At 36.3% G+C, this 288,358-nt stretch overlaps 9 protein-coding genes across 12 annotated transcripts; 4 read left to right on the top strand and 5 right to left on the bottom strand.

The window, feature by feature from the left end:
• Window positions 1-47,380: 47,380 nt before the first annotated feature.
• Window positions 47,381-81,958, top strand: LOC139692499 (fibrillin-1-like). Its single transcript, XM_071590717.1, has 16 exons — window positions 47,381-47,571; window positions 49,827-49,999; window positions 58,295-58,555; window positions 59,932-60,945; window positions 61,294-61,536; window positions 62,550-63,305; window positions 63,348-65,801; window positions 67,779-67,991; window positions 69,000-69,114; window positions 70,870-71,006; window positions 72,150-72,289; window positions 73,451-73,553; window positions 74,911-74,936; window positions 75,041-75,112; window positions 76,083-76,194; window positions 81,540-81,958. Exons 1-16 carry the CDS (start codon window positions 47,381-47,383, stop codon window positions 81,731-81,733), a joined length of 6,204 nt encoding a protein of 2,067 aa, XP_071446818.1. The 3' UTR covers window positions 81,734-81,958.
• A 66-nt stretch (window positions 81,959-82,024) lies between these two features.
• Window positions 82,025-104,862, bottom strand: fidipidine (coiled-coil domain-containing protein 93). 2 transcript variants are annotated; one of them, XM_071589727.1, is made up of 14 exons: window positions 104,706-104,862; window positions 104,517-104,630; window positions 104,316-104,410; window positions 102,121-102,232; window positions 101,816-101,956; window positions 100,417-100,653; window positions 98,589-98,639; window positions 98,068-98,163; window positions 94,549-94,805; window positions 94,290-94,403; window positions 90,934-91,163; window positions 87,589-87,709; window positions 85,682-85,766; window positions 82,025-83,412 (listed from the first exon to the last, which is right to left on the bottom strand). In XM_071589727.1, exons 1-14 carry the CDS (start codon window positions 104,790-104,792, stop codon window positions 83,242-83,244), a joined length of 1,911 nt encoding a protein of 636 aa, XP_071445828.1. In that variant the 5' UTR covers window positions 104,793-104,862; the 3' UTR covers window positions 82,025-83,241. The 2 variants fall into 2 exon arrangements, with proteins under 2 accessions (XP_071445828.1, XP_071445829.1); XM_071589728.1 differs by lacking the exon at window positions 98,589-98,639 and having other exon boundaries at window positions 82,026-83,412.
• Window positions 104,863-113,478: 8,616 nt separating this feature from the next.
• On the bottom strand, window positions 113,479-136,958 carry Atg13 (Autophagy-related 13). The gene is made up of 8 exons (XM_071590131.1): window positions 135,970-136,958; window positions 135,300-135,620; window positions 131,044-131,245; window positions 126,774-126,978; window positions 120,405-120,518; window positions 119,322-119,697; window positions 116,853-116,966; window positions 113,479-114,941 (listed from the first exon to the last, which is right to left on the bottom strand). Exons 1-8 carry the CDS (start codon window positions 136,120-136,122, stop codon window positions 114,840-114,842), a joined length of 1,587 nt encoding a protein of 528 aa, XP_071446232.1. The 5' UTR covers window positions 136,123-136,958; the 3' UTR covers window positions 113,479-114,839.
• An 844-nt stretch (window positions 136,959-137,802) lies between these two features.
• On the top strand, window positions 137,803-184,016 carry Taf1 (TATA-box binding protein associated factor 1). Its single transcript, XM_071589644.1, has 35 exons — window positions 137,803-137,890; window positions 137,999-138,093; window positions 138,181-138,714; window positions 140,381-140,491; window positions 142,079-142,410; window positions 144,880-145,117; window positions 146,955-147,079; window positions 147,963-148,145; window positions 152,030-152,158; window positions 153,030-153,244; window positions 153,998-154,295; window positions 156,040-156,292; window positions 158,270-158,499; window positions 160,228-160,362; window positions 160,705-160,928; window positions 162,969-163,089; window positions 163,261-163,402; window positions 164,509-164,639; window positions 165,047-165,268; window positions 166,189-166,314; window positions 167,557-167,690; window positions 169,335-169,506; window positions 170,393-170,573; window positions 171,428-171,627; window positions 172,073-172,480; window positions 173,614-173,799; window positions 175,072-175,314; window positions 175,633-175,777; window positions 176,988-177,118; window positions 178,138-178,300; window positions 178,390-178,532; window positions 180,181-180,327; window positions 180,771-180,981; window positions 182,278-182,544; window positions 183,235-184,016. The coding sequence occupies exons 3-35, from the start codon at window positions 138,342-138,344 to the stop codon at window positions 183,495-183,497; spliced, it is 6,582 nt and encodes a 2,193-aa protein (XP_071445745.1). The 5' UTR covers window positions 137,803-137,890; window positions 137,999-138,093; window positions 138,181-138,341; the 3' UTR covers window positions 183,498-184,016.
• Window positions 184,017-190,046: 6,030 nt separating this feature from the next.
• On the bottom strand, window positions 190,047-191,440 carry LOC139692124 (SREBP regulating gene protein). Its single transcript, XM_071590159.1, has 4 exons — window positions 191,180-191,440; window positions 190,936-191,095; window positions 190,577-190,728; window positions 190,047-190,470 (listed from the first exon to the last, which is right to left on the bottom strand). Exons 1-4 carry the CDS (start codon window positions 191,279-191,281, stop codon window positions 190,246-190,248), a joined length of 639 nt encoding a protein of 212 aa, XP_071446260.1. The 5' UTR covers window positions 191,282-191,440; the 3' UTR covers window positions 190,047-190,245.
• A 7,800-nt stretch (window positions 191,441-199,240) lies between these two features.
• LOC139692498 (unconventional myosin-XIX-like) lies at window positions 199,241-222,151 on the bottom strand. The gene is made up of 13 exons (XM_071590716.1): window positions 222,113-222,151; window positions 220,871-220,999; window positions 219,848-220,141; window positions 218,661-218,813; window positions 216,352-216,454; window positions 213,203-213,457; window positions 208,123-208,358; window positions 207,778-207,951; window positions 205,684-205,803; window positions 205,237-205,415; window positions 203,918-204,054; window positions 200,910-201,419; window positions 199,241-199,317 (listed from the first exon to the last, which is right to left on the bottom strand). Exons 1-13 carry the CDS (start codon window positions 222,149-222,151, stop codon window positions 199,241-199,243), a joined length of 2,406 nt encoding a protein of 801 aa, XP_071446817.1.
• A 2,974-nt stretch (window positions 222,152-225,125) lies between these two features.
• On the top strand, window positions 225,126-231,822 carry LOC139692563 (dnaJ homolog subfamily C member 28). The gene is made up of 5 exons (XM_071590804.1): window positions 225,126-225,459; window positions 225,542-225,673; window positions 225,772-225,915; window positions 225,992-226,197; window positions 231,151-231,822. The coding sequence occupies exons 1-5, from the start codon at window positions 225,343-225,345 to the stop codon at window positions 231,698-231,700; spliced, it is 1,149 nt and encodes a 382-aa protein (XP_071446905.1). The 5' UTR covers window positions 225,126-225,342; the 3' UTR covers window positions 231,701-231,822.
• A 20-nt stretch (window positions 231,823-231,842) lies between these two features.
• Window positions 231,843-268,799, bottom strand: Gart (trifunctional purine biosynthetic protein adenosine-3 Gart). 2 transcript variants are annotated; one of them, XM_071590802.1, is made up of 17 exons: window positions 268,546-268,799; window positions 264,766-264,846; window positions 264,335-264,424; window positions 261,018-261,265; window positions 257,763-257,943; window positions 256,431-256,644; window positions 255,441-255,571; window positions 254,988-255,111; window positions 252,590-252,824; window positions 251,440-251,662; window positions 246,448-246,646; window positions 244,119-244,367; window positions 241,873-242,076; window positions 238,391-238,540; window positions 238,161-238,303; window positions 235,139-235,519; window positions 231,843-234,314 (listed from the first exon to the last, which is right to left on the bottom strand). In XM_071590802.1, the coding sequence occupies exons 2-17, from the start codon at window positions 264,841-264,843 to the stop codon at window positions 234,132-234,134; spliced, it is 3,033 nt and encodes a 1,010-aa protein (XP_071446903.1). In that variant the 5' UTR covers window positions 264,844-264,846; window positions 268,546-268,799; the 3' UTR covers window positions 231,843-234,131. The 2 variants fall into 2 exon arrangements, with proteins under 2 accessions (XP_071446903.1, XP_071446904.1); XM_071590803.1 differs by lacking the exons at window positions 231,843-234,314; window positions 235,139-235,519; window positions 238,161-238,303; ... (1 more) ...; window positions 241,873-242,076; window positions 246,448-246,646 and having other exon boundaries at window positions 244,142-244,367.
• Window positions 268,800-268,872: 73 nt separating this feature from the next.
• fal (SAM and HD domain containing deoxynucleoside triphosphate triphosphohydrolase falten) lies at window positions 268,873-287,158 on the top strand. Of its 2 annotated transcripts, none has more exons than XM_071589881.1 (10): window positions 268,873-268,983; window positions 269,568-269,622; window positions 269,701-269,869; window positions 269,965-270,142; window positions 271,490-271,654; window positions 277,255-277,523; window positions 279,457-279,519; window positions 283,779-283,953; window positions 284,063-284,307; window positions 284,566-287,158. In XM_071589881.1, exons 2-10 carry the CDS (start codon window positions 269,592-269,594, stop codon window positions 284,702-284,704), a joined length of 1,434 nt encoding a protein of 477 aa, XP_071445982.1. In that variant the 5' UTR covers window positions 268,873-268,983; window positions 269,568-269,591; the 3' UTR covers window positions 284,705-287,158. The 2 variants fall into 2 exon arrangements, with proteins under 2 accessions (XP_071445982.1, XP_071445983.1); XM_071589882.1 differs by lacking the exon at window positions 268,873-268,983 and adding an exon at window positions 269,101-269,489.
• Window positions 287,159-288,358: the final 1,200 nt, after the last annotated feature.

Raw genomic sequence — 288,358 nt, 5'->3', positions numbered from 1 at the left:
TATTAATGATTTGGTGAAAAGACTTAAGTTTCATCATTTGATAATACCTTGGACTCCACTACTAATTCCCTCAACCTACAATGCACGAATGGTATCCGTCCCAAGCTATTTAATTCCCATAAATATGCCGTTTGGGTCACATGATATGATGGGGACTGCCATAAAGTTTGTGTTCTGCGCCTGAATACGCCTTGTAGTTCATTCTCTCCGAGTGTAGGTTCGAAAATTATGCACAGAAAAATTCAAGGTCGTACCCATCAGTATATCGGGGCCCCAGCAGAATTTATTAGGCAGTGTAGTGAAAATAAGCTTTGACTGTTGTGGTAGCAAACTTTTTTATGACGGCATCGATCTTTTTCTGCTCCCGTCCAGAGACCAAATTTTTCTAGGCTAACAAATTGCCTGTTCTGATAACGATCACTCATGGTTTCTCAAAAATTAATCAGCGTTAGAAAAAAAACGGCCCATAAAAACTATCCCATTGCGATAGAAAATAATTAGTTTCGATAGAAGTAATTACTAGCTCCCAGACTTCAATATCAAAGATGAAGTACTTATATGCCCATTCACGACAATCAAGATCTACCGCGAGGACAATACCGGAAAATCGCTTAGGTTAAAACGATCAGTCATGTCTCAAGGGGGAGAAAGTGTATCACGTCTTGAATTCATTAATTACAAATTTGAATCTTTATTTGTATTATACTCATGGTTAATTGATGCTAATTTTTTTTAAATATGTTTAATATCGTTCTACTGATCTCGTAGTTTTTTTTCCTCTTGGACTTTATAAAATTGCTTTGTTCATAATGGAAGAACTTTGGCAGGATAATGTATGCCTATAAATTTTGTTCTCATTATTAATCCACTAGAATATATTCATATTTTTCAGGAAAAAGATTCACACGAAGGATTTGTCATTTAAGGGTTTCTTTGCTCTTATGAAGATGTTCCTTTTAATAATGCACGAATGTACTCGTAAGTATGTCTCCGATCTTCTTTCGAAGGATAAATTTTTCAAACTAGGGGTCTACCATTACTGTTTATTGAATGAAATAAATAGGAAGAAACCAATTAGAAAGCTCTAGATATACGTAACAAAAGCAGATAACATGAAAACATTAGGAATTTAACGTGCGGGAGGTGATAAATGTCAAACGAAAAAATTTAGAACGCGACATAGGAAGTTCCGTAAAGATCATACAATCGAGAATCCTATGGAAAAAGTACATATTAATGCAATCTATCAAGGAAGATGGAGAGTTTCAGTTCATTTAGCACTATGAATAAATATGACAGAAGCTAATTAAATACTACATATAGATGTGGAGCAGTTCTTTTTTGATGCATCAAAGAGGGGATGGAGACAATATATGAGAATACAAAGGAACGCGGAAGTTAGCAAAAAACATTGAAAATGAGTGAACGACTAATACAAAGCAAATATTTCGAGCGAGAAATCCTCATCAAGATAACAGCTTCAAATTTCAACAATTGGATGACATTTGATGGGCATATTTGTGTCCTTATTTTTATGAAAATGTGCTGCTACGAGCCTCGGATTTTAACAGTACACTTGCATGATGACGAAGAGTTCTTACTTCGCGTCAAGATTAGATATCTAGTCAAAAAATAATGAAATATGTTTAATTAGAAGAAAGAGTTTTTGTGACAATGCTGGAATCTAATCGGGGTCAGATACAAACAAACTTAATTATGTATCCTGAAAAAATGTTATTATCAATGGCAAAAAAAAACAACAGCCACTGTCGGCATACACATATATACTCGTATATACCCACTGCTACGTGTGCCTTTCATTTTCCACCATACAATCCATGAAATATCTTTTAAATATACGAATTGTGAGCGACAAAAATGTTTGATAAAATTGGCATTCCCGTCGTAAATGAAACAATCGTCGCTACGCATTTTACCGTCAATTTACAAAAGATTGTAAGTCCACCATTGTAAGTCCAATATTGTAAGTATCTTAACGTGGTTTACATTTTTAAATTGAACTACACCATGCGCTGATTTCCTCACAAAAAAATTAAGCATTCGATTGTAATTTTAATATTTCCGTTTAGATCCCTGGTAATAAATTGCGTACCCAATCGTTATAGTTGGCATTCAGAACTTTTTTGTTTGTAAATTTACCATCCCTTCCCAATCTTCTCCCATTTTCACTTTCAGTAACCTTGGAGAAGGCGTATCATCATTAAAAGAGGCTTGACTTCAATCTGCTGAAAAATAATGCGTGTGAGATCAGCAGGGGGAATATCCCATTGTCATCTTGCCCACTTTGAAGAACAAGGATGAATCGGAAGTCATTCAAAGGTGGCAAATCATCCGGCGGTGCTTCAACTAATGACAAATTTACTCCCCCAAACGATTCCAACTACGTTAGCTACAAAGGAGAACCATTTCGCATTCAATTATTACTAATTATTTTCTGTGCAAAGGTGAATCTTGAGATTTTGAACATTTGCTCTCCATTAATTTTTTGTACACCAGTACAATTTATTGGTGAAAACTTTTAAAAACCACTATCGTGCGCAAACATTGTGGTTTGTGAAAGCTCGCAATGGTATATTCCTAGAGACTAGACCTAAAGCTTAACTAGACCTAAGACTAGACCTAAAATCCTAGACTAAAAGCCTACTTTATCCAGAACTGACGTTATCACACTCTTTCAATTTGAGTTCTTAATAGGGAGATCATAAAAATGGATTGAATGAAAGAGTTCACGTGTTTAGACAATGTTCTCAAGCAGGAAGGGCGTAGCTATGAGGACGTCAGGTGTTTGGCGAGAGAATAACTTTAAAATATTAAGGAGAGGTACCCATGATTCGTATTTTCCTAACTTATAAGTTAGGAAAATACGAATCATAGGCTATTATAGTGAGTTTAGAGTTGCGTGGTTTCGAGACGTGAGCGAAAGAGGATGAGCGTAAATTGGAGACCTCGTAGAAGTAGGTATGGAAAAAATAAGTTGTAAGAAGGATAAGATGAGGACGAATGGAGTGCGCAGCCACAAAAGTGATGGCGTAGAGAGGAACTGGGGAGACAAAATTCGCAGAAGTCAGGTTCTATATGGATGACGGATGTAGGCATCATTGTGATTTTGGCAGCGAGATGTTGCGGGTTGTGATAGAGAGGAGCAAGTTGAGCATGGCGAGGTAGAAGTAGGAAAACAATGGGTATCTTGGAGACATGAAGGGTCAGTGTGAAATCTAACTAGCGGTGGTAGAAAGCAACGGAGAGCAAGAATAGATTGTTCAAGGAGGAGGTACTTAAAAATCAATGCGGATCCGTGATAATCTTCAGAGAAGAATCAGAGCGGTTTCCGCAATTACGGACTCATTTTCAAAAGCAAACACGGCGCGACCTGCAATAGCGGCCGGCAATCAAAGCGATGTGGTTTTGAAATTTTACCACATCCGGCTCATTCTCCCAATTTCGCCTCAATCGACTTTTTCTTATTCCCAAAACTCAGAAAATCATTGATGGGTTGGAGATTTGACAAACAACGTCACTCAGGAAGTGGAACTATTGCTTTCACACAATCTGCTGAGTTCTACAATGACGGCCTTCGGAATATCAAGAAACGCTCGGGGAAATGTATAACTCTGGATTATGACAATCTTAATAATAAAAAATAAAAATTAAGTTTCTATTCAGATCATTTTTTATTAATAATTAAAAGTTTACGATGCCGCATTGTATATACTCTTTTATCCAACTCCAAAATATCTTCCCTTCTTATTTTGCCCTTCTAGTCCTGTCTTTTAATTTTCCTTGCGAGCTCATATAGAAAAAAAATCCTTCAAAATCACTTGTCATAAATCTGCTTCTAATTCCCAGTGCCGTTAATGGGGAAACGCACACGGACGTTGTAACCTACCGCAGTCAAGTTGATAAATACCACCTAGAGAACGAGCCATTCGCTTCTATCAGGAGTTGTATTGTATCTCCGTTCACACCGATTAAAGAGAAAAGATCCTCAGAGGCATAATTTGGCTGCATATAAGCACGTGACCGCTGGGTCACCCTGCGCGCAAGTGTTTCGATTCGTCTTGGACGAAAGTTTTAAAGGTTAAAATCGTTGCTCCTGCAATTACGGCCATTAAATAGCATTAAGTACATCCGCACTTACAGGTAAACACAACAACGCCTTAGTTGCGATAAAACCAATATCCCTTTGTTTCCGTTCTCCCATACAGCCACGGAGCCTCGATATTTTCGAGAGATGCGCTTGGAGTGAATACGTTAAATTAACTTATCGATTACGTGCAGACACCAAGAAATATAATGTGCAGTACGCAAAGGAAACAGATACATCTGTTTTTAAGGTCCAAATTTGCATGTGTGTAATACCGAAATCCAGAGGACTATGATACCAATTCAAATCTCAAACATTAAACTTTCAAATTCATGAGACTAAGTATATTATTTAAACCATTAGGAAAGTACAACAAATACTTAACGACGCATACAAATAATTAATAAATATTTTCTAAAATTCCGAGGCGGTTCCAAAATATTAACCCCGATATGATTAATTAAGACTGAACTGAGAATCTTGGCTGATCCACTGAAATTTGTTTCAAGAAAATGGTATTTCAAAATCATGATGGTACTTTTGCCATTATATATGTATGTATGTATGTGTATATATATATATATATATATATATATATTTATTTATGTGTGTAATTACATATAAATCATCAATAATAATTGACAATTGTGCGATATTTACAACGCCTAATTTCGCTGGAATTTGTCTTGTTTGAGTGCCTACCATCTGAACGAAGTAAGATAAATAAGTCCAGATAGGCATACTTAATGTTTTACTGCATGATAAAAAACCTCTCCCTTTTCAGTGTCAGAAAATGTAATTGATATTATGTACAGCATTTCAAACAATGATCAACGGAAGGTGTTGAATGAGTATCTGCAGCAAGCAAAAACGTTTTGGTGGCCTTATAAAAAAACGGCCTTGGCTTCACTAACCCCATTCTTCCTCCAAATACGTCAACGCACCTCCAAGCAGCGCCGTCAAGGTGTCCACATATATATATAGCTCCGATGGCGGCCGTGTTTGAAGTCAATGAAGATGCGGAGGGTAGTTTTAAGGGCGGATAGGCATTTCCTCGGTAAGCAATTCACTTGATTTAATTTAGTTCTCCGTCATTGAAGGGAATCGGTGGCTGAACTTAAAAGCACTTGGAGTTGAGAAAATCAAAATATTTAAGTTTTACATTAACATTCAAAATGATGTGAATGTCGCTAGAAAAAGTATAGTTCTATTCATTACACTCGAAAAAACCACATAAGTTGATTTTATGCGGCGTTATCTCCTGTTATATTTAATTTCCAAACTGAAGGTGAAATTTTACAAAGTGCAAATAGACAATATTTGGGAGGTGTCATTGAAGATTGATGGCGCCAGACAAGTATAGGATCTAACCGTCCAAATTTTATATATACCGTCGGAGGTACTTTGCCTAAGTACCGGAGTTAAAGATAATTGCCCTATTGTACTGGTATCTACAACCATTCAAATAATAAAGTTTATTCTTATATCGCATTTTATATACATTTAAATTATAATATCTACGCCCGAGTAATTTCAGGAGTGAACCCCGTATTTTATTCATAAATTATATCCATATTAAAACGTTGGGGGCGTGGTAACTGGTGACTACAGCGTGTACTTACTGATTGGGGACTCCGTTTCGATTCCCGGGTGATTACGTTTTTAAAAAACCCGTCTAAAAAATCCCGACGGAGCGAAATCTAGTTACTGGAAGTTCTTGGGGAAGCAAATAATGGGCACAGGAAAAGAACCCTCCCATCCTTTGCCCTGTACGTGATAAGTTCACTCACCCTTAAGGGCATAGTTCGTGGTGAACTCTATCCTCTCCTATGAAAACCAAACTTTGAGTTGAATACTGTGCATGGATGTATGAATGGACGTATTCAAGCGCAAGAGAAATTTTAGTCAGGATATATTTAACGAAATGACGATGAAAGGCAATGCCTGGTCATAAATCATAAATAAGTTGAATACATTGGAAAAATATGTTATCTGCGTATGATGTTAGATTTTTCGCTCTAATCACATATTTCACAGCAGTGACTAGACCAAAAATGTAGGAAATCGTTTCCATTAGAAGAGAATAAGTAATGGCTATGAACTTCCTCCGCTTTATGGTAATCCAATTTTTCATCTTTAAAAAGATTTGGAAGATAAAATATGACGCTTCAGACACCACTCTTGGAGTGAGTTACATCACCTCAAAACTCAACGAACGGCGGGAGAGATGACCGCTGACTGAATGACTCTTCAAAACTCCGTCGTTAACATGCAAAGTTGCACAACCGCGCGTATCTATCCCGCGCACGGTAAAAATGACGGTGCTTGATGGACGTTTAAGTGTTGAATGGGGGCAAATCGTAGCGAATTGCGATCTCATTTACTCCTGACAGGCGCCAAAGGTAAAATGACTGGAAATTAGAGTGAGGGACCTGGGGATTTGGAGTGGATCTCCGATCGACCGATCCTTTAGCGGGGCGGACGCATCCAATGTTCCCCTTGCATTCCCGCCACTTTGAATTGAGCTGTCAAGATGGACGGCCGTATCTTCAATGTTACTTTCATCCATCCGAGTGCCAAGGGGGTTATGTTGTGCCTGGGGAAACCATAGCCACCGCGACCTTTGACCACTTTACCCTCCCCCCCCCCCTCTCTCTCTCTCTCTCGCTCCACCTCGATCCTCTCCCATTCTTCTGCACCCCCCCCCCTCCATTCAGCTGTCTGCGCTCAGTTCTCGCCTGTTGTCGCCCCACAAAAAACCTTTTCCACCGTCCGACCTTCATTCACGTTGGCATTCTACCTCGAACCTTTTGTGCCTTTTCCTCCAGCGTGAGACTTGAGCGAAGCCTCGAGTGTTTTCGGAGAATCTTCAGCGGTGCGTGCCAGGTGAACGGGGAGGATTCCGTTCTCACTCCCTCGCGGCGCATGTTGTGGCTGCTGTCGAAGGGATCGGTAAATTAAGTGCGATTCCTCGGTTGTCGCCAAATGGGTGGAGCTCTGACGTCTACGGTATCATTTGCACTTGCCTTGCGTCAGCGAGATCTCAACCTGTGTGCGTCTTAACCTCATCCGCGGACTACTCTCGACGGCCAGCGAACGGTGTTCGAGTGAAGAGGGCGAAAGTCACCATGACACTACGCAACAATCATCCAACTGCAACACTTTTCCGGCTTTAATTTCCGTAGAGGCTTTCATCGATTCGGTTTCCCATGCGATAACACCATTAGAGTACGAATTGTAAACGTATTTCAAAGAAATATTTGCCTTACACTTTTATTCAAATCTGTACACAGGGCGGTAGAAATAATTCTACTATATCTACTTAGGAATTTCATAAATTTAAAATGATCAATTCGGTAGCTCCATACGAGTGTTTAATCACACTCACGAATTCGCGACGGTAACATTCATTCGAATTTGAAATTAATTCAAAGCAGAAATTAATCTTTCACTTTTTTGCAAATCTGCGAGGTGAACATTGGATATAATTCTAATCGAATCAAGTAGCAAGAGTTCCAAAAAGATAACACATTACTTTAATAGCTCAATACCCGCGTTTGGTCAAAGTTTAATCCACGCTCATATCGATTTACCAACCGCAGCACTACATTAATCGAACCGGGGACCTTCAGTTTTTCAATCCAATGCCTTACCCCTCTACCAACAGCCCCTATCCCGATCCCTACTTGTTTCTTTCCACCCTTCCTTTCCCATCCATCCCTAATAGAGCAAATGACCTCAGCTGTCGGTTGCCTCCCATACAAACTACTACTACTAAATTCATGGTGTATACATCCGCCTCTATTGCACGGTTTTATAAATGAGGCTCCTTTCCCGAGGGCCATAGTAAATATCTTGCTCCATCGTAGAAAAAACTCCAATAACTGCGGCCGGAAAGTTGCAACAAAGGTCGAAGCGAACATTCTAAGTGGAATGAATGAAATTAAGTATATCCTTTCCTTTATTTCTGATGCGACGGTCGATTAAAAAGAAGGGAATGTAAATTTTTTGCTCATATCATCCAAGGCCACCATAAGTACGGTTCCAAAGACTTGATCAAGCCAGTCCACGAATTTTAATACCAACTTTCCATGCTCGTTCACCTCGGAGCATCATATGATCGCTCTCGGTCCTTCTATATTTTCTCAATAATCTGGAACAACTCACTAAAATAACACGTAAATTGAATGTTGGGTCATTTAAATCAACTGATATGATGTATAATGCTAATTTTTATTTTTGCTGCACACATAATTTACACTACGAACTTATATGTGAACACTCTTGCATGATATACATTCTGTGGCCGCACAATTCTAATTTCGTGCAAAAGAATTTGCTTCGGAACTTTGCATTAATAAGTTAATTTATTCACCGAATACTTCCATGCATCCGGAGAAACTTAAATTTATTCAGAGAATAATAGACATTGAAAGAAAACATTCAGATTAATGTAAAAGTTACAGCAATTTGTGTCCACATAAACCTCAACAATTTCTGATGAACAAATGAACAAATAAATTGTCGGCTGAAGTTAGAGTCAGGATATAACTATTATAAAAATGATTAATGCAATGAAAAATACTTTAAAATCCAATGTAAATCAGCAGAAATAAAAAAGACATGTAACCTGCTGGATTTGAAAACGTTCTTCAATTCATATATATGTAGAATCTCTGGTCACCACTACCTTCGTTTATGATCGGAAAAAAGTCGTGGTTTAACCTGGCCAACACGCAATGACATAAAAGTAATGGGGCATTTCATCAAAGTTCTTCGGCGCTAATGCTATTCATATAATATAGATTTTCAACTAGTGGTGGTAGGAAAAATTTGAACGGGAAGTAGTGCGCGTGAAAACTCTTCGGAAAATGACCAGAAAATTACAAGGAGATTGATTGCTCAGGCCCGGAGACGATCTTGGGACCCCCTTTGGCGTTGCGGCCCGCCCTGTGATCAAAGTCGCCATGAATATCCGCTGTACCACCTCAGAGGCTCACAAAAAGTTTCGTGTCAAAGGGGAGCCTGTTCCCTAGCAACCGCGTCGGTTGGCTGCTCGTCCAAATAAAAACTGTCTAACTTGGTGACTAAAATATTGATGACGATGACTTTCGACGACATATTACCAACAAATGGTTTCGGTGCAAATGCAAAACTCTTTGTTCACATCAAATGGGAGAACCATGCAAGATAGTGAAAATATAATCAATAAAATTTTGAGTGAAGGACTAAGCGAAGGTAACAAATTATATTATAACAAACAATTATATAATTGCTGAAAATAAATTTTGGGCATTGCTTCAAGCAATCAGATGTAGCAGATAAGAGTGTTTTTTAGGAAAGATCCATCTCCAACGTCTTTTTAAAGAGAATTGGAAAAGCAGTAAAATAAATATTGTTTCAAATATCATTGAGTATCTCTTCTTGTTTAAGACATATCCGAAATAAGCAATGATTATCACTGTCATTAATATTATTACTTATTTTCCGCATACTCATCGCACAAATTAACATAACCTACTGAGTAAAAAATATATAAATGTATTTATGTATATACACACTGAATTATATCGGCGTAGAGAAAAAAAAGACATAGAAATAAGAATCCGAATCGTATAAACTGTACAATTCCCCTTTCAATAAGACAATAGGAGGTGCATGATGGAACTTCATTTTCCCATGAATTAATTCATGGGAAAATTAAGTCCCATACTCATACTTAGGACGCGGTAGTACAGCGGTTGGAGGGCTGTGATACTGACCATAGGGCCCGGATTTGATTCCGAGTGACGTCTGTGAGCACCCTCAGCTTCACCCAAGCTGAATGATTTTTCGGGTACCTGATTTTCCTGGGAAAGGATAGGCGGGGCACAGAGGGAGAGGAAATAACTACCCCTTTTGCTCTGATGTGTGAATTTAGCACTCCCTATACGGCTTAATATTGAGTGGCCTCTCTATCCCCACAAGTCAAACCAGCCTAAGGGTTCATCACGGCGGTGGTTTTTATTCATCGCAATATTTCTGATGAAACACGCGAAGGGGAGATCAAAGAATTACCAACCGACATTGACTTACATTCAGGTCGAATTTCAGTCCAACCACTATTTGCACACACGCACCTATTTGGAGTAAGCATACCGTCTAACCTGGCTACGATTAAAAACTGAGTAGACCAAGAAATATCACTCAAGCGAAACAGTATCTCCTCGTGCCGCTTAATGCATTTCCCACCGGACGGGCCGCCGGCGTCGGAAAGGAGAGGTAGATTAAGATACTGCTCGTGTGTATATGTGAGAGAGAAAGAGAGAGAGAGAAGGAGGAAGAAAGGAATGGAGATTCGGAATAAAGAAAAAGGAAAGAGTCGCCATAATGAAGGGGCTTGGAGGGGGGGGGGAGAAGTGGCGGTGGGCGGCTTCGGTGAGGGGTGGGTGGGCCGGCGCATGCTGCCTTCCCTCTTGCCTTGAGGGCCGCCGGGAAGAAAGAGGAGACCCAATACCCCGGCTCATTAAGCCCCTATGCGTTCAGGCGGACGGACGGACAGACATATATGACAGCGGCGGCGTCTGGTTTTTCGGAGGATAGGGCCATTCGCTTCCTTCGCCCGTTCGTCCCCAGAGTGCTCAATCAGTCTGGTTGGCTTCGGAAATGTTCCGAGTTGTCCCGAGGAGCTGCTTTTCGAGGGACGACCCCATACTAATGCCCGAGAGATAACCGATTGGACGCTAATAGCGCCACTGAGTATGTAGGATCTGTGAAAGGGATCTTCGTTTCGTGAGGGCAAACCCGCAGTAACAATATAGAATCTGTGAGGCACGAAGCACATGCACCACACCGAAGTCATATTTAATTAGCTTATGTCCAAATATGTATATTAGCTTAGGTCCAAATATTCATCAACACTTATTTATGCAGAAGCTCACGCAGGGTTCAAATATTAAGAGTGCTACGTAAAATAAATGCACTATGACATTTCATGACAGGCACGTTCATGAGTGAATTCATTCCATTAATGAGGCGATTAAGTATAAGTGGGCAGCTAATAGCAGTGTTTTATTCACTATTCATTTTGGGTGTTCAGGTTATCAGTACCGTAAGCACCCGAAAAGTCCAATTCGATTCAACTTTTTAAGCATCGAATCTTCAGCGTTTCTCACCGAGAAAGCTTAATATCGAAATTTTATGACTCAATGTTTAGCATTGTAATCAACTCGAAAGTTTCTTAAAAGTATATTATTATTATTTAAAAATTATGCACATAAAAAACTTAGGAAACGGTGTTAGTAATTCACTATCCATCTTCTAAATCTCAGTAAAACTTTTACTCTTCGGTTGAGTAACAGTCATAAAATATATTTAAAGCCATATCCATTGCCATAAAAATACCTGTTTCGGACGAAAACGAGTTTCATTAAAAATATTTCGAAAATTGTCTCGAATAAATATTGTAAATGGCCCTTGGCCAAAAATAAAGTACGTTATTTTCTCCCTCTATGAAAGCTACTAAATCGCTCTTATTTCACGGTGGAGGGGGAAGTAATTTTGAAAATATTTTCAAGACAGGGCTTAAACTTAATCATAAAGCGTCTTCTCGGAATACTTTTTTTTGATAAAACTGACAACTATGACTAATTTTTAAAAAATGAAAATATAACGATAAATTAGGTGATATAAAAGCCAATTATTCTTTGGCAATAACTCAAGTTTATACCAATTACTTTTTATTAATGAACGCGAAAATAAAATTTCCAAGAAATGAATAAGGTGGCCTCAGATTTTATGACGAAGTCACATTTTGCGAGGCAATTTTGTATGAGAGCATTAAACCATTTCTTTACTGTTAATTGAAGATGTAAATATAGGGTCGCTCACTGCTCATCATTACGCAGGATTTTGTCAACATTAGACGATAATACCTATGAGCATCTTTTTAATTGCGGGCTACGTTTTATGGAGTAAATAATTATTATTTTCCAAAAAAAATTGCTTGATCAAATAGGACAAACAACCTTTAAAATATTTTGACCAATCTGGTAATGGTGGAAAGATTCAATTAGCTAAACAGGAATACACGTATGAAATGCAGGCCAAACAGGTCAGCATTTGACCAATAAGCATAAATTGATTTGAAAACCCAATTTAAATGGAAAAATTCGATCTAGGATGGCAAATTTTGTACTTCGGAAAAAATTTAAATGATCCGTCAATGGCCAGATATTTTCATCCATTATGTCTACATCACTTTTTGCTGCTCAAATATTATACATCACGGAATTCAATTGACATACTTTTACGTAGATCTGTGAGTAAGTATTATAGCGATGAGATAAAACTAATCCAATACTTTGGTTCTAATATTAAAGACTAAAAAATGATGGTGTGCAACTTTCTCGAAGCCACCAGAGAATGTCGTGTCAACATGTTTTAGAACCTAAGTAATTATATATTTTATACTTCGTGTCTTTAAGAACAAGATTATTCATGAAAAGAGGAGTACCGATAACTCTTCGAGCCCTTTCTGAGAAGTTTGATTTTAAAATTTGTGTGGAAACTTCTCACTCCTTTTCACTAATTGTTCCTATACTACTCCCCTGTCTTTTCGTTATTTGTCCTCTGCTGCCTAATTAAACTGTTTCAGAGCTTGAGACTGCTAAAATTCTATTCACGAGAGTTTCTTTGACCACCATTGCACACATTAATTACTCGGTCACCCTTTCCGCCCAAGCCATTCACTCTTCTCTTCCGTTCGGTAAACCAGCGTAGCATCAGTTTCATGCACGTACATATCCATTATCGGTGCATCCAACTCACATTCTTTCATTAGCCACTCATTCCTCACCCTTTCTCTCTTATTATGCCCCATTGAACTGGTCTCAGCCATCACATTCAATTTCTGAGTTACTTTCTCAGAAAAATTAATTAATTAATTTTAATTTAATAAAGGAAATAAAAAAGGAATTAATTTTTAATTCCTTTTTCAATGTGTGAATAATAGTTCAGAACAATAGTTTCAGCCGAAGATTCGAATGAGCCATTCCTTTCAGAATAATTTATTCGGAAAAATTTTCGGACAGAATAAAATTACAAAAATATTTAGTTGATCAATAGCTCAAATAACTAAGCACATTTCAATACACCTGATTATATTTTAAATTAAAAATTGTTTTTATTATCGGATAACTAAAGACACGTAATACCTCTAACATATTCATTGAAACTCGCCTATTCGGAATGTGCATTACATTATTATATAATATACGGGGTGCTCAAATTACATCTTCAGCATGTAGAAGACTAATGTTTACTTCCGTAGGTTTTCAGTAACATACATTTTCAAACTGTCACCTACTTAAAACTCCTTATGTAAGCGAAGAACAATATATTTACCATTTTATAGTAATTTACTGCACTATTTTAGAAAATGTCGATACAAGAAAGAGGTCCGTATACTTAGGAACATTAAACGTTAAATGAGTGCGGGTGACTATGTCAAGGAAATAGAATAAATAAAATCGTTTCAGCCATCCCTTTATTCCCCTGACCACCACGCCACATGCATAATTCCATTTGGTTATGAGACTATAAAACTAGAATGTCTCCACTAAATTAGACTATCCCCCTGCTTTGCAGTCTGCTCAGACCACTTGGACGTTTACAATGACCAAATTTCGAGATTTCCCTTTAATAGGGTTCCAATAAACACCTTTTATCGCTATCCCAGAAATATGCACATTTATACCCCTACGTCTTCTTCACCCGCAACCTCAGCTCCTTAAGGAAGGACAAACTTACGAGCTGAGGTATTTCATTTTAGCGCCCTCGGACAGACGCACGATAGGAGTTCTTCCCACCCCACTCGACGGCCTTCCTTTAGACTCGCTGCCGTCCCAACAAAAAAATGGAGGGCCCCCGCACTCAATTAGGCGCAGTGGTGGATAGAAGAAAAGAGGACGAACGAACAAAAAAAGGATACGACAAAAAGGAAAAAAGAAACTTCGTCTGTTAAATTTATAAAAAAAAGCAAGAAGAAGAAAGAGGAGAGGGATCGGCCGTGATTCACACGACCTCAGGGAAGGAAAGCCTTGTGTGTGTGTGTGTGTGTGTGTCTGTGCTCGGAGAGAAACGCGGATTCAGCGCCGTCCCGAGGGGAAGGAGATGCGGGAAACCAAACAAGAGAAAAACGAAGGGCGACGAGGATGGCGCATGGATCCCATTAATCGCGCGGTGCCGGGCCACCGCGATAAAAACCGGTCGATTAATGGAAGAGAGGGCAAAAAAAAAGAAGATGAGGATGGAGAAGTGGGTGGATGAGGAGAATAAAATAAGAGTGAGAGGGGGAGCGAGAATAGAGGGGGGAAGATGAAGCAGTAAATATTTCAGCGTACGTCGAAGGAGTGCCTGCTCCAAGAATGAGGGATGTCGAAAATGTTACCGATACGTCAACGAGCTTTATCTAATTCGAATATATTTTTGAAAGGAATTACTTTTGAGTTCTTCGTATGAAACGGCTGGTCTGTCTCGTGGAAGAGTGAATCGATATTTTAATGCACCTCTCTCCGAAGAGCCAAAAGTAAACTCAAGAACTTATTCGGTAAAAGGTTTTCCTCCTATAAAGAATTCAGTTGAGAGGAGGAACGTTTGTCCACGTGGCCACCAGCGTCCTCTTGTGTAAGGCAAGTGTTACTGGAGGATAGAAAGGTGTCGGCTTCGAAGCTAATCGCTCATTGAGTCTCTTCCAAAAGACTAAAACGGATAAACCAAAGCGGAGAAACACTCGTAAGTAAAATCAAGTTATGCACCTCTTACTCTTTTCATCGGTGGAGAGAGAACAATTCGGTCACCAATTATTGGCAAATAAATTCTATTTTGTGCAAACCGATGGCCAATCGGAATAAATCTACAAATTCAATGAGGAATGTAGCAAGTAGCAGGAATATTTTTCTCTTACTCTTCCTTCGTTCTTCCGTCAATATTACAATTAGTTCAACAAAAGAGACAAGCGTTATTAGGGCTATCTAAGGTGCTACTAATTTTGGTGCGGCAAAAGTGTCAGCGATATGAAAACAAGGGCTATTCAGACTTTCGCCAACATTTATTAATATGGATGATATTGTTTGTTTAATGGCACTTAGTATGTGAGCTTAGTGGGAAGGGAAGTAGAAATCGGAAAGCGGAACGTCATCCTTTCACATCTCGAATACTCCGCCACCATCTCTGTACCCATTTATTACTTTACACACTCTTAAGCGACGTGATAAAAATCCAGTTATTTTTCTCGTTCCAAAACAACCGCGGGGGGTGCTGCTTCCTGCGATAGGATATCCAAAGAATTAAATCATCTGAGGTTTGCAGGACTACTCCCTTCGAATGGAATTGAAATTACGAGGGAGCCCTATTCAACGCTGAGTTAACGTTTTACCCGCAAAGCCACGACGTTGTCGTTCATCACTTGCCGACTCTTCGATAAACGCTTTCCCTGTCTTATTTCCATTTCTCTTATTTCCTTTTTCAATATACTTTTGTAATACTTGTATAGCCGTTACCACCCATGGTTATTTACGCTCAATGGGACAATTCCACTGTACATCCCATGAAAAATACATGCGAAATAAATATCGATAGCAGATTTATTTTCAAAATGCCATTAGAAAAATAAACTTTATTCTAGCTTCCATTTACTTTTCTTTTCAGCCAACCGATATTTTTGTAAGGGAGACCATTATATCTGCTGGATTTATTTTCCCTCGCGATCGGCAATTATTTTAAGACCATCAGAAATTTAATTGATGAAGCTTATGTCATCTGTTACATTTATACTCACATGTTACTCGGGATTCCTACGCATCTACATTCCAAAACTGAAACTGGAGGAATTCTGAGTGAAAACCTCTGATAAATAGCAATATTGTGCTCTCTTTTTTTGTTTCCAGCGCATTCAGGGTCGCCTTACTTCTAGTTTTATGTTTCCCAGACTTTTTCAGACGGTCTATCTAGGCTTCACCAACTTAGAAACTATGAGCAATAAAGAGAAGCATAGTTGATATCATCCCTGGCGGGTTAGGTATGAAAAACATATGTACTCGGGATGAAACATCAAAGTAGCTTGTATAGTAATAATTTTATGATAAAATATTGAAAAAATAAATATTTGTACTAAAAAATAGGTTTTTTAAGAAGTTGGGTTCCAAAACAAGTGATATATGCATGAAAAACGGAATTTTCAATTATTCCTAATTAATAAGGATGACTTAAAACATTTCCCTTGCAAAGATTTATTCATATTTAAGCCCGTTGTATATTAGGTTTATGATGGTTCTTCAAATAGTTTTTCCTGGGTAATTTGAAAGTCAGCCAATGATTTATTTCGAAATTGGAAAATTCAAAAACTGATATTATTATGAACTATAGTGGGTAACTAAAGAGCTTTAGTGCTGCGAGGAGTGCAGTTGTGCTTTACGTATTTATTTATTTTCTAGTGCCCAGCAATCCACCACTAGGGTGTTTGGCAGGGTGTGAATACCAGACTAATTTTGACGCGAACATATTTGCCCCTCCCGGAGTCGGACAATATTATTCTGATTATTTATCGTACGTGAAAAAATGGCATTGTAATTCAATCTGTTATACACTTAATCTCACTAATTTATCGAGGTAAGTAGTAATATGTAACCATTTTATGAGCTGTTCAACAACATAGTGCTATTGAATAAATCCACGAATTAGTTATACCTTCAATGACTATTACAATTGAAAGGAATTATTGTGGACATCCCCGAGGTTAGTTAGTATAAAATTATTTTAAACAAGTAGCATACTAATTTTTTCAGTTATTTCTAATTTTCCCATATTTGGCGTTTTATGCACCACTGATCTCTATTCAGGTCAGTGGTGACCAAACTGTGGATAAACGCGGCTCAATGGAGTTGCACGGAATTGTGTGAGAAAACTAAAAAAAAAAAAGAAAATTTAAAATCAAGGTCTCATAAAGTGATAATTTGTTCGCCTTAAAGTTTCATTACTTGAGCTCTGCAAGATTGATTGGAGCTGAGGAAATGATTTTCACTGACTAGCTTTTCAAATCGCCAATTAAAATTCTTACGCTTTGGTTTTCACTGTTACGCCAAATAATACGACCACTAGTACAGTATTGATTCCATCAGTCGATTTTCTGAAACAGAACTTTTCAGTAGGTGGGAAACACTCTTTTATTAGGCGTGGATCAAAATTTGCCCAACTGCCATGAACGTGCATAGAGGGTCACAAAACTACTGCGTAACGTTGGATCGGAGTCCCTGGGAATTTGGAGGCTCAAATCTAGATTAAACCTCTCTCAAAGACGCCTTCATTCGTGAAATAATTCAGGCTTAGGACTAAATTGGCATTTCAGACAAGAGCAATGGAATTGGAGGGTTACACTAACGATAATAAATGCGTAGAGTAATTTTTGTCTCGCGCAAATTCGCAAGCATAGCAGAAAGAGAGATTAAGACTACCAAATTAATCGTTCCATCCAAGTTTTAATAAAAAAAATTTATCGTCTTATGGATGATAGTTGTTTTGCCTTAAAATTTCAATTCTTTGAAAGTAGTTTATTAAGTTTCTCTACATAGATTTGAATGTCGCAGAACTTGATGAATGTAATTTTAAACCAAAAATGAACTCGCTAATTGCTGAGGTATTCCCAAATTTACCTGAAGGATTAAAATCGGTATTTATACATATGAATGGAATGATTTCCATTTTCAAGATCGTCATTTCTTTCAATATAATGAATTTTACAACTCTAATTTGAGCCGGCAGCAATCATCTTTCTTTGCTTTGAATTGAGTGCTTGAAAATAAAATTTTCATTTTTGGAAAGCATACGAGAACTAAAGAAAGTAATTTCAAAATTTGATAATTTTTTTACATATATAGTATATTAATGCCGAATAATATTTGAGGGTAGTGTACTGTCACAGATGACGCGGAAAAGGGCACACCCTTTCACTTGGGTACGTGCCGGACCGTCCGGGTGGGGTGTAACTAGTTTCTTTTTGAAATTTTTTTATGACTAAAAGGGGTTGGTGCAAGGCGGGATGGAGCGTATGTATATGTATGAACCGTCAGCAAGCAAACCTTCTATAGGAGGAGTAGAATTTCCGTAATAGGCTTCATCTTTAGAAAATCCAAAACAAATACTTCTGCTCTATGTAATTGATGATTTTATGCATGATTGCTACAGCAAAGATGTGAGCAAATTATTCACCAGAGGTTCACATCAACCAAACATTCAGGTAACACTCATTACACAGAATATTTTTTATTACAGTTCCCAATTTCGAAATATATATCATTAAATTCAAATATACATATATTGCTGTGCTTGGAAACTCGAGGGACAGGCCACAATAGATATCTAGCTGCGCAAGTGTAAGATATTTTAGTGTATTGTATCGATTGTACGTGTATACGCACCTGCGTATGTGAATGGTCATTGTGAAGAGAGTGAATAGAAATAAACATTTGCTTAGAGTATTGCAAAACGCGTAATATGTTATTTTAACACTCTTAACGATAATAATAAGGTTAGCGAGGTAGTGAAAAAGAAATTTAATTTAATTAGAAGAGGAAATTTAAAGGAACTGTGAGAAAATTGGGATGTGGCAAAACTTTAATACGCTTCTAATATTGATACCGAGGAAGTTATTTCACATTGACTAACTTTGTCAATCAACAATTTAATTTCTGAAAGTTTTGTTTTACCCGTTATGTCATATAACACGACTAGTGTAATTTAAAATAGGGCAATTGCTAGTTTTACCAAGGTCGGTTTGAATGGTCCCAAACAACTACCATGCTCTTGCATTATATTATTTCCTTATTCAGTCGTCCGTACCTTTTACTAGCCTTCATGCTGTCTAACTAGTTAGTCCATTCACTTTCTTCCTCTTCCATGCTTACCTAATACGCTTCTCCCTTCTATCACAGCCTTGCGCATCTCACTATCAATCACTTTTTCTGTCTTCTTCGAGTTTGACTTAGTAACTAACTCCCGTCTCACACTGTATTCAAAGTTTCACCACTATTCTTCCTCTCCGTCCAAAATACAACCTCAATTCATCTTCATACTCAAATCAAAAAAGCTTTCAATTGACGTGCCCTAATCAAGGACCAAATTCCAAACTCATACAGCTCTAAGCTCCATATTACCTCCTTTATTAATCTTTCCTTTGCTTTTACTCAGCGAGCATGCCATCCATTCCTTTTTTATTGCAATTTTTTTTGCTAATCCTATTTTTCTCTAATATGTATCCCTACTACTTTTCTCATGCTGGTCCAAAATATGTTTGTACAAATTCTTTCCTTCACATTTTCGCGGCTGGTCTCCGCACGATCCCCTTGTGGTGGCTGGCGGGGAATCGTGTAGGTGAACAATGTAAGTGGAAAGTATCTCAAGCACAGGCTCGAGCTTGAGGTCGAAAAAAGACTCCATTCAACGCTGGATGTGGGTCATGAGTTGGCAGGAACCATTTATTTTCCAGAATCCCTCATCAAAGTCCTAGTAGCCAGTCACGTTGGGAGCGGGAGACCGAAAAAGGCATCGACATAAGAGAGGGGTTTGACCAATACCGCTCACTTTTGTCCGGCGGATACGCGCATTCCCCCGATACTTGTTGAATGCGGAATTTCTCGAAGTCTTCCCTTCGCTGGGAAAATATTTTGTGGAAAAGGAAATGGTTGACACACGAAAACTGTTACATCCGCGCTGGGTGGGATTAATCGGAAGTTCTGTCGAGAGTGCAACTACGCGAGTGTGGGGTCATTGTTAACATTAGGCTTAGGCATGACATATCCAAGATTAAGTTTTGTTAGTTATTAATTACCAATGCTTGAGTAAAATATTTATAAGAATGGAAACAATTTTAACCACAGATACATGCACTACGGTATCTAAGAGTGAAATGCTTCTCTAAGGATAACAGACAAGCTGTTGGTAACATCTGCAACAATAAAGTAAAGGTAAGATTATACAAAATACTTTAAATTTGAATAAAATTCGTTTAAATAATTAATTTTATCTCACAGCGCGATTCTTTACAGTGATTCCAACCTCGTGGGAAAATTAAATCTTAAAGCTGCCGGTTCTAAACTCGATCTATTTAATATTGTTGACATGATCTCTCCTATCGTAGTACGACGGGGCTAATAATACGAGTACATTTCCAACATCATCGCTAAAGAGACCTCCTCGCAATTTATGAAAGATATTTAGTATGTAATTTAACCATCGCTCCGTGAGTGATTCCCGTCCTAGTTCCTCTGATAATTTTGATACGCTACTCAGTTTACCATAACAAAATTTTACTAATCTAGCTTCTCTACGCTTTAAAATTTGAAATGTTTGTTTTTCCGGATGGCAGGTCATTATTCTTTTGCCTTTATCGTTTTTAATTGAGTTATCTGTTTACTTATTTCCATAAATTTACCTGGAATAGGACCAAAAGGCTTTTGGATTCTTGTTTCAAATATCAGATAATTTGTTTTTCTTTTGAATTCTTCTGATAATTTCCGAAATACTTAATTCTTTTAAAATGAATATAACTGAATGAATCGCGAATAGGAAAGAAGTTAATTTAGTTTCAATACACGATTTTAGAAGTGACTGTAATTGCTTTTGTGTTACTTTCGTGTAATTTTTCAGTATATTTCAAACTTGTTATTTTTCGGATGGAACCTCCCAGGGTTACATCTTTCATCTCCAATCCAAGGATGACATTTAACATCCTTTACATGGTTTTTGTAAATCCTTGAAATATTGAGTCTACGTCGATGGATAGAAGGCAAATTCTGCAATAAAACTTAGTCCCAAGGATGGATACTCGACGCTGCGGAAACAACAGAGAGCTGACCCACTAGAAACATGCCACAGCGACAGCCTCCAAAGGAAATTACACGTAATATAGGCCTACACACGAAAATGTTTTAATCTGTTAAGGAAATCAGGTAGTGTGGAGGTCTATTGAGAAGTGTGTTCGTCAATCGCGGCGTGTAGGATCAGTGCTTCAATCCAAATGGGATCTTTAAGACATTCTTAGAAAAACCCTAAGTGACGCGGTTTCTTGGAAACCACAGGAGTCACACGCAGAGGAAGTATTCCACGTACCGTAAAAGAATAAGTTCCAAATTAACACCAAATGCATTAAAAAGAGTGAAAAAAGAGCTCTAAACTGGCTGGCACAAAGTGTTAACATATGGTCGGCAATCACCTCTTTATATTAGAGCATGAGTGGATCCAGGATCGACTTTCGGCTGTCAGTGGTACGGGGAGCATTAAGAAGAAATGCAAAGGTTTAATGGACATCGAATTCATTCAGTTTTTTGGCGCTTGTTACTTAAAAAAGCAAGCTTTTTATAAAGGTTTAAGAGTGAAAGCTGTCATTTTTGTACTTAAATCTGCACAACAATTCCATCTAGGTCCATGGGATAGATTTATGAACGTCCTTATTCGGATGACATTGAGACCATAAGGTAGTAGCAGCTGTTTTAGGGAAAGCGACCGACATTTGCGCCATTGGGGATGGATGGGAAAGGTAGGGTGGAGAGCAATCCGGCGTCGGCATTAACCTACTCTTATCAAAAGCCACCTAAGGGTCTGCAGTTGAAGGTCCCATCCGACGGAAGTCGTACTCACTCAAAGTGCTCTTCTTCACAAAGCACCTCAAGTAGGGATCTCTGAAAAATATCTGTCGTTTCCAAGAATCAAACCCTGGCCCTCTCGATGAGAAGCCAGTACGTTAGCAACCGCACCATCCCGATCCCCGACCATAAGGTCCCTTCCTCCATTTTTCCTTCGTCAGGTACATAAAACTAATAATAATAAAAGGGAATATAAAGCGGTATAAGAGAAAAAGAACGAATGGTATATATAATAAAAGAAATAAGCACAAGATGCAACTTTGTGGGATAGGGGGTTTCTCTCCCACTGAAGAGCGTCAATACATTAAACGGGCTAGTACATATGTGTGTGTGTGTATATATAAAAGATATAAGTATGATAACATTACAACCTGTATATATTTGGCATTTTAAATTGTTATACTGCATCAAGTTTGCTCCCTCTCAAATATAAATTTCAAACTCATATAAGGTCATGCCCAGATAGATTCCTCATATGCATCGACCGCTTGTCTCATAAACTTGAAGTGACAGAAACCTTGGCTCGTATCAAGACCCCAACGTCTTGCTCCTCATTTTAACAAGATTTCTATTTCCTTATGATGTGGCTTGTATTCTCATTCTTTATCAGGACATGAAAGATGGACGTTAAAATGTTTTCGGGACCCTGACCTTTTCCCACGTTTATCAGCTCCCATGTCCTATCTGACGAGAACACGTCTCCATGAAGAGCAAGGATTATGTCCCGGCCCGGGATTAGCGACATCGTCAAGTAGCGGCATACCTGAATTAATTAATTAGACAGAAAAAAGGTCCGCCGAGATTACGGCGAGGTTTGACGATAATGTTCGGCGAAAGGGACGCCGCCCTTGAAAATTTTATCGGTTAGCGCCACTCTCTCGGAAGCGACTGGACGTGCCTCTGGCATTTCGGACTCTGTACAAGGAGACCACCAGACCGGGAGCGGTTTGGACGGAATTCGGCAGCGACATATTACTTCGATACAACGCCAGATACGAGCAACGATCCGTGAACAGATTGTGGCGGTTTTCCCAAAGATCAAAGCATTTTCAAACCGGAGCTCTTCTTTTGACGGCGTGTGGTAGCGATTTATTAATTCTGAGGTTACATTTTGAAGTTGGGCATCCAAGACGTTACTCCAGATTCTTCCAAGTTCCTCAGCGAACAATATCCGTTCCTCCGAGGTAGACCGAAATGTAAGTTCGTCTCGGGAACTCTAGAAAGAACGAATTTAGCGCTATGAATTGCGTTGCTGTTGCCAGAGATTCCTCCGTTCGGTTCTCGACCAATTCCATAATACGACCTCTTATGCCTCAAGCGTAAATAATTTTAAGGAGCCTCATCGCGAACTAGTCGATTTATGCCACATTAAAAACCACGTTGACTCTATTTTATTGCGAATTATGTTTACACCGAGTCGGCTCCCTATTTCCGCTACGAAGATTTTGTTCAAGACTGTCACAATATTCAAGATACATGGGTCTACTTATTTTATATCTTGCTCGACCGCAAATATTTATTTCTGATTTATATAAACATATGGGCCAATTTTCTCCGAGGGAAAATTATTTCTGTTTTATATTTATACACAGGAACTAATCCCAACGGAAACGCCGGCGTCGCCAGCTGATCTCGAAGTTTTGGTACCAATTCAGAAAAATATCACCGCTGAGATTAAAGATGAGTTTTTCTAAGGTATCACCCGGTATGTGAGCCCAGAACCCTTCGTTCAGTATCACAACGCCTTATTCACTCGGATACTACGCCATTACGATACACATATGCAATATGTAAACATTTATTTAGTAAAGTAATAGTTCAAAAGCTATTTCAAAGCTGAAACTCACATTTACAACTAACATTATACGTATGATTCCATGCAAACAGTTGGACAACTTCTGCTTTCGTGTTCGTAACGAATGATTTTTGAAGAAATCATTGACTTCATTCGAATATCAACTACAATGGCTGCCACCACAGTCAAGTGATTAACTCGGTCAAAATGTACATGGAACTCATATTGGAGCGACAATGATAAACGCAAAAGTTAGCCTTCACATCTCCGTCGGTGTGGGTGTTGTGTGGAGTGTATCTAGAGATAGATCATTCCAAATAGGCTTTAGATGGTTTTGGAAGGTCGTCAATAAGACTGAGTCATTGAAGTATAAATAAATGACTACAAACCACATTCTAAAAACGAATTAACCTATTTTACTGCAATATTTTTTCTCCTCAGATTTAGCTTCTCTTTGATTAACATTTTGATATGAACATATTTCGAATACGACTTTTCTCGTGAAGCGCTGGGACGCAGTCATTGGTTAAAAAATGTGACATAATTGAAAACGACGCTTACCACTGAAGTGCTCGATATTCAAATTCTTCCTGGATTTTTTTTCCACTCTGCCCTTCCAAACAGCTAAATTAATCTACGGAGAACGGGCTGGAGAAAAAAAAGAGATGAAAGGTAGCAATTTTCGACGAATTTCTTATGGTTTGATTTTTACCTACACGTAGAAGGAGGCAAGTTAATTATAGTTTGAATGGAGGGCACTTGAAAAAATTATTCGCTCACCACGGCCAATGCATTAGAGGGACTAAACGCTAATGTCAACCTTAAAAATCACTGAAAGGTGAGAAGTCTTCAAGTTTAAAGGAAAGGGACAGGAAGCCCGTTCATGAGAAGGAGACATGAAGTACTTGGCATGAGATGGATAATTACCATGGGAAGGTATGTTCATCAGAAGCAGATCAGAAAATTTCAGGAGTTGAAACATAAATTGTCTCGCTTTCCCTAAAAAAATATAAAATTGCTGTTAATCTAAATTTAATTGAAATATTATTTATGATAGTTGACGTACAGAAATGAATCTATCATTCATACAGAGATGAGTTCCTGACCAAGGTTACAACCGATAGATACATGTTTGCGTAATTTTTCTTAAATGCACCTCTGTCCCGCTATCGCAACATTTGTTCAGCGTATCTGTGTTCAAGAAGCGGATCAAATACCGCAGCTCCAACTGGGCGGGGTTCGAAAACGCGGCGTCCGTTATGAACAAGCCCACCGCTTACCAATAGCGCTATGTGACTGTCTTTGCTGTCCTTGACGTTAAAACATAGATATTGAGGGATGCCTCAATGGCCCCTGAATTGATTTCCCTTCGAGTATGAGATATTCCTAATCTTGACTTCCTAAACCACCCTCTTCAATGAAACAAGGACTCCTTTGTTTGGTACTCCGGGCTAGACAAAATTTTCAGAGTGCACCACAGAACACCAAGATTACAGATCAAAAAGGTCGTTACCATTCCCGTAAAACGAATCTCGCCATAATTCCAAACCCATCATTCACCATTCCATTCCCTCTCGAAAAACAAAGAGAAGGGGTTTAGTTGAAACGGAAATGAAACAGAAGAAAGAGGAAGAGAACAAAAGGATGGACCAGGGGTGTGGAAGGAGAGGGAATTGATTGAACCCAAAATATCCCATCCACTGGTCTAAATAATGCCACTCTGTGAATGCATTCTACACGAGTCAGGGAAACAAAAGCACCTAATGAATAACGAAAATGTTTTTTGAGTTCTGTTCCAAGGGCAGTCGCCCATTCCGAGGCAGCTGTGCCTATAGAATGGAAGAAATGTTGTGAGATCCGTTACTACTCCGAAGGCAGTTAGATGGAAAAGATTTGATTTTAGGTCTCACCGTAGTGACAGGACTCAAGGATATACCGAACCTCCAGATTTAATAGATTTATCGAACAGCACAAAAACAATGCATCTGAAGTTTTTACTAGTTATTTCCTAAGTTTGATGATGTTTTCGCAAACGTATTAATTCGCAGGACTTTTCTGCAACAGAAACCAATGACCACAAAAATTCTAAAAACATCGTAATTTTAAAAAAAAATATGAACGACGAAATTCGTTCGATCTTTTCGGAAAATATTAAAGAGATTTCGAAGGCCTTGTGCATTTAACTCTTATCGCAGGGTATTTAAAAAAAAGGGCGATTTTGAAGCTACATCTGATTTCCTCATGCAATGTCATTCACTGGCTAAATTAATAAAAATACGCAGGCAACGTAAACTTGGCATTGCTCCGAATAGGCGGATATCAATCTTTATCTTTTTACGGGTAGGGAAGGCTTCGGACCGTTCTTCGTTTCTCGTTCTATGCTAGATGCCATGGCGATCGAAGCCCTTGCGCATAATGAATACGCTCGTCAGGTGAAACGAACCAATTGACGGGTTACTTAAATTCAGTCGTGGAACTCGTCCAATAGGCTCGAGGTGCATTTGTCCGAGAAGAGAGCTAGCTCGTTCTGGCGGAAGCATCGCCCTTCGTCCCGAACGTCGAAATAAATCGGAAACCACAGGGCAGCGAAGGCTGTGTCCCGCCGAAGTCGTCGCACGGGAAGGGAATAATTGTATAACAAGGGCGTGAGGGGTGAGAATTCCCCGAGGCAGCGCCCATTTCTTTTTATCTCGTGTCCTCCGGGTTTCTTTCGAGGAAGCCATAAATACCAAAACGAAAAAAAAACGTTTCCGTCCCTCACTTTTATTTATTCCTCCCCTCCTCCTCCCACTCCTTCCCTCACACCACCTCCCCAGGCCACCCTTCGCATTTCCACATTTTCGTCCGGCCGCAGGGGCGGAGGAGAGCAAACAAATGAAGATAAGGCCGCGCGGATGAGATGGAGGAATTACAAAGCGAGCAGTGCGAAAGGTTTGTGGGAAGGAAGGGTGTGGGAGCGGAGAGATCTCTCTGCCCCGAGTCTGGGCTTCTCCCCGTCCCAAGGCCGAGCCCTCCCCACTCCACCCCCACAAATAACACCGCCTCACTCCCCCCCACTCCCTCTTCCCAAAAGTCATCCGGTACCGCGGCAGTCTCCTTAGCCCGTCACACCACGAGGGGCAGGGGCGACGAGAGAGGAAGGGAATGTCAACTGTTTGAATGCCGCGGTTGAAGAAGCGCCAGTCCCAGCGAAAAGGGGGGAAGGAAAACAAGCGACACCTGCTCGGAGAGCCATCGAAAATGTCTGACGGATCTATGCATGACGCGGTGTCGCGTGCAATGAGAGTCCAACAGCTCCTTGACTCGTTTCAGTTTGATCCAGGACGCCTCGGAGCATAGCGCGATTACCTCTTGATTTCCGTTAAAAGACTGACCCACGCTGGTTTCATCACAGGGGCAAATGATATGTGTGAGATGCGTGCACCTGAATTTTGAATGTTTCTGCATGCACAACCTATACTTAGAATATCCTATTTACGCCATTGAACGAAAAGTTAACTCACGCCGTTAATTAATAACAGAGTTACGCAAAAAAGTATTGACCTCCATGGGGATCGAAAGAATTCAGTATCAATGATATATGCATGTAAGTTTTTTTTTAAATTTAGGTTCACCAAGTGGAACAAATGAGATTGCTGGGAGCTATTCGATAGGATCATTATGCGGCCGTGTGCTCAGCAATACGCTATCGGGCAGCACAGTGCCGAGATAAGTTTTCATTTGCAAGAAATGTAATCAATTCGCGTTTGTTTTTCACAAAATAAAGAGCTGGAAATCAGTAATTAGATGGAATGGAGGAGAAAATGTATCGGATGGATACATATTACTAACTCCATTGGCATCATTCATTCAACAGCCTGTTGGTAGTATTAGTTTTTATGGGAGGCAACCGACAGCTAAGGTCATTTGCGTCATTAGGGATGGATGGGAAAGGAAGGGTGGAGAGAAACCCGGCGTCGGTATCCTACTCTCTTGTAGAAAGGCGCCAAGGGGTCCGCTGTTTAACGTCCCATCCGACGGACTACGTACTCACTCAAAGTACCCTCCACAAAGCACCTCAAGTAGGGATCGGGATACCACTGAAAAATATTAGTTGTCTCTAGGATATGAACCCGGGCCCTCTCGATGGGAAGCCTGTACGTTAGCCTAAGCCTTTTGGTTAACAATTCGTGAGCCACCCACCACTCATCCAAATGCATAAGGCACAGAAGTATTTCGTGTTTACCATTTGTACGCTATATATATTAAGTTGGTATGATCGGGGAGTTCCTATTTTTGCGCCAAATTTTAAATGAATAAATCTATTTTTTGGATCACCCGACGGCGAGGGAAAGAGTTCTTGACAAGTTCTAAGTCTTGCCATTTTCCCGAAGTGCTCATAATATGAAAAACTTTTCATAACTCATACCTGAAAATTTCTCAGACGTGAACGATGAAATGGAATTAACTAAACCTTATGAGAAGAGCGGAGTGAGTAAAACAAATTTCAGGCAACTTCCGACTTGGACAATGCATTGGTCATTTAAACCACACAGTTTGCCTTAGTTGCGTCATGTTTCTTGGTCCTCTATTCCCGAAGCGCTGCGATGTGTAAACATGTCATTTTCTTGACCACGGACAGAGCCACTGTCCGTGCCGAGCTCTCCATACAATTTCTCTCACCGACGGTGGACAGCTCGTTGTTCGAAAGTCGATGATTGGGTATTATTTCTCCCGCAATGACACCCCACTATGTAGATTTCTAGTTATCTATTTCGAGTTCTAGCATTTAACAAAAAATAAAATTACAAAAAACTTTCTGTATTTTTTTGCGGATAACTTGTCGTCTAGGAAAAAAAGAGAAGTAATTCTGTACTAAAATTATTCAGTGTTTTTATTTAGCGAAATATAATACTAGAAAATCATATGCTAAGACAGACTACATCAGAAACTACTAGTTACTTGATAATACTTTCGGGAAATACTGCTAAGTTTGGCCTTAAAATCTCTTACACGACGAATTTTCAATCGGCAACTTTTTATTCGCTCGCGTTTTCCTTATCGCTGAAGATTTAGTCCATAAAAGTTGGAAGGACTGGAGCTGTACAGCTGACTAAGAATGTGATTACATTCTTTGATGATTACTTTTGAAAGCACACTTCTTATTCCCGTGATAATTCAGGATGGACATAATAGCCTTCAAAATACGTACACCTGCGTGATTTATTTCCCCAGCAGCTTGGTTCATTGTGGCGTGGTTGAATCATCGTCGCGGATTTAATGAGGGGAAGAAGTGCCTCAAGAGGCCCAGTCCAAGTGGTAACGGAACAACGGCATCAAGTTGGAATAAGAACTGCAAGCAAGATTGGAACGGCAGTATTGATAACTAACTCCGTGGGGATATTCAACATTGCGGCAGTTATATAATGCGTATTTGTAAATTCACAAGATCTCATAATGAGGATATTGGAGGTAGTTTTGAAGTGGTTAGTTTGTGTGATTATTGGGTTTCCCCACTTCGATACTCCGGATTTGGTTAATGGAATTCATGACTGATTCCCCACCGTCGGCACCATTTGGTGATCATTGCACCTTGAGTGGAGCATTCCGCAGCATATGTTTCCTTACGTTAATAGTAACCCTAACCCTGAAGACTCTTTCCTTTTGCTCTTTCTTTTCTCTCCAGGTCTTATAATAATTTCCTATCATTATTAAGCATAAATTAACTAACCTTTCGTGAGGCTGAAAGTTATCATTGCAGCGTCAGCTGCAAATGACTAGTTATTTTGCCTACGACCACCTATGCGAATACATTAGAACAGCAACTTTTTTTTATACTATTATCGATCCAATCGAATTTCAGTAAAAGTAATAACCCACTATTTACATTACCCGATTGTTATCCCGTGAATGAAATAACAGGCTTATATAACCAGTGCATATGTTTATAAGCACATAATAACGAGATAATAAATAGGTATTTCGATATTCGACGTGCACATAATTGTTTAAAAAAATGATGTCCCTAATTTGTGAGGAGGCGATTATTTTCACCTCGAAGTCGTTCAGCCTTCAACCGGGTGCGTACAAAAAAACTCGGATCCCAGTCGACTAGTTCATCATTCACAGCTTACTATGAGTGAAAAAATCTGTTCCTGAAGATCCTCGGGCTTAAGACCTTAGCTCGGAATCCAAAAGAACATGCTCCAAAGGGCATGCCTCACGGCTTGGAGGGGTGGAAAGGGGGCGAAGGCATAGGACGCCGGACACCAGGAATAAAGGGAGACGAGGCGGATGATTCAAACTTTGGGGAGCCGGGAAAGAAGGAGTTGGAACGGGCGAGGGGGCCTGGCGGGGGATGACGGGGCTGAGGAGGATAAGTTATGGCCCTTGACATAGGTAGAGTGAATCTGAGGAATGGATGGTTTATAGGCGCAGGACCCGGGGTTCCTACGGGGCACTATGGAAGGGATGTGAAGAATGGATGATGGGTATGGAGATGGAAATTATAGGCGAGTCGAGCAGGAAGAAAGCGAGATCTTGAGAGGTGCAGGATGATGGAGATAAAAATCTTGGGACTGCGGAAAATGAAAATGAAATGACCGTGGGGAGATGATAATATGAAACAGGGAAAGGGTATAGTGATAACGGAAGTTGGTAACTCTCTCCCACATCCTAAAAGCCAGATAGCGTCATGAGGAAAAATTATTAAGCAATGCCATGGAGCTACCTAAAAATTGAAATAACGCTTTAAGTTCAGGTGGAAATAATTTATCGCGTCTAATTTATAAAACGTTGATAATCTTGCAGTGGTGTCCTGTCGGCATTAATAATGATGCCGCTCTAAATAGCTCCACCTGGGTCATAAAGAAACACCGTGCTGCCGAGTTACAGGTACTTCACTGTTTGGGTTTTGGTGGCTCCGAATACCATTCCCTTATTTTACGTAAAATAACTCAAAAGCGCAAGTTCATCCCATAGCATATTACAGGTTTTTATTGAACCTGCGATCTATGTGTATGCCGATTAACATAAGATAAAGGAGTAAACCTTGTCCAGGTTCACTGACTAGTATAAATAGCTATAAAATAAATATAAATTATTATAAATAAAATATAAACTATTATGAAGTTTATTTTCTTGAGCCAGTGGTCCAATTACAATACAAAGTTAGCAGCAGACTGAAAAGTTATAAACCATTTGCTTGTGAAGGAAAGGTAATGGCAAGAGCATGAAAAAATATATTAGACATGGATCTTTGAAAACAACGGTCAAATACATGCACACTTAATGAATAAAATTTCTTTAAGCTGAATTCTATTATAAGATTAGTTCAAAGCAAACCCTTTCTGCAAAAGTATTGTCACATAATTGAAACTAAACGCTCACCTGATTATCTAAAAACGAGGAGAGGAATACATAGAGACGGTGATTTTTACCAGGAGAGATTGAATTCTTCAGGTATGATTACTGAAAATGTCCCTTTCAACGAAAGCAGAGGGTTCAGTTCCCTTGATGCATGTATGAAAGCAACATTTTCTATTGATGTTTTAATTAAAATTCCGCTTATAGTAAATTGTGGAGGAAACACTATTCGCTTATGTAGCAACGTTTCCGGGTGGGGTAATGCCTACACTGCTACCCATGCGATTCAACTGCTCCAAATGCTTTCATGTTGAGGAAAGTTCTGCGTCCCGCCTAATGGCAAAGTGAATACTAAGAGAAAGCGCTATGATGCGTCTGCGAAGAGTGCAAACGCTGATACCACTGGGTATATCCAACGCAAGGCTTTTCTTTACACTTGCCCTCGTTCATAATTATTAAAAACTTACCATTTAATAAATTCAAAGATACCGCGATGCCGCGGTAGCAACATTTAACGAAGTCAACCACTAATGCGCATTACAATGCAACAAATTTCAAAGTGTAGAAATCATTCGCCTTAACCAGAGTCCCTGCTATCTAAATATCCCACTATCTTTGAATGAAACGTATGATTACCTTTATTATTTACTTGATTCCTGGTCAGTTAATATCATTATTATTCAATAATGGATCAGCATCTAAAATTATTTTTAATTCGGCAAAAAATTATATTGCGTTTTTTTCCATTGTAAAATTACATTTTGTGATTCGGACAAGAATTTCCATTTCCTTAGATACCGGATCTTGCTTTTGCGACAAGAAGTTAGAATCTATCTCATATATACAAGTAAATCTCATATATACTTGTGATTCCCCCAAAATATGATGATGTTACCTCATTCAATGATATAATTACGTAAGCAAGTTTCCAACTGGCCACAGGCATTGAATTAAGCGCCCATGTAATGGCGACGACGGAGTGAGGACACTTCTGAGGATTTAACGGTCGCTTCGTGAAGACCAGTTATTTCCACTGCTCTTTATCGAATCAGATGCTGGTCTGCTGTGCATACCACGCTTCAGAGGCTTTGGGAACTAACCACGTCAAAACTTCTTAAAAATATCCCCGTGGAGTGTGACGCGGCGCCCATCAAACGGATGAGGGGAGTTCGATCTGATACGCGAGGGATTTTACGCGATCGGAATAACACTCTCTTCCCAAAACTCTTGGACACGCTTCGTTACGACCGAAGTTAACGACTTGTGTATCCCTAAGGGATTAGCCCTGAGAATAGGGAGAAAATAAAAGGAGAAAGTAATTTTAAATGGGTATTTAAGATTAGGAGGAGATATGGAGACAGTTATAAAAAAGAACCAATTAAATAAACGAAAAAACGAGTTGGAAACATGCATACCTGCAAATAAGATATTTTACTCTCTTAAAGTTTGGTTTTGATCACTGCACTTGTAAAACACTGAACCGATGTCAAATACATTCGTAGTAGGATATTTACACTCTTTCTGTTTGCCTAATAATTTTATTTTAACTACCTCAATATTGTGGATATGGAGATGGAAATTCGTGATAATTTCATCAGCCAAAATATTTTCTCATTTTTTCACTCATATTTTTCCCTATATGAAATAGAAAATAAACATTCGGGGAGTTAAAGAAAACCCATAGTAACTTATATTAATTAATTGGCAAATGATTCGTAATATACTAAAATGCTCGATTAAAACCAAAATTATCAATATTTAACCGTGTTTTGATCATACCACTTTGGGAGATTGAAATATTTCGATAATCATCATTTTGCATGATGAACTTCATTGAGTAGTTTAAAATTTAGTTTTTTCAAAATAATTATATTAAAGTTCCTATTTTACTCAGGTACGTTCCACATAAGGATTTATAATGTTTAAGAAAGAGCTATCTTTCCAGAAAAAGAGAATTAACTGGGAAAAGTTCTGGAAATATATTCCTGTGCAAAATTATATCTACCTTCTGCTAGCAATGATTATCAAGAGCGTATTTTTAGCCTTCAAAATTATTCGGTGCATTTCTTCAGCAATAGTCCGGACCAGAAGCAGGTTAACTTGTTTTTTATTACTCGTAAATTCACCGTCCATATCACTTCATCTCCTTCCGAACATTTCAAAGCTAATGATTGCCCATTGAGCCACTCTCAAGCCTACTCGTTTATATTCACAAGTTTATTTCGTGTCCAACACCTGAAAGAGCTTTCTGAAACGAGATTCTATTGAGAAACTATTTCACCATCAAACTCCACTGGAGCTAATTTTACGGCCGTTGGCATCCGAATAAATTACTTTCTTGATTATAATCAAGTGGTAAATACTAAATAAGAAGAAAATAACATCTCTGTACGCATTTTAAGTTGAGATAAATGTAAAATTTGAAAGAAATGGTTGCTGAGGATTCTAGATAATTGAATGTTCTTCCATATATTTTGTAGTGTCACGCACAAAACAATGGGGCGTTTTTAATTTGTGAATGCAAGTTTTTTTCTTGGGTTATCAATTAAGAGCTTTCGATAAAATCATAATTAAATCCCCACGATATAATTCAATCTCAATGAGTTTTGATAATTTCGCTCACGTCAATTCAATTTGGAGTTAAAATTGGGCAATAAGTTGTTTTCCAAAACTGGAACTCAGGATTTTTCATGTTTATCCTATACTCGTAAGATGAATCAGGTTCTTATTTCGATGGTATGTTAACAACTAAAATGAGCTCAATTCCACATTTTAATCGCATGAGTATTGGCACCAAGTAAATACTTTCGTTGTATCAATATTATTATTTTGTACTGCAAATGATAGGTACATGTATTATGTGAGTTGGATAAAAATTAAAACATATTACTTATCTATTTATTTTAAGTATCCTTTTCAAACTATACAGCTATTGTAACCTCCATTGAAACAGCCAATATACTCCTTTTAACCCTCTTCAGAAGCTGAGAGTTTCTATATACCCCTTACCCTAAAGAATACCAGCTAAATAACGAGAAAAGGAGGGAATAGCTCACCTCGTACAGAGTCCAAAGGCGTGTGTAAAATTCACACATCAGGACAGGGGGGCCAGTTCCTTTCCCTGCGCCGCCTGAAATTTCTTAGGAAGAGCTGATACCCAAAAAATTTCGCAGCTTGTGTGAAGCTGATGGTGCCCGATAGGCATGCCTGGGAATCAAACCGGAGCCCTTTGGTCAGTAGTCCAACGCTCTACCTCCTGCAATACCACTTCGACGTGTACATAAAAATTTGGATTCTGTCTGTTCCATAAATTTCTATAAAGTCATAAAAAATAACTACCAGAATATACTCTCGAAATGTAAAATATATTAGGTCATGTAGGAAGGAATATAAAAATCCTAGACATGCTGAATCTCTGGCATTATTGTCAGATATTTCAGCTGCATCTACTAGATGAAACATTGTTACTGGCATGTGAAATAAATGTTGTTTCATTTAAGTTCTCGTATGGAATGCATGTCGCAGTAGGTGGTTAATTGAACAATGGCAATATAACGACCCCAGATCAAGGTTTACAAAGATTGGGTTTTCACTGTCGGTATTTTACAAGCTTTACATACTACTTGGTTAATAAATTCAGGATTATAGAAGGTGGTTTTCTTAAAAAAATAAATTATGTAGGCGGTTTTTCATTGTTAATCACCAATGAAAATTTAAATACACAAAATAAATCAAATCAAAAACTAGCTAGATAACCCAAAGATTTTCTTTGCAAGTAATAATTTCAATACACTTGTAACATGTATTAACAGCAGGGTGGACGAAAAAATTGGAAATTTTGAAATTTCAAGGTTCAAACAATTTTCTCTTTGAAGAGTTAGATTATAGGCCGATTAGAAAGTAATAAAAAGTCATGCAGCTACGTTAAATTTTTAAACAAGGGCTAAAAGTTTGAACACCATCTCCAGGGACCCGTAAGGGCCACAATACTCTCTGTTGTCAGTTCTTAGTTCATCCCACAGAAAAGAGAATTAGCAACATTGGTTAGAGGTTGAGGGGGAGGTCAGCATACGAACAGATGTGAATAAGAAAAATGTAGTATTATCTCATAATTTCCATAAGTGTGCGCCATCCAACAGAAAGTATCTTATGAAAAAATCCATGCCGGTATCATGTAGCGGGGACGTAGTCTATACCACTTGGGAAATAGAAAATGTAACTACGACGACGATTAAGATAATTAAAATTAACTGTAAAAGAAGGCAGAGAGGAGGTTAAGAAGATAGTCGAAGAAAAGTATAATCTTAGTGCTCAGTGAGAATATAGTATGGCTGTTTTCTTGTGCTTATTTTTCAAGAGAATGTCTTCAAAATCTACAGATAGATGAAAATATAAACAAGAGGAAGGAGAAGGAGAGTAAACAAAAGGTTTCAGAGTGATAGATTATTACCAAGGTAAGGAGCAGTACAGGAAAAAAGATCACGGGATGGATATCTCAGAAGAAATATTTTTATTTGATCTTGTTCAAGAGTTACGATGATTTTGAGATCAGCGTTGTTTTAGGTACTGGTAGTAACATAAACATTCTCAAGTACTGCAGTCTCAATACCTGTCGTTTGGTAAAACCCGGTATCTACGATTATGAACTTACAAACTTGATGGCGTCATTTGTACACACGCTCTTCTCAGGTAAAATCCTACCAGTTTTCAGAAATTACAACTCCATTTCCTCGGTTTCCAAAGTGTTTCATACTGTCATTCACAATCCAGCAATGATTATCCTCGAACAATTAAATATTCACATTGTGATTCTGTGAATTGAAATCGGTCTCCCACGCTCTATGCACATTTAAAATACTAAGAGTAGCGGGAAGAGACTAATAATTTGGGGCTGGGAGGAGAAAGGATTGGCAAAGGGAAGGCATAGGAAGGTGGGTGGGGGGAGGGGGAGAGGGCGTTTGTGGGAAGTCTGGGCGTCTGGGGGAAGGATAAGCAGCGACGGAGGAAGGAGACCGCGAGTGACAGCGTGTACTCAAGGAGCGTGCTCCTCAAATAAAGCAAAGGGAGAAATGGAACCGGTTTATTTTTGGGGGCGGAAATGATGCTATCGTGAGATTACAAACGGAGACGACGACGCAGCGAAATTTATATTGCCTGACACGGCCTCTCTTTTCATCTCCGCGTGACGCGTGAGGGAAAACTCCGGGCTTGGAGCCGATCACCACCTTAAGACGCCTCCGAGGAGGGCTTTTCCTCTCCCCCACCCCCTCCCTTTTTTCGGACGGGGAGGGAATCTGCGGCCGAGTAATCCGACCCTCCAGTTAGCACCTCCGGGGGTGAATAACTACGGGGGCGGAGGGGCGAGAGAGGGAGGCACCTTCCTTATCGCGGGAGGGAAGGGCGGCCGACGAGGCGACGGACGGAATGGCTGCGAAGTCGGCCGGACGCCATCCCGCTGAGACCGGGCGCCCGGTTCCACCCCTCCCCATTTCCGCGAATGCGGATTTCTCCAAACGCGACGGAGAGACTTCGGCAACACGAAGGGCTCGAAATGCAGGTGTTAATGCGGTTCGCAAAGGTCTTGAAACGGGATATTTTTCTCCGGTCCCAGCTAGTTATCTCGTCCCATTAGTTGTCGAAGGTTTTTCCGAAACTCAAGCGTGCATGGACAGGCGCATTGGGCCCATCGAGATGCTGCAAAAAGACGCAGTTATACCTTCGAAAAGGCCACCATTTAATTTCGCGAGTTTAATTTTGAGTGGCGCAAAGAAACTATTATTTAATTCAATGAGTACACAATATTAAACGTAACATCTGCATCGCGATTGTGTAAGTTTCTAAATTGAAGTTAAGTAGAACTGATAGTTTAAAATGAAGTTCATAATGCATCTATTGATTAATTTATTGATGATATTTTGGTTTATTTCTTTATTCGCTGATTTTCAGTAAAACTATTTTCCCGCCGACACATCCGCATCTCTTGTTGGTGGTCATTATCTTGGTAATGCTTCATTATTCTCGAAATGCTCTTTGATAAAAATGAAAAAAGATAATATTACAAAAGTAATCAGATCCATTTTCTCCGCCATTAGCCATCTTCCGAAGTATTGTATAGTGTAGAGTATTGACCTCGCACTCTCAAGATTATAAAATTTGCTTCATCAAAAATAAGGTAAAAAGATGACGAAGAAGCTCGGACAAGCGATTAGATAGCTCGCTGAATCTAGTGACTATTCTTAAAGCTTTCGAAATCATGCTGAATTTTTTAACAGTTTGCGGGTTGTGTATTTTTTTCATTAGCACGGCACTTGATTCAAAATTTGAAGGCCACCCTCAGCTTGAAGTGAACAGTTGATGATGACATTGAAACACTGAAACACGTTTCGTGTCAATGAAAACTTGTGTAAAATTTTACTTAGTTGTAACATTTTTCCACAAGTAAGATGGAATTTCTCCAATCCAAGGCATCTAGAGTCAACTTTGTTTAAGACTACTAATTATCTGTTACAGTTGTGAGACAAAGGCACGTCCATCTGCGAAAATGAAATCAACTAACATTTCTGGCAATTCCAGGGTTGTATAGAGGCTTTGAAAGTATTTCGTTCCTCCAAAATTGGTCTCCAAACTATGCTTCAACATATTCCGTCGAAGTTATACAGTAAGGTACTCCCTCAGGTATAACCTATGTTTCACCATTGCCTTTGTGTTCACGGTGTACGGTGACGAAATGGCGCCGCGAAGAAACGACCTTTGGCCCAGGGAAGCGAATAAATTGCACCCTATCTCCCATTTAATCAAACAAGTAAGGCAAACGTGAAAGAGCTACGGAGATTGGTTTAAAGTGTCCATGGAGGAGTAGAGGGAGGAATTAAAGGAGGAAACAAAACCTTAAATAGTATGTACAACGCCGCAGAGCTGATGGAGTACGAGGAGCAATTACGAAGCGCAAATGTGAGAAGGAAATTAGCCATCGATGGGAAATGAGAAGAGAGATTAAGTGGAGGAGTAGAAAAAAGGTGCACAAATGGCGGTGACGGGTCTCTGTGAAGGTCAAAAGAATTGCAAACCCCGGTCGATGTATTTTGAAAATATTGGCTGCTTTTATTTTTAATTCATCTTTATTTTATAGATTTAGATAAACATATATTTCATGTATTTTGTAAAAATAAAAAAAAATTTATTTATAATTATCATATGATCAGGTGAAAAATTATGTGCTTTAAACCTCATGTTATTAAGCACATTCAAGCTATTTATTTAATTTTTAAGAGGGATAATTTTTTTTATCATTTGAATTTCATGGCAAACCGTCACGTGGATAAGCACTGTTAATTCAAAATCTTTTGAAAATTCAAAATTTCTGGGTGATTGTGTGTATCTTTTGCACCTAATGCAGGTGCAATATATGCCCCTGTCGGGGTTTCGCATTTAGGTTAGCTAGGCACGTTGCGTAATATTTACCTTTGTTATTGAAATATGAAAGCTCAAGATACTAAAACTATTCCAAACCAAGCTGGGAATTTCTGCCAGTATTGAAGTAAACAGTGATTTTATATTCACCAAAATCAAAAAGGTTATCTGACTGCATTGCATAAAAAAATGGTTGGTAATCAGTTTGTTGAGATTTTTTTGTTTTGCAGAGTAGTAAAATATTTTGTGGAATGAAGTTCACTTGGCTACCACTGTAAGAGGAGTAAACTATAGCGAAGCGAATTCTTAAAAATTATATCTTTAATTTAATTAATAAAATATGTATCAACTTTTTACGTAAACTACAGGTGGAATCGCAATGGTTGCCTACATGCAGAGGGCAGGCATTTAACTATCATCTACTGCTGCTCTCTATCGGAAGTGAGGGAGTCTTGGGGTTATACACGGTGGAATTTCAGAAACTGTGTAGGTGGGAGGACGAAGGGGAGGCGGAGAACCTCAGGAGTGCGGTGGGAGAGTGAGTCACTTGCGGCTGGATGGGAGGTTCTCTCTACCCTCAATCCGATTAGCTGTTACCTCGAAAATTATTTTCGCTCCTTTTTAAGACGACATAAGTGAAGATATTTCATTCTTTTTGACGTAGATCTACTAAATGCATCCTACAGTGAAGTTTCGTGAAATTAAGCGAAACAAATAGAGGTTTGGGATACATTTTATGAGCTCCTAATACTTAAGGCTTTGTCTGCATTTACTTGGAAATTTGTACCTTAATCTTGTATGCAGCAAGTAATTCAGTTCCATTCCTTTTCCGACAGTAATGAGTAGTACACAGGCAAGACACATGATCTATAAAAATACCACGACAATTGCTAGCCGATTTCCAAAATGTCTGGAGCATCAGGAGAAGGGCATGTATTCTTGACAATAACAAGTCCATGGGCCCCTGATTACGGTCACACGGTATCTTCACGATTTTCAAAAGAAAAGATTTCCAACAATAAATCATGTTAGTCTCAGCAGTTAATTCACACATTACAAGCTGTATGGGTAAAATACAGTATACAGGACGCTATTGATCTTTTTGCTCCGACTTATGCTCGAAATTTATTGTCCGCATGATTATAAATTCAACAAGCAATGGATTGGAAAGAGCAATTCAGCAAATTTTGATCATTTATTTTGACTTCCATAAAGTACCAACTAGTGTATTTTTCTTTAACTCTTCCATGTATCATAGAATAAGAAAAGAGCAGTCCCCTTCATGATTCAATTTATCTGAATTACCGCTTAAATTCTTCAACCTCGAATGGTTATTCTATAGAAATGCAACTCGCATGTGAATACGGTCTGCAATTTTTTTTTCTCGAAAGCAGTGAAAATATTATTATGCATGTTAAGCTTTAAAATAGCACGTCATGGTAATTGGTGGTACTTAGCAATTCATGAGATTATAATTACACGATTATAATCTTATTAAGTAAATTATCTTTAGCTAAGGAAGAGATATTTTTGACATAATAACACAATGATTATTAGATAACACTTCGTAGTTTATTATTGGTTAGAGTTAAAAATACTCTCAATGGAATAGAGCGAGTTATTTTATTTTTATTGATATTCCAGGAAACTGTCATGTACGAACCGACAAGTAAGTACTATAAGAAAGCTCACGACTAAAACCAGCCCCGATACAATCCTTCCTTTGCGAAAAAAAATAATATTCTACCCCAATCCTCATTTGCTAGTGGCGAGAAAAGATTTCGATAGCATTCGTCAACTTCGTCACGACCAGAAAAGGTGTCCGGGAGCCCCAATTAAGGTAACGTAGCAGGAAAGTAAAACCATATACAAATCCGGAGCCGAAGAATGACATTCGGTCTCTTGAAAACCAGAAGACGATATCCTTGCCTCGTAATTTCGGCCGACTTCAGGGTAGCATTTTACGGGACTCAAGAGCTTGTCCTCCCCCGATTGATGCCAGGAATTATGTACCCACAGCCCTCCTCTCTATTTATATCTCCACCCGATCAATCATATCCATCACCCAATCATCCGACTACCTTCTCGCCGAACACCGCCCGCTGATCTTGGCTTGTTTTTTCATTCCTTCTTTTTTTCTCCTTCACTCTCCCAGAGCATGTACGCACCGAAGACAGGGCCGCCGCGCCCACGGCGCCAGGAGGCATTGCATCATCCGGGAGAGGCGCCGACGGAGCGCGTCACTCGACCCTCGGGTCAAGCGCCGGCGCCGCGTCTGAGCTGCGGTGAGTTGCCCCGCGAAAGGATTTTGGACGTGCTAAAGGGTGGAAGGAGGAGAGAGAGAAGGGGTGAGGGGGTGCCAAAGGACTCCCCCTCCCTTTCCCGACTCTCCAGAGCTCTTTTGAGGGCCGGCGTCCTTAAAGAGAGAGAGGGAGACAAAAGGACCAACCGGGAGACTCATGCTGCTTCCCCACATGTGTTTCCATGTTTAACCTCTGACCCCTTCTATTGACAGGAGTCATCCGTCAGACCTTTTCGATTCTCCCCACCCCTACTCTATGCCTTCAACCGCAACACATCTCTCCCATCGCGGGTCTCGACCCAGTTCGTAAACGTTGCTGAATGGGTACGAGATGGAAGGGAATAGAAATTGAATCTTTAGACCCGAAATTTAATCGCGTCGGAATAGCCCTCGACAAAGCAAATGTGAGCGATCATTTTTCAAGTCAGCTCCACGAGAATAATCGTTCAATTGGAAACGCAAAATGAAAGCATACAGCTGTCAAAGGTAATTAGTCCCGCTGTGGTTGGTTTATTCTTCAGCGTGAGTGTATGAATTCTTTTCCGGAAACATTCTACAATTGATCACGAAACTAATACTTATCTTAAGAGGCCAAAATAAAAGATGGCTTGAACTTGGAATGTTAAACTTTGGCCTTCATTCAATTGAACTAATTTGATTCGGTCAACTAAAATGTATGCCAAACAATAGGCAATGCGTCCCTATTTTATTATTTTATTGACATCTATGTAGAGTCCTTTGTCATTCACAAAATTTAAACTTAAATTAATCTAAGAACTAATAGCTCCAAATATGATATATTTTCAGATCATTAGAATGCTCACATCAAAGCAACTACAGGGAGGCAAACCAAGGACAGGAGGCCTGAGGAACGAAATTATTCTTTCGTGAGTGATTGTAAGGAAGGAGGTGGGATTCGGTAAATAAAGAAACGGACGGAGCAATTAGCAATGCAATTAACTAGGGGTTAATGATGATGGGACAAGGGTTCCACCGTTTTTGGAGCCGTGCATTCCATTGCGGTGGAGCGTGGGCAATTAATGGGAGAAGGGACTCAAACGAAATGGCTTGGGGTCGAAGGCAGAGAGAGAAGCAAACGACTACGGCAAATTGATTTCCGATAGGACTGGTGGACCGTCCCAAGTAACGACGGGACACGTAATTTTTAAATTAGCTGATGAAAGCAAGCATGATGATGTAATATTTAATCCGCGAAATTAATTTACTTCCATTTCTCAAAGAAAATCTATGCAGAAAAAAAAGTTTCAGCGTACTGTGAGCGTTATTTGTCAAGCAATTTGTCTTCAACCCATGGCTACCTCTAGTAAATTCTTAAATGAACACCCTGATTTTTTAGGTATTAGGCCGGTTAAAAATATCAATCTCCATAACAACCAACGACAAAAACTACATTATAGTTCATGAATGCATAAAGAAAACATAAATTCCTTTGCTATTGAGAAACAATAAAGCTCTTGTCTACAGGTTTACAGAAAATTATCCTTACCAATCGGGCCAGCTGATTAAGCCTTTCCAAAAATTGACCGGGATGTTTTTTCGCCAAGGATGAAGCGCGCTAAGAGTTCAGCTGTACCGTTTGGAGGAAATTTCATCAATAAATATTTTTTCGACCGTCCAGAGATTTTTTCATGGATAAATCTCGCTGTTGATTACACATACAAGCCAAAAAAACGTGGGCTGATGGTGGATTTAGCCAAGGATAGGATGCCCCCAGATCGACTGTCTTTGGATCTTTCCAGCTAAAATTCAAGAAGGGTGACTTTTCTGGGTACCACATCTTGATCAGGGAAAGGAGCTTCCTTCTCTATTATGATGTGCAAATTTACGAACGATCGTACTAACTGAATAAACACGAGCATTTCCCAAAGCTAAGTGCTAAGTTAAATCCACACCCATCAAAACAAACCTGTAGTTAGATTATTGCAGTTTTACGAGCCAAAGAGTGCAAGGAATCTTATGAATTCATTTTATTTCACTGTGCAGCTTCCTGTTTCCCATGTAAATCTGACATTCAGATTATTAAAACATGACTTCGCTGTGAGACATCACCCACATTTGAACCCGGATCCATCCGGGACCTAGAAGAGTCACCATCCTATAGGACAGTAAACCCCTAAGTCATCAAGATGCTAGAAAGCTATTGCTTGGTATTTCAATGGAACTTAGCACCAGGAGTTGCTGATTCTTTTGTAACTTAATCGAGGAATGAAGAATTTTGACGCTTTACTTTCGCTTGCAGCATTTCTCATAACATTTTAGCCATACAAAGTCGGAATATGTTAGTATTCGATGAGCAATGCCTTCAGCTGTCCCGATGAATCATGATTGTAGTGGTTAGCACGAAATGCCCCATTATTTTATGACAGTGACTACCTGCTGCCGATGAATGTCATCCAAATGATATATCTCAGCCCAAAGACCGTGAGTCACCGATTCTCGGCGGGGCGCACCCCCTAATCTCGATCGCTCGGACTGAGGACGCACCAAATGTATCTCAATCTGTTCCCTCGACATGACTTGAGTTCGGCTCCTTGTCACAGTGCATGATCTCTCATTCAACGCAGGGGGGTGTCGGGGGAAGTGCCCTGGAGATCGCGGTCAGAGAGTCCGGACGGTGCCTCTCCGGTGCCCGGCCGAAGGAAGGTGATGAGACGGCGAGGGGAGTGGACGGGGAAGCGGCGGCGAGGAGGAGGCGCCGGGGGTGGGAGGGCAGCGGGGACCACCACAGCACGGGCAGATGGGCGGGAGGTTGAGTGGATCGACGACGGAGGGGCGGCGGTGAGGGCCCTGGGGGGAGAGGAGAACGGAGGGCGGCGCGACGGCGGCAGTGCAGGTATGGAGACTTCAACGACCGAAATCACGCTGCGCTCACGAAATCTTAATCCCTATATTTTTAGACTCCCCGACGATTCACGAGTCCATTAACATTCAAGCAGAAAGACTTGTTGTCCCTATAGCAGCGGAAGGTGTTCGCTCTTCTTTAGGTCAACAGACCTGGACGTCACTTAGTCATAAATGCAAATATTGTGCCCAATTAACTTTATCCATATTTGTAATCCTCAAGTGCCATTTTGATGCGGGGATGGAATTGTGTTGGAGCAGGGTTGTAAAATAAAAGATTTTCAATGTAAATGGATGCAAAGTCTCGCGACTTTGAATCCACACAAATGTTTTTAGAATTTAGTTCCTCCTGCATAAATAACAAAATTCACATATTATTTCACATCGTTCAACGGATCGCAGCTTCAAGAGAACCACAATTTTTACCAAAGTTTCGAATAAATAAGTGTGCCAAAAGACTAACCGCCAATCTGCACACCGCCACCTGTTTTTCTGGTTGAACTCAACGTGCCCAATTTCTCTCTAAGCCGAAATACACCTGGTTATTCTAATAAGCGAAGTGAATATTTATGAACTCAAAGGTTTCGGGTTTGAGTTCCGATTCGGTAATGGGTAGTGATTTCCAGCCCGATGAAGACATCTTATGACAAGCATGACTCATGGGTATACCAGGGTCACATGGGCCATCAAAGATGGCCAATAAAGAAACTGCAATCACCGGGGCTCCATGGTTTCGGTATTCTATCAGCCTGTCTTGTAACTTTATCCTATTCGTAATTTGATGAACCGGAAGCAGATGGAAGTAAAAGTTCAATAGGATTTTATAATTTGAAAATGGCGCTCGAAATCGAATATATCATTGAAAATATCGGTTTTTCGAGGATTCGTCAAGGACAACCAAAATTTTTATCAACTCAATCGCGCGAAACATTCCAAAAAATGTTTAAATTTAATTCATTACGGCAGTAACAAAACAATTCTCTATTGATCCCACCGAATTGGCTCACTCAGATTGGGAAAATATTAACAAGAAGCGGTTTGCAGCCCGGGGATTTGTTTAATGCAAATCATCATTTCATTTAATCCAACACCAACTGCATCATTTGTTTCCCCATAATCTTACGTCCACATTTAAATGTATGCACATTTATGATTTATGTATTTCCCTTTTATTACTGTACCTCAGATTAGCTCTACGAATTTTTTTTCCATATTTGTTCCAACAATTTCCATCAGAATTTTATTTTGTTCTTGAATATGACCATTGAATGTTATTATTTTTTAGTGACGTATCTAAAATTACTTTTCCTGTCTTTTGAGGACCTTATTATTCGTAACTCAGACCTTATTTTCCAGCTTTGGTAAAATTCTGTAAAACCATAGTTCTTTAATTTCATTTCTCTCTTTTTCTCTATTACTGATTCCGATGTATTCTGAATATTTCGATGGCAGTTTTTCTCTATCCGGTTTATTTACATATTACCGACAGATAAATATTTTTTCCCGTATACAAATTTTATTATAATTTATCATATTAATTTCCACCATTAGAAAGTTAACGTTTTGGTGAATTAGCGTAGATTCCAAAAGAAATCAATTGTTAAAAATTTCCGCTATTTCACTTACTAATTTTGTGTTAGCTATTTTTATGTTTTTATTCTCTGTCTAAATATTTTTAGCGTACGAGGCTACTAACAGCCTGAACCACTTTTTTTGGACGGAAGAGATTAATAAACTAAAAAGTTGTTCGAAAGCACACCTCTCAACACTGACTTGCTCTGTTTTTCACGTGGCCTTCTGAATGAAGAAGTAATTATCCCAAATATCGAAACATAGACGGTTGATCGTAAAAGATGAGCCTTCTCTTTCACGAGTAAGGAGATTGATTGATATCCTGAAGTGGTTAGAAGCATTGGGCAACACGAACCCAATTGGCTTTAGGATTTGTCAACGGCCTGGAAGATATATTAAGGCGGTAATTGGAAGAGACACCCATAAAAGCATTCTCCAATCCGACACTGATAAAAATCTATTTTGAATGCTAAGAGGATATTTAAGGATATGGTAGGGCGTGTACATCAATCTAAGTTGTGAATAAACTCATTCAAAATATGCTACGAATATAAAATAACCGGCTAAGAAAATTAATTTAACCACCACAACTTTAGAAAAAATGCTTAAAATCACGATAGAATTTTAAATGCAAGAAGATCGAAAATGTATCGTTTTAACTCAAATTATGTGTTTTAATTTCAATTGTTTTTACTCAAACACCTAGAATTTCCTTTATATATTGGTAATTTATGTTTAGAGGAAACATGAATAGACTGCATGTTGTTCATCAACGTCAATTGCTAAATAATGTGTAAAAATACAAAGATACATCAATCTTTAAAGATATTAATGAACTTCAAAATACAACTTATGACACTGAACGATTAAACATTCTTTGCTATTCCTTCATTTCATGACAGGGTATTACCATCAATTTAAAGATAATTTCAATATAAAACTTTAAAACGCATCAAAAACTTCTTCCGCAAGTACAGGTTTACTCATTTATATTCTACTCATATATTTCTTTAAATCCTTTAGTATTTTACACGTGCATTTGTTTCGCATGGTGTAATGAAACCTTCAAAGAATATATTTAAGTGAAGAAATTGTAAAAATAAATAGAGGGCAAATTAGATAAGATATTTTCGGAGAATCTTCTCAAATGGCACTTCCATAAAAAAAGCTAAACGTTTTCTCATTTTCCGAAATACGTTAGATAGTTTAAATGATAATATCTGAATGTGTAAAAAAAGTAAACTCTCCTCTAGATTTTGTTGTTTGCTGATGGGGAGATTCTTTTATTTCGATATTAGTAGGTTCTTCTGAAAAAACCACACTTGTGGTAAATATTTTAAACTAGAGCTTAAAATATGGCTTCTGCGATGATTAGGAAAAGGTATGCATTTTTCACGCACGGAAAAAAGAAATTGAAATTTTTAATAGCGACATACAATAAAGTACAAAATTTATAGAGATTTTATAATATTATATTTTGGAGTATATTATAAATCTGGGTGTACAACCAATATTTTCATCGTTATTCTTATTTTTCTGTTATATTTACCCAGTAGTAATACAAACTATTACTATTATGTGTGATACCAAAATAATCCAGGCATTAAAGTCACGTCATTCCAAATACATACATAATCTGATGGACATAAAACTCTAGCTCTACTACAACGTCATATCTCACTTTCGCTTTATTTATTATTATTTATCACAAATAAATTTTACCAATGAAAATTTTGCAACTGTATTTATAGCAAATAAATTAATGCCACCTTAAACAGCTCAAATAAAAATAATGATTTACCCAACGTTTGGAAATCTAAATGACTAACCTATTGTGATAAGTGCGCACGGATGAGCGTAATGAGCTTCACCGACAGGTTTTAATTCCCTCTCGATTTAAACGGATGATGACTTATTAAATTTTGATTATTTAATGGGCACCGCATAACATTTAATGCAAGACCTATAATATTAATTATATATATGTGTGTATATATATGATCAAATTGATATATATACCACTTATCTATTAATGCTATTCAAAGTGAACTGTTTTACTCTCAAACAAGTGCCTATAAAATTATTTTACCACTGGCAAAAATAAAATCTTGCTACTGTTGTAGTGTCAAAAAATTACCGGAGATGAACCAACTTTGACAAGAAGACCTAATAGTTTAATATATAAAAAGTAAAATCTTACTGCTTATCCTTATTAATAATAGCCAAATAATAGTGAACCTAAATTTTCATCTGACGTGTTCCTTCAATTTGCTTCAACGCTCGACGCTGGACAAAACTTCCCAGGAGCTTGGAATATGACTCATTTTGGTCACTACCCCCCGGTGAGGTTAGCGACAATTCAAGCGGAACCTCTGACGGAAAGCGAGCAGAAGCCAGTGGATTTCGCCACGTTGGACTTGACTTGTTTCCTCGGGCGTTCCAGTGGATCCGGAGGATTAGTCGCCGCGCCGACAGTAAACGGGGGAAGAGTCGCAAAATATCTAAGGTTAGCGAAACAATAACATGGCTAAGACTAATTCGCCTAAAAAAAGAACTTCATAAAGCGATGAACGTGGAAATTTTCGCTAGTTTTTAATTGCGCAATGCACAAAATTCACGCCAAAGAAGGAATTCGGAAATCAATGAGGGTTATTAGTCGGAGATTCGGAAATCAAGGGTTATTGACTGCTCTGTGCCCAGAAAATCCCAGTTTCTGAAAAATAATACCTTGATTCCCGAAATATCCTCATCATCAAATAAGCTTCTTGTATATTTTGGTGTAGCTATCTCTACGGTGAGTTAAAATATATTCCCTGGTATTCCCTGGTACTGATGTAACCCATCATTTGGTGATATACATGTATAATGCGATATACTAGGCATAAATATTTATCTACGAGCGATTTTCTCTTGATACTTGAAGCTACTTAGTTGTGATTTTATTTTATTTAAATCATGGTGGCTATATTCTGCTGAATATTCTTGAGCGGTTTTATTTAATCATACTTTTCTTTATGATTATTTAACAAGGCAAGTCATTCATCTAGTGACTGCATATCCATTTCTGTAAAATATAGCAAGGACTATAAATAACAGCCAATTTTGTTCTACTCGTGGAAGAGTTTATTTACCCTTAAAAACTAAAAGAATATAAGCCAGAGTTGGGGTATGATACTATTGTCAGTGGTCAAGTTGGCCTAATTAGGTAATGGGTTGCAAATCCGTAGTGAACGACCCTGAAATCCCAACTTATTGATAAAATAGGAACGAGTGACATTCACGATTCTGATGAGCATGCAGTACCATTATTTTTCAGAACTACCTGAAATAAATTGCTTCTCATGTTACCGTGGAGTTTCAGTCGAAGCTTATAAGCTTAAGGCTATAGGGTGCTCGGGTTCGTCCATCGCTGACTCACAGCTACTGGCGTATTCAGGTCCACATTGGTGATGCGCGTTTCAGCTCAAAGATGTTCATTTCTCATAATCATAAATGCAACAAAAAATGGGAAGAATTGGCCAACAAAAGAGACCACGAAACACTACGCTTTAGAAAACACTAATATTTAGTGTGTGGCTGTACCAGGATAATATCTAAAGTAAGCGTTTGCAGAACGGGAACACTACGCTGGAACTCTTTTGGTTGGGAATGGCAATCGGTCTGGTTTTCGCTTACAGACGGAGAAGAAACCCGCAAACGCCGGAATCGGTGTGTTATAAATAAATAGGTAAATATCAGTAGTAAAACCGTTACTGGATATAGAGAATCCGCAATGGGAATACGAATTCCGCCTAATGTCTTTCCTCTATAAAAGCGTTGATCGACTTGTCGATTGACTTGTTTCAGATGGAATATTCAGGGGACAATAAAGGAAACGCTCATTCACCAAGTTATCATTTCTCGAAAGATAAAATGTTATTTCTATTAAATATATATGCAACCAGGCAGCTTTCAAGCATTTATTTAAATTAAAAAGGCTTAAAAATACACGAACAATCCGTAATTAAAAGAGAAACTCACGCAACATCCTTTGAATGAAATAATTAGTCTTAAGGCGCCATTTTTGCACATAAAATTCGGAGCCAAAGTGTGCTTAAAACCAGTGCCCTGGGACATGTTTAAGAAGATGTAATTTTCCCGCCGATGATTTAATTTATTTAACATTTTTAGAAATAAAATCAGTTACGATAAATCTATTAGCCTTAACTTACAGCTATAGTCACGCATTTTGTATCGATACATGAATGAAGCCTGGTACTCTCCTAATGAGAATTTGTTGGTGGTGAACTCCTAGTAACAAGTGGATCATCGCCATATTTTCCTGGGGTTTTAATGTGCATAGTAAAAATAAATTGCCAACGTAAGGATTATAATAAAAGTAATACAATTAAAATGATACGATATTTTCCAATGCTAAAGATGATGAGATGTTTTTCCATTGCTAATGGTAATATATTTTGATTATTTGGAAAACATTCATAAAGAATGAATTTGAAGAACACCGAGTAGGTATAAACAGTTGAATCTGAATCTATTTTAACCAATCTGGCTGATAAAATGTCCTTAGAATGTACAAATGACGCTATTTAGTTTGTATTTCCTGCATCTATTTCTAAATTTTTACTTCATGCCTTACTATTTTATACCAAAAGGTTTATTGAAAACTCATGATTCTTTTCTTTTTGCCCCACCTTTGGCATTCGAGTATTACCGTCTGCAATATTCTAACGCTAACATTTAATCAATAATTTGACTGCGCAGGCGTAAAAATCCGAATCCACCCCACCAGCGCTTTTTAGTCGCGCTCTACAAGTGTGAAGATGGATATCAGTTAGCAGACCCGAATGCAGATCGATTGTTCTGCAGTGACAACAATTGGACGGGGAACCTGCCCCGGTGCCTCGGCGCGGGTGAAGTGCAACCCAAGACCCAAGGTAAGTTTGCCACTGAACTGATAACCAATAGTTCTTATCTAAAATTTCCCACGCAGTGTACTTGTGAAAGAAGAGAGACCGTATCATCTTTTTCTCCGTTTAGAATAGATGAGCAGTTTTGACAAACTAGGAATGGAGGTAAATCTCCTATTTTTGGGGTAAATTTTTCCACCGAAGAATCCTCAAAACATAAGTTTGTAGCACGGTTGAGGACCCTCAGCCAAGTAAACTCGGTTTATATTTCGACTGAATGACTCGGTAGACTAAGAAGTTTCCGTTGTAATACGATTTCTTGAAAATGTAATTCGGTTAGCCTTCATTACCTCTTTCCTAGTCAAACGACCATTAGGTACGTACTGCCGAGAGATGGAGATTAGTTAACGTATTTGATTTTTTTATAAATATTATGACGCATATCTTCATTTATCTGTTAATGCAGAACTACACAAATTATTTATTTATAACACTTAGTAGCCTAAAATATAATTTCTTTCAAATTAAAATTGGGTAGTAGGAAATAGTTACCATAATATACATTTATACATTAAAAATCTCGAAGCATGTTATTTAAAAGTAACGAAAGCAATTTGATATAAAAAACAACTTAAGCATGATCATTTACGCATTGAATATGCGCCATGAGAACGCTTTATGAATTGGGATTTAGGGATGATAAAGGATTTAAAGCAATTTAATCAAAAGTGGGTCAAGTTCATCCAATCAGCTGGTGTGGCCACGGACGAGAAAGTCCCATCTCCACTGCTTCGATTTAGTTACGTATATCCTGCCCGAGTAAATATGAATGCAACTTGCATGCTGATTTTCTCAGTTCAATTTATGTTATGAAATAAGACACTCTCGAATAACCGAAGTTATTTACTTTTAGGTAACTTTTCTTTGAAGCAATTTCGAAATCATAATGATTTCCTTAACCGAATTAGTGATTGCATAATAACAACCACGTACATATTTTCTTACCTTTTCACTTTGAAAATTAAGGGTCACTAATCAAAACGGACACTGTAAATTTTCGAACATTTTACACGATAAACTCCAATATTTTCTGCTTTGTAGAGAAGCAGTAGGAACCAAGTTCACGCCCAAAGGAATCGATAGGTTTCACAGAGGAGAGATTGCAATATGATGCTGATCCTTTGGAACATTAATTTCAATTACCTTTGTAATGCAAAAGCGAAAATATTGTTTCCGAGGAACAGTGCTCGAATAAAATTAAAGCTTAATGACTTCAATTAGTTCGTCTTGTTGATTACAGGCAGATGTTACTTGTTATATTTATTATTGCGTGGAATTGCGAGATTCAACGTAGGTAATGTGGTACGGAGGACTCGTAAGCATTCTATGTCTCGGAAAATTGTCGCAGCCTGTCCTTAAAATAAATATTTTTATATTCTGTTGATACGACGAAAGCACGACGATGTAGGCAAAATACGAGGGTCATCCGGAAAGTAGTACCCGTTCGTGCCGCATGAAGTGCTGACGACGCGAGTAGCCGCTGGACGAGGTCAGATAGCTTCAGTGGCTTGTCTGCCTTCTCTGAGCCAAGTTACGTGACGCTAGCATTGCCTGTGTTGTTTCTGTGATTGTTTACAATGTTTAAAAAAATTGAGAACGCCGCCAGTTGTGAAGTGAGGGCAGTGATTAAATTCCTCAATGCAAGAAACGTTCGCCCATGTGATATTCATCGCCAATTAAAGGAGGTGTATGGAGACAATGTAATGGACGAGTCGTCTGTTCGGCGGTGGTGTCGCAACTTCAACATGGGGAGGGGGAACACACACGACGATGAGCGTTCGGAGAGACCGTCTGTCATTACAGACCAACTGGTGAGCTCAGTTGACGAATTCGTGAGGAACGATCGGCGCGTCACAATTGATGACATCTGTGAGCATTTTCCCAATGTTTCTCGAACAATTGTTCATGAAATTGTTAAACACCATCTGCATTATGCAAAAATTTGTGCAAGATGGGTCCCTCGCGTATCTCAATGAGCTGGCGGCGAAGGACTATGCAGCAGGAATACAGAAACTTGTCACACGTTATGACAAATGCCTTAATTTGCTTGGAGATTATGTTGAGAAGTAGTTTAAAGTATCCTCTTTCAAATAAAATTTTTTATGTTTGTTAATATTTACTTTTGTGTCTTTATTTCACAAACGGGTACTACTTTCCGGATGACCCTCGTATCTTGAGTTTTTACGGCGCTATTTAGCGTGAAGAAAGGGTATACTAAATAAGTATAGTTCGATATATACATTTAATAAATGCGTTAAACAGTAATAACTAACTTCTTATGTCTGCATACAGGATTTCTTACGCGAAATAAATAAATAAAAAGCATTGTTTCAACTCGCGCAAATTTAACCGCAGCCAAAATTCCATTATTAAAAAGCAATCTTCAGAAATTAGGTTAAACATTTCGCCATAAACCAGGCAATCATAAAGTTTCATATTCATCTTCAATGCACGAAGTAGATTGTAGATATTGCACCATTACTGATATGAAAGGTTACCTAGTCACATTATTTGTTAAATGTATTCACGGATATACATATTTTTATGCACCGATCATCGCTCTGCACTGCGAAAGAGACATTTCTCCAATTATATTTCGGAAAAGTGAAAATTAATGCACACTTTGTCTATAATCCTTGAGTCGCTAGAAACAATAAGGTGTCATAAAACGCTTCTATATGTTTCTCTCCCATTCGGTAAGACAGATTAAAACATGTGCTTATGATAAATTCCAACTCCACGATTAACAATTTGCACTCCCGATCGGAACTCCAATGAATATGCTGAATAAATTCTCGACACTGAAAACTCTTTCGTTTTACGACACACAAAGCGGGGACATAGTAATCTAAAACTAATATCATAAAATCAAAATATCCTTCGTTCTAAATACTCCTTGAATGTGAAATTTTATCTAAACCGGTTAGTGGCACACGTAAAAAATAATAAATCTGAAAAGATCAGCAATCGCCGCTAGCAAGGGGAGGAGAAAACCATATGTTGGACTTGACAGCGGGTGGTGATCGAAATAATGACCCTGTGTACCATGGCAAGACGCTTAGTCTAGTTGCAAATGAGAGATGAGGGTTTAGGATTCTCCCTGGAAACTCAGCTTCCTTTCTCCTTATGGAGAAACGAGCTAGAAATGCGTTTGGAGACTCTGCTCAAAGCTTCACGAGTCAAGGGAGTTCTTCCGTATTTTCGGGTTAAGCATGACAAAGAGGTGGGCACGAGAGGTTGAGGAGAAACTACCGGCCTACCTAAATCCATAGTCCCATTCGAAGGTCATTGTGGAACGCATGAAGCACTCGGCACGCGAAACCATAGCCAGAATCAAAAAACAATCAAAACTTCACCGCCGGCGGAAAACGAGGTAATGGTTTTTTTTTATTTATTTTTTTTATTGTTTAGTACCTCCGCCACTAGGGTATGTGGCAGGGGGTGATTACACACCACACTACCCCTGATTCAAAACACCTAACAGCAATTAGAAGCACAGTGAAGAAAGTGGACTGAAATTCTTTCGCCCATGAAGTTCCGTTCCATTTATTTCATTCCTTAACTTAATTCTGGTAGAAACAGATTTGGAGGAGTAATTTCCATATTTCGTAATGTCAGCAAAAGGAATAAAAGGGGTCCAAAGGCGTAAGCATATGTTTTAAGTACGAGTTGATTTTTAACTATTATTTAATGGGACTAAGCAAGCCTCTACCGAATCTCAACTACTCTTCGCGAATTTCTTTCATCAGCTGCCAAATATTTGGATTCAAATTCGCCGAAGTGAATTTAATGGATTGCCCTCAAATGACGTCACGCTGCTTCTGGCAGTTGTAAACCTACCCCAAAATGGTCGACACACTCAGTCACACTAGGGTGAACCACCAAAAAATGATGTCATAGTGGATCCATATCCTCCTCCTCCACTTATTCCAGTTAAAGAGTCCGTGCCTTAGGGTGATGATTCCAATTCGCGACGGACGTGGGCGCCGGGACTACAAAGTAAATTTGAATCCTCACCGAACGGAGCGACGGGCGCCCTCTCAACGTAAACGAGAAAGCGAGAAAGACAATTACAGAAAATTCTGAGAGAGTAACATCAGCACGATAGAATGGAGAAGAAAACCCTTAACCTATTACATCATACCGAGCTGTTTCATATGCCTGTCGCGAAGTAACATCTTCATACTGAGTATGGTTATGGTAAGGCGATCTTCACGCCTATATTTTGGTCTGCTACCACCCGAAGAATTTCAACTACCGGCTACTTTCCATTTTTCCACTGTTTCAGCTACTATGTTATTCATGCACATGGTCATAAATTGATTAATATGACAATCAAACCTATGTGCCTGACCAAAATAATGTACCTATTACCTAATTGACATTCTTACAGTGACGGATAAGTATTATGAACAGATATTGATTGAATTCCTCCTTGAGGACCTCACTTCAACTTGTGTTGTCGAGATGATTCGCTTTCAGTAGGCTGAAGAGGGCTACTTTGTGGCCGCAATACACGTATTGGTATTCACCTTTCTCATCCCTTTCCTTTTTTACCCTATATCCCTTCCTTTGACTTGTGGCGTTGGCCAATTGATCTCATTTGTACTTAGTTTTGAAAGGTAAACTGTTTATGGCTATTGGAGTTTTTTCATTTATTCAATTATGAAGAGGTTTATTGTTTAATCTAAAAAAATTAAGAAGACGAGCATAATACTAAGTATTGTATATTCAGTTCGTACTTCCAATTTTTAAACTCTTTTTAGCAAATTTTTAGGCTAATTTCTTCTTACAGAATTCTTTCTCCTGAAAAAGAATTTGATTTAATTTTTCCCACCCAATAGACTAGACTGACGTGTTGTAAGGGCTCACACTTTCCGATGGCCTCTAGAACTCTATACGGGCAAGGACAATGATAATCGCTCTTGGGAGAATCGGCCGCCGTAGATGGGCCTGCAGTCTTGCACGTAGAACTGGCCCGACGAAGTTGATCCTAAACTTTGAACCACACCTCACCCAGAGTCTCCAGATCGGAATGCTTCTGTTGGCAACCCTAACACACAGGCTACAGTTCAGAAAAATGGGGAACATTGTTTGCTTCGGCCGTGCCCAATATTATCTCAAGGACAATGAAATCCCGTTTAGTTCCAAAGAAATGTTCATTGACTGCCCAAACGGGCAATAATAAACCAATTATAAAGTAAAGGTGAGTGAAATCTCACCTTTACCGGTCGTTACATAAGAAACTTATGGTATTGAAAAGAAATAAACATGGCTGAAGTGGATTTGTGTTTTTCTAAAAGGAGAAACTTCAAACTAGGAATACAGGAACTACTAGGAGCCTGTAAAATGTGAAATCTCAACCTAACAAGAAAGGAAAGCCGACAGGGAACGGCTTTTAACAAACAAGTACAATTAAGACTGTCATTATCAGAACTAAGTAGCAGAATATTAAATGAAGGACAGCTAAATTCGTCCCTATTTCTGCCAGGAGCTTAAACAAGGTTAACCTAAACTGTAGCTAAGCGAGAGGTTGAGAAAGAAGTAGAAAAAAATCCAATGAAAAACTGCCCGCCCAAAGCGCTCGTTTAATATGTATACGGCCGACGCCATATACTTACAGAGGAGCACTATGTTAACCTGAGTAATATTGGAAACCGTAAAGGGCACTCTTACCTTTTGCAGACACGTTCGATGGGAAGGCGGCAGTCGATCCGTGCAAGTCCGTGGAGGCGACTGACGAGGGTCGAAGCGTGAGGAAGCGCTGTGATCACTCATGCACCGTCGTCGGCGGCGAGGCCATCTGCAGCTGCTACAAAGGGTATCGCGTGGACTCAACGGACGGGAGGACATGCCGAGGTGAGTACCAAGCCCAGAACACCAGAGTCGATGCCACATGTGAAACCTTACGTCGTGGTTGTGTCCGCCGCGACGAGGACCATTTCGAGGCCCTGGTCGTGGCCTCCGCAAAACTAGGGACCGTGAAGGGAGTCGATAAGCGTTGGGTCACCGAATCTCTCAAATCACTGAAAATGCAAAAAAAAGATATATCTCTATAATATATATTTGAGGAGTATATTTTTACACATAAAGGCTTTTCCTTTTATACAGCTATCAGCATCCATGATACAAATTGTGTTAATAACTGTCTCCTTGATCTAATACCCAACTCTTTTATAAACAGATGGCACAAAACCACGATTTCTCATAAATCGTCCTTAACATTGGATCAGCCTCCTCACAATCGTTACACGATTTCCCATCTTTTGTAAAACTGAGTCAAAAACGACCACATCACAATATGTAACATATGACACTATTCATTAAGTAGCGTCTAGAGACAACTCGGTTATGTAATTATTACAAGTTTATATTGTGTTTGTTTATGTTTTCCGTATTAATTTTTAGTAATGAGATACTGCAGGAAGGCACCGCCCGTTAATCCTGGTAAGAGATGTCGGTTATGTAATGATTATTATGGCACGACTTTAAATCTCATAAAGTAGGTAGAATATATCAGATAAAACCCTTATAGATATTATAATTAAGGCCATACTTTCTAATAACGTATAATATAAAATCACTTACTTTCAGTGTTCAGTGAACGTGAAATACTCACATGAAAAGTTTAAACATTCTAAGTATGAAGTTGTATATATTTCTGCTGCAAAATGTATGGCTGTCATTATTTTCACTCTAGAATCATTCCAAGTCACTAACGTATCATGAGTTAGAAAACATTTTAGTGGTATCTGATTGATATGAAAGAAGTAAATGTTTGCCTCTTTCAACTGAAGATTGTAAAAATAAAATATTTTCTTCTCTTTCGCTTGACCTGTATATATTCTTGTATCTCCTCCCTGTCAAAGATATCGATGAGTGTGAAGAGGGTACGCACAACTGTGAAAGCTTATGCTCCAACCGACCTGGATCCTTCAAGTGCAGCTGTCCAATTGGATTAAGACTGTCCGGAGATGACAAGACTTGTGTGGGTAAGAAAATAAAATATTTGATTAAATAAAATAATATCGTAAAATTTTTTTTGGAATGTTTACTCCCGCTATGATCAATTTATGGCTCAATTTTACTCGTAAAACACCCCAGGGATCATCAATGAATTTACGTCGTTTACGGTAGAAAGGGTTGTCTAAGTCTCGGCAAATTTGACGAGACTAGAGAGAGAATCGATGAATATCTAGGTCAGAGTAACGTCATACGAAAAATATGGCATAAATTGATAAATTTTACCCTTCAATCTAAGCCTCAAGAAGGGTTTAGCGAAAGAGATGAAGGTAATAGTGTGAAAATCAGGTCAAAAATCGCAACACGAGCATCGCATCGAAATCACAAACAACTTCAAGAATGGAAATTAGCAATGTCTGTATTGATACATTATAATCATCAGTTTGCACTCCTAAAATACGTTTGCTGCACCTGTCCAATTCAAAATCTTCTTATTCGTATATCAGTCTAATGCCTTTCTCGACGTGCCTGAACGTGCCTTAGCATCATTGTTGTTGCTATTCATATATATATATATATATATATATATATATATATATATATATATATATATATATGTATTTAGTTCCACGATTCATACGAGTAACTTCATGCGTTTACTCTTAGAGTATCCTTTGGTTGTAACTATCAGCAAAGCATTTTTATTTTAGGTGTCTCAGCATCAGTTTGATCTCTAACGTAACGTCTAGCTGAGCCGAAAGGGAATTCGAACGCTGGATCTTTGGGCTGATAGCCGTCCCAACATCAGCCGTTGAATTAGCATTCTTATCAACTCTACAATTAGCGCTCACTAATTAATTTCACCCAACTTAGTTCACGAGATGAGCTGATTGAAACAGGGCCGAATGATCTCACTTTCGCTTTTATCTGTCCCTACATACTACACGTAACGCATTTGTATACCTGTCCATGCATCTATCCTTAGCGCTTACGCCACGAAGACTTCGACGATTAATTTGGAATTCCTGGATCTAAATTTTGTTTAATACTTATTATATACATATATGACAAATATTTCGTGCTCTTCTCGACGTGTTTTTTCACATTGAATCTTTTATTATTTTTTATAAGCAAAGGAATACTTAATCATACGTTGATTTTTTTTAATTCGGTCAAATAAACCTGAAATCAAGATCACCTAGGGCGGGATGAACGAGGTGTGTGCTTGATATATTTAGTTGAACGCCGGCAATCCTTTCGTTCGGCCTTAACGATCTCTTTTCGACTCTCCCCTCGCAGACGTGAACGAGTGCCTCCTAAGGAACGGCCACGGCCCGTGCCAGGACACCTGCGAGAACACTCACGGCAGCTACGCTTGCGGCTGCGGCGGCATCCCGGGCACGCGCCTCTCGCCCCGGGATTCCCACTCGTGCGAGGACATCGACGAGTGCGAGGGCGGTGCGGCCGGCTGCTCCCACGGCTGCGTGAACACATTCGGCTCGGTCTTCTGCACCTGTCCCGACGGATTCCTGCTCGGCGGCGACTGGAAGACGTGCCAAGGTACGTGCCGAGGGGGAGGGGGACAATGGTGACAGCGCCTACGGAGGTCCACTAACTCCCCGGGATGCGAGTGGGGCGTGAGGGGACCCGGTCCGACGGCTGCTATGAACTCCTCGGAGTGCGACTCGCGAGGATTGTGTCCGGAACGAGGTCCCCGCCATAATAATAATAACGCAAACCAGTTCTCGATCTCATTCGATTCGATTTTCTCACCTCGACGATTATTAGCGATTTCCGTGTTCCTTCCATCTCGTTGCTTTTAACGTGCATTAACGGCACAGAGCAAGTCCCCCATCTTATTACCCTCCCTTCTCTCGCCCAGAGGGGTGCAACGCTCTTGGTTCACCTAAGGCTGCCCTGCACTGAGGGAGGATTCAGCATTTCTTTCAAGTGGCGCAGGTACAGAGTGGAGTGTAGCTTACATTAACCTCTGAATAGCCCGGCGGGTTAGTCGAATGGGAATGCTCCCCCCTATATAACTCTTAGGTCGTGAGCTCGAGTCATGCCTCGTCGGACATGGTGCTATGTAAAACTGGTCTGCCCCTCAGAAGCCTGATGTCAAAACAAAGCGGCTCATCTTGATCCCAGGGGTACACGGACCACTCTAAACATCTAAAAGGCAAACAGTGTTAGAGTCTTGCCAGGAAATCACTAATCAAAGCTCTAAAGTTTTTTCAACCAACCAATCCTGAAAACCAACAAGGTTTACGGAATTTTAACTCTAAAACTATCTCCTTTCTGCCCCACTGATAGAGGGAAAATCCCTAAAGCAATTCTGTCACCAAAATAGTGGAAGCTTGGTTATTTCCAATTATTCATTCTCGGTAGGAGTCGGGGAAAACGAAGCACTAGTTTATGCAACCTGAAGCTTAATGTGTTTGTGATAATATACCATTATTTAATTATTCCTGTTCTAAAAAATTGTCGCCTTCTGCGTGATCAAGCATCCCCAAAGCGCCTGAAATGCACGCATTCGGCTTCCAAGTTTATTTTCCCATTTGGACCCGAAAAATATCAGAAGAGTCCATGCTGGTACACATGATGTAATAAATTCGATAGGCCATTGTTTCGAGCAGTTAAAAATTGTAGTGCATGATATTAGTTCATGTAATTTTTTCCACGTGATTATAATTTTTATTCGTGATGACTTTTCCATGCATATTTTTGGCCGCGATATTTTTTATTTCTCCAAAACAATACTGCTTCTCAAATAATCCTTTTTATGTTGCGAGAAACTTCCATAGCATTGAAAAAAATTCAAAATGCATCTCAAAAATCGTGAAATAAATTTGAATTGCCTAATCTCTTCACTCGGATCTGACTTATCATTTTCGCGCATTTTTATCCCAACCCTAACGCGTGAAATTCTTTCGCAGACATTAACGAATGCGCAGAAATGGAGGAAAGCGGATGGGAAAACGCGTGCGAGCACGGCTGTCTGAACACTTGGGGATCCTTCAAATGCCTGGAAATGACGACGACCACAGAAGGGTCGCGGCGGGTGGACGAGGAGCGGCTTTCGGAGCAGCGGGAGCAAGGCGCCGCGTCGAAGGAAGAGGAGCACGGGAGCGAAGAGGATGGCCCCCGGAATGAGAATCTTGAAGACGAGGGAGGAGTCCACGGGGCGGAAGCGGAAGGGGACGAGGGGGGAGGGAGGAGCGAGGAAGAGTTGGAGCAGGAAGGGGAGGACGGAGTAGAAGAAGAGGAAGGGGAAGAAGGCGAAGAAGAGGACGAGGAAGGCGGTGAAGAGGGGGAGGAAGAAGACGAGGAAGAGGGTGAGGAAGAGGGCGAGGAAGAGGGCGAGGAAGAGGGCGAGGAAGAGGGCGAGGAAGAGGGCGAGGAAGAGGGCGAGGAGAAACCCGAGGAAGGGGAAAAAGAGGACGAAGCAGAGAACCAGAGCATAACTCCAGAAGAAAGAAAGGAGGAAGGAGAAAATTCAGAGACCGAAGAGCCACTCGAGATAAAGGTGGAAAGAGGAGAAAGAACGGATGAGGATGACAGGGAAGAGACACACAGGGTAACGGACGAAGAAGAGAAGAAGGAAGAGGACCAAACGGAAGGCGAAAAGGTACAAGTGCACGCGGAAAAAGCAACCGAGAGAGACGAAGAAGAAACCCATGAGAGCAAAGTAACGGAAATCCCGAAGGTGACAACTAACGAACACACTCTCGACCAAGAAATCAATGAGACAGAAGGAATGAGCACTGAAACTGGCAGCGACCACGGCAGCCGTAAGAGTTTGGAAGCGATGACGGAAAATCCAGAAACCGCAGAAAGTGCGGAGGGAGCTCGAACGGAATCCAGTCCGGGAGACACGAGTAGCGGAGGGAGCGAGTCGGGGGTGGAAAGGGATAATGGAGGAAATGAAGTGGGCGGTGGACAGGAGGACGGCGAGAACACGGAACATGAGCCGGGAGAAGGGAACGGGCGGGAGGGGACGGGAAGGCGAAGCGGGGAAGAGGGAGACGAAGTCGACGGGGGAGGAGAAGGGGAGGATGACGAAGATGAAGAGGAGGACGAAAAGGAGGAGGAGAATGGAGACGAGGATGAGGAGGAAGGTGGAGAAGAAGAGGAAGAGGAGGACGGTGGAGAAGAAGAGGAAGAGGAGGACGGTGGAGAAGAAGAGGAAGCGGAGGAGGACGAGGGACGTGGGGGGGCGACCGCGTGGGGCGAGGAGGAGGACAGCCACGTTGGGGAGAATGATGGGGAAGGAGAGGAGACGAACGAAATCCCGACAGGAGCGGTCAGCACGGGAGATTCGCTAGATGCGGGAGGTGCGGCGCCGGTCGATGGGAGGGAAGCGGTCGACGAGTCGGTGGGTAGCGGAGAAGAAGATGGCGACACAGCGGAGGAATCGAACGAGGTAGAGGGCGACCGGGAGGAGCCAAAGCCCTTCCGGATCCCGCTGCTCTGCCACGCCGGATACCGGAAAGTTAATAGGACTGACGTTGAAGACGGATACACCATCGAAATGTGTGAGGGTAAGTCTTGAGGCTTCCCCCTTCTTTGCCGTAGCTCACCCGAACCAAGGTGCTCTTCATCCTGGCAGAGTGGGTGCTGATAATTAAAACGTCTTTTAAGACTAAATTAAAGTAACATCCAAACGCATCTGCTTTCGAAAATAATGATTTTGTTCTGTGTTGATAATCAGTTGCGTGGGCAGCTAACTACTCAAGTCGACTCAAAGAATTTTTTTTTTTTTAATTTTCCAGTTATTTCCTATTATGACGAACCGTACCCAGATAAATTCTTTACATTTCTAAACAATTTCTTCTAACTTAAATGTTTAAAAGTAAAGTAGGAGTATTCGCATTAATGGCCTCCATTCACATTCCTTGCCACGTTTTCAGAGAAACCACTTAATTTAATGAAGAGATTTTCCAGCGAAAATTTCTTGTTGTACTGTGGTGATCGGGTGGTCTAGTTCACAGGATGTGCGTGGAAATGACAAATCGGGTTTAAGAGATGCCCGTCAAATTGTACAACAAAAAAATCCGTGGAATAAAATAATAAATTAATTACTATTAATAAAAAAATATATAAATGACTATATATTAAATTAATAGCAATATTGTAATTTTTTTCGCTGTGATTACACAGTAATTTAGTGAGTTGCTTAACATTTTCCATTAAAGGAATACTTAACTACAATATTCAAGCTCAAACTCCTCTCAGTGAAATTTTCACATCTCTACCAAGTGAAATATTTCAACGTTGGCTGTCTGAATTCCATTATTTCCCATAATCTACAAACTCCCTATAGTTTCGCTATTTTCAAACCTGTCAAATACCCGGCTGATTAATTTTAGTTGCCTCATGAAAAGTCTTGAGAAACGAATTAGGCTAAAATTTTAATTATAATTCTCGTAACTCATAAGAAAGCCGGTTTAAGAGTGAGTAAAAAGATTCTGTTTGCCCCCTTTTTCTTTTCTGGCAATTAGATTTCACAAAGTAAGGTGACGTATCTTCAATCATTTTTTTTCTCTCCTTATAGATATAAATGAATGCCATGAGGATGAACACGGTTGCTCTGGAATCTGCGTCAATACCCCCGGAAGCTACCACTGCACTTGCGCCGCAGGATACGTCCTCGAAGAAGAAACAAACGCGTGCGAGGACATAGACGAGTGCTCTGATGGACATGGGACTCCCACGAATGTATGCTCTCACCAATGCATCAACGAGATGGGTAGCTACCGATGCGCTTGTCCTGAAGGCTACACTCTCGCCCCGGGAACAGGGAACTGCGAAGACATCAACGAGTGCAATGTAGGGTCCAACTGTTCCCACGTCTGCATCAACATCCCAGGAAGCTACGATTGCGACTGCCCAGAAGGTCTCGAGTTAGCGGAGGACGTGACAAACTGTGAAGACGTTGACGAGTGCCAACTTGGAACTGCAGTGAATTGTTCTCACTCATGTGTCAACACTTATGGTAGTTACAATTGCGAGTGTCGAGAAGGCTTCATATTACGTGATGACGGGGCAACGTGCGATGATATTGATGAGTGTAAAGTTGGTAAGCCATGCGATCAAGAATGTTCCAATACTCACGGTGGCTTCCACTGTGTATGTCGCGATGGATACGAGCTATCAAAAGACGGAAGAACCTGTGAGGACGTGGACGAATGCAAGGGTTTTCACCCCTGCTCGCATGTCTGTTTAAATTTTGATGGTGGATATTCTTGTGAGTGCCCCGAGGGATATACTTTAAAAATGGACAACAGGACTTGCCAAGATGTTAACGAATGTCAAGAGACAAATGTCATAGATCACATGGAAAATGTCGTAGCAGCCTCCGGGGATTGCAGCCACATTTGCGAAAACACTCCAGGAAGTTACGTCTGCAAATGTCCCGAGGGATATGACCTCAAGGAAGATGGAAGAACTTGTGAAGACATTAACGAATGCGACCCCAGTGACTACCTGGACAGGTTTAATTCGTCGTGGGAGTATGACGAAGAGGAACGCGGAGAGGCTTCGCTGAATGGTCCGTGTTCCCACATTTGCGTCAACCTTCTCGGTCACTTCCGATGCGAATGTCCGACCGGGTACGTTCTCTCGGCTAATCAGAGGACTTGCGACGACGTGGATGAGTGCATGAAGGATAACGGCGGGTGTTCACACCTGTGCGCCAACTACGAAGGCTCAAGAGAGTGCGCCTGTCCCCAGGGGTATTACCTGGCGGAGGACGGAAAGACCTGCCTCGAATCCGACCTGTGCAAGGACTCCGCGGATAACGGTGGGTGCTCTCACGAGTGCCACAACCTCTTCGACGGAAGAGGCGTACGGTGCGGCTGCCCCCAGGGCCTCCGACTGGCGAGCGACGACAAGTGGTGCGAGGACGTGGACGAGTGCGCCTCCCAGGGTGAAGGGAACTCCTGCTCCCACACGTGCGTCAATACGCTGGGCAGCTTCCGTTGTGAGTGCCCGGAGGGCTTCCGGCTGAACCAAGACGACGCGAAGACGTGCGAGGACATTGACGAGTGCACCATGGGCAGCGGAACGATTTGCGAGCACGGATGCAGGAACATGCAGGGTTCCTTCGCGTGCACATGTAAAGCGGGTTATCGTCTGATGGAGGATGGGAAATCTTGTGCCGACGTGAACGAGTGCCTCGAGAACAACGGTGGATGCTCTCATCAATGTACGAACACGGTTGGTGGACACTACTGCACTTGCCCAAAAGGATTCGTAAGGGAAGGGAAGGGAAGGTGCGCTGACGTCGATGAGTGCGCCGAAGATAATGGCGGATGTTCCACCGTATGCCACAACACACCTGGAAGTTATAGATGCGCGTGTCCGAAAGGCTACAGGTTGCATCGAGACGGAAGGACATGCGAGGATGTCGACGAATGCAGCGAAGAAAATGGAGGTTGCGCTCATATTTGCATTAACACTATTGGAAGTTTTCAGTGTGATTGTCGATCTGGATTCAGACTTTCAAGAAGACGGTCTTACAGCAGAGACAAATACACTAGGCCCCCAAATCACCGTGGTAGGCACATGCACTCACGGTACTGTGAGGACATTGATGAGTGCCAGAGGAATAATGGGGGTTGCTCTCACATGTGTATTAATACTCATGGTAGTTATAGGTGTTCTTGTCCCAATGGTTTCAAATTGAATATTACTAATGGAGGAAAATTGTGCAGGGATATAGATGAGTGTTCATTTGGTAAGACATTGTGTTCCCAACGTTGTGTCAACACACCAGGAAGTTATGAATGTGCATGCGAAAATGGTTACAGGCTTATTGATGGATGGAGATGTGAGGATGTTGATGAGTGTGACGAAAAAAATCCCTGCACTCATGGCTGTGTAAACACCCCAGGTAGTTACCGATGCATTTGCTCAACTGGTTACAAACTAGTATTCAATGAATGCCAGGACATAGATGAATGTAAGACACAAAACCTTTGTTCTCATGGATGTGTCAACACATTAGGAAGTTATTCTTGCAGCTGCCCCATTGGTTTTTCAATCAATGGAACAGAGTGCATTGATGTTGACGAATGCACCAGGGACTCCCCTTGCTCCCATGGTTGCACAAACACCCATGGAGGATATCGCTGCACTTGCCCAAATGGTTATGTTGTTCGAGGTAATACATGCTATGATATCGATGAATGTAAAGAGGACAATCCCTGTTCCCATGAATGCATCAATACTCCAGGTAGTTACAAATGTGAATGTTCTCCTGGATATCGTCAGATTGGAAAGATTTGTCAGGATATTGATGAATGTGATGAGTATAATCCATGTGGTTACCACTGTAAGAACACACCTGGGAGTTACCAATGCATGTGTTCAAGGGGTCAAAGATTGCATGGCAAAGAGTGTAGAGACATCAATGAATGTGTGGAAGAGAAACCATGCTCTCATGCTTGTGTCAACACCATTGGCAGCTATCGATGTAGTTGCCCATCTGGATACAGACTCCAGGGTAAGACATGTTTGGAGGCCAGGGAATGCCCGAAAGGAATGCGGTCTAAAGGTGGCCACTGTGTAGCTGAGGGATGCCCCATGATGGCTTCACCTCCATGGGGCGAATTGCATTGTTCTCCAGAGGTTCCACCAGGATCAGTTGGGAATCATTATGGCATCGGAACACAATGTGTTGTGAGGTGCCGCCTAGGATTCAAGTCTGTGACACCCCCTTCTGTGATGCTGTGTACCTCAGAAGGGACATGGACAAGTGAAACATCCACAGGTCTCTCTCTAAATGGGAATGACACATGCATTCGTAAGTATTTTATTTAGATGCTAAAGACTTCTTTCTTAGAGGAGTAATAACATTTTCCTTCTATTAGAAAAACATTTTATAATGGATTTCGAAAAGATGATTGGAGAAAATCAACATAACCTTCCCTTTTAAGCCATTGCTCACACCCACTAGTATTTAATGCCTTCATGTATGCATTTTTTTCTCTCGCTGGCATATTATCAAATAGTATTTCCTTCAAGAGCGAGAACAAAATCTTTCGCTGGTGAGGAACAGCTTGAAAAATAACTTTACATATTTCCCATAGATGGAGTGAATTAATTTCTCACCCAAAGTGAATATGCTCTTTATGCACAAGAGAAATGGGTAATGATGAATTAATTATAGAATAATTAATTTAGAGGGGATATGTTAATCTTCACTGACAAGATGAAAAAATCTATTCCAATTTTCATTTTTGTTAATTGTGCACTTTTAATAATTATTATTTAATTACTCATTTAAGATTTCATTGCAATAAACAATCTGTGGCTAGTGCTTCAAAGGTAAGATAAATACATGTTAAAAGTTTAAACTAGGAATCAAAATGACATTTCATATCTATGTATTTAAAATTGAATAACCTGGTGTTTCATTCATACAGAAAGGATACTTGTAATATACTAGTTAAGTAATATGCATACACTAAAGTGATGTTTCTAATTTGTAAACTTCAGGTTACTGTCAGTGGTTTTGAGAAGGCGATAACGTAAGTTCCATACTACTCCCATATTAGTTTAAATGCATCGTAGTACCACAGTACATATCACATTGAAATTATTTTTTTCTTTGACACTTGATTTTATTGTTATCTAAAAATAAATAAAGTCTATCAGTATAACCTATTCTACCAAATATAAAATTCAAAAGATTATACATTTAAAGTAGCATAATTGGAAAGATTATGAAACAGGATTTCATTTACTATTATGGCAGTATAGTAGGTCCTTGACTTAGATAATATTGCAATATATGCTCTATGAATTGAAGTATACACAATTCAGTATACTTTTTTGATGATTTTTTTAAAGAGCATATCTTTTTGATTCAAATGGGAATATACGACTGATAGAAAGCGCTACCTACATTATAATTATAAATGAGAATTTTCGTAACACACCATTGCTTGATTATGACAATTTATGAATTACCTGCACTACAATGAATAAGCTCCAATAATCACGAGAACCGGAACTACATAACTTGCACTGTATAATGTGTGGAACTTTACTAGACAGCAAACCTCAGACTTCCTTCTTTATACCATTTCAATTGCTGCCCTTTGTGTTAGAGTATTGATATAGTGTAAATCACATCGTATAAATTATATAATTTGAAACAGTGTTGGATTGCTGTAAGTGACTGTTGATAAGCATGTTCATAAACAGCAGAATTTTTACATTAGTATTCCCTCTCAGTCCATTATAACCTACAATCTCAAATCAACTAATCCAACTAATCTTGCAATGAACATTGAGCATAATGGTTGGATAAAGAACATTTGACCTATGGTGATAGCAATTGGGGTTTTGAATGATCAAGTATTTCTGGCCCATCATATTATAACTTGTACATAAAAATTTTATACCAATATGGTTATCAATTTCTTTTTTCTAACTGTATTTTTACTTCATTTTTAAATACTAAACTGTTTAACTGGGATTTAAATTAAATTGTCATCAAAGCTTAATGATGTAAAACAATGGTACCTTATCTAAATTAAGTAGATATCTGGTGACATCAGATTATGGATCGTCTGAGATATGGTACATATTTCAATTAATAGGAACGGATATAACTTTCAGAAATTTATGTAAGTATAAATTCAAATAACTGACTTTGAGGAATAATGTGCCAATGGCTATCAATTTTTTCCTTAAATTACTGGAAAAATGTGGATAGCAAATGTAAACTTACCTCAACTCCTCTTATTCTTCTCAAATATTTCCTTTTCTCTAGCAATAGCTTGCCCTCGTTTGAAGCCACCTTTGCATGGGCGCCTTGTTCCTGAGACTTGCTCATCAGGAAAAAGTTTCCAAGGCCAAAGGTGCATGGTCATTTGTCGACAGGGATATCATGTGACAGCAGGAGACCCTATTTTGACATGCAGCTCCACTAATAACATTAGCACACCATACTGGTCTCCAGCTGCAACCACGCGGTGTGTAAGAGGTGAGATTCTAAAATAGAGGAAATGTGTCATGTTGAGAATTATTTGGAATATAAACCCATGAGTTGTAGAGCTTTACCCAGTCCATTTAACTCACTATCTAAAATTTCATTGCAAGATGCAGCTCAGAATATATTTTGTCCAACATGGGTTTCATCAACCATTTAAGTAAGTGTGATTAACATTAATTATCAGCTATGAACTAGGGAGTTGTAGAAATTAGAATTTGAGCCTTAACTTTAATTCATGAACTTTGGTCAAATGTACTCCACAGGAAATAGTTTTTCATTCATATTCCTTATGATGTTTTTCATCTTCATCAATAGACCAGAGGCAAATGAAAGTTTTAAAGTATTATATATCACCAGGCACAAAGGATTATTTTCATGGATGACCCCTTATAATATTTATTACCTCCGTTTAATAGTTATCGATGTTTGTCCTTTAATTACTGGAAATACAGTAAACTCTTGATTACCTGTGCTAATGGATGCATGATGAATTGTTGATAATTGAAAAACACGACTAACTGAAATATGTGGGAAATATAGTCTTTATATAAATGGATTATGCAGAGATTCTCCATTTTTATTCATTGTGATTAGTTCATTTTTTTAGCAATGGAAGGTCCACTTTTTTTGCTCTCTGGCCATTTTGTAAGAGTGTAAATATAGTTTTACTAGAACATGAGAATATTATCAAGTGAACAGTGGAACAGAAAGTGCAGATAGTAGAAAAATATTTAATTTAAAACATTAATAGTATTGACAACTCTTAAAACTTTAAGAAAGCTCAGGAGCTTAAAACTTTATTTTTTAAGAAAAGTTTATCAAAATTTCAAAGTATTTTAACCATTTTCATAATTGCAATTTTATTTAAATTTGGAGGTGCTGGGAAGAGAATAGTGAAGATAATTCAAATAATAAAGAAAATATGATTTGGTCAATGTTAGCATTATCTAAATTCACTCATAGCTGCATTGAACCTGCATGTAATTTTCATCATTTCAGATACACTGCGGCCATTCATCCAATGCCCTCCAAATATGAAATTGAATCTTCCTGGACAGCAACGCACAATGCATGTCAGAATACCACAGCCGAAGTCAAATATGGAATGGTCAAGGTTAGTATTTATATGAATAATTATGATTTCATTTATAATTACCATAATTTTAATAGATTAGCATAATGTAATCTTTCCATTTTGAATTTCTTCATTTTAAAAAAATCCCATTTTATGCTTTGAACTTATTAATCACCAAAAAGCCACAACTTGAAGATTTTTTTATAATTAAGTAGTCACATTAGGTATTTAAGAGTTTGACTCATCAAGTAAAGAAAGCCCTTATGTCATCCCACAGTACATTCCTATTCATTATTGAAAGGAGAAATGTTACCCACACCTTATCTGAAATTCATGATTCGGAATTAACCTGAGGTATTCAATAGAAAACCAATGCTCAGTTGCTTGTCTATGTCAACCTCAAATCAATTGTTGCCTTCCTAGAGAGATAAGGATTAACAATTTTCTTGTCAATCAATCAAATTTCAAAGTCAAAAAGTTAATCATTGAAGAAGTTTATGATTGATGACATGCTTTCTGTGATTAAATTCTGGAAAATATGTATTAATCGATTAAATACATACAATAATAAATCTAATTAATTACAGTGTGCATAAAATCATTTTTAATATCCTTAGATTTATGCCAAGTTATTAAACAGCCACTTCCTACTTTATTAGAACACGTTATTTTTCAAGTATGTACATAACCTACAGGAGAATTAGCATTTCTTTGAAGTCTGTTTGTATGGTTTAGTAATATATATATGGCCCTCAATGTTATGCTAAGACATGCAGACAGACCTTAATGCATGAACTTCACAGGGTAAAATTTATTTTCTTTGACTGAGATTCAAACCCAACTCCCTGTGTCTTGAGGATGATTGAATTGAATGAGTATTCATATGAGAAAGAAAAAGTGAGGAAATATGCCATCTAACACATTAATAATGAATTTTGGGAATCCATAAAGTGTAATGTATCAATTCTTCTTAAAGCATATGACTGTACCTATGTAGTTAAATAGAAGTTATTAAAGTATGTCAAGGGTTAGCTGACACCCTTATCTTTAGCTTTCTATGGGTCTAGGAATTATTTACTCAGGAATTATTATACTCATTTTTTACAAAAGGAATGCAGCTTTCATGAAATTAGCCATGAAATTTCTTCCATGACTGCAAAGGAGTCCATAGTTGTTTGAAGAAGGCTCCAAAGTTTCTGTGTTGCTCATGAGCTGAGTCGTAATGCTGAATGACAGTTTTTCCAGCATTACAGTCAGCATCTTCAGGTCTGAAGTGAGATTTTGAAGATGCTGATTCTAGGTACTTGAAACAAGGTCCCTAAGGCCTGAGAATGCTAATGGAATGCCAAAAAAATGAATCAACACAAAATCCTTGGAGTCAATATCTTGCCAATATCCAATGGCAAATAAATTATTCCACCCTATCCAAATCCATCCATTAACGTGATTTGCATCAACTGCATAGGCTAATTAAGCAGGATGTAACACAAGAATACATTATCTTAAGAACTAAGCTTATTTAATGAGATTTGTTGTCTCAGGCGTAACTTTGTGGAATTTGCATAACATATTGAAATGTAATGAAATAATTGACTTTGTAATTCCACACACTTTATTTAAAAACACGACCCAGGTTTCAACGTTGAACGTCATCATCAGGACGTTCAACGCCGAAACCTGGGTCGTGTTTTTAAATAAAGTGTGTGGAATTACAAAGTCAATTATTTCATTACATTTCAATTATTTAATGAGAATTGTATTCTAAATTAATGGTTATTTAAAATAACATTTCAGGTATATAGATTCTGTACCACCATGGGGTAAACATCTGGAAGCTGAACTACCCCCTGGAACAACTATTGTGACCTTTTACGCCCGTAGTCCAATGAGTAATGTGACAGCCATGTGCAGACTATTTATTGAAATTTTAGGTAAAGTGCAACCAATTAAATTTTTCAAATATTACTGCTGAAAGAGTTAAATTGAATGTTACTCAATGTGGAACTATGATATACTATTATCATTGTGATCAAGACTACTGAATTTGGATTAATTTTCAGAGAGTAAGTCTATTTATCAAAATATATACTGAAGGTCATTTTCAGTCAACATTCATTATCAGATTACGAACAACAACAGTAGCTAGATTTCAGAATTCTTTCACTTAAAGAGAAGTGAGTTACTATGCCACTTTCTCCATGACATGAATATTTTTGTAAAGCTAAATTTGTAGAAAAAACAAACCTATGATTCACATGGTCAGTGGTAATGAATTACACAAGATTCCCGGAAAAGTATAAAATCCATTAGAAAAAATCATAATCCATTATTTACAGAAAAATTATATACATCATTTACATTACAGCCATCTCATTATGCAGGTGTAAATGACCCACCCAAAAGCCTATAGTATAGTCAGGGTGCGGGGTAGATTAAATTTTTGACATAAACATTATTTGCAATGCACTATTATTCAAAATTTGTTACTAAAAAGCAATGAAATTTAAGCACATGCCTATTTAGCATCAGTGGAAACTTTTACTACTGTCAACATTGCAATTACATTTTCTCTAGGAAAATAAATATTTAGGCCTAATAATTTTTCTTTTATCTGGAAACAAATTTTCCAAACTGTGCTCTCCAATAACAACAACTATGCTAATTGGTGACAACTCTTCACACCTAGTTATTTCATTAAAGAAACATAGATATTTGGAGAGATCTTTTAGGTTTAGGCTCAGTTTCTTTACTGAAAAATTCATTTGACCCACATAAACAACTAATGAACTTGTCTTTATAATATGCCTTTTGTTCAATCAGAAAAGGCCATTAAAAATAAGCTTTGCAATAATAACAGAAAATTATTTTCATTAAGAACAAATTTTATCTGAAAGAAAGAGTGTAGGTAGCACTCCCTTCCTCATTTTTTTCTCTTTGTTCAATTTATTTTTGGGTAGATTTGGTGCCATAACTCCTATGTACTCATCCAAATTTTCAATGGTCAAGGGTCATTTTTCTTGGTACCTTGACGTTTTTTGTTTTAATTTTTATGTCATTTCTTCCTTTCATCTCAGATTTGGAAGCACCAACTGTTTCCCACTGTCCTCGATCCTTTGAAATTCAGCTGGAACTTGGTGAAATATCAAAGGCTATATTCTGGGAAGAGCCAATTTTCAAGGACAACATTCAAGTAAAGAGTGTACAACAATCAAAGGTAAACTTTTAAAGGTGGCACATTAAACCACAGATTTAGGCAAAAAAAGTAGAAAGTTTTCATTAACTGGGGTGGAAAGGGTGAAAGAAGCACAGTGGAGGGTACAGTACGAGGATATGTATAGACTTTGATTAGAATTGTTAGACAAGTATTTTCTTCTATCGAAATTCAGAAGGTGCTGAAAGATATTTAAAGTTCTTATATGAATTGGCTTAATCAATTCAATAATGAAGTTTTCCAAATTTAACAATTTTGAAAATAACTATTTAACATAATATTGGCTTAACTATAAATAAATTATTATATCACATAAAAAAATACTGCCAATATACTGTTATACCCTGTATCCAAACACCTACTACTCGGACCATATACAATGGTACACTCCATATAATAACAAGGCACTACTTATAATGGCCTGTTAAAGGGAAGAAAAACTCGAATTTCAGCTGGGGCAAATTTTCTTGCAGTGTTCCAATCAGGTATTTTGTGACCAGCATTCTTAATTTAGACCATTGATAAGTGTCCAACTGTGAACCCCTTAGCTTCTTTCATTAGGAATAGACCAATTTCAGGCTTCTCCCAAATCCTCTCCCCCATTAAATTCAACTTACACCAAATACACACCCACCCAATAATAGAATTAACTTCAGCTTGGTGCTTGGGATTTCTATGCTGAGGGCCTGGGTTGAATCATAGCAAAACTGAATTATTCATGGGTATTTTCATCCCTACTGGGCTACAGTGAGTAAAGGACTTCAATTATAGTTCTCCATCCATTAGTAATAAAAATTAGCTAAGAACTCTTCATGCATTCTGTTGAAAGTAGGCTGATTCCAATGCTCTTTCCCCCCAACCCTTATATTGCACCTTAAAATCTACCTCAGATATATGAATATATCCAGAATTGTCCATATAACCTCAGCCATTCAACAATTATTAGACAAGTAATGGTTTATGTCATCAGTAGTAGAGACAAATAATCAGCAGGTGTTCTGAGTCTGATAACATTTTCAAGTACTTACAAAACAGACAAACAAATTCTCGGATAGTAAAAACTAGTATTTGATCAATAGGAGAGTGTATTTGGCATATATACGTAACCGCAATCCTGAATGTAAGGTTCTTTATAAGAGTAAATGCTTGACCTTTGTTTCATAGCACCCAGGAGAATTCATGCCTATTGGAATTCATCGTGTGACATATGCAGCCACAGATGAGAGTGGAAATACAGCTCACTGCCATTTTGTAATCCATGTTAAAGGTAAGATTAGGTTATGTATTTTATTTCTGACATCAATTTGTAGGTCAACTTGGAGTAAAATTTTGAAAAGGAATTGCAAATCATGAATGAATGAAAAAAATTTATCTTTCATTAAATCACCTACATAAATATTTAAGCAAGCCATATTTTGGAGACCCAAATTTTAAGCTGCCATTCATGATTTCTCTTTTCCGTGCTTAGTTTATTTAAGAATCAAATAATGCAAGGAAAATTACAATCTTCCTAAACTCTGGAGCTTGTTTATTTGTGCCAGATGTGTGTGTGATTGATATTTTTATCCTATAATGCAAGAGTTCTTCCATTATAATTACTAAATATTTTCCATTGTTATGAAAACACTGTTACATGGACAAATCAGCTCTTGCATTCATGATCATATGCCCTTCAAGTGTATGGTCAACAAGTCATACTTATTCACAAAATGTATATTGATTATTGAGCAAATTAAACCAAAGATAGGATGTGTCTCAGCAATTTTATAATTATCACATACTTCAGTATGAGTTGTTGGATCACTCAGTGAGTACCTCTTCTAAAAAGTTAAGCAGTTGGGGAATTAGTGTAATAATGGTCTTCATAAGACACAATCATCAAGTCATCAGCTGAATTCCAAGCAAAAGTAAATTATAAACCATCATTTTAATATTGCTCACTTAAATTTAATTAGAAATAATTGAGTTCACCCAAGATTTTCAAAGATAACACATTAATCAATGCAATCAGTCTAATTCAATCACTCAAAGCAAATGGATCCTATTATAATCATTTCTTCCACTCCATTTATGAATTTTCTCATCATTTTGGTCTGATGCACTGCAGGCAAAATACAATGCACCTAAATGATTGGAGAGCCATATGAATGGAATGGAATGCATATTCAATGGTTATCATTCCTTAACAGTTGGTTAAGGATTAAACATCAAAATTTAACCTAATTAACATGAGTTTATGGGTGTTGGACTTCGATACTTCATTAGAAAAATAAGTTCATACCTTAAACATAGATATTTTCCATGGGGTTCTTTCTTGTCCTTGGCATAACATCCTATTTGCTATTTTTGACCGTCTCCAATTAATCTTCATCTGTCTTCTGACACATTTCATGCGTCTCTCTCTGTCTTATCTATTCTGCTGCTGTAGCAATCAAAGTTTTATTACTGTGCATAATATGAACCTTTTAGTGAACATTTACTCTTTTGCATACTTATTTTTACACTATATGCCCTTCTTTGGCTAACAAACATTATTTGGGATAACATACTTACATTTTTAAGTGGTTCTTTAATATAATTAATTTTTTATCTACCAATATATAACACATTCTGTTTCTTCGCAGGAGCTGATGTTGGGAACCATTACATGGTGAGTAAATGCCAGTTTAAAATGTTCCAATGGCTAAATGGCAGTTAAAATTGATTAATTAACAAGTTTTAATGAACATTCTAAAATTTTCATTTTCATTACAGCCATTCAAGTCCCCACAAAAAGTGTTTATCTGCCCACATTTGAAACAAGGGCAAATAATCCATGTTTATCCAGTAAGTAATATAATTTTAATTTTAGTAAATCATTTAATCGATCCAAAAGTAGTACAAATAAGACTGATTTTATAGCTCTTATTTTCTTGATGGGTAAAAAGATACCTTGCAGAATTTATTCCTCAACTTACTCTTACAATAGCCATTTGTAGCTGATTAAAGAAAAATCCAAATATTCTCGAAAAAAATTATTTGAATTTACCAATATTTAAACCTGGATCTCCAACTTACAGGAAAAGTATAAAACAGTTTCTCATCCAAACTCAAATCATCCCGCAAGTTATACCTGATCAAATTAACATACGTAATTCGCAATAGTGGCATTTTTATCGGCAACATTAATTGCAAAATTTTTAATCATGGATTTGTTAATCATTTGAATTATTCATGGTGGAATTAGGAAGAATGTTATGCTAGATGCTGTACTGTCATATATCAAAAAAAGGGATAAAATATTTATCATCCCTTGCATTAATAATGATACTGACAACACAAATGTGTTATGAAGGTCCATCACTCTACCCGAGGTTAACTATATAGGAAATCCTAGTGGTTTTATAGCAATCATTTACTTAAAAATAGTTACAGATGGTTCATTCTAATCTTCCTTATTAAAAAATTTTTGAACAACTTAACCTGCCTTAAGAACAAACTCTTTCCCAAGAATTTACAGTGAAGGACAGCTATCAATATTTGAAATATGGTAGGAGTGGAAGCATTCTCTTGGCTCCTCCCATATTTCAATTAATAAATTAGAGAGAGGGAACTTAGGAAGATTTCCTTTCTAATCCAGGGATGTTCTTGGGGTTAGAACAATGTAAATGTTAAGTTTCTTAGAATTATTTGTTAGTATTATTTAGTTAGTTTAAGTCACAAGAATTAAATACCTATACATTTTTAATACGTAGGCATACATGTTTTAGTCTAAGCAGAATGTCCATTAAAGTATAATTATGCATTTCAAATTCAGTGGCAAGTACCCATTGGATGCCATCCTATTCGAAGCAGAAGACCATCTCACGCATCTCCAGATGAAGGTCAGAATAGTCTTTCAAGAAGCACTGGCCACATGAGTCAAGGGGGTAAGCATGTCACCAGAGATGGTCCAGGAATTACTGGAAACTTTGCCAAAATGTGTACCTTGACTTCCCAGAGGTTCCTTTATAGAGGAAAGTAAGAAATGTTGATGTCAATAATTTAAATAATAGGTACAAAATAAGTTGCATGATTTGATTGAGGCAAAGAATAATTTAACGACAATTGATGAATCAATTATATGTGCAGGCATATGATTAATTTTAATGCATAATTTTCAATTATATTGATTTTATCCGAGCCTCATCTAAAGCTCCCATTTTAAACTATCTGCATATCATTAGGATAACCCTACATACCATTATTAGGAAAAATCATGAACTACATACATTTTTTGTTTCAAATTCAAGTAATCTCCCTTGATTGGTATTCACTGCTTTTGAATTTCCCTTCCTAAATCAAAGCATTCAGATTAGCAGTCAATTTAGTATGTCCTTTAGAGTAGCATAAAAAATTTACAAGATGTTCCTTTAAGATATCCTTAAATATTAATATTTGACTATTAGCCCCAGCTATATACTTTTCAACCATTATTCCACTTAACATAATCAATACATATTGAATATGAGTAAAAAATTCTGTCCAAAATTTCTATAAAGGGAGTACATTATGCAGCAATCAGCGATATAGCTTCAAGAAGAAAAATTTTAATTCAGGAGGAATAAACAGAGCATACATATGTATATTTTTGCTTGATGAAAATCTTATTCAACGTAAAATAGTTAATGTTTTTTTCAAAAATTATTTATTGTCGCTATGCACATATGCAAGACATTTTGCAGTGTGAAGTTTTCTTCCCATTTGTCTCACACACATCAATTATAATCATCACATTCCAAAAGACACTGGCGCAATACATTTTTTTTGTGAAAAATTCTCTTGGTGGCTAAAGCAAAATTTTCCAATTTTAATGGTGCTTGTCAATGCATTACAACCAGCACCTCCCATTTTATGTAACTGCTGGAAAATGAACTCATTCAGCATTAACAAGTTTAAACAACCAGAGCCTTTCAGACGATTTCAGACTGTATGGAAAAAGCCTCTGGAAAAAGAATAAATGGGCAACTGCCATTGAATTGAATTTTATTTTTAAAGAAGAAAATTCTTTAGAAATCACAACAATAATGTCAGAGGTAGAATTAAACAAAATTATATTGAATTGAATTTTCAATCACTGTCAATATTTGAAGCCTGTAAAGAGATGAAGATCTAGAAAAATGAAAGTCAAAATGAGTATCGATTGGAGAACAATTATTTAAAAGAAGCAAAATGAAATATAAAATTAGAAGAGGGAAAACTAGAATCAAGAAATTTTAAAATCTAACAACAAGGCAGAAGAGAAAACCTGCTGTGCCAATTTCAACTAATCTCAATCAACAAAACTTAAAAATTGAGGATTGACATTTCATTTAGAAATATAAAAAAATGTATGAAAATAAAGAAATGCTACAGAAAGATACTTATGTTGGGTGAGTTTGTGCAACCAGAAAAGTGCAATTCATAAAATAATAGAAGAAAGATATGCTGGGTATCACAGAATACCTTTTTCAATCACCTGCATTCAATGCAGTGACAAAATGGGGGAATTGTAAGGTAAATTCTAGCAGCTGTGAACCAAAATATCAAGATCAATGTCACTCACTCTCTCCTTATGTCACAACACATTGAATACATGTTTAGGATAATTTATCGGATAATTTCAGAGAGATAATTCCGAGAGTTTCAGAAACCCTTAGAAGAACAAACATGCGGATGATATATAAATTGAGGTTGCATATCTAATCACTACACCTAACATTTAATTAATGATGAAAATCTGTTCTAACCATTTAGTATGAAACCCTTAAGGCCATTGTGGCAATTGAAAAAAAAATATTAAGTTCACTTATGAAGTACCCAAAAGAAAATAAAGCCATGAGAGAACAAAGAATGTTGAAAACAATGCTCTTCTTAACCTGTAAACATATAAGTATAAATGAAAAGGTCAAGACCACTAGTTTCAAGTATTGAACAATGTGTAGAAGCAGTAAGGATTAATGAAAAAAAGTCACATTTAACATTATCTCCAACCATTAAGGCCTCTAGATTTTTTTATTATTTTAGGGATTGAAAAATCCCAATTACAGACGCCCTATTAGCTCATTGAATTCCACTTGACTGTCGACCATCTCAAGTACTGAATGAAAGATGATCATTCAGGAGAGGGTAACAATGGATCCACAGCTGTTGGTTTGGGTTCAGACAGAAGCCAAAGATTAGGCTGTTTGGCTCAAGAGTTACATTCACTGGTGAACGTGATCTAGGAAATCCTTAGAGGAACTTTCTGAGGCAACATCATCTGACTGGTGTCCCAGCAACACCCCCGGAAGTTTCTCCATTCCAGGGATCTCTCCTTCTTGACAGGCCATACCTTACTGAAGAACGCTAAGACTCAGGACTGGCAGATGACTCAACAGAGACTCAGCTGCAAAGTAAAATCACTTGACCATTACCGAACACAAAGAAGCTTCTGAAGAGAAATAGTTACCTCAGAGATGATGATCGTTGCAGCTTGGTAGCATTCTTGGGTAATGAAGACAAAGCCTTGGGAGTACATTCTTGTGCCTTGGAATGGTGGTGACAATGAGGGTTACTCCCTTCCATGACTCTGTATTACACATGCTCTTCAATTCTACATGTTTCAGGCAAGTACAATTGCAGAACCAGAGGTTAGCTCCCTATTAGACAAATGACAGCAAGGCCAGAACTGACTGTACAATGGCTTAAGATAGCATGAAGCTTGGAACACTTTACAGCAACTTGCCTACATCAATAAAATATTATTGGACAATCAAGAGGAATACAAGCTATTAGGTTGGATGGCGGCCACAGCCCAGAAACCTTAACTTAAGACTGGCTCATTAGACTGCGCAGCTGAGGAGCTTGTTCATAATAAAATAGTTCAATAACAAGTATTTTTAATAATAAGAGGCAGCTCACAAGCGGAGTCAGTCAACATCAGCATCATTAAAAAAATAGTAATGAGGGATTAAGAGGTTGCCTCTTGGAAAGAAACATGGGGACTCCTTTGGGAAAGAATAAAAAATTAAACCTTCAAGGGTATGATGTCTTTTAAATTGAAGTTCACCAGAGGGTGAATACGACGAGTTTATAGAAAGAAAGAACATAATAAAAGAGCAGTGCCTAATTTTGTTTTTTTCCTGCAACTTTTAAGTCCTGCACAAGTCATAACATTGGTTCAATACCTACAGTCTAAAGGGAGTAAGACTACTTGCAAATCATTGATATCTAATCACAGCATACATGACTAAAGAACCAATCAGGCTGGACAAAATTCAATATATCACTAAGTATTAAATCCATAAGTTGAATCCAAAATACATAACGTGGTAACCCCTATCATAGAGAAATGTAACTAAAACCAATGCTTTGTCTCATCACCATTCATTAGGATAGATATAATTAATGATACACCTCAATAATTTAATTAACCAGTTCTTACTCATATCATCTGCTAAATAGGCTGCTTAACTCAATATACCTTGTCATATTTCATTAGCTGACACTGGGTTTCTTGCTACTTATGGTAAATAAAGCAAGTCTAAATGGACAGTTATCCATATCTGATGATTCAGTATCGATGGTTTCAATTGTTCAGTTGATAAGACAGCAAAATTCAGCATCCTAAATGCACTCAGTCAACACATGAGAGAGAATACAGAAAGTACAACATACCAAATATATCATTGTGTACATTATTATTATTGCATTTTATCTTAAAACGTGGTTTAGTTCAAATGCTGTCTCTATGAATGAATTTTATCAGAATAAAACATTATATGGTCAGAATGATCACAGGTTTTCTATTACCGTGGAAGAGCTTAATATTTCGGGGTTTTATTGTGGAGCATAAACTGAGACCATGTGACAGGGTATGTTAGGACACAGTCATGAAATCTACTGGTGAATTAAGCTCATAATATCTTCCTTGAATTTTTCCAAATATCAAGTATATATTAAACAAGTTCTTAGAATCACTATTAAAGATGTGATTAACCTTTTTTCTTAAAGCCATCAATTGTGAAGGTGAAAAAATATTAAATAGTTGCATACATCATTTAAATCCACAAGTACAGGATGTTAGTACCATTATTTTATCTGAATGACCTTATTTGCCAACAAAGAGTAAGGTTTAAATGTTTTCTTGAAATCAACAATAAAAACTGCACCTACTTATGAACATTATACTTAAGGTATTTCCTCTCCAAAACTGGACATAATTTGTTTACTACTTTGCCATGTAACACTTATTTCCTTTCAGGATAAAGTCTGATTAATCATATTGAAACTCTTTGAACTTGATCTATGTATACAGGTATATATTTATGTATACCTGCATAATTATTTAACCCCCTCAATAACTCCAAAATACATACTAACAGTGCAATCTGTTCTGAATGCAGACTACAAAGAGCAAAATATCATTTCTCTTCTCCTTCTTTTCATGTACTCTCCACCAATTTAACTAACTCAACTTCATTATGGTGACAGTACATTATTTTCCAAATAAAATAGGACACCCAAATTTCCAACAAACTTCTATTCAACTACATTGGGCTACCCTTTTCATTAAAATTGCAGGGAAAATGAGGGTCAAGGACATATGTTGCTCATTTGCACAATGTTTAAAATCTTCAAACATGACCATGAGTGAATTAAATGGGGAAAGTCTACAATGAAATTTTATCATTCAATAAAAATTATGTTATTTATAGGGCCCAGTTTGGTAAATGTAAAGTGAGTAACTTTTTCTTTTGGGTGGTTGCTTATTTCTAGGTAAAATCAATACAAATGAAACCTGTGGGTCAAATGATATTCTATTCCAAATGAGAGGATTTCCAAGGTTCATAATTCACCCGATGATATTAATCCATTGAAATCCTGATCAAAATTGATTTAATTATACATTATTTTGGTTGTGTAAGTTTGCAATAATAATAAAATTAACACTCTTATCTGACATATTCATCACTATTTGAGTCTCGTCTCAATTTTTTACCACATCTCATGGTTGAGGTCAATTAAATTATTATTATCAACATTTATTATAATTACCAATGACTCAAATAAAGAAGGCAACTGACCACGACATTATTTTTAAAAATCATTATTTTAAAAATGAACCAAGAATTATGCAACTGCACAATTCCCTTTCTCATAATGATACCTGCTACTTTTGTAAATTTATCTCAATATTCCCAAAGTGTAAAATCACTAGAATATATTTCCAACATGCAAAACATTTAAAATTTTCCATTTTCATAATTTGAAGGCCAAGGAAGTATGACACTAGATCAGCTACACGCACAAAAGATACAAAGGTCCAAATGGCAGACTGGACAAGACAGACGAAGCCGCAGACCACAGCATGATCGAGTTTTCATCACTGTGAGGAAGCCAAGTGAGGGCACTAAGGAGAGACAAAAGCAAGGGATTTTCCTAATGAGGCAAAGCTGTTGTGCTTGAGAAGTGTTCCAACAGAATATTTCAACACTACAATGGAAAAAAAGATACTTCCATCCAAAAACTTCTGTGCATATTGTTTGGACTCCATCAATCAACAACAAAACTCGAGTTCGCAGTATTAGTGCAAGATAAAACCTGGAGTGTTCAGCTGTTGAGACTGTTCTACTGACAGCTTGTTCTCTGATGAGGACAAAGCAACTGTACATTTTTTAAAACATCATCGCAAGGTATTTTGTAAATAAATTTGTTTTTTTTGTAATGAAAGCTTTTTATTACCAAATTGCAGCTCTTGAAGCTGCTTCAGATGACAGTCTTTCGTCGCTTGTCTATTTTCCCCCTATGGAATCACCACAGACAAGTGACACATCAGCAGGACATTGGGGGATGGGAGGAAGGGGATCTCTTGATAGGCAACAGCCATTGAATGAACAACAGAAAAGGACTTGATTACCTATAGCCACAGCCAGTGAGTAATTCACTCAAAATGAACATAGCAGCAAGAATTTGCACTTCAATTTTCTTAGTCTTTCAAAACTTGTAAAATCAAACATTCACCTTCCAAGCAAAATTCACTCATACAAAATACTTAATAAGATAGTTTCTTTTCCATATAAAGATTAGATTGCACATTTGTCAGCCAGTTTAGCCATAAAAATGGTTTTAGTTCGATGATGGATTATGTTTTCATAACCTAACTGCAGTATGGCACAGACTATATACAACAATTGAATTATTTATGACTTAGGCCACTCCTTGCAAGTTACAGTTCATATTTTTACAGACATGTTTCTTGCAAATTATCATGTGAATATTCGATAATAGTATTGAAATTTTTATACATATCCAATTTCTTTTCTTCTTGAGCATAAAATACATATACCTGACATAACAACTTATCCATATCCTTAGTGGCACTGTCTTTTTGCCTTTGGACACAAAACCACACCATATCAAAATCTGTTTTAGCTTGAATTGGTATGAAATTTCTATCTCCATTGTATTAAAAAACAAAATCCTAAGGTTTCAAAGCAAAAGGGATAACAGTTTCTAAACACGACTACAAAGTATAACTTAGAATTTAGAAGATATTTTAGGAAAGCTATTATTGTCTTATGCCATAGTAAGAGCAATCCCTGATCAAACATGAAAAACTACATATGCATTGTAGTTACTATCAACAATTAGTAAGCCATTACGAAATCGCATTGACACCTAACATTTCCTTAGACTAACACCTCACATGATTTATAAAAATTGTGTAAAAACTAATTCTTTGACAAAAGTCATGGATATTTGGCTTCCAAGTCCACACAGTTTCACTGACAACAGGATATGATAACTATTCTAACTCAAAGCAATGATATTTTAATTAAGAGTCACTTCAACAAGAGGAGGTATTCCAACCTTAGGAGAGCATCAGCAGATTGATAACATTTCTTGGACCACATTTGAACTCAACGTTCTTTTAGCACCAAGGTAATTCAATCCTCTTTTATGATTGGCCTGTGTCAAGGACCTGAACTTCCTCGAACTTGTGCAAGTAGAGCTTCATTTCGTCGACATTCTGCTGTCAGCTGGCGAACAGCTGCGACATATTTCCTCTGGGCTTCCACTAAGGTGAGTAATCGAGCCGCCAAAGCTTCACGCCTCTCAATTTCTTCTGTGCGACGCTTGCCAACCTTAACAAATTAAGCAGGCTATAATTATTGGTAACAAAGATTAAGATAAAGTAAGACAAGCATCATGTTATTTCACTGATTAAAATATAAATCATTAACACAATAATCAATCCAAAGGTCCATTTGGTAGGTGATAGTAGAGTTCACCCAATACTAAGCCTGATGGCATGTGGAATTCACACATCAGGGTCAGGGGGCCTGATCCTTTCCCTGTGCTGGTTATGGTTTCCCAGGAAGAATTGGTATTTGAAAAGTGAAGTGATTGAAGCCACCTTGAGTGAAGCTGAGGGTACCTAGAGGCATAGCTGAGAATCAAAACTGGACCCTCTGGTCAGTAGCACAACACTTCCCTTGGACTACCATGTCCCAGATTAATATGTACTCGCATAGAAAAAGTTAAACAAAACCTCAAAAAAGAAACCACAGTCATCATAGCATCTTATCATATTTTCTCAATCGATTCATTTCCTTCAATCCATTCACTTGTAAATTTCTACTTAAACACTTTGTAAGAACTTCACAGAATAAGAAAATTATTAAATTTTCTAATGATGGTAAGAACCAGTGTTTTCATAAGAAAAATGCAATAATGATCCTATCACAAAGTATAATAGAACATTTTCAACCTTCCCACCTGCATGACATCTACCTTCCTACTTTCCTGATGCAATGTGGAAGGAGCCTCCCATTTTTTCTGTTCATACTTTTGTCAGCAAAAGATTTGATCATTACATTTCACATTTCATCTCCTCTTCTATTCTCCAGCTTGACCTAAAACATGTGTGCAGGTAGTTCCCCAAAGACAGATGGCACATCGTCTTTTTAATCAAGTGTTCTTCCTTTAATTTCACCGAAATAGATCAAATAGCATTGTAAACGTTTTCACAAAACATCTGCTATGTCATCATTCATACTTTTAGCCAGGTGCTGCATAATTCATCCATGACAGTAGAGATTCAGAGATAGCAGAAGACTATTCAGCATTCCTCATAAACTATCTCTTAGTAAGCAGGACAAACCATAAGCCGGTGATTCACAAACTTTGCCTATCATGGGGTCACACGAGAGATATTTTCTGAGCTTACAAGTTAAATCAGTAAAAACTGTGGCAGTTCTAGAAATAACTTCATGCATTCGAATCATATTGTTCTATTAGTGAGTATGTACAGTAGTATAAATACTACATATGGTATTTTTGAATATATACAATCTTCAAATTCTGCCTCAGAGGGAGGCCCTCCTTATTTTCTTCCATTTTGGCAGCCAGTATTAGCATCTCTTCTTTAGACAATTAAATCCATATTGAATGCAATAATCTGCATGAAGTAACAAATCCTGCCGTCATTTAAGTTTCGTTTGAAGGAATAAAATCCAGCAACAAACATTTTGAAGCATAATGGAAAGAATTATGAAAAACAAAAAATAAAATCAAGCCAGTGAGCATACTATGCTCTTGTATATGAGGATCATCATGGAACCATATGTTGGCTTAGAATTACATTGCAGACAAATTATGACTAATATGTACTAAAATATATGAAATATTCTGTGACCAAGGTTGGAAATCATCCTCCGAGTATGATTGAAATGATGAGTTAGTGTTCCACAAATCATATAATTATTATGAATTACCTAAGTAAATACTTCTTAACTATGTTCATCAAAGTTAAGGTATAAACTTGCCACAATTGTTTACAAATGTATATACTATTCACCAAAGCAAAAACACCTTATCTTTGGTAACATATGCACCCTAACTTTTGGAAAATTTACTGCAAACAAAAATAAGTTTTGTGTATGCTATACACAAAATATGGGTCGTGGTAGTCCAGTGGGTAGAGCGTTGGACTGCTGACCGGAGGGTCCCGGGTTCCATTCCCGGGCAAGGCATTCTGGGCACCTGCAGCTCCACCCAAGCAATGTGATTTATCAGATACCAGGTCTTCCTGGGAAACCATAACCGGCACAGGGAAAGGAACTGGCCCCCCTACCCTGATGTGTGAATTTCCACACGCCGTGTAGGGCTTAGTACTGGGTGAACTCGACCATCACCTACTAAACCGACCTTCGGGTTGATTACTGTGTTTATGGTTTGTTTATACACAAAATATTATTATAATAATATGCATTCATTTTTCCAGGATTAACCTCTTGCATCACCTTGAGTAAATATCCCATCAAGTAGTTTTTGGGAACATCTATACCTAATCAAAAATCCATTTCAATTCTACTAACTAGATAATTTGCCAATTATTTTAGCTAATCATACCTTCATTTTATTTTGCTTTATCCCCTCTACAATTATATCAAACTGTCTCATAAACTGCTCCTTGCCAGCAGATGATGACATGGCTCTAGAAATAAAAATATTACATTTAACACTGTTGAATGGTGCAGAGACACAAGAGAAAGAGGCAAGATTTTGAAATACAATTTAGGGAGTGATGAGCATGGAAACAATCAAAATCACAAGAGAGAAAAATTATGCCAGGGTAGTAATTTTACTTCCAGTTTTCAGCTATGCAATTCATACGTATGATAATACTGAGTTATAGCAGGGCCATTATATCTGAAAGTTATATGCTGAACTCCCAACCACAGGCATATCAAAGAAAAATTGATGACCTGTAAACATGGCATATTGCAACGTGAATTTCCTTAACAAGGCCATCGTAATAATTAGAAATGGTAAAAACAATTATAATAATGTACACATTTAATTATTCATTGACAATAAGGCAGCATAAAGAAGATCACAAAAATGAAGACTAAACTGTGCACAAGGGAGAGTATGAGGGTCATTCAATAATTCCTTACAAAATCCAAGAGATTAGTAGTGCTTTTAGTATTGGAAAATGCTTGCTTTTAGTAAGCCTCAACTCTCATATGACTGCTGTTAAAGTTTTCAACTATAACCATCATATGGTTTCATTTTCGGGGTCAATTAAAGCAACAAACTTTTTTTCATTTAGAAAATTAGTAAGTATGTGTTTACAACTGTTTATGATTGGACGAATGAGTGTAAACATGGCTTTACATCCACAAATGATGAAAATCCTTCAGGGCGTCCCGTGAGGTGACTTCCTCTGAAATTATTGACAAAATCTAATGTTTGGTTTTGAATGACCAACAAATCAAAGTTTGCAACATAGTTGAGGCCACAGGCATATCTCAAGGTAGTTTTATCACTTCTGCAAGAAAAATTGGGCATTAAAAAAATCTTGGCATGATGGGTGGTGCATTTGCTCTCATTGGAGAATGAATGCAATCATGTGGTCGATTAGGAGCTTTAATGTTTACCTTAATCATGCTATTTCTCAAGAATCTCGTTCCCTTCATTTACTTGTGATTTATTGCCATTTCATAACCATCACATTAATTCTGCAATGCACTAATTAATGATTCCAACCCTTTGGTTGGTAACATAACCAACACGTAATCATCTATAAATCTGATTTGATGAGCTACCACCTACGGTCACTCCTGCCTCTGGCCCTACTTATGCCTCACTTGAAGTTTCCTCTGCATATACATATGCATATTGAAAAGAAAAGGTGACAATGGACATTCATGTCTTACTCCCCTGCTTAGCACAGCCTATTCTGAATTTCCATTCATTTTCTGTACATATGTAGTCTGAATAATTCAGACTCAGTTTCTGAATAATTCATATTTCCCTCCAGTCTACACCTGTCTTTTGCAAAACGTTAATTAATTGTGCCCAGTTTACTCTGCATGCATCATCAACTTTGGCGTGCATCAGTTTTCATATGTTTTAGGAAAAAACCAACATCAGAAATCATGCATAAAATTGGATTTTACCACAAAATGATCATGAAGGGTTAACAGCAAATAACCCAAAATAAAGGATGCAAACAACAAAATGAAATAAACTAGCCCCTTTGGTTTGAATTTTCAATAGCGAAACATAAATTTTAAAATCAGATTTTGATCAATCAATTTCAAATGCATTCAAAACCATGCCCACTAGTAATCAAAACAGACTGCTATTTTAAGACACCATTCCATTAAATTTTTACCAGCATAATTTGCATCACTTGACTTGGCAAATATCATCCATACAACTCAATTATTAACACCAACAAGTCCAACATAACAAGGCATATTATATTACATGTATTCTGAATACATCAAAATCATTCATGCTATACTTACTCGCCATAGGTATCCAATATGGAATTTAATAGATTAAGCTCCTTACTGAGGTATAATTTAGTATCATCCAATGTATTATATAGAGTATAAAATTGTTTAGTTTCCCTGTGTTTTGAGGCAACTGAAAAAGATTAACAAATACATAGTTTTAAAATAAAAATAGCAAAAGAATATTGTCTTAAAAACAACTTTACAAAAATATTATTTAAAGTCTGACTCAGGGTCCAATGAATTTTCATCAAAAATATTAATAATCTTAAATAAAAGAATAATAATTGATATCCTTAACAATATATTGATAAAATGCTGTACAGAAGTTAATTGGATTTCAAACAACTGAAATAACAACAATGTGGTGTGTAATATTTCAGGTTTGATAAAGTATACCAACATATTTCCGAATAAAATAAGATTTAGACACACGTTCAAACAGAGGAATACACTTTAATTGAAATTACATTCTACAGAAATGTAATGCGCCATTAAAGCCAAGATACAGTCACGTAGTCACATTAAATGATCGAGTAGGAATTAAAATTACATAATTTTATACCCTGATTCTTTTACTCCACAAATTGTAACAAAATGTACTATGTAAAATTCCATCTATGGATATTTAAAACAACAGATCTTCATGATGAAATTATGCATTACAAATAAATCCATTATTGGGTTCACTCTATAATGCTTTTCATTTAATTTTGCTTTTTTATTTATCATTCATCTGAAAAATGCCATTAATGGGCCTTTAGATCAGATTCTTGAGCCTAAATACAACAAACACCCTAACCATTGGTGCAGAAAATCCCACCCAGGCAGGACTCAAATCCGCAACCTCTGGGTTGGCAGATGGAGCTGGAAGACTGCCACCACTGAGACCAGCAAATATTTTCAGAATACATTTCGCTACGCAGAATACAGGGTTCGTCCGGAAAATAAGTGTACTGAGCTCAGGAAAAAAAATGTATTACACTTTTACATATCTTAAGCTAATATTCCTCAAAATAGGACCCTTGTGAGTCAATACACTTGTTCCAGCGGCGTTCCCATTCCTGGAACGCTCCCGCGAAGGCATCATCGGGAACCTCCCGAAGACTCGTCGTCGACCTCTTCTCTGCCCTCCACGAACATCTTGTGCCACCGAAAGATCATGTTTCTGGACATGGCTGACTCCCCGTAAGCCTGGTTAATCATACCGACAGTTTCGGTAGATGATTTCCCAAGCTTTACCGCAAATTTGATGGAATAACGCTGCTTCGGCATCGCGTTCCGTGACGTGGGTCGAACGTGGAGGTTCGCATTAACAGAGCTCCTCACTCCACCACAGCTCAGAGCCGACTGCCTTTTTCAGTGTCGCTTGCCAACATACCCCCCTCCAATCGCAGCCCATCAGAGCGGTGCTGGGTGCGCCTGGAGTGGCGCGCCCAGCCCAGGAGTCAGTACACTTATTTTCCGGACGAACCCTGTAGCTAACCATGGGTATCAGTATGAAATGCAGATTTTCTTTCAAAATAAATTTGGAAGAATGAGAAAAAGAGCTTTATTCAAAGTATGATCCATTGGTAGCAAGACATTTTTCCCATCCTTTGGGTAATTCGTGCATACCACGCCAGTAAAAATCTTTCCCTTTACTGTAAACCATTCATGCAGCCATTTTTTCACGTCTTTGTACAAACCATAGCACTGCTCAGCAAGTACATGACCTATCGCTGCAAACAAGTGGTAATCGGAAGGAGCCAAGCCTGGTGAGTAAGCCGCATGGAGTAGAACTTCCCAGCTGAGTGCCTCCAACGCACTGCCAACCAGTGTTGCCGTATGTGATGGAGCATTATCATGAAGAAAAAATACCTTGTTTTGCCTCCTTCGGTATTCTGGTCTTTTTCCAGGCAGTGAATGGTTCATATCGAACAATTTTGTCAGTAGCATTCAGTATTAACCATTTCACCAGGTTTTAACAGCTACTAAAAGATGACACCTTTTTGTTCCCACCAAATACAGAGCATCGTCTTTCTTCCTAAGCTATCTTACAGTCAATATGGATGGTGCGCCTGGATCTACCCATGATTCTCAAAATAAATCCGACTTTTTATCTCCAGTAACAATAAAATGCAAAAATGACTTCATTATGCATTGTGCAAGCAAAATTTCATAGGTTTTTGAGAGGCATATGGAGAGGTGCTCTATCTGCCTGTCATTCAACTCACGTGGTACCCATCAACAGGTCATCTAAATCTTTTCCATCTCTTGTAAGCAATTCAAAACAGCTTGTTGACTAATGCTCAATTGCTCTGCAATTTTTTTTTGTGTTTGTCAATCATCTTCTTCCAAAAATGCTTGCAATGCCACATTTTTGCACCTTTTTGGTGGTTTTCCATGTTCCTTGTCTGCAACATCAAAGTCACCACTTTTGAAATGCCAAAACCATCATTCACACCTATCTTGAAATGAAGCATATTCACCATAAGCTTCTGAAAGTAATCAGTATGATTCAGCAGGAGTAGTTTTCTTCAATTGAAAACAAAAAATTAATGCTGTCTGCCAATGCTCTTTGTTTGATATAAATTATAAGTATATATATGTGCATGTATTTATATATATACTTATTTTTTTACTTGGTGATCTAATGGTAAAGGTAGGTTTTGCATGGACATAACCACCAAACAAATATTTTGTTTCACCTAACAAAGCAACCCAACATCCTCCTCTACAGCAAGTCCCTCTCCATCTCTGTGAACTTCCTCTCTTCATCCCATCAAACATCCCTATCCTATTCCTGCCCTTTCCTTGTTTGCCTAACATTCTCCCTTCCATTACAGTCTTCAACATCCCATTGCTGATCAATTTGTTTTTCATCCATTTTTCCTGGCTCCTTGTGATTTCTCTCAAAAATCCTCTCTATTCCCCTTTGGAGGGACCATTTGGTCTCAATTTCGCCCAAATAAAGACCATTATCTATCTATCTATCTATCTATTCCCCCACCATAGCTAGCACTTCCTCATTTGTTTTCCTTATGGTCCATTTCACCTTCTCCATCCTTTTCCACATCCACATTTCAAAAGCCTCCAATCTACATCTATCAAGCTGCTTCAATGACCACGTTTCCGTGCTGTACATAACCACACTCCATATCAATGATTTAATGAGCCTTGTCTTAACACCCTTAGTCAACTTATCTGTCATCAATTCTCTCCTCTTTGTGAAAGCTTCTTTGCCTAGAAGAATTTTTCTCCTTTCCACCTAATATTTTGAAATGAACCAAAATTTCCACAAAGTCAAAACATAAAAACTGATATATGCAATGGGTACACAAGGATAGAATCTAGCAGTCTTTACGATGAACACACCTTGGTTGTAAAGTTCCAAAAACCGGCGCTGATATTGAGCTAGCTCTGCACGACCGGGTACATCATCCACATGACGCTTCAATGATGCAACAGCCCTTGTATGCTTTGCGAGTACAAGACGTGCCTTTGCTAACCTGGCCCTCTCTTCCTCTATTTGATGCTCAGGTCCAGTTTCACCTCCTTTCTCTTCTCCTTCTTTATCACATGCAGTAGCTGCATCAGTTGCATCTCTGTAAGCAAAAAACATATTTTTGACAACTTTGATCACTTAAAACACAGCAATGACAACAATTATAGGCTTATTTAATTTATAAAAGGAGTCCAGTTTTGGATCTTTTCCTTAAATCTATTCCAATTTTTTCCCTAAAATATAAGTGCAGCAATTTAAGATGGCTATCTTGGATATGTACAACAAAAACCTGATGCAGCTGCATTTTTGCTGCATTACGAGTTGGAAGGAAGAGCTTTATAAGGGATATCAAAGAATGGAGGAGAAAAATTCAACCATTTTCCACCAAATATTCATTTATTTTTAAAAGCGGAAAATGATAATGAAACTTAAGTATTTGTAATCAGTACTGGAAAACAGTTAATAAAATCAAGATAAATCAGGCAAAAGGTGAAAACTATTCCTTAACCCTAGTCTATTCCTTATGATCTACAGGGTGCTGCGCTTATCTCCTGGCAAACTTCAATTTGAATTTCCTGCCACATTGTAGTTCCACTGAAGGTCGAAAGTGTTCTCGCTGGGCATTATATTTTGAAATATTTTCATTCTTCTAGCACCCCAGATCAACTGTTTATGATATTGTGGCTAAGTATAATGCTTCAGAGAAGTCTGGGGAAGGTTTCACTAACCCGACGAGGAACCTCATTCGAGGAAAAACGTGTCACGAACTGCGGCATCCGTCAAGAAGGCTCAGGGGCTGATTTCCGAGGACCCGGGGTGATCGCTGAGGAAATTTGCATCAGAATTAAACAATAGCAAGCGAACAACTTGTCGGATGGCAGAGAAGGACCTACGATACAAGTTGTACACTATAAAGGTGCGACACATGCTGTCAGAGGCTGCCAGAACAAAGCGGATTGCTCGCTGCAACCTGCTATTGTGTTCTCTAAAAGATGAACCTGCGGGGCGAATCAGATTCTTTTCTGATGAAAAAATTTTCACCGTTGATGTGATTATAAATAAATTTGCTTTTAAACAAAAGTTTTATGTCCAGATTTAAGTGCCGTACCCTCTGGATTAAAATGGAGATAGTGATGAAGAAATAAAACGGTAATAGCAATCAAAACAGAAAGTAATTGCCTTGAGTACTAGCATCTGAAAGCTTCATTAATGGTAAGAACATATATTTTAATAAAGACAGTGTAAATACAAATTAACTCATCAGCATTTAAATCCTGAAATTGGTTCACTGCAGCCCACCATTCTTTTCTATTCAGCATGGATTCCCTCCCCCACTGATAGCACCTCTGTTTTACATCCTTCTTAATCTGCCCAATCCACTTGTCTCTTAGTCTTCTTCATCGGATCTTCCCTTCAATTTTTCCTTCTACTATGCTTCTCACTAACCCAATGTACCTCAAGGTATGTCCAATCCATCCATTTCATCTTTTTAGTGAAGTTCTATCCATGGTTCTTTCCTCTTCTGCTCTTCTATACACTCCTTCATTCCTCACTTTATCTATCCAAACAAGGGCAGAGTTTGCCCAGGGGTAGCAAGTCTGACTATAAACCTGAAGGTGACCTCGCAATTCGTTTGTCAAGGCACATAAAATTTTCATCTTTGAAAAAAATTTATTTAAGATTTCTCTCGAACATGGCAACACAAAAAAACATAAGCAACTTCCCCGAACCAATGGTGAAAGATTGCAGTTTTGCCACAAGATGGTGCGGATCAAAGCTATTGATGCAGTGTCAACTGCCACAGCTGAGGACAAGAGGGAAATTGACAGGATCAGCCACAGTATTCCAATGTTGAAGGCAATGAGAAACCACTACATTAATCATCTAGAGATGCAGCCTTCAATTCAAACAATGTAAATAAACATACAAAATTCTAACAATATTACTGCGGATATATTATTGTTAAATATATATAATGAAAACACTCTAAAAGGACCACCTATATAGAATGAAGACTTGATAGATATGCGGAGGTGCTAGCTAGCGGGAGAGATGGTAGTCTCACAAAAGAAATGAGGAAATACAAAGGATTTAGCAAATTATACATAATTATAGTTAGCAGACTATACATATGTATTTGTTTTAAAAATTTCTTCATTTTACACTGTTATGCATCATGTTAGCATTTTGTTCATAAAGTTTGGGAATACCAACACTTCCTTCTTGAAGAAGTCCACACTCTACTTTATCTTCATTATGAATATCTACAACAAAAGCTGGGAGTCCTATATCAGAGATTTTGCTGCATGAAGTCATGTGATTGTCAAAATTTAAGAACTCTTCTACATTTACCATTTCTCCAGACATGGAATTTTTAATCAGTTGTTCCATGTCACAACTCTTTTTCACCCATGACCATACAGCAATGGGCTGACCATCATCACTCCCTATCCCAATTTTATAAATCAATTGAACACAGTGCCGGGTGACTTTTTCTTCTGAGTATATGCTGTCCAAATCATGGCACCATTGTAATTTATTAAATAAGCTTCATAAAAGCAAGCAATAAGTACACTCTGCAGAAAAATTGATTTAATACATTTTCCTATGCAAATACCTGATCAAAGAGATAACATACCAAACAGTCAAAGGTGGCAAATAAATTAATCTTATGCTTGGGCAGCAAGAAGTATTATCTATAAACTCTTTTATGTTCCTTTATACTCTGTGTTGCTGTCTGTCAACTGACTTTTCTTCTGGTAAAATAGCTTCCTTGCCTTAAATATTCTACTAATTACTTGCTTGCTGCTTCTTCCGTCCTAGCTGATTCTTACTTCCAATTATGTCCTGGACAAATCATTAATTGCGGTCTCATCACATTTCTTTAGGTTGAATGTAATTTTTAAAACAGAAAAAACTTGCCTAAAGAAATAAAGATATGTTTATGCTAGGTTTATACTTAGGACCACCATCAATTAGTTTTTGGGTAAGATTCTTTACATAAATGAATCTTAATGCAAATATAAACATAGAAAACTTGGCAGCAAAGTCAAAAGAAAGAGACAGTTTATTAATATAATATGACAATGTCCTGAGAATTGACCATCATATCTTTCAATACATATATTCATAGTATACAGTTATAGTTCAAAATAGGAATCTTCCTATGAAACAAATTTCCCTAACAGTGTAAAAAGGCTTCATTAGGTTCATTTTAAATACTCACCTAACTAACTGCTGCAATCCCACCAATTCTGATCTACACTGCTCCTTAAAGGACTTTTCTTGGTCTTTCAAAGTTTCATTGAGAAGCACCAATGATCGTAGCTTCTTGACCAACCTTAAATGAGTAAAACGCATAATGAATAACCATATATTATTACAGAACTAAGCCATGGGTGGGAATGACAGCTACATCATTCTGGGAACAGAAGCACACCCATTAAAAACATCATAAAATATGCAAGATGAAAATGTTTTCTTACCCATCACCACCACCATCAAGCTGAGCTAATGCACCTTCCAGTCTCTTCAGTTCTTCATTCCCCATCTCACGCCTCTTCCTAATATCTTTCAGTTGTTGTTGTACTTCCTCTCTGCTTGCAATCTCCTGCTCCTGTTCTTCCTTTAACTTCTCTGCTTCTTGCTCCATTGACGTCAACTCCTCTTGTAATGAAGCAAGGGTCTTTATGGAACGAGATTCCAAACCTACACTGTTCATACTGTTCTCAAGAACACCTTCCTGAAATAAATAAGTAGGCCTTTGGTATGGACATATCAAAGCATGCATTCTTAACAACATTTCATGTTAACACTACAAGGATTGAACTTTTTAAATGATGGCCAAGCCTGGAAATGAAAACCAACACGAGAAATTTTTAATGCATAGTTATTTCTCACTATTTAATTGAAAAAATGATTACATTATTCATGTTCAGGATCTTTTAATGAACTAGTTCTGAACATAGCCAAGCATTTATCACTCCTTATGATTCGATTCCACAGTTTTATTTATTTATTTGCCTGAGGATCTGGGTACATTCATGTTCCAAGATATACGGCACGTCAAAGATCTTAACATAAAATACAATACATTGTTACATATTCAGAAACTCATCAATAGTGTAGAATAAGTGTCGCATGAAAAAGTCCCTCACTTTGAATTTAAAGGTTGACATTTTTTCTATGCTCTTTATAACCAGAGGAAGGTTATTATATAATAAGAGTCCCATGTTATGGGGGGAAAAAGTAGACTTGCAAGTTCTGATGAAGTTCACATGTAGATGACTGCAGGTCCTGGTATAATGATTGTGAATGCTATTGTTAGTGGTATATAATGAGATATGGCGTTTAGCATAAACAATAGCACTTAGCATATACACACAAGGAAGAGGGAGAATACAAAGTTTTTTGAAAAGGGGGCGACATGGAGCTCTGAGGGGTGCATTGCACATTAGTCTTAGTATCCTCTTTTGGATTTTAAATACAACATGAGCACAGGGTAATGGGCCCCAAAAAAGAATACTAAAAATTACGTGGGCATAAAACTCACCATAATAGATAGACATAAGCACTTCATTATTTACAGTTTGCCTGATAGAACGTACCAAATAGCACGCTGAACAGAGTTTTCGGCGTAATCTAGAAATATGGCTTTCCCAGTTTAGTCTACTATCCAGGGTAACACCCAGGAAGGAGGCATTATCACTCCTTGGAATAATCACATTGTCAAAAGACACTGAAATATCTGTCAGAGGCTTATTTTTATTTACAAAGTATATTAAATTTGTTTTTTCCTTATTAATATGAAGAAAATTACGATCACACCACTCTTGCAAAAGGTGGATAGTATTGTTAGCACTTGATACGAGGCCGTTGATTGAAGAGGCAGACACTAAGACATTTGTGTCATCGGCATACAGGATGGGATGTGTATTAGGTACAGAATTAAGCATCCTTGGGAGGTCATTTATGTATATGAGAAAAAACACTGGGCCAAGAACAGATCCCTGGGGAACCCCGCAGGATATTGTTTTTGCAGGCGATACATGAGATATTCCATCTTTCGTAACACTTACACTCTGTTGTCTGTTGTTTAGATAAGATTTAATCCAATTATATGGAGTACCTCTTATGCCAGATTCTTGAAGTTTCAGCAATAACATATGGTGATTGACACAATCAAAGGCCTTGGAGAAATCAAATAATAAAACAAGAGATTCCAGTTTATTGTCTAGGTCAGACAATATTTTGTTTATACAATGGTAGGTAGCAGTGGTAGTGGACATGGATTTTCTAAATCCATGCTGGTAGGTTGATAACAGTTTGTGCGATTCCAGGTACGATATTAATTGAGAATAAAACACTAATTCAAAAATTTTACTGAATTGATTGAGTATAGATATTGGACGATAAGAACTCATGTGCTGTTTATTTCCTTTACCTTTATAAAGGGGGATGACTTTGGTGCTTTTAAGAGATGATGGAAACTGATCAAGCCTAAGAGATTCATTGACTAAGAATAATAGAGGGGGTTTAATGACATCAAAGGATTTTTTAATGATGATAAAAGGAATGCCATCTGGACCAGAGGTGTACTTATTTCCCATTTTGTTTAAGATATTAGTTAATTCAATGTCAGAGCATGGGCGGAGAAATAGGGAATTACATTGGCTTGATGTTTGTCTATGAAAGCTTTGTTTAGTCACGTTGGGTGACTGGTGAGAAGTGAAAAAGTCATTAAAAGCCATGGCAATAGCAGAACTGTCCTCAAGTTCGTTACCTTGAGAGTCCAGTAACCTGAGATTGGGGGTTAATGATATAGGAAATTTTGACTCCTTGATAATTTTCCATATTTCTTTTGATCTATTTCCAGCATTAAATATTCTACGATCATTAAAAGTTCTTTTTGCATTACGGAGAAGACATACTTAGGAGTTAACATACATATCATGATTTTTTCAAAATCATCAATCTAGATATATTCTTGGTAACATACCTATCTTTAATGACTTCCGCCTAGATTAGTTGTCTATGCCAAAAGAAATTGTATTAGATTTGTTCATAACTATGACAATATTTAACTAAATTTGTGATGGCAAGATAACCACACATAAAAAATATTGATATGGGCCTGCAATTTTTGGGTCATGAAATCTTCATTTTGTCTAAACAGTTTCATGGCAAGTATAACATTCAACATCTTCCCTGAATATATACATCTACAGTGTCAATAGCTACAATTTTTTTACTTTATTGCCTTCCTTTCAGTTTCAACATTTCCATCCACTAAGTTCAATGTCACAGAACTGGATGCTATTGAATAGTTTACATTTAATAAAGAAAGTCATCTTAAAACCATGATATTTATCTTAGACAGGTCATTTTACAACATAAAGTGCCTTAAGGTACATTAGACCCACTGGTAATCGACATTCTTGGCCACCGGGAGACGGAGAACAATAGATATATGGGTGAAAAATAATAAAATAAACAACTTTTCACAGCTTTTTAAGGTATTGTAAGACATCTTCTTCAATGGCATCATCTTTAACATTTACATAATTCATGCTGTGATGCAGAGACCTTATTGTTGTTAGGTTTTTCACTTTATACGACTCTATCATTCTAATAATCCCTATCCTTCCATCTCACCTTGCAAAGCCCAAAAATCTAAATACCTCCCTCTCTTGTTTTATATTTTCTTATTTTCTGTCCTTAACATTATCCTAACATTCCCAGTCCCTATTCTAACTGGTTTGATCCTCTTTTACCCCTTCTTTGGCTGTTGATTCTGCAGAGACAAGGATTTCATATAATGATGACCTTGCATCTCCTGCTGACAGGCATGTCACCCAACCCAGTGGACCAAATCCCAAGGACTCATTCTCCGCTCTACGTCCATCATTGTAGCATGGCCCTTCCAACATGTCAAGTTTATAGTCCATGAGGAGGAAACAGAGTATTAAAGATTAGAATAAAGATAGGAGTGAAACAAATGTTACCTTCATTTGCATCTTAGCATACTCTTCAGCTGCAAGGGCAATTTCCTCCGCATGTGTGCTGACAATGCTCCCAACAATCCCAGCGGCAACACGACTCTAAAATTCCACCAATATTAACAGTTAAAATGGTAATTTAGTCAACACTGAGATATAATTACATGATTAGCCTCAGCATTATTCCAGGCAAGTGATAATAATGTAATGGAGAAGTTATCAATCATTTCATTATGAATACATTTCTTAAATCTTCGTCATGCCACTTATTTACAAGAATATAATTCATATTAAAATTTTCTAGTTTGTGCTGGAATTCCCATCACTCAATGATTCAGAACAATGTAAAAATATAATACCAACTTAAAACATAATAATAGCAAAAATAAATAATTACAGTTACAACAGAAATGACATGCATTGATTTCAAGCAAAGGTCAATAATATAGCAAATAAGACTTTTACAAGATTTTTTTACATTAAAAAATACAGAAGTGCCAAGTCAAACGCAAACGTTAAAATATTACCTCAAGTTCCTCGGCTGATGCCATTTTTGCCATCAGAGACTGGATACGAATCTGAGAACATGCAGCAAAATTCATAAAAGCAATTAAAAAAAATAAACTACATAAACAACAAACATTTTAAAATATCAAGTTATGGGAATAATTAATTAGTTCAAACAAAAAAGAATAGCAAGATATATATGTGTGCAAGGGTATATATATGTGTGTATATTTCTGAAATAATTACCTGATGATGACGATCCTCGTCGAAACCCGGTCGTAAAAATAAAGTTTGTGTGGAAAAACTAAGTATTTCTTATTCATTATGAATCGTTTCCACAAAGTGACGGCGGATACTATACAGTATAGAATAGCAAGAAACAAAATAAAAAAGGCAAACATCTGAAAAACAAATATTTACTAAGCGTGCAATAGTTTGGTATGTTAATAGAAATTTTATAATAGCAAAACCTTGCAAACTATCAGGAACATAAAATTAGCTTCTTTTTATATGTGAATGCTTTAATTAAGGTCAAAAATATATGCTTAAGAAAATTAATTTCGTCTTAATACACAAAATTCTTCTCGAACAAAATTAATTAAAATTAACCAATCAAATCGAGGCATTTGAATAAATGTTTGTGCATAGAAGAAAACTGAAATCTCATATTAGACATGTTTTTATATTCAGAGATCTACTACACAGAGGTTTTAGAGCTAGGAGAAATAATGGCTACTTAGTTCTCAGGCAGACAAAAAACTTAATTCTCCAATACCAATATTTTTCAGTTCTTTCAGAAGGGCCAAATGAAGCCATTACCGTGGACTTTGAAAACCATTTCTGCTGGATGAAATATTTTGTAACTGTTAGTTAAAAAGGCTTATTGTACTGAAAATAACCTGGATCAAAACAAGAAACAGTGACCAACAGTGCATACATACATGTGAGTATGATATTTTTCCTCAGGGATTAAGAAACCTCGGTGGAATTTTCTCAGATAGTAACACAGCTATATTTCTTGACTATTGGCATCATCACTTATGTGCAATTAATTTAAGGAAATGCCAATAGGAGCTGAATAATTTTTACACTCTGAAATTATTGCATTAATGGGCCAGTTTATTGTACAAGCACCACCACAAGTAAATGTTTAGTACTTACTAATAGTTAGGACATTGAGTAAACATTTTTCATTGGTATACGATTTATTTGGATTATTTTGAACCCAAATGCCATATTTTATGGCGTTCAATTTAAGGGTTTCTAAAAGATTTTTTTCAAACCTCATAATGGTCATTGCCTCTGGAAAATGTTCATTTTTCTTCATCTTACCAATACAAAAGTCTCAAAACCCATTACATGCAACATGATCTGCTCTTAATGACCCAAGAACTATAGAGTAATCTCTTGCTCATCAGTGAAATACCATGCTCCCAAGGCAGATTCAAAAAGAATGTTTAAACAATGTTTTTACTTCCCCTGGAAAATATAAAGTGATACACGGAGAGTCATCATTTTTGTAAATACTACTTACTCCTAATTCAGCCAGCAACAAAATACTTATCGTGATGCAGTCTCAAAAAGATGCAAAAAAAATACCACTATAAGGGGATTAGTTTTAGTCCCACAAAAACCAAGTGAATTCCCATGCACACATAATGCAACTTAACACTATTTATGTGCAAATTTTACCTGCACACGGGTATAATGCAAATTAATAATGGAAACCTTTTTAGCACTTCAGGTAGTTAAACTTGCAGTACATTTAGCAAAATACAACCAATACAGGGATTATTAACAGGGAAAAAACTGAAACATTAGAAGGCCAAGGAATATGGGGTAGCAAACCTCATCTGCCCTCTGGATTTCTGCTGAGTTTCCACTTGAAGCTCCTCCCTTAATGACCACTTCCCCTTCCTCTTCACTTGCCCCCTTTGTCTCAACTGATGAGGGAGACACTAACACTGGCATACCCAGATATCCATACTCCAGGAGGGTAGATTCTACCTCCAATGCTTCTGCTTCTTCAGTGTCTTCCTCAGCCTTGCGTATTCGACGAAACTGACGCTTGGGACGATATGCTTCCTGCAGAAAGCCATAAATTATCATTAAAAATCAATTACCGTACTTTCCTATCGATAATGCGCGTATTATCTATACAAATATGTTCAGATGATCGAAAAAATGGCTATGTGCATTGTGTAATGAAAATTGAAAAAAATCCAAATATTCACATACCTATATACACAATAATTTAATTAATTTAAGAGTTTTGCAAAAATAAATAAGTCTGGAAGCATGCCTTTCTAATTGCATTTTATTTTATACAGATCTGCTACTGTTAAAGTCATTCCATCTCATAAATCCATGAGAAAAAGAAGAAACACATAATTTCTATACTTCATTTATTTTAATAGGTAGTACTTCTTTATTCTAAAACATAGTACTTCACATACGCGTAGAGTATGTCTTATTATATACAAGGATGTATAAATATATGATAGGATAGGTAGATCACTCGAATCTAAGAAATTTGTCACCTGAAACACAACTAAATGAATTAAGTGCATTTATTATCTCTTCAGGCACATCACCAAGTTCACTCTCCAAGGTTAACTCTTCCTCATCTTCTAGCACTGGCATTGAAATATTGCCTTGAGCTTTTTCAAATCCATTTCTACACAAATCCCTCTGACACCCTGCCAACTTTCCAGGATTTACTGGCTTATTTCTTCATAAGACACTCTTTTAATCCTTCCCGATTCTGTGTAGTCTTTCATACCAGACTCCATCCACATTTCCAAACTAGAATGTAACTTTGATTTAAAAGATTTATTTATGGATCAATCTTGGCAGCCTCGCATTCAAGATTACTATGAAGCCCTGGGTGCATCCTAATTATAAAAATTCACAATTTGGATCCAGAGTTGCCTATTTATTGTTCCTTTAAAACTCCAACAACATACACAAATGGTCAGCTATCAACAGGTAAATGTTCATAATATGTCTGTAATATGTCAGTATGTATTTTCATTGACATTATAAAATTGATTAGAACATTTTCATTAAAGAAATACTTTTCCATAAATACACAGCAAAATGATGGAAACTTGACTAAATATTATTCATGCAAGTATTAATGTCCCAAACTGCCCAAACTGTGGGCAATTCCTCTACAGTCCAACAGGATGAACCAATACTAACTTACTGCAAAATGGAATTAATAGCAACAATCTATTTAACTGACCTTAACAGCCATTACACTTTCCAAAAGGGCACCATGATGTTGACCAATCCCAGGAAATGCCTTTTGGAATTGTGACATGGCAAAAGATCTCGTTGAGCCACCAGTTTCATCTCTTGTCTCCAAAACTCTCTTCACCAACCACTGAAATTTGGAATAATGACCTTGGTTGGAATCATTAAATTTATTGTTAGTCGATAAATGCACCAGCATCACCTGTGTGCATGTTTAGGGACACGCAGATATGAAAAGGAGTCACAATCTCAGAGAGATTTTTCCCTTTTGCATTTGCAAGATGGAGAACTTACTTGTACCACTGGAAACACATGTATAAAATCCAGGCCTTGTATTTGGTGGGGTTCAATGTTGTGGGGACACTTCATCCTTGGTAAAACTCGGACAATTTTCTCAGTTAATGCACTGAAAATCATCAAATCAATTCATTCACTTTCCATGCCACAAATAATGCAATTAATTTAGGTAAGCATTACCACATTATGTATTCAAAACAAAATTAACATGAAGTTACATACATCAACAGTACAGGATAAAGTAAACATAAAATGGATCTAAATTAAAGGTTTTTAAAATTATGTTATTTTTATTCCTACCTACTATGCATGAAGGTGCATAGTAATTAAGTACAATTATAGTTAGCATTAGAAAATATTAGTATATTCATTGTGTAGCATTAATAATGTATACCAGAGGTTTATTGGTCCACTCTTTGCGTCCATTATTGGATTGAAGAGCATTATTACAGGACCACAATTGGCAAATACTTTCTGGGGCTATCAATGGTAGATAAGACATTCCAGGGTTTGTATCAATATCATAATCAAGAAAACCAGCTAGAGAAAAGGCCCTTTGATGAAAAAGGTGTGATGAACCTTCGATGATCAGGTTTGATCAGATGAGAAATGCAATTGCTCCTAGTATTTACAACCAACTACAACTCAACATTTTCTCAAATTCTCACAACAAACATGAGTGCATGGTTTTGTCAAGTTATTAAAGCAACATACAAAAATTTGGCATTTATTTCAACCTTAAATTCTCTCAGCCAAGGTCACTTCAAAACAGAAACAATAATTAATTACAACTTCCATGATGAAAATATTTAACCGATGAAGAGATATGAGAGGAGTAAGAATACTTTTTGAACACTGCTTAAAATTAAATCCCTTCAAATCTATGGAAATAGTGCCAAGATAACTTTGAATTACTAATAAAAGAACAATTTTTTGGAAAAGATCAATTTAGAAATGATGGAATGTGTGAATCAATGGTATGGTTTAGAGATTGTGTTCATAAATTCCATTTACCCCTCAACTTACATTAATTACATTTCAAACTGAAATTATCTCTCGAGTCAACAATTGTTCATTATACATCCACTACACACACTCACAGTGATTTGTGTAATGCATATTATCATGCACTATATAAAAATCGAGCCTCAACCAATGCTCAAAACAGATGACAAGGTCCTTCGATCAACTCAATGCGGCAGGTAGTCATCATCCAATTTGTGAATTGAACTTGTGCTGTTTCATTGAATGAGTGCATCTTCTCAATTCATTCCCCATTTATTTCAGTTTCTCTCTCCAAGTTTGAGGTGAGTGACTAACTAAAAATTTTTTTTAAATCCACGCTTCATATGTTCACAGGCAACTGTATGAGTGGACAACTTGTACTCCAACAGGTACTGATGTTGGCAAGCTGGCCAAGCCAAGCAATTCTTGGGGTTAACCAAATTTACGCAATGGGCATGCAGCACTAATAATGTGAAGTATACTCTAAAAGTATTGTTTCAATTTAGTAAGGCAGCATAAAATGAGGAATAATTTTTGTCTTTCTAGTAGCCAAGGAGGAATCTTCAACCCTTAGCATTGTTATTTAACATATGTCTATAATGTAAGTTAACAAGTAATTAATAAAACAAATTAATTCAAAATAATGAATTAAGTTATATCCTCAGATGAAGCAAAATATTTGGGGTCATGAATGAAGACTGGCCCTTCCAAATGCATATAGTAACACTAACACTACTTTCGGGGACTGCACTTTCTCAATTGAGAGGGGTGATAATACATAATTTAGATTTGAGGTCTTTTAATATTACAAGGGCATAATTAGTGGAAGTTTTAAGGTTAAGTTATCACATAATCATCACATTCATCTCGGTAGGTGAAAAACTACCACATGATTTTTATATCATCATAATTACGTAACTTCGTAATTTTATTTTGCGTAACATTATGCAATTGAGTAAACGCCCAGGGTTGATAAAAAAAACTAAAATTATATAACGTGGTTTTCTGTAATTTATTGAACTTAGGTTGACATACCCGACTGCTAAAATAAAATTGTTGTGAAAAAACTAAATATATACACCCAAAAAGTTGGTCAAATGATGCTTACAAAGTAAATTGTAATAAATATTCCTGAAAAACGATGCCAATTCGTTTTCCAGTTTTGATTGTTTCAATGGTATACTTACATTCTTTGACCGATGGTAAGATTTTCTTGAAAGAGTAAATCAACATCAACGTCGAAGTTGCATGTCTCTATGCACCAAGTCATACCACCAACAATCTACGTAAAGATTTCACAGTGGGAATTACAGTAAGGAGTACAGAAAAAATAATAATTTTGATCTATTCGCTCTCTCTCGTGGAATGATAACTGAGAACTTCACTACCTTATCAAATGCCGAAAGTCCCTTGATTCGAGCTCTGAAGTAGCCGGCAGCGACTAATAGGTCAATAATCTCTTGCAATTTTAGTTTCTGGTCTTCATCTTCTCTGACTTCCACCTGATTCATATGATTGTATTCATTATATCACAGGTTTTGAAACATCACCCTACAATAAATATATATATTCCTTACCTCGACTTCTTTGCCATCGGCGTCAATTCGGGTGGATAATTTGGAACCAAATTTAGCTTTGGACGAAAACATTAGATTGCCGGACATATTTATACCCTGACAGAGAAAAACATTTAAGCAAAAGCTAAATGAAAAACTTAACTATATCATCTTTTTCCTCTTCATTCCAGTTGTATGAAAAACTTATATGCAAAGCTACGACGACTACCGCAACCACCGCAAATTTCACAGGCTAATCACGGTCGAAGCAAGTAGGGTCGAAGAGTTCGACTATGGCCCCTTTTGGTTCGATGATTGAAACTATGGCGGGAGTTAATGAATCTACACATACGTGTACTCGGCAAACTATCGTAGGGATGTGTGGTAGGGGAGGATTCCACAACAGATACTGTAAAAATTTAACTTTACTTAATGGCTGTTTACCATTTCTTTGCAAAATGTTACAAAAATGGAGGGAATGTTAACGAGAGCTACGTACTGGCACTGCGATATCTAAGAATGAAATACTTAACATAGCATGAGAAAAAAGCTGTGGAAGAACAATAAAATAAAGGTTAGCTATATCAATGAGCCCAAAAAATTCGGAAATATGTTTGGGATTGAAGTAACCATGTGGCACTTCTGTTGATCTAGGGGCGAAGAGTTTTTGAATTTTAAATTTGAGTACATCACAAAAACTCATAATAATCTTTGCTACCTACTTTCACTTCTCATTTCTTTTTCCATCACATTACCCATATGATTTCTTCACTTTGTCTTGCTTACATTGCATGCCTGCTATATTACATACTTCATATCAGACTACACTGTCTTCATAAAATGTTTCACCCTTGTAAAAATAATGCTAAATAACTTTTCTACTCTTAACTTGTATACGAAATAATTGGCTTGTCTTTCGTTTAATCCAGTCAACATCAATTTCCACGCAATATTCTCAAACTTCTGCCGAGGTTTCTCAGCTCATTACATATTAGACATACATTACAATAGTTCATAACCATGTGCATCATTATTTTCCTTTTTGCCACCAAAACATTGAGATATATATTCTATTTATAGATATAAAATATTCCAGAAACTTTGCCCCTCAAAATTTTCATAAACCCCTTTTCTCATTATATTAGTAATAACTGTCATCAGTAAGCGTTGCTGGCTTACTTTCAATCTAGCATACAATGAAAGGTAAGGAAGTAAACTTTATAGGAAGTATAATAGCATAAAACATATGTTGCTGAATCCATTGAATTATAAAATACATAAAGAAATAAGGAAGCTCATTGCAAATCAGTGCACATTGTTACAGAGGAAATCATTAAATTGACACAATCTTAAACTGTCATATTGATCCCAAAATAATTAATTCATGTTGACATTCAAGAAAGAGCAGGAATGTAGATTTAGGTCTACTTTGTTTCCCAATTTCCAGTCCAACTTTTAAAATAGATAGATACTGATTAATAAAGCATTTCCTTTACATTTTCAATCCTGGCTCACAACCTGATAACAAAGGGTTGGCACCAGCACAAGTTGAAGGCCCTGAGATCTTTCTCCAACTCTCATGAACTTCAAAATCACATGGGCCACGGCATAGGGTTTGGGAAACAAAGCACTCATAGACACATTGACGTACCCATGAAACTAAAGATCACTCATTGAAAGTTATTAAGAAAACATAATAACAAATAATGAAGGATGATGAGGCTATAGATTCAGAATTTATCATCATTATAACAATTAATCTTAATCTATGCACATTATTATGAAAAATTTTTGTTCCCGTCTCTGGGAGCAAAATATTTTTATGCAGCACCACCACCTCTACTGTTAAGTAGAATTTCTTTAATAAAGCATATACAAGTATTCATCATAAAAAAACTCGAACTCGAAAAGATGTAAGCGATTAACTTTGAACTACGCATTAAATGTTCATGCTCAGGTAACTGAATTATTATGCTAAAGGAAGTACAGGTTCCGGCCCATACCAAATATAGTTTCCAGCTAGATTCATACACGCAGATCTCAGGAGAAAAAAGAGCAATGGTGTCATGGAAGATTAATGAAAGCTTAAGGAATGGGCAACTTAACCACTCTATCACATTGGCTTCCTGAGTTGAGATGTACCACAAATATGATACACCTTTAATTCATTTAACATACGTGATGATTATTTTAATAATTAAGAACAACAAAGTCCAGTGAAACTTTGCTTAATGAGAACCTCTCATATCGAGTAATTTGCAAAAGGAGCATAAATATTGGTCTCGTAAACGACTTGCTTAGTGAGCAAATTTTCGTATGATGAGTGACGACGAGTGATTCCCAGATTCTTTGTGAGCCTGCCACTGCAGTTTGTCTCTAGCACTTGTTTCACTACCATCTTAGCATTGCTATTGATCACATATTTTTCCAAACTTGTGTTCAAACAGATTTTGTGCGTAAAGTTTAATAATATTCCGTAAATAGTTTTAAAACTGACCCAAAGAAAAATCTGTGACAAGAAATCTGTAAGAGAATTTTTAAAAAATTACAGTGGAAATGAAAAATAAAATCATAGAAAATCGAGAACAAGGTGTGAGCTCAGCTGCTCTAGTACAAAAATCAACAATTGGTCTTTTCTTTAAGAGCAGGGAAAATATTACAGAAATAGATGCTTCAAATAGAGAGACAAGAGTATCTACGCTATGGTAATGCAGTGTCAACGATATTGAAAACTTTCTTCTCATATGCATAATTGAAAAGTGATAACATTAAGACAACATTAATGAGAATATAATTTCTGAGAAGGGGAAAGTAATTTTGCCAACCTCGTTTAGATGTCAGGATCATCAACGGCCAAACTAGTATTTAAGGGGAGCCCAGCGTGATTCGAAGAGTTAACGAGAAGACCTGCCATGCAATTCACAGCGTTCTGAGGCATGGTGAAGCGGCAAGCTTCGATTCAAAGGCAGCAGAGAACTTCATCAGCGACTTCAAAAAGATTGTAGGTTCTAAGGGTTACCTGCCACAACATGTTTTTAATTCTGATGAGACAGTTCTCTTCGGGGTGGATGCCGAAGCAAACCTATATCTGTGCATATACAAGCAGAAGAGAATGCACTGCCCAACCACAAGGCAATGAAAGGCCGTCTCACGCTGCTATTTTGCACAGTAATCACCGAAATACTGAGGATACATGGAATCACTTCCTAGAGATCACACACTAAAGCAGTGAACAAGTTCATTCCCAGTAAATTTATAAAAGATAACACAGAACCTAGATGTTAGAAAGCCATGGCGACATCAAAGGCTATGGCAAAGGCCAAAATGAAAAATATTAGGGATGATATCTCTAGTGACAAAAGGAATGATATCACTTATCATTACAAGATATCTAGGGCGAATGCCAAGGATGGTTTTCTGAAAGCAATAGGCGAATTCAAATGGAAAAAGTTAGCGGAAAATTTGAGGAGAATCAAAAAGAATTTTGGTCTGAACTGAATTCAGATCTCTCCTGGGTGAAACACATATGGAGAATATGTGGACAAGCTAACAAAAAATCAGAATTTATCAGAAGAGTATTGGGTAAATGTGATGAAAAGGTCAAAGAGAAATGTTATCTGTCACTGGTTAGGCCTCATTTAGAATATGCTAAAAGTATACGGGATCCTCAAGAAGTTAGATTAATTGCCGAATTGGATTGCGTGCAGCGTCGAAGAGCTAGATTTGTAAAAAACGTTGTTATGATAAACTCAGTCACATATCCAAAATATTGAAGCAGCTAGGCTGGGAATTATTAATGGAGCAAAGGTTACATTACAGATTAAAGCTCTTGCATAAATTGGAAGGAGGTCTCTTTGATATCGAAAATGTATTATTACTCCCATCCCATATGGTAGGAGAGATCATGCTGATAAAATTAGAGAGATTAAGTATGGAATAGATAGATTTAAGATGCTATTTTTTACACAAATGATAAGGGATCATAATAACATTAACACGGTACATAATTAAATAAAAAAATTAATTAGAAGAATTACGTCAAAAACAGCTTGCTAAATGAGATATGGAGGTCACAGGATACTTTTGCATCATACCATGCATATGAGGCATCATCCTAATAAGGAAGTGGCAACGCACACCATAAATTTATTTAAAGATCCATTCCGAGTCACATTTTTATCAAATTTTGAAGCATAGGCAAAAACAAATGTCTCTATACAGCTTTCTAGTAAAAAGGAATTAGGCACATATGTAAACACTTATGTGTGGGTCACGGTAGCAGGGGTAGAGCGTTGGACTTCTGACCGGAGGGGCCGGGTTCGATTTCCGGACAAGGCACTCTGGGACATGCAACTCCACCCAAGATATGTGATTTTTCGGCTACCAGATCTTCCTGGGAACCCAAAACCGACACAGGAAAAGGAACTGGCCCCCTTACCCGGAAGTTTGAATTTCACACGCTGTCGCGCTTAGTACTAGGTGAACCCTACCATCACCTACCAAACCAACCTTCAGGTTGATTACTGTGTTTATGGTTTTTTATAAATACTAATCTCGTTCAATTCTTTTGTGCTTTTACAAATCGAGTTGGCATTCCAGGTTACTTCATTTCTAGATAGAAGAAAAGGTGAACGAAATCCCCGATCCTAAACAATGTATACATCATTTCCTTTGAATAAACCATGTATAGGTCGGTTGAAAGCTGGTGGCCCATGCGTAGAAACAAGTTTTGGGCCTGGAGCTTACCCCTTTACAAGAATGGTACAAAGTTTCATTCTCTCTCGAGTCCTCACTGTGACCGTGTGCACTTGTTGCCAATCTCGCTGTATTTTCAACCTTTATCTTTAGTTTTACATATTAGTTGGCTAGTTTTGTTTTTAGATATTTTTCCTGGAGGTTTATTTTGGTTTTTAGATAGTTTATCATTAGTGTATTCTTAGCATAATATTCTTAGGTTCTTTCCGTTTGTTAGTTCTAAATTCAATTCTTTAAAGCTAACAGTTTCAGGCTTAACTTTGTGGAATTCTTTCATGGTGAGGGTGAAAGAAAGAGAAAAAACAACTTTGCACTTCCACACACTTATTTAATGTAACACGACCATGGTTTCGATGCTGCGCATCATCTTCAGGTACAATACAACAAAATTATTCAACTTATATAGCCAGGAGCCAGGTAGGGGAAGTCAGGGAGAGGAGTGGTAGCAATCATTGGTGGGTGAAGGGAAAGTGAGGGGGAACTAATGGATGCAGACGGTACAAAGGGGGGTGGTTGTTTACAACGGTTGACCCTCATTAACGGAGGGTCGGTGACTGTCACTGCCTTGGTGGGGGAGGGGATGGTGTGGGGAAGTATTCAAGAAATTAAGGAGAGGGGAACGCGAGAGGTAAAGGATATCGTTGACCACCTCAAGATTACCGGACTGAAGGGATTCCCAAATTTCCAACTCCTCCAGAGCGTTCAGCCGCCGACCTTTCGTTTCTGTGTGTAAAATGTCTGCTGTGAAATTGCTGGAATGATTGTAGTCTAAGAGGTGTTTGGCGAATTGTGATCTGTTGTCTTTCTTCCTGAAGCATGAACGGTGTTCCTTAATCCTAATGTCGAAAGTCCTCCCAGTCTGTCCGATGTAGATGGCGTTGCAGTCTGTACAATTGAGTCTATAAACTCCGCTGCGTTGCATGACGTTAATTTTGTCTTTAGTGGAACCTATTAAGTTTTTTAAAGTACGTGAATTGTAAAAAGCGGCTTTGATATTGTTTTTTGAGAGTATTTGTTGTGTCCTGAGTGAGAGATGGTAAGTAAGAAAAAAGAAGAACTAAAGAATTGAAATTCTTAATTTCCTACAGTTTTTAAAGTATCAAGAGAATAGTGTTAATGTAGGGTGTAAAATTGTTCAATTGCAAAAATCTGTTGGCTGAGAGTAATACTCAAGTGGACTTTTAGCGATGTCCTCAAAGCTGTTCACAAATCTTTCCGCTACCATTAGCTGCACTGTTAAGTGGCTGCCCAAGGCCTTTCTCCAACCCCTTCTCTCACTTCTCTAGCCAAATTTCCCCCATTCATGCTTCCTCATGACCAGGTTGGGGCCATCAGCTATCAACTGGACTGAACTTAATCTTTTTGGCAGGGACAGCATTATCGTATTTTACATTAATTTATTTGCAAAATGTTGTTTCACTAAATAAGTGTTTCGCTTGATGAGAAAGGTGATGGAACAGATTATGCTACAAAATGATTGTAGCCTCAATACATACTTATCTAAATAAAATAAGCAAAAGTCAATACAACAGAAATGTCACATGATAACTAAAGGATGATGCTCAGAAAAAGGATGAATTTGGAAGTAAAAGAATCATCTTTTCAGCTTACAAATAACCATCTCCCTTGACCTCAGCTGTGATAAATGACAAATAAGTATATATACATATACAATATTTTTTCTCTGTATATTCACAAAAAAGTTCACAATAGTGAATATAAACATAGTCACAAGCAAACAGATGGCATTAAACAAAAAAGGACTCACAATGTTGTTTTTTTAATATTTTGGTGACACAACCACCTTTTTCAATGGAAGGAAGAAAACAGAGCATAGGTGATGGGCAGGAGAATGGGAGAGGGAGAAGGGATGTTTTTGAGGGCAAATGGCAGGAGTGGGGATCAACAGGATAGGAAGGGTATTCCCTAGTATGGAAAGTTCAGGACCAGGTCTAAGCATGTCCCTAGGAGCCAAATGCATACTGCCTTGAGGGTTTTGAGGTTAACTGGTGTTAATGGACGGCCAGGGGGGAAATAATTGACACAATGAAACAGTCTTTAAAGGAAACATTGTGGTTCAAGGCATATTTGGATTAGGTAGAGAGGGTGATGTGGAAGAAGGGTTGCAAGAGCTTGTAGTTCAGCTGGTAAATTATATAAAAGGATGTGCATGAGGAAATAGTGTGGTGTGAGAGAGAATTGGTCAGTTGTGAAGGGAAATGACGAGTGATGAAGATGGTACATATTTTAAAGTAGGGTAAATTGCAAGGCATCCTTGTGGATTTGCGGATACTGGAGGATATAGATATGGGTTCAGTGGATTTCTATAAATTGGTTGGTCATTTAAAAGGGACAGAGTGACATTTGGGTAGTATGTTTGCCTTTGCTTGGTGGTTAGCCAAAATGGGGACAAGATCTTTCAAGGATATAATTAAGGGACAATTCTAGTATGCATGTTGTGCAGATGGATGAGGTGTTTGAGTTAATGTCTGGGGAAGGTACGAACACATGAACGTTTGTAAGATTTTTTATTGAGGACTCACGGTATCCTATTATAAGGAGTGTGTTCCATTAATTGGTAAGAAATTTATAAAGGGAGTTCAGACTGTTGCAGATTTGGCAACCGTAGATGGAGGGGATCAGGATGGTACAGTGGCTAATGTACACGCTTCCTGCCGAGAGGGCCCGTGTTCAAATCCTGGAGACAACAAATATTTTTCAGTGGTATTTCAATCCCTGCTTAAGGTGCTATGTGGAGAGCACTTTGAGTGAGTACGACATCTGTTGGATGGGACATTAAACTGTGCACCCCTTGGTACCTTTCGACAAGAGTAGGCTAATGCCGCCACTGGGTTTCTCCCCACCCTCCATCCTTTCCTATCCATCCCTAATGATGCAAATGACCTTAGCTGTCAGTGGCCTCCCATAAAAACTACTACTACCACCCATAGATGGAGAGTGAGCATGGCATAGATCGTTCAATGTGCATTGGGTGACCACTAGTCTAGTGGTAGTACTGTTGTTTGTTAGTGGGTTTTCAATGGAAAGAGGTACGGAATTTTTAATATGATAGAGATAGATAAATTAAGGTCAAGGAAAGTGATTGCTGAGGACGAGATAGCGGAGATGAAGGAAAATGAACACTTTGAGGGAACAAATAAATGTTTTAAAGAAATCAACGCAATGTGACCAGAGAAGGAATATATTATGTATTCTAATCTTATTATGGAAGGAGAAGGAATTGCGGGTTGGGATAAGGTGGAAGAAATTCAGAAGAGACTTAAGTTTTGGGATTATGTGGAGCAGGGTGTTTGGATAGATAGTGGGGGAGAGATGAGAGAGAGTGAGGGACTAAGGCGTAAAGGGATGTGACCTCCATTGAAGCCATGATAATGGCCATCCTGAGGGAGTGAGATTGAGTGGGGATGGTCGAAGAAATAATATGTCTTAAAATAGATGGTAGAGGATGGACCAGTTGTTTGAAGTAGTGGCTGACAAAAGGTGGAGATTCTTTCCATTGGCGAGTTGCAGGAAGATACAATTGATAAACCTGCAATGCTGGTTTTTGGTTTTTTGGGTAGGATATAAAAGTGAGGAGTATGTGGATGAGAATGGAAATATCTGTGGTGGACAGTCCTACATAGGGGCCATTATTCTTAATAAGACAATTTCTCTCTGGAATTCTATGCCTGGATATGGGCTTGTGTGAGGTGGTGTCCAAGCCAGAGGGTTTATTTGCCTCTTTAATGTAATCTGTAGTATTGACAAAGGCTACCATGGAACACTTACTGACCAATGCGATGACCTGACCAGGATTTTGACGAGTTTATTTAACATAAGCATTTACAGCAACCCAAGTTCTGAATCAAATCACCACACACTAATAGTTGTAAATCAAGCTAAACAATTTATGAGCCCAATTTTTTTTTACTTTGTCGAATATAGAACTTGGCACATTTATGAATTGTGTTTATGAGGTATAAATATTTTTTGTCAGTAACCCATGGGGTTTTAAGGTCTGAAAATAAAAATCATAAAATATTAGAAGTAAGTATATAATATCATTCAAAATGTTCCTGCTGCATACCTTTTCAAGGCAGATGATTAATGTAATGACAAATGTGGGTGGTTTAGCACTAGTGAGCATATATATTACTGGCATACCACCATCATATTCCAAAACAAACATATGCATTATATATTTGCTACACACCAGTTCACTTTAGCAATTCAAATTTGCAATACAGCCAACCTTACATTAATTGAAATTAACTATGTTATTTTTGTAAACCAATGATCAAGTGTTGAAGTATAATTTGATAACAGAAGTTATGGGGAGGCTCAACCAGTCTACTACTTCATAATCTATATTTCTTTGATAAACCACAGAGAAATTTTGGAGATAAAACACAACATAAATACATAGCTCTTTTGATCTCACCAGAAAAATGAAAAAATATTCTTAGGGTGTAGCATGAAGTATTACACCAATGAAAGATGAAGAGATACTCTTTCAAAGTGGCTAAGTATCGGTGTTTGTTCAGGCTAAGACTTGGAAAATTGAGTTATTTTATTAAACACTGAATTGTTACACACGCATTGGCTATGGAAAAATCACTGAATTACAATTTGAAGAATAAATTAATAGAGCTAATCATTTATTAGGCTTGCAGTGTGTAATTGAAGAAATTTTTGAGTGAATTTCATATTTTCCAAAGAATGGCATTTTTAAAATAGAAGTTTTCATCACACACACACGCACACATACACATTATAAATCACAATAACATGCAGATCATGCTAACAAACAATAAAGAATAACAACCTGAAACTAAATGGCTGCAAAAATTAAATTAAAATTCAGATTTATAAACAAAATAAAAGCAAGAACCATGTTCTTACTACTCTCATAGAAAAAGAAAATTCATTTCAAGTTCACATATTCACATAGAGTATTTTACATTGGTAGTTTCTGGGTTTTGAGTTTGTTCCTTACATCTAATTATTACCATAATGTCTACCAAATAATTCATAATATTTACACATGATTATGCAGGAAGGAAGACAAAAGCAAATGTTTAAAATAATCAGTCTTATTTTAGCACCGCCATAAAAATTCAGTCTTGCAATTATCAGTCATGCTCTTTTAGCACAGGTGATGATATGTGGTAGAATCACATCCTTCTTTTAACACATCACGATACCACCTTTATGCTGAAAAGCTCAACCTCATTAACAGTTTTGATGCTTACCTTAAGGCAATATTCACAAACAAAAGTTGTACTGAATAAGTTACACTTGCTCACTGAACTATCAGTAACAATGTTCCAAGGACACACAAGTTTCAGGTTCAATGATATTTATAAATAATTGCAAAGCACTCATTTGAAAAGAAACAAATTAATTTGTTTCAGAAGGAGACTCCAGAAGTGATGCTACCAACTGGTCGAATTCTGACTGACTTGCTTCATATGCTTCCAACTGCTTTGGTAGATCTTTAACCTGTAAGGTATAAAATATATTATTAAGAAAATGAACCATTTTACTGATACCATTTCATTTGAACTTGATGATGCATTTAATATTATCTGTAAATGAGGATACTTAAACTGCATGCAAAATTAAAATTTTACGAAGGAGATTTAAGGAAACCCTGCCATTGATAACTAATTTGATGAGGCCTTTCAGTGATTAACATGAGATCTTATTGGAAAATAGATTGATGCAGCAAACCTTTACAATATCAGGAGTTCAATAACTCAAAACCACTCACACTAAGAACTCTTATTGTCAATGTAACACAATAAGGAGTACATTAGTCTATTATTTTCAAAATGTTTAATTAACAACTAACCAAAATCTGAAGTATATTTGATTAGTAAAATATAGCATAACTATTACAAAAATCATCCTTATAAAATTAAGAAATAGCATTTTCGGTTATTCTCTAGCTGTGACAGCTCAATTTCCTATCTTTCCCCACAAGGGCCTGAAAATGTATAAAAACCTGAATTATACCCAGGCTGTCATATTTACTGAAACCAAATTTATTTACTTTCCCTAACTACAATGGCAGTCCCAGAAGTACCCGACCCACCAAAGAAAACACGAAAATGTTGGAAAAAAAATGTATTTATTTTTCAACATAATCTACTTTCACCTCCATACACTTTTCCCAGCAGTATTCAAAAAGTTCGATACCCTTTTTATGATATGAACTATCTAGCTCCTCAAAACAGCCATTAACTGCTGACATCACTTCTTCACAGTTGGAAAATCTTTGACCACCAAGCCATTTTTTCAAGTTTGCGAACAGAAAGTAATTCCAAGGGGCTAATCTGGAAAATAGGGTTCATGAGGTGGCAATTCAAACTATAATGCATGAATTTTGACCATTGCAATAATGGATTAACGAAACACACAAGGTTGCCCTGGAAAAAGCTGATAAAAACCTGCATTGCTTTGGTAAATAGTGCCTTGCCCTAATTTATAACAAAATAATCACAACTTATTGCAAAAAAACTAATTCATTTAAGTTTATTTAAGTAGAAAAAAATTTAAATAAAGGGTTTCTCTCCAAAAAATGTTTGTGCATATATATCTAAAAAAAATTATGCATCTAAAAAATATAGCCAACCGCTGTTTGTACATTTAATTGCCTTCAGATGACATAAGCATCATGAAAATGTGAAATACTAGCCATTGATTTTAAATCCAGGGAAAATCAGAGATATGCAAATGAAGTTATTTGATAGTATGAAAATTCTCACAATCAGTATGTATACTTCTAATACAGGGATTTTTCTTTTGAAGGTGACCTAGCTTTTAATATTACAACTGTTTGATAGTTCAATACATACTCAATTAATCTTACTGTTGGAATAAAGAATTAACCAGCATCGGAACTGATCAAGCTCCATATAAAATATTAATGAAAATGTTCAAAAAGGAAAAAATCAACAAACAAAATGGAAAATTTAGTAATTCCTTCACTGAGAAGCTCATTTGATTATTTAAAGTATCAGAACAGAAGAGGAGCCATTTATTTTTACTTGGCTTCAGTGTGATTTTATGGGCTAGAAAATGCCACTTGTTTGGCGTTCAACTATATACTGACAGTACGTTTTCACTATCCCAAATAAACAAGAAATTTCTCAAATTACATTCAAAGATATTTAAGCAATTTTCTTGGAGTCTCCTAAAACAGGATTAAAATGGATTCAGCGACATTTTATGCAACAATACATGTTTAAACTGTAGAGAGAGACTTAGAATTCACAGATTTCTCACGTGCTCGAATGTTGTTACCCAATTAATCAACTTGTAATTTAATAAATAAGGGAAAATATCCAACCTAGCAATGAATTTCTGGGAAATTTCCCAAACAGATCCCATTATTACTATTTCCTTTACCTGATCTGCTAACGAAGGCTGCTCCTTAAATGTTTCCAATGGTGGGGCAGTTTGACATTCTCTATAAAAGGAACCAAGATCACTACTAGCATTCGGTCCAGCAAAAGGTGTTGTCTGAAAATAAATTGAACATTTGGTCAGCTTAGAAAAATTATAGAGACAAGAAAACTAAAACTTTCATTATGCAAATGGAAATAATTGAATCCAGCTTAACCTTACTACTATATCTTGTGGTTTTTAAAAAATGGCTTGTTTTTATGATTGATGCAAGTAATGCCATTTATCATGAATAATGACATATTTACCATAAAAATATAAAATATACACTTCAGTAAGCAGGTATGGGAATAAATTAGCAACCTGTGATTTACAACCATCCATTACGCTCATTAATACAATGAGTTAAGTTAATTTTAATTCCACTAAAAAAAATCCCAAAATACTTCATTTATGCTATGCATTTTTTCACCAGCAGCATACCCATAAAAAAACTATAACCACAGCAATCAACCCAAATTTTGGATTCATAGATGAGGGTAGAGCTCACCCAATGCTAAGACTGATGGCATGTGCAATTCACTAATCAAGGTAACGGGGCCAGTTTCTTTCTTTGTAACACCTATGGTTTCTCAGGAAATTCTAGTATCCAAAAGATCACACAGCTTGGGTGAAGCTGAGGGTGCCCACAGGCATGCCTAGGAAACAAACCCAGGCCCTGCAGTCGATTGTTCAATGCTCTACCCCTGGACTACCATTCTAGCTGGTTGTTGCTATCATCTATCACTTAGGAGAAATGATTTATCAAAAAGAATAAATATATAGGATATTTTCAAACAGATTTATTTCACAACCCAGATTTTTACTTCAGGTAGTTCCCATGAAGATAACTTTCTCCAGTCAAAACTTGGATTGTGAAATCTTTCTGCATAAATGCTGTGTTTTCTATTCAATATCCTGTAAAAAATAACCCTATTCACAATTAGCCTTAATGACTCTAAAAATTATGCTAAGACTATACATGACTAATCACTAATACTATATATGACTTTGACAACCACCCACTATATTCATGGATGTCATATCTGCATTGGACCATGTAAAACTTAATTTCAACAGAAATTTTGCATTTTGATATTATCTCATTATTTGATTTGAAATGACATTTTGCAGAATTGGTTTGTTATCTTTGGGATGGTGAAATACATCTCATAAATACACATACATTTAAACCACATCAATGCTTTTATTAAAATATACTTCAACATTTGAGTGTCCTGGTTTAATTGAAGTTGGAAAAGCTGAACATTGTGGAATCCCCCTCGAATTTAGTGCCTTAAATTTTCTTAGCTGTGGACATATTAGATTTCGGGGACAAATTTCAAATTGGGAACAGCCATAGTTATAAACAATGAAATGATAAGTTTTGAAACCAAAAATGTTGGAGCATAGAAATTTCATTCAAGTCTGGGTAGTTATTACAGAAAGTAACTTTCCCTGTTAACAGCTAGATGAATATGGCCAGCCATCCATTTATACAGATTGTATACATACGTCGGTCCTCATTTTCAAACTAACTAATTCCAATAAATGTATCATATGTTGAAAAACATATGCCACAAACACTAGAATGAGATTATTTAATTTCACTAATAACATATTACAACATCTCAACGCTTAACTCATCGCCAGTTGTGTTTCCTGAGACAAATTTTTGGGTTCTCTGTTATCAATAATATCCAATTTTATTTGTGCGCACTTCAATAACCATTTAGCTCTCCCTCAGAAAGCTGTTAAAAATCATCCAATTTATTAAATGTAACAAAAGAGGAAACTAAAAGGTTGCAATTTCATTATAAACAATGTAGTAATCTAGTTCATTTGATTTTTATCATTATCAGCATTTCAATCCTAAGACTGGTTTACTGCAGCTTTCTTTTCTATTCAATGTTTCAGTATTCATTCCCAAACCCCCCAAATAGCTTCCCAGTTTTACGACCTTCTTAATTTGTCCAGTGCAATTGTCTCTCAGTCTTCCTCATTGAAAGTCCTCAATTTCTCAATCCTTCACATTTATGTTTTACTAGTTTCTTTAATATTGCATTCATCATAAAAGAGAGAAATGAGTGAGTATTGAGGAATGATGGGAGAGGGTCCGGGTGATGGGCCTTAAGGATGGCATGATGGGAGAGAGGACTATTGTATGGGTCATTCAGCTCTGAAGAGCTTATCGCCTATGTGACTGCTCCAATGCTTTAAGGAACTCTGGAAGGGAGAGATGAAGGACTGAATAGATACATTGGAGAAATTGTTGCATTGTATTGCATAGCATGATATATAATGGAGCATTTACCATAAATAAGAAAGGTATTTCCTCCTATTAAAGCCAATGAGCACTTGCATGTATGAGTAAACATAAGATATTTGATACATGTTAAAATGGAATCCCCCATGGAAGGCTTTTATACTCACCAAATCCACAAGAATGAAGTCTTCAACTCCTGATGCACCAGATATACTTGATCTTCTTGACCCTAACCCACCTTCTCCTTCCTCTGTTTTCTTTTCGAAAGTCTCACAACACTTATCCTCCTCTACCTCCTGAATCTCTGGAGGCATCCCATTCTTATCTCTTCCACATTCTTCTGCATACTTCTTGCCACCTCCAGTGCCATTTTGCTGGTTTACTGTTGGCACAGGTCGACTAAGGAGACTACTGAATGGCTCTGGGCCAACCTCATTGCCAAGAGTTGGAATGGAATTTGGCTTATTAATAACGTCAGCAAATGCACCCATCTTAATCTTATCACTTCCTTTGGGAGATTTGTTTTCCACACCAAATGTATCCCTGTAAAAAAAATCAATCTTTTTCAAAAGTTATACACATCAATATCCACTCCATTTAAATGCACGAGTGTTTAAAGAAACATCTATGAGTTTAAATGATGGCTTTAACCTCATGAACTGCAGTGAAATGTGTATGACTATGATTATTCTGTGACTTTGTCAGTACAATAATTTGTCAGAACATTCTGTTTATTTAAACCCCTTAGAAATTTAGAATTTAAAGAGGAAAAACTAATCTTCATGTTACAAGAGCAAAGAGCAATGAAATTAATAGAGTAAAAAGGATATACCATGTCTGATAAATAAAAAAGTTGGGTATTTTTTTCATTTGGTAAAATACGCGAGAATAATTAGTAGATTCCACCTATTTGAAAGCCAGCACAGAAGGAAGTGTATGTTTTTATTATAGTTTAAGGTTGGGAGATGCTAGTCCAAAAAATTGAATTTATAGACAGTTTTAACACAGTAGACATGGTATAGAGGAAGAGATATATCGCCAAAGTTCAGTTTTTTTTCAGTTCCTAATTTCACTAATTCTGAGGCTAGGACCAGAACTAGATTTTGACTCATCCACATCTTTTAACGTGCGCTGTAATGAACATTATCCAACCACTTAATGCCAACACTGAAAATCATTTCCTCAATATCCTATTACAATAATCGAAGCCAAGGTAATAGATAATTTTACTAGTAAGAAATACTAATTACCGACACTTCGTGGTCATTCCATTGGTATATCCATTCACAAACTTAGGTGTCACATTTCCATTTTGTAATCCAGCAGAAATTACTTTGTCGTGCATTTTGTGAGAAACTGGTGATCTGGAAAAAATTTGGAAGCTATTTAGGAAACATAACAAACACGAGCAAAAATAAAACCAGATCACACAAATCAATGATGTAAATAATAAAAAATTGAAAACATATTCGTTTAGATAAAAATTATCTAATCAAGAACTGGCAATGAACTTGAAAATTAAGCCTTTATGCTAAGCTTATCAGCAATTACATTAAACAGATTAAATCACACACACACTCAATCCAAAGTCCACGTCTATCTGGGATAAAGGAAGTTTCATTGAATTCCAACCAAAGGAGATAAGAATCAATATATTACATCTAAGTTCAGTTCGTATTTCTCCAGGATATAAGAGTGGGTAATGCATAAAGAGAGGGAGAAATTTGGATACAGTAGATTGCAGTTGGTTCACATTACAAGGTCTGTTCAAAAAGTGTCACAACTTTTGTATTTTTTCCAAAATTATTTATTTGCTCATTAATATCTATTTAGTCCCCTTCAAAGTAATCCCCATTAAATATTATACACCTGTGCCAATGTTTTTTCCAACCCTTGAAGGACTTCAAAAAATTGTTTTCTGTGATCTTGTTCAGCTCCTCCTTTGATGCAGTCTTTATCTCGTCAATCGTAGAACAGCGTCGTCCTTTCATAGGCCTCTTCAGTTTTGGGAACAAGAAAAAGCCACTGGGAGCCAGATCTGGGGAATACGATGGCTACGGTATCATTTTTGTGTTGTTTTTGGCCAAATATTCACACATAAGTAACGATGTGTGAGCAGGGGTGTTGTCATGGTGCAAAAGCCAATTTTTGTTCTTCCACAAATCTGGGCATTTGTGGCGGATTGCTTCGTGCAAACTGCGCATAACTTGCAGGTAATATTCCTTATTTACTGTTCTACCCTGTGACAAGAACTCATGATGCACCACACCCCTGTAATTGAGTAAACTTTCTGGTCTTCGCTCGGGCAGCAGCTTCCATTCGGATGATTGAGCTTTAATTTCCAAGTCATAACCATAAACCCATGATTCATCACCAGTTATGATCCTCTGGAGCAAATTTGGGTCATCGTGGACAGAGTCCTCAGAGACCTCATTAGGAATGTTGACAAATTTTGTGGTGTCCCGTGTCATGCCCAAATCATTGGTAAAAATTGAAATGGCACAAGCAAATCGATATGTTTAGGTCCTCAGCAATTTCTCTAATGGTGATTCGACGATTGGCCAATACTATTTTCTTCACTTCATCAATGTTTTCATCTGTCGTTGATGTGCTCAGGAGTCCAGCACGCTCTTCGTCGTTCACATCTTCTTGGCCCTCTGAGAACATTTTGTATCACCGATAAACGTTGATTCGGTCCTAGGTAGCTTGTCCATATGCCGCAGTCAACATTTGGAATGCGTCTGTGCATTTAATTTCATTTTTCACTCAAAATTTGGTACAGATTCTTTGATCCATTTTTTGGAACAGGCAAAAATCGAAGACAAGCTATAACACGTCCAAGAAAACAGCTGTCGACAATTAACTGAAAATTCAAAATGGCCGAACTTTTTGGCATTAGGGAGAGACATAAGTACCATACATAATGCCACAAAAAAGTCAAAAATCAAATATACGTAACCCACAAACATTCAAAATTTGCGATATAATTTGAACAGATCTCGTATCAACAATAATGATAATGAATGATTGAAAAACAAAGATTGTGCAATTATGTCTGTATCAAAAACCAGAATGGCATATATTATACTTCCCCTTATGAACCTTCCCTATAGAACATTTGTAAAATATCAATGCAACCGCATACAATGTAATCACAAAACTGGTCAAATTACAGCAATATGTAAGTCATGAAGACGGATATTCTGTGGATTTACATGTTTGTAAAAACTGAATTGGTTAAGTATAAAAAACTACAAATGAAACTTTATACTTTCCTGTTAACAGAAGCGCAGCATGCAGGTATATCCATACCCTTCTGACAAACATATCGAGGATTACTTGATTATACTATACACGAGTTGTTAATGATATAATATTTTTACATTAATTTTAAAACCATCTTTTGGCATGAAATAAAAAAAAAGTTGCTTAAACTGACCTCTGGTACCTACACACCCTATAATCTAACCAAGCTCCTAAAAAAATGGAAACACAGCAAAACATTGTGACCATTTTAAAATACATCTTTAAATACAAAAAGGTAATGATCCAGGGATATATGGTCAAATACACAATATTGTACACATCATCACATCAGCAGGATTGTCCTTATCATCACATTTACATCATCATTTACACTGTCCAATTGAAAGTACAGAATTGAATTACATTCAGACTCAAAAATGTTCAACAAGTATTAAATTATTATCATAATGGCCCAGTCTATATGAAAAAATATAAATATGGAGTCACTACATCATTATATTGCACAGTTCTACCACATCACAAATCTGTATTCCTGGAAAGTTGGAGGAGTCCAACCTATAATAATATGCTTTACACTTTCAGGCTTCACTTCATGGAATTGTTTGATGTCCACATTCAATGAGTTTATAATTTCCCACAGACTTTGTTTTATACTGCAAGTCAGTGAAATGCAAGTTTTATGCAAGTCAGTGAAATGCAAGTTTTATGCAAGTCAGTGAAATACTGAATAACTGATTGAAGCGTAAAATAAAAAAATTTTATCAAGTGGAATATGCTTCAATCAGCTATTCATTATGTTCGACTTCCACCACATCATGCCTGAAGCTACTCAATTTGTTCAGCAAAATACGTTGTCCTGTAACATAAAGCCTGTGAAAATTACATACTCATTCAATATGGACTAGCACTGAGTCTACATGTGGAAAATGCTTACCAAATAACATTTAAAAAATATAATCAGCATAGATATTTTACACAGAAAGAAGCTGTTCATCCAATTAATCTACCTAGGCCATCAAAAATGTATGACATGATTACTGTAACTATCAATGGTGTTTTGATTTAAAATGGATATTTTTATATTATTATATTGAAAATTTTGTAAAGATTATAGTACACAAATAATTACAAAGAAAGTAGAAAATAGTATCAATACACAATTTGATAAAAATGATTGAGTTTTGGAATAGCATTAACATTGGTTCTTATTGAAGGTAACAGAATGTTAATATTTTCAATTTTGATATGAACTGTTTCACCAAAAATTCTTGCTTTCAACAATCCTAAAATAACTGTTATTGTACATTAACTAGGATTAGCAATTAGAAAATGGAATCCCAAATGTACAGTTCATCTGGTTACCGATTAGCCACAAATAACTGAGAGGACAGGTAAATACACAAAAAAAATTAAGAGGAAACTTAAATTTGGATTTGTAAATATAAAAAAACACATCTGTAAACACATTCTCCCCCATGATACTCCAAGATGTGAAAATCAAAGTCATGATAATGAGGTAAACGAAGCCTAGTCAACAAATTCAATTTACAGCAAACTTTGAACAGTTGCAGTTGATGCATTAACAAAGAGGATATAATGTACTTAGATAAATAAATTGGAGGAAGGCATGCACTGCTATGGCAAAGAGGTAAGAGAGGTGCCATTTAAGATATTTCTATGTGGTTTTTCACAGCTTAAGGTCCATTTTTAAAATGTCTCATTAAATACAAATGCTAGTTAATGTGAACATTACCCAGGAAATAACTCACAAATCCAATTTCATAAACAAATAAGATTTCTCTTTAGTATTTATGAACATTTTAAGCGTAGAAACACCACCTGTCAGTTATTGAGCAGTTTACCAGTAAAGTTTTCAACAGAACTTGTTCATAAAACTTGGGTTTTGGTCTTATCTAGAGGCTTATGTTAACCTTCAGTTTAACAAGAGATAAAAATACTTAACATAAAATTTAAGGAACAAATCACAAGTGACTAATCTATTGTATGATTCAATAAATTTGAAATTCTTTCCTTAACAAATTTCAGTTGCAATGGCCTTTCTCTGATTTAAGTTTTAGGTCCTTAACATTGTACCATCTTTTCTTTAAGGTAAGGCAGCCAATTAAGAAGTCACGATGATGAAATTAAGATGTCGCATTGGCGTACTAAGTGCACCCAATAAAAATAAAAACTCAAGCATTGAAATTCAGCAACTCTCACATCACACACACACACCAGCATGCATCTGTTAGCTAACGAACCTGCTCTTCTCAAATGCCAACTTCCTAGAATTTTTGCCTGTGCTGCCCGGACCACACCAGCTTTTCTATAAGATCAGGGCTCATGGCTGGCTATGCCGTGGGTTTGTGTGGGTGATTCACAGTTTGCCTGCCATATTTAGCTCTTCAATGCTGCCCCTCCATCACCTTGTTTATAATAACCTCCATGAGCATCTTGCCCTAAACTCCCAAGTTACATAATTATCTCCTCTTTGTAAGAGATCTTTACATATCACAAAGTTTAAAACTTCATGATAATAAGAATTCTGTACCTCTTTGGTGAAGCAATAAAAAAGAATATTTAAAATTGTTAAAAGTGCTTAATGTTCTGCTAAATGGATGTAGACATGGTATGATTCCATAAGTTAACGATTCATGGTCCATTGACATCATGATTGAAAGAACCTTCATATTCCTCACAGACCCATTTACAAGTTGGCAAGATCTTTTCATGCTCATTGTAAACTAAATGGCACAGACTGGAGCACTCCAATCCAATTTCCAGGTGATATCTAAACCCTTAAACAATTTAGAATGGGGTGCTAAGCACTACAAACAGTAACAAAATGTCTGGCATTCTTTGAAGTAAAGAGAGGAATTCACTTGAATCTTTGGTATTTAATTTGGAAAATTGTTTGTGGACTCTTTTCAGGACATTCATTGGCTGCATGTTTTCCTTTCTGGTTTTTCAATTCCTTCAGATCCCAGTCCAGACCAATGTAAATAATTAGCATATCTAGATTACCTATTTTGTACATTCAATGAGGGGTCAAAATTAAAATTTATCTGAACCTAAGTAAACAACCCAGCGGTGAAACTAATAAAAAACATATGTTAAAATATGCTTTCTTGTATGAAGAGATCCAAATGTTTTCAAATGATTTTTCATTTTAGTATAGAGTTGTCAAAATTGTTCTGGATATAGTTATAAAGGAATAACCAAAAATATACAAATGTCCTATTTAATTACTCATGAAGTCACATCTACATTCATTTATGGCGATAGCCATCTCAAAAATGTGGTATAAATGTTATCAAAATATAGAGAGTACAAGTATATCGTGTAATTAGAAGCAAGATAAGTACTGGAACATCAACCAGGGAGAAATGTGTGACAATGAAAGGTAAATTTTGACAGAAGGAGTGAACCTCTCCGAGAAATAGGTCAAAATCCACATGCAAAGTATAGAAAGCAGCGGCAGCCCAACCAACCATTATAACATTTTAAATGTTACAGTTTTGATTAATTTATCATTTTGAAAACAAACACAGGACTTGTGAGAATTTCTGTTGCTTTTGAGAAGTTTCTGTGAATGCCAAATGGACACAGCAGAGTGAATTACATTTGGTGATATTTTTTGGACATTGCAAAACCAAGAATTATTTTATTTAATACTTTGAAGAGTGTGAAAGTAATAAAATTTCTCTTTACTAAATAATTATTGTATTTTTCCAAGAAATTTTATTTTAGGCATACAAATAAAATGTTCACAGGAGTTGTAAGTTGTTCTCCTATTCACGTGAGAGTAATAAATCAGCTGTTATGAGTGTAAATTAAATATTTCGTCATATATGACTACCAACATGATACAGAATGAACAGTGATAAGTTAGAACAGTAAGCAACTCGCTATGGATGGTTAACCCTAGTTTCTATATTTTTCTAGTTAACATGTTCAGAATTCTGGACCTCTTCAAAAATGGGCTAACAACAAAATTATATTGAAAAATTCACCCAAGAATAAGTTCCAACGTACATAAATTAGTTCATCTACTAACTGTTCAATAACAAGGGCATCTATCAAGCTGTGGGCAAGAACTTGAGAATGATAGTGAATATAAACTATGATATATACCCCTTCGCACCCTCATCTCCCGCAATATTTGGAAATGGGTTAGGCTGACACTTGGGCCGACTTCATTTTTTGTCAAATCAAAAGCTTGATCATGCATGACAAGAGCATGCCTACAGCAACTATTTTGGGTATGGCTATGCTTTCAGGCCTCATAAAACAACCTAATTCAATTATAGAGGGTTTTGAGCATTAGTTGCAAGAAATATAAGAAAACCTACCTGTGAGGTGGACTCATGTCAGGCCGAAAATGGTCACTCTTGACCATTATTGATGGTGATGCAGACTCTCCCTTGCCTGTCACTCCTACGCCAACTCCTGTATGCTGAGGAGAAATGGTCATTTTTGTACGATATGCCACCGATAAATTAAGCACACCAAGGGGAGTGCTTAACTGCCCAATTCGGAACTCGTTGAATCCATCACCTGCAATGAAATTGGAACTTAGTAACCAATACAGAAATGGGACAAACACTACAAAATGTTTACATTCACAAAAAATGACCCATCAACTGTTACAGGTCAGTGTATCACCTTTAAGACAGGGTCATTCACCATAAACTATCCCAGGCATTATTATTATTATTACTTTTTATTTGCCCAGAGATCACAATAAAAAAATACCAGGTGGGTGGAGTATGTACATGATATAAGGCACGTCAAATGAGGAGCAAAGACACAGGCTCAGTTAAGATACATAAAAGAATAGATGCTCATAGTTACATAAGTGTTTGGTACAAACCCATGAACATCGGCTGTAACATGCACATACAATATCAAATTCAGAAAAATCATTGATCACAAACATGAATCAGACCATGACCATTGCTAGAAACTAGTATGCACTTACTGGTTGGGAATATTGTTGAGATATTCATCAACCGAGTAAAACATATTGCGCTGTAGATATCTTTTTAATTTATGCCTGAATGCAGCAGTTCCCTGTGTATCCTTGATACTTTTGGGTAGTTTGTTATATAATCTGATGCCCATTTCATTGGGTCCTAATTTCAATGCTTTAGCTCTTATATTCCCATAGTGGAAGTCATTCCTGCCTCTGGTGTAATGATGATGATAGGCAGAGTTAAGAGAATAGTTGCCGATGATATTTTTTATATATAGAATTAAAAACATAATGTAGATGCATGGGAGTGGTAGCAAATTTAATTCACGGAAAATAGGCCTTGATGGAGCATTGTGAGGTTTCCTGGTGATGATTCTAATAGCTTTCTTTTGCATTTTAAGGATGATTTGAGAAATAGCAGCTGATCCCCATAATATTATACTGTAGGTTATATTTGAATAAATTTCCCCATAGTACAAATTGAGTAGTACAGTTTTACTTGTAGTTTCATACAGGTGTCTTAATAAGTAGCAAGTTGAACTGAGCTTGTGTTGAAGGGCTTTTACATGAGTATCCTAAGAAATATTTGCACATAGAGAAATACCTAGAAATTTGCATTCTGTCACACGCTCAATTGATAGGTCATTGATTTTTACCAGCAGATCATCTGACACGTTCTTATTGCATGTAAAGTATACTATTTTACTTTTATTTACATTTAAGTCTAGAAGGTTGTCTGTACACCACTTGTTTATAGCAAGTGTGACAGACTTAGATTTTTCCACAAGGCTGGGATATGTTTGTGTTGATATTATTACATTAGTGTCGTAACGTACAACACTGGTATTATTCCATCATTATTTGGTAAGCAGTTAGGTAGGTCATTGATGTAAATCAGAAAGAGGAGTGGCCCAAGGGTTGAGCCTTGTGGAACACCTTTGTTAACTTGGTATGCTTCAGATGAATATTTTGACCCATCAACTGATAACACTACTTTCTGAGTGCGATTATGAATATAGGACTTCATCCAGTTTAAAGGACTTCCTCTAATTCCTATTCTATGGAGTTTAATTAGTAGTCTATTGTGGTTTACATTATCAAAAGCCTTTGACAAGTCAAAAAACATTCCAAGAGTTTTGCGTTTAGCATCTAATGAATTAAGTAAGCTGTCGATTGCCTGACATATGGCAGTTGTGGTAGACCTTTCAGATCTAAATCCATGCTGAGAATTTGAAAGTAGGAAGTTTTTTTCGAGATAAGATGCTATTTGCATATACATGACTTTTTCGAATATTTTAGCAAATGTATTTGGCATTGCAACAAATTTCAGTACTTTCACATTAGCAGGACTATCCTACATTTTTGGGGGCTGTGGCATTTAATAAAATACATTTTAGTCCAAGGGTGTCTCAATCTATTTATCTTGGATTGGAAATAATTTTTTTTTGGAATTTCCAAACTTTGTGGTCAAGGTGTTTAAGTAGAAAAGGACGATGGAAGAAATGCTTATCCAATGTTTTTGCTCATTGCCATATCAGACTAATAAGGCAAATAGTTAAGACTCTATGCACATACTTTTACCTTTAATTTATTTCCTAGACAAACCGATACTGTTTCTCCTGACATTTTCAAAATGTGGCTAAAATTGAGCTTAATAAATTTCTATCATTTTGATCACTCAAAAATATCACTCCATCAGCACAGATCCCCACCTAATAAAAATGTGCACACATGCTTACCAATCTTGTTTGCTCTGAAGGATAAGTGTATCCCAGTTCATCTACCATTTATATTAGAATGTATGAGACTACATGAAATGATAAAGTTCCAAGTAAAGTTTTTCCAATGTTTTGATGAACCCATAATGAAAGAAACTTGGATGGAGGCTAACTGTTAAGATGAGCATCACGGAAAAGAGCCCCAAGGACATTTATTATGCATGCGAAGATCACTTTAATGTAAGCAAAATAAAATAAAGTGATGGATAATTGAGGAGTGATAGTGCATGAGATACCATAGGCATTTCAAGTGAATGGGCCAAAATATTTTATTTGGACAGCTATCTGCAAAATGAGAACTGAATTGCTCATAATTCACCATAAATAAAATTAAGTGATATGTTCAAAGACAGTTTTCCAGCTGTTTCAGAGGAATAATCTATACAAACTATTTGAAAGAGTGTCAAATTATTACAGGCGCACAACATACATCATTATTATGCCATTTAAAAACTGAGCTGCATGCATAACCATATTTGGGATTTACAAATACAGGGTTTACGGGGAAGTTTTTCCCTTGCCAGGGTCTGGCTTTAGGCTACCTTAACAACCTTAACTTTAGGCTACATGTTAACTAGATATAGATCGAAGAGGTTTGCGAAGAAAATAATTCAGATGCTAGGGACCCACTTCAGGGGAATAATACACACACACACTCACTCACTTAGGTATTAAAGCAAAGCAATGCCAACACTTGGGGATATGAAGTAAACAAAGTACTGGATTGTTTGATGGCACTGTCAAAACCCACCATAGTGTTTGCCCAAAATACATTAAAAAAATTGTTCCAAGAGACCAATTGTAACTGGAATGGTTTCCCTCACTTATCTCCTATCCAAACGGCTCGTTTCTGAATTCTCTAATTTAAAATTTGGATACAATTGACCTTGTCGAACAATTTTCTTTATGTGTTTTGGGCAAACAGTACAGTAGGTTTGGACGACGCCATTAGACAATCCAGTGATTTGTTTACTTAAAATCACAGAGTGTTAGTATTGCTTTGATGTAATACTTAAGTGTGCGTTATTATTCCCGAGGTGGGGCCCTGGCATCTGGATTAATTTCTTCACAAACCTCTATGTCCTCTTCTTAGTTAACATTAAGTGGTTTAGGTACCCCAGAGCAAGTCCCTGGCGAGGGAAAAACTTTTCCATAAACCACTTTAGGCTAACCAGTAGGACTGTGGGTGTATTTTTAAGTTCCCAAATACGGTCCCGGGCAATAGGATTAATTACCTTGAAAACCTATTTGGGAAATACTACCTATGTAAATACATATGAATGTCCTAATATTTTGACTGTGTCTGGTCACTGGCAAGGGATTACCTTTTCCCCTAATCACCATGCCAATCTCAATATTCCCCTCCTTTTCAACTTTTGCAGTGGTGTAAAAAACCCTTTACAACTTGAGGAAATATTATTTGACAGAGTGTAGTCTTAATTCAAACTAACGAAAAAAGTACAAACAATCTAAAATGCATGATATAAAAAAACAGACACATGAAGACAGTGACGAAGAGAAGTTTCTAATATTTCACATCACTCAGGAAGCAGCATTGTAATAGTTCATATTAGTAAAACTTTCTCTTCCCCAATTTATTAAGATATCCAGAGGTATTTTTAGGATGCTAGGAGACTCCACTAGCAATTACTATTCTTAATGACTACATTTACTTGGCATTAACTGAGCTTTCGGCCCATTTGTATTATAATAACTACAACAGGCCTCAAATTTAATTTAAAAATTTCACCTTTGAACATACATCTATGCAACAACTGAGCAGGAGGAGGTGACAGAATTGTACAAAATCTTACAAAGAATGTTTTATCAGTTAAACATTTCTATTATTTCCGCAATGATTTTACGTACCTAAAAGATGAATCTGAGGTTCACCAATAAATATGCGGTAGCAGATGACATAAGAATCAGGACCCTGACGACGGGATAAACGGTATGCAGGGGTGACTCTGGTAACAGAGAGAAGAGAACGGAGAAGCAGTCCCATCCGGTTATACACTGAGTGGCTCAATCTCTGTGGTGGGGGCGGAGAACCTTGGATACCTCCAGACAACTGCAATAAAAATAAAGAAAGCAATGAATAATTACAACGATAACAAAGTGGAGACAATAGTTAATACTGTAATAGCTTGCAAAGCTATTTGGTGACTACATCTTTTCTTCTTATCACCTCTGATTACATCCAATCTCCATTAAGATTTAAGCCATAAAATGCTTTTAAAAATTAGGTTTTAGTGCAGGGTGGTTTAAGTGGTCAGGGGGTCTGTAGTAAATATATTTTCAATCTTAAAAAGTGATGACCGTTATGCAATTATGAATGCATTACACATAAGCTGCAACACCTCTTTTGACTTTTGAATACTACTTTGCCAATGAGCGGGGGGTGCAAGAAGAGGATGCTAAAATTGATATGGGTGTAGGGCTCACCATAATATACTACCCATATACATTACTGTTGACTGAATGCCAAATGAGTCTAATTAGAAAATACACAGAACCCTGCTTGCTGTGAATATGACCTTCCCGAAATCCATGGCTGTCAAAATCAACACCCAGTCATCACAAGTACTCGTATTTTATGGAATAGATTTACAATTGACATGAACTGAGATATTAATAAGACTAGGAGAATAAGATTTCTCGACATTGAGGAGAGTGTTCTGATTACACTACTATTCTAGGAGTCGTGCCACACTTGTTCATCTTATAATTTGGTTGCCAAATGAAGATCCCAATACTAAGACATTGTATCATCAGCAAAAACAACTGGCAGTACTCCATGCATAGGATTTAATATACTTGGGAGGTTGTGATAAACAGAAAAAGAATGGACCAAATGGAATACCTTGGGGTGCACCCATGATGACTTCTTTAACAGGTGAGACAAATTTGGTTCCATCTTTACTGAGCATAATGTAGTGATTGGTGCCTTTTGCTGACATAAGACTTGATCCACTCATATGATGTGCCTCTCATACCAAAACCATCAAATTTCAGCAATAATAGCTAATGAGTTTAAGAGAACTTCAACAATAAAGCCAAGGATGCTAATTTGTTTAGATCTGCCAAAATTTAATTGTTAATATGGTAAGTAACTCAGGAGGTTTATGTGAATTTCTTAAAACCATCCTGAGAACTACATAATACATTGCGAAACTTAAAATATGATATTAGGCGAGGGTGTAAACAATTTTATTTTTTTATCAATTGATATACTACGGAAATAAGTCAACATGCACTCATATGTATCTAGTTGCCTTTACCCTAATGAAGAAGAATGATGGGCCCATTTACCAGGAGCAGGGATCTTTCCAAGCCCTACAGATATTCATCGATCAAAAATAAAACAGGCTTCACCATATGCAAGGACTTTTTTATAATATTAATTGGAATATATCCAAGAAGAAGTGAACTTATTGATTCAATTTCAGATTAAGTTAATTAATTTTAATCAGGGCAGGGATAGAGAAATCAGAATCATAAGAGCTTAATGTTTAAGCATGCTTAACTAAAATGAGCCACAAGCAAAGGATGTTTCTGTGTTAGATAGAAATCATCCTAAGCAGTAGCCATTCACAAATTATCTGCGATAATATCACAACAGGAATCCAAGAGCTGAAAATCAGAATTAACACTCATGGGTTGTGCTTTGGTCTTTTAAAGTTTCCAAATTCCTTTGGTTTTGTTTTTGTCAAGCCAAATTCTGTGATTACTGGATGTACTTTTACAATTTTAGTGTGTCATCAGTATTTCTATGTTAAGATTGGATTAATGCAGGCCTCCTCATATTGATCCTATACTATGGACAAGTATTCTAGGATAGAGCTAACCAGTACCTTATATGCTTTTTCTTTCGTGGCTTTGCTACTCCCTTTTAATTTTCTCATTGCCCAATGTAGTACTTTAAATGCCTTCCATGTCATATTATCTAATTGAACTCCTTTAAATCAATGTTCACAAGAATATTGTCACTGGCATTGCAGAAGTTGGCCAGACACATGTACAATCCTTGTTAGTAATATTTAAATTAAGTGAGGCACAAAAGATAGAGCAATTTTTAATTCACCCTAGAATCTTCAAGAAGATTAAAACAGTCTCTCCAGTAATGCCATGAATAATAAATGCGGTAAAATTATAATTTCCAAAAATGGTCACCCTAATATGCCCACTTTTCCCATCAAGGATGACTTAAGTGGATCAAAAACCAACATCAGTCAGAAATGTGTAATAGTACATTCACTTCATCTTTTACAATGAAACGATAGGCATTTTTGGAAGGACAATTTGAAATAATGTAATTGATTACCTGCAACTATAAATATATTTCCTGTTGCCTCCATGTTATTGACTGATTACTCCTTACATGTGCAATGGAGGTATTTTGTACTTTTAATTTATAGCAGTGTATTCAGCTTGAGGCCTTGAGTTCCCAAAGACTTGAGTCCCAGAACAACAAACTAATTAGTATTATTATTATACCAAACATGCATCAATCTTCAGCCATTGCTGTTTACTCCATTTCTTCTATGATACTTAGCATCATATCCCAAAACCACATTGCCAACATCTTTCTCCAGACACATGAATGCATTAAAGGTCAGCATATATTTCTATCCTGTATACCTTCTCTTATACCTATACTCATATACCTATACCTTCTCTTGCTTTTCTTCCATGCCTTAATCCAAAATGGTTCTTCACTCTGCAATGTCCCTCTTTCTTCTTCATTCTTAGATAGATTATCATTAACAAATCTCAGATGTACAGGGTTCAAGAAAAGCTTTTCACATTCAATTGCGATTTTTTTGGCAAGGGACAGTTACAATCTACTTCATCAGCTGTTCCACTGTTTTATACACATCATACATTAGGTTGCATAGCTGTAGAATATAACTCCCTCATTTTTTTATTAGCCCCTCAAGTATATTATTGATCTCTGGTGCCTGTTTATCTCAAAGTCCTATCAATCATATATTGATATAAACTATATCAATAAATTAACTCTCAAGGATGTATCCTCCTCACATATCATCAACAACAGTATCCTTTTCTTCCAGTAATGTAGCATGCATTTCTACCCTTTCGTTAAAACTCTCCAAATTTCCATCCATTATCATTAGGCTCATCTTTAATTAAAATTTGCAAATGAGTTTGCTCTGTGATGGCTGAAGTGATGCTTTATGATTTTAGGCAGCTTCAATTTTTATTTGGAAGAAGTTTTGCTACACTTCTTCACGCAGGGTATCCATCCATTTTCTCAGAATTCTCTAGCTGCTGAGGTGATTTCTTTTAACATTTTGGTCCTTTTTCGTCCTCCTCTAACGCTAGATTTTGTCCTTTTTTTCTCACTTCTGTTACACCCCATTTTTACCTAATAACCATGATTTCTTGTTAACAAATATCTTTGGCTTACAGCTTTTTGTTTAAGTTAGGATAACCACTTTATTTCTTGTAACCTCTGTTTGATTATCCCTGAGCTGTCAGTACTTTTTTCCTTTTTATTTCCCTATAGGAAAATAAAATATCCTTAGCTCATTTTTCTTCTATTCCCATGCCATGGAGACTTCATTTTTTAGCTTCTTGAAATCAAGGAGGCACTTCATTGGTACTAAACTGTAGTGAGTTTTCAAAGTGTATTATGAATTCATTCATGGTGCTATATCTTATAAAGTAGATTTTTGAGGCTGTTTTATAACATTTGAAATTCTTCCCACAGGGGTCCATAATACAATGACACATCTGCCACTACAGGATGGGAAACCAGTATTAATTACTACAGCAAACTACTATACTGAACATGTAACCTGAAAAGGTTATTCCTTGAACATTAGCAACAACATGGCAGAGCATCCACTACCCAAATGTCAAGTAATTCCTCGAAGTTTTATTTTCATCACGTTTGCTATTTGTTATAGAACTTTATGAATATAAATGTTTTGATGCGTCCCGATATTAACTGATAAATGCTATGTATGCCAGGTAACGCTCCTATTACTAAAATTCACAATGACATTATTAGAAGTGTAAAAAATTATAATCGGAAGAGAATTATAATTACTTGAAAATGCAGTGATGACATCAAATGGAAATTCTATTTATTAACTTACCCCATTGTCAACACCAGCAGAACTGGGAGCTACTCCGCCAGGCATGGTGGCAGAAGATGAAGCAGGTGCACTTCCAGGCAGGCCTGACATCGTATTGCTACCTCCTTCCATGAATCCCAGTCTCCATGCTTCCAGTGCAAGAGATTCTCCCTCAGCGGTGCGAAGAGATATTTCAACGCACAGAGGTGACTTCCGTTGATTAGTTAATACGGAATGAACAGGACCGCCACTTGGAATATCCCATCCAATGCCACCAGCTCCATGTAAAACCTTTTTTGCTTCGCTAGCTACTTCTGGGAGATCACGTATGGCAAGATTAAACTGAAATATACGGAACAGAAAACCCAATCAACCATGATGTTACTACGGTAAAAAGTTTAATTGCATCAATATGACCTGCGAATTAGAGGCAAACTTAGAATTTTAAGATTTTTCAAATTGGTGGTAACTTAGTTTGCACCAATATGTTATAACTTGTAATCATATGCTAGTAGAATCAATATTGGCAAAGCGATAACAGGAATCAGAAATCAAATAAGTGAGAGCAGTTCAAACTTACAAACCGGTAGCATGAAAAATTTTATCATTGATGCAGCCATTCATCACAATAGGCACAGTTCTATATTGCAACAACAAAATTAAGAAAGATGCAGACCTCCGCTTAACTTACCCAATCAGTCCCAGAAGAATAAGGCTTGCATTTCGTTTTAACTTTTTCCCCCAGGCGAGACTGAATAATTATTTGCACCGCCTTCAAGGCGAGAAATTTCGTGAATTTGTCCAACTCTTTTCTATCTTGCGCACTCAATTTCACCGATGCCATATTTTGCCCTCCGAGTTTAAAGGAAAAGTAGGATTCAACTCTAAATTTCTTAGCATTCACAGGAAATCCTTCGGCTAACAATCGAACATGTCAGTTTCGCTTCATGTAATTGTAAATTAAGAATGACCACATGACATTCCAACAGACTGCAGTCCATATTTCTCGGATACCATATTTTCATTAATCCGGCAGGTGCTTAAAATATTCGATTTATAGTTTATAAAACACAAGTTCACTATCCAGGCACGAAATAACAGATGCTAATGAGTGCAAGTATTTATAGAAACTCGGTGAACGCTAAATTGGGCCGGCCTTCAACTCGATGCACCAAGGGGAATTAGATGACCATGACACATTTATTCAGGTTGCGCTTTAGAACCACTCCCACCAGATGCACCGGGACGTGGACTCAACACGAAATAAGTAATTTCTTAGAAACAACAGTCTGATTTTTAGAAACTCAACTCTGCATACTTTCTCCATTTTTCACCTTCGTAATTAATAACTGGGACTACACAAACTGGACAATCAAAACTGGAGAATCAGTGATGTAGCAGACAACTTGCAGATCATGTACATAACACCATATGTAAATCTGAAGAAAGTAAGATGACAAACTATCTTCAAAGCAAAATCAACAAACAGCCTTGTGACCACGCTGATTAAGAAATATTATTACAACTGTTAAGCGGCAAATAGAAAGGCTCTAAATATTATAGGACGACAAATGGGAAATAAAAATCAATCATGCCACACTTCAGGAGTCGTGTTATCACTTTTTTAAGCCACTAATATCACGAAAATATACTCCGCGAAGTGTTGACGTGACGCCCTCAGAGGCGCCTACCGAGCAGACATTGAGATACGTCAATTTGATTTCCGACCAATGAGAGGTCTGTAACGTGTCACAATGAAAATGGTTTTTTGTTCAAAATATTACGATATCACGGAATGACTTGGGTATCGTTAAGTATATGGCTGGAGCTACTCTTATAGACCAGGCATTCTTTAAATCGATATAGCCTTGTAATTAGTAAATGTAGCATCAAAGTATCTGGCTTCAGTATTCAGGAGACTAGGCCTTAAAGTGGGAAGTTATATTTGTATGTGGTGAGAATTAGGGCAGGATGGTCGTTCGTTTCCATCACACGATCATTGTCAAAATATTTATTTAATGATATTTATTTACTGCCCGGAAAATCCTCATTCGTAAATAATCTATTCGTTGATATATATATAATGATAATCATTGATTAACACTTAAGGAAACAACGACCGCCGATAAAATATTCAGTAATTTGCATTCATAGATCATATTAAAAACTTGTTACAACTTTGGAAAAGAAAAGCAAGAAAAATAGAACTTAACTAGTTTTAGAGATTAATCAATATTTCCAGAAGGAGAATGACCATTGGTTACTACCGTCGACGAAGTTTTTTTAAGCTCGGTTTGGATTGAAGTCTTAACAAGTAAAACTAAGGAGAAATTTAAAACGAAAATTCGCCGCTTCCAATAAAATGGTGCTAACAGGAGTAATCCTCCGGCAACCAGACTTACGAAATGTTTTTAACTCATTCCTTCCTAACCGGGATAATTTCGCATTATATTTGTTCATATTTTTCATAGTGTCACAAATATCCGAAGCGCACTGGCATCGCTGACATCAACTCTTGAGTAAAAGACGCCATTTTTAGTCAAAGGCGGATGACGGAAAAGTATCACCACTATTGAAAACGAAATAATTCCCGTTTTCTCTATTTTTGATAAGTTAGCTATAAAAATTTTGAGTTTATTACTTATAATTAAATGTCATGCAATTGAATTGAATAAATTAGATTGTAATTATCATCTCATGCATTACCCCCTCCCTTCCAGTTTTTGATGAAAAATGGCCACCTATCAGCAGTCGACAGTAATTCTACACACTCATTTCAAGACTCTTCTTTGTTTTCAATCGTCGTCAGCTTTCGGTGGGTGGATGGATGTAAACATTTGAGATTTTATACAATAACCTAAGTTTAAAGTTTAATATGTAAACAGATTTTTTGTTTTGACAGTGTTGAACTATCGTCGCCTGTGTTTTCTTTTGTGGAAGGCAATCAGAGAGGTAGAATCCTGGCGTTAGAGTCATTATGGAAACACTTTCTAGGACGCCTTGTTTACAACATAGTTATGGCTTTTGAAATTCTTGGTTGCTGAACAGCTATTAACTGCATTAATGATGCCGACGATGGGAGATAGCAGCGATGATGGGGAAGAGGACGAAGAAAAATGTCGAAGCCCTGGTTTAAATCTTACAGGGTTTTTGTTTGGTAACATAAATGAAGCAGGACAACTGGAAGATGATGGACTTCTTGATAATGAGTCTAAAGGACAGCTCGCTTCCCTGGCCCGACTTGGAGGGTTTGGGCCTCTACTTCGGGAAGTGATGGGTATTGGTAGCATAAGTTGCAGCTCAAGAAATTCCAAAACAGACGATGATGAAGAACCTGAGAAGAGAAGGAGGAGTCAATCCGACAGTGACTCAGATGATTACGATGATGAAGGTGGCAGAAATAGCTATTCTCGTCGTAAATCAATTACTGATGAAAGTAAGTTAATTGATTTTGACTTCAATTGAAAGTCTGCTCGGTGTTACCATCAGAAGAATTAGTAAAATTAATTGATGCGACCTTTTAAATCTACAGTTAAGTCACTGCCCGTAAGTTACTTTATGGGAAAAATTATAAAGTTTAAAAATGAAGTGGTTTAATTTTATTTTTAGAAATGCCTTCAAGTTTATTAGCCCAATGGGCATGGCTTAATTGGGATTAATGTAAAAGAGATATAAGTTAGACGTAACCAATATTGGTGCATTTTTTATATCAATGTAACCCTCCTCAGCTTATGGCCAGTTCAGAATGTCAATTTAAAATTTAACTATCGTAAGGTCAGTGATTTAAATTGAAGCCATTAATAAACTCATGTGGTTTGTAGCGGAAGTGTTCATTAGTATCTTACGTAGATACCATTAACATCGTTCCCATTTGTATGGTTTTCTGTCATCAGTTCTTCGCCTACGATATTAAGAAGCCTCTCGAGTTTCTATCTCTTCATCATTTCTAAAGGACTTGCCTGTAAACAGGACGTGAAAGTTGGCATAGGATGTACTGAAAGTTATTTATCTCAGTAGTTATAATAACTTAATTGTTAGTTGATTTGTGAAATCACATTACCAAATGCAATTCCATTATATTCCATAAATACTGAAGTTAGATGAAGAAAAAAACTTAAAATTATATTAATGTAAGATTCATAATGTAGCCCTAATCTAGGTATATCTGGACATTGGTATGGGTTATTTTTTAAAGAAAAACTATGTTTTGGGTAATACCGACTATTTAAATATCTTTGGACCCAGTCTTTATTGAATTTAACACCTGTAGCTATTGGCCCATGTGAAGTTAAAATCCTGTGATGGTGGTTTAGGTGCAGTTTGTTTTTCCTTCATGTAAGATTTTTGTGATGGTGAACATTAGTTTCTGCCTCCTTGCTAAGATGAAGAAAAGCACTATGAGGCAAGTCAGTAAAAGTCCATGCCATGTTAGACTTAAAGTTACTGATATGACTTTAGTCACCAATCTTAGTTAAAAAATTCATCATTAATTTTTACTGTAAACAATATTCAGTCTTCAATATTCCAGGAATATTACATTGATAATTTATATTGACATGGTGGATGGAATGCAATTAGAGTAGAAATCTAGCTGTATTTTAGATTTATTTGAAATTCGCATTAGTTTTAGTCCCCTGAAGAGGTAAATACAAGAGTGATACTTACTTCTAGGGTTTTTTGTATGCTGTTGCATGCCCTTAACGACAAGATTAAACAACAGGGTGATGGAAAAACAGGACAATTATTTATGTGTTCCAGTCAACATAAGTAAATTGGTACTGTTTGGAGAAATATGTTCATCAAAAAGGAAGTTAATGATAAATATTAAATGTGCCCAAGTGGCAATGATCCATATATGGAGCGATCATGCTAAAATATCATAGCCTATAGACCTGCTTTTTGGTTATTAATGCAAATATTAATATTGCGTTACTTTTATTGAAATATTTTTATATAATTCAATGGCAGATTATTGTTAACTAATATATTTTATTAATATGCAATATTGGAGTCAGAAACTTAATTTTGACCCATTTAAAATTTTTAAGATGAATTTTGTGTGACAATTGAAAATTGACAATTTTTTCTTCATTCACTTATAGCTGATTATGGCGTGAAGTCACCTTCAGCTGTAGACTATTCAGATATAAATGAGATGGCCGAAGATGAAAGGACCATTCTGAACTCACTTGAAGCACCAAGGATAGAAGATGGTAATTATATTTACATTGTTTTGTCATAAGTTGGTGGCCCTTGATTGGTGTGGTATCAGCGGTTCGAGCATCCTGCCAGGAATATCTCTTTATTCCTTTGTGTCTCCCAATATTGGCATCATTGTTAAGTCACATGTGCATTTCCTTTTTAGTTCTCTGTTTGCTTACATATTCTCATAGCCATATTATTTAATGTTCCATGCTGGTGAAAATGTTAAACAATGATTCTTAAAAAGTAAAAAGACCTCTAATTTGTGGACAAGTAAATGAAAAGAGGTAGAAAGACTTTTTTATTTATATTTCTTCTTGATCTGAGCAGATCAAGTGAAGAGGTAAATAAACTAACTTTGTGTCGAGGAAGTTTATTCAGCGTATGTGAAATAATGGTAAGTAAATATGAAATATGAGAATGACAGTGTGTAACTACTCTTGCCAGCTGAAGGGCATGGCAATTTTAAAATGAAAGAGAGTGGCGAAACAAGTCAAATACAGTGGAACCTTGCATTACAAGTATAATTCATTCAACACTCTTGTCCCATAAAGGGGGTCGAGATGGTGCGGGGGTAACGTACTGGCTTCCCACCATGAGGGCGCGGGTTCAAATCCCGGTGGTGTTGAATATTTTTCAGAGGTATCTCGATCCCTACTTGAGGTGCTTTGTGGAGGGCACTTTGAGTGAGTACGCCGTCCGTCGGATGGGACGTTAAACTGCCGACCCCTTGGCGCTTTTCGTAAAGAGTAGGCTAATGCCGACGCCGGGTTTCTCTCCACCCTTCATCCTTTCCTGTCCATCCTCTATGGCGCAAATGACCTTAGCTGTCGGTCGCCTCCCCTAAAAACTACTACTTGTCCCATAAAGTGAAACAAGTGTTTACTAGAACAATTTTTTGAATTAAGTTAATGTAAAATACAACAATGAGTTCCATGCTGAAAAAAAAATTATGTATATAGTTTATTCAAAGAAAATTATCTATGCATTGTTTGGGGCTTTGTATCATATTCATCTTTTCTTTTATGGTGGAAAGAAGCAACTGGGGGGATCGAGATGGTGCGGGGGCTAACGTACTGGCTTCCCACCCAGAGGGCTCGGGTTCAAATCCCGGCGGTGTTGAATATTTTTCAGAGGTATCTCAATCCCTACTTGAGGTGCTTTTTGGAGGGCACTTTGAGTGAGTACGCCGTCCGTCGGATGGGACGTTAAGCTGTGGACCCCTTGGCGCCTTTTGTAAAGAGCAGGCTAATGCCGACGCCGGGTTTCTCTCCTCCCTTCACCCTTTCCTGTCCATCCCCTATGGCGCAAATGACCTTAGCTGTCGGTCGCCTCCCCTAAAAACTACTACTACAAGAAGCAACTGGAAATGTTAACTCTTATTTGTAAAAAAAAAAAGGATTGAAATAAGTAGTTCATTGTTAATGATACATATATATTTCCTTTTTATTAGAAAAATATCTAGGGATATTTGTTTGTACCAAGGCTTCAAAATTTGGTAAAAATATGGCTCAGAATTATCATTCATACAATACCAGTGTGATTTCTTCTGTGAGTTTATTGGCAGTATCTGTCAAGTGGAACCTCCTTTCTTTCAGGAGTGGACTATGATGCAGATGATGAGGATCCAGCAGTGAGTGGACAGTACAAGCAGAATGGAAAGTCAGATACTCAACTGATGCCACCACCTCCCCCACTGTCTGCCACAGATAAGCAGATTTCGTCTGCAGATGTCAAGAGGGAGCCAGGAACTGGTTCATTGCCTGAAGGGTCAGGTGGATCGTCCAGTCCAAGTGGAGAGATCATTAAGAAAGAAGAGAATACAGGGAGAGATGGAACTGGTAAACCAACTTCCAATGCTCAAACTTCTGGCATCAAACAGGAGCCATGCAAGGAGGAGGCCAGCGGAGAGTCAGAAAGTTCAAAAAAGGTATTTACATGTAAAATTTTGTTTGTTGTGCATAAGGGAATAAGCAATAGAAATGGGATTGCAAAACACCAATCTTCAAACTCAAAGAAACTGTCTGGAAGCCACAAATGTAACTTTTGAGAAGTCGCCCACTGGTACAAATGCAAAAAATGGAGGTAAATGGAAACAATAGGGACTATAAATTCTCAAAAAATGTCATTCCTAGAAGTGATAGCCGCAAATACTTAGGTGTATATTTAACCAAGGATTTAGGGTGGGGGCTAAACGTGGAGTACATTTTTAAGAAAGCTTTCAAAACTCTTCATTGGGTGATGAGAAACCTCAAAGGGAGCGATAGAGCAACTAAGGAAAAGGCATATAAGACCCTGGTAAGACCAATGTTAGAGTATGAATCTACGAATCTCTTGTATGGGACCCTCATGAAGAAGGTCATATCAAAAAACTGGAACAGATACAAAGTAAGGCTGCCCGATATGTACTAGGGAAGCATAGGAGGATTGAGAGTGTCTCTGACATGTTTAAAACGCTGGGTTGGGAACCTCTACCAAGTAGAAGAAAAATAAGCAGACTTTACGGAATGTTCCGTATTCTGAATGGGGAGAAAGCTTGGGCAGATCATAGGAAAGAGGCCGGGAACCCAAAATTTTCTTTTCTAAATATAACAATTGTTGATTGGAACACCTTACCTGCAAAACTATTCGAGCCCTTGCCTAGTAGGATGCATACTTTTAAGAAAATATGTAGGGAATATATGTAATAATTTGATTGACGTGTGATGTAAAATTATATGTAACAGCATTTTTATTTATTTATTTATTTTTCTTGCTGATTGATTGGTGTTAAGAAGATTAGGATTTTCTTGCTTTGTGAAAGAGATTTATTTTTCCTTTAAGAGTACTTTTGTTTAATGACTGATTTTACCTTTGTGATTATTTGGGACTTGTGTGCCACATGACACTGTCTATATGCACATGTGGATTTTAATTTTTTTAAATTCAATCACACAAAAATTATTTGCTTGGACCAGACAAATGCCAGAATTCACAATGATGAATGAAGTTCAGGTCATTAGATATTGCAATTAGTCACATGCTACTCCATCACTTATTTTTAATCATGAAGTTTGGAAGTGCTTAAAATGTTAGAGTACCCCCCTCTTAAGATTCTGATATAAGGGGTTTTAACTGACAACTGCAATATAACTGAGGTTGCATTTGAGGTAAGGTACTTGTATGACTAAATTTCAATTCTTACTCTTGATTGTGAAGTATTTTGGCTCTTCCCTGAGCTTGTTTTATGCCATTTTAAAATGGTAATTGCACTTCTGAGTATTTTTGTAAAAATTATTAACTTGATAGTACAAAGTATATTTGTAATTGGACTAAACAGTTGTTGCCAGATGCTCAAATGATGAGTAGCATCACCGAGATCTTTCAAGTATTACACTTAATCAGGCCCAACACTTCATACTGCTGCTTAGGCATATGCAGTGTACATGGAACTCAAGATTCCCACTAAAGAATACAGAGGGTCTTTCAATTATGTTTTGTCCATCTTCCACCCATTAGCATTAGCGTACCACTATTAGAGTTAGGATGGAGTGGATGGCATCTGCCTGTATCAAGTTGGGGCGTATTAGTATTTTTTAATTAAACAAGTGTACAGTTGAATCAGTACTTATTCAAAGTAATGCAAACTCTTTGAAAACATATGCACCAGCTTACCCGGTGGAGTAATTTTGCATATGTTGTGCAAAATATAAAACTTAACTTTCTTCCTGGAGATAAAAATGACAAAGGTGATGCCAACTTCACTACCTAGGCTAAATTTTGGGTGCATTGAGGATTGATTTGTGATGTTTACAGTTTTTCTTCTTCTTCTTCATCCGTGGGTTTAAGGTACTCATTTATAGACTTGCCATAAAACCCTTACCCTGACAACTAACCTGGTGTTCTTTGTGCTTCACTTGATGAGTTTTGGTGGATTACTAGAAGAGGGCTAGAGCAGTGCCCAGTAGATATCAATCAATGTCATTTTCAATTCTTTCTTTCCACTAACTGACTGGTAGGCTTACTAAAATGAAATTCAGTATATTTGTATTTATGAATCTGGAAGCTAGCATTTTAAGAGGCTAATAGTAGACAATTGTCCACTATTTTTTCTGATAAACTTCAAAGGAATGGCAACAATGTGCATCATAGCTGGGATAATGTGTTATGTAGTAGCATGTGAAATGGATATCTATATATATGAAACCTATTTTTTAATTATCATATTGAGGGGTCACAGAGCCCAATGCTCCATGAATAAAATTTTGCAGTCACGAAGTGTATTTGGAAAAATAATTTGCTGGATATGATTTTACTCATATAATTGATTGTTTATTTGTCAAACATACATTATTCTTTCTGCGCATTCAGAAATTGTGTATTAATCACTTAAATCCTTTCCTTCTGTGTGTGGTGACAGGATGGAACTTCAATGAGTCGGAAGCTGGAAACTCCTTTAGCTGCAATGCTACCATCTAAATACGCTGGCATAGATGTGACGGCATTATTTCCTGACTTCCGCCCCGACAAAGTTCTTCGTTTTTCTAGACTTTTTGGTCCTGGAAAAGCTACATCTCTTCCTCAGATATGGCGTAGTGTCCGCAAGCGTAGAAGAAAGCATCGCAAACACCAGGTGTCAAGAGTTCAACCTGCTACAGGTAACATAGAAATTAATATTAATGCTTTTGGAATTTATTATTAAAGGTAGCCCAAATAATCAACATAAATATGTGGTTCCTGGCATCAAATTTATGTTATGCCTCTGGACACCCCCAATTCAATTGAAGTCTTAGTATTTTCTGGGTACCTTTTCTCAGAAACACAGGCAACGTATGGAATGGAACATGAATCCTACTCCGAATGTAAGGTTTTAACATGCTGTAGGATTTAGAACCATGTGAGCTCTATATGTTCCTGCCTCTGATATACATACTACCTTTAGGTATTAAAATGTTTGTTGATAGGGTGATAGCAATACTTCTGCCAATAGCACAAGTTTCTAAGCTGTGAAATTGCTTCTACCTTAATACATACTACCATAGATATCCCTTAGATAAGGACGTGCACAGTAATGTCATGCAGCTGACTGTGGAGGAGAGGCTTCCCCATTCTCGACATCTCCCTCTATCCATCTCTTTTTGCCTCTTTCTCAAGATTATCTCAACATTATCACCAGCTTTTACTCTCTATTTATTTAATCTCGAGTATGTCAGTTTGGCAGTTTTTTCCATTTATTTACCTCCAATGTGCTTGTCATATTTGCATAGTGATTTGTATATCTTGAGGAAGCAAAGACCTTGTGTGTGCCCTTGCTGATTGATAGTTTCAGTTTCCCTTCCATGCTGAGAAGAGATTTGCCACTACACTATGATGTTCACTTTGAATGTGGAGTAGCTTCAATAACCTCCACCTGCTAGCAGCCAGAAGGTTCTTTTCAACACCAATTGACAATAAGTTATTGTCATAAGAAAATTCATGAAGTTACCCATATTTTTTTATCACTGTACTTCGTGGTGGATCTTTCTACTTTGCTTCTTTTGTACAATTTAAAGTGCTTCTGTTCACATGAATTTTTAATGAACCCACTCAATTTATTAATCTGTGTAGAATTATGTGTAGATGATGACACTGGGTAATCATTCATTGAAAATGTTTGGCAAGGGTAAAATGTATCTAGAGAATATAAAAAATCATGACTAAATGAACGTAAGCCATTATTAATATTGACTTTGAAGGAAAAGATTGTTAATAACCTGAAAATGTTCCAATCCATAGCATCTTCTAATCAGTTTGCAAACTTAATTGAGGGAATATGGAGAAACCCAAATATGGTCCCAGTTTCATATATTCACGAGCATACCATCAATATAGTTAGTACTAGAAAAAGAAAGCACATTACATTTTGTAGCAAGGCTAAGAATTTATGATTTCAAATCATCAAGTAGCTGATTATATCAATTATAATTTCTGAATGACAGTACTAGAAAGCTATTTGTGGTCTATTGAATCTGGTGAAAGGTTGATCCAATTGGTTGAAAAGGCTTGCTAAAAGTAAACATCTTTGTATGTGTGTATATGTGAACTTTTGGAAATGCTCATTGCAAACAACTAAATTCAACTATTTTTTAGTTTACTCTCTCACAAGGTCCTTGATTTCATGAGGAAATCTTACTGTAGAGAAAGCCCTTAAAGTTAACAGTTTGCATTTTGTAATTTCCCGTAATGTCTGGTAATCATTATATCCTTTGGCATACATTTTCCTGTAAAATTCACTTATTTTTATCTCCCAGCGAACCATGAATGAGGCATTTTCATCCAACACCATAGTAATATTGACTTTTTTCATTGCATATTTCAAATTGAGGGTTCATTAAGTAAATTATGTTGTACAGAAATACTCAATGGATAAGCTCCCTGCACAGTTATGCTATCTTTATTGTATGTATCCCTTGTAATTATATTTATCAGTAATTATATTCCATGTCAATTGCTTAGGCTCAGATTCTGGCTCGGACCAAGACTCAAGAGGTCAGACAAATGGTCAGAGAGGGACACGTGATCCTTGGGGAATGCAATATGCACCTCCTCCACCATCTAATGAATGTGCTTCTGATGATGAGGTAAGTTTTATTTATTACAATTCAAATATCAAGTTCACCTCAATTTATTTCATTGTCATTTCATATTGGATGAAATACATTGCTGAAAAGTAATCAATTTAAGTGTCATTTAAATGGAATTAATTTATTTAAATGTACTCCATTGTTTTGAAACCTCATCTATTAGCACTCTCTGAATTTAAGCTTTTTAGAACATATGCACATTGTATAGGATCATGGAACTCACCATTGGAGTGGGTGACAAAGGAATCGAGAAACCATGGACATAGGAAGAAAAAGAAATAAATTGAGAGGAATTTTGTTTAGATTTTCCAAGCATAAATTTTAAGAATTTGAAGTTATAATATAGCTTGTTTAATGTTCAAGTTCATATCCTTTTTTTATGCTGCGTAATAGCATTTTACCTGACAATTTCCTTAGGTTTCACTTAGTTTTTGGATTGCTATGGGGATACATGATAAAATATTTAGAATATATAATTCAGAATGATATATATTAAACCAGATTCTAAAGGCCACAGACTTATTTGTTTCCTAAATGGAGCTCCATCTCATAACTTGTGTTTGATACTCTGTATTTGTTGTGCTAGTATATAATGCTCGTAATGGTTGGCATTATATTTATGGAAGTTTTTGTTAGTGTGCCAACAAAATTCCTTTGATAAGAAATCAGGACCCATGGTAATGATGTGGGTTTTCAAAGTAAGAATTAAGCATTTTACAGTTAGCTCAAACCAAGAAATTATTATGTACATCAAAATTAACCTGGGATCATATTCAACTATTGCCATGATAAACTATAATTTGTTTTACATTTATACTTCCATACTCGTGCTTTGGTATTGATCCAGATATTATTGAAGATTGAATTAATTGATTAACAGGAAAAGTTATTGCAAGCCAGTGAAGCTCGTGGTGTAAATGGGGGTCAAGAGCAGGGTGATGGAGCGGATATGGGTCCAAGAGTTGCAGACTGGCGATTTGGTCCTGCACAAATTTGGTATGACATGCTTGATGTCCCAGAGACTGGTGAAGGCTTTAACTATGGATTCAAGCTGAAGGAAGAGGTAAGAGCAAATCTGCTACCTTACAAAATATTCATCCTATATAATTTATGCAATACATTGCTTCTAAAGAACTTGAATGCCACGGTACAAGAGTTATATTTTGTTTAAATTAAGTTGTAGCTTTTTCTGATGTTGATCTTAAGTCAATGTGGGTGTGTCTTAGGTGATTTGATCCATGCTAATCTGCTTGTACTTAAATCCTATGTTGAAATTTACAGATGAAAATTCTAATTGTAGGGAATATTATTAGCATGGTAAGGCAAATTTCTGAATGCTAAGGTGAAGATAAACATATAGTTCCAAATTAATTGTAATCATAACATAAATATGTAAAGTAGAACAACATTTGCTATTTGTGGTCAGTGAGGATGCTCCAACTTTCTGATTATGGTTACAAACTGATTCATCAAAAGTTATGTGAATCTGAAGTTCATTGAATAAATTATTTCAGCAAAAAATAACATAATTTCTACTATTATGTGTGTGATGGTGATATATGTATACTGTTCATATATTTTATCAATAACCCACATAGGTAATGTGATTTCTAATTGCACAATATTTGTAAGTAATATGCTTTATTTACTCTCTTGCTAATTTATTGGAAACACTGGACCCAGTCTGATGTATTTTCCAAATTAGCAATATGTGCAAAACTAGTCAGGGGAATTCAATGGAGGATGAGGTTAAAGAGAGGGGAGGGTCAGATTGGCTGGGAGACAACAGTTACAAGGTAGCCATTGCCGAGGGGTGATACTATGAAGACAGGAGGTGGCAGTTACAAATTGGATGATTACTGTTGTTTGGTGCATGCATTGTAGGCTTTATGAAAGTTCATGGTATTTAGAGAGTTTGGGTGGATTAAGCAAGAGGTAGATGGGGGAATGGACCCTTATATTAGTCTGAGTGAACGTGGGGGAATATGTTCTTATTTAAGATGGAGATAGAGGTGTTTTTGCTGTGAAGAAATATCTCCATTTGTTTTAGGATGTCGATTTTTTTGCTGAATTTTTGTAAGTGTAGTATTCTTGGTGTGAACTTTGTTTAATGGTTTGATTAATGGAAGTGGTTTGTGAAATGGAAGAGGGATGTTTGTGGGCGAGGGCATGTTGGTGCCACTTAATCCTAATATACGAGGGTGATTAGAAAAGTTCTTGGAATTAAATAGAAATAAACAACTTACCTCAGTGAAACTCAGTGGTTTTAATACATAGACGATATCTTTGCTATATGGACAGGCACTGATAGACAGAAAATTTTATGAATAACCTAAATTCCTAATTCGAAAGTATCAGTTTCACTTGTGAGAAAGAATAAAATAATCAAATAAATTTTCTAGATATCACATTGTTGGGAATGGGACAGGACTTTGCAGTTGCAATTTTCCAGAAAAGCACCACCACAGACCCTTCAACTCTCGCCATCACATATCGCACAAGCTTTCCACTTTTCATTTACTACTAAACAGACTGTTGGCCATTCCTCTTTCCAAAAGTAATTTTGTTCAAGAACTCAAAACGATTAAAGATTTAGCAATGAAAAATGGCTACAAAGAAAATTGAATTGAATAGATACTACAAAGAAAACGTTCCTTCAAAGCATACAATCTTTTGTTCAAGCCAGTTAAAGTGGAGGAAATAGGTTACAAATGGTGTAACCTATTTCCTCCACCTCCCTTATTATGGATTGATTTCCCAAAAATTAGCCAACCTCTTTCCTAGAGAAAAATTTCGAATAGCGTTTCACAATACAAATAACTTAAAATCATTTTTGAATACTACGAAAGACAAAGTTGGGAAACAAAATAAACATGGCACTTCTAAGTTAACTTGTAAGGACTGTAGTGCTATATATATAGGTCAAACGGGGAGATCATTAAAAACACGGGTGGAGGAACACAAATGCTGTTTTAGAAACTGTGACCTCAAGCAATCACACTTCGCCAAGCATCTATGGGAAGAAAACCATGGGAGTGATTTCAACCCAGAACTGTTACACAAGAGTGAAAAAGGAATGAGGATGGACAAGTGGGAAGAGCTGGAAATCAGAAAGAATTAAAAAACCGGTCATTTGGTTAACGATTTATTGTTTGAATACCTCTCCCCAATCCTGGAAGTACCCCTTTCCTTCATACGAAGACCCTACAACCCCCCCCCCCCCCCCCGAATTTGAACCCACCAATCACCTTTCCTGACGATTAACACCCCTCTCCCCCTTCCTATCAACGCCGATCGCAACCCCACTTTTTTCCCGTCCTCCTCCTCCCTCTCTCACCCACCCCTCCTCTCCCTCATGAATGGTATATAAATGGGCGGCGACTTGATTAATGTGTATCTGATGATGATACTTTAGCATTGAAACTAGTTGTATGTAAATAAAGAACAGTGGAAATATATATTGTGTTCCTCATTTAATGTATTAAATCACTGCTTGAATCTCAATTTTATCGATCTTCACAAATCACTACATGGGAACAACTACTGAGAAACATTTACCCCCCAGATCTCTTCCCAGAGCACTGAAGCATTACATGTGTACTCATTAAGGATTACTTATTACGATAGGGGAAAGTCATTGCGCTTGTGCTGACGTCTGGTATTGATTCTGAGAAACTTTCCAGCTACCATTGTAGAAGTTACAGTCCTACCACATTACTCTGCAATTGTGCACAATACTCTGTGGATTTAATGCATTCTTGAGCGTGAGAGGGGGGTTTAAATGGTTAAGGCAGTTCTTTAGAAAAAAGAAAAACCTAACGAAGTTATAAATAGCTAATTTGTAATTATAATTAATGAGAAGGGTACTGATTTTGGAGCCGACCATGTCTTAATAGATTAGTTAGTGCCAACAAGTATTTTCCTTTATATTTTTTAGTGTGGAAGAGTAGATGTTTCTGGCATGTGTGTGTGTAGTTTTAATATGTAATCCTAGATCAGAAATTGAACTTACCAGACAGCTTCAAGCATACCTGCCCAGATTTCAATTAATACATTTTTTTGGACTTAATTGATTTTTTTGAATTAGCTCAGATATTGCCTTGGAAATTCATAATAATAATAGAGTTTTACGCATCCCCCATTATACATTAAATCTAACACAGCTAATTTCCATTTTTTTGAAAGCTTCTATGAAATGATGTTGATGGATACATTTCTGTTTTGGTTTTAATCTGCATGTGATTTATAACTGTCTCTGTTAGTTCAGTTAAACAAACAGTTTTTAAACTGTTTGTCGCCTTATTCATCTGAAGTTGACTGCAATGCCAAGAAAGCCAATGTGTTGAAAATACTTATAAGCAGGTGAAACATTGAACGAAAAGGTGTTCATCAATGTTTTCACTTATTTAAAATAATTATAAAATTTTTTTTAAATCTTCCAAATCATATGAACTTCTTTAAAAAAAATTGTTTTAGAGCTTTTATGAGTTGTTTAAAGCAAAGCAGTGATTTATAGCTCAACTTTGTGAAATTGTATTTTGAATTGTTAAAAAAATCACTTTCACACAATTTTTTAAGGTACTACCAGTTTTAATCCATAGGCAGCAGCCTCAGATCAATTTTTTACATTTCCATATTCATGGATATATGTGAATAGCCCGCACCTTTCTGCCCCCATGAGTTGTGGTAGCAGACAGGTATGGGTGGGTATGAGACTAAAGGACTTATGTCGATTTGTATTTGTGTAGGAAGTGGGTGATTTAAGGTATGGGAGTTTGCCAGGGAGGTAAGAGGAAGGTTTATTTATAGGATAGTAATTCTGGTAAAGGTCTTAATGTGAGCATATTAAGGAAACAACGCTCCATCAAAAAAAGATAGAGACTTCTATAGGTTACTTAAATAATGTTCACTCTATTTTTAAATATTATTGTTGTTTTTTTGTGTCAGGCAGATGATGTTGCTTCAGATGGGGAGGAGAAAGATAAAGATGGGATTCCAGAGGGTGCCTTCCTTATGGTTTCACAACTTCTTTGGGAAGATGAAGTTGTTTGGAATGGAGAAGATATCAAACACAAGGTAAATTCATATGTTGGATTAAATAGTGAAAATAAATGTTAAGTTCAGGTTTGGAACTTTTTTACACTTCAAAAGATCTCTTAATACACTCGGCAACATTTCAAAATAAATGGTTGTACATTTCTCTTAGATTTGACTCTAGAATTTTTTCAATGAGATGAATATTTCATATTGCTACATTCTGTATACACCAGGAAGAATGAGAACAGCTGTGATAAAAAATGAAGAGATTACTATATTTCCTGTTCAATGTTTTTTAGCTTAAGAATTTGGCATGTATGTATTTTTATTAATTTGGCAAATCTATTTTCATGTTCTGAAATTTTGTCAGATGAATTATGAAATTAATAGTGGTGAATACAGAAGAACTTACACTGTCACATGCTGAATTGTGCCATTATTTACCGGGGGCATAGCTTAGACAACCCTCAGAACCAGGCTTTCAGATTTTTTGAAAGGATTGCAATCAAATCTCTAATTCATGAATCATTTAGGTTCCTCAGGCCATGAACCTATATCTCTAGTGGCAGTAACTTGCTTCATTCGGAGTGGAACATACCTGTGTAGTGTTATGTTCCTGACCATCCTTCTCAAGATTCATTGCCAACAAAATTAAATTCTGGTCTAATGACTCATCTTTGAGCAGTGAGAAATTACTTGTGGTTATGGTTAAAGTGACTTGTAGAGTGAAATTCCTATGGTTTTGTCTGTGCCTGATAATACCACATCTTTCCTTATTGTGAAACTTCATGAAGAAGAAGTCATCTTAAAGGAGTAATTGATTACATTTTATTTTAATGACTATTCTCTAACTAAGTCATTATGAAATTATCTACCTTGATTATTGGTTTTGAACGCATTCATTTTTCAGGTCTTGCAGAAATTGAGTTCAAAAAATAATGCAGCAGGTTGGGTCCCTAGCAGTGGTAATCGCACAGCCCAAGCATTTAGCCAGCCAGGAAAGGGAGGTATTCCCCAAGTCATTGGTGGAACTGTACGCCTTGGTATTGGCTCCATGGGGAGTGTTGGAATGAGTGGTATTGGGGGTGGACTTGGAAATACAAAGAATCAAAAATCACAGCAAATGTAAGTGTTCTGGATCATATTTGCAGGCTTTCTTGTTGCATGATGTAATAACGTGTGTTTGTTAAATGTTATTTGCATTGTATAATACTGGAATTTCATGGTATTATTACTATTTTTATTTCATATCAAATATCTACATCTGCCATTTTTATTTACTATATGAAGTATCATTACAGGCATGATTGTACTTGTTTTATAAGGATAATTTATTAGTAATAATCAAGTAATGCCAAATTTAGTGATTAATGCATTTTAGCATGAGAAAGTAAGGAGAAGTTCAGTTGAAATTTTGAGGTTTTCAAAAATCAGTCTCCCTACCAAATTGTTAATTATTTACAGGAATTTAGAAAAGCATGGATTTCCAGTGTCCTCGTTAGGTGATTAAATGATACAGTACTTATTGTAATCTACTTCCATATATGCACATGCAATCTATTTCATTTGATCATTCTCTTTAATACCTGTCAGCTCTCTTAGATTTTTCTCAGAAAACTTAAAATTTTTATTTTTCCTGAATTTTTTTATTCTACAAAAAATATCGCTGGGGGCAACAAAAAACCATAAACCATAGGAAATAAAACTCACCAGGAACTTCAGCATACGAAGGTGCTTGGGTGGGCTCAGTTTGAGCCCACATCATTTGAAAATAATGTCACCTAATCCAGTAATTAAGTTAATATTTTTTTTGTTTACTCATGTTGGTATTTTTTAGTATTTGTGTAATAATGCCATGTTTCTCAATATCTCGTACAGGAATCTAACTCTGAACCTCAAGCAGCAGCAAATGGGTGGTGGGAATGGAGGAGGAATGATGGGTCTGGGGGGTGCATCTGGTGGTGGGATGATAGAGGATGGCCTTGATGATACATGGTATTCCATCTTCCCTGTGGACAATGAGGAGTTGGTGTGGGGGAAGTGGGAGGAAGAAGTCATTTGGGATGCTGAGAAGATGCCGTACATTCCTCGGCCCAAGGTCCTCACCCTTGATGCGAATGATGAAAACATAATTCTTGGCATTCCCAACGATGTGGATCCAGCCAGAATTGCTCAGGTGGGTGATGATTTTCTTTAAGTGCTAACGTTTCTTTGTACTTTGGATGATCTAAGTGTTTAAGCATTTGGAGATGTAATTATTTTTCAAAACTGCATTAATAATTCCAAGAGTCCCTTATCTAAAGATCCTTTCATTGTTTGATGTACTGACTTTTCTTGGAAAAAAATTAATTTATAATTTTCATTTCATGAATTATCTCTAGTGGAATATAGGGTTAGTTTTATCAGTAGCGTTTTGAAGTCTTGGAAGTTTTGTTAGAATTATAAAGCTGGAGAAGGAATTTTTAAAACTATTTAAGGGTTTTATACTAAAACTTGATTCTGGGTTCTCTATTCATAAAATACTAAGATAAAGTAAAATTAAAGTTAAAATGAGTAAAATAAAGTTTAGTTGAAATAAGGGCAATACAGGTAATCATAAACCATGGCGTTTTGTTCACTCAAATTCATAAAGGTACAATCATCTTGTTTTTAGTCAATCTGAAGACAACATTATATGATTTCTCAAATCTTGAATAAAGTAATGTGCCCAGATGCTTGATTGAGTCACACTGAAGAAGTTTTAAAGGTGACTTATTTTAACTTAACTCTCTGCTTATATTATAGGTTATACAAGTTTACTGAGTGTGACGGAAAAAGCTTTTCATATTAAACAATTTTGTTGTTGATTACATGTCATATACTGTCCTAGATGAGAGAGATGTTTATGTGAAAATGGCATTCAAAGTGAAAATGAGTGATAAGAGCTTTTCTTTTATTTGTGTAAACTTTTCTCATTCATCTCACTATGGCATGCTTTTTCTTTAATTTTATGTAAGATGACATAACCTTAGTTGTGACAACACTTAGTAACTCTGAGAGAATGATTGCCTCTCAACTTTAATTGCTTTGAGGGCATGTGTATTCAAATGTAAAATAATCAATTCATTAGACAGGGACTATAACTTCTTGTTTGTTATTTCCCTGGAATGCTTTAATGGTCACTGTTATATTACAGTCAACTCTCCATTATTCATGTGTAGGTTATCTATTTAGTGAATTATTTGTGCTACTATCTTCCCAGCACCTTGAAATTTTCATAAAATTAAAGATTATTATATGCTTTGGAACTTCGATATGCTTTTTAAAAAAGTACAAGTTTGAAATATCAGGGCTTTCTTAAAAGTTTTTAATTTCACAAAATCAAGAGTTTTCAATAGTATTTAATGTTTTAATTAAAACATTTTTGTACTTTCCATACTTTCTCATTTTTGTTTCCGTTGCATTCATTAGCCATGAGAAATTCATGTTCTCATAGGCAAGCAAATACATAATATTAATCAGGATTATATGATGAATATGAATCGACAAAATAACATTCCTTTTTTGAAATTCATCCTTTACCACTCATTCATTTATTCTCGGTTACATGATTGGTTTAGCTTTCTAAGAAAAGTTCTTTCTACTTTATGATAGTTCTGTGATGTTTTAAATCTATAATTCCACCCTTATAAAATGGCTGAAAATGGGAAAAGTTTACTTTCCATTGCTAAAAAACTCGAATTAATCACATGGAATGAAAAATGATTGTCTCTTTGTATATCTGTTTCTTGCTTTACTATATTTTCCATGTATTTCGGTTATCTCTGGTTTTCAATAATCCATGCTCTTTCATAAATCAATTAGCGTAGAGAATTGAGAGTTTACTGTATTCCTATGTTTGAGCAGGTATGTGATTCTATTCGTATTATTTTTATCTCCAGGCCCAACAGATGCGAAGGAATCCTAATGCTCCACCACCTGCAAAGGTCAAAATTCCTCACCCACACGTCAAAAAGTCAAAACTTCTTTTGGGTAAAGCGGGAGTCATTAATGTTGCCGAAGAAGAAGAGGACCTTCCACCACCACCGAAATCACCCACTGACGGAGACCCATTCAATGTGTCCAATGATCGCCATTATTTGCCTCGATCTGCTGATTCTCATCTACTCCCCCTTCTTCGGGTTGGTGCTGGTGGTAAGTAATAAAGCAGTTGTTCATTTCACATACTATGTGTTCCCATAATGACTTAACTCTTTTATCCCTGATTCATTCCATGTTGTGCAATTTTACTGAAGGATTGTGCATTTTATGTTAACAAAATTCAGCGGGCATGGGTTTCTTGAGGAGTGCTTGAGAATAAAATTGAAGAGGTAAGGTGAAGAATGAGTGGGTTATGGAGGAATGTGTATTGAATGCACCAATAATAGGCAAGAATGAAAGAGCTGTGCGACACTGGTTTGGTCATGTTGAGAAAATGGAAGTGAGTCAAATTACGAAACAGATATTTGAAATAAGATTAAATGACATGAGAGAAATTTAGGGATAGAGAACGTCATGATGGCTGTAGCTGAAGAGGCTTGTAAGATGAGGTAAAGTAAAAGTCTCAGCATTAAATAATAGTGGTGTATTAAGTACGAGGGTGAGGTGAAAATTTCTTGGCCTGACTATGAGAGACTGTGATTTTTAGTTAAAAAGTTATTTTATTTTTCTACGTAATCTCCCTTGACTTTAACACACTTGGTCCAGCATTTCTCCAACATCAGTATTCCTTCCCAGAAGTTAGAGTCAGGAAGGCTGTAAAAATATCCATCTATGGCTCTCTCAACTTCTTAATTGGATGCGAAGCACTTCCCAGAAACAAATTTCTTCAAGTTTGGGAACAGTTGGAAGTCTGAGGTTGCTAAATCAGGAGAACAGGGGGGATGGCCAAACAAATTGTATCCCAAATCCTGTAGTTTTCCCATCGCCAACGCACCTTTGTGAGCAGATGACAGCAGGTTGTGCCAGGTGGACAGCAGGTGTGGTGAAAGATGGTTTTTTTTCTTTTTTGAGCCAAGCCTCTTCTTGCAAATTTCAGCATCCAGCTGGTCAAGAAGGTTGGACTAATGTTTACCTGTAATTGTTCTGCCTTATTCAAGGTAGTCAATTGGCGTGATTCCTTTCGCATCCCTGAACACACTGGCCATGACCTTTCCGATAGATGCGATCGACTTCGATTTCTTTGGCGCTGAACCACCGGCTGCCACCCACTGCTTTGGCTGCTGTTTTGTTTCTGGCATGTAGTGATGAACCTATGTCTTATCCATGGTGAAAAATTGCCACACAAAATCGGTCAGTTTCCTCTTGAATCGGTCCAAACATTGCTGTGAATATCATTTGGGCGTTTGCTTTTGATCAGCATTCAGCAAATGCATCACCCACCTTCCACAGAGCTTTTGCATCTCTAATTCTTTGTGCCAGGTGTTTCACCCCCTATCATCCAATATCCCCGCAGCCTTAGCTATCTCACTAACCTGATACCTCTCTAATCTCATCTCTCAGTACGAAATTCAAGTTTTTCCATTTTAACGATAAACATGAAAGATCTCCTGCAACAGTACGTGTAAACAAACTACTTGAGAGAACAAGTTGAGACTTGACTGACGAACTAATGATACGTTCACCCAGGCAGGAATCACAAATATTCCCCGATTGGAATGTCAGCTCTGTGTCAGGCCGAGAACTTTACACCTTACCATATATGCATATGAAGTTTATTTTTCAAAAAAGATTATGTAAATTTTGGATGTAATTTTGAATTTATTTCAAGCAAATCATTTATAAACAGGCTATGCCTTTTGTGAATACCAAAAAATTGTATATGTTTCATTATCAGTTTTTGTAGCAGTATGTTGTTTATTTTAGATCATAGACTTTCGGTCACTAACAACCAGTTTAAGGTTAATTGCATTGGAAGTTGAAATTTTAAATCCAAGCTGGACATGACTATTTACTTTACTATAACCTTATTCACCTGCCTGTTTGACACATGTTAGTTCATATGGAGTGATTATAAACAGTTCCTACCTGGTTTTCTTGGTGAGAATGTTAAATGCTGATATTGTTTAATTCTTTGAATTTTGTCTTCATTCTTTACACATGCACATTCAAATCGATCATCTTCACTTGCAGGAGCGGCTGGTGGTGTTGGTGGTGTAGGTGCCGGAGGGGGCTGTGGGCTCGTCCAACATTCCACCCCAGCAGTGGAGCTGCGGGCACCATTTGTACCGACCCACATGGGACCCATGCGCCTTCGGAACTTCCATCGTCCTCCTTTGAAACGATACTCTCATGGAGCATTGGCTCTTCCTTTGCATCATGCTGTGTTACCATTGCTGAAGCACATACGGAAGAAGGCCAAGGTAAATAGACAATCTGCGATAGTAATTCCTGCATAGCAGGACATGTTTTATCTCAAAATGTGTTAAGTGCAGAGGAACAAGCTAAAGCAAAATTTTGTTGAACGTCACAGTTGCTATTGAAACAATTCTTGGATTATGACCTATGTATTGAAGAAAATAACCTCATGTCTCACTTAAAAATCCTCAGGCCTCGGTAATGTGCATGTATAAATATAACATGAGGTTTATGATTGAGGAATGAAAATTGACTTTTTAATAATAAATGCCTTTTTGGAGGGTAATTTGAAAGTTTCTTGGAATCACCACCAGTTGTCAGCGCTAGCGCAACAAGTTTCCCGCATATTAACTGGTAATCCTTTTTTGAATAAATGACATAATGTATCAGTGCTCTGAGGAGAGATCAGTGCAGTTTTCTGGGATGTGGAAGGGATTCTGCTGATATTTTATCTTCCCACTGGTCAAACAATAGCCGGACAATACTACGCTAACCTACTGGACAAACCACAGTCAAAGATACACGAAAAAAGGCCAGATTTGGCAAGGAAGAATATTGAAAAGTAAAAAAGTTTCACTGAGGTGAGTCATTTATTTCTATTCCATTCCGAGAACTTTTGAAATTACCCTCGTGCATGGTACCATATTGTACGTGAGTCAATCCAATAAATGTGCAATCTGAAGTTCATAAATACCAATGTAAAAAATAAAGTAGTCAAAGTAATGCAGATCTTACACTGTGAACAAATAATACATATTTATTTGTATAGTGACATGAAATAAGGCACAATTCTAATCAGAAAACAGTAAATTCTGTAAGGTAATACATTTAAAAGGGTGTATGCACTCCTAAGTTCTCAATTATTATGTGAACCGCAAGCTTCTTTATAGAATGCATCATTAAGTGATTCAACATATTTTGGACCCATCACAAAGTGAAGAACCACTGCCTTGCTGAAAATTGAGTAAGAATGTTAGGTCATCGAACAGTATAATGTGGCTTTCACGTTAAACTGTATGCCTTAGATTATATTCTTGGGGCATTCATTAAATTTTACATTGAAATTCATATGCCTCTAGAGTAGGACAGCATCTTGCGTAGATTGGCTGTGAGCATGTGTGCAATTATGAATCGTGAATCAAGAATTGAGTAACTCTGGGAATACAATAGTAAAAATGTCGGCAAAATATTATCTCGACCACTGCATAACTTTAATATTCTCAGACACATACTTTAGATGTACCTTAGTGATATCATCATATTTGTTAAGATGCTTTTTTTACTTTGGTGGTTTTCATATTGTTTTGATGATGTGTTCCATTTTAGTTATTCAATCTTTATGATTTTATTGTGTTACGCTTCAATGAATTTTTTTGACTTAAAATTCATGCATCCTATGTTATTGTGTAAAAAATCAGCTCAGTTAATGAAAAATACATTAATTTTAAGCCATGTACCAGTATTTGGACCAATGAGATTGTGAGCATTTAACTGCTGAAAGATCAGCTTTTAATGGCATGACTAAATATATTTTGTAGGTTTTTTTGTTGTGTTGTCATTTGGTGTGTTGTCTTTCCAACATTTTCTGTTTGAAAGATTTTACATTTTGTCATAAATTGTAAATGTCCTAGGGTTCTTACTTTTTAGAAAAAGTAAAACATAATCACTGGTACAAATAATAACTCAAAAATAATCTCTCTGCCTTCCAATTAAATACCTCTTTTCATTTTCAGCAAAGGGAGCAAGAAAGAGCAGCATCAGGTGGTGGTGATGTTTTCTTCATGAGAACAGCAGAAGATCTGACAGGAAAAGATGGAGATCTGGTACTTGTGGAGTTCTGTGAGGAGCATCCTCCTCTCATGAATCAGGTAAATACTTCATTTGTAAGAAATATTGGGAGTATCCTGTTTTTAGTCTCCGTTTGTAGTATGTTGACTTAAATAGCATATTTCTTATGCAGGGAATTTGTAAATCACATTGAATAAATTTAGCTAGGGTCTACATAATAATTACCTACCTATTTTAGTAATTGAATCTTAGTTATTTGGTGCTTAAGTATTGGGTTGTGTACTTGCCATTAAGGCAAAACTCACTTATGCTTCTTGGCAGCACATAAAATGGCCAATCAGGGTAATCAATGTCAGAGCAACTTTTTTGATGCACATTATGCTGTGTATTACTTTCTGACATTATTATCCCATTGATTTCAGGTGGGAATGTGTTCCAAAATCAAAAATTATTACAAGAGAAGGGCTGGGAAAGATGGTGGACCTAAAGAGTATCGCTATGGTGAGGTGGCATATGCCCACACATCACCATTTCTTGGCTCTCTTCCCCCTGGCCAGTCAATGCAAGCTGTTGAAAACAACATGTACCGGGCTCCAATTTATGAGCACCAAATGCCTGAAACAGATTTTCTAGTCATTCGTACCAGGTAAGTCAATAATACCATAAATACTTCTTATTTGATGTCAACAATCTATGCTCCCTTTCTCAGCGGTCACCCAATGGTCTTGAGTCATGGGCCACAATTATTTTTTGTGAAAAAACAAGGTTTTGAGGGGGCATGAAGAATTTCATGGTTAATACATGGAGGATTAGAAATCACAAAAATGCCAAATAATTTTGCTTGAGAAGACAGTTTTGTGACTCCCAAAGAGTGGCATGGCTTCTTTTTCACTGAATTCTTTCAACAAGCCTGCAAGGGGAAACATAAATGGGTGGATGCATATAATCTCTCTGTTCTCGTGGTACTCTTAGTAGAAGTGAACTTTTAAGTGTAATACAAATGAATAACTTATATCAATATCCGATAATATTGTGTGGCTCGGCTAAAAGGTCCACTAAAATACAGTTCGGCAGACTGCTGGAAATTCAGTTTATTTCCTTGTAAATATAGAAACAGGGCGCGTTGCAAACGCAGCCACGTGGTCGTGGTAGCAGAGCGTAGTTGGCTGTCTTGGCTCGCGGTGGCACAGCGTGGTTGTCTCCCTGGGCTCCGTGCGCTAACTGTCGTCCTCGTGTCTCTGGTCGTGAGTCAAGCGTTTTCGCTCGGCGCCCATAGGGCGTACACCTCTGGTGGCCAGCCAGAGAACCGGCGACAGTTGACATTCTACCGGCGCCACATAACCCCCTTGGCAATGATATGCCTCATGGCAAAAAAAATTTAGCCCTGGTATCTAAAATGAGAAGAAAAGAAAATAAAAAATCAGGGCAAGGATATTAAAACTGGAAATCCCTTAGATGGGAGGGAAAGTTGATCCTTCTTCCTGCCCAGCTGGTGTGCCTATATAGTTCATGTCTGGCGTGCTCTGAAGGAGGGCATCTTGGTGGTTGAGGCACTGGCTCTGCTTGGGGTGGCCCTGCAAAATGAACGTGCCGCTCTTGGGGCCCAGAAGGTTCTTGTACTCGGAGTGGTACAACTGGTGTAGCAGTTAAGGTCCGCTGCGCGTGCTTCCCGTGAGACGTCCTCTGCTACGACATAGGCTGGCTTTAATCGGTCTATGGAGATGCTAGCCTCACGGTCCCCGATCTTCACCGTGAAAGTTTTTGCATTCCGTTGAAGGACACGGTATGGTCCATCATATGGAGGATGCAGCGGGCCCCGGACAGCATCATGTCGTACAAAAACATGCGTAGTTGATGCCAAATCCCTAAAAATGAATGTTTTCTTGCCGCCATGGTGTACGGCTGGTTGTGGGGTTAAACTCCGCATCTGCTTCGCCAGTTGTTCGGCAAAGGAAGTTGCATCCTCTACAGTTGGTGGGGGAGTGGGAGCTAAAAATTCACCCGGAAGGCGTATCGGATCACCATATACCAGATGAGCGGCCGTGGTTCCCAAATCCTCTCTCCATGATGCACGCAGTCCCAATAAAATGGTTGGGAGCACGTCCACCCATTGCTGCGTTTCCTGACAGCGTATGGCGGACTTCATTTGCCGGTGAAGTCGCTCGACCATCCCATTCGCGGCAGGATGATATGCAGATGTGGAAAGATGCGTAGTACCGGTCAGCCTAGTTAAACACCGGAAAAGGGCACTTTGGAACTGCCTCCCCTGGTCCATTGTTACCCATTCAGGTGTTCCAAAGCGGGAAATCCACCCTGAAAAAAAAAATTTATTTAATACAAGAAAGCCTCAGAACACATAACACTAAAATTAATGTTCATAAGATGAATAATGAAATTTGACTAAAATCATTGCCTCTAAATTTCTAAAGATTTACTTTATTTTTGCAAAAATACAAGTGGATGAAATATTTAGTCATTGACAATGTGAAACTATGTTTCAACTCTCAAATCCACTTTTTGATCATATAATTAAGGACTATTGGACCAGTAATATGTGGATTTTCCAGAACATAAATATAATAAATTATTGTGTTCAATATTTATAATTTGTTTTCAATTTATCAATTGTCCTTTTTATTTGTTATTAAGAATTTCAAATGAGAATTCATAATATTGTATATTTCAGGCAGCAGTATTGTATAAGAGAAGTCGATTCCTTATTTGTTGCTGGGCAAGAATGTCCCCTTTATGAGGTACCAGGACCAAATTCAAAAAGAGCAAATAATTTTGTTCGAGATTTCTTGCAGGTAAATTCCATATATCATCTCCTTCGGAGGAGAATAATAATGTTACATCATGAATTTTCCTTTTCCCTTTTTCTATTTTTGCTATTTCTTTGCCTATGATAGTGGGATTGTATGGTATATTTTAATTTGTCAGATTACTGCCAAGTGCTACAAATGCTATTTTTCATGTAGGTATTCATATACCGGCTCTTCTGGAAAAGTGTTGATACACCTCGTCGAATTAAAATGGATGACATTAAAAAAGCTTTCCCATCTCATTCAGAGAGCAGCATTCGAAAAAGACTGAAACTCTGTGCGGACTTCAAGCGTACTGGTAAGATATTTATGTTTTTTAAATTATTTCCAGGTTTTATCAATCAATGCATTGAGTATAGTATCTGATTAATTGTTAAATGCAAAATGGAGTATTTAACTGAGATTCAAATAGGTTGTCACTTAATAATATCCATTGATTCTTTTAGATGATTATATTTGGACTATTCTTATTATAAATAACATATGCTGTACATTGTGCTTTTCTTTCACATGCTAATAAATTGTGAAGGAGACTGAAATATAGTAATTTAAGTGGGAAATTATTGTGTACAAAACTGTCAACCAGCATATTATTTTAACTACAAAAGTATATAATTGTATAAATAAAGTTTCCTAAAAGATGTCATAATGCCTTTTTTGGAAATTTGATTAATTTTTTAGTTTAACAATATAATATGAAAAGAGAAATCAATATAAAAACACCCGAGAGACTGATATGAAAACTTTGACCCAAGACACAGGCCAAAGCTGAGTGGGGTTTTTTCTGTAAGCCTCAAGCACGATGCATTTGCTAAATTATCAGTTTCAACTTCACATACATCTCCTTTCGTATTACCAGATTCGCATATGTTATGATATGGATGACTTCTGAGGAAGTGGGTCAAGTACCCCATAGAATTACTTCATTTTGAATGTGCACATTTTGCATATTAAAATTATCAACACCTTTTTCAATCAGTATCTATCATGTGTAGAAGTCATTCATTTCCCATTATTTCTGTACCTGGTTATATTATTTCATTATATGTTTCAAATATAATTGCTTGAATTATAAGCTTTTTTATCTTTTTGCTAATTCAGAAATTTCCACTTGGCATATAATGAAGCTAAAAATGCACTTGCTGATTTGCTAATTCAAAGGATAATGTAGAATGTAAGCATTGTAGGGAATGTGAAAAATGCTATTTTAATGTAATGAGAACATATTGAGGAAGTCTGAAAAATTAAGATAAAACAAATAATGTTTATGATGTAAGATGTTTTAGAGCTTAGATCTGTTCAGTGAGAATAGTTAGGTCAGTAATAATAATAAGCACAACTGGCATGAACTTTGATGTATAGATGCCCTCATTAGCATGGGTATTAATTGTTATTGTATTTCAGGCATGGATTCTAACTGGTGGGTCATCAAGCCAGATTTCCGTCTACCATCAGAAGAAGAGATTCGTGCCATGGTCTCTCCTGAGCAATGCTGTGCTTATTTCAGCATGATTGCTGCAGAGCAAAGGCTTAAGGTAAGTTTGGTTCAGTTAAATGCATAAATTCAACCAGATATGTTTGGATCAGGTCAAAGCTATCAAAAATGATTGATAATTACATTTATTATATTATTTATCTTTTAAAATTTAAAAAAAATTCTATGAAACCAAATTTCCATGAATCTCAATTTCATATTTTATGTTGGTTCTTTTACAAATATAATGTTGTGGATTTACTTTGAAAGCTCCTTTAAACCATTGCTGTTTTTGTGATGAGCATAACATTTTTCTTCATTCACATTCTGCTTCTTAGACTATTAGGATTAAACAATTATTGAGTATATTTATGTCATGATTTTATAATGTGTATTCAACAAACTATTGTTGTTTTGATTCCTGATGTTTTTCTCTATTGATTTCAATTTTGGAACATTCTGCCATAGGATGCAGGGTATGGAGAAAAGTTTCTCTTCACACCTCAAGAAGATGAGGATGAAGAAATGCAATTGAAAATGGACGATGAAGTGAAAGTAGCACCTTGGAATACAACACGTGCTTACATACAGGCTGTGAAGGGAAAGTGTTTACTGCAGCTGACTGGCCCAGCAGATCCCACGGGATGTGGAGAGGGTTTCTCATATGTCCGAATGCCAAACAAGCCTCAGGTAATCCCACGGAAAATTTGCTCTGGTCATATATGAACAGGCAATTCACGGTACTTGAATGCCATGTTCACTTTGAGTTGTGTTTTTCTTTGAAAATTTATCATGTCAATGCATGAATAAATTTTGCATTCATTTCAAGTAGTGTTTAAGAAACTAAATTTAAATTGTTATATCAAAAACATTTTAATTAGAATAAATATTAAAGTGATTTGTGACGTTACGATAACCTAATTATTTTTATTAATGGTATTCTACCGGTTTATAAATTTGAAACTAAAACTTTCCCTTGAAGGGTGCTTCTATAGGAAAGAACCTCTTCAGCTACAAAGCCTTTCATTGTATTTTTCTCTAATTTCATTATTATGTAAGGTATTTTTATAAGGTTCAAAAACATATTCTTTAAGAAAGATAAGAAAATAACAGTAGATTAGTGAATTTTGGGACCTAGTTATAGAGGAGAATAAAGAAAATATTAACATTGAAAGTTAGAATTACAAAAAAGTTGATAGTAACAAAATGCTGGAGGAGTTTGTTACATGAATTTTAAGGCAAGGCAAAAGAATTGGTTGGAGCATATTTTGAGGGAACATGAGGCATTGAAGGCTTTGGTAGAAGGGAGAATGATCAGGAGACAGGGAAGATAAGAGAATTTTTGGGTGGCATGAGGGTTATTGGAAAACATGAAGAACCTGAAAAGAAAATAATTTAGAGAAAAAAAGATTTTAGGTATGGCAAGGTCCACAAAAATATATAAAATCCTTTAGAAACTGACAAAAGTGTGCCTTAAGTCGGCAGATTACCACAGCTGTTAATGATTACTTATCAATGTAGACAATGCTTTGTATGATTATGCATCAGTTATGGATTCGCATTTTTTTCGCTGCTCAAATTAATTTCCTGTTGTCTTTTTTACTTATCAGCAAAGTAAGGAGGAGCAGGAAGCTCAGCCCAAAAGAACGGTGACAGGAACAGATGCAGATTTGAGAAGACTCTCACTTAATAATGCTAAAGCTTTGTTAAGGAAATTTGGTGTACCTGAAGAGGAGGTAATATACTTTTCCTGTGGGTAAAACTGTTTAAGAATTAATAAGCTCTTCAGAAAAAAATACACCTAAAATGAAATTATATATTTGTTATTTTATTTCTTGCTAGTCATGAGTTGAGTTAATGTGCATTACCTAATTTTACCATATTCTGAAGTCCGGTGTGTTAAATCACTCTTGTGTTTTAAGGCCTGAAATTATGAAAATGAACTTAAATTACATTGTGTCATTTTATTAATAATTACACTTGTATGTTGAGGTTTCTTCCTTGAGGTACAACTTTAAAGCAGTGATTTTATCAGATGAGATTTAGTTATTATTTTTCAGTAATTCGTGAAACAAAAATTTTGGAATCATAATAAACTTTTAAATGCAGCATCTACTTCAGATGTCAGTATCAGTCAGTCAGTAAATCAGTAAAATTGAAGCTTCATATGTATTGGAACCGCGGTCGTAAAATTAAAAAAATAAGTGGAATTAATATAGATTTTTTTTTTCTTTGAGTAAAATTTAGGTATTAATCCATCACAATATTAGAGGAATATTTCACATTTATTTTCATGCAGGCAATTGCTTTGTCAGCAGCAAATGTTTCTTCGTTAAACCGCAGTAAATATAAGAATATCTAACTGTTCAATGAGCCTCATCTTTAATGAGGGGCATTGAACTGTTTTGCACCAATTTTCTTTCAGTGCTATCATATATAGCATTCTTATGTACAATTGTAAAGCCACCCTAAGGCTTTCCTCATTGTCCAATTAAATGGGACCCCTCTTATGAAATAGAGTTAATCAACAGCCAGATCACACTCCATGCCACACCATCATAGCTTACATACTTACCTGTATGTGGAAAAATGTAGATGAGCAATCAAAATAAATTTCCTAATTTCACTCCTTCAAATGGACACAGGTTTTGCTTGTTCAATAAATCCATGACTTGGTTTATGGCACTCTTAATGTTCACAAAGGTGATACAGCCTATGTCGGTTTTACTTTAAATATTCAAATGTATATCGATTGCTACAAAATTTGACATGCTTGTATTGCTCACTCAGTAATCATTTTGAACCCTGTCAAATATTGTTGCAAGTTTTAATTGTTTTTTTTAGTTATGCTAATCTTAGATAACTTTTGAAACAATCATATACTCACCATAGAGTAAAAGCATGTTCTTTGATAATTTATTAGATATTTAAAGGAGTTTTCTTAATTGCATGCTTACTTAGCTTACTTTCATTTTCAGATTAAAAAGTTATCTCGTTGGGAGGTGATTGATGTTGTTAGAACATTGTCCACTGAAAAAGCAAAGGCTGGTGAAGAAGGAATGACGAAATTCTCCCGAGGGAATCGATTTTCTATAGCTGAACATCAAGAAAGGTATTATTGATTCTCATTCATGTGAACATATTGTGTACTTATAATTTATCAACTTATATGTAACATTTTGTATTCATTATGTTTCTTAATCAGAGTCCCTATTAATTGTCAACAATAGAAATTTGCACTAATGAAATTAGGTTGATTTTAAATATTTAAAAGAAGACCAGAAAAATAAGGAAAGGCTTAAAAGCAGAGTCATAGTTATGTGTTACATTTGTAGAAGTTTACTTACCTGTATAATGTGGTTCATCATGGGTATTATATCAAAAAAGTATTTAAAATAGTTTGAAAACCCCATATTTCTCATTCATGGAGGCTGGATGAAGAAAATAATATACATTAATTTCCTGTGGAAATACATGATTTAGAAGAAATGGAAAAGTCAAAATGAGTCTATTAGGCACATTATGCCTTGCTATTTTATCCTCTAAGGCAAGACATGCCTTTCAGCTTTAGGGAATTGTGAGAGTGTGCATTTAAAAAATAGCTACTTTTAACGTTTAAAAATGTCTCCTTTTAACATATTGAAGTTTGAAGCTGTACTTTTTATATGCAAAACTACTCATTCTATTAAGTGACTGTTCATGGATGTACCAGTAGGTATTTTTGAGTACAGCTTCATATTGAATTTCATAATCTTCTGACCAGCTATTCATACTTCGAAGTAATTACTGTCTAGTTTCACTACATTATGTAGTGCAGTTTCTTTTTAAAGCAATGTATTAACGAATTTTTCCTTAAGTTTACCTAAGAATGTTTTGTTCATTTCTTTTAGTCTTTGAACCATGTTATACTGCCCTTTTTTGTCAATTTAATGTTTGAAGGCAATCTACAAGATCACTGATAAGTTTATGGCCAAGTGAAAATTGAAGCAAATTATCATATCTAACTGGGAGCAGATTTCATATTTAGTTTCTCTCATAAATAACTATATTCTCATTTATAGTTTTAAACTCCCTGGAGCAAAGCACAGTGTACAATGATTTGCATACCCTAACATAAATAATAGAGGGTTGCATCTTTTTGATCTACCTTTAGCGTGATCTCAGTTATGTGGGTGCATTCATAGATCCAGACATCCTTGTTATAGTAGGTCTCCACAGCATACCATAGTTCTATGGGGATATTTCAAGATTGCATACTTGTTGGTGCTGGTAAAGACTGATGGAATAAATTAAAATGATATAAATAGCTACTTTTTATTTAATGAAACTGAGTAAGACTGCAGAAATGTGTCAATAAGGATTCTTGCTATAAGTTTCAATCTATGGTTTAAATTGGCATTATAACCTTAAGGTAAGGACTTCTATTTACCAGAGGGTCCTGGTTTATAACGGTGATCACTACATGCACCCAAGGGAAATCTAAACTATGTGAAGTTTAGGGTAGCTGATTTCTCTTTGATACCACAATCCTAACCATAAATCACAGTAGTAAGAACTGGCCTTCCTTGTCCTGAATGTCGATTTCATTGCAATACCGTGAAAGCATTGGGGATAATATCTGTATGAGGTGAAGCAAAGTAATTTTAAGTATATTTTAGCAAAAAGAATTCATTGTAAGAAAAATTAAAAATAAAAGGTAATGCATTGTACACTGGTATGATAGCATGTGGAGTATAAAAAACATTGTTAATTTCAGGTACAAAGAGGAATGCCAAAGAATATTTGATCTTCAGAACCGTGTTCTTTCCTCTGGAGAAGTTCTTTCAACTGATGAAGGTGAAAGCTCTGATGAGGAGTCTGATGAAGACATTGAAGAAATGGGAAAAAATATTGAAAATATGTTGGCAAACAAAAAGACTAGCACACAGGTTTGTATTTTTATTTTTGATTGATGTATTTTAAGATGAAATTTTGTTCCATTTTCAACATGCTATCTTTCACCGAGTGGTAATTTTTTTTCTTTTACCAACTAATAATTAGGATTAGTATTTTTTTCTCACTGGCTTCACTCTTAAGGTCATAATAAATGAATAATTTTTATTCTTATTGAAATCAATCTTTCAGGTGACACTGCATAAAAAATATTTATGCCTGCAAAACTCCTGTGACTGTGCTGTAAGAATCTTCAAACAAAAGATGCTGAGGGCACAGTCACAGTAGTTTTGCCTTCTCATGTATCTTATATATGTGTCTTTGGATGATATGGACAAATTGATGAAAATCTTTTGACATTTTGAGTGTTGAAATAGCCTTATCCAGTTATGGGATTACATGTATATTCTTCACCATTGAAGTTGTTTGGGTGGTGCCCCTGCTTCTGTTACCTCACGTACTACTCTTAGGGAAATATAATTTCTGGTACCAAAACTATTTTTTACCTGTTGAAATTTTGGTCCAAAAATCATGACAAAATCTAATGTGAAACTTTTTACTGTTAATGTAGATACATTCAAGAAAATTTGCGTGATTGCCTCCAGGTTTGCTATATCAGATAACAAATCTTTTTTAGTATGATTTAATTCACTGAAATTTTGATTGATTCACTTTGACATTATGGTTGACAAAACACCAACCCATGCTGGAATTGACATTTAAGTTTCATAATTCTTTGAGTGAAATATTTGTGAGAAATTTGCAGTCTACATGCAAGTAAATGTGGTACTATTGATGCCATTATTAGTTCTGTAACATTGTATGTAGTATAATGGTTAGGTAACATTTTACTATTGGTTGTGTTGTTGTTTACTGTTGTAGCTGTCCTTGGAGAAGGAAGAGCAGGAGCGGAGGGAGTTGAGAAAAATGTTGATGGGTGAGAGTATTAGTGGAGGGGATGGCTCACAGGACCAGCGCAACAAAGGATCCAACAAGGACAAGGGCAAAAGGGGAGATGATGATGAAATCAGTTCTACAAGTGGATTTAATGGTTCTCAGCCAGGTAAGAGTCCTCTTGGCTGGTTTAGAAATAAAATAATGCTTGCCATAGTATTCTGAATGGTCAATTTTAGTATCTGATGTGCACCTAAAGGTGGATTGAATAAGGAGTGCAGTTGCCTGACGGAGTAGTATTAGTATTTAAATGATGGCTTATTTCCCCAATAAAAATATATAAAGCATTAGCTAGAACACTTTAATTCCTTCTATCCTCTCTTTGAAGATATCTTGATGTTACCTCAAACAGCAGGCACGCAAAGAAATATAAGAATTATCATTTTTGTATTCAAAAATATGTTCTAGTCTTATGAATTGGGTGTAAAGAGTACTTTAGAAGAGATTAGAGTGTAGTAAATGGTAGTGTAGAAGTAAGTTCCAGTTCAAGAGACCGAAGTTGTTTGTAACAAGTTATTTTTTGTTAGAATCAATGATCATTTTTATCTAGGATGTAGAATTTATCCTCTATGCACTTTGCTTGACAGCAAAGTAGTGGATTCAACATCATGGTAATACAAAACTGAAACTACTTCACTGATGGTCCAATAGTGTTTTAGCAGAATAGAAGGACATAGGTGAAAAATATCACCAGTGTAATAATAAGAGATAATAATAGAAAAAAATTACCCGTTTGCAAGTAACTTTGGTGTCAGACAATTTTTTTTTATCCTTAGTGAAATAGGAACTTTGCCTGATTTACTGCTGGAGGGATTGATTAGTTAAATAAATATGAAATAGGTGCTAAATGATTGATTTGAACTTAAGAAGTTTGTCAAAAAATCATACTTTTTTTATTTTCCCTATTCACGTAATCAGTGTATTTACATGGTGCTAATAGTAATGTTTTATTTGTTATTGAAGGAAGGGTTCTTCGGATAATGCGAACTTTCCGAAATCCAGAAGGGAAGGAGTACACTCGTGTAGAGATTGTTAGAAGATCCCCTGTAATAGATACATATGTACGCATACGAACTACACGAGATGAAGCATTCATCCGGCAGTTTGCTACCCTTGATGAACACCAAAAGGAGGAAATGAAGCGAGAAAAGAGGCGAATACAGGTACATAAATCAAAAGCTAATTCTTTAGTAAATGTTATAACTGCGTGTATAAATGCTATTATAATGTGTGGTAATGTTTCACATGACTGCTGAATAATTCCATGACATATTCAGAGAACTTTGGGAGATGCCACTGGAGTAATTTTTAACAGAACCATCTGCTAATGTGAATTAAAAAGCAACAATTTCAAATTTTAAATATGTGGAATTTTATTCATTAAAATGTATGGCATTTCCATGCCATATATTTTCATGAATAAAATGTAAATTATATAAGTGGGTTGTGAAGGATGTCAGTTTTCTCTGATGAAATGAAAAACATATCCATCCCTGCATTGAATTGCATCATTCCATTCTGATGATTTGCCTGTTAACTCTGTCATTGAAACATTAGCGTGAAATAATATTTTAAAAGTGCAGAACTTAAGCAACTCTTTGATTTCAGGAGCAACTGAGGCGCATTAAAAGAAATCAAGAAAAGGAACGCCTGGGGCTAGCGATGTCACAGGGTTCCCATAGCTTCCTCTCATCTCAGCCATCAACACCTGGAGGTAGTTCCAGTCACCATCCGCACCACCACCATCACCACCATCATCACCATCACCACCACCATCACCGTGGGAGATCAGGGTCACCATCCTCCCTGATGAGCACCCCCAAGCAGTCACAGTTGGGAGGGTCATCTCCAACGTCTTCTACCTCACCTTCCCCCATCCCCTCATCTTTCTCCATGGGAGGGGGTGGGAGTGCAGCGGGCACTTCCTCCTCAACTGTCTCCCCTGGCTCAGCATCCAAGAGGAAAAAGCCTCGTCTGAAACCTGATCTGAAGTTGAAGTGTGGTGCATGTGGGCAGGTAAATGTTGAGGTTTGGTAGATTCTGAGATTGTCATATCTTGATTCCTCTTCTAAGAGGAATTAAGAATTGTATGTTCATAAAATCTATTTATTTAATTCTGAAAGTGCCAACTGAGTATAATAGAAAAATATAATGGTTCAGTGCGTGATTACATACTCGTGCATTCCAGTGGGAAATGAGGTGTTGTAAATTATATTCACTAAGGTGGGAAAAACTGGTCAGAATCTTTTATTTCCATTTCATTGCTATCCCCACTTTTATTCAGTATAACCTTGGTGAATATAAATCAATTACTTTTGCACATGAGTTGGCAAATGTATTTTGGTGTGCAGAATACACATGTAAATATGGTATATCCATTGGTATTCTTTTATCAAGATGTTGAAATGTTTTTCTACAAAACCATGCGCTATATTCCATGTACTTCTAGTACAATGAGTATGAGGTCACCAGAGTGACTTAAATTTTTTCAACTTTCACTGGACCACTTGCATGTTTCCTTGTTTGCTTGAATTTCCTAAAACTAAGTAGTTGTTTTCTAAGTTTTATTTTATTATGCAGAAGTCAAAAAACTAGGAAATTTAAATTATTTATTATTCATATTTGCTTCAAGTAATTTAAATACCAGAATGTATTGTGTTCATTATTTTCTTTAGTAGCTAGATATGAGATATAGAATTATGACAAATGTCTTTGCAGTATTATAATGTCAGAAGTGATATAGTATGCAGTTAACAATAGTAGTTCAAGAATTAAGATGAATATTAAAATCATTAAAAACTGCCAGTGCTAATAAATGCATCAAGAATATAAAGGCAGGTCTGGAAATAAAGGTAGGGATGTTTTGGGAACATATACCCTCTTGTGTGGAGAATATTTTAGCATGTATCTTAAACTGTTGGTAAAAATTATTGCTATTTATCTACTAAAAAATCAGAGAGTTATCATAAATCAGTTCTTTGTTGCTAAGTGACACACGAGAGGAATTTCTTTGAATATAGGTCAGGAGAAGGATAAATTTTGGACAGTGATGAATCGCTAGAAAAACTTCGTAAGTCAATTATATCAGTCAATTAAACTTTATCCATTTGATGTGCCTTATTTCCTAATGTGTGGCTTTAAATCATTAGGTTGGACATATGCGCACAAACAAGGCATGTCCTCTGTACCAGCCATCTACTCCTACACCACCTGTGAATGTAGCAATGACTGAGGAGCAAGAGGAAGAGATAGAACGACAACTGATGAATGCTGATGATGAAGACCTTGTCAATGTTGATGGCACCAAAGTGAAGCTATCTGGAAGATTAATCAAGGTAAATTATATAGTATTGTTGAACTCTTGATAATATATGTTATTGGCCATTATTAATTATAAATTAAGTAGAGATTTTTTTGGATGATATTAATACCTTTTATCAGAACTAATTTCAGATGGTAGACCATTTCAATATTTCAATCTGGCCCTGACATTTTCAGTAAAATATATATTTCCTAAGTTTTTTCAGACCAAGGTTTTTCCAGAAAAGCAGTTTTTCCATAAAAGTGGCATCATGTACTGTAGCATTATATAATATGATGAGAAGTATATGTTAGTTGGGTGAATATACTTTGTGGTCATATGTTTACAAATGCTATGATAATCTTTGAATCCAACTAGCCAGGAAACAAAAAATTCAAGAGTTAATGTAGAATGCATCAATTTATAAATATGTTGATTGTCTGGATTAATATGGGCCCCAGGAGGGAATTTGCTTCTTTATGCACCACCGAAACAATATTTCATCCAATTTGGGATTCATGGCTTGACAGACATACTCCTCCGTTTGCTTGATTTGGTAACTTTAATTTGAGTGAAATACTTGAGTGAATAATAATAGTGTATAATAAAAGTAATACTTTGAGTGAATTTCACTGTGAATTATAAATTAAGCAGTAGAAATATTTCAAATTAAACAGCTGCAATCTTTTGTAAATAAAAAACTTTTAATGCCTATACACTGGTAATTGAGGTAGATATCGTCATCTAGTACTTTGGTTTATTAAATAAAAACTATTTTAAAAAAAGGAGGGCCAAATAAGCTGGCCAGTTTGTTTCATAAAAATGAAATTTCTTGAAATGGATATTTCATTATCATGGAACTTCACTTTTTATTTTTTAAATGATTGATTATTTTTTGAGCCAGTTGAAATATGAAATGTGTACATGCTAATTTCATCCTCTTGACTTTATTTATCCTTTATATTTGAACATTTCTGTATAAAATCCTGCCTTGTCATTCATATTTTGCTTCTGTGGCATTATTATTTACAGATCCTTGTAATGATAATTAATCTAAATTTAAAATGTAGGCATTCATTTAAAATTAATTGATATAATTGTATTAAAATGATGCCATAACAGTTCTATATGAGTGTATGGCATTGTAAAATTATTCTTTGCTTTAAACAATATTTTATGACCATGTCTAGTTTATATCTTCTATTAGATGGTTAAGTGAATTATTGGAATTTCTTTAAAATGTTTTATCCACATCTTTACATATGTTTATAATTTTCTCTATGGCATTATCATTTATGAATGATAGCATGCTGAGGAAATCAAAAGACGTTCACTGCTGCTTAAGGTGCCCAAGGAAGCTGTGAGCTCTAGAAAGAGAAGAAGAGCGGGCACTGTGGTTCATTGTGACTATCTCAAGAGACAGCAACGCCCTGCCAATCGCAGGCGCACAGATCCTGTAGTGGTGCTTTCATCTGTTCTTGAATCCATTCTCAATGAAATGAGAGATTTACCTGATGTTCAGCCATTTCTGTTTCCTGTCAATGCCAAGGTAATTCAAGGATTTTGTTGCAAATAAATTTTAATCTTGTACTAATTTCCAATTCTTGTATTTGATGGCATATAAAATGCATGGGTACATAAACTATATATCAGTTTCAGTAAGGTATTTTCAGTGTATGCATACAAGAACCAGGGGTGATTTTGGAGCCATTATTTTGTAGAAAAAGTGCATCTCATATACTGTAAAATATGGTGAATTAAATCGAATAATATTTACTTTACTCCCGCAGTAAATATTTCTGTATTTAAATTCAACTTCTTGTATTCATGCTATTAAATATTGAATTTGGTTTAATTCTTATTTCAGTCTGTGCCTGACTACTACAAAATTGTCACACGACCTATGGATCTGCAGAGCATTAGGGATAATTTGAGAGCAAAGAAGTACCAGAGTCGAGAAGAATTTTTGGCAGATGTCAATCAGATAGTGGAAAACTCAACATTTTACAATGGTAAATACATTCTTGGAATTCTGTTCATAAATTATAGTGATAATTGAGCATTTAGATTGTGAGCAAGTGCTGATGCATTGTTGCTTTTTTCTAAACTTAAAAGCTAAGTTCTAATCTGAGAAAATCATTGGTTACAGATTCTAGTTTTTGTTTTAAGAAAAGTGATAACTCCAAGATTGTTATTGCATTGCGGTAATAGCTGTAAATTTTGGAATACAACCTCATAGAGGTTAAACTCGCTTCTTAGATAATTTTTTTAAAAACGTATTATAACTATCTCTCTTTTGTATAGACCCCTGATTTTATTTTAATGTTAACCAATACTCAAGTATATGCAGTGATTAAAAATCAACCATAGGAAAATAAAACTTTATTATTCATAGGATTTTAACATGATGATGGACAAGGTATTCTTGATGGAGAATTGCCTTCATTACTAATGAACTTAAAAAAAGAAGTTCTGTATAAGTTGGATTGATTATATTTCATAGTGTTAATGGGTTATGTTATTATATATCTATTAAACTAAAATAAGGTGCCATAAAACTCAATACTAATGAATACCCTTTTTAGTTTTTAAAAAATTAATTTTGAAGATCATAAAAGTGTTTGGTAATAATCCTAGGTGTTTTCATATTGTCTCTATTTAAGCTGAATGCAAATTCTTGTTGTATGTAGGTAGTATTATTGAAACCTTGATGGCAACCCTGCATCTATTTTAAATTTTCTGTTAAATTATAATTTTTTTAAATTTAAGTCAAACTTCCTTCTTGAAAGCTTGACGTCTCATATTTTGGCAGTGTTAAGTAAAATTGCACCATTTTAAATGATGTGATTTTTGTGATAATTATCTATTCATATTTCTTATTCTATAAGATAATAGGGACTAATTCCAACTTAAAACCTTTTTTTGAGCACAGAAAAGTGACATTTATGGTCACTAAAAACCATTGCTGATGGGAATAAAGTGTCAGCATGGGAATTGCAATATTGTGCCCTCAAATATTTCATAATACGTTCTTATAAGTGTAGAGTTCATCAACTGATTTCAAATATTAATCACATCCTAATTACAGTAAACATTTTAATCTGTAAATATGAGAAATTATTATTTGGCTGTTTAATATTTCACTTCTGAGTTTACCCTGATTAATCCATTAGCTCTAGGTAATAAAAGTTATTGAAATTTTTATCATTTCTATTCTTAAAGGAGCAAAGAGTTCCTTGACAGTAGCCGCCCGAAGAATGCTCAGTCTTTGCGGTGAAAGATTAGGTGAGAGAGAGGAAAGACTAATGCGCCTTGAAAAAGCCATCAACCCATTGTTGGATGATAATGACCAGGTGAGTAAGAATATGTGCATTAATTCAATCTAAATTGCAATATTATATCTTGTCCCATTTATTTTCATTTTGCTTTTACTTAGTTTAATTAAAGGTAGAAGTTCCAACATTGCATGTCGTAATTTTGGAGATAGAGATTCCCAGATACAATTGGAATTATATCATAATTTTTCAATTAAAAAAGTCACCTAGTATAATATTCACACCTAATTGTATACTTATATGCTAAGATCTTTATATTCTAAGTACATAGATGCACATTTACTCTTTTCTACTATTCACCTACTTACCTGAGGAAATAAGCAGAGATCATGTTTCTTTAAGGGGATTAGGATATTACCGTGGGTAATTGCCTGGCTTTCTATCCCATGTGTCCAGGATGTTGGAGGTGGCAGGAGTTTCAAAGTAGAATCCCTTTTCCTGCTTGGGGTGCTCTGTGGGGAGCACTTCAAGTGGGGTATGCCATCTAGTAGAGATGGGATAGATCATCTAGTGCAGGCTGATGCAAATGCTGGATTTCTCTCCAATCTTCCTCCTTGCCTTGATTATCCTTCCCATACTACCTAAATTATCCATCAATCCCTGATGTTGCAAATGGCCTCAGCTGTCAGTCGCCTCCCTCCAAATACTATTGTTTCAAGAATAGATATTGATCGTAGCTTATTGTATTTTCCTCCTGTTCTCCTCATTTTGGTGAAGTAACACAATAATCATCAACTTTATTGTATCAAGTGGGTATGTCTTTTACCTGGTATATTTTATGGCATATTGAAAGAGGAAAAGCCATTCAGGCATAACAATGTAATATATAGCGACGCAATAAATTCCTCATGCATCCTTAATAATAGTTCGTAGATTATCTTAACTTAAATTTTTGTTTAAAGTGTCAAAATATTAGTAAAAGCATTCGCCAATGGTTACTGGTGTGCATTGATTATGCTGAAAACTCTCTTCTCCTAAATGCAATGGGATCTCTTAGGTAAATTGATTTTCTATAAATGTATTTATCTTTATCTTAGGTTGCACTGACATTCATCCTTGACAGTGTTGTCAATGACAGGTTGAAAGCGATGTCAGAATCATGGCCTTTCTTAAAGCCTGTTAATAAGAAGTTTGTCCGAGATTACTATTCTGTGATTAAAGAACCAATGGACCTAGAGACTGTTGCAAAAAAAGTCAAAGGTATGTTCAAATATTGTGAAGAGCTATCCTGAATTTCAATGTGTGAATTTGACTTTTCTGATGATGAAAAATCTATTCTACTTAAACAGCTCACAAGTATCATAATCGACATGAGTTCCTTGCTGACATTGAACTTATCCTGCAGAATTGTATAATTTACAATGGAAAAGATTCACTATACACCAAAAAAGCTGAAACTCTGTACAAAGTTTCAAAATCTACTTTGGATGAGGTGAGTTTGAATGTTGCTGCATGATTTTTATATTTATGGGCATTGATTGCATGAAACTGCCCAGAGTCATTTTTGCTATATGGCCCATAAATTACTTTACATTTAAAATAATGCTATCAACAAATATTATATACACATGGTGACAAAATTGATGATGGAGAGCTTAGGAGTCTGAATAGTGTGGCAAAGGAAAGAGCTTTGGTGAAATGAAAATAAATATGTGTAAGGAAATGTTACCTAATGGTAAAGAAACATATATCCAGCATCAGGGGAAAATTTTCATTGTAAGGTGTTGCACTCAGGTGACTTTTATTTTCATTTTCACCTGTCAACGTTTTAGATTAGGTTATTCAAATGTATTTGTCGTTGATAATTAGTAATGAGAACATAAACATATAAGGGATAATTCTTTTCAGAATGCTATTTTTCCATTGGAAAAATTGCTCACTAAACAAACAATAAATAATTTAAACAAATTTTATTTTTACCTTGTGCAATTTTGCTGCAGCAATATATTGAAAAGATTTTATAATTTTATTAATAATTATAAAAAATGTTTTGTATCCAAAAATGTTTGAAAACTTTCTGTGGCCTCTTTGAGTTTGATGAAATAATGTTGTGAACATGATTCTACTAAGTTTATTCATTCTAAGTTCATGGGGCAACTCAATGCAACAATTTCAGAGTGTAAAAATCATTCGCCTTGACCAATGGGGCAACTCATTTGAAACTTATGACTAAGAACTTAAAGTTTTATATTTTACGGAATTAAATTTATTTTGGTGTACTAAAAACTACCACTAAATTATATATGTGTATACCATAAAAGGAAAAAAGAAATTTGTGTGATGGTATAAGATAAAGCCTAGAATGATGATAAAAATAATTCTGGAAAACTGGCGAGAGGCAAGGAAATGAAAACTTGAAGCTGTAGCCACCCTGAAATTACTATTCACTGCATGTGTTTAGTCTCACATATTCAATAGATAAAAAAATCACCAGCACTGAGAGGTACAAATCTTGAGGCTTCCAGCTGAAAAACATTCAGCTGTGCTTTAGAATTAATCTATTGCCAGTTGTTTTGACAAACAATTCACAAAGATGTATGCATAGTATTGTAGTTTGCACATTCAATTCACCTTAATGTGTAAAATTCATGCGGAATGCATATTATTAAAGAAACTTGTAGAATGGGTAGTTTTTTAATATGATGAATTTGTCATATTTTAGAATCCTCATTATGTATTCTATCTAACCTGATGCAAGTGTGACATGAAGATGCATGTTCTAGAAATTAACACATATATTTGGGCCTATGCAGCAAGTATAATATAGCATAAGGTTTTTTGGAGAGGTACAAATTGCTTGAGTTGCATTTTTTGTCCAAATTTTCAATGTGCTAAACAATTTAAAGATTTAGTAATTTAAAAAATCTAAACAAATGAGACGCATACACCATTTACTGTCATATTACAGGAAACTATTAAAATCGGTGGATTCTCCCTACATCTTCATCTTATTTTGATTATAAAATATAGCACAAAAAGTTCTTGTCTTTGTTAACTCCTCTTTCATAGTCATTAAGTATGTATTCAACCCTGCATCCATTTGATTTGATTGCAATTAACATCCTTTTAATATTTAAAAGTATGATGAGCATCTGACTCAACTTGAGAGAAGTGTCCGCATTGCCCAGGAGAGAGCTCTGGAGCAAGCTGATATGGATTCGCTTGGGACATCTTTGGGTCCTGATGAAGAAAACTACACTATCGCCGAACCAGATAATACAAGAGGGGTGAGTGTGGCTGTTCTTTTTCATAGCAAAACATTTCACTTCGATGAGGACTTTTTAATGGGGTTATGTTTTTTACAGTTGTTTTGAACTAGTGCCATTTTTCCAAAATAGGCATAACACTCTACATCTCATCATTTGATGGGTGTGTTAAACATTATATTGCTTCAGATTCACCAATTTTCCTTTCACAGCTCATTTTAATTTTCTCATTAGAAAATGTGTCAACAATTGAGCACATGACACTAAATCATTCAAACCAAATTTTGTCAAGTTCAGCTTGCTCAAAATTTGTCACCATAAACTTCTTACTACTTACATAGAAATTTGTTTCATGCTGATCCTTCAAGTTCTCTTCACTGTTTAGAGAATTCAAAAGATAGCTGAGAAGAGAGCTGCCTGAGTATTCAGTGAATTAAATTATTGATAAGTCAATTGTTTTTCAGAGTCAAGACAGCTCTCCGGATGTCACTGGGAAGTCTCACGGTGATGACTATGAGTTTGTTGATGTTGAAGGAGAAGATCTGTTGTTGCTTGGAGGGGAGTATGAAAGGCACGGTGATGGGGGAGGGATGAGCCAGAGAGTCAAGGGAGATGGGATCCATGGTGGAAGGAGCCATCATCAGCAGTCCAAGGGGAATGATGTTCTCGCTGAAGGTAAAGTCTTTCATCAAATAGATGCTATAAGCATTCAAAAACTTTTTGCTACATGAGGTCCATTTTGACTATCCATCATAAAAGTCTTTAATTGGAATTACTCTTGATCATTAGTTGAAAGTATTACTAAACTATAACTTTCCTTTAAAATCTATGAGTAATCTCAATAGCAATTGTAGTTATGATTTTAATTTAATTTTTATAGAGGTATGTTTTATGTTTTTTATGTTATTAAGAAATTAAATTTAAACGAATAACCAACAAGATTTTTTGAAAACTAAGCCTGCTCTAATCGCATATTTCAAGTACGTATACTAATTAATAATAAGCTTAACAGAAATTTTTCGAAAGCATTTGATTACACTTGTTAGTAAATCTTCTTTAATTTACTTTGCTAATAAGAATAAATCAGCTGCTTGCATAACTGTAAATATTGATAACGAACTTATTGTACAAAAAAGTAAATCATGTTTTCTAGGCATCTCTATTGACAGTCGTCTGTCTTGGGATGGCCATATTCTCAAACTTCGTAATAAGTTGAGTTCACTCTGTCATCTTATCAGATTCATTAGGCATACCGTCAATACTGAGGTCTTATTGTCTCTTTATTTTAGTGAATTTTACTCTCATGTTGTTTATAGTATTCTTTTATGGGGCCCTACACCTAATGCAAATATTATATTTAAAATTCAAAAACGGATCATCCGACTTATTTGCTTTGCTACTCATGCAGCATCCTGTCGTCCCCTCTTTAAAAAATTGAAAATTTTACCCATTCCCTGCGTGTATATGTATTGCGCATCTTTGTATGTCAAAAGCAACTTCTCTAGTTATCTTTCCAATGCCAACGTTCACAATTATAACAAGGCATTCTGCTGACCTCCACCAAAACTTTGTCAGAACCTGTACCACCGCCCATGGACCTAAACATATGGGCCTCAGGATTTTTAATAAACTTCCTAAAGAACTGAAAGCACAACATAAGCTGCCTATATTTAAGCTCAACCTTCAGAAATATTTACTCTGTAAAATGTTTTATTCTATTAATGAACTTCTTGTCCCATGAGTTTCTTTGTATTTAAACATGTACTTAGTATTTATCATTTCTTTATATAACATTGACGTGTCCTATATCTGTGCTTGTTTTTTACAATTGTACAAATCTGCTGGGCAAATAAAATTACTTACTTACTTACTTACTTCTTTGGTATGTTTGATTATACCACCAGCTGTGTCTTTTCATTTATATGTTTAAAATTTCAAAAGGGTTAATATTTTATTTCCTTCCCTTAACAGATCTGCAGTTTTCAAGTGAGGAGGATGATGATCAGGATGATGACATGGATGGTAGGATTGGGGGCGGTACAGCTAAGCGGGCACGCATATCCCACTCTGACGATGAAGAAGAGGAGGGTCAGCTTCCAGATGATGACAGTCAGCAAGCGGCTGAAGCAATGGTGCAGCTGGGTAATCTAGGGTACTACCCTGCGAGTTCCTCCCTTGTGGGATCATCAGGAGTAGATATAGTTGAAGAAAACAACTCATCTATAAAACAGGAACAAGGTATGTGACCTTCATTGTGAACATAAAATGAATGAATGCCTAGTTGTTTCCCACACCATTTAATGACACCAGTCACGGATTCAATTGATAAATTATTTGTTAAATATTTGACTCTGTGTTTGGTTGCTTGAAATATAAGGTAAGAACTGGGTATGCCTAATTTTAAATAAATAAAGTCTCATCAGGTCATCTACTAGATCAGTAAGTAGCATACTGATCTACCTCTTACCATGCTTCATTTCAGTAGAGGGTAAATTTTAATTAAAGTCTCAGTGTAATGTGCTATCCCTTGACACCATCTTAACCTAATTACGCCTTAGGGATCTCAGCAAACTGAAAGAATAAAGAGTTTTAAAAGTTTGATTAAAATATAATGGTTAAACATGTTTCAAGCACCAATACTGATAGAGGAGAAAATCAAGTTCTCTTTTATTAGTTCAATTCCCTGGGAAAAATCTAAAAGCCTTGATTAGGTTTTGGTTGTTATGAGCCCTTATTGCAATGACAACTTGACCAAGAAAAATTTGACTAAATGAAATCCTTCTTTCCTATGTCAATTCCAATGAAACTTAGTTCAAATTGCTATTAAATGCATGCCGTCTACCCATTATTGTTGGAATTTTGCCTGCATATTTTGTCTAGATGTTCCGTGACTTATTTTAATTATCTTTCTTTCCCTTTTTTTTACAGAAGAGAGTATGGATGTGGATCCAAATTATGACCCTTCTGACTTCTTAATGCAAGGACTACCTCAGCAAAAATCAGTGTCCTCACATGGCCAGAAGCTTGCCATTCAAGATGACTTGGCTGTGAGTGAATCAGATGAAGAAGATGATCAGGCAATCAAGCACGATTTGGAGGAAAAAGAAAGGGATATTGATGTGAACGTAACTCACAAGGATGATGATGAGGAGGAGGAAGAGGAAGATGATGGTGGTAGTTTGTGGTTTTAAGTGCCAGGGCTGTTAGAAACAATATGATCTCGCATCTAAAAATTGGGAACATCAGTTTCTTGAATAGTGTGCAATTGTTGAAGGGTATATTTTTTACCTGCTGACACTGAGTTATAGTGATATTGCAGCTGAATAATTAACTCATTAAGCTTTGGTCAACTCATTTGCATCAGAATGAATGTATATGAATGAGCCAAGTTCGATACTGGTTATTTGGAAAATTTTCAACCATGTGATGCATTGCTTAATGCATATGGAGTGAATTCAAGCCCCTACCAGTTTTTTTCTACTGTCTTCATTTTAGGTTTAAGATTCTTCCCTTAGAAAACAGCAGTGTTTTGTGATATAATGCCATCAGATTATCCTTGAAAGAGTTCAGATTTTGTGCCTCATCAAAGTATATACTGCCACTCTCTGTTCTCCAAAGTACATTTAAACAGTTCAAGGATATTGCTATAAAATGATGATTGTACAAATTTTTAAAAGCAGTGCTATGTACATATGCAATGAAATAAAATGATAGGCTTTCAATGAAATTCATTGTAGTAAAAAATCAAATTATTTTATAAATTACTGAATGTTACTATAAGAAAAGATAACAAAAAAAAGCAGTGCATTAACCATTGGAGTGTGAAGTTGTTCCCTTTGTCTGATGACAAAAATTTTACTCACTAACATTTTAATGAATTTAATTATTTTTTATTAATCTGAAGACTTCCATGAGATCTAGTTGGTGAAGACTTCTTTCGAAGGTTGGTGAAGACATTCTACTTCGAAGAAAATTCTGTTGCACAGGTGTATTTATGTATTTTTGCATGTTCTTTGATTTTCATTTTAAATTTCCTTATTTCTTTTGCTTTCCATGTATGTGCAAGCAAGGCTTTGAATTGGCATTATGGACTCATATATACACTTTCATGTATTATGAAATACCTATATGTTGTAACATCAGTGACAATAGATTGCTGGAGTACAAAAAGACATAGAGACAGAAAGTGTGAGTCTTGATTAGTGATGCTGAATCATTTCTCTAAATAACACTCAGAAAGGCTTAGTGAATGATTCAAAATTCATCAGCATTCCGTTTGTATCCCTCAAACAAATAAGTTTCCTGTAATACTCTCATTTCACATATGTTTGCAGTTTCTCTCCCAATTATGTCTTTAATACTAAGCATCTAGAATAAAGCTTGCCATTTAGGAGACAGTCATTATCTTAGTTGATTTTGCTCTTATTTTCATGTTTTGTTGGTCATTTAATCATCATGAGCACTTTGCATCACTGTAAAGGATCAAATGAAGGGTAGCATGACACAAAATACTATTGAGTGTGAATCTTCTGTTAGGAAAAGAATGTATCAAACTGCTGGAATCTCCTACACTAAATCTGTCTTAATGAAGATTCAAATCTTCAAATGGAAATTACTTATGGCATTCCATCTTGGGCTCTCCATTATATGAGGAGAGGGTCTCAAAAGATCTTGACTACATTTAGGTGCTCATTATCAGGCATTGTTTTGTTTAATCTTTGGCCACTGCAAGAGTTGTCATTTACCCTCCTATTCACCCACCTTCCTTCCCCTCTTACTCAGGCCTCTTCCTTGCCCTAATTATTGATGGTATTCATTTAAAGGTTTTGCCTGCCATCCTCAAGTAATTTAATCGCATAAATGATTAGTGTATGATTGCACTATGATTATCTTCTTGAAATTAGTTTTTATTTCTGATAGCAAGGGACAATACACTTCTTAAAGTGAAATTTGAGCAATCTTATTTTTTTCACATGACAAAGTTGTAAAAAAGGAGTGACATTGCCTAATTTAGTTGTTAAAGTTATTTAGAAAAAATTGACTGAATTTCCATTGCATAATTTCAATTTAGTGCATGAAGGCTTGGATAGAAGCAACTTTAACCGAGCATTTGAGAGTAGGGGAGAGAGTACCTTCTTTGATTTCTAAGCCCTATTGGAGGGGATTATAAACTGGGACCTATTAAGAAACATCTCACAGAGTATCACACGCCAGTGACTATGTGAGCTGGAAGATCCCGAGTTACAAAGTTCACTGATTATCTGCCTACTGGGTAGCAGGTGCTGGTTGTTAGCATTGGTAAGGCTATGAGGTGCTGGATCTGTACTTAAACTGAGATCTAAGTCCAAATCATTAGGGGTATTTTTCTGATTAATATAGATATCTTTAAAGTTTGTGCTATATTCCCAATAATATACAATAAATAATTCAAAACATATTCATCCCAACATGAATCACATGGATATTGTGACAGTATTTATGTGCTTATGAACCACTTTATTTTTTTAATTAATGATGAGGTATGGACCTGACTCAATCAAATTCAGTTATCAATCTGTGCCTTCTAATTATTGACATTTATTGTGAATTACTCATTTTAGTAAAATTTGGCAAAATGCTCTCAAATTTGATATATTTCCTGATGCAATTTAAAGTTTGACTTTGGTTTCAAATGTGGTGAAAGACAGCATTTAAAAAAGTGAAGAGGTAGTTCTGAATTTAAAATGAATGAAGGACTCCGGGCAGATTAAAACTTAACAAATTGTTAGTCTTTGGTAAAGTGACCAGTGATATTGCTCAAGTTTGGTGATCAAGAGTATGTACAGAAATATGAACCTTTTCAAACAAGGCATTAGTTAGCTTACTTGGTTTTCTTTAATTTTATATATGAGTCAGCAATCTAGATTGTATGTTGTATTATTCAATGATGCAAGTGAAGAAAGTTTTATGTTTTAATTTTATAGTAATCATGGAGAGCCATTTATAATTTTAGAAATAATTTGTATTTGCTACATATATCTACTTGCCCGAAAGTACTAAATCAAAAGCCTAGTTCATCATTTTCAAATCAAAGTGTGGAATGTTTTTGAATTGTGAAAATTCATCCTTATTGTGAGCAGCAGTTCACTATAATTTGAACCAAAAAGCATCCAATGCCATAGAGTTTGATTACTCTAATCTTAATTACTTTCAGGTAATGCTTACAAATTAAGATTGGAGAGAGGTACATAGCAAAAACTCCCTTAATAAGAGTTTTAATATGTATTACTCTGCTTTCATGCACATTTTTAATCTGCTTTTCCTCTTGAGCCTATAAAATATTTCTACGAAAAAAGCAACTATTGGATCACACCTGAAAATATAAAAAATGTTTATACTCATTAAAACCTCAGGTGGCCACTCATTTCATCAACAATATTCTCTGCTTAAGAAACAATTTATGTATCTGATAAGGAGATCCAAAAAGGAGTATAATAATGAATAGTGAATCACTATTTATTAATTCATTCAAGCATGCATGATAGCCACCACTAGGACATCAAGGGATGTACTTTGAAGAATGTTGAAGCATTGTGGCAATATCTGAAATAAATCTATTTTTCCTAAACTTTTCCTTATACTTTTCATACAAACCATGCATACTCTAACAGCATTACCATTTTGCAGAGAAGTTCCATGGGTGTTTGTGTATGTTCGTCAAAATACAAAAACAAAGCTGGTTGGGTAGCAATATCCATTATTATTGTTCAAACAATTGGTACTAATCGCAGGACATAAAAATTGAAGGTCGGATACTTTTTTGAAGGACCTCGCACATATCAAGGGGTATTACACAATTCATTTCATTAGCCAGGCTCTTGCTATGGTCACCATTTCCTGATGTTTCTGAGTGAATCTTTACCTTACAACGGCAAATATTAGGCAGCAGTAATGGTGGTAGATTTTATGGTAAGAAAATTCACCACCTTGTCATCATAATACATAGCCACATGGTATTGCTAATTGGTTTTAGAATAAATTTGCAGCACTGGTGGCTCTGCCGATAAATTTTTAAACACACCCTATATGACAGGAGAAACTATTGGGGTATATGTTGAACGGTTGTGAAAGGGAGAACGTTCAATAGTTATGGAAGTTGATGAAAAAAGGAGAAATTTTAAATGGCAAGAGGATATTAGATAGTACGAGGAGTTAAAGAGAAGGCTGAAACCAGGAAAGCTATGTTTAAGAGGTGTGAATTTGAAATACAAATCCACGATACTGTGCTATTGTCCAAGGGTTTACCCAAGGCCCACTACAGTTGTATATCGACAGTGATGAGCCTAAAGGTCAGTTTGATAGAAGAGGTTAGAGCACACCTAGTACTAAGGCACACATTGTGTGAAATTCACGCATCCGAGTATGGAGGGTAGTGCCTTTCCCTGCGCCGCTTATGGCCCTACAAAGATCTAACACCCTAAAAATCCCACAGCTTAGGTGATATATAGTTTTCAAGTCGAACGGAGACCGAAAAAACAAATATCACTGTAATACTCCAAATGGAAATAAATAAAATTTCAGCACCAGAGAACGTTAAGTTTTGGGGGAGAGACAAAATCCTTCCCTAAATTGAAGAAGCTTATTGTATGATTGAAAAAAGCTATTTTAGCAAAGTACTATAATTCAAGAATTAATTCATTTTCACAATGTGTGTTCATGTAAAACAATTTCAAAACAGGATTCCCTTCACTCTAAAATACACACCCCTCTAGTTAACCTGGAGGTATCTTCAATCTAATGAGGTAAACATTTCTAACATGGCACCGTCGATAACATACCGGCGAACATCCAATCGAAGATAAAATCACTAACAATTAACAGAATACTAACATTCCATTCCTTAATCCTCCACTCCCCTTTGTCTACCACCTTGTTTACTCTCCCTGAAACTTTAGTATTCGCTTCGACACACAAGATTAACCTCCTCCATAGTCAATTTACTTAGAACCTCTATCCAATAAGCTGAGGCTATATTGAATTAAAAAAGAAATATAATTTCCCCTCTCCATAGAGCACAGTCTGATAACATTACTCAGATCCATTATCATCCTTAGGAATAATGACAACTTATCAATTTAGTTCAACACTTTTTATCGATTCATATTTCATCTCAAGTGCTGGCACTTCAGTTATCTCTTTCATTTGTTTACCAGATGTTTTGAATTTGATGCCCTAGTGATCTCCAACAGAATCCTAAACTTTGTCCAGGAATACTGCCTTCAGTTAAATGAAGGTGCCACATTCTGAAAGTTCGATTCTTCCAACTAAAATACACTATGACAGGAACGTAAAAATTCCAAAGATAATAACTATTCAGAAATAACAGTAAAACAACGATGAGCCTATGAGGGATCAATGGATTCTCTGTCGTTAACAGTGGTTTCAATCGAATAAGCTGGATTTGTTTGTAAGCGGTGGGCCACTGGTGGGAGATCAGTGTATTTTGACACCGATTGTAAAATAATCCACTCTACTTTTGAAGTATGTATTTTACCATTAATTCCAGGTAATTTATATTCATTGAGTCATCCTGGAGAGCAGTATTTCATCTCATACCCGAGTCTCTTACATGTCATTCTTTTGTTCATCCATTAATAGCTTAAAAAAAATGTATTTATTAAAATTAAAATCTTCTCACCTTTGGTGGCAAATGCTAGTGGTTCATTCCAAAGATGGAATAATGCAAATAAATCTCAACATATAAATTACTCTCCATTTACTATGTATAAAACCATGTAAATGCAGTTCTTTGGCTATTTGGAACATCTTTTTCTGTTATTTTATGTTAACATTTTTGAGTTAACATAGAGTTTCTTTAGAAGTTAATTCTAGTGCATACTTTCAGATGGATATCACATTTGTGAAGGTAATCAATAGCATCACTCTGATATGGAAATTTACTCTCTGTCCATTGAATTAACTGTTTTGGTAGATGTCCCTTCATCATAAAACTTTCATGTTGCTAAAGAATGAAGTGGAGCCCATGGTGGACTAGTTGGTACAGGTATCTACATGTCCACATCCCTACTGGAAGTGAAAGCTGCTCAATGCATCATCTCGTGCATTTGCCAGTTTTATTAGGTGGAAGTCACCTTGTAATAAATCCTGCAGTTTGTGAACCCTTGCATACATTGTGTCAGGTGACAAGTTCCTCTCTTACATCCAAAATTTCCCAGTCCAAAATCTGGTTCCCAAAAAGTTGAAGGCTTTGCTATTGTTGCACACCTTATGTCTTGTTCTCTTGTACATAACAGTTTAATGTGCCATGCTAAAATATTCTAGCTATCATTAAGCCATGAGATCATTCGAGCTTTATTTGGAGCCATTAATTTTTCTAAAGCCTTCTCACTTGGTAGGTGGCTCGTAATGTTTTTTTAATTAATTTTTATTTATTATTTGGGTTTTAATCACTAAATATGCATTAGGTTACCAGGCTGAATATTGACTCAGCTGTTTGTTTTAAATTTGTTGCCATTCAGGTCGGCCCAACAAGGGAATTCATACCATATCCATGTCTGGGAGAGTATTTTAAGGCATCATCCGGGATATGAAGAGTAGAGGCATATGTCAAGAGATACCAGCCAAAGATAACTTTTCAAAATGCGTAACGTTTCATAAGTAATGCCTTGTGTGCATAAAAAATGTGACTGCGGTTATTTTTCTTATTTTCACTGTATAATTATTCGAATATACAATAAATAATAATAATAATAGATTTGACATTTAGTATATAATTACATATTGACTTTGTCAAAGATAATTCAGTGTACATCACTGCAGATTCACCCTTTCCAAAAAGTGATAATGTATTATAACTTTCCAAGCACCTTCGTTTTCAACAGGATGAGGTCGATACAAAATATTCCTTAATGAACGACAGCAGGGCATTCAAAAGAGAGGTCACTCAATGTTATCTGGAGGCGCAGGCTGAGCTCCAGCTGCAACAGGAGGTGTTTCACCGTAGCAATGTTTTGCACGGGGGTCCCGGTAAGAGTTTTCATGCAGAACACTTTGAGAACTAGTACGACACTTTGCAAGGCACAACTCAAAGTGGTCCGTCACAGAGGCGAACAGAACGTTAAAAGTCTCGGATGCCTTTCCCAGAACACCCTGCAGAATAGTTTTCTAGAAGAGATTAGCGTTAATTGTCACTTACATATTGTATACTATCGAGATGAAAGAAACACAGCAGCCTTCAAGCATGGGACAAAAATGAACCTGAGCCACCAACCTTATTCGGGTCCAAACAGCATGATATACAATACTCATAGATACTGCAACAACCGTTTTCTCTACATGTATCGCATGCATAACGTTTAGTATTGTCTGACTCATTGTTGCAGCAACCGTTAGCAAGAACATCGCTGCGAGAGCATATGTACCCTAAATAAAGAGGGAATTGATTTATCAGTGATTGTAATTACCGTTTTACTGTCAATGTTTTGATCTGGCACGTGACCGAAATTTCAAGCATACTGATTATAATAACACAATGTATTGTAAATATTCATTTACAAATGCAATTTCCACAACGTAAGTTACTGTCAAATTGCCTCACATACGGCAAAGCTTGTAGGTTAAGCTTCTCACCTCTATCATCAACGATTAAAACCTTCCCCTGAACTGAATTCCTGCAGGTGGTGACTTTAATACTCGTTAGATTCTCCTCCTTCCCTGAATGCCATAAAAATGGCTGATCATGCTTTCTAACAGGAGCTATTTCCATGTCACTAAGAGACGTCTCACCATTCTGTAGACAAATTTGAAGTAGATTGAGAACTTCACACGTTTATATGGTACAACAATTTAATATTTTAACTGGAACAAATCATACATCCGTAACTATACTCAAAATGCAGTAGGTTAACGAAATTCCAAATATAAAGCCCAGTACAACTTTCTTCCTAATCACTCGCATTAAAAATGCCGCCCACATTTTTAACAATTAATAATTGCTGTTTCATCTCACATTTTTTGTCTGCATTTATAAATTTCTTTGAGGGATATTTTTCTCATTTTCCGACTCATCCTTGCGACGCTAATATTCTTTATTTTGATTTGTTAGTGTCATTACTCGGCAAAGTTAGCGTTGCTATCGGTTTACTACTGCTCTTCGGGTCAAAGTTTATTTCCAATTAAGACTTTTTGTTTGATATAAATTGTAATTCATGACAAAGTTCGCTCTCAATTAGTATATAATTACAATATAAAATGAGGATCTCATTAACATTTACCTATTATTATTATTATGTTTCGAATATGTCTTGTGGATTGCTTCAACGACTATCGGAAAGATCAATCTATCGAAATGCATCGCAACCGAGGTTATTCGGATGGCAGCACATCAATCCTATGCAATTGTGCGAGCTCCGTCGGTGCACTTCTCCATTTTTCCCTTTTAATTTTAATCACATGGTTGAGAATTGGTATTTCCTTGTGCTCTGCTTTTCCAATCGGTCATCCGTGTGGCCCATGTTCCAGTATAATACCACATAAATGTTCTAAAATTATTTCGTAGGTAAATTGTCTCCGTGACGTCTTTGAACATAGAGTGACTCAACTATTGTCTGAAATACAGTATTGTACGTCAAATCGTAAATTTTTATACCTCTTAAATACTATATTAGAGTCAGATGATAGAATTGCTCATTTCCAAATTACTCCCTTCCTGGCCCATCTGTCTTCCTTATCTATATCATATGTATTAGGAATGGATCATACTACTGATCATTTTATAACTTAATATACCGTATCCATGAATAACATAGTTGCATCCACATTACCGCGATTCTGGGCAAAAATGTGACTCCTGCGAAACTTTAATTTTTGCCCATTGGCCTCTGATTTCTATTTCCAGTGCTCTGCCCCCTAAAAGTTTCATGTTGAATTTTGATGAGAGATTGCATTTCTCAAGGGTTGAAATCAAAACATGTGCCATATGTTACCCTAATAATACTTTAGGGAACTTCTAAAGCTTTCATTTGAATCCTGGATATCCATAATTTACATAAAACAACAGCTGATTCGAATGCATAAAATATTTTACTTCTTGATTCATATGGTTCAGAAATTTGTTGAGAGTTGACATCATTTGGGCTCTTGTATTTTCTTCTTTCTTTGTAAGGTTTTTCATCTATGAGCTCCCTATTCTCCTTCCTTATTACAAGTAGCTCTTCTGAAACTCCTGTAAGTGCCTAGTTCAGATCAATCTATCTTCTTTCAGTGCTGCTCTCGCACTGTTTCCAGTCTGTCATAATTTGCTACATTAATATTTTCTAGCACCATTTAACCTAGAGTTTTCATGCTCTTATAGTTCACAACTCCAGCGTTTTTGGCGGCAGCCTGACCTCTAGGTTTTGGTCGATAAATAGTCGTAAATTTGGTCAAAGTAAAATTTGGCATTGTCGAATAATAAATCGAAATAATTAAAATTTGGTGAAAAAACATAATATACTCCACTAGGTTAAATCTTCACTTAACTGATATCTCTGACTATCAAGAACCTAAGTTATTGATCAGTTATTCGCTTATGATGCCTTGAACAATGTTTTTGGTTGACTACACTTATTACTACCATATTCTTCTTGTTGCAGTACTCACTTGTCTATCTGCTTAAGCATTTCATTTACCCACCCTAATTGCCCTTTGTTGCTTCCATCATTCCCTTCTCCAACCACTGCAGTGCATTCGCCCATTATGATTAGGCTATCCCTTTCTTTTGCTTTGCTCAGCCCTTCTTCTATTTGCTAACGTACAACATATTTCTCCTTCAGCATGGTAGTTCCGGGGCATACGGACCTAAACTCTCCCTTTAGTTTAGTCATCAAAATCCTGTTGTTATACTGCCAACACAACTTTGCTCATCTTCCCTTATTTTTCAATATGATACTACACCTGCTATTTTCTGGCCATCTTCTAAGAATGTAATTCTGTATAAATCGCACAAGAATTTATCTCCTGGTTGGCCTTTATTTTGGGTGTGGTCCACCCTGGCTGGGTGAGACCTGGCCCACTCAGGTTTAAAGAAATTTTAAGAATGTTTTTTTAGTTCTACTTTTCTTCTTCAAGAGAATGAAATTTTATATAATGCACCTTTTCATGGTTAAATTACTCAGCCACTTGATTGTCCTGTATTAAGAAAATCCTACGACAATGATATCCAAGGCCAAAGAATCTGGTGAACTTAATTGAGAGTATCTCATTTGATTGATGCGATGAAATATCAGCATATGAAATGGTATACTGCTGTAAAATGAAATATTTCAAAATATAATAACACAAGGTAGATTTTTGCAGTATTAATGGTTGATATTGTTGGTTTTTGGGAGCTGCTAAGTCATCATCAGGGATGTCTTTGCACAGGCTTTTGATATTCATTGTAGACAGCATCCTTAGGAATATTGTATGAATTGTCTCTGTCTTCCACCTATTTAATTATATAATTATCTCCATCAAAGTTTTAAAAGTACTTTTTTGGTAATAATTTTTGCCATAAAACTTTTTTATTGTGATATATTTTGTATTAATATTTCATATTAGAATTTCTGATTTAAAAATAATTATTAAATGCGCAAAACTTTTGTCGAGGTCACAAAATATCTTGCTGTGGAGTCCTCGCTGCCACAATCTCATGCTTACTTAGTCTCAATTTCTGAACTGAGGCCTTTTAAGTCAATTTCATTGTACTGTTGCAACTGATGTCTCAGCCCAAATTGACCATCTTTATATTTCCATTTTCCAGCTTGCATTTCACTCACATGGATCTAACTTTAGTAGATGCTCCATATCAAATTTGCCCCATTTATAGATCTGATCAGAGAGGTTGTTTTACTGGGAGGTTTGCCAACAGGGAATATTGTGAATGTAAGACTACATATTTTTGGGAGATCAAAATGGTTTTACCAATGTCTAATGCACAACAGAACTTCAGCCCACCCACAGCAGTGGCATTTGATGCTGGATTATCTTATTATGTCATCAGTGCTTTGAAGTGAAACTGTCGTCTTTTATTTCTGTTTTATGCCTCATGTCTTCCTAGTTTACTTTATTTTGAACAATAGGTAAATGATCTTTCAAGTGCTGCAAAATTACAGGGAGTATAATCTTCATGGTTGAACTCACTTCTCATTAGTTACCACCTGCATCCCTGTCATATCCTATTAATTCAGATGTAATAAAGTTCCTTGCTCTTTATTTAAGCTGAATAGCTAAACTGGAGGCTTTAAGATGAAAATCTAATGGTGGGGAGAGAAAGAGAAAAAATCCTCATCATTGTCATTGTCCTTTTTAACTATGAATGATGCCATTAGACTTCCCAACCGAAAAACTCCAATGCTGTAGTTTTTTGAGTACCTAAAATTTGTGGGAAATCACAATTGGCAGAGGGAAATAATTGGTCTCCCTAACCTAAATGTGAATTTCACCCAATACAGATTAGAATGAATTGGCTGACATAATGTGATTTAGAAGTACGCCTGAAATCAAACCTTGGCACTATGGTCAGTAGTGCTCCACCCATTGAACTACCATGCCCTCCTTAGGTTGATTACCTATGACTAAATGTGTTATGCTGTGTGCCTCTTGATTCTTCTGGTTAAATAATGAAACACACCCAAGCAAATGCAGTGCTGATGTTGGTTTCAGATTTATGTATAATGATAGGAGTTTCATTTCAGAGTTCTAGCACTCTTTAGATAATGCGATTTCTGTCTTTGCGATCAAGTTCTACGGAGATTTAAATCAAATGGAATGTTGTTTATTGGGATGCTGCAAATTCAAAGAGTGAAATGGACTTGCTTGGATATCTCCTTAAAGCAGTATTATCACTCTGCCTTCCCAGTTATGTTCTTCACTCGGGTTTTGCAAATTGAATGCTCGCTATCATTTGAGCTTAGTGAAGGGGATATGTTGCCACATTGTGAAGAGTTTACCATGCACTTCATAGTCCTTCAGTATGCAATACCAGCTGCAGAATTTTTGATTGTTTCTAATATCCATGACAGTATTCAACGCCATGCACATTTCTTAAAAGTTGCTTTATTATGTGAGTCAAGGAGCTGAGGCATAATACAGTGAGAAACATCTTCCCTCCTTTTCTCTTCAATGGTGTTCTTTATTTTCATAATACAATGAGAAACATCTACCCTCCTTTTCTCTTCAATGGTGTTATTTATTTTGAGAGCTGTGGCTTTTGTTTTTTCCACATTTCAATGTTTACTCCTGAAGACATCCTGCTCTTTAAGCCCTCCCATCTTCCAATGTTAAAGTCTATTTTCCTGCTCCATCTGCTCTAACCCTCAAGGCATACATGGGAAAGTGTGCTTATATAAAACTATAATTTTGTAGATGGGTGATTCTTGATATGCACTAGATTTTCCTATGTACGTTCATGATAATTCTCATTTTTCTACGGCTATTTGTGAAGGAGAATAGAGGTCCTAGAATGAATGAATTAAAATTGCAGCATGGCACAAATCCTTCCAAAGCACCAAACTAGTCACATAATTGTATAATTATATGTGAAAGTTTGACCTGAAGCATTTAAGTGCATACAAAACAAAGATGCATATATAATCATTGGTGGGTCACGGTAGTCCAGGGGTTGAGCTTTGGACTACTGACTGGAGGGCCCATATTTGATTACCGGGCAAGCCTCTCTGGGCACCCTCAGCTCCACCCAAGCTGTGTGTTTTTTCGGGTACCAGACCTTCCTGAGAAACTATAACTGGCACAGGGAAAGGAGCTGTCCCCCCTACCCTGATGTGTGAATTTCACATGCCATCAGGCTTAGTACTAGTGAACTCTACCATCACCTATCAAACCGACCTTTGGGTTGATTACTATGTTTATGGATGTTTAATGTAATAATTGGTAAAAATGTACCTAATAATTATAAGTTACAATCAATTTAGATCTACAAACCAAACTTTTCATGGTCACTCATTTTTATTTCCAATTCATTATTCCCTTAAATCTTTTAATAGTAACATTACATAAGTATTTAATTTCTTGGACATTTTAATAAATAAATTACCAAAATTTTGTCATTGGACTTAATTACATTGCTAAATGAAAATTGCCTCACTGGACAATGTACAATTTTATTGTTTTTAACAGCTTCTCAAACTCACTGCACTAATATTCATGCAAGATATGAAAATAATAAAATACAACAAAATAATGTTAAAAGTAAAGCAATCTGAATAGTCATTCATTACTATCATGTCACTCAAAGCCATGAGCTTGCTATTCCACTGGTGATGGTCCAAAATTTACTTATATTTGTTTGATAAGAAAAAATATTTATGTACAAATGTTGCACATGCTAAACACAATATTTATAGGAGCTCAATTAAGCTGTTGCATTTCAATCCAATCATATCTGAGAGAAAAAATAAAAGTTTTGCTGAAGGGTGAGCATTTTGTTTTAAATTAAAATTTCTGTTTCTGTAAAAATAATGCTATTTCTTGTCTTCTTTTCTTAGTTTCTTGTTTGAATATTGTAGTGGTCTCTCTAAAATATAATATTTCGAGTAGAAAATGATATCAAAATTTCATTGCTACTTTTAAACAAACATTAAATTATAATTAGTGAAAGAATTTAAGAGGTATATTTACATGAAAATGCATCAGGGATTCCTTGTGGCAGCAATTCTATAGGCAAACAGTGAGAAAATGGAATGCATGTGAGTTTGGTATGAAACCTTACAGGGACCTGTGAAACGAAATTATTGAATCAGTAGATTTAGTAACTCTACTAGTAGAACGAGTAAAATTAATGGGAGAGAGGAGTCTCTCTTAGCACCTTGTATGGTAATGGAAGTAAGCTAGTACTGAATGAGGGAAAAGAGCCTATTATTAATTGAAGGATATATAGATACCCACTTTGATGGAATGATTGGGCCTTGTTTTCTTCTCTGAATCTGAAAAAATGGTGATTCAGCAGTTAATACTCCTATTCATTTGGAATTGCAGAGAATAACTTCCATCTATTTGGGATATATCATATTTGTCACTCCAGATACTCAAATTCCCTAAAGGGCTAGTATTGGACCTGTAGAAAATTGTGGGAAGACTGCCTCACTTAAACAATATTCAATTGGCATTTGTGTCCAGATGAAATTATTATCAGTTATGAATTGATTAAAAAAGATATTGGAGAGAATACCAGAGATGAAGAAGGATGAATACGAGTATATAGCATTTCTAACAATAATAATAATAATATAGCTTTCAGACCTATACTGAGCAACTGCTCAGTTAATCGGAACTATGTAATTAATATTGGAACTAATTAAAATATAGATTGTATATGTCTTTAATACGCTGATTCCTAATATGAAGTAAAATATCCCCGGGGTGGGAAGCCAAATGTGATGTGTGTGCTGTAGCTTTATCTTGGGGTCTGGGCTTTAATATGTCCTTGGAACAGATCAGACAGCTCTGTCACTAGAAATTCTAGGTAGCATTCCAAGAGCAACAGCATCTTATGCTGCCATTTGTACTCTACTTAAGATGCTCTTGGGGATACAGAGACAGCAAAATTGATCACATTATTTGCATGGTTCCACAGACATCACACAAGGAAAAAACCTCATGGCCCATGTGAAGTTGCATGTGATTGCCAGGTTGCTGCCACTATCAATTAACAATAGGAATGGCAAACTCCAGTCATCTCATACTGAGGCCTTATCTTGGCCATTAACCTATGTGGGGGTATGGTTGAGTAATTATTACTAAGAAATAACCAAGATATCTGGATAAAATTTATTCTGCATATTAATTGATCCTAATGTACATATATGGTAAATTGCAGCTATTAATGTTGATTTGTTGTATTTCAGGAAGCTGTATACTGAATTAACTCACAGTTTGGAGAAGATAAGAGGCTGGCAGTGTGATCAAGATCCTTCATTTGAAAATCTATCATGTCCAGAAAATCCACAATGAACTGATGGCAGTTTATAGAAATTATAGCCTGTAATAATGACACAGTTGTCAGGTTGAAAAGGAATTTTCAGACGGACCATGTACCCCTCACAGACAATCCAAGCAGTAAAGGACCATCACCCATGGATGATACTGCCACAGTGAAGAAAGTGGAAGACTGTCCTATTAGACTGAAGGGCAACAATTCAAATGATCACTAATTAGAGTAATATTATGTATGGCAGTATGTGGAAAATAATTTACAAAGAACTTCACATGTCAAAGGTGTCAGCATACTGGGTTCCAAGACTACCGACTCCTTTCCAGAAGCAAACATGGTTTGACAGGCTATCACAACTACAATGTAGTATACAATCTCAACCACAGCATGACTGGCAATCAAAGCAATGTGGCTTTGAAATTTTGCCACATTTGCCATATTCTCTTGATATCACCAAGTGACTTTTTCTTGTTCCAAGAGCTCAATAAACCACCGCTAGGTCGGAGATATGACAAAGCAAATAATGTTATTCAAGAGGTTGAACAATGCTTTTCAATAGAAATTACTGTGTTTTACAATAATGGCCTTCAAAGGTCAAGAAACACTGGAAGAAATGTGTAACTCCATCTGGTGACTATGCAGAGAGGCCTTTAGAATAACAAATAAAAATGAAGTTTCAGTCTTCATTATTTTTAGTAAAAATTAAAAGTTTACAATGCCCCTTCATTGGTTCTCATGGCTACATGAGTTGTCTGGAGAAGTTGCCAATTGAAAACCTACATAATAATTTTTCTGTGTTAAATAAGCAAATGTAGTAATCATGTTCCTTGTAATGACCAAGTTAATATGACAACCAAATGATCACATCTGCAGATACTTATCCAAATGGCATTCTATGAAGGGGTAAATTATAGGAATAATCAAATAAATGAAGGCTACAGTTGTCTGGCAGCAAAGCATGCAGATTCATGATGTTGGAGACATGAGGATGACTGCATTTCCAGTGGGCTGGTAACCACCTCCTACTTCATCCTTGTTAGTGCCTGCAAATTCAAATTCTAGGAAACATTCTTTTCCCTTTTCCCCCACCCCCATCAAAATAACATTGGTCAACCCCATGAGTTTCCCATGTGTTTGAAATAAGTATTAGGCTCCGAAGTGTAGCAGTGTTTTTTATTCCTAAGAGAATGAGGAAATTGCCTGAAAGTTTTATTAGCCCCATCAAAAACCTACTCAGATATACTAGGACTAATAATTGTACTAAATCAAATAGCTTCTGCATGGGTTGAGCTACCTGATTTTTTTACCTCTGGTATTTTTTGCCTTGATATGATACCGGAGCCATGGTGAATCAATCTCAAATCAAAGTTGTCGTGAATGCTTTTTTTGCTGCTGGCACTATAAGTATGATGCCTGTCTTGGTCTGGAGACTGTTTTTTCTTATCGTTTGTTATTATATATGGATTCAATAAGCCTGAAATTTGAAAAAATATATCCACAATTACTTACAAATAGATTGTGATTTTAAATAGGAAATTAATCAGCATTCATCCTTTTTTGTAGCATCACAGGCTTCACTGAGTCTAAAAATTCCATTGGAATTGGAAAAGATTTTACTAGTGTTCCATGCATTCTTTTTCAAATCCTTCATTATGAGAAAATATCTTTTTCTGTGAGGTTTCTATATATTCTCTGAGTTTGAAGAAAATTTCATTCAACAGCTATATTTTGATAAAGTAATTAAATTACTTTATTTCAGAATATTGTTAACTGGATTGAAATAAAGGAGACCGCATACCTAAAAAAATAAATTTTAATATTCTATTTACTCTGGGGGAAAATGTATCTTGAAAAATTAAATCAAGACCTGAATGTGCAGGATATAGGAGAAGGGCATGGGTAGATATTTCAGGCTACTGGTATAACTGCTGAACAGAATAATGGAAGTAGGTACTTGGGGAAATAAGGTACAGTATGGAATTATATTTTAACAGCACTCTTGTTAAGTACTAAGACTCAAGGTCGGTACTGTCAAAAATATACTTAGTAGCATAAAGCTTGTTTTGCACTTTCATTCACTTCCATTCTGATCTAGGTAGAATCAAATTCTGAATAAATACTCCTTAAAGACTTAAGTTATGTGACAGCAATAAAGTGCACACTCCCCTCAAGGGATGCAAAGCCATTCTACGAGAATGATTTAACTAATCATGAAAGATATTCATTCTTCATCGCTATGAAGTCTCAAAGTAAAAGAAGAACTTAAAACTCCCTGTTATTTGAGGTGGTAACAATATTTCCAATATTTCAAGCAGCGTCAATGAGTTCTTTGATAAATTCCATCAGTTCAGGATCCAAAAAAATATATTCAAACATATTCAGCTCATTTCAATAAAACATATTTTCTTAAACATTGTGATAAGCTCAAATTAAAACATTGCAAAACTTTTCGATAAACATATACCACATGCTTCTCAAGTAAAATGGCATCTTTTTCCATCAAATTTCTACTTAATAAGTACTTTTATTTGACCCTTCACTCAAGGACAGGAGAAGCAACTTTTGACCATTAATACAACTTTTTACTGATAATTCATTGGTTAGTGAGTTCAATAGAGGGTACATAAATTAATACCTTTTAGAGAATATGTCTCAATCCATATCTCCTCTAAACTTTTATGTTTTTTCTCATTCTCTGGATCACAGTATTCATGCACTCCATATTTTCCATGATTCAGATGGCTTGTTTGCTTCAAGTACCTCAATGAATCCCTTGGATTTTCTTTGCCATAGGCATTCAGCCTATATCGTTGTAAATTACCAGTAAAAATTCCAAATGCTGCACCTGAGACTGTCTTCAAACTGTACCCTTCATGCCCATGATGAGTGCTATGGGGTGAGGGAAACACTAGGACCCTTGGCCCCTTTGGCAGTGAACGTAATTTGAACTTCCTCCAGTGTTTCTGAATGACTGTGGCTGCCCGATTGAAAATGGATTCCTTCTTCAAATCCAAATATATCAAATTCAACTCTGACAAGAATAATGATGACCTTCCCCATTTCACATTTGGTTCCTGATCCTTAAATATGTACCCTATGATTTCTTCACATTTAAACTTCAGTTTCTTCTCTTCCGTAACCTCACCTGAAGTGAAGAGTATGGAAATTCAATGATAATTGCAGAAAATTAATTTTCACAACCTAAGTTAACATGCAGTGAGTAGCGAAAAATTCCTAAAGAATTTATTGGGAAGATGGAAAGGAACTCTAAGTTAGCATGTTCTATCACTCACCGACAACAAAAAACTTGCTTCCATTGTATGAATAAATATCACTAGGTACAAGGATGTACCACTTTATCCCTAATTAGTGACCTGTTTTCGTCCATTTTCCCATATTTTCAGGCAAGTTAAATTTTAGCAAGAAATTCATGTGACCTGAAGTATAAGGCCTGTACAAAAAAATGAGACTGACCTCTTTACGAATGAACTGTTTGATGGATCACAATCAGTAAGGTGTCACCTTCGAGCAGAATCTGTGAGGAGTAAAACATCATATTGTTTGTGGCCCTATACCATCTTGTTTCCGCACAACATAGATTCTTGTCTGACCTTGCGCACACTTGCTGTGCAAATCCTTGTGTCGGTGAGAATGTAGGTGTTAGGGAAGCAGGGTATGTGCATTGAATTTTTTTTTTAACCTTGGGAAAAGTGCAACTGAAACTTATGCAATGATTCAAGAGGGATTCAGCAATGAATCAGTAAGTTGGGCACAGTATTTTCGTCAGTACAACCGCTTCCAGTCTGGACAAACCTTGACCAATGAAGTACCGAGAACTGGACGACCATCAACAGACAATACCCACGCTAACAGTGTGAATGTTTTAGGGCAAGCAAACCATAGGTAGACTGTTAGGAAGATCGCTAATGAAGTGGGCATTAGTGCTGGATCGAGTATCACCATTTTGACCAAAAATTTGATCATGTCCAAATTTGTGCCGAGAGTGGTATTGGATGAACAAAGGCAAATATGTCTTGACATCAGCCAGGAACTACTCGATTGTTCAAATGACAACCAAAGCTTCATGAAAACAATCATCACAGGAGACAAAACCTGGGTTTATGGTAATGAAATAGACGCCAAAGCTCAGTCTTCACAGTGGAAGGGACCATCTTCCCCATGACCCAAAAGAGCTTGGATTTTGTGATCGAATGTGATGTTGATTGTTTTCTTTGATTGGAAAAGAAATTTCATTCATTTTGAATATGTCCCAAAAGAACAAAGAGTGAATGGGCAGCACTATATAGAGGTCATGAGTAGGGTAAGACATACCATGTTGTGGAAGAAACAAGAAATGTGGAAAAACAAGTCTTGGTGCTTTTATCAAGACAACATACCGGTGCACACATCATTAATTGTTCGCATCTTTCCGGCTTTAAAACAGCCCACTCAGCCACTCTACTCTCCAGATCTTGCTCCTGTGGACTTTTTCCTATTTTCTTAGTTGAAATTCACCTTGAAAGGACACTGATTTGAAACTATTGAAGACATTCAACAAAACTGTACCACAGACTTAAAGGCTATCCTGAAAGAAGTGTTCCAGGTGGCATTTGAAAGCTAGAAACAACTTTGGGAGCACTGTATTGGCAGAAAAAAGGCAGTATTTTGAAGGTGATAAGAATGATTAATGGGTAACTAATAAAATCAGGTATTTATTCAAATAGTCCCTTCTTTTTTTACCAGATCTTCTATAGGTTGGTTCCCTATATTTTGTTTAAAATGGTTTCCAGTGTAACTGTTTCTAGGCATCAAACTTAATCATTTCACAATGGAAATGGTGTTTCTCATTACAGGACATACACTGAAATATCATCATGTGAAAATTTCTCCTTTGCTTTTAGGTTTACTGTTTAAGAAATCAGATGTATTGCTAATAAGCACATGTGAACAGAGGAACTATCATTCAGTGTGGTTGTTTTCAAGACCTTTGGGATGATAATTACTCTTGATGTTTTTAAGGACTTCAAAGCCAGAAAGAGAAAACATTTAATGCTAAATGTCTGCAACTCAATTTGCAATTACATTACACAGTCGAATTTAATCTATATTTTAGTAGTAAATGATGAAAAGATAAAAAAAGAGGACTGCCAGACAATAATCACGTACAAAAATGTTAATAACAAGGTGTATACTAGCCTGGAAAACTTTTGGAATTGTATTCTCCTGGAAAACTCCAGAATTTTAACATGTGCTGTGGTAAAATTGATTTTTGACATTCTCATATTGAGGAAGAAAAGCTCCTTTTTGTCATTAGGACTGTCATCAGTAGTTGATATTTTCTAGATAGGAAGGAAATGGTAGTTTTGTTCCCCCTATCTCCAGTTGCATAGAAATGATGGTCTTCTGAATGGTGGTGACTTTTAGGCTTTCTAGGCTTTTATTAATTATATATGCTTAATTTTTAATGCATTTGAAATGGTTAGTGTATCATCCAATACTTTCAGTACTATCATTCAGGAGCATTGTTAAAGTGAGAACAACAAAAAATCTTGGATACTGGATTACTTGAAGAATTTAATGGATGGGTAACATACAATCTGAAGAGATGCCAAAGTTCATAGAATTAAGTCAAATGATACTTACTTTCTTGTGAGTCTTCATCATCCTCAGCACTTGAGCTTTGAGAAATACATCTAGGAGGATACAAGAGTTCTAAGCTATTCTCATGGTTCACAGCGGCCAGCATTTGATATCGTTTCAGAAACTCATCAAACCTCATCCTGGTGGAAAATTGGGAATCGTGTACTCATTATTTCAGAAATAGAACTTGAGATAATAACCCGAAGGTCAGTTTGACAGGCGACGGCAGAGTTTGCCCAATACATGAGCCAATTCAATATAAGCCCAACAGCGTCTGAAATAAATTCATCGGGGTAGGGTGGGTCAGATCCTTTCCCTGTGAGATAATTATTACTAAGGATTAAAAATTGATAAGATTTCTGTGGACCTATGAGATTTTAAAATAAATTTTCAAAAACAGTGAGCATAAAAGTGATATAAACAATTTCATTCCTCTATCAAAAGGGCTAAATAACGAATAATGTATTTCTGCACAACCATTAAGTCTAAGACTCGCAATAATTTTTCAATAACTAGCTTCTACATAGTATGGCCGGTGTCCATATATCCTTCGCCAAAATTCCTTGCTGTTGCTTTCAGGTCTTCGTGTCCATCAAAAACTAAATTAAAAAAAAAAAATATTGGGTGCAGATCAACCCAATAATTGTAGGGGACCCACATTTATGAATTGGTATAGTAATTTTTGAAATATAATCAAAATATTTGCTCAATATCTTTACAAAATAGATCGTCTATGTATTCTTTCCATCTCTCTTAAATTATTTCTTGACCCATTTAATAATTTTTAAGAAGTAATACAAAAGTAAAAAGAATATTTTAGAAATCAAGTACATGAACTTGGAAATTAGAAATTCCTTAGAATAAAGTCTTTATTTGGAGTATATTTATTATACAAGAGTGAAACTTGGTCAGGGGGACAGATGGGAAATTCAAGGTTGGAAGCAGGCATTGTCGATTTGGAGCTTGGTAAAAAGAAAAAGCTTAATTGATAAAAAAAAGCAACATACAAGTTCTATGGCAAGTTAAAGATCAGAAGAATTTTGATGACTTGGAGAAGAGAAAAATTAAATTGCTGGATATCTTCTGAGGTATGTCAACTTTGTAGAAAAGGTAATGGAGGTTAAAGTCCTTGGATGAAAAAGAAGAGAAAGGCCAAGGAAGAAATTCGTGGATGACACAAAATGTATTATGGGTGTTTTAACATATGACGAATTTAAAAGAACAGTAGTGAAGGGAACCATGTCGCCAAAATGATAAGACTGTTTTTGGAAGATGATGATAATGGTGCTTTGGATGTGTCAGTCTTTCTAACAAATAATTACCTGATAGGGAATGCCTTTCGGTGCAAGTCAATTGACTCCATCATTCCAGAATACTTGAGCTGTTGCAGGAAATATGCTGAGTCTATAACACCCGGCTTAATGATTGGGTGTGGTTTGAGGCAATGTACATAGTGAACATCCATTCCATTAAGCCTCTTCATCAGTTCATTTAGAGAATCCTTCAAATAAATGGGAACAGCCATAGTACATTAGTTAACATTCCTTGCAAAGAAGTAATCAGTTGTCAAACATACCCTGGATTAGTTGAGGAAATGATACATCATGATATCTATTGGTTTATATCAGAAAATAACCATTGGATGTATGATACATTTCAAATTTAGTCCAAAATTTCTATTTTGAATATTTTCAGAGGATACCATTATCATAGCTGCTGTAAATATAAGGCTGTGAGTTTGGATTGAAAAAATGTCATAGTTTTCATACCACAAATTTTTTTAAATAGGTAGCCTTATGAAAATGCTTTCCTAGTTCCCCCTGGTGAAGTAAGTCCTTTAGGAAGTCATTGCTACTCAGGGCCAAAAACTCCACCAACTCATCTGGAACCTGAAAAGTCATAATTTAACATTACCATAATACACATTAATTATGCTAGAGATAAACAAATGAATGTTCTGAATATAATCAGGAAAAAGATCCAGTCAAAATAAATTACTGATAACAATAATGGCTTGATTGAACATCATTAGAGTGATGCCCTAATCACAGCTATGCAAATAATTAATTTTCTGTACTGTTGTTCGTAGGTTGGCTAATACACTAAATTGGGCTACATATTAAAAGTTTCCCTCCTCATAAACTACAGCCTTGAACTGGTGGAAGTACATGTGTGTTCCAATGACCCCTAGACCCCTGTGCAAGTAGAATAAACGACATATGTTCCTTATAGAGTTATCTGCATCAAAGAGGTTGTGGGGAAGGTGCCAGAAGAAAGATAGACCATGCTGAATCTGTTCCTCAGTAAGGTGGCTACATAGGCATCTGACCCCAATGGCGTGCCTATTTATTGTTAGTGTCATGCTAAGTACACTTTTGAGGGAGGTAATGGAAGCCACCTCAATTAATTATGTTTACCATTTTACCATGATGTGCATAGATCCTGTATTAAAGTATGAGTCCTGGCAACTACAGGATTCAGCCCAGGGTGTGCATTATCTGGCAATGGGACAGGTGAGGCTTCTGCAGTCATCATTTCACCAATTCCTTGCAAATAAGTAATCAGCAGTATTAGCAGGGAACATGAAGAAGATGGCTAAACAAGTTAGACTAGGGACTTGGAATTTTGGGACAATTTTGTGGAGATGAATATTAGAAAATTTAGCATGAGAGCTGAAATGAAGAAATACCAATATTTTAGGGCTAAGTGAGGTGATATGGAAGAATAGCAGGGATTAGTGGAATGATAAATAAAGAGTAATGTATAGTGAAGGGGATTAGAACCAGTGAGAGGTGTAGAAAGAAGCATAGTAAACATAGAGCAAGCAACTGATAGAATAGAATTAATAGAAGTAAAAGTGGAACCAATGAACTTGGTCATTGTTCAGGTATACATGTACGTGCCACCTAGCAACAATAGGGAGGAAGAAGTCAATAGGGTATATGATCAATTAGAGGATACAATCGCTTGTATTCCTGGGGAGGGGACATTTGATAGTGATGGGAATGGCTTGGGGATGACGACCATGGGGAGAAAGTAATAAAGTTCTGCAGGAAACTGGGAAAAAAAAGGAATATGTACTCGTGGAAACTGCCCAACAATTCAGGAAGGTATCAGATAGATTATACTATGGTTAGCCACAGATTTAGGAATAGCCTCAGTCCATCAAAACTTTGATATAGTCTGTGGTTTTGAAGGGTGCAGTAACAAGGTCTTTGTGGAAGGATAATGAGCTTAGATTGGAAGCTTATGAAATGTGGACTAATAATATACTATTATGCCATGGCATTCCATTGAGGTATTATTTCCAAAATAGGGAGAGACAAAATGATTTCTGAAAGTTAATATTTTAAATTTTAAACTACATTACCTATCCTTAAACTTGTGGAATCAAGTGGAAGCACTCCTTAAAACTGTATATTTAATTTAACAAAACTAAGGTGTCAGGGATTTTTAACAAGTTATAATTCTAGCAATAGTGCTGAAGACAGGATGAAGTGTTTCATGGATTTTATAGCAGCTTCGTCGTCCTCCCAAATCCTATAAGTCTAGCTAAACTCCAGGATAGGAATATAGTAAATTTTTTTCTAACTCAATTGTGCCCATTAGCAAAAAGCATTCATAAATGGTCACAAGTAATGAAGGCAGTATTTGAATACGCACACCAATGTAAAAAAATATAAAATGGCAGAGTGTCTCAATATTAATGATATCATATAAGTGAAATGAACTAAAAAAATAATACATTACCAAGATTCTGTAGCAATTTTGATGGATCATGTATGATGGCATTTCTTTTGATCACAATTTAAATAATGCTTCAAATTCTTCTGCTTTTAAATAAAATATAACAAGTATCAAACCTTATCTGAATTTTTTGCCACCATTCCTTTAGTGCAATATGTAACATTTCCAGCATAATGGTGCACAGTAAATTCTGTTTCTTCAATTGGAGATAAAGTTAAATGTGGTGATTTTAAACAGGCAAGCTTCTCTTGCAAACCTACATCAGCATCTCTCCATGTCATTTTGCATTCCTGGGAAATTAAAAAGTCATTCCCAATGGAAATAAATTAGAATGATGTTGTAAAAGTAACTGATAATACAAGAAGGGTAACTTTCTATTTATTACCCTAATTATTCTCTCTCTCAATAAAAAAATATTGCAAATTTTCATTTGGGTTAATTCAGAGTTTTAAATCACTCACATCATTGAGGATGTGGAAAATGGATGTTGATCCGTCAAACAGTGATTCCCTAGTTATTTTTTCTAAATTATTATCTGTGCTAAATGGGATGAGACCTTCCTCCTCCAGTATCTCTTGACTTTTTGTCAAGCTATTCTGTATGTAAAATCTCTGAAGTCTCTCGTTAGTGTAATTTATACACAACTGCTCCAAAGCATTTTTTTCAAAGACCTCAAATCCAAAGATATCAAGCAGACCTGCGGTATTAGAAACTAAATGATTAAGGCACCATTAAAAACAGAGCTTAACTATAAGCAAGGGAAATAGTTAAAAATTATCAAACATGCATTAGAGTCAATTATCCTTGATAATCTAGGGGAAGGTATTGATGGATATTCTGGGTTTGTGAATTGAATGTAATGACTATAATTTTCAATTTCAAGTCTCACATCTATTAACGAATTATGGACATGGAACAGTGCTTAAATCCAGACAAGCACGTGTTTCCTTGAATGAGATTTCCTCGCTGGGTTAGCGAAACCTTCCCCAGACTTCTCCGAAGCATCATACTTAGCCATAATATTGTAAACAGTTGATATGGGGCACTGGAAGAATGGAACTATTTCAAAATATAATGCCTAGTGCAAATACTTTTGATAATAGCGGCTCTTTGATTGTACTCTTCACTTGTACGTAAAATCTCGGCCATTTTGAGGTTATGACTGTTTACTAGATGCCTATAGCTTTCAAGAATGCCAACCACGACCTCCAGTGGAACTATGATATGGCAGGTAATTCAAATTGAAATTTGACCAGATTTAAGCATCACACCGTTCTGCTTTTTTTTATCATCTCCTTAAATCGTTCATTTCATTCATCCTTCTGAACATCACATATGAAGTTGGAATTGGAATGAAATGAATAACTTGATATGCCAAAAATGTGTGGCATATGTATGTGGCCTGGGTTTAATCATATCACATCATCAGGTGCATGGTCTTAGATATATGCCTTAATGTACGAGGGTCATCCGGAAAGTAGTACCCGTTCGTGAAATAAAGACACAAAAGTAAATATTAACAAACATAAAAAATTTTATTTGAAAGAGGATACTTTAAACTACTTCTCAACATAATCTCCAAGCAAATTAAGGCATTTGTCATAACGTGTGACAAGTTTCTGTATTCCTGCTGCATAGTCCTTCGCCGCCAGCTCATTGAGATACGCGAGGGACCCATCTTGCACAAATTTTTGCATAATGCAGATGGTGTTTAACAATTTCATGAACAATTGTTCGAGAAACATTGGGAAAATGCTCACAGATGTCATCAATTGTGACGCGCCGATCGTTCCTCACGAATTCGTCAACTGAGCTCACCAGTTGGTCTGTAATGACAGACGGTCTCTCCGAACGCTCATCGTCGTGTGTGTTCCCCCTCCCCATGTTGAAGTTGCGACACCACCGCCGAACAGACGACTCGTCCATTACATTGTCTCCATACACCTCCTTTAATTGGCGATGAATATCACATGGGCGAACGTTTCTTGCATTGAGGAATTTAATCACTGCCCTCACTTCACAACTGGCGGCGTTCTCAATTTTTTTAAACATTGTAAACAATCACAGAAACAACACAGGCAATGCTAGCGTCACGCAACTTGGCTCAGAGAAGGCAGACAAGCCACTGAAGCTATCTGACCTCGTCCAGCGGCTACTCGCGTCGTCAGCACTTCATGCGGCACGAACGGGTACTACTTTCCGGATGACCCTCGTACTACCAAGAAGACAGCATGGGATAGTACGAAAATGGGGAAGGGGACTGTTTTCCAGGCTGCATATATAATCTTTTTGGAACACAAAGTTATACATTTGATTATCCAATATGGAACGATTCCACCACGTGACATTGGAAACTATTAAGTTTTTTTGTTAAAATTAAACCTATCTGATCACATGCTGTGTCTGTTTCTCAACATTATGAAGAACCCACAAAAATTGTTTTTGAGCACATTATATCATAGTTGTAAAATTCATTCCAATTCCATTACCCATCCTTGCCAATCCTTCTTGAATTAAGTGCTTTACAAATTTTTATCTTAAATTATGTTACTCATTGCACAACATTTTTATTAGATATAAAAACTCATAATCCCATCGGAAAATAATCCTCAATGATTTTGAAATTCATTTTGGTACACACCAGCTCTACTGATGATATTTACCAGTATCTGTTTCATCCCTTCCAAAAATAGACAGCAGAGAATATGGTAAGGGAAAATGGTGCCCACCATCTCTGATAGGCAGTGGTGTGCAGTTGGCTGTGACATGGCCTTTCATTGTTCCCATCGGTCAGGGACCATAATCCTCTCTGCCATGATCTGCTTTCCTCTCTTTAAGCTAACCCATCAAGTTCACTGATCTCCTCACTAACTCTCATTTGGTGTAGCTATTAAGAGCCTATTTACATCTACATTCAATGCATATTAAGTTTTAAGCATTCAATGAATCTTTTACAAATAATTTTTGCAGTTAAATTAAGCACTAATTCTGATTTTTTTTTCAAATTTTTAATGAAGTAAATCAATAGGAATTGATCAAACTTCAGATAAAGTAATATCTTCAGCCACACAATCTGGTCATATTTGTATGAAAGTAGACTGCAAACAGACCCTTCATCTTAAAATTGTACACATAGGAATGGGAGTGAATGGGAAGAGAGGGAATTCCTGTCGCTGAGACATATACATAATCTTCCAATGAGATAATGGAATCTTGGGCAAATGGTACTCTATTGCTCTTTTTTCACATAAGATGTACACAACTCATAGGAAAACATTGAGTTGAATAACATATCTGTAGAATAGCAATGAAGGAAGAGTGAGATTTTTCTTTTGTTATCTCAGCTAGGGCTGGAAAGAGCAATAAGGTGATTTTTCTGTTACAAGGGGAAAGTGTTTGCTTAACTAATTGACCAATCAATTTATGGAATGGGTTAAATTAATGTGTCAAAAACTGATGCACTGAATGGTTGATGCCTTAACTTTGTAGAATTCCATTTTTAACTTAGGAAAAATAATATCTTTGCTTTCTACAAAATAAACTTTATTCGTCGACTAGTTTTGTTACACTGTAACGAAACTAGTCGACGAATATAGTTTATTTTGTAGAAAGAAAATATATTATTTTTCCTAAGTGTCAAAAACTGAACAGAACAATATGAAAAACCATGCCAGGTTTAAGGATTCCTGTGAAATTGAATCAGAACTAAATAGGAAGGAGTTATGGTTGAATTTAAATCTGTGTGAGTAAAATCAAGATCATTTGTGAATTATTGAATTAAAATATTTTTGGAATCATGCTGAAAGGATTGATTCTCCATCTAATTGAATTAGAATGACCAAATGGTCTAGTTCAAATCTGGGGGAGAAAATTGCCCAACATGAAATTACAATTGTGGTGCGTATATTTCTTCACTTTTGGGATAATGGATTTAATGTGCCTTTCCTACTTCCCAGGTCCATCATAAAACTGCCATTTAAAGGGAAGAATAAGCAAAAAAGTATTAGTTGAGGTCATCTTTAGCAACAGCCTTGGCAAAGGTGATTTTCATGAGACATGAGGTCAAAATACTAGATGAATATTCAAGAGTAAGCATGCTTTTTTGATATAAACGAATGTCTATAAAATTTGTTCATAAAGTTCTGTATGCAGCTCATGAATATAACATTACTTGAAGTTTGTGGCTGAAGAAAACTCAAAAGCTGGTGATTTCAGCAAAATTTTCTGGCTTCGCCACAATTAGGTAACTTTTAAAGAAAGCTTAATTCAGCTAAATTTTTGCAAACATTAGTTGGGATCAAATTTCATATTTCTAGGGAGCAACTCATATTTCTGTGGCAGCTTCAATGTGCATCTCTTAAGAGCTTACTCCAAGACAGCCACATATCCCACTGATAAAAATATGCCAGCATCTAACTATGCATGGACTATCAGGAATTCACTGTATGCATTGTAGCTTTTACTTTGGTGCACACTTACATATAAAAATAAATTTTCTACAGTTGTGATAACTGGATGATCAGAACAGCTGAAAAAATAAAATTGAAAATCATGGAAATGTGGTGCACCGGAAAAATGATGAAAATAAAACGGCTTGACAGAGTAGCAGATTAAGAAGCTCTGTGAAGAATTATCAAATAAATAGGCTCATGGAGGATCCTTACAAAAAGGAGAGGGAAACTAATTAGGTACATCCTCAAGTATGTCATGTTAGTGAACACCATAGTTGAAGTAAACAAAAAGAGGGAAGATTTGTACAAGAAATAATGAAGGATGAATTGAAAGCAGGCGATGGAAGAAGTCAGTGCTAGGAACTATGAAGAAATGAAAAGACTGTCATTGAAATGGAAAGGATAGCATGGTACAGGCTGGAACAAACCAATCCTCAGACTGATGTGGTGGCAGTCCCTTATGGTCTGGAGTAGAATTTCATTTGCGTACATATTACTTGTACTGTACATGATTAATAGTACCCTAGCGGGGCCACTTCTTTTTTGCAGAAGCTCACCAATAAAAAAGGAACTTGATGTACCTTTCTTGATTTATATAATTACATTCGATGATAATTTTACTGAGATTTCAATAAAACTGGATTTTAAGTCCATGAATGTTATATGAAATGTGGTTCCACTTTATAAGCAAATATATTCCAATAATACACATTTTTAAGGGTAGAATAAAATAAAATACTAGAATATAAGAAATGAAAATACTCCATTATCTCTAGAAGATCATGAACAAGAGTTATTGCATTCTAACATAATAGGAAAGGTTCCAGATTCCCATAATAGGATATTTTAATACCTCTAGGCAATAAAATATTACCATGGCTTTCTGTTTGATGTACACTCCTGAAAGAGCAGTAATCAATTAATTTGCAATACGTACGTAACTGTTTATACAAACCTACTGAGTGTTTGCATGAGCGGTAATCAGCTGTAGGGTTCAATGACAGCTTAGTGTTTATGCATTTTAATATCCAATGGAAGAGACTTTGGTACAAGTGCCGTAGAATGCCATCTCGACGTGCCCGGCACTCACTTGGCCTAGAGCACTTCTTCCTAAAGATGGAGGGGCGCCTGGCTAGCGGCACACGGTTTTGCCTGCCATCTGACTCCTGATGCTCTTCAGCTTGAGCAGCTTGCACGTCTCCTCTCCCTCCCACATCCTCGGCAGAACGTCTCCGCCCACTGCTGCGTCCATTGGCCACAATCAGCTTTGTAGTGAACAGGTGTTCAAGGAGGCTCTCCTCAATTCCCAGCAGGTAACAGCCCCCTCTCATCCCATCCAAAGAAGCTGTACAAAGAGGAAAAACATTATACACATTATCAAATAAATAAGATATCAACTTCCAATTCATGTGGTATAGTCTTTTGGGAAAACACTAGAGGTGGCTGAGGTCTTTTCCATACAGAAAAGATCTTTGAAAGCTTTGGCTAAAGTATCCATCAGAACTCCTGGAGGGTTACTGTTTTCTTAATTCAAAATAATGACACTTCCATGAATACGTTATGTATATTTTTTCTTATGTGTTGCCTGTAAAAAATTTTAGGTTTATTTTTGCCTATCTCATCCATACATTGTCATTTTACTCGTGGGAGAGACCCTATACACACATTTAATTCAGCAGCCTTGTGCTATATCTGAGAAAGGTCCTCATCACTCTCCTTCACTTATCATTAACAAATTGCCAATAAGTATAGAAAGTAAACCCACTGTAAATAGGTTTTAAGCTGAACTCAAGATGCCACTATTAATCAAGTGGGATCGTAGTGTGATGAGTTATAACTTGTGATTGTCAGCGGTGTTACATATAAGGGTGTGTATATAGTGTTTTGGTGTCTTTTTCTAAATTTTATATGGACTTGACCACTATATTTCATTGAAGTCTGTATTTTTGTTTATTGCTCTAAATCTATATTCTATATATCTTTATGACTATATTTTGTCACATGCCTTACCAATAGAACAGTATAATAAATAAAAATAAGGTAGATTAATGCATGAGGGAAAATTTACCTGCATAACTAGTGTGCGAATTGCAAATTTTCTATTGTTTAATTAATCTGCCATTGCAGTTTTGACAAAATTCACATTTAAAAAAGGATTTAGCTAAAATCATTGTATTCAGGATCCTGAGACTTCATATCTTTGGGGAGTAGGGGAAAAGGGGCATTAGAGTAAGGACATTGAGAAAAGTGATTACATTGGTGAAAGAGGGATTTGCAAGGAGAAGAGAATTGATGGTATTTTCACCGGTTAAATATTTGAAGAAATAATTAGTAGACTTTAAAAATATAGGGTTCCGCACTTCATGGAGATGAGCCTTGGGGCAAGAGGATGAGTGTAGATTGAAGGCATTTCAGAAGCAGGTGTGGCAGAGACTGGAGAAAATAAGTTGTACAAAGAGGAAGGCAAACACACAAGTTTTACATAAGAGATGGGAGAAGAGAGAAAGTAACTGGAGGGAAATTAGATGAGGGCAGAGAAAAGTGGACAGAGGAAATATTGAAAGGTATACTAAGGTATGTTGAAGGCTGTGAAAGGAGAAAGAACATTGGAAAAGTGGGATAGGGAAGGAATAGAGTGGACTTTTTAGACACCATGGGAGCAGGCAAAAGTTACGAAGAAATGAAGGTAAATCAGAAGATTACCGCCCAATTCCAAAACCTGCCTTTAAAATAGATATAATATCCTGATTGGTAGAAATTATTAATACGTAAGAATTTCATAGATTTGCTAGATGCATATTTTTGCCATAGATATACATGGAATGGGATGTACTCCTTGTTTCCGACAAATACACTAGATAAATGACATATGAAATTACCATTTATAAACCTTGCCACTACCTAACCAGACAGTAACCTGCATTAAGATGGAGTAATTGCTGAAACCATTCATAAAAGTTATTGAAAGTGTAGAATATTACAAAGTTGGTTCATGTGTGATTTTGTGAAAGTGAAAAATCTAGAGGAACTGATGGAAATTTCCACATTCTCCTCATTTATAATTAATAAGCCAATTTTGATTGATTTTTTTCTACCCTTAAAGAAAATAACACGAAGGATATGTATGCATGTAAGTCTTCTAACTCTTTCTTAATTCTCTCTTCATAAAAGTTACCACATATCCATTAAGATAAATCTACTAATATTTACCCTACTAAGCTACTATACTATCACAACTACTTATGACATTATCACACTGCTTTACTATAAATGTCTTCCCAATAGTGTCATCACATTGTGTCTTTTTTCAATAAAAATAAAATTCTTATTAAATTATGTAGACAAGGGTGGTGTTCTCTTTCTTAACCAGTGGAATTTTTTTCCACTTTATTGCAGAGCATATCCACCTTTCCCTTTCTCTGAAATATTTTCCATCTTCTCACAATGTTTATACAACCACATTTTGTTCATGCCATTAATTTCTCAAATTACTTATGTAGAACTCTTTTTGCATCCCTTTCACTATCATCGCTTTTTCACTCTTCAACAGCCCCAAAATTAATAAGCATTCAGTATATAGTTCAACCATTCTATAACATCAGTTTAATATATTTTAGATGAAGATATTGCTGAAATTCTAAATTTCACAAAATAATTACTTTCATGTCATGAAAGCTATTTTGTATGTGGTCATTTAAAAAAACTTTTCATTGCAAATTTTGCAAATTGGTGCTAATAAGCTGGATCTGCATGAAATAAAACATTCTCTAGATTTATTCAATTGTTCCCACCTCAACTTTGTGGAAATTCATGTTAATTTAATGAAGAATACAATGTATCTGATGATGATGCTTGAGCGTTGAAACTAGTTGTACGTGAATAAAGGACAGTGGAAAGATGCATTGTATTCTTCATTTAATTATTCTCTAGGTTCACTGGATTTTGTCAATTTAATAGTTTTCTGATCATGACAATCTTTGTGAATGTTTATTTATTTTATTAATTAATCACTAGATAAAAAATACCAGTCATTCCAAAAGCTAATGTCTTGTGTTTCCCTGTGGAAAATTCTTTGCACCCATTCTCTGAAAGTATTCACAGTAACCCAATTCCCTCAACTTTGGAAAAATTGGTTGCAAAATCAGGAAAAGTTACTCTTTAAACCCAGGACTTACCAAAAATGCTGCAGGAAACTACTTGTTTCAATAACCTTCAGTGCTGCCAAACTTTTCTACATACCTTGATTGTTTTTAATAGTGCATGCATCTTCACTTTCATTTTGAAAATCTACATTTCCCAAATGGAGTATGGCAGCCAAAACGCTGAGAACAGACCACCAGTCCTGAAATAAATTTTTTTATTTAATATGAGACATAATTTCTCTCCATTTTTCCAGTCTTCACAACATGTATTGCAATTGCTGATAATAGTTTTGCTGGTATTCTAACCAAGTCTTCAGGCTGAAGATGCTGGATTGAAGTTTTGGCCATCTTTATTTATTTATTTACACAATTACATTGCAATTAGGCGAATTTCCTGGTGGCAACGGTCAAGTTAGGTCAAAGATAACTCTTACGACAAAAATTACATACGAACACATAAAAACAGATAAGAGACAAAATATTTTTACACAATGACACTTCCACATCACATACAAACAAACTTCCACATCACATACAAAATGCCATCCACATCACATACAAACAATATTTTCATAGCTACAATGAAGAGTATTACCCAGTGGCTGCTTTACATTTCAACTTAAAACTTCTAAAATTGGATGGAAAGGGCTCAAACAAACCTCCAGGCAGCTGGTTCCAATCAATTATAGTTCAATTTAAGAAAGAGTATTTTTTCTTATTTTTTTTGAGTCCTTATTTTTATTTTGAAGCTATGGTCGTTTTTTCCCTTGAAGTTAGGCTTTTCTATCCCTTGCCATAAATCTTCCCACGCTTTATCCATTTTAACAATTCTATACATCGCGCCTAACCTACTCCTTTTTCTTCTATTTTTCAAATTCTCCCATTTCAGTACATCTAACATTTCTGTGACACTATCTGTTCTTTTGTACCTTCCGAGTACATATCTTGCTGCCTTTCTTTGAACTTTTTCTATCTTTTTAATATGCCCCACCTCATATGGATCTCATACTATGGAGGAGTATTCTAGGATAGGGATAACTAGTGCCTTATATGCTTTTTCTTTTGTGACTACGCTACTTCCTTTTAAATTTCTCATCACCCAATGCAAAACTTTAAATGCCTTTCGTGTCAAATTATCTACTTGGACTCCCCACCCAAGATCCCTAGTTAAATAAATGCCTAAATATTTGCATTGACTGGTACATGGGATTCTTTCTCCAAAGAGGGTGTAAATTTCCTTTTCTGCAATCTTTTTATTTGAAAAATTTATATGCTTACTTTTAATTATATTAATGCCCATATTATTATTTGTAACCAAGGCGATCAATGTCATTTTGTAGTATTACGTGGTCATTTACATCCTCTATTTGTCTGTATATAATGCAGTCATCAGCAAAGAGTCTTATTTGAGAATGGAGTATACCATGAGTTAGCTGCTTCCTGATTGCCTCTTTCTTGAAGGACTCTCTTCCAAGCAATGCGGAGGGTATACACCCTCTCTATTAAAGTTTTTTGGCATTTTTGTGATTTTAATGGGTTTCTCTATTAGCCTGGGATGGTAGTCTTTTCTCTTTTTCAATGAATTTTGCATTGTCTTGTCCAACGTTTTTATTCATGGCCCTCTTGTGTTCCTTCAGTTAGACTTTCATGACTCTGCAATTCTCTCCAATGTATGGTTTTCTCCATGAACATGGCCATGGCACCCGATATATTCCTTCATGATGGTCATATGGCAACCTTTCTTTGGGTAAGATCTAAAACCATCTTTAGGAATACCAGTAAGATGCCCGTCATCTTTTTCACACTGTTGAATCTGATGATTACATTGTACTTCTTAAGGATTCTTGAGATTTTCTCTGATGTTTCAGATACAAATGGGATTATGATGTGTGCTTTGGGTTCCATCCGACTTGCCTCAGAGGCCCTTTTTGGGGCTATTGTCATGTTTTCTTCTCTTGTTTCTGCTTTTGCTTGCTGTCTCTTCTTTGAAGATCCCTTTCCAAAAGATGGAACCCAAGGCACATCCCATTTGTCTCCAGAATGTCAGAGAAAATCTCAAGGATCCATACAAAGCACAATATAATAATCACAAGGTTCAATTTCATGAAAAAGATGGTGAACATCTTACCTATGTAATGACGGCCAAAACTTCAATCAGATACATTCAATCTGAAGATGCTGGTTGGAACACCAGTAAAACTACTGTCAACATATAGTACATGGTGAAGACCAAAAACAATGTACAAAAACTCTACTGATAAACCACTACAGAAACCTAAGAACCAATGTGAAATATAATTTTTTTACAAATCAATCAAATTTAGGAACATCTAATTATTTATTTAGAGGAACAAAATGAACAAGAAAAGAAGTCTGAAATGAATATATGATACATTATCATCTTACATTTGTTGAAATCCCAATTTTCTTAGCGGCTTCAGCAGTTTCACCATATGACTTTGCATGAAAGTAAGAATACTCCCCTGGGGCAATTCTAAATTTTCTTGCGTAGGGAAAGTACAAAGCTATTGCATCATCTTCTCTCAATCCAGATATAATCTGTTTCACAAGCATAAAAATATATTTCTTAAAAGTTGAAAAGTAAAGGCATTGCATGCAAGAATATGAGGTTATAGTATGTAATAATATTATAAATAATGTGTGGAGGAAACCAAAGGTCATGGCACTTGTGCTTTAGACTTGTTTAGTAAGGGAGATCCAAAGTCACAATAATGGGTGATAAAAGGGTGGTTGGTGCTTGTGGATTTCTTCCTCATAGAAAAGGGATTATTTGTGGCTAACTTGAAAGTGTTGCTTAGCCTCATATCTAGGTTGGGAGAGCAGACTGTTGACAGAAAATAGCAGTATAAAAACCCCAGATGAGATCACACAGCTCAGCAACAATTTCACTTTCCCTTACCCACTCCAACCCCTTTCTTCCCACTCCTACCATGCCCTCTTTTCCCTATTCTCCCCAAGCACCTGGATGCCAAAATCTTTGGTTTTGGTTTCCCCCATGAATAATGATGAAATTTCATAATATTTCTAGTAGCAAACATGCTTATGGTTAGGTATCATGCTGAATCGAATATGGCTCATTAATGAATGTTTCCAGGGTTTAAACTGTTGAAATGAGTATATAACATCTACATCCAAAATGAAACTCAATCTTGTGATATCTTCAACAGATGAGCCCATGCTTGATAGGGCATTCATGGATTCTACATACTACTAGATCAAGTTGAAGAAAAGGAAATAAGAGATCAAGAAAGTTCAGTGTTCAGAAGAGTTCAACGAAGAAAGGATAATATGTATGTGGAAAACAAAACTATCTCGATGAATACTCAACACATTTACTTGAAAATTGATAAAATGTATGAACACATATGGAGTGCATACCTACATATCATTTATTTTAGGAGTCATCTCCCTAATCTTTGTTTGTAAAGAGATCCACAAAGCACTATAAAGCAGTCAGCTTGATTAATTTGAGGGTTTCCTGCAATCACAATTAGATTATATCCTAATGATCCTAAATAATAGGCAGACTGTTTCCTCCTTAACCCAAATTTCTCATCACCACTCATACCTACCTGATGAAAAATGTGGAAGTTCCACCCATCTGGAAAGTCAGTCACCCTTGTCTTCTCAAGAAGATAGGCGTCTAGGCGAGCTCCCAGAAGCTGGCATGTTGCATAAGGTTCATTGCTCCAATAAAGGAGCATGAACTTTACAAAACGGGAACTGTCAGAGTTGCATATCGTTTGTGCATTTCCAAATGCCTTTAACAGTATATTTGCCCATTTGTATAGAGGGGACTTTGACTTTAGAGAAGAATTTTCTTCAAAACTGACCAAAAACTCCAGCAAGTGGTTGGCAGAATGGGTCTGTTAAAAATTTTTGAGAACACAATAATCAAAGAATTAGTGGCAAAAGATAATGCCTACATACAAATCATTCCAGCCTAAGTACCAAATAATTGGTGCATATTGGATTTAAAGTGTTTTCTCTGATTTTTTGTAGTTAAACAACCTTCTAGAAACAGCATTGACTCCATGCTTTTCAGCAAATAGCATAAGCTTGACAGCAAATTAATTCCATGAAAATTAGCAACATTTCACATCTTTTTGAGCATATTTTAGCGTAAAAATAACTTTGCTCTATACATAACTCCATGATATGAGAACCTATTGCATCTCATTTGAGCCCCAGATTATTCCCCACTTACAACCATATGATCTCTATTGTCTAAACATATGCCTACACATCTTGACACAGCAAAGCTGCATTGCCATCTCAGTAAATGAGATGACTGTCTGTATCCATAAAATGATAAGTCAAATCTCATTATGTTTATGCAGGCAAGCAATAAAAGGTATATTTCAAGAGCATCATTGCACATGTAGCACACATTGATAAACCAATATTAACCTCAAAATGTAATTTTAAAAATCCATAAAAAGAAGGGTGTAAAACAATAACCAGAATTTAGTACAATTTTATTGTGACTCTAAACATTTTCATGATGTTCCAAGAGCCATTGGTGAAGTCATACTTTTGAATTTCTATATGTAATGAGTTTATGAACACTAATCTTGGCTTTATATATAGTTCACCTTTCCAGAACCACTTCCACCAGTCAAAACAATCGCCTGATTAACCTTTCCAATCTCTTGCAGCATTTGATATTTAGCTCTTGACGAAACTGCATATATGTGTGGTGGTATCTCATTTAGGCTGTTTTTCTAAATGCAAAGAAACCTCCATTTGATTAATTATATATTGTTGAAACTATTGTTCAAAAACAATTTCTGTATGCGACCTCTAACAGAGCAATTGCATCCAAATATGCCTTGTGTTTAAAATGCATATTCATCCCTATTCATACCAGAAGTTATTACTCTCGGCAAAATGACACCTGCTAGATGGACTCATACAGAAGTATTATACTTGGCGAGAATGACTCAAACCTTCCAAATTTCTTGGTAATACACCTTTAATTCATGAGTATAAAGTTCACTTATAAATTGTCCAGGGTTAACAGCCAAGAGGGAAGGACCAACCCATGTGTAAAATTTCCCTTCCTCAAAGCGCTTTATCAATTCCTCAGTAACTGAAAAACAACGCTGCATACATTCTTTTGCTATGAACACCTTCACTAGTTTATTATAAGAATTCTAACCTTTGACTTCAGACAATAATGAGGTATCCTGGAAATTAATGAGATTGTCACTGCAGGAAAACATTTCCTCTTTCAGTTAAAAGTATCTGAAAGAGCATTCATGTAATTATACAAGAAATTTGTCAGTAAACAAACATGTGGACAAATTGACTGTACAATATCATTAGAAAAACACACCAAAATAGAATGGCTCTAGAGTGAGACAGCAACACCATGTCATAACTACCACTGTTTGGAATTAAAATGGTTGTCATGGAATATATATATGTATATATAAACAAAATAAATGGTTGTTTAGTTTCAATCAGTACGCAAGAGAATTTCAAGTTTCAAATTCTAAGTTATGGACAAATGGAGTATTGATTGAATTGAGCTCATATGGCTAGAAGCTATTGGAGTTTTTCATTTATTCGACAAATGGAGTATTTGTGCTTTATTTTTCCAGGATTGGGCTTGGAACAGAAATGCATAATTAAAGCTGTCTAACATTGCCAAATGCACTATGTATTGTTAAGATCAAATGCAAGAAAATAAATTTGAAGCCCTACTTAATAGACTAATTTTTTGTTCAAAATCAATTTTAAACTATTAAAAAGGGTGTTGTCGGCATTACAATATACTAAAGTTGACCTTACATGTAATGAAGATTAGCACAATTATGTTATTTAAAATTTACCTCCTCCAGTAATTGCTGTTTTTCAAACTCTGTGGCCATTATATCATAGTTAATATAATCCAACTTTTCATGAAAACAGGAACTTTAACAATAACTCTATAAGTAATTTATTTATAGCAAGTACCCTCTACATAACTGATCACCTTATAATTGAAAATGTTGAGATCCCAGTGACGCATGGGAATAGAGGCCATAAAACAGGATATCTAGATCTACATACACATTACACGGCAAGTTGCTACGTGGGTGTGGGTAAGGGGTTTACAACAGCAGTCATTATGATAATTGGTAATTTCATCATGCATAGTATTATGTGGCATTTTATTTTGATGAACAATATGTTTTTTAGTCTAGTAATCATGAAGTGCGTGAGGGAAAGAGGATTACTTACATTGATTTGACCAGGAATTACTTTTTCCAAGCCTCTTATTGTGGTTTTCCAAACCCATTTTATCTATGGCAAAAATTATTCCCACCATTCCAGCGCTAAACCCAGATGATTTTTACATTGACCATTGTCTCAATATGATTCCAGAAGAGTACAAACATTCTTTCAAGTATTCCTTTCAAATTAAAAGCAAATCATATTAATAAGATTTATGTCAGCACAATCCCAACTTAGAAAACTGTCTCCTAGATAAATTTCATAGTTGACCATCTAAATTAAAAATCTAGGCTTGAATGAAAAGGAAACTAATTGCTGCTGGAAATCCTGAAAAGAAATGGTTCGCAAATATTTACCTGCTTGGGCATTAAGAGTGAATATAGCATAAAACCAATACATTAATATCAACCTTTTGAAACACAGCATAAGCATAAAGGAAGAAGGCAAATTGGCAGGCATAATTTTAAGCAGATATAAGTTGCAATGATTCTTTACTCATTGTGTGCTTGGGCCAAGTAGGAGGCTGTTCAAAACAGGGAGGCCAAATATGCCTATTTATTGATTAATGGCTGCTTTTGTAAGGAATATGGATTTGAATATAAATCCAGGATTTGCAATTGGTTATTTAAAACTATAACTATATTGTCAATATACGCTATTTATAACTGTTTTTTTGGAAGTTGCTTAATTAATTTTTCATTTTAACTGTAACGAATAAATCTAAAACTGTTACTGCTATTTATAGAGGCTATCTACTACAGGTTGCGGATTAGCCTCTTGTCCCTCCAATCTATTCCTATTTTCTGCAATATACTCATTAGTTTTTCCCAATTCACCCTATCAAATGCTTTTTTGAAATCTACAAAACAGGCAAATACCTCCTGATTATATTCTATATTCCTCTCAATCAGTGATCTCATTACTGCAATGGCTTTACGCATACCTCTACCCTTCCTAAACCCAAACTGATTATCACCAAAGTAATCATTTGCTCAATTTTCTATCCTTTTGTTGATGATCCTGAGAACAACTTTAGATGCATGGGATATCAAACTTATTGTCCTGTAGTCCTCACATGATGTAGCCTTTAGCTTTTTCGGAATAGGAATAAACACTTATCTCACAAAATCTTCCGGTTAGATTCCTTCTTCATGGATACTAAGAATCAGTCCATATAGACTCTTCCTCCCATATTTTCCTAAACCTTTTAGTCGTTCCGCAGGAGTGTTGTCTACCCCTATGGCCTTATTTAATTTCATCTCCCTTAAAGCCCTTTCTATCTTATTGTTGAGCATACCTGGATGTAAGCTATCTTCACCTAAATCATATTCTCTGTCTATGTCTAACCTCGTTTTGTCTAAGTTCTTTAACGTTAAAATCTTTTATATATATCTACCATCTCTCTTGGATCTTTTCTTTTTCAACTATTATTTAATTCAATTTATCTCCAACTCTTAACCCTTCTTACATACCGATTGTATTTTGACCTTCTTGTATAGGGCACCAAATCCACCCTTCCACTGCAAACTTTCCATATCCTTGCACTGTTTCAATATAGTTTCTGTAATAGTTTTTCCTGCGGATTTCAATATCCCTTTTTTGACACATTCCTTTTTTTCCTTGATGGTACTCAGCTCTTTACCCTCGTCCATGATTTTCTCTGCAGCCTGCTGATACGCCTTCCTTGTCAATCCATTTAATGTTTCTAAATTCCATTTCGTAACCCGCTGCCCCTGTCTTATTGTTTTGAAACGGACACTACCCTTCATAGCAACAAAATTGTGATCAGTCTACAACCGCTCCCTGAAAGCTGCGCGAATTGATCACACTGTTCCTAAACCTGTGCCTAACCGGAATATAATCTAGCTGATACCTTTCTGAGTCACCTGGCATTTTCCATGCATACCTGCGCCTTTTTTGGTGTCTAAACCAAGTGTTGGTGATGACTAACCCCTGTCTCCTGCAGAACTCAACTGCTTTCTCCCCGTGGTCATTCCTCGAGCTTAAACCGTAGTCCACGACCTCGTCACCATCTCTTCCTTCACCTACTGTCGCATTCTAGTCCCCCATCACTATCGAATGTTTACCTGCAGGAACATACGCGATTATGTCCTCCAACTGATCGCATACCCTATCAACAACTTCCTCCTTATGATTTCTTGGTGGCATGCATACTGAATAATGACCAAGTTTGCCGGTTCCGCTTTTATATCTACAAGTAATATTCTTATATCATACACTAAATAATTAAGTAAGACAGGCAATCTCATAATGAATTATGAACCAAAATAGGGTAAACATGGAGCAGTGTAAATTGATTAATGAATTTAAAAGAAATTTAAATCTTTTCTTAATTTTTATGTGAAGAATAAAAATCAAGAATGCGAAGGAAATTCAACATATGTAACTCTAGTTCCATTATCAATGCTATTATGTCGGTTATCCCCGCACAAATTGCAGCTAAACCTTTGAAAGCATTTGATTATATTGCATAGAAGAACGACAAGCATGGGAGAACGTATTCGCACAGTTCGCGCTAATTTAAAAAATGCGCCAAGAAAATTATAGCGGCAGATTCATCAACTCCGTGTGTTGAGCAATCTGAAGACAGCTGTTCTTCGCATTACGAAGTGGTGAAGCAGTGTTGCTGGGCGATTTCACGATTTTCACTTGTAGAAGACATCACTCTTACTAATTGCTTATTCGATGAGGTGATGTTTATTGCATATATCATGTACTGACATAATCATCTATCGTCAAACAAAGGGAATAAGTGATCGATTTCCCGAAAGGAAAACTGTATGTATGCAGTGTATACATCGTGGTTGTGAATTTAAAACCACCAATGTCTTGCATTGTTATTAGCGACTTTCGCCATCCAGTCTCTCATAAAAAATTCATTCCCCTGATAACTGTGGCATATTGCAAAAAGAAGTATAGCAGTTCTTCTAATAAGTTCATTGTATGTAAATTATTGCTAACACGATTGATTTTATTTTTATTCATTTGAGTAATTTTATTAATAGAAGACCATTTTTACACAGAAATTCTATAAAATTTTGAATCTTCGTGAGGATTCTGATCAAGAGCAGTTGAGACAGGCTTATTTAAAATTAGTAAAAAAGTTTCATCCTGACAGTGACTCTCCAGATGCTGATAGTACCAAATTTCAAGAAGTACGTAAGGCTTTCGTCAATTTATGCTATTTAAATGCTATCGCGTAATTCATTTAATCTTACTTTAGTTTCATGAAGGTATATAATATTTTGCCTAGGTGGAAAATGCTTACCGCACCCTCTTAAGGAAAATGTCAGTGGACAGGTGGAATCACCAGCAGTCGGCGGGAGAATATGGATTGTATTACAAAGAAAAAAAGAAATCCAATGATAAGGAAGAACCTCAAGTATTTGATATAAAAGTAAAGCTCCCATTGCGTTTTATTTATTTTTTGAGAAGTCTTATTTCTTATCTTATACAGAATATTATTTTTTCAGCATACTGCTCCTCAACATAGACAGTATCTAAGTTTTGATGGCTACGGAATAGGTACGCCCCAGCAAAGAGAAAAACAGTACTACAAACATCGCACGATTGTCGCTGCTGAAAATGTTTATAACCACAGAGTAGAAAAGCTAGCTCATCAAAATGAAGAGGGACTAGTTGTCTTAGACAAAAAGGAGGCCAAGAAAATTAAAACCAGGTCAGTTTGGTGGGCAGGATCCCAGGGAGTGATTAAATCTAACACTAGTTACTATAACAACAACAATTCTACCACATTGTGTTGAATGGTACCGATTTCTCTTACTCAATTGAGAGGAATACAAAGTAAATCTCCACTTGGATAATACCAGTTCTTTGGTAAGGACCCTAATCCCTCCTCACAGTTCTCTGTACTCATTCTCTTACCAGCCTTAAAATCAAATAACGTCTTCATAATGTAATAATATGTCAGTCATGCCTTCCCTTGTAAATGAAAAAATACTCTGCCATCCAATAAAGTCAAAACTTTGGAGTATTGATGTTAATTGGTTCCTAAAAGACATGTTGTAAGCATGCCAATGGGTGTCTCTTTAAGTCTTTAATCCTCCCTGACCTTAATACTTCGCAGTAATATTGTATCCATTGAACCTCACACTTTCGAGATTGCTTCATCTTTAACCCATTCCTGCTTCCTATCCTCATGATAACACTTTAGTTTTCTCAACTTACCTTTATGGGCATCACTAACTTCATCTTGTATTATTTAGGGGAGCTATTGGCTGATATCAAAATTAATAAAAGTTATCCTTTAGCCAGTACATATACAATGAGGATACTCAAATACTAGTTCATATTGAAGTATTTTAGCCATATTTCCTGAGGAGTAATATATATTGAGGTAAACTTCTTTTCAGTCTCAACATTCAGCTTTCTTTTCATTCATTTGGCTTAGATTAAACTCATGAAATTAAATAGAGAGCCTTTGACTTAACTCTTTCCTGGTTGCTACTCCCCTCTCTTTATTTCTTTGTGAAACATCTTTCTTCAACTATTTCACCCTTCTTTCTTAATAGTCTTCAAAGTCTATTGAGGAGAAGCCCCAAAACCTTCCTGATCCTCTTCACCAACTTACCTCTGTCCACTACCAAAACAGATTAATCAATGAACTAAAAATTTGCATCAAAGGCTTGTAAAAATTCTTTCTTTTCGATCTGCTTCCCTGGGCATGTCCTATCTTCAATAGTGAGTGGATTAACACACACACAGATGTTATCTGAGTGTGTGTGTACAGACATAATCACTGCGGTTCATTCTCCAGAATCCTACTTCTCACATGCAGGGAAAATGGAGGGTATTGTCTCTCTGTAACCTTCATTCCTTGCAAAATAATATAAATAATAAAAACAAGGGAATAATATCAATAATCTAGATTCACTGTTGTTTTCATGGAAAATTTTTATAAATTTATTTGTTGAGCATAATTTTTATAAATTTCAAAGTATCATAGCATACCACAGAGAGGGTGAAAAGGTACGTTCACAGCAGTGAAATGTTTAAAAAAGTTTCTAAGCAGTGAGAGGCGAAATACGCAGTGATCTGGCCAAAATCATGGCTTATTTTTAACCAATCGTAGCTTTAGGGAGGCAAACGATAGTTGAGGCCATTTGCCCTATTAGGGATGGATGGGAAAGGAGGAAGGGTGGAGAGGAACCTGGCATTGTCTTTAGCTTACTCCTAATAAAAGGTACTAAGTGGGGGCACAGCTTAACGTCCCATCCAATGGAAGGCGTACTATCGTAGCATTGCTAAAACTCTCCACTAAGTACCTTAAGTAGGGATTGTGATACTGCTGAAAAAGATATGCCACCTCCAGAATTTGAACCCGGGCCCCCTGAGTAGGAAGCCAGTACATAAGCCACCACACCATTGTGATCCACTTTTAACCTATCTCAGGAAAAATAAATTACTTCTGGGACTTATGGTGATGGAATCTGATTTTTCCAAAATCTTCCTAATGAGGATAGAGTGAAAAACTTTGGCTATTCCACATAAAATATTTATTTCACATGTCCATGGTTTTGTTGCTGTGCATCGTCATCAAGTGTTATTCCATCAAAATATTTTTTCCTTATAGTATTACTCAGAGAGGGGTTAATGTGTGTACTTATTCTGCCACCTATTAGTTAGCAGGGAGAGGAGTTGTTTGTGAACCACAATGGCCTGTCACCCATTAAAAAGAGGTGGTCATTGGTCCCTCTTCGCTACCTGTGGTTGAGATGGGTAAAGGGTTGGTGAGGAAAGGTTTTTGGTGTATTTTTAGAACTTTAGAGAAGGGGAGAATGGGAAAAGTACAAAATTTTGTAAATGACCTCACATCTGTTTGACTGAAGAAATTGCCAAACATCCGACTCCTCCAAAGCATTCAAATTTGCAAACATTCTCTCAGTCGGTCCGGTGTAGATGATTTGTAGGGATTGCAGTTTGTGCAACTGCTTATAAATCTCGCTTTGTTGAATTAAGTCAATTTTGTCTTTGGTAGAACCAATTATGTTATTTAAAGTGTGCCTATTGTAAAATGCTGTCTTTATTTTGTTTTCGGAGGGTACTTGTATCTTGAGTGAAATATGACCAAGAAACAGAATTATCTGCCGTTGGGCTCGTCTTGTTCTGTTGTTTGATATTTAGCGTTCAGGGCTATGTGTTTGTTTTCTGTTGTACATGTTGTCAATCATTTTATCCATGCACCCATTGTTGACTGCAATTTCTTTTATGACTCCAAGGTCCTCCTGTTGGGTGTGTGCTGGTATTACATGCCCTGAGTAAAATCTAATGGATGGGGCTCTAGTTTTTGTGAACTGTCATCTTGGATTTGTAGTAGATAATTGGTCAGAATGACAGTTTTTCCTTTGTATCAAAAAGTTGAACCTTTGATTCATATTCTTAAAGTCAAATCCAAGAAGTTCGGACCACTTTCTGTTCCCCCCTCACTTGTGAGCTGTATACATTTATCTAAAGAATTCAGCAATGTCAAGAAACTGTCTAGTTGTGTTGCGGATCCTGTCCACCCACAGAAAATGCTATCAACATATTGGAACTAATGCAAAACATTTTTTTATTTTTCAATGTAGTCTCCCTGTACTCTAGTGCACTTGGTCTAGTGATGTTCCAATGTCTTGATCGCATCTCGGAAATTGGATTCCTTCAGGCCTGCAAAATATCTGTAGTCGACTGCTATTGTTAGTTCTTTGTTTGAAGAGATTCTCCATCTACTGAGGAAAATTTTGAGCTAGGGGAAGAGATGGAAATCTGATGGAGCCAAATCAGGCGAATAAGACTGGTGTGGCAACACTATGTATCTTAGTTCACATATTTTTGCTATGGCAACACTTGTGTTTGGGGGTGTATTGTCTTAATGAAAGATGATTTTCTTCCTTGCCAAGCATAGCCTTTTTTCATGTATCTTTTGTTGTAGTTGGCCGAGGAGGTTAGCGTCATATTGTTGAATGGGAAGATAATCTATAAGCACAATCCTTTTTGCATCCCAGAAAACTGAAGCCATCACCTTTCTGGCCGACCATATTGTCTTTGCTTTCTCTGGTGGTGGCGAATCAACATGTTTCCACTGCTTTGACTGCTATTTTATCTCTGCAGTATGGTAGTGACCCAAATTGCATCTGTGGTCACTAACCAGTGCAGTAAATCTTGTTGGTTACTCCTAAAAGAGGTCAAACATTGTTCGGAAATTTCCATTCTAATGCATTTGCAATCCAGCATCCTTGATCCATCTAGCAGATGATTGTCTCATATCCAGTTCCACAGATAAAATGCCATATGTCTGTTCAGATGACATCCCTACAGCTTCAGTGATTTCTTGCACTTTCAGTCAGCAATCCCCCATGACCTTATGCACTATGCCAATCATCATCTAAGCTGTCCCGACCACACTTAAACTTTCAAACTTCACCTTTTCTTTTTAAAGTTTGTCCACTTGGCAGCAGTTGAATATGAAGGAGCAGAATCCCCAAGAGTGTTCTAAAAGTTGGTAGGAATTTCCTTTGCTTTCATACCTTCTTGACAAAGTATTAATCTGCCTGAGTCTCAATTTTTACCATTTATACTTACCACTACATGGGAACAACAAAAGAGAGACATCTGCTCCACATTTCTTCCCAGAGCACTGATGCATAATGTGTTTACTCATAAAGGATTACCAATTACTACTTGGGAAACGCATAGCACTACCGCTGACATCTGGTGAAGATTCTGAGAACCTTTCAAACTGCCCTCATATGATTTCTATCTATTAGAGCCACCTCTTAATGTGGCTCACTCACAGTGAAACCTAGGTGAGCATCGAGTTCTTATGATTCATTATTTCTCTATCTTGGCCCTGATTTACGGGCTCTGTCTGGAAAGGATCAAGCCATGCAATATTTTTTGAAAAATAGCCTACTAGGGACAACGAAGCCTCAGTCCCCTTCAAAGTACTCCCCTTGGGACCTCAAACACATACCCCAGCATCTTTTCTACTTTTCAAAACAGTTGGCAATGTCCTTTTTTGGAATGGTTATCAGCTGCCTCATAGCATTCTCTTTTCTCATCAACGTTAAGAATTCCATGCTAGTGCTTTCGTGAAGAAGTGCTGTTTCAGTGTGATTCTGTGACTGTTCACAGAGTGAATTCTTCTCCACGGATGAATTTCTTCTTCCAAAGCTTTTATTTAAAAAAAATATATTTTTTGTGTGTCCAATGCTTGCTTATTCAAAGCATTAGGAAAATACATTATTATTATTGCCTCCTGAAATTGTTAAGTGGTGCCTCTGTCAGCTTAGAGTTTTTCTTGATGATTAGCATTTCTAACAGAAAGTATATCCTTATTTTTTTCTCACTTTAAACCTTACAATTCTTGGAGGTACCTTCTAATTTTCTTCTTATATGTCAATATTTTATAAATTTTTTATAAATTGTTAACTTTAATTACCTATCATGCTACCTGTTGTATTCTCATCCATGAATTGATAATTATTATTCTTTGATTTATGTCATGTTGCTGGATTCTAAATTTGCTTATCTTGATCAAACGATCTACTTTCAGTTACATATGCATGGCATTTACACAAAAATTGGCATAGTGCAATGAAGCCCATTAACCTGAAAATTCAATTTATTTCAGGTATGGCATAGATCGATTGGTGGAAGATTTGATTCAGGAGTCAATGGCAAAAGGAGAGTTTGACAACTTGAAAGGGAAGGGAAAGCCATTGAAACACCAAAACTACAATCCTTATGTAGACTTCACTACTCACAAACTGAACCAAGTTCTAATCGATAATGGTTTCACCCCTGAATGGATTACGTTGCAGAGAGAAATTGGAGAGGAGAAAGCAGCCATACTAGAGTGCATTGCGTCCGATCGCACAATGCTTGGCCCACACCCGTTGAGTATGGCAGAGGAGAGGAAATGGAAATCTATTCTTAGTAAGCATGAAGCAGCTGTCAAGGAACTGAACAGCAAAATTGTCAAATTCAACCTGTTGGTGCCATTGTTAAATAAACAAATGTTTCTCTTCAACCTTCTTAAGGCAGCTGAGAAAATTTTACTGGAAGGAAAGCACAATGAGGGGAAGACTAGTGAAAGGAAAGATTCAGTAAATGCACAACATTCAACTGACACATCTGATAATCAAAATTTTCTTTCTTTATTGGGAAGCATCTTTCGATAAATTTGATCCAAAAGGTTGCATATTTCTTTAAGTCACAATGTAAATATGAGTACAATATTTATTGTTTTATCTTGTCATGGATAGTACCTATATGGCTGTGTTATATACATATATATATGTATTTTTTTTAAATTTAAAATGGGAATATAACATGTTGCCTGTTGTAAAAACCAACTACTTTCTTACAAAATATGGTTCAGAAAAATATCCATTTTACATTATATAAGCCGTCAACAAATTGTGTCAACAAATCATCAACAAATCCTTAACAAAATTGAGCAATACTTCACAAAATGCAAAAACAAACACTCAAAGAATAAATTTAAGAGTTTTAAAAATAGTTTTCAACTGACAGCATAAAAGATTAACATGCAAGTGTGCAGGTTGAAAAGCTGAGCAGATATATTTGGCAGTCTTATCTCTCAATCAACATCATGTGCACAATTCTCCCACACCACCAATGCTTGCCGAATTTTGACCTTTCATATCTATCCGTAAAGGGATTCCATGTAATGCTACCATTTACTAAAACGAAAACTGAAAAATGTTTGGACATTGCTTCATTGAGCTTATAATTTATGCTGCTGAGGTCAAACTGAGATGAATGGTGGATTATGCAATGAAAAAATTATGTAGATATCTTGTTGGATCATTTCTATCATTATAAATATTCTTCGGTCATAGTGTTCCTGAAAGTCAACTTATGTTATAAAAAGAGGGAGAGCTGTTCAAGTAGGTAGCTCTGGTAGCCACTAGCTTCACAGGAAGGAAGAAGACTTTTCTGTCATTCCCTTCTTTGAGGCTATGAGATGAACTTTAAGAAAAAACTAGCACTCAATTAAACCTGTGGTGTGAAAAATTTACACAGTTATTGTCAAAGTGCCAGCTCCTTTCCATATGCCGTCTGTGGTTCACCAGAAAGCTCTGTGAACAAGAAAATCATACTCCTTTGATTGAATGAGGGGCATCTGGAACCATCTCCATAATTGGAACCTAGGACCATACAATCTATGAGTAAAGTACCAAACCACATAGGCAAATATTTCATCCACGAAATGAAAAATCAAAATATTGTCACCACACAATTTGTTCATAGATCAAAATGGTAAGAATTTGTTTTACATTTTACAGTACATAGAAGTTTCGAACAAATAACAAATCTACACTGAAAATGATTTTTTAAACTCTGTCAGCTCATCTACTTGCCCCCTCTGCACATTTAAAAAATGCTATCAGTAACTTATTGACAATAAAATCAATGCTAATAGAAATTCAAAAAGTTTTTAATGACAAATATAATATATTTAAAGGGATTGTAAGAAAAAACAACATCAAAACATGATTTTGCAAAAACTTCAACATGAAAGTAAAAAATGGCTTCGAATTCTATGCCCAATAGATTTTTTGGGTTAATATATAGTGCAATCATAATCCTTTTCACTGAAGAGGATTGTGAATACCATTTTTGAAATATGAGCAATCATTCAGAAACGTCTTCAAATTTTCATTTTAGATTAGAGTCAATCCTTATATCCATTGGAGCCTTGTATACAAATTATTCAACATTTTCAACAGCAAAGCATTAATCCTTTAGTCTGAAGCAAACCATACATATCTAAACTTAATTGGGGTATTCACGCTCATTATAGAAAATCTAAAAAAATAACAACAGCATGCTTGTAGTCTTGGTCAACTCATACTCATTAACAGTTAAACAAAAAACTTGAGAAGAACTTGGAGCTACTTAAAATTCCTCATCAGTTTTATAAGAGAATATCAAGGAACCCAGGTGTCACATAATGTGCATTAAGAATAAATATGTACTCTTAAATTCCACTAAAAACCCAGGACATCTGGTACTTTTTTGAGGTATAATTTAAAATAAAACAACAAACACTTAGCTGAATTTCAAAAAGAGATAAATGCAGATAAAGATGAAAAAAATGAGCTTCCCTTACATAATACCATGGGAAAAATTGTAGTTGGACTTATATTTGAAATTCAGGACAATTCCATATTCATTCAAAACAAGAGTGACATCTAAGTAACATTTGAATCAGTCTTAATGCCTTCTCATGGCTAGATCATGTACTTGTTAAAAAAATACTTTCCTCTTCCTTGTTGGTACATATATTTCGGTCCCTCATGGCTATAACATGGCCATTCTAGTATAATTGACATAGAATTCTCTGAGCAGAATTTACCTAAAGATAATCATTAAAAAGACAATGCAAGGTGAAAACAAGACATTTCCCAAGTTAATATACTAGTATTGTAACATATTAATGATCAAATTACATCTACTAACCTTTTGTACACAAAGGCAAGTAACTCTATTTGATAAATTCACAAGACAAAAGTTTGATTACACCAGTTAATAATTTTAAAACAAGTGAACTTGGGAAAATTATTTCTAGTGGGATGGTACCATCTACTTCCACAACAGCTTGCCATCTTGGTCCATGCACACCTTCCTCCTTGCAATAAGTTCCAGAGCTTTGGGATAAGCGACATGCTCCACCAACTTCACCCTTTCTTGAAGTATTTCTTCAGTATCACCAAATAAAATTGGTGCCACCTCCTGAACCAGAATAGCACCAGCATCTACGTCTTCCTGCAATGAAAAAAGAACACATTCAGAATATAAACGGCAGAGAGAAACCTGGCATTGGCACTAGTCTACTCTTGTCAAAAGGCACCAAGGGGTCCGCAGTTTAACGTTCCATTTAACAGACATCGTACTCACTCAAAGTGCTCTCCACAAAGCACCTCAAGTACGGATCAGGATACCAATGAAAAATGTTTCACAAAATAACTCAATCATATTACTACTTGTTTCGATGCATAGGTGACATCATCAGGTATAAAATCTCATACATGCCCAGGAAATATACCATATATACCCTACTAGGAGGGGAGGGGTGCTAAGAGATGGAATTTGTGGTAGGAAGGGGAGGCATCAGTTAGCACCAGGCTGCATGGGGGAGGGATGTGGGTTGGTACCATGAGGTGGCTGTACATACACATTAGGGTGACACCCTTCCCACCATGAATTCCCTTCCTAACCCGCCTCCCCTCCTAGTAAGAGAATACATATTTCCTGGCCATGTACAAGATTTGATTTGAGATTTCATACCTGATATATGTTGAAACTGGTAGAAATATAACAAAGTTATATGAGTGAAAAAATACGAAATTTATTTATTCAGTGATCATGAGTTTTCACAAAATAGAGCCTCAAACCATTGAATTCTAATTATTTCAACATATTCACTGAATCATTTTGTTACCTTAAAAATGATGCAGGAAAGAAATTGTGATCAATGGGTTGTTAGTTAACCATGAGGAACTGTAAAAATATTTTGACTATCCATGACGGACACTAATTAATGCACTCCACAAAGTAATGCATGAGTAAACCAAGTATGATGTATTCACCTCAACATAATGTACGCTGCACCCAGTGACACGAACACCTGCAGCAAGGGCTTGTCGATGGGCATGGGTGCCCTTGAACAAAGGCAGGAGGGCTGGGTGGATGTTGATCAGGTTGCCACGCCACCTTTTGACGAACACTCCAGTCAAAACCCTCATGAAACCAGCAAGACAGACCAATTCCACATGGGCACTCTCCAGAGCCGCCGTCAGTGCTAGCTCAAACTCGCCCCTTGTCTTGTAGTTGATGTGGGGGATGGTCAATGTAGGGATGCCTGCCCTCTCGGCTCTCTTTAACCCCTCCACATTCGCCTTGTTGGATATCACCAGCACTATCTCAGCGGCACTGCACTTGCTTGGATTTATGGTGTGGTCGATGAGGGCCTTAGGATGGAATGAACCAGGCGTTATAAGTCTACCGTTCATCTTTTAAACCTATTACAGTTTTGGGGAAGAAATGAGGACCATTATACATATTTGGAGAGAGTTATGGATACGGTTATGGAGGGGAATATAAAAGAATGAGGTGAAGGGCTCCGTTGCTGTGAATGAGGGTTCCTTAACTTAAGTTAGGAAAGTAAGAGTAATTCTTGAGGATGTTGAGCAACTGAAGACTTTTTGGACTGTAACATAGTAATTTAGGAGACACTTTGTAATAAGTTTTGATTCCCATAATAATTAAAGAATAACACAATTTATTTTCCACACTTAATTCAATTTCACAAGCATTGTTTCAATGCAGAACATCACAATCATATAACTTGCTGAGTTGAATTATGTTTCATGACACTAGTATCATTATCAAGGTCTTTGATACTGATACTGTGTTGTAACTATGGTTGGTGTGAAAATTGACTTAGTCGTATCACACTATTCACTGGACAGGGCACAAAAATATTTGAATTCCATTATTTCCAAAATTTAAAGGTAAAAAAATTCAATCCATGCTCATAAAAACAAGAAAAATATGCTGCTGTCATAATTAAGCACAACTCAGGAAAACTCATAAAAAAGATGATGCAATTAAATCAGAGCCGTTCCATTCACCAAAAAGAACAAAATTTAACTTGAAATCAAAAGCAACAGCCAGTCACAAGCTGGAAAATGAATTCAGTTCATAACCCGGAAGCCACTGCTATAAAAACAAGTTGATTCCTATCCTAATACCTAATACACCTTCCGCAGATTAAAAGAGAGAAAAATACAGTTTTACAAGAAAATTGAAAACCAGGTGAAGAAATACACAGATTCGGGAGAGGAAGATATATAACTCCTAAGTGTACAAATGGCAATTTGAGTGGGATGAAAAGTAAGCTTTCCAAAGCTTCTTTTTTGGAAGACTTTGCAAGTGCTTGATAGCACATTTTTTTAGAGAATGGTTATGCTAAATTTGCATTGCGAGTCCGAGTGCAATGTTATCACATGAAAGTGGAATCCTTAGCTTGGAAGGATTTTGAGGCATTACTGTGAAAAGGTGAGTGGGCATCCATTTAATCACATAAATGTGCATTACCCAGACAAAAACCCTGATGAGTTCATGAGTATGATCCTGCTATTAAACCATATCCGAAAGCAATTCACAAAGTTCACAAGATCAACATTATATGTACACAACAAACAAGATGTTATTACGAAGTCATGTGAACCCCAAGGGAATATGAAAGCGATGAAATTGAAAGATGATTCACTTTTAGAAAATTTCCCAAGTGAACTTTTACATGCAGTGTACTCGTGCGCTGGTCGCTGGTCCACTTTTCCAAAGTTACAAGTCTTGGAACCATAGAGCGCCATTCTCCGCACGAAAGTCGTGATGAATTGCTTCCTTGTTTCCAGCCTTAGGTTCTTGGAACATAGTGATTGCCTCTTCTTCATGAATACATTCTTAGCTTGAGCAATTCTTTGCTTGATGTTGGTCGAACTTCTTCCATCCCATGTTATGCCGCTGCCCAGGTAGATGAAGGATTCCACTTGCTCTAGTTTCACCCCTCAAATTGTGATATCTGCATTCAGCTTCTATCTTCCACACACAAAGATTTTAGTTTTCTTCTTGCTGGTGCTCATTTTATATTCCCAAAGTACTTGATCCGTAGTATTCAGGTTTGCTTGCAGGTCCTCTCGCGTTTCCGCCACTGCTGCAATGTTGTCTGCAAACTGGAGCATGTTGATTTCTTCTCCATTTACCTTGACTCCCTTGATACCCAATTCCTGTGTTTCTTTTATTGCCTCTTCCAGGGGTACATTGAAAAATGCTGGCGAGAGGTTGAATCCTTGTCTTACTCCTTTATTTTGGCTTCTATTTTTATTCCATTTTTCGTTTGCTTGTTGTAACCTAATTCTTGTAGAGGTTATGGATAATTCTCCTTTGTTGTAGTCCAATCCAACGCTTCAAGTATCTTGAACATCTTGTTCCATTCAATGTTGTCGAAGGTATCCCCCAAGTCCACGAATGCTACATATAATAGCTTATTAACGTTCAAAATAACTAAATTACTTCATTAAACTTCATAGTAACTAATTTACTTTTACACAATAAAAAATTTTGCCTCACTAAAAACTATCTAAATTATGTGAAAATATATACTAGTAAATTTAAGAAGCTAAAAAACAAGAAAAACATAATTTACTGTGATGTTTTAACAAATACTGTTGCTACAAAATAATTTATTATGAAGCCCTGATTTTCCAGCATTAACAATTTTCAAGTGCATGCATGAATTTGCAGTAATGGATGTACAACTGAAACATTTGTGATTACAATAATAATGTTAATTAGTGGCTTTCAGCACATGAAACCTGTAAGTTGTGCCCAATTCTGTGATGTGACATTGACAACAATGAGAACATATTAGTGAAAGAAAACAAAATATATCATGTGATAACTGACAACACAGGAAATGAATAAAAAAGCAATTTCATAAAAATATTTTCAAAAACTAAAATGCATATAATTCACCCCAATGAAGAGCTTGAGAAGGAAAGAAATGTTAACAAGAAAGCAAGATGGATTCAACAAAACTGAATTTACCTGAAGATTGGTGCCACTTCCAGATATCAGTACACCAACACGCATCTTATGAACTATTTGATTGCTAACACTGAAGGGAACATGTGGTCTCATAACAGCATCCATTGCAGGAACAAAGTTATTAACAATAACTTGGCAGTCATCTAAAAGAAGAAAGGGCAAAATCTTAAACCTTTATCCAATCAAAACTATGCAAGTAGTCCAGCAAAGCGCATCTAGTATAAACTTACCCTCACTTTCTCTTTTAACAACTTTTCCAATAACACGGCATGTGTCATCTAACGACTTCAAAACAGCCTCTTTTTTCTCCTGGCTCACAATTAAAACTGCACCTATTCCACAATTGAAAGTTCTAAGCATTTCATGCTGATTAACACCACCTAGAAAAAAAATCTCAATAAGCCACTATATTTCCTAACAGCTTCAAATAACATACCACGAACGTTTAACAAACAGGGAAGTATTTTTTTCCAGAAAGTTACCACTGAGAAAACGTGTACAAATATACACTAAAAACCAAATCATTAGCAAATTTTGAGTGAGGCAGGTCATAAAACTCAGAGAATGATCTTCAAAAATATACATCAGCGTGCATATATTTCAACATAGTTTTGTAATATCTGTCAACCATATTCTTATGTTAATTTTAAAATTTGCCTAATGATATTGCACTCGAGAACGAGGATGGTCTGAAAAATTCTTGGCCTCACCCATTGATGGCACCATCACTGGCATGATTTTCTTTCTTTCCTGAACTGAGGGTAAATTCCGTGTGAAATTGCAAGCCATTTCATTCAGCAGTTTACTGTAGGCAGTCATTTAAATCAGTTGCGGTGCATGTGTAGTTACAAATGAAAAAAATTGAGTGCTGTGCAGTGATGAAATTCTTAGTCAAAGAAGGTTCACTGGCAACCGAAATTATTCAGGGATCGTAAACCTGTATGGGGACTCTTCTCCTACAATTTCAACCATGAAGAAACAGGCGGCCTGGTTAAAATATGAGATCCTAATTAAGGATATCTGAAAAGTTTAACCACACTGGAAATCGTTTAAAAAGTATACCATATGATTTTTTGTACATGACAAAGCTTTGTACAAGATGGTTGCTGCGTGTGCTTACTGTGGACCAAAAACGCATTAAAATGACACTTTCCATACAGTGCTTGGTGCACTTTACAAAAAACAAGAGAGGTTTTCTGCACCATTATATGACAATGGATGAAGCATGAATTTGCAATGACACACCAGAATAGTGGATGGAGGCCCATTCTTAACCTCCAAAGAAGGTGAAGATGGTGCCATCAGCGGGAAAAACCATGGCATCGGTTTTTTGGGTTGCAAAAGAAATTCTACAGATTAACTATCTTCAAAAAGGAAAACAATTACTAGGGAGTACCATCCTAACGAAAATGGATGTGAAAATTCATGAAAGCAGAACCGGTTTGCAGAGGAAAAAACCATTTAACATCAGGATAATGCACCTGTCCACGAAAGTGCCTTGACAATGGGAAAATAGAGGGATTTGCACTCTGAAGTGCTGAAACATCCACCCAATTTATTCCCCATATTTGGCTCCTTTGGGCATCCACCTCTTCTGAAAACTCAATAGTTTCCTCGCTGGTCAACGTTTTTTGTCCAATCAAGAAGCAAATGCAGCTGTAGACGAGTACTTAGCAGCAATTTGGCAAGAACATGCAGAGATGGGATAAATGGCACTGGAACACTGCTGGATGACATTAATTATTATTAAAGATAGTTATGTTGAAAATTAAACTTTTTTGAAAACATAAATTGTCATTTCCATCATCAGGCCGGAACTTTTCAAATTACCCTTATAATCACCATATAAATTTGTGAATGATATGCACTCTGGTTGCGAGCATCTAATTAAAGGAAAAACTCGGGAATACTATACTGCAGACATACAAGTTGTATAGCCAGATAATATATATTCAACACCATCCATCATGTTACAGTGAGGAATACAAAGGAATGAGTGAATTAAATGAGGTAGAAAGAGGTATTAAGGTAGGGGTGCTCTCTATTGCCAACATTATTTGCAATGTATCAAGCGGAAAAGCTAGTTACTTCTTAATTGTCATATGCTGACCGATGATGACCAAATATTATCACAAACGTTGCAATAAATTGCTCTTTCCTTCTTGCTGAAAATTTCTTTAAATGCTGAAATGTAAATATAAATCCAAAGGTGAATGACCCATCCACATCTGTCTGCCACCTTTTGGTTTTGCATTATACATAACAGTATTTTAGCAAGAAAAGCTTTTTTAACACTCATGCTTGATTTCTGTTACAAAGACAATTTTGATATTAGGTGCTTAAATATCTTTTTATAAATCAGGGTCACATTTTGGCGACCAAACTATGCTTTTTTTCTGATTCAAGCTGGTGGGCTGTTGGGACATTATGTTTGTCACTGATTTACTCACTTTTACCTTAATTAGAGGCACACTTGTGCTGGTGATACAGATAATATTGAAGATTTCCTATGAAATCTATAGCAGATAATATTGAAGATTTCCAATGAAACTATAGCAGGTAAGATTGAAGATTTACAATGAAATCCATAGCAGATAATATTGGAGATTTCCAATGAAATCTTCAATATTATCTGCTACGATTACCAACTGCTGATTTTTGCCTTAAAAATCAGTTGAAAAGCACAGATTCTATGATTTCCAGAACTTTAATTTGAATCCATTTACTAGCAATGATGGTGAAGCAGACTGATGAAAATACTGTCTCACAGAAAACAAACAAGACTCGAAAAGTATAATCACCATTTAATCACGAATGGGCACCCTCATATGGTCGAAAATATGTGCTCTTGGCCATTAAATAATGATATAATTTAATGATTTCCATGTTTACGCAAATTTTAAAGCACTCATATTATTGAATGACCACTCAGGGTACCATACATAAGTCTCATTATTACCGATTTATTATACACGTAAATCATGAGGCAGTAAACTCTACCTAAGGTAGTAATATTCATATTCTCTTTACAAGCAGTACTTGTTATATTAATATCACGCTTCCAACGTAATTTGGCCAGCCCCTGGCTTGGTCCATTTCCACAGCTAAGCGTTGTGGGTTGAGGTATATTTAGGATAAAATATTTTCATTTTATTTTCTATGCCAACAGGATAAAATCGTTAAAAACCATATTTTCATTATCAAGCCATTATCATGTCATGTGGGTAAACATTAATGAAGGTATGATACAAACCAAGATATTACTGCTACATAATGTGCTAAATACAGTCCTGTATACTGGCTCATTTCCATTTGAAAATAGCAAAGTGTTTCCACATAACAAATAATTTAACTTCTTTAGTAATGTGGTGGGCTATCAGCTTTTACGACATTCTCTGTGATTCTCCACTAAAGAACACTAAAATGCCAGAGCATCTAAGTACTGTTTGTTCCATTTATGTATCCTCACTTATAATGGTTTCATGGGAACCTGATACAATAGCAGTGGCCTTGTGGCTGGGGTACTTGTTGTAAGGATATGATTATGCTTCTTTCTGAGCCACATCATGAGAGCTTCAAAGTTCATTGATTCAAGAATTGAAAAGGTTGTAAAGAACTCTGAATGAGAATCTGACTGCGCATTCTTTTTAATATAATGATTAAAAAAGTTGAATTTAAAAGTAAGTCAGACCAAAAAAAAATGATCACTAACCAACAGCAGCAAGCCAACCAAATACTGGAAGGATATTCCATGAATTGGCATCTAGATGGACAGCTAAATGACTGGGAAGCACTCTTGGTACATTCTCTGTCAGTCCCCCTCCAGTAATGTGGGCAAAGGCTTTCACCGAGCCACTTTTCAGGGCTGGGAGCACACTTTTGACGTACAGCTTTGTTGGAACTAAAAGTGCTTCACCTGTAATGGAAAAAAATTATCATTACTTAATTTTAATTATATAAATAAAATAAGCATTCTTTCATTCCAATTGAGTAAAGAGAATTGTCATAATTTCATTTCTTTGAAAAGTTTCACAGCATGGAAAAGGTGGCACTGTCATTCAATTTCTAAAATTTTTGACCAGCTGAAGTAGAAAATGCTTTTAATGGGGTTTATTTGAATAATAAGGAGGATAGGAAGAATTATTAGGCAACCAGGAAAATTACTGAATAATTGGCTCTTTTTGTACATCAAGGCAAAATGTCTGTATCAGATGATAAGATGCATGGAAAGATAAAAATGCACACAAATACCAGAAATGCTGTTGGCAATACGTACAGAACATAAATTTGTCTATAACAGCTTCAATGGTGATTAATAAAAAAGTACACTCTTCCCCTCATTATTGTATGAATATGAAATTTGGGTATGTTAGGGAACACAAATAATAACATAATAAAATGGGTTTTGGGTACATGAGAAGGGTTTTCATAGGTGTAAGAGACAGGTGATGGTAAAAATAGATGTTTATAAATGAGTAGGCCTTGAAACCATATGCATTAGAGGCACAAGTAATGGATCAATATGGAAAAGTGTGGTACACTGATTTGGTCAAATATAGAGGATATATGAGAGCCAAACAGACATGAGAGTGGAATCAATGGTTTGACAGGAAGGAGTAGTCCCATAAAATCATTGGCAAGTATGCTCAAAGAGAATCTCAAGACAGGAAATATTAGAAGCTAAATAAAAAGTGGTATGAAACTATATGGATGATATAAATGAGAAAGAAGTAAGCAAAGACAGCATTGAGGTGGAAATTGGTAAAAATGGGTAAGCTAACTGAAATAAAAAAGAATAAGAGAATCAGGATTTTTTTAATTTGACAACTTTGGATTGGTGCAAAGAGTTTGTACATAGTTATGCACACATGATATTTATTAAAATATGCTGGTAAATGAAATATAATATGACATTCTACCTTTAAGCAAGTACAAAACCTTGAATGAACAAAAAACTCATCAATAAATAGAAGGAACATATTATTTCCTACTTTTTCAGTTGACAGTATTTTTAAAGAAACATAACTGGTATGAGAATACTGAAGACTTATACCGAAAAGAGAAAAGTCAGTCAACTGACAAGAAAAATGTTTTTATTATTATTATTATTAAAAATACACATGTACTGACAGACAGTGTCAGGTGGCACACAAGTCTCAAATTATCACAAAAGATAATAAATAAAATCAGACTTCAAAACACAAATCTCTTTAACAAAACAAGCGAATCCTGATCTCATTTACATCCATCAATCAGCAAGAAAAAAAGGTGAATTAAAAAAAAATTAAGCTATTACATATAATACAATACACCACACATCAATCAAATTCAAGACTTAATACAATCGTATAGCGTGGGTATGGCAGAAAATGAAAAAAAATAGTTGAAGAGAAAGAAGAAGACAAATGCTGAGGCTTTGAATAAGGTGGGTGAAGAGAGGAAGTTGTAGGGGAAATTCAGAAAAGGGAGAGAAATCGGAAGGAAAAAATATTGAAAGATAGTTGGATGTTGAAGGCCATAAGAGGGGCCATAGACAGGGGAATTTTTGATAACAGCATAAAGGCAGGCAAAAGTTATAAAGGAATGAAGACAGAAACAATGTAAAGAAAGAGGAAGTTCTCTCAGAACTTAAAAGTCAAGAGCTATTAGAACCCTTCTGTAAATAGTTACAATATCTTGAATGAAATGGTATTTTGCAGCATGTTTATAAACAAATAATCACCAATAAGCACATTTCCGACAGTTCCATCAATTTTAACTTTTCATGAATTAATGAGTTAAAAATTTCATGGCTATAAAAATGATCAAGAACTCCCAAGAGGAAATTCTGAAAGATTTTAATGGCTTCATTAGATAAATTCAACAATTATTAAGGAAAAATACAAGTAGTAGCGAAAAAGAGGTTACAATATGATGCCAAATGAATATAGAGGATAAGTAATAGAAAGGCATCCTCACCAATGGTGATCCCGCTACAAAATGGAGCAGCATCTGTGTAGGTCATGTCAGCTTTTTCAAGAATCTTCCTGACTAGACTAAAACCATTGCTATGAACTCCACTAGAGGCAAGGCCAATGACGACATCACCATCACGTATCTGTGCCGTCAAAGGAAGCACTTTATCCTTTTCCACAGCACCCACAGCAAATCCAGCCAAGTCATAATCATTACCATGGTATATACCAGGCATTTCAGCAGTCTCACCCCCTAGAAAAATACCCAAGATAGTTAAAAAGAAAAATCAAAGTTCAAGTGCCTTAAATTACAACATAACGATAGGACATACTGATAAACATCATGAATAAAACTTGAGCTACATAAGCAAATATAAAAAGTGGGGGCATGCGCTAACGTACTCTTCATTATACACTAATCATTGATGCAATGCAAGAAACAAAAATTAAAGGTTAAATTGAGCATTGCAAACACAATTTGGAAAGTCAGCATATTATCACACACATTCATTTTGTAATTATGTATTAAAAGGATTATATGATTTATTTTAGCTTTAAAAAAATTAGTTATAAAGGGCTAAGGAAAATCTACAGAGACAACATGATAAACAAAAACTTTCTCCACACAGAGATGCTGAATAACATATTCTTTTTAAACACATCAGGGTAGACTTTGGGGAATGACATCAAGCAGGGATCAAAGCAATTTAAATTGTTTTATGTACTTTGGATTGTTTCTTTAACTGTGTGAAATGTTTCAAAATTGTTCAATTTTATCTGCTATTCCATATGCTTCATTAACTGTTCCTAGTAAGATATCATAATGTGCTAAAATTTGTAATTTTGCCACCAATTATTTTAACAGGTTTACAGGTGACATTTTAAAGATTAAAAGCATTCCTAGAGCACCCTCATTTTAATTTCCACAAATAGAAATATCCCAAGATAGTTGTGCTGTCATACTTTGCAGAGAAGTTCATCCACCTATTCATCTAGCAATGACTATTAGCATGGTATTCTATGACACACGAGGTGTGTTCAAAAAGTAAGGCGACTTTATATTTTTATGAAAAAATATTTATTTATTCTTCAATATTCAAGTTGTCCCCTTCAAAGTAATCTTCTTTAGATATCATACACCTGTGCCAATGCTTTTTCCAATCCTCGAAGCAATTATGATAAGTCCTTTTTGGTATAGCCTTGACCTCTTTCAGTGATACAGTCTGTATCTCTTCAATCGTTGCAAATCTCTGTCCTTTCATAGGTCTCTTCAGTTTTGGGAACAGGAAAAAGTCACAGGGGGCCGAATCTGGTGAATAAGGTGGCTGAGGCATGATTTTGGCATTGTTGTTGGCCAAAAAATCTCTCACAAGCAAGGATGATTGAGCAGGTGCATTATCGTGATGCAAAAGAAAATTTTAATTCTGGTCAAAATTAACCAGTTTCAGAACAAGCTTTGCTTACACACGTTACATGCCCAAAACATCCAAAAAATTGCATGGCAAGAGTCAACCAATACGACAATATCCTCAGCAACTTATCTAACAGTGATTTGACAATTTTTCAAAACAATTTTCTTCACTTCTTCAACGTTTTCATCTTTTGTTGATGTGCTGGGGCGTTCGGAGCAAGGTTTCTTATTGGCATCTTCTCGGCCATCTTAGAAGAGCTTGAACCACTTATAAACATTTTTTTTACTCAGAGCAGACTCACTGTATGCCATTGCCAACATTTCAAGTGTTTTGGAGCACTTAATTCCACTTTTTACACAAAATTTGATTCAAATTCTTTGATCCATTTATTTTATAGGAGAAAATTGCTGAGCACACCAAAACACGTCTAACATTTGTATCTGTCAATAACAAACTAAATATGCTATAATGCTGAAACTGTAGACAAATATTTGGGACATGTATACCAACATAACAAAACAAAAAAATCTAACTTACGTTGCCATAAAATTTGAAGTCACCTTACTTTTTAACATACCTCATATTTAGCACAACTTTTAATTATTTATGTAGGTACCTATATTCTTGTAGGTACTTATATGAACACAAGCTCAACTGCTGAAAGGAGCAATTATATTCATTGCATTTACTTAAAAATGTATCTGAATCCATATAAATGGCTTTGACTTCCATTTCATAGATGTATTTCAAATTATCTGAACTCAAAAGTGTACAATGACACATACTGTCAGTTGGGGACAGTGCTAAGTTTGACATTTTGATTCAAGTGGGATTGAAATAAGTTTTTACGGAGAGACTAATTTTTTGCCACATCGGAATTTAATTGCAGGGTACATTAAATTTCCAAGTCCAAAATCTTACCAATTAAGGCACAGCCAGACATCCTGCAACCCTCAGCAATCCCAGAAACAACTTCAGCTGCAATGCTAACATTCAACATGCCACAAGCAAAGTAATCAAGGAAAAACAAAGGTTCTGCACCATGGGCTAGGATGTCATTCACACACATTGCTACCAAATCAATGCCAATTGTACTATGCTTTCCAATACTTTGAGCAATCTGAAATACATTACACATTAGAGGGTTATAAAATAAACTCAAATGGCTATGATGATAAAAATGGGTCATAAAAGTAATATCTACTTGACAGAAAAACACAATAAAAATTCTTTTTGCAAGGTGGTAAAATCAGTTAGTGATTCACAAAAAAATTATACAATGGATGAAAATATACTCATGCAAAAACAGTGCTTTTGAAAAGAAAGTGTAAATATAGTGTTCACTCAAATCTCTGGGACAGCCAATTTGGCGAGAATTTCATGATTTTCAGATCAACTCATGTCAGAATAAGTCCTCATTTGAGATAACAAAGGAGAGGCTAGAGAATATGGTTTCTAAATTTCTGGATCAATGAATTTCACAGCATTTTTACAGGTTTTATAAAAATTAAAATCTAGAGTTTCAAGTTAGAGAGCATTTATCAACACATCTAATTAGAATGGGTATATCTGGATAGGTGTCATGATTCCAAAATAGGGCCAAATAATTAAGAAAAGAATACAGAGGTTAATTTCAACACTTACAGACATAATCATATCACAACCTTGAGTGACAATCTTCAACTTGACATCACTTTCTGCATTGACCGAACACTAGTGTGTGCAATTTAATCAGGAATATTTAAAACCACACTTAAGCTTCTGTAAGCAATCTAGATTGATTCTATAATTATCACTACTTACTTTAGGCTAGAACTTATTATTACTAAGTATATGTACCACCATATGTACATGTGATAGGCAGAAACTTGAGTAATCAGTAAAATCAAAGTCATGAGCTGACCATGAGCAAGTTACACATATAGAGTCAAACTGGTTTATATCAAGCATACTTATGAATGAGTTTGACTATATGGACATATGTTACTGATTTATAGTGAAAATAATTAAATTTCAACAAAACATCCAAAAAAATTGCAGTCTTCCATTGGCTGAGAATCTTTGCATTGTGTACTCCACTATCGATTTCTCTTAATAACTTACAATTCTCACTTCCAAAATGCAAAAATCTAAAAAGCGGTGCCCATGTACTCTCAATTGCTCAGCCAAATGGCAGTTTAACTGTGGGTCACTCAGCTTTGAGCAGCCCTTCTTGAACTTGAACAAAGATGGTCAATCATTGCTCACTCAATTACCCCATTACCAAATATAGCTCATTCAATTGGAGTTTGGGATTAAGTTGGCTCATTTTTCAATGTGCTGCCTACCCACTCTTGAGACCCTGGAATCCCAGGGGTGGCAGAATTTTTCACACAGGTGGTTCTCACATACCAAACCTTAAGTTGCTGCTACATGGAGAGCACTTCAAGTGAACTATGACATCTGTTGGATGGGACTTAAAACGATTAGACCCCTCAGAACTTTTCATAAATAGTTGGTTGATGCTAATACTGGATTTCTTTCCACCCTCCCCCATTCCTTGAAAATTCTACGTCTATCAAATCACATGCCTAGCCCTTATGACCTCAGCTGTTGTTCATCTCCCCTAATAACTACTGCTACCACTACTACTACTGCTACTAGTACTACTACCACTCTAGGGCAGCCTTGAGTTTGAGATTTGAGAAAGGATTTTATTGGGATCTGAGCATTCCTTGAATAGATACAGTCAATTATAGTGCTGTTCTATTTTACAGAGCGTGATTCAATAAATCAGAAATTGCCCATGAATAGAAGATTCTGAAATCTCACATTACCATACTTATAGATAGTCAATAAATACACTAATAAGAATATCCTTGAGGAAAAAAAACATTCATCTGATTCAATTCATTAATCATGAATAATTTAATACCTTGATTCCATTTAAGTAATAACTAAACTCACAAAATAACTAAAAAATTTAACGAATAACAGTTAAAACTGCACGATATAACTTCTTTACTATATATAGCTATCTCTGAGGAAAATATATTTATTGATCGTACTTGCACAAACGCTTAAAATTCTTCAAAATACTCTCCCCCTGCATAAATACCCTTGCGGAGACGTGTCTGCCACGCCTGGAAGGCACCCTGAAACTCCTTGACCGAATGTCTCTCAGGAAAGTTGTAACATGCTTTGGATGTTTCCTATGGTCTCCCGATGCTTTCCTTTCAGCTCTCTCTTCAGTTGGGGAAACAAAAAATAGTCACACAGAGCCAAGTAAGGACTGTAAAGGGGCTGGGGGACCACCGGTGCTCCGGGCCAAGAAGTTGACAACAATGAAGGACATATGGCTAGGGGCAATGTCATGGTGTAGCATGACCGTGTCTTTGATGTCAGCCCTCACGTGCACGACCCAGGGTTTTAATCTCTTGAGCACCTCTAGGTAAAAGACTGTGTTAACAGTTTCTCCCTGCTGTACAAACTCAAATGGTTGATTCCACGGATGTCGAAGAAAACAAAGAGCATCATTTTGATACAAGACTTGTTCGATCATGCTTTCTTTGGTCGGGGGATGATTTTGTGTGCCACTCGCTGCTCTACCTTTCCGATTCTGGGTCGTACTCAAACATCCAGGATTCATCTCCGGTAGCCGGAGACGAATCCTGGATGTTTGAGTACGACCCAAGACAAGATGTTTGAGTACGACAGAGGTAAGAAAGTTCGTCTCATTTTGAATTAAATCAAACAATTCTTGACAGTGCTAATCTAAAAGTTCTTTCTGGTCTTCCATCAACACTTCCAGCACAAGCTTCACGCAGACTTTGTACATTTCCAGGTCCTTGGTCACTACCCCATGTACCGCAAATGTGGACATGTGTAGGGTGTCAGCAATTTGCTGGATGCTCAATCAACGGTCGGAATGAAAAACTTTGCTCACACAATTTATGTTGGTTCTGGCCGTTGTTGGGCATCCAGAGCGGGGTTCGTAAGTGACCTTCTCCTGGAATGCCTTGTGCCAAATTATGGACTGTGACCTTGAAATTCAGTTGTCCTATTTCAGCATCTGGAATGTTTGGTTCTTTCCAAGCTGCACGCAAAACTTGATGGTGTATTGCTGCTCAAGCTAATGTGCCCTGTTACCAAGTCGAAAAACACACTTCAGGCAGAAGCATGTCTTTCCGCTAAGACTGCTTGGAGAAAACTAGGATTGGCTGCGTTGAAAGGGCAGACACCCACCACATTTCATAACCAGTTTTACTGCGCTGCCATTGATCATTGCATCACAATAAAATCATGCGAATTACTTTCATGATGGATCATGCACCGTCATTGAAGCAGCCAGCATTTAGAATTCATTGCATTGATGATGATTTTTCAAACAATTTTTGAAGGATTTTAAGTACTTGCAAATTTTAGGACCTGGTGGTATTTCCTTGAAGTTTCCTGACTTTCCAAGACAAAGTAATCAGTTTCCTCAGTGTGTGTGTGTGTGTTTGCGAAGAAATTCAAATGTGAAATATCAGGGCTTTCTTAAAAGTTTGAATTTCACAAAATCAAGAGTTCTCAATGGTATTTAAGGTTTTAATTAAAGTATTTTTTACTATCAGTCGGTATCATATAATGAATAGGAATCAGAATCAACAGAGGAAGCAGCAGTCTTTTTTCCACCAAAGTAAATTAACTCCTTAAGAAAACCCCATTAGCCACCAATGAGTATAGCCTCATTTCATTAGTATAATATGACAGAAAGGAATCCAGGAGGGCTGTCCCAGCTACAATGAAATGTATGCAAACCTTGAGAAGCAGCGCGAGACATCAAAGAGGCCAATAGGGGCATAATGGAAGTCACACTTGAGCACTAACAACATAAGTTTACCTATTTTGAAGTCCATTGGCAGCAGTTAGCCACAAAAATAAAACATGAAAGTGCCTAGCCATCTTAAAATAAGCCCCCATTTAATCTTATATATAATAAAAATGTACATGACCAAAATATTGTGATAACTTCGTAGAATAATCAGCCATCACTCAATGATTGATGAATGATAATCAATGCATTCAAGATTTTTCTTTTATCACTCAGAATCTTTCAAAAATAAACAAATGTGCAAATATATACTATTATTCACACAGCCCCTTTTGTTTGTGGGTAAAAAAGCCATCCTCCAATCTACCCTATCACGACCAATGCATAAAGCCAATCGGCAAGACATGAATAATTCGAAGCCCAGATAATGCACACTTGGATAATCAAGACTTAACTATGTTCATAAATGTATAGAGAGTATAACCGTCATAATTTGACATTGGGCAAAGAAACATTTGTTGCAGTATTCATTATGTTTTAAGCTAAGTAATATTCTGATAATTTTTGTTTGGAGTGATAATACTTTTTTTCATTGGGGGAATCAACTCTAATATTACATTGTGACTCATATGACTTCAAAAAAATGCATAATATGCACTCTAAAGTATAGGCACATATACACATGCATATACACTAATGGGTGTGGAGAAGAATGGAGAAGGTAAAATGGACAGAGAAGAAAACAAACAAGGAAGTACTTGGTATCATGGGCGAAGAGAGGTGTTTTTTGGGAGCAATCTTATGGAGGCAGGAAAAGTGGATGAAGGGGGTATTGACCGGCAGCGGGATGTTGAAGACTGTAATTGATGGGAGAATGTTAGGCAAACGAGGAAAGGGAAGGAACAGGATAGGGATGTTGGACAGGATGAAAGGAGGAAGAAAGTACTCAGAGCTGAAGAGGGACCTGATGTTAAGTAGGATGTCGTGTTTTGCTAGGGGTCACAAATTATTTAATTAGTAATTATGTCCATCCAAAAACCTACCTTAACCAGTAGATTACCTAATAATAATATACACATATATATACACATACACACATATATATTTTTTAGGAATACCTTGAGTTTAGTCCCAACACCATCTGTTCCCGAGACCAACAGAGGATCCTTGTATGAAGCTGCTTTCACATCAAAGAGGCCACCAAAACCCCCTATTGAGCCAACACTTCCTGGCCGATGGGTGAGTTTAATTGCAGGCTTTATAGTGTTGACCAATGTGTCCCCTGCGACAATGTCCACACCACTCGCTTTATAAGTCAATTTGCCCCCCTCCAGGATGGCTCTGTTGGCATGAATTTTAGACACAGAAACATTAGAATATTCTTGTAATCAAAGTAACCTTTATTTCACAATTTGTCTATGAACTTCTTTCCCTTTTGAACTGACCACATTTATGATAAAGTTCATTCAAATCTCAACATAAACAAAGACTCTCCTTTTGAACATTTTGCAGTTGAAATGAAAATCTCACCATGCAAGAATTTTTTCCAATTGGTAGAAATTATTATTCCTATAAATTTTTTTGCCATAGTTTAAAAATTTCTTTGCTCCTAATTTGCAGGGGCAAAAAAAGAAATGTATGCAATGGGATTTATTTGCATGAATGAAAAAGTCATGCACATCAATAATAAAAGTATTTATAATTGAAGTATTTAAAGTCAAATCATGAAGATGAGAATGGCCACGCACAATCTGTGGGCTAAATGCTACTCATCATTGGTGAAAGAGGATTGGGTAAGAAACTTGCACATGCATTGATCAGAAACATTATTATACAAAACAGCTAACTTATCCTTGAATATTAATCCTGTCAGATCACATGAACTAATTGGCCTGTTAATTCATGTAGAAGCATGAATATGAAACTTTTTTCTGAATAAAATCTTGATTTTTATTGTTAAATTTTCAATTTGCTTTAAGTTGCAACATTATTTTCTAGCTTTTTAATTAAATGATTAACATAATGAAAATTGTTTATAACTTTGGCTAATAACGGAACATTTACTCAAAGAGGGCATAGCTACCTTAATTTGAATCATGACTGTAGATTCAGGCTCGATTCAAAGGAGAATTAATGATTTACAGATCTCAACTTCAGGATTTATAAATTTACAATTTATAGCCTACATGCATATTGGGAACCAAATGGAAGACAGACTGGAAGTGACCCATCCAACAAGAGATTTCTATGTAACGGTTGAGAGCTGACCTTGCAATACTTTTGTGAGCTATATCCGCTCGGAACTGGGCACCATCAAAAATGATACGAGAGCAAGCGGCATGTGCCCTGGCAGCTGAAAGAGCCAGGTCAGCAGCAAGTGCCACAGCAATGAGGACCCGTCCACCATTTGTGACGAAGGCAGGGGCACCATCTCCTGTACTCTGGATGGCAGTCCCACTATGAAATACAATGTGGTCTGGTAGAAGACTGACTTCATCCAATCCTGAAAGCAATAGATTATCATAAATTATATGAAAGTCCATCATTATTAATTATTACCAAAAAGGTATTTTTTTAAAGTGCTATGGATATCATCTAGTAACAAAGTTACATTTTTTCCAAGGGTTAACCTAAACACATCTCAAATAAGCTTCATAAAATATATATAGGGGCCATGGTTTGATTTATATTGATAAAAATATGCATATGAATATAAAAGAAGTCGGGCATAATGAATAACTGATTGAAAGACTTTTCCACTTGATAAAATTTTTATTTTACAACCGGGTTTCGATGTATTACATCATCATCAGGTTAATGATGATGTAATACATCAAAACCCGGTCGTAAAATAAAAATTTTACCAAGTGGAAAAGTGCTTCAATCAGTTATTCATTCCAGTGGAATTATTATTTGTTCCAGCAGTTTTACTGGTGATACATGGAATATATGATAAATATTACCATTATCAGTTTTCTGCACAATACACACGTATATTTCACTTGTGGACAAAATATTCTTTTTGACATCTTAGTTATCATCAAATAATCATTCAATACTCTCAAAAATCTGGGGAATCCAATGCTGAGGGAGAAAGAGTACAGAGGGTTAATTGCAGTGGAATTCCTTTTTTGAAAAAGCAAAATCACTTGACTATCTGTGTAAGACAACAGTGAAATAAAATAATAAAAAAGGTTTATTCCTTAAAAATGAAATTTTTCATGATTAAACTTATAAGAATCAATAAAAGTGACTTTCTTCAAGGTTTGTAATACAGTGGAATCCTGATATAAAAAGAATGTTGATGATATATCAGCAATGCAAATGGTAAAGATTATTGCTCTGAGATTTACATGTGAAGCAAATTTGTAACCAGTTTTCTTTTAGCAATAAGAGCGATTCAGCATCTGCATAAAAATAGATACAATAAAACTGCATAAATATATTACCCTTAAGTATAAACATATTTAAAGAAATATGTGTTTGCAGTATTTATAAAAAGTAAATGAAACAGGTCTGTATAAATAGCTTTCTGGATAATGTGACACCAGGAGGTGGATGGCATGGAGGATCAATGCAACAATTCAGGAAAAGATGTTCTGTGAACCACCTTTGGGTTTAGATATACTTTTCCAAATGAAAAGAGGTTATCAAACTGGATGAACAAAATATTTCAATTCAATGTCTGTAATATTTGAACTTCATCCATCAGATAATGGTGCTTGAGAGTATTCAGATTTGGCACCAGGCAGCAGTTTTGGAAGAAACTTCAGCCCATGATTGGGATCTGAGAAATTGAAATTTTATAATCTTATGCTTCTAAGTTGCTTGCATGGGTTTATAAAATCTATGCTTTGTTTGGACATTAATAAAAGTTTTCTGTTAATTTTTATAATCAGTAAGATGACAAACATAGGCAGTTGATAAATTTGCATCACATATGTGATTACAAATATGCCATGACAAAATGACAGGTTAAAATCAAAGTTAAAAAAGAAAAACTAATCAATTCTAACAATTTTTGGATTGATAGATAACATTCTCAAACCATTCCAAAAATTATGTTGAACCTCTCGCCAATGACATGCCATACTCATGGCATAAAAATTGTGCAATCCCTGAGATCAACTGCTAAAGAAATTTGATACTTATTATTACAAAAGGACAACGCAAGCTATGAAAAGTATAATGAAGCCATAAAAATGTACAGCTAATCATTAATAGTTTCCCAGTTGATATCCTTATACTCATGATGTAAAATACTCACATAAATGGTTATATCATCCTGAAAGTCACACAAATTACCTAACAAGTGGTTACTAAGTTGCCAACTGCTAATAATGGGAACTGGAGTGATTTTTTCAGGATTGTGAGTTATCATTCTATTGATACTCTGCGGAGTATACATTTCTCATCTGAATGACAATAATGAAACAAACTTCACCCTTTATGGCTGAATCAAACTATGTTTAACTTTTCAGTTGAAGTTTTGCATGCATCAATCATTCATTTCCTATTTTTGGCTAACTGCCAACATCATTACTCCTACAAATATTGAATAAAGAATGAAATACACGGTGCTAAGTCTCTTAACAGTCATTTGAAAATGTACTAGCAAAATTAGGCAGCAAAATTTTATTACTACTCTTGATTCACAAAATTTTACCTGTGATAACATTCCCTTTTGTTGACGATTCTGGGTAACCCTTGCTAGCCATGACGACCCCCACAGCAAAGATTCCTTCCTTCCACTTAAGATTCTGTTTCTCCAATTGTCCTTTACTACAGTCCTGTTACAATGAGAGTAGATTCATCTAAGTTTTTTTCTATTAATAAAATTAATATTAAGAGATGAAATATGATTTCTTTTCAGCTTTTATCACTTAATTACAATGAAAGTAATCTACAACACTGCAGCATCATTAACACATCATTAAATGACCATAACAACATAAACATAAAGATGGAAAGATTCAAAGTTTTTTCTTCACATGTAAACAATCATGTATCATACAGATGGGAATACCAGCCAATGTTATGCTCAAAAACTTTGCTAATGACAACACTTGATTTCAATTCATTTTATGCAAAATGACAAGATACTTTTTTAACAACTCACCAGCATTACTTCATACAAGTCAGATTCCAAGAGAGGAAGAATAACTTGAGTCTCAGGATCTCCAAAGCGACAGTTGAACTCAAGGGTTCTTGGGCCATCTTTGGTCAGCATCATTCCGGCATAAAGAACACCTATCCCACACAAGAACATGCATTACTGCTCACAAGAATTTGAACAGATATGAAACTAAACAAACCCAAAATATTTTGCAAAAACAGTTCATTGATGCATACATTCACATAGCTAAATTATGAGAAAATTATGCAGAAAGACATATAAAATGTTAAATTTACAAAATAGAAAAAAACAACACAATACCTCTAACATACTACCGATTAATTTTATATATTTTGACATCATAATACTAAATATGTACATACTAACATATCGTATAAGAGTTAATTTAAGTTTATACTCAATGGAAACAAACTTTGGAGTACCTGTGTACCATTGAACTTCTTTCCACACATGGTTACCCCGTGTTAAAATTTGGCCATGATAATTTTGCTCAACTACAAAAATACTTAGTGTTATATTTTTAATTATAATGTTCACATGACCAATGTAATAGTGCCAACATCAGTTTATCACTAATAAAAAATAACATATGGATGGCAAAGTAGTTCACTATTTTGCCCTTTACTTTTAGATAACTGGTTGCCATTATTTTAAGTTTCAACATAAATCAGCACTATTATCAGAAAGGCAACTTCAGCCATGGTAAGGCAATTTACAGGCCTAAGATTTTTAAATACTGCTTATCATTGTAAAACTATTTGAAAAAATGTGTCTTCCTGACTCTATGGTCTACATGAGTACTTGATGGGGTTTAATGTTGTCGAAAAAGTATTTTTTTAAATGGTGACAAAGCTTAACGACAACTTGACTAATAGCAGAAGCATTAACAACTTTATTCCATATCTGGAATTCTTTGGTGAGTGCAACAATTACTTTCTTAGCTTTTAATATGAGAGGAGATTCTATTCTTACCTGTGAAAGGTATTTTTTCTTTCACAAGCCCATCAGCAGCTCTCTGAAGTACTTCTCTCCTCACTTCATCCAATTCTTTCTTGCTGATAATGGGGCAAGGGCAATATGCACCCATACCTCCAGTGTTTGGCCCTTGGTCATTGTCCTTCAGTCTCTTGTGATCCTGAGCTGGAAGCATGACCCTAACTGTGCCACCCGACACAAAAGCAAGGACCTACAAAATATCAAAATGGTAAATCAGCCAACATTAACATAAATCCTGGATTCTGGATAAAGCCCAACTCACTTGCATTACAGTTTTTACTTATTTCAGAATTTTCATAAGAAAAATATAATAAAACTGATAAATGTACGGGAAATCTTAACTTTTTCATAAATATATTCTACGTAGGTGTTACATTATTAATACTGTATTAGAAAACCTGGTATATTTTTATTTCTCAGTATTATCTATGTTGCACCCAAAATAAATAGCAAAAAATTGCAAAATAAAGATACATTGCTAAATGAGGCTGTGAAAATAAAATTTGAGACCTCATGTGCCTCATGAATATTACCTTTTAATAACCAAATGAGCTTAGGCACATTTGCACTAAAAAATTCTATACATAGAATGTGATGCTTGCCTGTATCACCCTAACTCATCAGTAATAACAGTAGGAGGTTACAAACTTGACTTTTGCTTAATTTTAAGTATTCAAGTCCCTTAAGTAATTCAAAAAGGTCCACACAGCTTGACTCCAAGAATTAATTTCATTTCTGGAAAATAACAATGAGGGAGTCCAGTCCTTAAAAAAACCTTAACAGAAAAGGCATCTCTGGTGAAATATCAGACTGTCTGGTAAATAAACCACTGTGCTAATGTGCACCAAATGACAATTTTCTAAGAAACTAGCAAGTTTTTTTTTCAAGAATTCAAGCAAGCATAGACATTATTTTCACTAAATTGAGTTTCCCTTAATGTGGGTATTTTAATGCATTTTTACATAGTACTAGGGACAGTCAAATGAAAACTGAGCACCCACTACAACATGACCATGGGTCCAAACGGACCATTATGGACCATGAATTGTTACTATGAAATTCTCCTCCCACATTGATGGCAGTATCGATACGTAACAACAGTGTTGCCACCTTCCACATGGACTGTGCGTTATGGTGGGTTCGGTTTTCATTTGACACCCCTCATACTTTTGATGCAACAGAAAACATCTACACCAAATGATGGAATCAGCTATGCAATAATTTTTCATCAAATGATTCCATCCATGTCAATACATGCATGCGCTAGGTGGGTAATATAAAGGAGTTGCTGAAGTAAGCAATCATTACTGAAACTTCTTCTCCTTGTAGAAGCTCTTCCACAACCACTGTCTCTCCTGCAGTGCCATACTTCCTGTCAGTGGCTATAGCATCAACCGCTTCACAAGCCTCCTCTTTGGTGCGAGCAACCACAACTCCCTTTCCTGCAGCCAAACCACTTGCTTTCACCACAAGTGCTGGATATGGTGCACTACAAAATAAATTACTTCAACTGAATTAAAAATTGCTACAGTTTGACAAGTAACCAAACAAAAATCATTTCCCTCATGCCATAATGCACACACTGCATGTGCGAGGTATGCCATCTATTCAAGAAGCCAAATAATCAAAGTCTAAAAATAGAATAGAAAGACACTAAAAGAGGTACATGTGCATCACAAGTAATTTGAGGGAATGCAACAGGAAGAAAAAAACCACGCAATTGTGGTTCATTTGCCCTACCTTTTAAATTACATTGCATGCCCCTTTCTAAATTATTATAATATGATGCAAGTCTTACCTAAATATACATTATTTCATCATGATCAAATCAGATAATGCATCTCAAAACTCTCCACTCCAAACTCATTATGACATTGATCTTACAGCAGATTCTGATATGCTGCAAGCATATTATTATTATTATTATTATTACTTTTTATTTGCCCAGAGATCACAATACAAAAATACCAGGTGGGTGAAGTATGTACATGATATAAGGCACGTCAATGAGGAGCAAAGACACAGGCTCAGTTAAGATACATAAAAGAATAGATGCTCATAGTTACATAAGTGTTTGGTACAAACCCATGAACATCGGCTGTAACATGCACATACAATATCAAATTCAGAAAAATCATTGATCACAAACATGAATCAGACCATTACCATTGCAAGAAACTAAAACTATGAACTTACTGGTCGGGAATATTGTTGAGATATTCATCAACCGAGTAAAACATATTGCGTTGTAGATATCTTTTTAGTTTATGCCTGAATACGGCAGTTCCCTGTGTATCCTTGATACTTTTGGGTAGTTTGTTAAATAATCTGATGCCCATTTCATTGGGTCCTAATTTCAATGCTTTAGTTCTTATATTCCCATAATGGAAGTCATTCCTGCCTCTGGTGTAATGATGATGATAGGCAGAGTTAAGAGAATAGTTGCCGATGTTATTTTTTATATATAGAATTAAAAACATAATGTAGATGCATGGGAGTGGTAGCAAATTTAATTCATGGAAAATAGGCCTTGATGGAGCATTGTAAGGTTTCCTGGCGATGATTCTAATAGCTTTCTTTTGCATTTTAAAGATGTTTTGAGAAATAGCAGCTGATCCCCATAATATTATACTGTAGGTTATATTTGAGTAAATTTCCCCATAGTACAAATTGAGTAGTACAGTTTTACTTGTAGTTTCATACAGGTGTCTTAATAAGTAGCAAGTTGAACTGAGCTTGTGTTGGAGGGCTTTTACATGAGTATCCCAAGAAATATTTGCACATAGAGAAATACCTAGAAATTTGCATTCTGTCACACGCTCAATTGATAGGTCATTGATTTTTACCAGCAGATCATCTGATATGTTCTTATTGTGTGTAAAGTTTACTATTTTACTTTTATTTACATTTAAGTCTAGAAGGTTGTCTGTACACCACTTGTTTATAGCAAGTGTGACAGACTTAGCTTTTTCCACAAGGCTGGGATATGTTTGTGTTGATATTATTATATTAGTGTCGTCAGCGTACAACACTGGTATTATTCCATCATTATTTGGTAAGCAGTTAGGTAGGTCATTGATGTAAATCAGAAAGAGGAGTGGCCCAAGGGTTGAGCCTTGTGGAACACCTTTGTTAACTTGGTATGCTTCGGATGAATATTTTGACCCATCAACTGATAACACTACTTTTTGAGTGCGATTATGAATATAGGACTTCATCCAGTTTAAAGGACTTCCTCTAATTCCTATTCTATTGAGTTTAATTAGTAGTCTATTGTGGTTTACATTATCAAAAGCCTTTGACAAGTCAAAAAACTTTCATAACTTTCTAACACTGTTGCCACAAGAAATTCTGAGAAAAATATTTTTATAATACAATCTTGAACTAAAGGAATTATTCAAACTCAAAAGAGTCAAAGATATGTTTTCCATTTTGTGAGAGGGTAAAGTTTCAGAATCCTAACACCAACTGAGTTCATAAGAACATTTTGTGAGCTATCATTCATAATTAGCATTAATTTCTTTACTTAAGGGAACATTCATCAAATTAAGTCTTACACCCTTAAATTAAGTATTCAATAAAATTATCAAGAGTTGCATTTGTAAACAAAATATTGATTGCCTTATTTGCAGTTATAGTTTGGTTTATAAGAAGCACTATTACAAAACTTTAAATGCTACCTTTATATTGAAATTAAATTTGAAACACTTCGCTCTTCCACATAAAAAACATTTATTTATGACCTAGGTTTCATTATGGTATAACATATACCATAACGAAACATAGGTTGTAAATAAATGTTTTTTATGTGGAAAAGTGAAGTGTTTCAAATTTAATTTCAATATGAAGAATTTCCACCACGTGACGCCAGAAACTGTTTTATTTGCTACCTTTATATTTTTGAAGGTTAAAATTAAGATCACACAATATTTATAGGCAGACATGCATTGCACTGTAATTAGTTTTTTGTAAGTTCTTTTAGCTTTCCACTGTTTCATAGTACTGTTATCATTTAAAGGTAAGCAAATAGATGAAAAGTAATTAATGATATTTTTGAGATGTGTAACCAATTTGTTTCAAGATCTTACATGCACAAAACAATTTCTGAAAGAGGAACCCTTCGCGACAGTTTTACTCATACCAATAAACGGAAATGAATGCATTCTATTGTTTCAGGCTTCACTTCGTGGAAGTATTTAATATCCATTACTAAAAAGAAAGGAAGACTAATACTTTTCCACAGAAATCTGTGGAAAAGTACGAGTCTTCCTTTCTTTTTAGTAATGGAAATGAATGTGTTTTACAGTGTGTGGAATCCAATCAGTTTCATACTTGAATTTAGAGATGCTATTCAAAAGTCACACAGATACATACAATTATGTTCATAAAACCTTCATCCATAACAATATAGCTTTGAAGCCCTTTAGCTTTTGTGTATTTTGCTTCACGCTGTAAGTGGTTAACAAATGTAACAAAGACTTGTGCAAAAATTGGTGGTTTAACTGTACAATTTGATATTACTGGGTTTACACCTTTGATTGCAGATCATTCACGCCATTTTACCTCAAAATAAATTTCTTGGCATCAGATGCAGATTGGAATGATTTCCACCTCGCAGTTGGGATTTCATGTCTATCCATAAATGCTTTGGACCAATTTTTATCTGCTTCTATTTGAGCGGCTGCCTTCTTAGGACCAAAGCAGTTGAGCCCAAACTCAGACAAAACATCGACCAATCCATTTGCCAGAGGATCTTCAGGCCCGACCACAACCAGGCTTATGTTATTCTTCTTGCTCCACTCACCAATGGCCTGAATTAGTATCATACAGACAAGCACAAATTTATCAATATTATTTTCAATCTGCAGGGACAGTCCAGTAGTGACAACCTGGCTGATATCAAGCAGGCTACTCCACAGGTGGGTCTTGTGGGAGGGAATAAGGTTCTAATGCTTACTCAAGATGGTAGATATGCACAAATAGCAATTTATATTGCTAAGAGAATGATGACATGGGAAGGACAAGGGAGGGTAGATTCTTCACCTGAGGAGGTGAGCTTGCTGATGTGTGTTCATGTGCCCATGAAATACTCTCCCCAAATGGGTAGTGTTTAATACTTGAACTTGTCAAAACCAAAATTAGCAACATCTAACTAACGCATATCCCTCAAAACTTCCCCCTTCTCCTGCAATCTTTATTCACCCTTTTGAGCATCATTGCCACCCAGGTTATCTCAACAGGACTGTAAAAAATACAAACAGAACCAAAAAAAAAATTTTACATCAATATTATTTCTTAAGGAGTATAGCACTTCTAAGTACTGTTTATCATAAAAGCCATTCACAACCCACTTAATCAACAGAACCACAGGCCCTCTATCTCTTTTACCATCTTCAATACCTATTATTTTCTTCCTCCCATCTAACCAAAAATTCCCTTTCTTATCTGTGTTGATTAACCAAGATTCATTCAATTTCTCCCAAAAATTTTCTCTTTCCCCTGCCATCCTAAGCAACTTTCACATGCTTCTTTGTTTGTTATCCTTTCTTTCCATTTTAATTTTGTCTTTTCTATCCATAATCATGTTTCACAAGTCTCCATGTGATGTCTAGCCTCTTTTTCTAATGAACATGTTTAAGAAAAATACAATGATATATTCCACGACAAAGATTTATCCTCTCTTTTCTTTACATATTTACTTATGCCAACCTTCACTTAGGTAAATACTCTTCCGTTAACAGTTTCACCAACTATGCCGGCCCAGGTGGCAGCAGGGTAACGTCCTTGTCTTCCAACCTAGAGGTTGTGGGTTTGATTCCCGCCTAGGTGGTTTTTCCCCCACCTAGGGCTTGGGTGTATGTAATTGTTAAATTGTTATATAAATGTTCAAAGTCTAATGTAAAGGTCGAAGTGCTTTTTCCAGACTGATGCAACATAAATATATAAAATAAATAATTGAAATTGAAAACCAAGTGAAACCAAAAACTTTTATTAAAATAAATGATTTATATCTTTACCCTTTGATTAGCTTCACTTTCCTATTTCTTCATAGTCTCATTTGTTTATTTTGCTAGAAATTATTTTTATCTAATTTTCCATACTGATTATCTCACTAAAAACTATCTCAGGGGAAAAGCATATTTCATCCATTCTTAACCATATCATCATGTACTTTAGCAATTTTCTCCATGGAATTTTCACCTGGTTTCCTCTAAAGAATAAAACATGAAACACAATTAACTAAAATTTAAGTATACAACCTTGATCAAAAAGTTCCCGGAATAACCACCGTGTGGCGCTCCCATCGTTCCGATTTGAGTTCTGTTTTTTTGTTAAATTGGTACATCTGTTGTTGAGATTCCCTTTAAATCTTAGTGTCATAACTTGACATTTGCAAAAGTTACGTAGCCAAGAGTACATCTATCTCTGTGTGTGTTGGCGATTTTTTACAATTGCAGAAATGGATTTAAATTTGCAACAACGAACTTGTATTAAATTTTGCGTAAAAAACGGATTTAGTGGCGCACGGACGTTGGAAATGTTGGAAAAGTGTTTCGGCAACGATTCTCTAAAAAAACGGTCGTTTACCAGTGGCACGAGCGGTTCAGAAGTGGTCGTGAGTCAATCGAAGATGATGAACGCAGTGGCAGACCATCGACATCGAAAGTCGGTGAAAAAATTGATAAAGTAAAAGAAATGTTGGTCAATAACCGCAAATTAACCATCAGAGAAATAGCGGAGGACTTGAACATTGCCTATGGATCCGCCCAAGACATTGTGGTTAATGATTTGGGTTTCCGTCGTGTAGCAGCAAAGTTGGTGCCAAAAGACCTCAATTTCATGCAAAAAAGAGACCGTGTTGACGTCGCAAAAGACATGATTTGCGAGGCTGAATCCGATCCCACATTCATCAAAAGGATCATTACTGGAGACGAGACGTGGGTTTATGAGTACGACACGCAATCCAGACATCAGGCAAGTGAATGGCGTTCACCAAATGAGCCGAGACCAAAAAAACCACGTCGTTTTCAGTCAAAAAAGAAGGCAATGCGGACGGTTTTCATGGATTACAACGGTGTAGTGCATCATGAATTTTTGCCAGAAGGCCAGACAGTAAACAAAGAGTATTATTTGGGCGTTATGAGACGTTTGCGTGAAGCAATTCGCCGAAAGAGACCAGAAATGTGGGCAGAAAACTCGTGGATTTTGCACCATGATAACGCACCGTCGCACAGTGCTATCATTATTCGTAATTTTTTGACGAAAAATGCAACAAATACCATCCAACAGCCACCGAATTCACCTGATTTGGCTCCCTGTGACTTCTTTCTGTTCAATCGAGTTAAAAAACCATTACGGGGAACGCGTTTTAGCAGCCGAGAGGAAGTAATGGAAAGATCGCAGGAAGCACTGATGGACATACCGAAAACCGAATATAAAAAATGTTTCGAGGATTGGATCAAGCGCTGGCATAAGTGTGTTGCAGTCGATGGGGATTACTTTGAAGGGGACAATATAGATTTAGATGAATAAACTTGTATTTTTAATTTTCTGAATAAATTCCGGGAAATTTTTGATCAAGGTAGTATGTCACTTATGCAAATAAGCTGACCACTACAGTATGAGGCTCGTATAATAATGACACATTTATATGATCTAACAAATTGAGAAATTAACATTTGTTAAAATTAAATTTTGGATTCAGTTTTAGCATTACATTGAAAAAGTTGAAAATGTTTCATTTTTGCTCTTTTGAGTAATTGGAGAAAACTGGGTTGTTATTAATTTTTTAATGGGTTTGCTTTAAAAAAATTTAAAACCATAATTTAGTTGGATAAATATTAAATTTGTATTAAATGCTATTTTAACAAGAAGATTACCTGGTAATTTTTTAGGTCTAGGTGGACTTTTTCCACTTTACTCATTGATGTTATTCCCACATTCCCTGGAGCAACATATACCTGCTTGACCTAGAAAGGAAAAGGCATGAATTTTAAATAGATGAAGGTTTCCTCTGGTTCATTTCCTCATGTTTGTACGCTTGTAACTTAAAAAACAGTAAAATCCTAAACATAGCTACCACTAAAAAACTTTTTCAGTATAGCATCATCAAACAGCAAGATTTATTAGTAAGTATATTTTGTGTTTTTTGCTTGACAATGACAAAACTCACTGATTATGAAGGTAAAGTAATAAGGAACAAAAATTTGAACATTACTATTTAAATATTACCTTGTTACACTAAAAGTGTTGAAATTTATGTTACACATACAAATGAAGTTACAAATAGGGAAAACATAAATAATAATACCTTGGCAGATTGAGCCAGTTTCCAGCAGAGTGCATGTTCCCTCCCACCACTTCCAATAACAAGGACATTGGCAGCCATTTCCTGACATAAACGCAAAAGAATCAGAGATATAATAATTTTTAAAGGTACTCAGAATATAATTCTCTACTTTTTAAGTTTTTCTGAAAATGATGCTAGATATTTTGAACAGTAATATGCTAAATTATTTGTCACTTTTAGTCTTGAATAGAGGTATCTTAAAAATTTTCAGGGATCAATAATAAATGGCAAACTTATTAACCATAATAGTGGCTCAAGAATAAAACTACACTAGAATTAGTAGCTTTAGGCAACTGACAGCTGAGGTCATTTGCACCATTAGAGATGGAAGCGAAAGGAGGATGGGTGGAAAGGGATCGGGATGGCACTGTGCCTAATGTACAGGCTTCCACCGAAAGGGCCCAGGATCAAATCCTGGAGACAACAGATATTTTTCAGTGGTATTCCGTCGCCTCCCATGAAAACTACAACTAGGGAGGATGGAGAGAAATCCCGCATCAGCAGTAGCCTACTCTTAATGGAAGGCACCAAGGGTCCACAGCTTAATGTCCCAACCAATGGATGGCGTACTCACTTAAAGTGCTCTCCACAAAGTATCTCATGTAAGGATTGGAACACCACTAAAGAGATCTGCCACCTCCAGGATTTGAATCTGGGCCCTCTGAGTGGGAAGCCAGTACATTAGCCACCGCGCCATCCCAATCCCCAAATAAAACTACACTTAAGTTTCAGTATACTCCTAGAAATCTCATCCGAGCCAGTGGTATGCTTGTCACCTAAATCCAAAAATATGCAATTCAATTCCCGTTCTGTAGTATACAGATTAAGCGAGAATGAGTGGTAGCAGTGTCCATTTACTATCCCACATCAGCCTAAAATAGATATCATTCTTAGGATTGGATTTAATTTACCTATATTTGCTACTTTTCAATACTCTAGGCCTTGGTCTCCAGATGTGAAAATGTTTGTCTTAGGCAAAAAATGTCCTAAATCATGGAGAATGGATACTGGACTTCCTTTCATAGTGTAAATATCACTCAAGGCCTACTTTATATATGTATCTAGTTTAATTTATTGGATATATCTATCAAGTTTTTTGGTCTCTTCATTATTTCTTTCACAAAGTGAAATTTAACGATAACACTAAGTGAGGTTATTAGATATGACTATGTGAGAAACCTCATTAAAACATAAGGGGTTTTCTATTAGTAGGTCATTTGGCAAACGATGATAATTGACTGGTCAGCAACAAGTTCACAAGCACCTTAATACTCTGTGAGTCATGGATGCACCCACATGTAGATGGGGCGAAGAAGTAATGATAACAATGACTTGAACCCTATCCTATAATAAGGATTCACGATAATATCCAGGAACCAAAACTTCTGGAACTTAAGGAAATTCATCAGAGATAAAAGACAATCATTTGACGATAAACAACTAATTTCTTGAGTTTCACCATCAGTGATGATCTCATGGAAAGATCATATTAATAATACAACCAATAAAGTGACAACTGGTATTTTTATGATAAGAAGGTTCACTTTGGTGATTTCTCTGGAATGCATAAAGCTTGTGCACTTTGCTAAAATTCTTCCCGATCTAATATATTGCATTATCATCTCTTCAACAATGTAAGAGCATTTTCTCTCAGTAGAAACAAGTCATGAAATCAAATGCAGGAGTTCCAATTTGAGAATATGGCAAACCCTTTTTCAGATCTTTGAAAATCTTACCCTTACCCTGCAATACTCTTCTTTTGTCAAGGAGGAGCACTGTTGTGTCCTAATATCTTCTCACCCATCAGCACTTTCCACCCCTATAACATTTGAATAATAGTAATGCACAACTCAAAAGTTTTAATTCCAGCCTCACCAAAAATGGCCCACATTTGAATTTTACTAAAAACTGAAAGGCATATCTGCAATGAGTAAATTCAAAAGACAATTGAAGATTCACCTCCTAGAGAATGGATTTTACGGCGCCTTGGAATATATGAACTCCTAATTTTGTGAGGCCCTCAATTCAGTAGACCAGCACTCTACCCACCAGACAACTACATCCCCAAACACCAATACTCAGGTTGATACCTACAGATGCAGGGAAAGGAACTGGCTTCCCCTAACCTGATGTGTGAATTTCACATGCTGCCGGGCTTAGTACTGGGTGAACTCTACCATCACCTACCAAACTGACCTTCGGGTTGATTACTGTGTTTATGATTAACTAGAGATGATAATGACACCTCCACCAACATTGAGATAAAGGAAAACAGCAAAGTCAGATTACTTAATGATATTACATCTTATGTGCCATGATGTGTGATTTTGTATTCAAGTAAATAACTGCAAATCACTTGTAAAATTAAAAAAAGTGAGTTACAAGCACCTCAACTGTGCCTAAAGCAGGTCATCATAGACAAAGTAAGCAGCTACTTCAGATGCTTTTCCGCAGATATGAAGCTGATCCCATTGTTCATACATACCCTAAAATTGTTTTTGATGATTGCAGTTTCATTTTTGACTCTGTGAAACCTGAAAACTCACTTCAGAAACTCAATATATTTTTACTCCAAAAAATAACTTTATACTTGAGTATCATTCTCATGTAACAAATATACACAAAATATGAAAAACCAAAAAAAGTTCAAAAGAAGTAGCTATCCTGGTATTCATCAAATTTCTGTATAAAATATTAATTTTGTGTTCTTGCGTTAGATTTTCATGCAAAAAAAATATTGACACATGATTCCCCTCATTAACTCTCCAGTTCCTTGCTCCTGAAATGCATTTATATCTTTGGACAGATTACATATTTTTGCTATACAAAATGAAAGTCATGAGTTACATCTTCTAAATTAACTCGTGTATATCTTTGGTAGTGTAGGACTTCAACCGCAGGAGAATTAAGTGGTCAGTACATATTGACAAGTAGAGAGAGATAGAATCGAGTTTTACTTAGAGAAAGATGTACTGATAATTTTACAAGGATATTAGTTCCTTTACTCAATAACTACATGACAGTAAATCAAAATATTGGCATACTCGAATGTATTTGGTGTAATATAAGGGCGATATCCAAACATGGGAAACTCTTTGTTGAACTCCATAGCAAATGTCCAGCATAGTTACGTGAATTGCTGTATTAGTCCTACGTTTAACTTCACTAAAATAAATACTGAATTCTTGGGGTCAAATTACTTTTCTGGATTGTTATTCAGAATCATCAACTTTTGGGAAATTCGTGTATAATATTAATTTCGCTCTTTTTAGGTAAGTTCTAACAAAATTGTAAAGTTGTAACAACAGGGTGGTATGAAGGGTTTTATGCACCTTCATAGTGTTCTACTCGGAAACAGTGGCTTAAATCAAAATATTTCATGTTATCTAAAACACCGGAACGTAATTAAAATGACTTCATGCCCCAATTTCCCCAACACGAGCAATTTAAATTCGTTTATCGCCATTAAAGGTTATGTAATAAAATAAAAATTCCTAAAAAGGACACTTGTGAGGCCAAATTATTCAAAAAATTGCCTTGCAGTAAAAGTACACTAAAAGGGAAACAACTATTCTTTGAACTATTCTTACAGCTAATATGTAAGCTAACTTGAAATCCTTATTGCGGGAGATTGCGAAAGGTAACTCTCTTTTATGAAGACCCTACCACAAATAAAATTAAAATGAAAACTTAAAATGTCATGAGAAATATAATAATTAATAAAATCAATGTAAAACTTACTTAAAATGTCCTTTAGTCTCAACAAAATGAGGAGTATTCTCCTTGCAGTGCAACTTCAATGCGTGAATAAGAGGGCAATGTAACTGGAAAGGGTTAAGAATTCTTTGATTGCAATCAGAGGTCATAAGGGGACACATACGCTAGTTGGGCTGATAATAGTTAGGCTAGTTGCTGCTTATAATGAGGGACCTATTGAAGAACTCGGACAGAAATTTTTTAATAAAGAAAAGTATACGTTCCGAAAAATTTGCGGTCTTTTTGAAATGGTCCGCGCACCTTTCTTCTTTTGTTCCCTAAATTTATGGATTGCTTGTGCAATTTTTTGTTACTTCCGTGACAAGAGTGTTGCAAAACAACTAGCAGTCAGAAATGCTTATACGTTGCAACTGTTGTAATAGATGATTCATCTTTTGTTTTAAGTTGTTAAGTTAGCTGCTGGTAAGCCGAAAAAAATATAAAAAAGTATTCTTAAATGCATAAATATTGTTGACGTATTTATGATGTTGTAATTATTGACCCACTTGCATTACTGATATGATGGGTCAAATAAGTACGTTCGTTTCGACTCGTTATCACCATCGTTTGTGTTTCATCTGCGTAATCCAAATAAAAAGCGACCTTTCAGTTGCCTCTTTGTATCCTCAAGTTTTCACGAGTTGTTAATTAGCCCAAGTGCTTGCATTAATAATAATGATCATCTTTATTTGGCATTAAAATGTTCTTGTTGTTGGCAGTTCGGAAATTGAGAGTAGCTATGAAATCAATTTTCCAAGAAAGCAAAAGATAGTAAATTACTGATAGTCAAGATAGTTGAGAATGAACCGCCTATGACTAACTTAAGAAAAAAGGAATTAATTCAGTCTTTTCATGAAATCATTAGTTTTCATTTGAGATAAGGGCCAGCCATTATCAAGAAATAAACCCCTTGTCGATGGATTCTGGCGGTATTAACATTAAAACTTGATATCGTATTTTATTGCTACCGCTATTGTCGATTGTAATCGTTGACATTTACTTTTTAGCTTTAGAGCAGAAAGAGAACTTAAATGATGTCGATGTATTCGAAAACTGAAATGGGTAAGTTCTAGTTGTTGCCTTAAAGTATGAACGTGTTATTTTGGTCGAGGCCACTGATAACTGACTTAAATTGATCAGAATTTAAGGTGTTTAACGACAGTGTTCATGGACACATGGCGATGCACCCATTGTGTGTTAAAATCATTGATACTCTAGAATTCCAGCGACTGAGAAATATTAAACAGGTTGGTGCTACATATTTTGTGTATCCTGGTGCTGCTCACAACCGCTTTGAACATAGTTTGGGGTGAGTTTTTTTAGCATGTGCACTATTTATTACTGCTTCATAACATAATATCGAGAAATAGTTGTTAAACTGTTCTAATCATTCGTGTCATTTAGGGTTTGCTACTTGGCTGGGGAGTTGGTCGAGGCATTGAAAAAAAACCAACCTTTTCTGAAGATAAATGAGGAGGACAAACTCTGCGTCCAGATTGCTGGTCTCTGCCATGATTTAGGCCATGGCCCTTATTCACACTTATGGGAACACTTCCTTCGGATGAAAGGAGAAAATTGGAATGTATGATTGTTTATTAACACAATGGGGTATCTGTGTGTATAGGGGGGAAAGAGGCTAAGGGGGTGGGTGGCTGATGGGGCAAGAAATGAGGGGATGGCTACAATGTGCGATATTAAACCTGGGAGATTGGCATGCTTCATGCACGCATCTCCTGTGCTGCCTTCTTCTTAGATGAATGCTCTACTACCTCTTCCTCCTCATCTCATACTGCTTCCTACAGCCAATCTTTAGGCAACTGTGTCTTTGTTTTGGTAACTGAAACCTTCCTTGAATTCATAAACTGCATTGAGGGGAACACGTGAGATGGCTTGCTTATGGGTGCTGTTATGCTACTTTTTTTCCATATTGCTTCCATCCATTCTTTTCTGGCAGTTTTCACATTTAAGCTGGTTTTATTTCTTAATCCCTTTTTTAATACCCTTCCTTGAGTCTTGTGTTTTTGCATCTCTCCCTTCCAATAGGTTCAGTAATTTACCTGTAATCCTCAGTTTCTGTTTCCTTTTTTTGATACCAATTAGAAAGCAATGCTTGGCCCACTTTACTTAAATATAGCTGATATGGAGGCCCATATTGAGAGTCCATTCACTAAGGTTGACTTTGCTTTTGCTTGAGATGAGTTGCAGATGCCAAGAGGCAACCCTATTGAGGGGGCACTTGTTAGTATTGGTTTCGGTCAATATCTGCCACCATATAGCTTTTACTGTCCTGTAATTAATTCTCAAAGCATCTCTATTCTCTTCATGAATAATTCTGAAAAATTGTGAAAAAAGACTCTTATTTATACTGTTCACCAAAACTCCTGAAGACTTCTGGCCAATTTCATTTTGCCAGACCATATCTACCTAAGGTTATTTCTTCTTGGCCATCTACATTTATGGCATTGCAGTATCCAAGTATGATTAAGAATTTCTTCTCCATTACATTATTTATTACTTTGGTGTAGTTGTCATACACATCCTCCACTTTGTTGTCATCTTAGTCTGCAGTTGACGTACAAACTCGTAACTCGACAGTGTCTGTGTGTTTTGTCACATTCACCATAATGATTCTGTCATTATATTGATTGAGTTACTAGGAGTATCACATCATGACAGAACTCAAAATATGCACATAAATTGTTTTATATGAAAGGTATAATACATATTTAAGGGAAGAATATCTATATTAATGAAAGTAATTTATCAATGGTGTAATATATTCAATTTGTGAAATAGAAACATTGAAGTTTGGATTATTGAAAGCATTAACTTTCAAATGTCTTCACCTTATATCTCTGATAGGTAAAGAGAAAATATTTTAAGTATTTTGAAGTGTGGTAATTAATCTGTTGACAATTTATTATTTCAGCATGAAGATCAGTCAGTTATCATGTTTAATCATCTAATTGAAAGAAATAGGCTCATAAGTGACTTCGAAAGCTATGGACTTTATAAACGTGAGAGAAAGTTCATTACAGAGCTTATTTTAGGAGAAGGAACTTCATGTGATGAAGAAAAGCAGTTCTTATTTCAGGTGAGTTCCAATGAATTCTTGGCTATGTTAAGCTTACATTTTATACACTTTCATATACATAAATTTTTTTGTCTGCTGAATACTGCTGGGATTTTGTAAGGCAACACAGCACTCATTGTAATGGTTTGATGTATCATAAACTTTTAGTTATTATTGAAAATAATCTGGGATCGAGATGGTGCGGGGGCTAATGTACTGGCTTCCCACCCAGAGGGCTTGGGTTCAAATCCCGGCAGTGTTGAATATTTTTCAGTAGGATCTCGATCCCTACTTGAGGTGCTTTGTGGAGGGCACTTCGAGTGAGTATGCCGTCCGTCGGATGGGATGTTAAGCTGCGGACCCCTTGGCGCCTTTTTTAAAGAGTAGGCTAATGCCAACGCCGGGTTTCTCTCCACCCTTCATCCTTTCCTGTCCATCCCCTGTGGCACAAATGACCTCGGCTGTCGGTCGCCTCCCCTAAATACTAATACTTGAAAATAATCAAGATAGACACTTAATTTTTATTAGCTATTCTTTAAGACTTCTCTACATAGTCATCATCCAGATTAATACATTTCTCTGAGCATTTCTTGACCTTTGGAAGGCTGTCTATGTAGAACTCAGCAGGCTGTCGAAAACCATTGTTCCACCTCTTGAATGATGTCATTTACATTGTAAAATCACTTCTCATTATTGATTTTTTGACTTCTGGGAATAAGAAAAAGACACTTTCGGCAAGATCGGGAGAATATGGTGGGCGTGATAAAATTTCAAAGCCACAGTGCTTTGATTCCTCAACCGTACCTAGAGATCATACCATGTTTGATTCTGAAAAGGAGCAATTCAAGGTATGAAGCATGCTGACACCTGTGAAGTGTGCAGTTTTTCACTTATAATTTTTCACACACTGCCCTAGCTTAGATCAGTCCCATTCATGATCATTTGGACAGTTGCTCTTTGGTCTAATCCTCCGCTTTCTTCACTGTGGTAGGATCACCCATGAGTATTGGTATTCCACTTCTTGGGTCATATGTGAGGGACACGTATTCAGCTTGAAAATTTGTTTTCCACCTCACCACTGTTTCATACAGGGTTGCAACCAAAAGTGGTAGGACTGATTTTTTTACAAGAATTTTATTGACGATATGCTTACATCGACTTAATAATCTTCAAAGTATGCTCCTTGAGCTGCTACACACTTAGTATAACGTTGCTCCCATTCCCTGTACGCCCGCTGGAAATTTTCTTTGGGGATGCCGTTGATGACCCTTGTTGAAGCCTCTTGAACAGCCTTTATAGAGTCAAAACGTCATCCCTTGAGCTGTCTTTTCATCAGGGGGAAGAAGAAGAAGTCCGGTGGTGTCAGATCGGGAGAATAGGGTAGGTGCGGCAACATGGCAATGCCGTATTTGGCCAGGAGTGCGAGCGCGGCATGGCACAGCACATTGTCATGATGAAGCACCCAGCAGTTTGCGATGGCCGGTTGGACTCTTTTTACGTGTTCTCGGAGGCGGGTGAGCACCTGCACGTAAAAGTTCACCTTCACAGTCTCCCCTGGTGGGACAAACTCCTGGTGAACCACTCCATGACGGTCGAAAAACACAATCAACATCATTTTGATTTTTGATTTGCTCATGCGAGCCTTTTTTGGACGTGGGGAAGCGGAAGTGTGCCATTCCGTGGATTGTCTTTTCGTTTCGGGGTCATATTGAAAAACCCATGTTTCATCACCAGTTATCCCATTGTCCAAACAATTTTCATCTCGGTGCAAATTGGCTAACACTTCTTCGGAAATGCGCACACGCGTTGCCTGTTGGTCGACACTCAGAATTTTCGGCACCATCTTGGCACACACCTTGCGCATGGCCAAATCCTGTGAAATAATGCGTTGGACATTGGATGTAGACATATCCAACTGGTCTGCAATTCCTTCACTGGTTAAGCGTTGGTCTGTGTTCAGCAGTGTCCTCACTCTGTCCACATTCGTGTTGGTTCTTGCCGTCGACGGCTGTCCGGAGCGATGGCCGTCTTCAACGAGCCCCCTACCCTCTTTAAACAACTTTTGCCACTCAAATACTGTGGAACGGCTTAAGGCAGTGTCCCCATAAGCCTGCTTGATCATATCGAGGGTCTCAGTTGCCGTCTTCCCGAGTTTCGCACAAAACTTCACGGAATAACGTTGCTCTAAATTCAGATTCATTTTGTTTTTCGGCGCGGACAAAAAACTTCCTTCACTAAAAACGGTGTCCTCACTCAACGACAGCCCGCAGGCGACTGAGGTTGGTGTCGGTCTGTTGCTAAGAGCCCCCTCCACCTTACCCTGCCAGGCAGATCCCCCTCCACCGCTCCGTTCGCTCCAGAGAAAATCAGTCCTACCACTTTTGGGTGCAACCCTGTATAATGGGCTATCATTTCCATAAACAACTGTCATTTTATCGTGGACTTACCAGATACATCATATCTCGTGCCTCTATCTTCTCCAAACTGTAAGTTACTTCAATCTATGGCTTCTTTAATCTCTAAATTCTTCTTCTTTAAGCTGTATAAAGCAATGGTGGTGTTGTATTTCTTCCTATGCCAGCTACCAAGTAACTCAGGATGCACCCAATGAGGATGATGTTCAGGGGTGTGAGCTTCAGGGGAAGCCGTTTGTTTTGTCACGTCACCTTTAGGAAATGGTGCTTTACTTTCTGTCTGAAATGTCTTTTATTTTCCAGTAAGTGCACTTCCTCCATTCATGCTCTCTTAGCATTTCCCTCTTTGCATTGCTTCATGCAATGGTGGTTATTCACTTTCAATAAAAGTGAAATTATTTATTCATGCTGCAATCAACTAGGTGGCTGGACTATTTTTCCTTAGTGGGCTATCTGTATTCCTTCTTTGGTTTTGGGGACGTATGCCTGTTTCTGAGTCTTACTAAGCTACTATCCATCTTAAAAATTGTCAGCAGTCTTATGTATACGCATACATACACTCTTCTCCATCCTTTTTTGGATGATATTAAGTTTTACCTTTGCTTGATGTGCAGTTAAACTTCAAGTTTTAAGATTCTGCCTTTTTTTTTTTATATGTTATCAATATCTAAAAGGCTTCTGGCTGAATTCTTCTCTCATAAATACTATGAATGAGGCCATAATAACTATTAAAGCATGGTTTTGTGCTATCCTGGCACATTGCTTTGGAAAAGGCTACTCGGGTCTTCCATTGGGTCAGTTCCTCCATCGATGACGTCAACGTTTTGGAAAATGAGTCGCTTTCCACCCTCAGGGTTGATGATGTCAGGACTGTAATGGCTGATTTATGTACAGATGGGCATGTACTCAGGGGCCCTCTGATTAGCTTTCGAAATGCCGTCTGAGAAGAGTAGCAGCCTGAACCTGTAGCGAGAGCTGGAATGCCCTACATCTGTACCATTTCTGGAAAAATCTCCAGGATCCTCAAGAAACAGGGCATCAAAACCTTCTTCAGGCCCTGCAATAAAATCAAAGACCAACTAGTAAAGGCCAAAGACCCCAGCGGCTTTGCAACTCCGGGTGTCTACCAGATACCCTGTGAATGTGGACAGATGTATGTCGGGGAAACCGGAAGAATGATCAAGACCAGGATCAAGGAACATCAGAGACACAACAGGCTCTGCCAACCGGAAAAATCCACGGTGGCCGAGCACTCCATCCAAAAAGACCATGCAATGCTATGGGGCAAGGTAAAAAGCTTATGCTGAGAAAAAAAAACTTTGGGAAAGGTTAACCAAGGAATCAATTGAGATTCAGCTTGAAGAAAATATTTTCAATTGAGACGTGGGTCACTCCCTCAGTAACATGTGGAAACCGGGGATCAGGATGGTGCGGTGGCTAATGCACAGGCTTTTCACATACAGGGTTCAAATCCTGGAGACATCAAATATTTTTCAGTGGTATCCTTATCCCTACTTGAGGTGCTTTGTGGAGAGCACTTAGAGTGAGTAGGACGTCCGTCGGGTGCAAATTTAAACTGCAGACTCCTTGGTGCCTTTTGACTAAAGTAGGCTAATATGCTCTTCACCCTTCCTTTCCCAACCATCACCAATAGTGCAAATGACCCTGGCTGTCGGTCACCTCCCATAAAAACTACTACATGTGGAAACTGGCACTGATGAAGATCAAGGCCACAAAATGGGATTCCACAAACTAATCAGAGGGCACCTGAGGGCATGCCCATCTGTATATAAACTGGCCATTACAGTCTTGACACTATCAGCCCTGAAGATGGAAAATGACTCGTTTTCTGAAACCTTGGCTTCATTGATGGAGGAACTGAACCAATGGAAGACCCAAGTAGCCTTTTCCACATTTTACTCTCTCTTCCTTTTTTTCATAAAATCTTGCATACTTCTGCAGGATTGTTGTCTATTTCAACAGCCTTTTTCGATTTTATTTCCTGTAGTGGTTTAATGATTTATAGGGAAATCATTACAGGAGATTAAATTCATTAAATGTGTATTCATATAAATTACATAAAATCTGGTTAGAACCTTAAATGAGCATAGAAACACAAAGCACTTTATGATACCTATGCAATCACTCCCATATTTACTTTCTTTATAAAATCATAAAATTTCAAATTTACAAGGGGGTTATTTTTAATTCTTCATAATGAAATGTCAATAAATTGAGCTAAAACCAATGATTTCATGAGCTGTGACATTGATGCCAAATGGATATTTTGTTTCCGTATCAAATTAGCTCATTTTTTCAGTCCGCATCTTTTTTTTTGCATGGGCATCCATGCCAAAAATGCTTCATGTTTAATGCCATGCATAAATGGTTGGAATTACCATAATAATATGATAATTAAGTTAAAGCAATGATTTTTGTTCACCTTAAATTAAATTTCCAAATCAATAATTAAAATTTTCCCCACTGCTACAGAAATTCACATGACCACCAGTGTCGGTAGTCAAGGGAATTTAGTACTCTGCATTCCACCGCTATGGTTCACATTAGACCATCTCTTTTCCTTACCAATCTCTGAAATTCTAACTCATAGCCTGGTCATCATAACATTCAGCTCAAATCAGAATCAGGCTGTAGACGTAAAATATTTCTGTAAGAAGATGCTTGAGGTATTGTGAATATCAATCTTTAAACTGTTTTTGATTGATTACCATTTTTTTTAAAAAATACCTTGTGGAGATCAAGATGGTGCGGTGGCTACCGTGCTGGTTTCCCACCCATAAGGCCCGGGTTCAAATCCCGGCGATGTTGAATATTTTACAGAGGCATCTCGATCCCTACTTGAGGTGCTCTGTGGAGGGCATTTTGAGTGAGTACGCCGTCCGTCGGATGGGGCGTTAAGCTGTGGACCCCTTGGTGTCTTTAGTTAAGAGTAGGCTGGGATTCTCTCCACCCTTCATCCTTTCCTGTCCATCCCCTTTTATGCAAATGACCTCAGCTGTCGGTCGCCTCCCCTCAAAACTACTACTACAACTTAATATCATGCATTGTTGCTCTTTTGTATTTCTCTCAATGTTTCACATCTCATAGATGTCATGTTTATAAAAAGGGTAGAGTTCATTTGACACTTAGTGTATGCATCCATTGCCCAATTAAAATTCCTGATGCCTCATATCATGCTTGTTATAGATTGTGTGCAACAAGACAAATAGTGTTGATGTCGATAAGTGGGATTACCTTCTCCGAGATGGTCTTCATCTGAACTTGAAAGTTAGCTTTGATTATCAGCGTCTGCTGAAATTTTGCAAAGTGATTGAAAAGAAGAAAGATGGTAAAAAGACTCTGCACATTGGATTCAGAAGTAAGGAGGCATACAACATCTATGAAATGTTCCTAGTCCGCTCTTCACTTCACTACAGGGCCTATCAGCATCGTATTTCCCTGGTGCTAAATCAAATGTAAGTAAGAATTGTTTTTGTTCATATGAGAACATTATAAAAGCTGTAGGATTTTTTTCCTTTAGTTAGTAATGAAATCATGGTCCTGCATGTATGGTTGATACATGATGAATGATATGCATTTTCCCTATGTCTTCACTGACTGCATCAAACTGTGTGTAGGGGCCAGAAAAAGAGATAAAACTGACCTAAAATGTGTGCTATGTAGAGTTTGAATGATCTACTGTACGCTTATATAAATTTTTCAAGTCATATACCGACAAGGTTATTTACTACAAGGTAAATTTAAGGTGGATGAAGTTACTTTTCATAATGCACTGTGATTCATAGGTTTCCATGGACTGGAATATTAGTTCATTCATGATTTTTCTCTTTTTGAAAGTTCTTTGAAAGAAAAAACCTAGGAAAAATATGAACTTGAGCAGTAAAACCTGGAATTTTGGAGAATTAATGTTATTTAGTGGGAAAAAAGAAAATGGATGATAGAAAGATAAAATGACTGAATATTTTCATAATTTAAGCGACTGATATATTGATTTTTTTCAACTAGCAGCTTTCAGGGTATTAAGATTCCTCAAGAAGGCAAAGAACTGTGCATGATATGTATACAATGAGGGATTATTCATGCAGCCAGTCTGGCTAACCTGGTTTTAAGCCATGAAACAACTGCCAATACAAGGCTGCTGTACAGCTGAGAAGTAAAATCACTATATACTTGCTTCTTTGAGTGAGTGTACACCAATAGAATCTCTTTTAGTGTGATTCAATTCAATTAAATTTTGACTGATTCTATTTGCTACAAATTTTAACTGATTCACTACAAAATTGATACTGATGAAGTGTTTGTATATCCAAATGAATGTTTTATGGAAAATTCTTTGTAATATAAATAGGCTTGGCCATCAGTTGGTGAAATTTGTAGTTATTTGGTGGCAGCAACTTTACATTCATTTCCATTTAAGTCTCTGTGTACGATAACCTAGCTTCAACATTATTTGTAAAAGTATTGCACATAAAGATGAAAATGTTATGTTGAGACCAGGTGGTGAAATAAAAATATTTTTGGGGAGGCATATATTAAAAAACCTGAAAATTCTAATTATCCACAGCCTATTTGTACTATGCAGCCTCATGCACATCAAACAAAACCTTAATCTATATCCCATCTGGTCAACAGTTCACTCGCATGACACAAGATCAAAAAACAATTGGATGTAAACCAGTGTTGGCCGTTTAAAACCTACTACTGTCAATGTGACAACTTGGAAATAAAATTAGTCAATGAGGCTTTAAGCAAGGCTTGCTCAGTAAGCAGCATAAGGTTCAAAAATGTAATTTAAAAATGGTTGTGCACCAACCTGGTGTACCTTATCATTGAGTATTTCGAGCTGGACTTAAAAGTATTTTATTTTAAATGTACTCTTATCCATCCATTCTTTACTCACTCATTGTCCTATTAAATTATTGTACTGTCTCCTGGGCATGGGTGAATAAAGATTATGGTTTCCCAGGAAGATCTGGTATCCAAAAAACCATACAGCTTTTGTGATGGGTGCTATGTGGCATAATCTGGAATCAAACCCAGGCCCTCTAGTCAGTAGCCCAGCACTATCCACTGAACTATCTCGTCCCCACAATGGTCACAAAGAATGTATGATCCTGCTTAAACTACAATTTTCTCTTGCATGATTCCAAAATTAAACAAGCTGAATCCTGAGAAAGAATTGTATCTCGAGTTTTTTTTATATTTAAAGCTGAAAGACAATTTCAAATTCAATAGAATGGAAAATATTTGCCAACCTGCACTGCATAGATGTTATGAACTCCTGTATTTGATGCAGTTGGGCAAAACGTCTTGTGTATTTAATTATCATTACTGTCTAAAAGTTTACAAATCTGACGTTTTACATGTCTATTGATGATTACTTTGCAGGCTTGTGGATGCCTTTCTTGCTGCAGATGATTTCTTGAGCCTTAAGTTAGATGCAAATACTGAGTAAGTAGTGAATACATAACTGTAACCTTAGTTGTTGGGGACAGGAAAGCAGGCATTGTAAAGTTAAACTAAGTGAAAAGGAAAGAATGCATATACAGTGGAACCTTATGCAACAAATAATTTGCATAGTAAGCCAAAATATTTGAAACAAAACAACTACCTTAATGAGCAACGCTTTGCAAAATGAGTGATGAAGAGAGGGGGATTCCCAGAATGACTGCTCGCCTGCTGTTTCAGTACTTAAGGTGTACGAGGGTGGTCCCAGAAGTACCCGACCCAACAAAGAAAACGCAAACATTGTGGAAAAAATGTATTTATTCTCCAACATAATCTCCTCTCAGCTCTCTACACTTTTCCCAATGATGTTCAATAAGTTCGATACCATTTTTATAGTAAGGACTGTCTTGCTCCTCAAAATAGTCATTAACTGCTGACATCACTTCTTCATGGTTGGAAAATCTTTGACCACTGAGCCGTTGTTTAAGTTTGCGAACGGAAAATAATTGAATGGGACTGAATCTGGCAATTAGGGTGCATGAGGTAGCAATTCAAACTTTAATTCATGAATTTTGGCAATTGCAATAACGAATTTGTGAGCTGGTGCATTGTCTTGATGAAACAACACTTTCTTCATAGGCAAATACAGCCGCTTTTGCTTGATTTCTTCGCTCAAACATTGCAATAAGTTAGCATAATACTCACCGTTGATAGTTTTACCTTTTTCAAGAGTGTCAATGAAAATTGTCCAATGGGCTTCCCAAAAAACCGACGACATGACCTTGCCTACCGATGAAACGGTCTTCGCCTTCTTTGGAGGCGGTTCTCCCTTTTGAATCCATTGTTTTGATTGTTCCTTGTCTCGGGTGTGAAGTAATGGACCCATGTTTCATCCATGAATATGAAATGACACAAAAATTCTGCTTTGTTGCTGTGAAACTTTGCTAAACACTCAATTGAAACATCTACACGACACTGGTTTTGCTCGAGTGTGACCCATCTTACACACAGTTTTCTCATATCCAAATTTTCAGTTAATATGCGATGTACCACACTTTTTGAAAAGCCTACTGTATCTGATAGCTTGCACACTTTCAGTCGATGATCATCCAGTATCTCTTTGTGCATTTTCTTCTCCATTTCTGGAGTCATCACCTCATTTGGTCGAGCAATGTGATGCTCGTCTTGACGGCTCATATGGCTTTGTTTAAACTCTGCTACCCAATATTTTACTGTTTTAAACAAAGGAGCAGACTCACCCAGAGTAGAATCCAGTTCAGCTGTTATACTAGTTGGGCTAAAGCCTTTCAAATAAAAGTATTACATCACATAACCATGACCAATTTTCTCCATTTTCACAAATTCACTGACAATATTCACTATTGATGGCTGCCAAACAAATACTAAACAACCTAGCATCTTCAAACTTGAAGCATATGGTTTATGGATTGCATACTTTCTAATGCAGTGATATTTTTCAAATATTTACCGCCATCTCTAGGCCAGGCGGGGTGCTCATGGGGCCACCCTCGTATTGTGGAGAGCACTTTGAGTGAAGAACACAGTCATATGGGTCATTAAATTGTGGATTCTTTGACTCCTTTCTTTTAGAGTAGATTAATGCTGGTGCCAGGTTTTTTTCCACCCTACCGCCATTCCCTGAATATCTTACCTCTACAAAATTTTACACCTATCCCTAATGTTTCAAAGAAACTCGGTTGTCAGTTGCCCCCACTAACAATCCCTACTACTACTATTTCAACTTTTCTGTGGATAAGGTTATGCTGCACTTCTTCATGCAGTCTTCATGCATACTTCTCTGGCATTTCTCATTTTAGGACTAATTTCATTTCTTCACCTTTTGTAACATTTTTAATCTTCCTCAGTACATGAGTTCTTGCACTTTCTTCTCTCTTCTATCAGTTCAAGTACTTCATTTTTGATTCATGGCTTCCTTTTTTTAAATTTCTTTTGGCCTATAGTGTTTGTCATGGTTCTAAAAAACCAAACTTTAATCTTTCTTGCTATCTTTCTTTGATTGATCCCCAAGTGTTACTATTTAGTTACTACACAGTAATCAACCAGAAGGTCAGTTTTGGTAAGTGATGGTAGAGTTCACCCAGTACTTAGCCCGACGGCATGTGAAATTCAAACATCAGGGTAGGGGGGCCAGTTCCTTTCCTTGTGCCGCTTATGGTTTTCCAGGAAGGTCTGGTGCCCAAAAAGCACACAGCTTGGGTGGAGCGGAGGCTATCCAGAGAGGCTTGCCCGGGAATCAAACCCAGGCCCTCTGGTCAGTAGTCCAACGATCTACCATTGGACTACTGTGACCCACCAATTATTACATATGTATGAGTACCACCGCTTATTGTCTGTGACTCCTTATTTGTTGAGGTCACTCTAATATTCCATGGTTAATAGCTCAAACTACATCTACATCAATATATATTTATAAATATACTAGTATAACTATGCGCAGTCGCTACCTTGTAGGTTAATGCTTATTATGTCGAGGCGACTAGTGGGGGATTTCAATTACAAGCATTCTGGTCTCTTATTGTTCTTGGAAAAAATGACCATTTAAACCTGTCAGTCTTGCAGTCTATCTCTCTAATCTTATATTCGTGATCCCTCCACCCATAATACGTTGGGGTTCCTATTATGTTCTTGATGTAATCAGAAAAGGACAGATCTTTAGATGTTTTTAACAAGTTTAATGTATATTGTAAATACCGCTGTGTAAGGGAATCTCAGCCTATATTTTATAGCGAGGTAGCTAATATGCGTTGGTCATAACAATTTTTGACAAATCTAGCCCCCCTCCACTGAACTCGATCTAATTCCGAAATCAAATAAATCTCTTGAGGATCCCATATACCGGCAGCATACTCTAGGTGGGGCCTGACTAGGGCAATAAAACATTGTTCCTTCACTTTTTCATCACATTTACCCAGCACTTTTTTTATAAATCCTAATATTTTATTAGCACTTCTGCATATTTCTTGTATGTACTTTCCCCAGGACAGATCATGAGTAATTGTTGCACCCAAGTATTTAAAGGAATCTACCCTTGCAATTTCTGTTTGTTTCACTTTGTAACTAAATGGAAGGGAATTACTCCTTGCCCAAAAATGTATTACCACGCATTTTTTCAAATTTAATTCCAATTGCCATGTATTGCACCAAGTCTGAATTGCATTTAGGTCGTTAGCTAACACCACTCTGTCTTTGCGACTTTGAATGTCCCCATAAATTACCTCATCGTCAGCAAAAAGACGGAGCCTGCTATTAACCACGGTACTGAGGTCATTTATGTAAATAAGAAACAAGGGGGCCCAATGACACTTCCATGTGGTACACCCGACGTGACCTTGACAGTATTGGATGATACACCGTCCAGGATGACTTTTTGAACGTGATTTTTTAAAAATTGTCTTATCCAGCATATAATACTTCTGTGTTTACCATAAGTTTCCAACTTCCCGAGTAACTTGCAGTAAGGGACTTTATCAAAAGCTTTTTCAAAATCTAGGAATATCACATCAACTGGAATATTACTTTCACCGGAATGCATTATATCATGAACAAAGAGTGCGAGTTGAGTTGAACTAGATATTTGCTTCCCATCTGCAATTTGATGGATGCATTCAGTGATTTAAAGCTCAGTGAACAAAGTATAAATTGCATTCAGAACCATATCTACTGCCATAACATGCATTGAATGAATATATTTGCATATATTTTCAATCCAGTGGATGATTTTATGCATAAAACGATGGCTTTGGTTTGCGCCTTCAAGTGACAGCTGATGGTGCATCCTGAATTAACTTTGGTGACTGTTCAAGCAAACAAGCCACTGTGTCAGATTCATGCAAGTGGCAACAATCAAAATCCATCAATACTGATAGATGTTGGTAGACTTTGCCTTACTCATCTATCCTGCATCATGCAGCAGTTCAGCTCTACCTAAGTTTTGAACCTTCAGCCAGTATTTTTTTGTCTTATCAGCTATTTATAAGTATAAAAGTCGAAAACCTGTTAGGTTGTGGGAGGGTATATTGAGATATAAGGTGTAGTGTTATAAGGGAATTAGTGTAAAGTTGCATCCAATGTAATGCTTATAAAGTTCTATTCACATTATCAGAAACTGATATGATAGCTAGTGAGAAGCTTAAAACTCACATATGATGCAGTGTCTTATAGAACACCTGTCTGTTTTGGTTATATTTTTTCAGATATTTAACTATACCAAACTATTTCAGGTACAAACTGTCACAAGCACATAAAAATCCTTTGATATGGGCCAAAGTAACTGACCACATATTTTATGATATTCTTTGGAGTTATTCTGATGAACTTGCTGCTGCCAAAGAAATACTGAATGAAATCCTCAGCAGAAATTTGTACAAGCATGTTGCATCACAAAATATTGTTCCTGTAAGTATTTTGTGATGTGAATTGAACTTTGCCTGTTATAATAGAAAAGAGACTGTTATAAGTGGTTGCCTTGTTGCTAATACCTTCTTATGTTTACCTCTTCTATCAGTCTGACTTACTGAGGAAGCAAAATGCTAATTGGATGAGTAGCCTTCAAAAAGGCCTGGAGAGAGAACTGAATAGAGGCATCTGTTGTGGCAACAATTGCAACAGATTTATTGTATTATTTTCTAGTTTTTACCTGGGTTCCAAATGCCCTGACCCTTTCAGGCATGTTTATTTTTATAACAAAAACAACCCAGAGATAGCTGAAGAGAGAGACTGGCGGGAAATCTCTTTGTATCCCATATGCAAGTAAGTTTTTTTGTTCATTTTTAACCCATCATGATCATTTGGTATGCCATTGCGATTGGCTAATTTTAAATTTTACTTAGTGAAATTTAAAATTGGCATTTGGCAGGGTGAGTGCTGTCTTGAGCTGAAAAGAATATTTTTGATTTCCTTACTCTTTTCCGATATAATTAAGCATCAACTGCTGGACATTTATTGGAAGGGTATTCTTTCTGTTTACTAATGACTCTATTGATTTGATAAAATGTTATTATTTTCCAGAGAAACTGGACATCATGTTGACGTTCATCTTTTTGACAAAAATCGGGGTGATAACAAAGCGGAACAGGCAGAGGCTAAATCTCTCTTTGAAAAATACATCAGCTCTTTCATGAATGGCGGTGCTGAAAATGGTTCCTAGAATAGAACTATATATTTTTATGTACCCATATATTTGTTGATAATTTATTTTAATTTTTAAAATTCAAATTGAGCACTATTTTTTATTTAATTGTTTAATATGAACAGCCATAAGAGTCAATTTAGGCAATAAATTCTCTGCACTAACTGGCATGTTAAAACCAAAAGCTACTGAAGTTATTAGAATGATTCATGGATATGAAGCTAATTATACTTTTTTATTGTATTTATTATTTATCATTGCAAGGGAACTTTTATTTTGTTATCTTGTATTATTACTCAGGTGCATATGAATGCCTTGAACTTGAACTGAACTTTAATTCTGACACAATATTTTATGTGTGATTGTGTGTTTCTTGTTAATTATATGGTATCACTACTACCTCAGTTTATGCCCATTACTCCTTGTTTTGAGAAAATGTTTTATAAAATATGATGTTGCACCAAGAAATAGTCCATTGTGTGCATCAGGGTGAAGTATTTTAATTGATTAAATGAATTCAATTGTTTGAAAAATGTTACATTCCTTAGTTTGTTGTGATGGTGTTTGGGAAAGTTTACAGTATACTATTTAATTGATTTTCATGACCAGTTATAGTGATGCTCATTTGTGTGATCAATTTCTTTGATTTAGTCTGTTAGTTATGAGTGTACTTAAATAAGGTAAAGTGTAATCACATCACAGTAGGTATAACATATTTTTAAGATGTATGCAAACAACAGCTCCTAGTCACTGATCAAAGCATATCAAAAATCTGCCAGAAGCCATGGCATCCCTAGTTGCTGAATCAGTATTCAATGGTACGAACCTAAATATCAAAGCCAATACTATCTGGATTGTATTCATCTTAATGTGCAGGGTTTTATGTGGAAACTGGAAGACTCAGGTGTGAATTGTCATGGTATCGTTATCCATTAATTTTTAATTAAGTCAGTTTATTACCGAGGAGGTACTTATTATTTTAAACATGCGGTTTTGCTTTACAAAGCATCTCCTTTGAAAATTTTAGTAGACTTGTGTGAATGTTTTTTTCACATTAAAATTATTAATGGAGAGTCAATTGCCAAAGTGACCCCCACCAGTGATGGCCAAGTACAAAATTGTATTCCTTAAACTGGTAGGTTTGTGTTCTCATGACATACAAGGTATGACAATAAAGTTTACAGACTACTACTGTAAAAATAATTGATTAAAAAAAGTAATATAATTACTAATTGCACCCTTTAAATTACTTTAATCACTTCTCCATTCTCCTTTTCCAGCCTTTGAGTCAATCGCAAAATTGTTCTTCTGTTATCCCTGGCAGTGCCTCTGATGTTTACTTTTTTAACGCCTCCAGAGTCTGTTGTGCTATTTCAGTATTACTCAGAAAATTGTGCTTTTTCAATATTACTTAAAATTTTGGATGCAAAATTACAGGGCCTTGGTGGCCATGTTAGTTAAATACCCCTTGATATTAATGGCTGTTCGAGGGGGTGTGTTGTCATGACCTTAGCGATATCTCTGACCATTAGCCAACAGGATGAATTGATGGCATGTTCAATTTTTTGCTTAATAACATCATTATGAACTGTGGAGGGTGAACAGCCCTAAATGTTCATCATCCTTTGATGAGGTTCACCACTCTCTGAACCTTTCCACTCTATTGTAAGATGAATTTATTTTTACCAGATGGTTTCTGTTTACAAGGTTCATCATTTCAAGAATTTCCAAGCTTGTTTTTCCTACTTCTACAAGGAATATCATCACAATTCGTCAATGCTCGGATCAGAGCTACACTCAATATGAAATTGTCAAGAGAACTGAAAGCTTTAGCATGATCTGGTGAAATGTCAACAACTGCTGTGCCATTACTGACAGTCTCCCATTGTTTACCATCAGGCTCACGATAAGTTAAGTCTGCACACTTTATTGTCCTACCTTGTGCCTTGAAAAACTAAACAGAACTCCTAATAAATAGCTCTGGTGCTAAAATAAATGGTGAAAGTACATATTGAAATCTAACTTAATTTTTTATTTATTTATTTTATTTAGTTTTACTTGGGCTTTTGTTGTCAATTTCATATTTGTTCTTCTCAGAAATGGGAATTTAGTATCAATTATTGTCATACTAACAAGGTTAATTTTATTTTATTGCTGTTTTATTTAAGATGAGAAAGAAATCTTCGATGAGTATTTATTGAAAATTCTGTTTGCCCCTGTTCACCAATTAACAGACGGATGTGAAGTTCATGGATCATATTTATGTTATTTATTTTTGTGCAATTCATGAAGTTATCTACAGGGTGCGGCTACATAACTTCCTTTTCCATGTGCAAAATGCTATCAAAAAATGAAATTGTTGCCTCACCCTGTATAATTCAAAAGGCTAAAAGACATACATATGTGTTTTCATTGGTTCTATTATGTGCACTGGCTACCAAATAAATATTAAAATGTGGAATTTAATTGTGACCCCTGGAAATGATTTTTATTCAAGCATACTTATTAATATGTATCTTGTAATTTAGTTGACTGATTGCTTTGGAATGAACACCTTTTTGTTATTGCTAAATGGCAAATGCAGCAAAGTGGCATTTTGATGAAATCAACACAGATTCTCATAATAATTTTCTCAGCATATTTTTTATTTGAACTTTCACACTCCCTCAGCCCCTGCAAGAGAAAAGAATCAATGTGGTAATTTAATTTACAGGACACTCAACTCTTACAAATATGGGTTTTTTCATATTCCATTTTGGCCTCCGGATATGAACTTATTATCACGATGCATTCCTTGTGCAGCATATTATCAACTGCTTAATTATAGCAGCACTGTAAAAAATTTGATCAAAGGTATTCACAACTAATGATGCTGCTGTTAGGTTCATTTCCCGCTGCACACTTAAAGCATTTCTGTTCAACTCTAATGTTGTAGGTTATATGCATGCCCAGTGCTATACTTTCTTCTGTTTCTGGATAGATATTATTTTGTATGCATTAAAAGTGCAACAAATGCATAATGTAGTTGTGTTTTTGAACATTTGTTAAACAAGCAATACCTTTCTAAAGATTTTAATCAGGTTTCTAAACATAGGGCACAGCTTTTTTGCAATTCCCAACTTGATAATTTTTCTGCAAGTTAAGTTGCTGTTTTGGAAAATCTCTCAAGAAATGCTTTTTCTCTGCAGGTAAATTTTTCATTGCAAATAATGTATCTATATTGAAAGCCATCTTTATATTTTAATTGTTCCTAAATTTATAAATCTGGGAATGGATTGATTGAGAAATTTGTTTAAAGATATTAATTTTTTGAGATATGAGCCATGGAAAGAATGCATTATGTTTTATATTCCTGGTAACACTGCATTCATGTCCAATTTTTGATCAAGAATAAGGTACTAACAGTTAACGGTGCCGTGTTTGATTGAACAGCTCTTCAAAACTAAAGGAGGGACTCCTTATAATACCACTTCTATTATTCACTCATTGAATTCATTTACAAGCAGGATAACTATGTTGATTTCACATGAGATTAGCAGGTATGGAGCTATATTCCACAATATGTATCACTTAAAATTTACCGTATAACAACTTTTTCAATGTTGCATTATTAATTGTGCTTTTGCTGGACTGAGGTCTAGTTAGTTTTGGATTTTGTTTTATTAAGGATAT

Source organism: Hetaerina americana, unplaced genomic scaffold, assembly GCF_022747635.1.
Source record: "Hetaerina americana unplaced genomic scaffold, ioHetAmer1.1.p SCAF_4, whole genome shotgun sequence".
Taxonomy (NCBI): Eukaryota; Metazoa; Arthropoda; class Insecta; order Odonata; family Calopterygidae; genus Hetaerina; species Hetaerina americana.
The sequence above is the reverse complement of the archived record's forward strand: the minus strand, read 5'-3'. Positions and strand labels throughout refer to the sequence as shown.

What these genes read in the sequence shown, in the direction of transcription:
- LOC139692499 (XM_071590717.1), top strand. Translation starts at nt 47,381, where the DNA reads ATGACTCATTTTGGTCACTACCCCCCGGTGAGGTTAGCGACAATTCAA. An exon ending in AGTGCAACCCAAGACCCAAG is followed by an intron (nt 50,000 to 58,294) that starts GTAAGTTTGCCA and finishes CTCCCCTCGCAG; the next exon opens with ACGTGAACGAGTGCCTCCTA. An exon ending in CACCATCGAAATGTGTGAGG is followed by an intron (nt 61,537 to 62,549) that starts GTAAGTCTTGAG and finishes CTCTCCTTATAG; the next exon opens with ATATAAATGAATGCCATGAG.
- fidipidine (XM_071589727.1), bottom strand. Translation starts at nt 104,792, where the DNA reads ATGTCCGGCAATCTAATGTTTTCGTCCAAAGCTAAATTTGGTTCCAAA. An exon ending in AAAGTGTAATGGCTGTTAAG is followed by an intron (nt 100,654 to 101,815) that starts GTCAGTTAAATA and finishes GGCTTTCTGCAG; the next exon opens with GAAGCATATCGTCCCAAGCG. An exon ending in AAATCCAGAGGGCAGATGAG is followed by an intron (nt 98,640 to 100,416) that starts GTTTGCTACCCC and finishes GCATGTTCTCAG; the next exon opens with ATTCGTATCCAGTCTCTGAT.
- Atg13 (XM_071590131.1), bottom strand. Translation starts at nt 136,122, where the DNA reads ATGGCATCGGTGAAATTGAGTGCGCAAGATAGAAAAGAGTTGGACAAA. An exon ending in CTGCTGGTGTTGACAATGGG is followed by an intron (nt 131,246 to 135,299) that starts GTAAGTTAATAA and finishes TTTTTATTGCAG; the next exon opens with TTGTCTGGAGGTATCCAAGG. An exon ending in ACTTCATTCTTGTGGATTTG is followed by an intron (nt 116,967 to 119,321) that starts GTGAGTATAAAA and finishes ATTTATTTTCAG; the next exon opens with ACAACACCTTTTGCTGGACC.
- Taf1 (XM_071589644.1), top strand. Translation starts at nt 138,342, where the DNA reads ATGATGCCGACGATGGGAGATAGCAGCGATGATGGGGAAGAGGACGAA. An exon ending in AAGAGTTCAACCTGCTACAG is followed by an intron (nt 145,118 to 146,954) that starts GTAACATAGAAA and finishes TCAATTGCTTAG; the next exon opens with GCTCAGATTCTGGCTCGGAC. An exon ending in AATGTGCTTCTGATGATGAG is followed by an intron (nt 147,080 to 147,962) that starts GTAAGTTTTATT and finishes ATTGATTAACAG; the next exon opens with GAAAAGTTATTGCAAGCCAG.
- LOC139692124 (XM_071590159.1), bottom strand. Translation starts at nt 191,281, where the DNA reads ATGTGGGCGGCATTTTTAATGCGAGTGATTAGGAAGAAAGTTGTACTG. An exon ending in TTTAATCGTTGATGATAGAG is followed by an intron (nt 190,729 to 190,935) that starts GTGAGAAGCTTA and finishes CTCTTTATTTAG; the next exon opens with GGTACATATGCTCTCGCAGC. An exon ending in GCTGTTTGGACCCGAATAAG is followed by an intron (nt 190,471 to 190,576) that starts GTTGGTGGCTCA and finishes AATCTCTTCTAG; the next exon opens with AAAACTATTCTGCAGGGTGT.
- LOC139692498 (XM_071590716.1), bottom strand. Translation starts at nt 222,151, where the DNA reads ATGGCCACAGAGTTTGAAAAACAGCAATTACTGGAGGAG. An exon ending in TGGCAAAAAATTCAGATAAG is followed by an intron (nt 205,804 to 207,777) that starts GTTTGATACTTG and finishes ATGACTTTTCAG; the next exon opens with GTTCCAGATGAGTTGGTGGA. An exon ending in CCTATTTAAAAAAATTTGTG is followed by an intron (nt 205,416 to 205,683) that starts GTATGAAAACTA and finishes ATTTATTTGAAG; the next exon opens with GATTCTCTAAATGAACTGAT.
- LOC139692563 (XM_071590804.1), top strand. Translation starts at nt 225,343, where the DNA reads ATGTCTTGCATTGTTATTAGCGACTTTCGCCATCCAGTCTCTCATAAA. An exon ending in GTTCTTCTAATAAGTTCATT is followed by an intron (nt 225,460 to 225,541) that starts GTATGTAAATTA and finishes ATTTTTACACAG; the next exon opens with AAATTCTATAAAATTTTGAA. An exon ending in CTCAAGTATTTGATATAAAA is followed by an intron (nt 225,916 to 225,991) that starts GTAAAGCTCCCA and finishes TTATTTTTTCAG; the next exon opens with CATACTGCTCCTCAACATAG.
- Gart (XM_071590802.1), bottom strand. Translation starts at nt 264,843, where the DNA reads ATGGCTGCCAATGTCCTTGTTATTGGAAGTGGTGGGAGGGAACATGCA. An exon ending in AACTGGCTCAATCTGCCAAG is followed by an intron (nt 264,425 to 264,765) that starts GTATTATTATTT and finishes TTTCCTTTCTAG; the next exon opens with GTCAAGCAGGTATATGTTGC. An exon ending in GAAGTGGCACCAATCTTCAG is followed by an intron (nt 235,520 to 238,160) that starts GTAAATTCAGTT and finishes TTCCATCCTAAG; the next exon opens with GCCCTCATCGACCACACCAT.
- fal (XM_071589881.1), top strand. Translation starts at nt 269,592, where the DNA reads ATGATGTCGATGTATTCGAAAACTGAAATGG. An exon ending in CGCTTTGAACATAGTTTGGG is followed by an intron (nt 269,870 to 269,964) that starts GTGAGTTTTTTT and finishes CGTGTCATTTAG; the next exon opens with GGTTTGCTACTTGGCTGGGG. An exon ending in TCTTTGTATCCCATATGCAA is followed by an intron (nt 284,308 to 284,565) that starts GTAAGTTTTTTT and finishes ATTATTTTCCAG; the next exon opens with AGAAACTGGACATCATGTTG.